This window comes from Chrysoperla carnea, chromosome 1 (assembly GCF_905475395.1).
Source record: "Chrysoperla carnea chromosome 1, inChrCarn1.1, whole genome shotgun sequence".
Lineage (NCBI taxonomy): Eukaryota > Metazoa > Arthropoda > Insecta > Neuroptera > Chrysopidae > Chrysoperla > Chrysoperla carnea.
The window spans coordinates 83,576,208-83,864,565 of record NC_058337.1 but is presented as its reverse complement, the minus strand read 5'-3'; the positions used below and the strand labels follow the sequence as shown (position 1 = coordinate 83,864,565).

Below are 288,358 nucleotides of genomic sequence, written 5' to 3'. Positions count from 1 at the left end.
ATTAATTGTATTAAATGTTCAATATGATTTTGATATAATTTGATCATTTATTATTTCACGTTGTAAACGACGAAGTATCTATTTTACAGGTATTCAAATTTAGGGATAAGCCACAAATATTAATATACGGTTAAATTAGTTCTATGGATATTTCCGGAAACATTTAAAAGTTATCGTGGATGTGAAATATGAAAAACGTATTTTATTTATTAAAAACACTTAACTTTATTAATATAATTGTATGGATGGACACATAAGCTAACTACGGAAGCCTGAATGAGTCACAATCAATTTATGAGAAAGTGTCGCTACACTAGCTTATTTTTTAAATGTGTACTACCCACAAGTATAAAACCAACTTTTAAAAAACCACTAGTTCACTTTCAACAAGTGCACTTGTGACTTGTGGTATATTGGAAACGAACCTTTTTGAAGATGTCGGTATTTTGTCATGTGCAGATTTCTTATTATAACGCCATAATAAACATTTAATAATACTTTTAAAGGTTAGAAATTAGAAATGTGCAGATGCAAAAGAAAAACAATTAAAGCATTATACTTTTTAAATAATACTAATATAAAAATTTTGAACTAACTAAATAAGACAAATTATAAACATTATCATAATATTATTAATCCGGACAAATAATTATTAATAATTCAAGACAGTTTCGGTAGTGTCTAATTAAAGGATAATCATCACCGACTGACATATTCAAAAAGGTTCGTTTCTATAATACCACAAGTCACAAGTGCACTTATTGAAAGTGAACTAGTGGCTTTTTAAAGTTGGTATTATACTTTTGGGTACACCTTTAAAAAATAAGCTAGTGTAGCCCCACTTTCTCATAAAATCATTGTGAGCCATTCAGGCTTCCGTAGTTTACGGATGGCATATATTTTTTACATTTAAAATTTAATACTATTTTCTAACAAATTTAAATAAGTAATTATGTTTATTATTATTATTTTCATGAAAAAAATTATTTATGCAATTTCGTATCTTATTTTCAAAACGTTATTTTTCTACAATTTTAATTTGACATTTACTATGCCATATACATTGAAACAATTTAAAATTGGCCATATTTAAAATAAATGACTTATTGCAAATTTTATAATATAACAGCACTACGATCGATTTAGCTGTCCTCTCCTTCCTCCCTCCATGCTCCCTACCAATAGTACTGATGTTGTATTGTCCATATAGTTGGCATAGAGGAAAGGTGAGTGGCTGTAAGATCTGTTGACAATGCTGGAAATTTAACATATATTATTATAGGTCAAAAAAGCATATTCAAACGATCTTTATTTTATCTTGTAGCAGAGAAAATATCTGAATAATTGTAGAAAACTTATTATTGATAAAAGAATATTACACAAATATAAAAATGGCATTTACCAATCCAGTAATTACACTTGTAGTCATTCCTCTAATATGCGCATAATATTGTAATTAATCATTATACATAAATGTAATTATAACTTATAGAAAATTTGCTTGTTCGAAATTTATATACATAATAACGATTATAAGATTCACAAAGAATTAATAATATTTTATATAATTTTCCATTAAAATCATCTATTTTCATTTTTACATATCAAATAGGTTTAGTCCGAAAACTGTAAGATAAAATATTACAACAGGGAATATTCATGTATTTTTTTTATATTTTTAATTCATTGTTTACACCATTACAACAAAGTAAAAAATATATGTACGGCTTAAAAATGCTGTATTTAAGTGTATAAAAATATTTGAAATACATTATTATTTTGAGATATTTAAACGCAGTTTTTTGGCGCTCTCTGTTGATGACGTATAAGTACGTGATTTGTCAATTGGTGACAGTTCAATGTATAATTTACACTTTGAAAAAGTGAATTTACAACACAGAATTTACACTCGTTATTATTAAGTTTTCTAATAAAAAGCCGTATAATAGAATAATTTAATGAAATACCATATAAAATGTAAGTAATTAATATCATACAGTATGTTAACAAATTTGTCAAGCCCGTACTATGACGTCCGTATAAAAATTTGAATTTCCGTTTTAGAAATTTTTAAATGGCCTCACTGAATTTGTACTTTTATTAAATAATTTTAAGTAATTAAAAACATATTATTACTAAAATAATGGTTTAGTTGAAATGTCCAGTCATTAAAGTTACGGAAGAAAAATATTTGAACCAAATTTAAATTTCGTGAATATTCCCTGTTATTATTTCAAAAAATAATTTCTGTGGATTTGATGGTGAATGATGAAATTGCCAACGACACATCATACAAATTTTCCGAAATAAGCTATAGTTTACTTAACAAATCATTTTGAACACAAAATTTTATAATTCAATAAAACGTCAAGAACAAAAAGTTTAATTTTTATATCTAACAAAATCAAATGTTTTTAATATACCAGGGCTTAAAATAATCTTGAACTACATGTAGTTTCGTGACAACCGCGGGTTCTCGCAAACTTTACCTCAAGTCTTGCTGATTGCGATTGCGAAAGCCGTTCTCTTAAAAGACATCATCGCTTGGGATGAAATTGATCTTCGCGCAAATGAACTTAACAAAGTGTCACCTCGAGACATAGATATAATGTAATAATATTGAGGATATATTGTACCACTGACTGCTATTTCTCTTCTAAGAAGCGAGTTTTTTTTGAATATTATACGAATGAAGTTTCTTAAGACTTATGATTTAGTAGATTAGACACTGTAGTATGAGTTATATTTACTTTCGATTTGTTCAATTTCAATATATATATTTATCAGAGAAGATTTCCCTTGGCTGCTTGTCTAATAAGTATAAAAGAAATACTTTCAATATTAAAGTAAATTATAAGAAAAATTATTTTCATTTTGTACTATGAAGAAATTATATTTTATAAAAGTCATTAATTTTAATAATGTCTCATTTAAAACTGTAATATTTAAAAAAAAATTAAAAAGTTTAATAATGATCTCTGATTTAATCTTCTTTTTTTCATTACTCTCATAAAAAAGTTGTTGAAAGGAAAAACAACACAGCAATTTCTTGGTTCATCTTTTAAATTTTTTAATATTTAAAAAAAAGGATATATTGAAATTCAGAAAAATACAATTCGTTTTCAAAGTTGAAAATTCCAAGAATTTTGTAGGAATGGAAAAAATTGATTTAAAAAAGTGGTTTTTGAAACCAGTTTTCGACCAACGTGTAAATTTTTCGTTTTTTAAAACTTTGAACCTGACTGCAGATATTTTCAGGTTTAAAATTTTCCACCAAGAAAATTTTTAATTTAAAAAAAAATATTTATACTAATAAATTTAAATGTTACTAATAAATTATTTAGGGAAAAATTGGGGGATAATCTTTATCCAAATTTATTATTTTAATTTTTTAAATTAAGAAACTAAATGTTTTTTATATTGCAATAATGTCCAAAATAAATATTTATTATTCTTGACAGTTATCTTCTGACATCTCAAGAAATAATTTTACTAAAATAATAATAAAAGCAAAATATTGGACAACAAAAAAATTAATCAAAAAAGATATACTAATTCATTATAAAATTATAAGTATTATATTAAAAGAATAAAAGTTAATATCCTTGTGATTAACCTTGAACTGGGGTGCTTATACAAGAATATGACTACATCATTTTCCTCGCTTGTTAAGACGAGGAACTACCAAAATATTTTCCAATGAAATGAAAGTTACTGGAGATACTATGCTGGTGATTTTTTTTAAAATAAGTATTTTTAAATCGTTTGTTGAAAATATTGTGTATTTCTTTTTGACATTATAAACACAAAAACAAAAATTGATTACAAAATTTCAAATCTGATAGTTATATCTTACTTAATTCAATCTAAAATATAAAACATTTATATTAATAAACCTTTTTTATCATAATGATTACCCTGAAAATGAGATTTACAGTATGTACGCCGCTCGAGTTACATAGATAATAAAATTTTTTTTAAATATTAGGACAAGTTATTTAAAAAATACCCTGCTCATCGACAAAGTATGGTTATAACATACCAAACTTTGATCAGAGTGTTCAGTATCTAATTAATAAAATAACGAAAATCGTTAAAATTTCTCTATCTATTTGAAAAAAAAGAAAAATAGTTATTATAATAAGATAATACAGTAAAAATTGAAAGACTATACAGAAAGAAACACAGGAAAACAAAAATTTTCTCCGGTCAAAAAATCCTGTTTAACGTAGTTTGGTATATGGTAACCTTGTTTTCTCGAGAAGTTGAGAATTATTTGATTATTTGGACAATGACATTTTATAGAAAATTTAAAAAAAATGACATTTTTTCAGTTGGTTACTCGATCGATGGACATACGGTATATGAAATATTTTTCACTATCTATAATTTCCAATAGCTAATGACCATTTGATATTGATATTAAATAATTCATATACGTCTATTTTACATATTTTTAATAATTTAAAAGAACAATATTTTAAGGAAATTTTCGTTCTACTCTATAATTATTTAAATAATACGTTAAGAAAATGTGTAATTTCCATACAAACTCGTTACATTATAAATTCCCTTTAAATGCATTTAATAATGTGTATGTTAACTTGACACCTTGCTTAGTAGATGCTTTAGATTAGACATTCGAAAAATATATTTATGGAAAATTTTAATATATCATTTGATAACACTCATGCTACTTTTTAGTAAGCAAGAACTTTCCAACGATTTAAATAAATTGTCTATCTTATAAGCCTTAACACGGATGCCGCATAAGAACATTGTCAGGCAATACATTTTTGCTTTTAAAGCTACTTAAAAACAAGTGAAAACAAACAATTGAATGAGTTAATTGTTGAAATACCATGCATAGTCAGTGTTGATTTCTTTATCACATAACACATACAAACATGTGACACATACATAACTGATAATCAAGTATAGTACATATTATAAAATTTCCGCCTACTTGGCGCCCTCACGGGTAAACAGTGATGTTTACGAAAAAATGTTTCAAACAAAAGTTGATTAATTTTTGATAAGGAACATTTTTTACATTTAAATTTTTGTTCTATCTCTAACGGTTTACAAGATGGGTCTTACGGACCCAAGACCCAATTGACCTATGATGCTCATTTACGAACTTGACCTCACGTCCTGAGAACGCTGTAAAAATTTCAGCTCGATATCTTTTTTTGTTTTTGAGTTATCGTGTCCACAGACGGACGGACGGACGGACGGACAGCCGGAAATGGACTAATTAGGTGATTTTATGAACACCTATGACAAATTTTTTTCCTAGCATCATTATTTTTAAGCGTTACAAACTTGGGACTAAACTTAATATACTATGTATATTTCATATATACATGGTATAACAATAGGCAACAATCCACATGGAGAAAAAATTTTGTGTTAGTTAAAACAAAAATTGTTAATTGAAAGAATTGTTTTGTAGAAAGACAAAATATTTTATGACATCAAATAAATTCATCACTCACCAATTTGCAGGTCTCTTGATGTCTCACTTAACCAGGTTCCACAGCATTATGTATCTTTGTGTGTAAAATTTCATGATAATGTTGGTATAAGAAGATAAAGTTGGAAAAAATGATACTTATGCTTTTGTAAAATGCGAAAAACATCGAATATGCGTATAAGATTCTTTAAGGGTATCAGATTGTAATAAAATTGTTTTGCATGTTGAAATTTACCTGCCCACGCACAATCTCAAAGAAGGGCTTGTTTTGGATTTATTTTAACTTGTTAGAGGATTTAATGTACCTACCTACAGAAGTAGATTACCTACCTACAGCAGTGGTTTTACAATTAAGTAAAGTGCTATATTCACAGACGTAAAATAAATAAATGACTTGGATCGTTTAATATACCTAGTTATAGTGTTTATCGTTAGTTCTTAATATGATTATAATAGTAAGGTACACATGTTACATTCAGACAAGAAAATAGCTTTTCCTGATCGTCTGATTAATTGATTGGTTATGTATGATTTGTCATAAAGCTACGTTTTATTCGAACATGCAAATGACATTAAATTGTGTTTTAATAAATAAAATAACAAGTCTGTAAATTGTATATTGGGTGATTTTTACACTAAAAGAGGTGCTGCAGTTGGTATAACACCTTTTTGTGTGAAAATTTGTGCTCAAGTTCACATTTTCAGTTGTTATATTGTATCTAATTTTGTGAGTCTTTATGCTCGATTATCGAAAGAAGGAGGCTACGTTTAAAAGATCGATTTTGATGCTCGAAATTGAAGAATAACCTAATTATAGCAGAGATAATGATTTTATTTTTCGGATAGTTACTTTTTTAAATAATCTATGGAAGTTCACTTAAAATACAAATAAAAAAGATTCTTTTTATTTTTGAAAGATTATATCTTTCAACAGAAGAATCAGGGAAAATTCAATTAGTAGAAGAAAGGATTACCTATTTGGGGTAAAGTTTTTTGTACAAGTGATCTTTTAATTCATTTTAGAAAACATATCCCAAGGTGTACTATGTTAACGAATATACGAAAATATGGGTTGTTAGTACAGTTCTTCTTTAAGTAAATAATAAACTTACTTTAAATGAAATTACAGGTGGAAAATGGTGATTTTGTGAATTACACATCTTTTCAATTTAAGATTTGCTTCAAAAACTTCTTGTGTCTTTAATATATTAGTGGACAAATTAATCTAGGAGTAGTCAAGTAAAGAAATTGACTTAAGAATACCGACTCTTGATTCCGATCGATTTTTTTTTTAAATTCTAAATTCTTGGAAAAATTCTTGAATGTTATGACCTCTATTGAAAATAATGAGATTTCGAATATTTCGATACAAGTTCTTGATCTATGGAATTTTTTAAATGAAAAGAAAGCGTAATTTATAAAACTACTCTTTGCCATCTGTAATTTCTTGTAAAGTTAATACACACTAATTACCTTATTAAAATTACCTTTACCGTAGTCATGATAGGGACAATAAAATCAGCGCCAGCTCATCCAGTAGATAATTTTGTCGTTAAAGGGACTGTTGTGACTAATTTTCAATTCTTTAAATGTAATTGTAAATGTCAAATTAAAATTATTGAAAAAATAACAATTAATTAAACTTGTAGCATTAAAAATTGTGAAAATAAGAGACTAAATTGCACAAATATTATTTTTTAAATGTAAATTATCATAATTATTTATATAAATTTGTTAGACAATAATAATAGATTTTCAATGTAAGCCATAAATGAAATCCAAACAATTATACATGCATCCATACAATTATATTAATAAAGTAGTGTATCGTTACCTTGGAGACGCCTCCAATAAAACTCATGAACGATGCGAATAGAAATACAGGTGCTGATTGAAGAAATGCATCGCATATTAAAATCAAAATTTTCCAGGTATGGGTTTGAGTGTAGTAGCATTATGTTTCCACATCTTATTGATAATAACACTCGTCGACGTACAGGAATATATATTTTACAAATTTGTACACATTTTTTAATCAAATAAAAATTTTTTAGATCATATTTTAATCAACATTGCCAAAAAAATTGTACTACGAGTATTCCCTTTGGAAAACATCATACAAATGTAGACAATTATATAAACTGATTTTCAGTTTTATTTAACCATTTTATATGGCGCGTACATCATCCTGTAATGTCTGTAAAACTTTTATTGAACAAATAAATAATTACATATATTGGAAAATTGTAAACTAGTTTTATTTTTTTTTTTTTGATATTATTTTTAAATTTTATATTTAATGGTTGAACAAATAGCAATTAATTATTTTACCTTATTGATGTATGAATTTAAAATTATAAATTACATGTATGGTTTCATGTATGAATAATTTGTATTATTTGTTATACCATATATATTATAACAGACAAGTATAGGTAGTTTTCAAATTGGAAAATTTTATTTGAATCATTATTATGGTTGTTCATTTGGTTATATTTACTGAATGTCACAGGTCAGGTTTTAAAAAATGCTTTCTCGGAAGATGCATTAGAATATCTTAAAAACTCGAAAAAATGATGCCGAGGCAAAGTTGCAAAGTTCTGGGAATGCTTTTATTTATTATAAAAGAGGGTATAGCATATTGTTTAAATTTAGATATCCTGTTACGAATCCAATGAGATGTTTTTGCCAAATTTCTACGGAATTATCCAGGGAAATTCAACATAGTGTATACTTGAAAGTCATCTATGAAACATAACTTCATGGTCAACATATTTAATGAGTAAATAAAGTTAAAATCTATCCGTGTCAATACTAGTCAACTTATTTTTAATACGCATTTATTAACTTGGGTATGTATGTATCTATGTAACGGTATCATTAAACTTGATTTTCACCCACTACAAAATGTCAGATTGAGTTGAAAATTCGTCCACTTTGCAAGGATCGATGACAATATAATAATTTAATAAGTTGTCCGATTATCGTGATCAGAAACTTCAGAATTAACATTTTAATAACATAAATAATTGATATAATGGTGGAAGCGCAGATAAAAATTCATAATATGAATAAATAATAGCTTTGAAAAATTTAAAAAAAAAAACACGTTTTTGCAACTAGCTGAAGTTAAAAAAAGAATTGTATCGTAAACAAGCGTGGAGTGGATTTTAAGATATTTTATGGTGACTTTACATTTAGCAATCTGTCTATAAAATATTTACAATAATTGAAATTTAGCACGATAAAATAATTTTGTCCAAAACTTTCGCTGAGGCTCCGAAAGGAGATTTTTTTTGTTAATTTTCTCGTTTCAAATCCTCAAATTACATGGCTGTCCAGAAAGTTAAAAAACAAGAAAATTTTTTAACAACATTTACTTTGTCATCGTGTAACTATAGTTTATAATATTTTATAACTATATATTACAATAACTATATATTCCAATTTTGTTATATTACAATATAATATACTAAAATAACCAAAAGTTTTTTTTTTTTTTTGTAGATGAATCCAGATTTAGGACATTAAGACTTTTCATATTGTTATAACTAGGTCAAATAATCTATTTGAACGTGTGATAAATGATAATGTCACGTGAATATTTGAGAGCAGATTTATAAAAAAACAAATGAAAACAAACAATTGACTGAGTTAACTGTTCAAATACCATGTATAAGCTGTATTGATTACTCTGTCAGATTACACATACATACATACATGTCACGCATACATAACTGATATTCCTATATAATACATACTATACATTTTGCGCTTAATTAACGCCCTCACGGTTAAACAGTGATGTTTAGGAAAAATTGTTTCAAGCAAAAGTTGTTTATTATTTTTATAAGGAATGTTTTTTACATTTAAACTTTTATTCTATCTCTAACGGTTTACAAGATGGGTCCTACGGACCCAAGACCAAATTGACGTATGTTGCTCATTTACGAACTCGACCTCACTTTTTACGTCTTGAGTACGCTGTAAAAATTTAGACTTGATATCTTTTTTCGTTTTTGAGTTATCGAGTTGACAGACGGATGGACGGACGGATTGACGGATGGACGGTCAACCGGAAATGGACTAATTAGTTGATTTTATGAAAACCTATATTTTTAAGCGTTACAAACTTGGGACTAAACTTAGTATACCTTGCATATTACATATATGCATGGTATAAAATTCTCCATGTTTTTATGAAATTCATTAATTATGAATGAATTGTTAATTAGTAGAGAGATATCTGCCTACTACTGAAATTAAATTGTGTACACAAAACATACACAGATATGATAAACGATGATAAATATCTGACTTTGCAGTGTGTATCACAAAATTCATTCGAACAAAATTTACTTACTCACTCGTGTTATGAATTTTATCACAGGATTATTAATAATTCAATTTAAGTATTAATTTTTTAAATATCCATATTTAGACTTTATAAATATCATTTTATTATAAAGATTAACCATATTCAGGAACGAAATTTAGGGATTAGTGTACATTATGAACTGTTTATAGATCTCAAGCTATTTCTCCATCAAATGAAACAAAACCAAAAAAGTGGGCTTCATCTTAAAGTTATATATTTGTTCCATATTTTATCGTTCTATTGTAACTTGTTTTTTTTTTTGTGTTTTTTTTTTTTTAAATGGAATTTTTGGCTTTTCATTTTTTTGAAAACACGAAATATTTACAAAAAAGGACGAAAGCTCCCTTGGACAGAAGACAACTCACATGTAGATCACAATGCTGAAATTTTTTGAGTGAAATGGCCTACCAGGAAACATGCTGAAATCGGTACAAGTGAAAATATGGATGTCACACCCCTTTATATCTCACTCCTGCACCAGCAAATATGTACGGCGTTGCTGAATACTATAGCTCTGCATAAATATTCGAAGCGAAAAACATAAATGCCGCACAGAAATAAGCACGTAGGGATTTGGAAATTGATGGAAGATCAAAAGTTTTTTTAACTTCTGGTACCGAAGTTACCGGATTTATTTCTGTACACACACACACACACACACACACACACAACATCACATTGCAAAGGTTAGATTCGGATATTAAGGTATTGAAACCGCGAAAATATGTTAAACTGGAGATTTTCAAAACCGTCCCCATTACATTAACTTCCTCTGGGAAGTTAATAATGATAATTTCTACCATTTTGTACTTATTTCATATTAAAAACCTGTAATTTGATTATCCTATTAACTAAAAATTTTAATGAAAATACTAAAAAGCCTGTTTTTACTTCAATAAAATGAAAAGAAATGGCTAAAAAATCGTTGAAATATGTTAATCGAGAAACTATATTTCCATTATTTCGATACTCAATCTACATTTAGGCTTTTAGGGCTTTTATACATTATCAAAACTACGATTATGAATCCTACAAATGCAGAAAAATCCGAGTAAATTAGTTTCATTATGGGCTGAAGAAAATTTTAGTGAGTTAATCAAAATAACAAACGGCAAAATTATAAGGAATAAATACGAGCCATTTACACAAATGTTGCTTAAACTACCAATCTGTATATTCAACATAGGACCAAATGATAATTACAAGTATGCTCATAATTTTATAAAACTATAAAACCTAACCTTAGGCTACAAATTGTGTATAAAACATTATATTATTGCAATTTCGGAAATTATTATATAACCTCACCTAAAGCGAGATTTATTATTAAAATAATAAACTAAAATTATAAAACATATTATTAAGTTTGGTTCAAATATGTTAAATACGTTCACATAGTAAATAAATAAGCTATGCCCACGTGAGGATACATTAATTACAATTAATTTCGTGTAATGAATGACGATTTTTCAAATCTATAGTCCAGTGCACTTACACACTGATCCAAAAGCCTCCATCTTTTTAAATGCCTTTTTTTCTATTTTGGCCCATATCTTGCGTTCTATTCATTCTAATTTGATAATTTTGATGTTGTTCAACTTGCTTGCGTTTTATCTTCAAACCCATTTATGACAAAGTTTTTGATACGATTGATAGATTGATAGAAAAAAGTTATTCCTGTTCAAAGTCAAAATTTTGTTTTGTTCGAGTTTGTAACAATTTTTTGAATCGTTTTTTAGTAGTGCATCTTCTTCTTCAAGAGATATCAAGCTGAAATTTCTACAGCTGGCTAAGGATGTAAAAGGTGAGGTCGAGTTCGTAAATGAGCAACATTAGGCAATTGGGTCTTGGGTCCGTAGAACCCATATTTTAAACCGTTAGAAGTAGAACAAAAGCTTAAATGTAAAAAATGTTTCATATAAAAAAATAAACAACTTCTCTTGGAAACTTTTTTTTTGTAAACATCACTGCTTACCAGTAAAAGTGCAAATTAGGTTCGAAACACAAACTTCTATTAATCGTAGCGTGTACTTTTAAATAAATGGGTTTGAAAATAAAATTCCACTGCAATAACGCAAGATATGGGCGTAAAAAAGCCATTTACCAAAATGGTGGCGCAAAGGTTAATTTCCCGAATACGCACAATCAGATTTAAGGTCTCCTCCGTCACTAAGGTCATATTTCTCTCTCATTAGATGCTTCTTTATATTTAATGATTTCTATTCAAATTCAATGTTGCTTAACTTCAGCTACTATACTTTAGTGATGGGACGAATGTTGTATTTTGCACAATCGCGATTGCGAATGCGAATGCTAATGTTAACTTTCAAATGAAGCGCTCACAAATTGTTGTGTATTAACTTACTGTCGTCCTCTACAATGAAACCTTATTTAAAAAATGAATTGATATCAACAATGATTCCATAATTTATTATGGTACTTTTACCATTTTGTGAAAATAAATTGCCAATATTAAAAAAATTTTTGAATGTAATATACAAAGTATCTGCTTGTGTATAATTTTATAGTTTTGTATTATGAGCCAACTTGGAGGTAGACTTCGTGCGTAGTTGGTGGTGTCTACTAGGAGGGGTAGGGGCTGAGAAAATTTCATACGGGTCATCATGGTAGTATAAATTGAATTTTAAAATTTTAATTTCAGTGTTAATTGATACAATAAACTGTTTACAAAATAGATAAAAAGAGGTCTACTATTATCTATCATTAAATTTTTCAATTTTATTTTCAAAGCTATATTTACAAATAATTCTAATTTTAGTTTTTCTATTTTCCAGGTGAGTTCCGTTCAAATCAATCCAAATATCTATCGCAAGGTTTGTGATTAAGAAATCAATTATTTCTATCATAACAAAGAAGTTCGTAGAAATTTCTAGAAATTTATTGTTAAATAAAAAACTTGATTGGGTGTCTATCAGCATTTGATATCATTGATAAATAAATTAATGTCCATTAATTGAACTAATTTGAACTAATGTCCGTTTATTTTTGGCTGCACGATAACTATCGAACAAATTATCCGATCAACTTGAAAATTTTACTGATAGTGAGTTGAATGAGAAAAAAAAAAATCAAATCCAAAGATTTAAATTTATGTTGAAATAAATAAATTTAACTTTTTTCACTTAAAACTTTTTTAAATTAATGTCCTGTTACATGTTTGGGATGTCAGTCCATCGTCATACTATCTGAACATGGCCTAACATCCGAAACATATGTCCTGTAATTAATAAAAAAGTTTTAAGTAAAAAAAGCTAAATTTATTTATTTAAATATTTCAACATAAGAATGGATTTTCACAAGTTAAGAATCGAAACAATTAATAAATTAAAATTTACATTAGATTTTTCAGCGTAAGTGCAGTTTTCAGGAGCTAACTAATTTACCAGTCTCGAGAAATTTTTTACTGAATAATAAAGTTAGCATGGTTCTTAAGGGCCATACCCAACACAACATGATTTAATAGGCTCAGTTGTCGTTCATATGTATATGATATACATTTAATGGTAGTTCGATAAATTTAATAATAATGGCTTTATACCAATATCAAAACCATAAAATTTAGTTTTAATGATAGTTTAATTATATCCAACGTTAAATATTTAATAATCCTATCCACATAGTGTTTTAATATGTACATATCACTCCACTACTGTAAAATAAAATGAATTGTAGCACAGTAGCACAAGCAATAGAGAAATAGACATTTCCAGTAAATTTTTCGATGTTCCCAAAACACGTTGAGTGGATTATAGGGACCCAAAAAATCATTCCTATAATAAAATATTTACATTTAAAAGTGTTTTGCAATAAATATACTCGCTTACAAAAATTGTGACATTAAAACACTCCAGAATCGTGCGCCATGAATCATGACGTCATCTGTTATGATAATTTATAAAATACCAAAGAGTTTATACAACTAGAGAACGCCAGGGCCCAAAACTTGCGATATGATGAATGATATAGAAGACTACTAGTGAGTTCCCCTGCGCCTTTGTCTAATCTATTTGTCATTGGCTATATATTGCTTACATTATTACCATTAAGTAAATACTTAAAAAAAGATTTATAGAATATTATTTAATACATTAAAAGTTATTCAAAAAGTAGAATCGTCAAAACAAACTTTATTTACATAACAAACACAATATAAACAGTTTAATTTAAAAAAAAATTAACTAAAAGTTTCATTGAGTTTAATTATTATTTAAATTTAAGTGCACTTTCATCTATCAATATTTGAATTACAATAATTCTGAAAAAACAATTTGTGTACTTAGTATAAACTGCGGCCTCATATTGGAGAATATGCAAATCTGACTTTGGTAAATTTTAGAGCTCAATATCTATATTTCTTGTACTATAGAGAGTAGCAACGAATACGAGCAACAACATTGAGTAATGAACCAGCCAGAGTTGAGCCAGAGAATTGAAAAATATGCACCTTTTTAACAGCTACTATTGCGTTGCACATATTATATCTACAATTTATTCATCATATTCATATCCATCAATTGTTTGATGTGTGAGTGCAGATGAGATGATTAAATGTTTTTGATGGCATTTTATATATCTACAGAGAGTTAATTCAATTTTTGGTATGTATTGATCAAATGTCTAAAGAAATTAGTTGGGTTTTGGAGGTATTTCAAGCTCGAATTATATGTCAAGTGTTATTGCCAATTAAAAAAGAAATAAGTTGACTATTGACAACTGACCATTTTGTTCATGATGCAGGCTTATTAAATTTTTAACTAAAATAAAACTGCTTGGTGACAATACATTCTATAATTATAAATAAAAACAATCAAGTAAAATCAAATTAAAATGGAAATAATTCGTCAGGCTGCTCGAGTAAGTTCTGTGGTAGTAAGTCTCCTAAGTATAAAATTAGAATTTTGGCCTAAACACTTCATAAATTAAACAGTATTATGGCATAAGCACTAATTTAGCAAACAATATCAGGGCAGCAGAAAAGTTAGGCCCATATAAATGTAAGTATTTTCACTCTTATTTCATTAAATTCTATTAGCTTTTGAATACAAATTAATCAATAAATTTCGTTATGTTACTTACTGTTAGAGGCGTTGTTGATAATATAATCTTGAATTATTAAATGTTAATAGTTAATATAATATTTAAATTTTTAATTTATTATTACCTAATAAGAACGGAGCCTCTGTACCACAAATTTAGTATTTGTTTAAAGTGAGAAGCCATATATACAGTGTGTTCTATTAAGTTGACACCGTATAGAAGATTTTTTTCAATTTGTTTGATTAAGAAGTTTTTCTTGATTAAAGTTTGACATGGCCTAAAACATAAAATGAAATAATTAGATATCAATTTTTTGCACTCCTAATCAAATTGAGATAATACAGAGAACGGGTATAATACAGAGAAGACGTAACAGAATTGTAATAATACTTCTCTGTATTCTCTCATACGATGAGGTTTGTCGAAAAATATTCATTTTGCTCAGAAGTAAAGTACTTTTATTATTTTTATAATATCGCCAATTTTTATTAAGAACAGAAATTCTAATTGAAAACTACGGTCACATAACAAATATTATTTGTCCATCTATCGTTTCAAAACAAATTTTGTTGTTTTTTTGATCTACAGCCTTAAATTATCAATGCTAATACAGAGAAGAGTTATCCTAAGACATTTGTGATACTTTGTGTATTGTTATAATATTAATACACAATTTAATCCCCTCTGTATGTATAGTTTGATACCTCTCACATCTAAGTGTCTCCGTATTGGTGAAATAATTTGAAATATATATAATATTTTGTTGTTGTCTTTATTTTTAACAAAATAGTTTTTTAGTATTGCCTACCCAATTAAATCAATTATTGTTTTATGATAGTCCCCTCTATATTCTAAAGTGACTCCTACTACGTATAATGGTTTTGATTGGTCTGTGAATGCCTTAATTCGTGTATTTTTCCTATAATCACATCTCTCGAATTAGGCCTCAAATGGAAATTTAGTAAAAAGCTTTTCCATTTGTCTTGATAAGCTTAATTTACTGGTATAATTCTCTGCTATCTATAAAAGAACACCCTGTATATGATTGCCTTTTTTAATATGAATATAAAATTTATATGTATGTATGTAGGTGTATACATGTATGTATATCATATCTCTTCTAACTATTAAAACAAAACCCGATGAATGAAATATGGGTAATAATTTTCTATATTATTATGCATTATTTAAAATTATTCGATCAAGTCATACATTTAAACCGCACCACATAGGGTTCATACAATACACAGGGTAAATTACAGCAGGCATGGGCAAACGTGACTGAGAGAAGTCCCTCAGTCTTCTGTAACTAAAATACGAGTAAGACAGTGACAACCTAACCAGTGTCAACCAAAAATACGAGTAAGACAGAGAGACAACATTTTTTTTCTACCTACCTCATTACTATTAGAGAAACTGAGATGGGTAGAAGAGTAGTATACCCGTCTCGCTTCCTCCTCAGCTCTATGAGCAATGCAGACTTAGATTAAGAGACACACGGTAAAGTTTATAGCACACATTAAAGTTATAACAATGGTGACTTCGACTTAAAATAACTCGTCCATGCCTGTTGTAGAGACAGTGGAATAATATGAGGAGAAGGCATCTATGGTAATATGAAAGCTATAGCCAGTCATATGCTTACGTTCAGATGTGGCCGAATCAATAATTAGTTTGTATTGGCTTATCTCTCCCGCTAAATGTAAGCGAAAAAAATTCATTTAATTTGAGAAAAGTATCGGTTTGAGGCCCAGGATTTTTTGCTTTTTTCGAAAAAGATAGGCCTTGAATTAATAACAAGTAAAAAATTAAAGGAAGAAAAAAATTATCTAAACAAAACTTTCATATTAATCAAGTTGATCAACTTTAACCAACTTCTATTTGTTTCACTAACTTGAAATTTTGTACACATATCGAGGCCGAAAAAATAAAACAAATAAATTATAGTTTAAAAATTGTGTGTGTCAGCTTCGACGCACGTTTGGAGTTTACTCATTAAGTGTTGTATAGTGTACTAAGGTTATTCGATCAGTAGACTTTACTCCTCACTTTTTTTTCATAACGGGCGCTTTATCGAAATCGATTCGGAGTAAACTCCAAAAAACTTAATAACACGTTTTATACAATAAAAAGTGGAAAATAATTTTAATTGTAATGTAAAACTCAAAGCGTGGGGTGGTGGCTACTGTCTATTATTTTTTGCTAAAGAAAAATTTGCTACAAGTAATAAATATTTTAAGCTTCCATAAAAAAAAATTAAACTGACTTTCATTTCACCTTGAACTTCTTCGCTAATAAAAACTCCTTGACCCTGCAATAGGATAAATTACTACGTTAGTTGTTAAATCTCTTGTTCAATACATATAATAGATAACAGTTTTCAATTATGATATTTGTTTTCCAATTTAAATAAATCAGTATATCTACGGATCCAAACTAGAAATAAACAATAGTGATATAGAAACAGAATTGAGCGTTTTAGATATAATGGTGGAATTACATAAAACGAGGCATATATCTGTTTTTTATACAAGGTGTTTCATAACATTAGCCTTAGTTTATTTTTATTTCTCATAATGGGAAACAATGTGTCTATGGACTTCTTACATGTAAAGTATTTCGATATTATATTTATTGTATAAATAATTCGTTAGATATTTTTGAATCGCACCTTTTTGCTACGGGTAAGTGTTTATGAGTAGTTTTAACTAACTCGCATTTTGTCTGGCTGCCAAGCTTGGGAAAAAATTGTATTTTACTTTTTATAGTAATAGAAGCATGTATTTTAAAAAGCCTTTTGGAAGCTTTCAGAAATTTATTCTACAAAAGATGTCATTCAAAGGTGAAATTCTTAACCGATAAAGTGGAAGAAAATTTTTAATTAGACAGATTTTCTTTACAAAAAACATTTTTCGTTTGAAAACTTTTCGAAATTAAATTGGCTCATTTTTTAAGTCCCATTTCCTCCAATGGTTTTATTGATTAGTAACATGAGTTGCCTTTTATATAACCGCAAAGATCTAGATCAAATAAGATCAAGAAAAAGAAAAAAATTTTTATGGCTCGTGTAAAATGACTTTTGGATGCAACGATTAAAATGGCACACCTTTTTTATGACAGTACGTAATAAAGAATTCAAATTCAAAAACATATATACATTCGAGGTGGTATACATACATAGAACGTTTGAGTTTGTTTCAAAGCAACAGAAGAGTACGGTGGCTAGACATATATAATTATTTTTAATTAGAAATTGCATTTTTCTTTTCATATTCATAATTTTCCCATTTTAAAATTTTTTTTCCTGTATTATTTATTATTTTTTTGTTAAACAATTGTTTTTAATTGACATCTTTGCTTGCTTCCTTCGTCAGTGCAAAAATGGTGTTGATGCTATGCAATAATTTTTCTACGAACACTTTAAAAAAAATAAATGTACGCTTGAAAAAATTTTTAACGCTTTAGACAAAGTTAATTAAATCATTTTATGAGCACTTTTAATTATATTCTTTTGTTTATCTACATAACTACTATTTTTATAGAATAATCTAGGTTGGATAAACAGTACTTTTTCTATATAGAGCCACTAAAAGTATGATTTTACGCAATTATAAAACCTTAAAACAATAATTTTAAAATGAACATTTTTATGGATTAACAATAGGCTTTTGTCCTAAATTTGAAAAATTGGTTTATATGTTACCTTAGTATCTGATTTACACCAAGAAAATATTATTTAAAAAAACAAAAATATTTACCTGATGTATTTTGCATTTACCAATTCAAATTTAGTACTAACACAGTGTAGAGTGGTGTAATGGCGTCCTGTATGACGTCACTTCATGACATGTTATATGTGTTTGTATTTGTAAGCTTACATAGTCTTTCATATGATGTGACGTAGTACCATGAATGTACATCTTAGTTGTGTTTGTTGTCACGTGACCGGATGCATTGTTTTATGAAAATCATTATCTAAAAATTTTAATGATCTTTAAATTTTATTAAAATAATTTTTGTGTTTTGTTATCTACATATTATGATTAATCATTAGAAACTTTTATTCAATCGATTTATTCTTAGCGGACAAAAGCCTATTATGTTATATTTATGATAGATATAGTTATTGTTTTCAAACTGAAAAACGAAGTAAAAGTAAAAGCACACTTCACATTTTAAAATTGTCTCATTGATCTTTACGTTTTGAAAATCCATAAAGAGACTAAATTGTAAATGAACAATTGACTGAAGTGAAAATGAATAATTGACTAACGGCTTACAAGATTGCATTCCAGATGTTTTATGAGTGGACAATGTCATGGTAAAATGAAGTAGATTCGTTTCTTTTGGTAAAAAATATGCAAATTTTGTTTGAAATAATTTGTTCCTATAATTTTTTTGGAATTTATTTTGTACAGGAACTAACAAAGTTAAATATTTCAAAAAATTAAAAAAATTGATACAATAAAATTATGCAAAATCATTTTAAATTTGTTAGTTTTTTCACAAAAAGAATCTCGGTTAATTGAAACCTAGAAAAGTTTTAAATTAAATGTTGCATACTTGTTACCAAAAAACCAAATTACAAAAAAACCAAGTTAAGCAACATTGTACGAAACATTTAAATGTACTCCTTAAACCATAAAAAAGTAGGCTTAAAATGCACCCGGATAAAATGGATCATCAACTGTATATTTATAATGAATTTTAATACTTTCATTTTAATTTTTTAATGTAAACAAAAAGTAAGTTTTGAACTAAACAAGAGTAGATGTTCGATCGTTATTTTAATGAATTAATTAAATAAATCTGAATTGAATAGAAATTGATACAAACGAATAATTAGTCGATATCGAAATAACAGATTTGTTCAATATTCAATTTTTTAAATTACAGGATACGTTTACCATGTGAGCCGAAAGCGTATATATTAAAAAAATAAAAATTATTTTATGTCCAAAAATGTTTAAAGAACAGTATTTTCGTGAAAAGGTTTTATAGGACAAAACCAGAATTATTTTGGTTGCAAAGTACGGCAAAAAGGAAGTTAAAAACTCCTTCTTACTAATATTGAATTTCACGAGTAGATACTACCTATTGGTGTATACACCTCTAAAATTCTTATATCGAGACTTAATTATGCTATCTTAACAGATTTAAAATAGTAAAAATTTTTTTATAATTGGAATTTTTTCTCTGCAAGGCTATAATTATTATAGTTCGATAACAGTTTTTTGTTATAATGAAACGAATGTAATTAATAATAAACATAAATAGTTTTGCCTAACAACCCTCTGGATTGAGTGTCGGAGAAAATAAATTTTCCATTTGTTTCCAAGCTATCAATTTTGTCGGGTCTTATATAGCATTGCTTTTTATCTACAGTTTGAAAGTTTTTGTTCGCCTGTTTCTCATAGCAAAATAAAAGCAGAAATTTTGAACAAAATTGAAGAAAATATTGTGATTAGTTTATTATTTGTAAGTTATACAGGTATGAAAATAATTTTGCCTTTCTCTCCAATTGTTTTTTCATGTTTAATAAAAATTATTAAAATTTATTAATTTTTTGTGATCATGTAAACATACAATGCAGACACTGAACAATGTCGTTTAATGAATAATAATTTTTTTCATGAATATGATGTATTCGTACAGCATCGTTCAATAAAAACTAACGTACCGGGTGTTTCGTTAAAGATTTGCATATATAAAAGATAACGACTACTGCTTTTCATGACTAAAAACAATAATTTTTGATATTGCTACCTTTATAATTAAGTGAACAAATTTGTTGTTTGCCTGGCTCGATCCCTGTTACTTTTGTGTATACCTAGCAGCCTCCCTTTATTTGAAGTGAGGTGAAATTCAGTATATAGGGCTGTTTTGTAGACGGATCGGAGTTAAAAAAGTCTAATTTCAACAATTGGATTCCAATTTCCAGTTGGGTTTCACTTTAATGTTGAAAATTGGTGTGCTGGCTGAGTTAGTGTACAAAATAGGACTTTTCTTTTTAGAATAATGTCCTATTTTTAGAATAGGACAAACAATCATTTTTTCGCGGTTTTAGGGTTTGGCATTCCTCTGCACATGCGTCATATATTTCGTCCAATAAATATTCTATAATTTACAAATTTGAAAAACTCAATAGTTTGAGTACAAATTTGAATAACTCAATAGTTTAAGGAAAAAAAACAAAATAATCATAATGCTATTCATTAATTATACTGTATTATACAGAGAAAATAAATATTCTAATGGGTTATGTATCAGTAAGAATTGTTTCAATAAAAATTATAATGTAAATAAATCATAAAAAAGTTACTTACAACAACGCCATCTGCATTTATTACACTTATTAAAATTTATTAATAATTATTAATTATTATTACTAAAATTATTACACAATTAAATATGAATATATGACAATGTAATATTTGTGATAAATTAATTTCTGCTTTATAACATACAGAGCCGAATATTCGTAAACTACTATAACGTACTATTTTTTGCTTACATATTTAGTCTCGTGATGAGAGGTACTCTCACAATTTCTGATGAACTTGAAAAAAAAAAAAAAAAAAAACTTTCGATAGATTCAAATCGATTGTGAGCAAAATGCTCGTAACGGGAGTGCTGACGGATTAGTTTAGTTAGAGAGTTCAAAAGTTCTAAAGGTCTGGTTTAATGTCAGGAAATGCGATTTGCGCATTTAAACTTTGCATTCTCCTTCAGCCCATGATATCCTTCAAATTCAGGTGACATTTATCTAAGTTTTATACCAATAGCTATGGTACTGTTTGATCATTTTGTAGATACATACAGAATGTGATGATAAATGAGTCTCTCTTCTACATACATATATAAAGTTTATTCTGTTGTAATAATTGAGTTACTGCCAATCATAAAGCCTATGTTATACATACAATATATTGATGTAATACTAATAATAATAATACAAAAGGCCTTATGGTAATTACCAATATATATATATACAATGTACTGCTACAGGGCTGTATAAATAATTATTATGTCAATATAATAATGCTTGCTAGGCTCTATATTCGATAAAATCAATATCTCACTATATCAATAGAATAGGTAGATACCTATGATAACTACATTATAATTCTAGTACATTCAAATTCTAAAATTGTAGTGTTAGTTTATTAAACTTATTGTTTATATCAATAATATTGACTCATCCAGTGATTCATTAGTTGTGACTATTGACTAACGTGATTCATAAAGCTTCCAGGATCTATTTACTTGATAGTATCACATGATTTCGCTCAGGTTCTCGCTTCATTCTCCTAGGTTGCTAACACTGTTCTCGACGAGAAAATAGTTTACAATCGAAATTATGTCAATGGTAGAAATATTTATTTAACAATACACAACTTACTTGTGCTTAGATTTAGATACATATTTGACGTATATCAATTGAAGTTAAGTTTGAAATCACTGATATAACAAACGCTAGGAGCGCTAAATTTAAATTTATGGCTCTGTTTTCGGTAACATCAATATTGTGAACAGGTGTAATTGGAGGACTCTAGTAATATTTAATTGGACCTCGTTCATTTTAAGGTCAGAAAGGTGTAATCAATTTCCACAGTAATTTAAACAGTTTTTGAAAAAAGATTCATTCTTGTAAAATTAGCTGTGCGAACAAATATTGATAAACATTTGGTTTAAGCAAAACTGCTTTGAATGCTTCCAGTTAAAGCTGTCATTTATTTTTAGCGATAATTTTTGAATGTTCTCAATAGCCTTTAGTTTTGGAGACGAAATGGGTATGATCCAGAAAGATGAAATAGCACATCTATGATATTTAAACTTAAATTTAGATGCTATAATATGAAGCTTATGACAATGACTCAGGTCATTAGTAATAAGTAATCTTCATTAGTATATGTCTTAAGTATCTTTTCCGTCTTATAATTCATTAATCAGCGTGCTTTTACTCATGTTTTGATCAGTGCTATGTGCATAAAACAAAAACGTTACAATTATGCAATTTGCTTAAATTCTGAAACATATTTGGCCTGACTTTCTATTGATTGTTTAATCAGGCCAAATTGCTAAACAACTTGAATGTAAAGCTGAAATTCGAAAACATTTTTAAATATGAACAGTACCTATAGTAGTTGCAAAAATAATTTGATCAAACTTAAAATTAATAATTTGGACAAATGAAATATTTTTTCATAATTTGTCGAAAAAAAGTGATCAACATTTTAATTTAAACAATTAGAAGACCTAGAGATATCTTAAAATTGATTTTTACATTTTCTTTGTAATTTTGAGATACTCTGCAATTTTTGCGAAGTGAATTTTAAATAAATGATTTATTGCTATCTTTTTAAATGGTATAAGAATATCTGTCAAACTTGAAAATTTCGTTTGAATAGAATGGGTATAATGGTAAAACGGGTGAACCGACATTTATGTGTAAAATAAATATACTATCATATAAGTATATATATTATACAGTTAAGTTATATAAACGTGTGATACAGATACATTGTTGTAGGGTATATTCTTTGAATACTGAATTCTACTTTATATAAGTTGAAATGAATAAGCGTGTTTCAAATAGGACATATTTAAGAAATATAAAGTAAAAACACACAATTGGCTTAGTTAATTTTTGAAATACCATGAATAGACAGTGTTGATTACACATTCGTGTGTTTTTTTATGTCATGTAAGTAAAGAAAGATAATCACTCTTAGTCACACACACATATCTCCGATAGTCCCATATAATACACACTATGTAATATTCTACGTTTACGGAACGCTTCAGTTATGTTTACGGAAAAAAAAATGTTTCAAACAAAAGTTGTTTTAATAAGTCATTTTTAATAAGTTTTTAATAACTTTTGTTCTATCTCTAACGGCTTACAAGATGGGTACTGTGGACTCAAGACCCAATTGACCTAAGTTGCTCATTTACGAACTCGACCTCACCTTTTTACGTCCAAAACACGCTAAAAAAATTTTAGCTTGATATTTTTTGTTTTATAGTTATGGGAGTGACAGACGGACAGATGGACAGATAGACAACCGTAAATGGACTAATTAGGTGATTTATTGAACACCAATACCAAAAGTTTTGTCTGTAGGATCAATGTTTGTAAGCGTTTTAAATTTGGGACTACTCTCAGTATACCTTGATATATTTTATATATACATGGTATAACCACATTCGTAAGTAGGTAGAAAACATGATAGAAAGAGACTCAAAATTTTAATTAAAGCTCCCTCTATGAAAATGAAGACAACAAATGATTTACAAAAATTCAATTTTGTTATGTGTATTGTTTATGATTTTTTTTTTCATATTTTCGAGATGTTTGGGAAAAATTAAAGAAATTGGGCTAAGTATTTTTCTGTGTATTTGTTGATTTGCAGTCTGTCTCCTTGCAGTGATATTAAATATTAGATTAAATAGTAAAAAATTTTTATAATTTTCTCAATTCTTCCTTCCTTTATGCCAAGTAAGTATGTATTGTACCTGCATTAATACAATTAAATAAAAGCTCAAAAAAGGCTTGTTTTACCTGTAGTTTGAGAGATCAACGTTTGATGGAGCACTTCTAATAAAGTTTTTGTATATGTGTGATAATGCTGATACATACCTATAGTCAGTCATACACAAGAGAATCAGCAGCTTAAACAGTTTGACACATGAAAGGATGTAAGCACATAAATCTGTACATGCTAACCTATAAAATTCTCATACCACGCTCACGTATGTCTGTATAAATGTGTATATAAATGTGCTTACGTACGTGAAAATCATGTTGAATATTCAACTGTCGCTTTTTAATACAATTTTCTGCGTGTAGGGGTGTTGAAAAGAATAACCACAACCACTTAATGTCATTTTTCCATTTTGTTAAACAAAAAGGAATTGAACATATTCGCAAATTCTTCTACTATAGAACTCCTTCCACTTCAACCATATCTCGAAAGAAAATTCGAGATGACCATGTCACGTTTCTAACACTCAAGTTCATTTTTTGAAGACATATACCTAAAAACCGTGAAAAAACAATAAATTTGTGCTCAGATTACGACTCTACAGTGTAACAATCTATTCTTCCGATTATAAACTGGCTCAGTAGCCGTGACAGCTATGTCACAATAGGGTTGACTTGTTTGGCTACTGATTGGAGGATTGTGGTTTCGAATGCAGTCAGCGGTAGTGAGAATTGATCACATTGTCATTGGTTGGATAAGAACGAAGAAACCGACTCCAACCACAACATAAAATTAATTGTATTTATGAATGTAGTTTCATAATAAATTAACATTAAAAATAATGATGTGAGTGGCCTCTATAATAGATAGATATCTGAAAAACGGAGATTAAATCCCATTATTATTATGTAACAGTCTAATATTTTGAAGGAAAATCCGGATGATAAAATCAAGTTTATAAAATATTTTGCACAACGTAGGTACTTTAAGACTGTATTGTATCAACATAGATTTATAGAGAGATACCATAGATTCATAGAGAGATCGATTCATTTTCGAACAGAGTACATCTGACATCTACATTCAATGAAATGATATAAACAATATACAGCACGTCTAACCTATACATGAACACGCCACGCAGACAAACATTTATAGGGTTAATTTTACGTACGTACGTGTAAAGTGATTCCGGATATTTAGGTTTGAGTACAAACTATGTTACTATGAGGACGAGGGCGGATACATTCATCCATTCTAAATATATCCCTACATACATATTTGTCAACCTCAAATACATTTTATAAATAATTAGATATTTTAAATAATACGTTTATTATTTACAGAATGTCAATTGTCCAAGAACTCGCCAAATATAAATTAATAAATTTAATTTTTACTCCATGGGCTGGGGCAGGGGTCAACGTTGAAATATGAAATGGAAACACCCATTTTCTAAATAAATTTCGATTTTTGCCCCAATTTCCTAGATCAGTTTTTTGAATTTTTAAAATACGTATTTTCGACTACCAAGTAGTCATCATCAGTAAGAATTAGCTAGTGATTACTCTTATTAAGAATGTTACTCTTTGCTCATTTGGTGCAGTCCGCCACCAAAAAACTGATTTAGGAAATTGGGGCAAAAATCGAAATTTATTTCGATATATCCTAGAGTTCTCATTTATTATCTTCGATAATATTTATACCCATTTTCTATTTTAAAGGACCCCGCAATACAATATAGGAAAATGGCTTTCTGTGAAACTTCTTCTAACCCACCCTAAATTTTTTTTTGGATCTTTCTGATTAAAAGCTCTAAAAATTTTTTTTACCAGGTATGGATGATCAAAGCTCCGAATATAATATAGTTTTAGTACATGACTAGGAAAATGGCTTTCTGTGAAACTTTTTCAAACCGCCCCTGTTCTTCATGTTCTTCAGATGGTTTTGATCAAAAATTCTCGTGGCAATAAAACTTTTTAACGATAAAGTTCGAGTCGTTCTGATCAAAACCTCTCACGGCCGAAAAATATTTTAAAGGGTAGTTTTAGACCTACGGGTGATCAAAGTTAGACATACATTATAGTTATATAGTGAGTAGCTCGAAAACTTCTTGTTAAACAATTTTGTGGCCGTGAAAGCTTTTGATCAAAACGATCGGAAGAGCATTTTGGCGGTGATTTGAAAAATTTTCACAGAAAGCCATTTTACTAAGTCATATACTTAAACTATAATATTTTCGTAGCTTTGAAAGATACGAATGATTCAAATAACATTTATTTCTAAAATCTTTGAACAAAATGAGATGAAACTACCCCCTCTTCACTCCGAAAGAGAAGATATTATCGCAAGTATGCCACCAATGAATGGTTTTATCAAGTTTTTTATTTTATTTTATTATTTTTCAACTCGTCTATTAAAATACTTTCTACGAAAATATATTTTTTGACATTCACTCCTATTCTTCGTAGAAGGGATAATTAACTTTATATATTAATTTTATCATATTATTTCAATGAATAGACTCAAACTTCATAAATTAAGCATATATTTTTTTCCAACTATGTGTTATCAAAAACACGGAACAAAAAATTATTTCAAATAAAATTAATTTTATATAAAATGGAGAATCCTGAATCTGTAATAATAATATTCCAATTAATATTGGAAACGTATTCTTTCTTTTTATACTATGTGTATATGAAATATACATAGTATATTAAGTTTAGTCCCAAGTTTGTAACGCTTAAAAATATTGATGCTACCAACAAAAGTTTGGTAAAGGTGTTCATAAAATCACCTAATTAGTCCATTTCCGGTTGTCTGTCCATCGGTCATCACGATTACTCAAAAACGAAAAGAGATATCAAGCTGAAACTTTTATTTATTTTTTCGTAAACATCACTGTTTACCCATAAGAGCGTAAATTGTGCACAAATTGTATAGTATGTATGTAATGGCTATAACAGTTATATTTGTGTTACATGTAGATATGTATTATGACAGAATAATCAACACTGTCTATACATGGTAATTCAACAGTTAACTCAGTCAATTGTTTGTTTTCCCTTGTTTGAAAATAAATTGTATTTTGACCGTTTCCATACTTAAGGACACACTGTATAAATTAACATATATGACGTTTAAATGTATTAAAAAGGTGTAACGAATATCCTAGTTAATTAGATTTACAAGTGGTGTAATTAATCTACGATTATGTAACGTTTAATAAAATTTGTAAAAGATTTCTTAACAAATGTTTAATTTATCATGGAATTTGCATTTACGTAACTAATACCATTTTCCTGTAATATGAGTTACCTGATTTATTAAGCTCTATCCTAACTTAAACTTATCGTTTTTATATAACATAATGTATCTTTAATTTTAATCGCAATAAAAAATGTTAACAAACGTATGTTTAGTAAAAAATAATTTAATTTTCTTAAAAATTGAAAATTATTCTTTCTTCAGGCCATCTTTAAAATGGAATTCCTAAATCACCAGTACAAACAGAAACTACGAATTATTGACGTAATAATAAAAAAATAGCCTTTGAGCGTTTTTCGATCGGACGCACCTTAATTATCGTTTTTAATTTTAAGAATTTCTTGGCTAATTAATATTAGAAAAATTTAAATTTTTTAACAAACAAAAGTTATAAGAAATGAAGTTTATTACAATTTATCATGATGCCATTTTTTCGTTTCGAATTTTGCGTTCAAATTTCTAGAATATAGAATTGGAATACTTTATCTTAGAAATGTGAACGTAAATTTTTCTGTAAGAATTAAACTAAGTAAAAAATCCAAATAATATTAGAACGAAAGATGCTAAAAATAAAAACGTTAATTACCGAGATCATATTCGTTAACATTCCGTTCATCAAGTCGAAAAGCTATTATATCGAAATCCATAGATTTTTCCGCCAAAGAACATTTTATCTTAGAATTTTCGTAAGGAATACATAGTTTTGTTTGGTCAAATGATTTTGAGATATCTTGTATATGTAACAAAACTCTTACAACAAAAGCTTGTGCTTTAAAAAGTATTTATTACGAAAATTAAAAAAAAGTTTTATAAACGAATGTATGTACAAAAAATGGCGGAAGCACTGGAAGTATGCATTGAATTGTCCTCCAATTAACCCAAATTGTTTGTTTTAATTTACAAATACAGTTTTAATAAAAAATTTGTACCTAATAAGAACATGAAAAAAGAATTAATAAAAAATTTATAAGACTATAGAACTGTAAAATTGATAAATAATATGCAAAACAAGTGAAAGCAAACAATTGACTGAGTTAATTGTTGAAATACCATGCATAGACAGTGTTGATTACTCTATTACATTACACATACATACATGTCATACATACATAACTGATATTTTCATATAAAACATACTATACAATTTGCGCCAAGATGGGTACTACGGACCCAAGACCCAAATTGACCTATGTTGCTCATTTAGGAACTTGACCTCACTTTTTACGTCCTCAGCACGCTATTAAAATTTCAGTTTGATATTTCTTTTCGTTTTTGAGTAATCGTGATGACGGACGTACAGACTGACAGACAAACAGCCGGAAATGGACTAATTAGGTGATTCTATGAACACATATACCAACATTTTTTTCGTAGCATCAATATTTTTAAGCGTTACAAACTTGGGACTAAACTTAATATACTATGTATATTTCATATATACATGGTATAAAAATCAAAAAGAAAATTTTTTTCTCGACGGAAGCGCTCGTACATGCTACCCTATTATAATTCGTTATATTAAATTTAATTCAGATTCAAGTCCTTTTTATTTTTCTACATTTGTGAAAGCGATAAATAATAATCTTACAAAGATTTTTCTAAGCTCTCTAACAAGAAATACTCATTAGTTTTCAAAAACTAAACTAACTACCAGAATATAAAATATAGAACAAATAACTATAATTATTATTTTAATTGTGTAGAATCAACAATATTTGTTTTATATAAAATAACATATTTACAATATAACATATATAATGTACAGAGAGTTTGTTAATTGTTGTAGAAGACATGAAATGCAATTTTATGGCCTATTAATTTAATGTTTATCAACAAAAATACATCATTTTCATTTCTAAATCGATACACTCCATTAATGTTAATATGTTATGTTAAGATGTTGCAAAGCTGCTGTAAAGGATGATCCATATTTTTAGTATTTGTTTGTAAGCTTAGCCCAATAATCAACAATCTGTTTAACCCCTAATTTAATAAAATGGGTGTTATAAGTTTTACCGCTTTGTGTGTGTGTGTGTGTGTGTGTATGTGTGTTTGTCTGTCTGTGGTATCGTAGCATGTAAACGGACGAACCGATTTTAATATCTTTAGTTTCATTTGAAAGGTAATTTAACGGAGAGTGTTCTTAGAATGGTAATTTAACGGAAAATTTTTCAAGCTTAGAGTTTCGTTCTCGAAAAAACTTAAAAATTGGCGATGATCTTCAAAATCGATTCAGTTTGGAAAAGACATGACGTGTAATTTTAACATATAAATAATTACTATAGAAATGAATGGTCAAATAAACCTGGCTCAATTCATTTTGAAAAGTTAAATGGTAAAATAATTAGCTAATTCAAAACAATAATTCAAAAGAACCAACTCAACTCAAATATTTCAATTTCATTTAAAATATTTCCAAAAATGTAGCCCGAAAAATGATAGCTCATCTGATGCCCATGACCATCACTTTGATAATGATTTAAGAAGGAGTGTTATAAGTTTAAGGTGTTTATCTGCGCGTCTGTATGTTTCTCAGTGGCATCGTAGCCCCTAAACGGTCGAACCGCCTTGATTGAGAACATTTTATAGCTAAGTTTCCAAAAATCGATTTACAAGAAATAAGTCGCATTTGTCGGGGTTTTTGAAATTTTGTAAATTTCACTTGTCCTAAGATTGAACCAATGTAATGTTAGCCCAGTTGTTATGTACTATATGAGAAACATCAACTATTTAAATGAATTAATTTGTGGGCTTTGTGCCTTTTTTAGCAAACTCCCTGGTCTATCATCTACGTGTTGATCAAACTCTCTGTAACTTGGAACGGTTGTTACTATTAAATCTCATGGGTATTTTATTTAACCACAATTAGCAATGGTATTATTATTGTAGTGAAGAGAAGTAACAAACTAAACGACTCTATATAGCACTTATATTGTCTGTTGGTAGCTGGTACACTGTCTAGTTAGTATAGTATATAGATATACTACCATATATAGTATAGCAGCCACTTTTTCCGTCCAAGTATTTTCTTAGAATTTTGTGCCGCTTATTTCGAATTTGGAGTGCGAAATTCGGAATTACTTTCAAAAGTCGTAGAATTTTTTGTTTAAAAAACACAAGTTATTATATTTGATATAGTAAAATTAATATATATTGATACATATTTCAATTACGAAACAAACGAACATTGTCATCTTTTTTTAATTTTTAAATTAAACTTAAAAAAAATGATTATTTTCAAAACACCTGCTTGAAATTTACACAATTTGTAGTTTTTGTTAGTTAACTTCTGACAGAACTTTTGTTATAAATTAATTTTTTTACGAAAAGCACTTCATGACACTTTCGTTCAGAAAATAATTATGATTGTGTTTTGACTTATGAGTTCTTTGAAAAAAAAAGAAACTTTTATAAGAAGTTCATGTCCAAACACCACCTTAATTTTTTTTCTGAAGGAGGGTTTGGCATCTATTTTATACATAAAATTGATCTGTCAGCGAAAAAATGTTTTTTATGACAGACATCATTTTAACATTCATTTTCTGCGTATTCAAAATTAAGTATGACAAATTTACTAACCAAAATTGTCAGCCAGACAAGTTGCAACAGATATTTTAAAATTTATTTAAAAAAATGTTTAAGTAGGTGTTGAGAAGTGCATTTTCGTAATAAAAATAATTTATAACAAAAGGACTGTCAGAAGTTAATTAACAAAAATTGTAATGGTTCTTTATTTACTACAAATAGTGTAAATATCAAGCAAGTGTTTTGAAAAAAAGATCATTTTTGTATAGCTTAATTCAAAAATTCAAAAAAGAGAACAATTAACAAATTTTTATTAGTCTGGCGAGGATGTAACATGTTTTTTTTACTTGTTTTTCAGTCATTTTCATTTTATAATTTTCAGGTGTTAGATGGATGCCTTTTTCTGTTATGAGCTCTTATACCATAGCAAATAAGAACTGTCTCACGTCCTTGAAGTAAAGTCAATTTCTTTTGCAAAGAAAAATTAAAATCGGAAATATTAAAAAAAAGTACATTTGTTTATATAAAATTCTTATATGAAATTGATGTTGCGACTTTTGAATGTTACCAGCGTATCAACAAAGAAAACGCTTGGAATATGTCACAATGAATACGGAGCGAATCGCCCTTGGCCACTGTACTAACTGACATAGTAGTTATTCTGTGTTCTATGATGTTTAAATAAATGTACATCCATTTACCTAACAATGTGTACGATAATATATTTCTAGTTAAATGTTTAAATCTAAATACAACGAAAACAACGAAAATATGGTTGACCAGTCAAATAGAATAAAATTAATTATTATCACTAACGTGGTTAGTTGTTTTCGGATTTTTTGTGTTTAAAAGCATACTACATATTTGGTCAATGCATTCATGAACCTAAATGACCTAAATAGGTATCATTTACAAAATGTACAACTATATTAAATATACTAAATGATAGATATTTAAAATTAATAGTCTACCTCATTTTTGCAAGTTGTTCTCTGTACATAGAATATGTTGGATTATTGGATGGAATATCATTTATCCGTACAAAATAAATTTAATGTGATATTTCTCTCCGATCGTATGTTTAAGAGATATTGTTTTCCTATTTTTATGAAAGGAATCTGAAAATAAAAAAACATATATTTTTATACCGTTTTTGTCGCAAATGTTAAAAATGAAAGGTCCTCGACCACATGTTTCAATTTACTTTTTATTTTTTAGTTTTATACAGTGAATAATAAATCATTAAGTTTTTTTGCAATATTAATGTACATCTATCATAAGGGTCTAATTAGATTGTTCTTAAGTTTGGTAAGAAATAATTGTGGTATATTTATTGTAAATTGCAAACTGCAGTTGCCATTTGTGCGCGAATTAAACAAGTTATCTGAAATCATAGTAATAAAGTAAAGAACTGTTTAAGTAGAACAAGTGACTCAAAATAATTCTATTAGGCTATGTAAGATTAACAATGACACAACTAGAATTTTTTACACTCACTTCCAGGAAACCCAAAAGCGAGAAAATGGTTGTTTATGTAATAAAAATCTTACATTCTTTAAAATGTGTTAAAAAATAGATACAATTTATTTCTAATATAAAATAAAATTATTACTTTTGTATAATCTTCCTGCTTGTTAGTATACTCAGTGTCAAGAAATAGACATGAAATTTTTGTTTTAAGTTAAACTAGCTGACCCGACGAACTTTGTTCCGCCTTAATGGCAATAAATAAGCACTTTTTTTTTTAATTGGAAAAAATACAAAAAAAAAAATACATTAATCATTCATAATTATTTCTGTATTTTAGTACAAAGGTTGCTCTTCATTTAAGTACCTTGTGATACAGGACATTTTTTGTTTTATTATCAGGCGCAAAAACAAACAACGCAGATGGTCTTCCGACCCGTGAACATGCCACGTATAATTGACCATGGGAAAAACATGAATGTTCTAGATTTAAACCACAAACTTTTAAGGATTGGCCATTGTTTAAGGATAAGGATTGGCCAATAAGTTCATCATAGATGGCACCACCGCCGAAATAAATGTTAGTTCGATAAGTTTACCATAGATGGCGCCACCATCGAAATAAATGTTAGTTCAATATGTTTACCATAGATGACACCACCATCGAAATTAATGTTAGTTCAATAAGTTTACCATAGACTGCGCCACCATCGAAATAAATGTTAGTTCAATATTTTTACTATAGATGGCACCACCACCGAAACCCAACCCAGTTATCAAGTCCCACGGGAATGCTGTCGAATGGGATAAAAAGTGTCCTTCTCCTGGCTCTAAACTACCTCCCTGCCAATTTTCAGCTAAATCGGTTCAGCCGTTCTTGAGTTATAAGTGGTTTAACTAACACGACTTTGTTTTATATATATAGATATAAGAGCTACGTAGGCCTCCTATTTTCCTTGAATATTTCAGATAGCAGGATACCTATAATAATGTAGGCACTTGTTAACTCGACCGTATGCATGCTTAGGTACTTATTGTGTTAAATTTATTACAATAATAGTGCTTTTAATTTTATTAGTCAGGGACTTGGGTGTTGCTTTATAAAATGTCTAATATCGTCGGCTGAAAATAAGCTAAAATATCTTAAAGGAATAAAAAAGTAGCTGTGGTACTACAGTGTCATTTTTCGACAATTGAATTTACTGTCTAGGCACGGTACGAAATTTTTTGTGAATATCACTATGAAAGCATCGGTGTGAGGCCGTACTGATTTGACCATCGAGGGAACTAGCAATATTTATGGCGGGCAAGTCAATGCAGCAAGGGCGTCAGACCGACTCGTGCTGGTTGGCAAGGTCACAATACTTTTAGTGGATAGCCCTATTCAATACTGTAATATTACTTACTAGCTTGATACCCGCCTGCTCCACGTAAATTCATCAGTTTTTGTCATTTACAACATAAATTTTTTCACCCACAAGAACCGGTGATTTCCAACCCCTGGACAAGCTCGCACAAATTTTTGGTTTTAACTTCTTTAAGTGAGCTTTAAACAATGTAGTCACACAGTTTTTATAAAGATTCATTGACTTTCGCTGGATTCCTCCTCTGTTAATATTAAAACAAACATTTAGATCTTCAGATTTATTTTGATTTCCAGCTCTTCGACTAGACAATATATTTTACAATTCACATGCACAGTACATGCGTTCTCGTCGACACTTGTCACAATAATAATATTACAATGTGTGATTAACATATACAAGAGAGATTATAATTACTATCCGTGTGTGTTGTTGGAATGTGATATTAAGTGACACAGGGTTGGTTGAATGGTCAAGAAATATTTAAAATCAACTATGCTAAAAACGCTGCAATTAAAAAATATCTTTTGCCCAATGTTATATGTAAAATCAAAATCATTTTAGTCCCGATCATACTGTCAATTTACTTTATTCGTAGTTTTAATAAAATGAAATAAGCCTAATCTGTGGTATTAAAGTGCAGTAGTAAACAGTATCTAAAATCAAAGCTTTCGATCAATATAACGAAGTGATGGCATAAATTAAACTATTTTTTAACCTCCAAACTAAAAAAAAAGGAGTGTTATATGTATGACCGTTATGTGTGTGTCTGTCTGTCTGTGGCATCGTAGCGCCTAAACGGATGAATAGATTTTGATTTTTTTGTTGCGATTGAAAGATGATTTAATGGAGAGTGTTCTTAGCTATGTTTGTGTGCGAGTTTAGGGTTTGGTACTAGGAAAAACTAAAAAAAGGGGATTATCCTCAAAATTCTTTCAGTTCGGTGAATGCTCCAAAATTCCAAATAAAATGAATACCATCAGGGAACAAATTATAATATCATTCCTGAGATATTAAAAACATTGTTTTGGATAAACTGTCACTAAAATTCAAAGTAAGTTTTAGAACGTGGTACCCACTTATTAATTAGTCTGTGCAGAGCCACAGTGCAAAATCTTTTAGTGTAATGATGAAATTGTGCTGGAACAGATATTATTGAAGATTTTATTGCGGACTCTATGGTACTTTTCTACTCTTTAAGTATTCGGTTGTGGTAGTATTACATTTTGTAATAAAAAACACAATTTCATTTTTCGAATTATTCTTTACGTTATGCTAGAAAATATTAATTATTTCTTCACATAATAGACATGCTATGTTATAAAAGTAAATCTTGACAACTTGAACGTTTTAATGTAAAATAAATCGTTACTAAAACCTACCCACAATCTCCCTCTGCTGCCCTGTTAAAGCAATGTAAATGTAACTATTTGTCCATTATAACATCGACACAACATTGAGATACCATAGTGTTGTTTTAGTTGTATATGGTAGGATTAAAAGGAAGAGATATACTTGGGTATGGTGGTGTATGGCATGCAATAGGTATGGCAGGAATAGAAATCCCAACGAGCCATGAAGATAACGCGTTTTACTTGTTTAACAGCAGTCACGTTTACTCATTTAATATTCAACAATGTTTTCGGTTATATCCAGTAAGCAACACAAACTGAACAACGTTAACAATGAAAGGTAACATAAGTTAAAAGGGAACATGTTGTCAATATATTTACTTAATTTTCATAATATTACTATAGAGCGTTTATAAATTATTGAACAGAGTCCAGTAGTTTACATAGCGACTTTAACAGTCGGGGCTCATTATTGGGAAGATTTGAGTCGGTCTAACGGACCCCGAGTATCATATCGCTACGTAAACTATTGTACTTGTTTTTTTCTTTTCAGATTTTATTTAAATAATAATAATGGGGGTTTAACCTCCGTTTTGTGACGCATGCCTAATCACAGAGGCCACCCACATCATTATTTGTTAATCTTTATTTATTCCATTACAAACATATTTACAATTACATTTTTGATGTGGGTGGAGTCGGTTACTTCGTTCTTATCCAAGCGACGACAATGTGATCAATTCTGCACTTCCATTAATTATAAATTGTTCACACTGCCGCTGCCTGGATTCGAACCCGCAACCTAAGTCTAAACAGTCCAACGTTCTAAAACTAGCGCCTTAGACCGCTCGGCCATTTAGGCTCTGATTTTATTTAACGAAGTCGGGTTTCTGATTTTTTAAATTATTAATTTTATTTTTGCCCCAGCACTAAAAAACTCTCTTATTATACTTTATTAAGGCTTTTAAATCAATTTATTACAAATTAAATTATTTTGATACCCTATTCGATAGGTTTTGTTAATTTTTTTTATTAACCTATTACTTTCGCTTAAAAAAATTTCCCATTTTGTTTTGTTTTTCAAACACCTGTCTAAGAACACTTGGGTTTTTTGACAAACATAATGATTGTCTCCACATTTGTTCATTGGGTTACTTCACAAAAGAACGATAAAGTGGTGAAAAACTAAAAAGTTTGGTTAGATATAAAAGTCTTATAAGAAAAATTTAAGTACAAATGCTTCTCAAACTACAAGCTTCTACTACTCTAAAAAGAAATTAAATTTTATCTCTAAATCATCTATTGTAGATAATCTATTATTGATGACTATCTATCTTCAAATGCTTCAGGTACTCAGGTTACAAGAAACGCAGTAAACATAAAAACAAGAAAATGACTACTCTAATTTTTTGTTAATGTTTTCAACATGAGGCGCTCAAGCTTTTATGTCTAGTCGTCTATTTGGGATTGAGAGAAACAATGGTGCTTGATTTATTTTTTAGCGAATAAAAGCTACTACGAGGGAGAACCTCTCTGAATCTCTATGTGCTGATGAATAACAATATATATATCATGGTGGGCAAGACAAGTTTGATAAAGAATTAAGATTGATGGTTGTTAAAAATTTTTTGAATTTTTCCTAATTATTCGATCAAAAATGTGTTTTAAACGGATAAAGAGCTTTTTAAATGTAAATAATTCTACATTCAATGCTTTTTAAACTGCCTTTACTCATGTTGTTTCCCTATTTATTTTATATTTTATAAATATGTATTGATTCATTATTATTTATAAAATTTCAATCTAAATTTCTAAAATGTTGAAGCAATAATATGTTTGAAATACTGAAGCAATAACATCGATTTAGCGCTCGTTAGTTTCAAAGTTTGGTTGTCGCTATATAGGATAACGGTTTACAAGGACTCTGTTCGGCAAAACGTGGCAGTTTATCGCTTGTCGTCTAATTAATCCTATAACAGACTTGAAATATCACGAAAGTAATTGTTCAAAAGTTTTTAGCCTAACCGAACACAAAACAAAAAACATTTTAAATCACAAATTTACAATTATCAATTTTGACCAGTTCACTATTCACTTTACTTACAACACCAGGGAGATCAACAAAATGGGATATACTAAAACTGTGCTGAGCTCAGTGACTTTAAGCACACCCTTACTATCCCGATAAGAAGTTTCCAAACTTTGCTTATATTCACGAAATATGGCCCGTTTTGGAAGATAAATTACAATTTTACTAGTTAGTTTTTAGTTGTGACGGAAATTACAATATTACATTACATTAAAATCATTTGCCATTACTTGTAAAATGTACATGAAAACAATGTTCAGCATTGGCAACTTAATTTAACTTCGATATAATTGCTAGAACCTCATATTAGATATCTGGTGTCCTAAAATAATCAAAAGTTAGAGGATAGACAATTAAAAGTTATAGGCGGATTATACGTAAGATATTGCTGATCTTAACTAGTAGAGTAATATCTGATAAGTCATTAAAATTATTTTTGGAATTTTTTTTTCTAAAATTGATTCAATTATACAAAAGTTGAATAAAAAATATTTAGATAAATGGTTTTATTTAGTAATTGCTATTTTTGTATAAAAATTTGTTTTATTTTTTAATGCTATCGTATACTTTCAGTTCTAAGCAATCCTTTGAAATTTACGATCCTCGTATGTGTCTCCTTCAGAATCCAACCACTTTCATACAGATATGCACTTTTTATTAAGAAATATCCTGACAAAGTAGTGATAATGAATGATGATTTAAAAGTAATCATTTGGCAGACTAGTGAAAAAAGCAAGTCAAAAAGCTGACACTTGTTTAAGAAACATTTTACTGTGATTTTATTTTTTTCCGGTAAAGAAAACTCGATAAAAAGAAATCTTTCGAATGATTATGAATCCTACTACAAAATAATTTATAAAGTAGCATAACAATGTCTACTTTAACATCATTTACAGTTTAAAGTTGTTACAATAGGGAATAGAGAATAGTGTCAGAAATGAAGTGAACAATCGAAGAAGAACTAGGCCTCGTTTACATCTATATCTTTAGATCTTCACGAATATACAAACTTCTTACAATTGTATATACAAGATGATCCAAATGAAAATGGCATAAAACTAGAAACAATTCATTTTCTTCTTCTGTTTCATTTTGAAACTCGATATTTTTATTTTTATTTTATTTTGGCTTCTCGTGAATAAACTGATCAGATGTGATTTTGATTGTGATTCTTTCGCAATGGATATTGAAGCCGATCATTTTTGAAATTCACCGCTTGTAAGTTTATTCAATTTCATTGAATTATTACTTTGATAGCAGTTTGGAGTAAAAAGTAACCGCAAACGGTAATTATGAATGTGAAAGAGTAACAGATATTCAAACAAGTAAAATATAATTTGGAAAGTATAATATCAGTAAAATAATCTAGAGTTAATGGCAAAATCAACAATTTTACATAGTATCGACGAGGATGACCTCTTATAGAGGCAGGGACATTTATTTCAATAATTTTGAGACACAAATTTCTTGTTTTAGCATTGCTTTTCAACCTTAAAAAAGGTCATTTATAAGTTTTACCAAACATTAAACAGTATTTAGCTTGAAAACGGTCAATTTTACGGAAGAATAGCAAGAGTTATATAAAAAATTAAAGAAAAACGAGAGAAAACAAACAATTGACTGAGTTAATTGTTGATATACCATTTATAGATAGTGTTGATAACTGTGTCACATTACACATACATACATGTCACACATATATTACTGATATTCCCATATAATACATACTATACAATTTGCGCATAATTTGCGCTCTCACGGGTAAACAGTATGAAAAAATGTTTCAAACAAAAAAAAAGTTGTTTATTTTTTATAAGGAACATTTTTTACATTTAAACTTTTGTTCTATCGCTAACGGTTTTTATTGACCAATGTGAACTCGACCTCACTTTTTACGTCCTAAGCAGGCTTTAAAAATTTCAACTTGATATCATTTTTCGTTTTCGAGTTATCGTGATGCTAACTCGGACAGTCGAGAGACGACAGACAGACAGACAGACAACCGGAAATGGACTAATAAAGTGATTTTATGAACACCTATACCAAAATTTTGTTTAGCATCAATAATTTTAAGCTTTACAAACTTGGGACTAAACTTAGTATACCTTGGTATATTTCATATACATGGTGTAATAATTTATAAAAATCAAGAATATATATACATTATTCAGATACATCTCTCGAATATGAATATGTAAAAAGTTGAATCTGAAAATTTGTATCGGTACTTGAGAACTTAAGTGTTGCTCTACATGTGGCCTTTTTGAACTGGGGTAACCGCGAATATACAATTTGTACATCTTGTACGCATCTTATAAACAATTCTCGCCGCCACGCCATTTAAAATGTGTGTCAGATCAACATTCTAATTGCAAATTAATTGTTTCAGTTTTAATAGTAGAATTTGTATTCACAGTTCAAACATTTATAATGTTAACAAATAATGTTATGAATAGATAAATGCTAGATGGTTAAAAGTTATTTTGTTTAAAACAAAAATGTTTACTAAATGACTTAGAAGTTAATCGATTTTATCTAACCTTATTAACATATCAATTTAAACTTAAGTTTATTTAGAAAATAGAAACTTTTATCGCACTATTATAAACTTTATTTTGCTATGAAACATAATTAAAACTTTCGTGTTAACTGTTAATATTTTTATACAGAGTGAAATCATAGTTTGTCCGAATTGGGGATGTTGTAGATGTGTTTAAACAGCTTAGTTTTTTATGCTTTATACTTTGTTATACGAGAAAATTGGGTAAACAAAAATAATTAAGGTTTTGTAAAATTCTCTCAGATAGTTATGCCAAAAAGCAAGGTATATTTTATATTTGATTGCCAAAATATGTAAATACTTGGTCAAAACGGTTTTTAGTCGCCTCAATCTGATCAATAGAAGCCGAAATATTCAAGAAAACGTCATCAAAGGAAACAATGTAGAGATAAATTGTCCCAAAGTCGCGTACAGAAGGTCGTGCAGATCGTACCGGAACCGGAAAACTCCTTATCTCTGTTTTTTACAACAAAAGAAACCTATTTACAAGAAAAAATTAGTCTACGGCCAAAACTTTCCGAATTGATTATCAAAATCCGGTAGATTTATTATACTATTAGATTTAACTCTATCTCTATCACTTTATATTATAAATACGAAAGTAAGCATGTTTGTTTGTGTGTTACGCTTTCACGCTAAAACTAGCGAATAGTTTTTAATGAAACTGTACAACAATATAGCTCATACTTCAGAATAATGCATGAGCTAAAATTTATAAAGAGGAATTAATAAAAAAATTTAAAATATAATTTAATTTGACATTTCACGGCCATCTTCTCTGATATACTCAATGAATAATTACTTTTATACATTTAAAAAATAGAAAGCCATACGTATATTTTACCTGTGTAAAACAATCCTTACAATTATTTCGAGAGTTATAGAAAGGGGATAAGCGATAGCAATCTTTACTTTTAAACACAGCGAAGCGGGTGGGTATCACTCTAGTATAGTATAAAGATTGTTATATAAGCTACAATTACAAACAATGCGTTTCTTAATCCAACAATTTAACGCTTTATTACGGACGTAACTACAAAAATATTAAACACAAAATATTAAACGTGATTCATTTTACATAAGACTATGGTTAATGAATAATTTTAAACAATTAAAGGGGTTTGTTCTAAAACTTTTTGTTCTCAGCTTTTGATCAAAAATTATTATGAAATTATTCCTTTATTTTTAAAACTACTGAAATTCAACGTTTTTAGTAAGCATAATTTTTCTAGGCAAGTACATAAAACAAGCAAGGCTCAATGATTTAAAGTAATTTGGTCGCTTGTCCCATTCGCAACGTATATTTTTGAAATCACACTAGAAATAGCTATGAAATAAATGTTCTTCATTACCCTCAATATTCTCTATATTTCTAAAGCCTCTTGTGATGTTCGAATTTGTATTCGATTTTAAGTACAAATGTTCCCTATTGATCAATAAAAAACAAATTTCTTCATTTATTTTATACATGTATTATACACTGCAGTCCCTATTACTCCCTATTTATTATGTAGATATAAATCTATTTTAAAATAAATCTCTATGGAATATTCTAAATACATTGTTAAATTGATGTACGATAATCAAATGATCGTTAGCATTTTTTTTTATCTATACGAATTTACTTTTTTCGGTATCATTTTGTCTACATTGAAACATTTATTTTTCACAAACACTCTCACAATCCTGATAAATGGGTGTGCTTATTAATATGCAATTTACAAAAAAAAAGTACGAGAACCGTCATTAGTACAGATTTAAAAAAAAATCTGAATCAAAATACTCACGTAATCTCCATGTAAATTATTAATTCGATGGTATGTTTACTTTGTAATAGAAAAAAGATCTTCTGGGATTTAAAATAAAATGGTAAAGTAGAATATACATTTTATTTTCAATGCGCAATGTGTCATTATTTTGAAGTTTGGGCTAATATTATTATTTTTAACTCCTCCTTTAACTCTAATTTTTAACTCCTATTTTATTTTCATCTTTTGGGTAGTTGAGTTTTTATTTTGGACTTATTTAATTTTAAACTTTTTAGCGGAATTATCTAGCGAGATTGAATTTATTTTTACTTTTTGTTTTTTGTCACTGTTTGTTTGATCCGTTTATACAATTTTTTAAAGAAGTCATAAGGAACTGTTACTGCATTTGTAATAGAGTAATAATTTTGTTATTTATAATTACCAAAAAAGTTTTCTGAAAGTTTAAAACCCAAATCAAGTTTATTCTCATGAATAGAAAATCTTTAATTTATGACGATAAAACTAGCAGATACCCGCCCGCTTTGCTGGGAAATTTCTCCTTTAGACTATCACGTTATAGCCCTCACTTATCCACCCTTTTTTCACAATTTTATGGATTTTAATTTTTTGTTGGGGAACTCTAACTTTTTTGAAAATGAATTTTTGCCCATGATACTCGTTGACACTGTAACTTTCTATAGGTCCAATCATTAAATTAACCTGATTTTTATACTTTTTGGACCAAAATAACCCCACCCACCGAGTTTCATGAAATTCCAAAATAAAATTATTTTTGTGATTTTCTCGATTTTATCAAAGGGGTACGTACCCCTTAAAAAATTGCAATAAATCGAAAAATTCGATAAAACTCAGTATATAAGGTAATTTTGACCCAAAAAGTACAAAAATCGGGTGCATTTGACGACTGGTCGATTAGTTTTTGAGATACGGACTAAAATCCAAAATTTAAAAAAAAATTAAAAAAAATATCTAAATATATTGATATCTCAGAAACTCTGCATTGTAACTTATTATAGGTGAAATAATTTTTAAAATTGGTTAAGTATAGTTAATCCAAAAATGTCGAATTTTCATACTATCTATCCCATTTTCACCACCAAAGTTACAGAGTTTAAAAAGAGTTTTAAAAAACTAATTTTTTTTATTTTATTTGGTCGCTACAATTAATGAAGTTGTTACTTTCGGAGTACCAAGTACCAAAAAATTCCTAAATTTATTTTTTGAGACCTGAATACCATCTTTTTCCCTCTAAAATAAAGTATTAGTTTATAAATTTACAAAAAAACAAACTACAAATTGATTTGGTTACAAATTCAGTATTATAACCAAATATTGATTACTTTCAAATTGTCGTCTGTAATAGTGCATAATAGTAAAATAACAGTACCTATTTCCGCTTATATGCAAAATGTTTTCTAAAAGTAGAGATATGCAAACTAGCGGAAATCGTTTCGTAAAATTGAATTCAACCAGAAGCGTCTACTATTTCTATGTAATAATTACAAGACGAATAGAAATATACATATAGTATATGTTCCTATTTCTATATCGAACTATGTCTATTCCATAACGAGATGGTAAACTTTCAAATTGCTTACGAATAACATTATTTTACATAATATACTTAAACATTTTATATACCTACAAAGAGTTTCCGAAATATTTAATAAATAGTTATAATTTCATTCAAGACTGTTATGAGTAACATGAGCGACATAGAACCGAGGCGAGGTTTCTGATTGGGAAGAGTCCATAGTCAGACAAGTAGGAACTGACAAAAATTAATAACATACCTACAAAATATCAAAATTTCATAGCATTTTATCATTTGTGTTAATTCTTGACTTTTACGACTCTTTTTAACATTTCAAATTCAAGCTAAGGCGAAATTGCAAGTCACAAAATATCCTATTTTTATTTATTTAAGTGTATGTATAGAACTTTCGAAGTGTTTTTAGTGACACAGACATAGGGTATTTGTTCCTAGAATTGTAATTCAAAAGAGTTTACGAAACGTTTTAGAAAAAATACCTGTGAGCAAAATAGCTCCATCACTAAATTATATCCCCGTCCTCATATTTTTTATTGGTAGATGCTTTTTATTGAAAAATAATATTGGTTTTTTTAATTTCTTGAAAACTTAAAATACTCACAAAACATGATAGAAAAGGGGGCTGGAAAGATAAACATCAGCTTAATTCACCTACAAATTTTAAACCAGCACCTAATTCCACTTAGAGAGAGTATAGGCGTTGAAAAAACTTTAAAAATCACGAAATATCTTAATTACTTGTAAGAAGGGGAACTTGCAACTTTACATCCACAAAAATTACTCTCTTGATATTTCTAATAAACAAATTTTCAACCTGTAACTTTGTCAGTTGGTAGAGGTATGAAAAACATGATTTTATTGCTTAAAAGGAGAAAAAGGGGCTGAGATCCTCACATCATTGATACTAACCTAGCTCATATATCAATTTTTAAGCTCAATATTAATTTGGAGAGATTTTGGCGCTGTGCATGGGCATAAAAATGTCGAACACAGTGTGTTTTCCTTTGAGAATCTCTTTCAAATCGCTATTTTTGGAGTCTCTACTTTTATAATAACAATTCGCCTAGTAAAAAACCGATTTGAAGTTATGGGACCGCTTCTTCGATCCAGAATGATAAATCAATAACTTGCTCAAATCAATGTTGAGTTTTATTAAAGTTTAAAAAGCATATTAGACTTCGCTCTACTTCGGAAACTATTTACTTTCGAAATGATCTACTTTCTTCAACTTAGAAACGATGGAGTGAATGATATAGTTTTTGATTGATAAGTAAATCAACTTTCAGTATTTAAAGAACTCTTTACACAGTATTTCAACTTTCAAATACGTTGACTTTGTATAAATCATATGCTATTTCATTATTTTAAAGAAATTTGTGTCGTAATCGACATAATCGATATTACTAATAAATTTATAACTTAATCTGATATATTAATATTATCGATATAAACGTTCTTTCATGTCAAACTGTTATCTATTGCTACTTAAGTTACTTAATATAAAACTTTTGATATAACGTTTAAACTGGAAATCGATTTCTGTTAAAATGTATACTTTCTGTCATGTGTATCGATATTGGTTCCTTTCGAGCTACAATTGTCCAGAAGTTATTTTGCTTAAGAATGTTGTAATTACCTAATACCACAACGTAAGTCGTAAATACGATACCAATACAATATTTGATTGGTTGAAGGTTGAAGGCAAAACGAACAACTTTTAATGCAAAATAATGTGAAGTAATGCAAAATTTTTAGAAGCTCAGCATGTCCTTAAACATATACTCATAATTAGTTAACTTTCCGTAACAAATATTGGGCAAATTACGATTTTAACCATTATTTCTATTTAAAAAAAATTTTAATAAAAAATACTTTTTAAGGGACATGCTTTTATTGTACTAAAAAGTAGGAAATAATATTATACCCGGTCACTCATACCCGGCTATTTGTAAAAGCCTGAGGCGGTTAATTTAAAATATCAAAAAGGAATCGGACGCCTCATCTACTCCACATGCCTAATTACTTTTCGATTCATCCTTCATATTAAGCGCCTCAATCTTTTACAAATAGCCAGGTATGAGTGACTTATAGATAAAATTATTTTCTACTTTTTAGTACAAAAAAGCTTGTCCCTTAAAAATAATTTTTTATTAAAATTTTTAATTTAAGATTTATGGTGGAAGCGTTGAGAAAATCAGGACGGCGCAACCTTGAGTACAAAGAATCCACCGTAACATACATACATACATTGCAAGTTAAATAAAAGCTTTTAAAAAAGACAGTTAAAAATGAATGTGTTTTTTAGACTTTCATATTTAGGACGATGTTTGTTTTCATCCAGTCAACCATAGTAGTTCATTTGGTTAAAGCGTAACCAATCCCGTTCGCGATATGCCTAGGGTAGGGGGCCGTCACAACAAAAATTAATTTAATTAATAGTTGTAATGGGCTGGTGTAGTGCATGGTATATGCATGAAGAAGGTACACTGAGCCTCTAAAAATTATTGAGGAGCTGATAAATGAAATTATCAACGGAAAAAGGTGGTAAAACACGTATATGATATCACAATGGACTCTTAAGCTTAAGTGTGTCCTTCGTGGACAGTCAATATAACCTAACCTAACCTAACCTCATCATATCCGCAGTACGTTAGGCGGATGAGGGCTAGACTGGAAATAGTGAAAAAGATTTTTTACGTTTCGGAAATTTCAGATGAAAGTCTACCCTTATTTTTCAATTTTCTTCCAGTTTAAAGGAACGAGATAATATTATTGTTTAGTCAATTTAAATTTTAATCGTTATAATATAAATTATGTTATAAATTTTCGATATGTAGGTATTTAAATGTTCAATAAAATTAATTGTATGAGGGTTTGGTTTGTGTGACTAAACGAACTAAATTTAAATTTAATTTACATATATTATGAGTTTATTATATAAGTATTATTGAATGCGAATGAATTAAAATCAAATTTAGAAGCAACCAACAACAACAAACAAACAAACAACAAATTAATCAAAACATGTATAATACGCATAGCTTTATGAATATAGTTATACAGGGTTGCTCAATAATATGTTACCATGTAAATGGGAATCAATTTGCCCAAAAAGATATTTCCACTTAAATAAGAGACACACTGTCTAAACAGATGTCAATACTTAAAAGAGACGATGTGTCTCTCCGTTTTTGGACAAAATGTCTCCTACTTAAGTGATAATTTTATCTAATTTTGATAAACCAAGTATGTAATCCAACTAAATTTGGGCCGTACTTTTCAAATTTGTGATCAAAATTAACCTACCTCTAATAGGTTTCAAGAATGTGGTGTCGTGGTCCCAGAATTAAGCAAATACGTGATAGCTAGAGAAAACTGACATCATACCTGGAAAAAATTACTCAAAATTAGTGGGGTGTTATAAAAAAGTAGAACTTATTAACTTAATGACGTCATCTAAATAGGATTTCTTTTTCTTCTTAAAATTCTATGTTTTGTTTAAAACATATGGCCTTAATCTATTAATAATGAGTACATAATATAACGACTTAAAGTACTGTGGAAACAAAGTTGCTTAACTTTTGTACAAAAAAATTTTATTTCCATTTTATTTGAAAACAAAAACACATAAACAAGTAATCCCTCAGTTGCAGAGGTCTGGTAATATTTCTTTCCATGCTGTCTTTGTTTAAATTTTATCTTCGTATAGAAAGTAATATCATTCAAGAAATGAAAGGCGATTCGTCATATAATTTCATCAAGCTACAATACTTTACCCTACATATAATTATTTAATGTTTAGAATATTTACAACTTAATCTATTTAAGTTGTTTGTAACTATCAAGGGAAATACCTATAATGTTTTCTAATCACAGGTTTTTAATAAACAGATATAAAGGGTGTCTCATCTACTTCGACCGGACTACAATGGATGAATTTTTTTTTTTTTTTAATTAGAGTGGTTGATGTCACCAAAAAATTAAAATGTTTAATCACACTCTCCTTTTCTTTAAAAATTAAAAATTTCTTTAGGCACGTTGAGCACTTTTTGGGTGAACAAAAATCATAGTACTCGCGTCATCGTCTCCAACTGAAGTTAAGCAACATTGAGTGCAATTAATTCTAGCATGAATGACCGCTTAAAAACACAATGTGTTGTTGCTTTTTCTTATTATTTATAATAGTTTTTATACACACGTTAATAATTTCAATTTACAAATTATGAAAGTTTATTTATACAATAATTAATAAAAAATTAAAACAAAAAAAACACAGTTATTCCAAAATTTTAAGTTTTTACTTCCGCCGACAGTCCCCATGACATGACTATCTTTTTTATTGAAATCATGTTTAGCCAAAAACAAAACATCGTTAGATCAAATCCAAAAGCCATGGTCTCGCAATCTCCAAGTCGACAAAAAGTTTTAAATATATTGTAATACTACAAGTATTACAAGTTTCATAAACTTTTAAGATAACTTAAATTTGCATCTCTTTCTATTTAATATTATAATACAAGTTCTATAGAAAATTTATTGGAAACGCCACATCCACTATTTATAAAATAAAACCTACCTAGACCTTTTTTTGAAATTTGTATCTTTTTATCTATACAAAATAAAAAAGTATTCTCAATTTACAATATGAGCTTATTTACTAATAGAAGTAATACTTTAAAGTGATAAAAATAAATTACAAATCGCAAAAAAAACTTCAGACTTACTTAACTTCTCTGTTTTACGGTTTTTTCGATTTTTTTTTCGTGACATACTTTTACACGTTCACTACTTAAGTAGAAAAGTATAGTCTTATAATACACTAGATTCTTCGAGTGTAATAGTGTATGTAAAAGAAGCAAACATTATAGGTATTTATGAATGCTGGATAAATCTTGATCTAAAAATAAATCCTAAAAAACCGAAATAATAAAAATGACTTCAAATTATTGAATTTTAATGTTTACGCGGTAACACGATAACTCAAAAATGAAAAGAGATATCAAGCTGAAATTTTTACAGTTTACACAGGACGTAAAAAGTGAGTTCGTAAATGAACATCATAGGTCAACATAGAAAGTTATCAAGTTTTAACAGTTTTGTCCCATAAAAATTTTCTGAAAATAACACTGTTGTCTTTAATAGTTTTAGATTTTTTGATAATTTCTGAACTATTTATAGTTTGATCATCGATTTGTCGGTGGTATCTAATAAAATGCATAATCCGATTGAAATTTTGGATATTGCAACCTAACTTTTTCGACAAGCAAGGATTTTTTATAAAAAATAACCATTTGGAAATAGTTTTTTTCTTTTGTTCTCTTGGTAACTGGATCGAAGCACATACTGTATGTATAAAATTATAAAATAATATATTATTAACATTAACTTATTGTCTCTGCTCGCCTATAAATTTTCTGTACTTTTTAATTAGAAAGTTACGTGCTATAAAAACTTCTTCTTTTTTTTTTTTTTTAGAAAATTGTTTACACATTATTTACATTGTAAACAATACACTTTTTACATATTTAATGAATGTCGATAAAAAGAGTTTATTATATAGGTATAGGAATTAATTTTGTATACATTGAAGATTTGTTTAGAATAAAATTTGTTTAAAACATTTTTGAAAAACTTTGATTGAATTTATTATACTTTTGAACTTAAATACTTATATCTACCTACCTACAAAGTTGTTATGTGTGATGAAAACAAAATATAAAAGTTTATTAGTTTGTACACCATGTATATGAAATATACCAAGGTATACTTAAGTTTAGTCCCAAGTTTGTAACGCTTAAAATAGTGATGCTATGAACAAAATATTGGTATAGGTGTTCATAAAATCACCTAATTAGTCCATTTCCGGTTGCCTGTCTGTCTGTCGTCTGTCGTCTATCCGTCTGTCATCACGAATACTCAAAAACAAAAAGAGATATCAAGCTGAAATTTATATAGCGTGCTGAGGACGTAAAAAGGAAGGTCCAGTTCGTAAATGAACAACAAAGGTCAATTGGGCCTTGGATCTGTAGGATCCATCTTGGAAAAAGGTCGGAGATAGAACAGAAGTTTGAATGTAAAAAATGTTCTTTATAAAAAATTAAACAACTTTTGTTTGAAACATTTTTTCGTAAACATCACTGTTTAGCCGCGGGTGCGTATATTATGCGCAAATTGTATAGTATGTATTATATGGGTATATCAGTTATATGTGTGTGACACGTATGTATGTGTAATCTGACAGAGTAATCAACACTGTCTATAAATGGTATTTCAACAATTAACTCAGTCAATTGTTTGTTTTCACTTGTTAGTTTCTATAATAAATTTACATTCTCTTTCACACAAGCTTTCTAAATTTTCTTTTTCTAACAATTAACTTTTAATCGGATTACAAAGAATGTATAATTTTTGGGTAAAACGTTTTTTGTTTAATTTCTAAAACAATGGTAAAGATTTTGGTGGTTTGGTAAATACCCATCAAACGACCCAAGACAAATTCTTGTAATGAACGAAAGCGTGAGAGTGAGAGTGTCTGTCTCAAAAGACTTATTTATATTGCATGTGATCATTCTAAACAGAAAAAGAGGTTGAAGTATCGTCGAAATGTATCTTTTTATTTCAGAATAAGGAACGTTTTCTTCAGTAACATCAAAACACGTTTGAAGAAAAAAAGTATAGAGTATATATAACTGGTTGCTATAATTGAAAATAATCAAATTGGTCGCTATTTAGGTGATCATATATTAAAAAGAGTTTTTTTTGTTTCCAACATTCTAATTATTATTTATATTAATTAAAATCTCCATCAAAAAACACACAAATAATTAATTACTTGCTTTTATAAGAAGCGTTAAAGATTTTTAGAACATTATATTAGGATTCAGTATGATATTTTATTTTAAAAATTCTAAGTATTTATTTTTCTTTTTTACAGGAAGTATATTTGGAAGTAATATAGGACAAATTGGTTCGAGTGCTATACAACCAGGTGCAATACAACCAAAATTTCTATCAACAAGTCGAACATATCGACTTGTTATTGGTGATACGGTAATTTTACCATGTGAAGTACAAAATTTAGGTAAGTCAAAGAAAATCTTTACTTTTATTTATTGGCAGTGTTTTCGAGATTTGACGGATTTTAAAAAAATAATAATTAGGATTTTAATATGGTACAAATATTTTCGACTTTTATTACAAATGTATGTAAAATAATTTTTGTACCTTCCTCTTTTGGAATAAGTGCCATTACTCCCTTTGCTCTGGTCGATAAATTGCCCACTTCATACCAAGCAGCCTCAAATGCGTTAAGTATTATTTGTCGTTTTGCTTAATAAGTGCTAGAATTCATGGTGAAAAAGTTTGTAAATTCTCTACAGTCGCCATAGTGCGATCGAAGACCAAGAATGGAGCCAAAATTCGGAAATTTCAGTAATACTTCAAAATTGAATCGCAGGGGTTTAGTATGACTGATGTCACTAACCTTCAGACGTAGATTTCATTTGGTTTTGTTGGATTTCCTTTAGTAGAAACACTTTAATACGTTAATGACTTTGCTTTTGTATCTACCATAATATTGAGCGTGAGCGAAGGCCACATTCTGCCTGAAAGGGAAAAATTAGGGTACAGGACGTTTCTGTGAACGTGGAATCTTCTTGGATTTCAATAGATTACATATTGGTTGTAAAATGTATTCCACAAACCAGGTAATGGAAAGGATTCAACTGAAATACTCGTGGAAAAGAGGAAATCCGTTGCTTTTAAGACAATAATCTAAATATTGCGTATTAAATAGCAAACTAGAATTAACAGTATCTTTAAAAATTTTCCCTCAATTTGAAAAATATTTAGTTTGTTTTGTATACTTTACTTAACAAACAAACAAACAAAAATCCATACTTTCACATTTATAATATATAGAGATAGAGATCGAGATTTCTGTAAGTATCATCTGTAATTTTTAACGATCGATTCGGCAGGGCTTATTTTCATACTTTTCACATTAGAATTTGTTTATCTGTAAATAGATTATATTATCTGCTGACTTTTAAAAGACATTTATAAGCCATTTAAAAAAGTAAATTCCTATTCAACTATAATGTTGATTATATTCATTTGAATACTCATTTAAACGTTTTCTTTGATGAAAATACACATAAAATTATCATGAACTTAATGATAATACTACTGCAGAGTACTAAAATACAATTTCTATTTAATTAAACTTAAGTATCCATAAAAAGCAGTGAATATAGTTTGAGAAAACTAAAATTACAAGTGTTACAAAATGCTATTGTTTGGATATTGTATATATGGTAACTTAAATGTACGTCATGAAGGTATAGTGAGTGCCTTTCATATACCTTATAGACGAATGGAATGAATGGATGAATAAAAATGGATATGGAAGGATTTAATTTAACAGATAATATTATATAAAGACATTCTTTTAATTAAAAAACATACAAAATTTTTAGTGGCAAATATTATAGATCTTTCAAGAATATCAGCATACCTACCATCCAATTTCTGACGCAAACAGTCCATTTGAAAACCATTGGTTACTAGTTGTTGTTGGTATGATTTTGACGTCAATCGATTTGTTTTAATTTTTTGAGTGCTACTAAAGATATAGTAGTCATCAAAATTCTATATGGCGACCACCAGTAGCCATATTGTGAAAGGAATGTATGTGGGTTCCTATGTGGCGCAATAGAGACTACACGCGTGTTCCGATTTTGATGATTCTGACGTCAACCGATTTGTCTTAGCCTTGCGAGTGCTACTGAAGATATAACAGCAATGAAAATTCAATATGACGATCACCAGACACGATTAAGTGAAAAGAATATGTGTTACATGTATGTTCCTATGTGTTCCTAAGTATATATATGTACAAGTTTAGTTAAGTTGACATTGTTTAGGGTATTTTTTTCTAATAGAACTTTGTGCAGATATTATGGAGATACCCTGCATAATAAATTGCGGTACTACGCAGCGGACAGAGAAAATATCGTACATACCATTTCTGAAACATTGTAAAATGTACAGATTATCTTTGATTAAGAAAAATATCTACAAAGAAAATGATAGATTAACAAGAAGAAAGGCAGATTCAGTATAATGAAATAGAACTAATTGAGTAAAACAGAAATTTGTGATATTTTTGAATGACTTATACAACAAAGTCAATGATCAAATGAAGTGAAAATTTACAGAAAGATAAAATATATAACTGGCACTATGTTATATCGAGATAACAGACAAACGAAAAAAAACATTCACAGCAGAGAGTTGTATGTTTATGCATGTGAAAATTAACACACAGTAAAAAAAGGAGGAGAAAAATCAAGGGAAATGATGATAAAAATTGAAGAAAATGAGTGGTAGTTTAAAATCGTTTGTCAGCAATTTGTTAAATTAAAAGCCTTGAGACCACAAATCTGTGTCACCAACCGAAATATCTCTAACCATGTCTGTGTTATATGTTCGTATACATGTTCCGGTATTAAAATTGTGAAATCGGACAATCCTTTTTAATACTAATGACTTTTATTTGTGACTACCTTCGAAACTATTTTTACCAATTGTAGGTATTATTCTTCATTAATTATATTCCAAAATTGAAGTATGTATCCACCATTATCCAACAGGAAAAAATTCGGGAAAATTTTTCTAATGTTTTATTTTTCAATGAGCTTTATATATAAAATAAAATACAATCCACTATACCTACTAATTTAGGATGCTGTTTTTTATTTATTTACTTTGTTAAACAAAGATAGTCAAATACAGTTTTGGAGTTCAGTTTGGATTTCAGTTCAAGTTCATATGGATTTTAAAGAATCAATTACGAAATTATTTGTAATTCAAAGCGAATGGCTTAGAACTGTGAATGAAACTGGGGTGTTTTAAATGGACATAAAAAAATGGAAATTCTTCAAACGAAATATTAGTTTCAAAGGGGCACATCAAACGGCCAGCATCGAATTCGATCTAAGTTTTGAGGTCAAATTAAAACCTCACTCTGATCCATAACTGACAAACGTCAGACGAACGCTTTAAATTAGAAAGTTGTTCTTTATAAATACGCAAACATTTTGTGTTTGAAACATTTTTTTGTAGACAGAATAGTTTAAACAGTAATTGATATTTGTTCATTCAATTCGAACTAAGATGGTGTTTTTAGAAAAACGCACCACTTTTATTGGATTTATTTGAATTTTTATTTTTCGAAGATTGCCTAGATTTCGCAGAAACGATTATATAAAATAACAACTTGGATACGAAAAAACAACTTAGGGTAAAATTTTCTGTTGCCCTAAGCTGTACGGTTTGCGGAAAAATGATACGAACATAAAAGTTACTTTTTTTTTAATCAATAACAACTTTCTTACATAAAGTGGTCATCATTGAGCTTGAAAACCTATGTCACGTTGAATGTGTGCGTAAGATGTGCGCCTACACACCCAACATTTTTTGCTTTAAGTTTTTTAATCGATAAAACTTATTTTCTGAGTTTCAAGCATATATAAACTTAAAAATATACAGGGTTTATGTATTATATGTACAGTTTCTCTTACTTAGATTTTTTCAGTGTTTTTTTTTTTTTTTTTTTTTTTTTTTTTTAATTTATAAATTATAATTAATTTTTCTTAGTTTTCGGAATGGTCTTATTGAGCCCCGTTTATTGAGATTACTATATATCATTTTTTCAGGGCCCCACATTGTTGCGCAGCTCGTCCCCCGAAATGGGCCGTGCTGACATATTGGCTAGACAATATTGGCTAGACATTCCTAAAGTTGATATGTTTTCACAATTTTTATGTTAAATGTAGGTATACATATTCTACTAGCAAATGTATGTGGTTAAATGGTATATATCGTGCCATTGCCATGTATAGTCAGTCAGTGGTTGAATATTCAGTGTGTGAATGAGGCACGTCGCCAAATGGTGTTTTCATTATTACAACCATACTTGGTGCACAAAATACATATAATAATACTTACTACAGATAATATTGTGGAACCCTCTCGTTTGCAATAAAAACTATATATTATGATTATTTTCCATATTCAAACTATATTAAAAAATTTTGTTTGTAGAAAACTTATTGAATATTTAATTTTTTTTTTCTTATTTTATTTTGAATTATAAATTTTGATTTCTCTCTTTTTTCTTCAATTCTCTTTTCATTCATTTTTTTTTTCTGTGTTCGTCATAAACTTTTATGTTTTGTCATTTAAATAATTTAAAGCACATTCTTTTGTATCGTTGAATTATCGTTTTGGTATAGATGTGGTAACGTAGACTGCTAGTAAAGAAAGTGGAAAGTGGTCCTTAACATTTATTAAACGAGAAATACCAAAGGGTATATGCCACTCAATACAGATCGTTCGTAATTAGATATAGATGAATATAGATACTCTTGTGATAAATTTAAGCGTATTTCAGCAATTAAAATTATTACAGCATTGTGATAAACATAAGAATTGGGCTGGATTGCAATTTTTAGATCTTGCTTTGTCAGCCTTCGCACATAACTTGGAATGATTCGGTCAATCAAAATTTCTTTTAAAATATTTCTCTATTCAGAATCGTGAGCTAGAAAAAATCACATCCTATCTCTTTCGACATTAACGCCTTACCATAAGCACATTATCGGTCAAATTTTGATATATGTGTAAAAATCGGATCGCTTATTTAGATACCTATTTCATTTAACATTATTTCCCTCTCGTGGATGTTAAGTTAAATGATTTGCTATCAATAAAGCTGTGTGAAGCTACCAGTTCAATTACTAAAAGATTTTTAACATTCGATAAAGCTCAGCTGCTGAAAATCAATTTTTGTTAAAAATAAAATTCAGAAAATTGTTTAATTTTGGAAATTAAAAAATTGAGTGCTTTATGTATTTTATCAGTAGTGCTTTCATTAATTGAATTGATATTTCCAAGCAGTACAAAACCACTATTTGTAACTCTAGGTGATTTGAAGCGGTGCACTTGCCGTTGTGTTAAAAGTTGAAGATTGTTGTATTTTAAGGCTATTAGCTCGTTAGCTATTCCCAAAAAGTTTTTATTTTTGTATGTAGGTCTCGCCATCTATAGTAAGAAAGTGTAAAAGTTTTTAAAGCAAAAAAAAAAAAAAAAATGCTACGGCTCGAGGACTATTCATTTCACACTTCCAATATGTAGATCAAACTTAGAAAAAATAACTTTAAAGTTCATAAAATTAGTGAGTTTCTATAATTTTTGAGATGATAATCTCTATTTCTTGTACTAATATACATATAGTGATGATTTGTCTACACCATATGCATACCTATGATGGAAAATGGAAAAATAACAAACACTATTGTTTTTTAATATTTTAATCAAAATTCTATTTACTATTTATAGTATCATTTTCCAACAAACGATAAATATCAAAAAATTATTTCATTTTTAGTTTCAGTAGTGTGTGTGTGTGTGTGTGTATGTTTGTACCAACATTTATATTTCATTCAATTTCATATGCTGAGAGGAAATTTCTCATGTATCGTGAAAATACAATTTTATGAAAGTATTATGCTAAATTTACTATCTATTTATCAGGATATCCAGGCCCGTGAATAGGAATCATGCAAAGGAGGGGTTCGAACTTTTGTTCATCATGCTGGGGCATAAAAGAACATTTCATTATGTCAATGTGATAATCAGTCACTATGTTTCAATAAGTTAATTCTGCTACGTACAAAAAAAAAAACTTTTTTAAAACTCTGTGCGCATCGAATTCTACATCAATTCTACAAAAATGTTTATTGAGCTTGGTTTATTGAGCGAGGCTTAACCGTTTAGTCGATCTTCAGACGATCTAAGGTATGTTTTGAGACGACGCAAAGTTTTGAAATGCACCGATCATTCGTCGCTGATTCCACAGGTCAAACTGCTAGAGCTCGAATCCATTGGATTGCCTTTTAGAAATATTCAACTTTTAGATAGATTTAGATAGATTTTGCATCTTTTCGCCAAAGTTTAACTTCGTCGTTCCAGGTGTCATGGAAATCATTATGCAAAATCAAAGAGTTCGTTCAAAAATTTGAGCGCAAGAGTTTGCATCAAAATTTTTCATTTTGTTGGAAAAGAGACATGCGAAATTTGATAAAATATGGCGATGATACAAAAATCGGAACTATAAAAGTGTCATAACATGGTACACAATCTACACGGTATATGCAGATCGTGATTCGGAAATAACCTCCAACTGAATCAGTCTGTACGTTTAAGCTTTGATGCGAGCCTCGCATTTAATACTCACATTTTTTTCAATAATATCAATCCGAGGTTTTACATAAACAACGACATATCCATATATACATCCACGGTCAATAGTCCATCAGAATATCCATCCATGGTCAACAGTATAAGGATCAAAAATCAATAAATATTAACAAATGCCGAAACAGCTGACTAGTCAGTGGAATGCTGCATAAATGGCTGCATTCACAGGACTAAATTGTCTGTTCTTTATATGATGAGATTCTTTAAGAAGAAGCCTAGACGATTCAAGAAAACGTAAATATATTTTTACAATTATTTAAAAATAGGCGTGAGTTTTTAGGCTCATCCGAAAATAAAGACCATAATTTTTTGGTTTTTCAAAATATTTCGAATTCGATTCTCAGAAAAAGTAGGTCGTTCGATTATGTTTTTAAAACCTAGATTTTTATACATTTCAACTTTTTTTTATCTCTAACGGCTTACAAGATAGGTCCAACGGACTCAAGGTCCAATTAACCTATGTTGCTCATTTACGATACAACTCGACAACACTTTTTACGTCCCGAGTACGCTGTAAAAAATTCACCTTGATATCTTTTTTCGTTTTTGAGTAATCGTGTTCACAGACGTATGGACGGACAACTGAAAATGGTCTAATTAGGTGATTCTATGAATACCTATACCAAAATTTTGTTCATATCATTAATATTTTTAAGCGTTACAAACTTGGGACTTAACTTAGTATGCCTTGATATAAAAATTTTTGCCAGTGGGAGTGTTTACGTTAATATTTTTTATGTTCAGAAGGTACTTGTAATGTATAATATAATATACATAGAGTTAAAATTGAATTTTACTTAATCTGTTTATAAAACATGCCGTGTGTCATTATAATTTAAAAGTATAAATACTAATTATCATCACATTATTACAAAATAATTGATAAAATTGGACATTAATTCATATTACCAATTGTCAGGGAAAATTATATTTGGTAATTATTATGCTTTTATAATGAGTATGCGTAATATCAATGAATTGCAAATGATATTTAAAATCATAAGCGTATCTTGGAGGGGAGGGGGTCGAATGTTATGACATTTCTTAACAAAATCTTAAATATAACACCACTATTAACTTCTCATAAATTAAATCGGTGTAAATGGTAATAGCCAATATTAAGAGTATGGAATTAAAAATGTAATCGAAAAAGGTATCATTATACTTAAACGATTCAAATAGCTTAAATAATATTTCAAATTTCTTAAAAACTAAGCGGATCAACTGTACAACGATATAAGTTAAAAATACAATCCCCATTGACTCCTATTTTTCTACCCTAAGAGCGAAATTTTAAGAATACTCTAATAAAATAAAATAAAATAAAAAAGATTTATCGAAATTGTACTATTCTGTAAAAAGTTTTAATATACGGGTTGTAAAACGCTCATAACGCTGATACAGAACTTTTTGGTTCATAACGGTGTTTTTTAATTTTTTTATGCGTTTAAGAAATTTTTTCTGGAATGGGCACGTCAAGTGTATCATACTTTCTTCTTCGAAAAAATATTATATAAATTAATTGTTGTAATTAATGTGATTACATGCGAAATATATTCCACCCTGCGATGATTAAATGCATGTGTATTGTGTTTTAAAGAAATAACTGGCTCATTATCTATAAGACAAAGGCACATAAAACTTCAAGTATATTTATTATAAAACAAACGCTAATGTCTAAAATAATACAAGGAAATACTAAAATTTAAAATAATTATCCTGATCGATTTTCAATAATTAGGAGATAATTAGGATAATTAGGAGAAAAATAGTCATCAAAAATCAACTAGAGCGGAAGCATTATATTGCAACGAAATTTTTTTTACAAAAAATTTGCCATTAAATCTAAAATTTGAGACCAGAATGGATTTCCTGAGAGTCAGTTTTTTCCAAAGTTTGTTTACTTTTCTAAAATTTACTTTTTTTTTTTCCTAATTATACCGTTGAAAAACCGGGATAAGGATTTTTTTTAAATGTGAGATATTTTCATATGTTTTTACTGTACTAAAGATACCAATTTAAACATTTATTGATGACTGTAAAGAATATTTCAAAGTAACTTTTCCTGTTCACTATGCGTACAATATTTCATTTTATTATCTCTAATTGGAACATAAATATGCAGGAAATGTTTTTCATATCTCGAAGTATTTGATATTGTATTATACTTCAGTATAATAGGAACGACTATAATATGTATTATGTATTCGACTGGCCGATATTTCTCGCGAATTCACATACAGGATTTTCTTCAATGATACAATCATTAGTTCTAAATGCTTTTTCTGCTCTATCAACAACAACAATAAATTTTGTTAGTACATTGCTTCATACATTAAATACATTCGTATTTTTAATTAAAGAGAATTGAAAAAAAATACACTCGAACCGGGACTCGAACCCGGACTTCTTGGATGCATGTCAAGCGCCCTACCAATTAAGCCATTCGAGTTCTAGACTCTGAGTGCAATTTTGTGTCTAGAACTCGAATGACCTAATTGGTAGGGCTCTTGACATGAATCTTAGAAGTCCGAGTTCGAGTCCTGGTTCGAGTTATCTTTTTCAATTCTCTTTAATTTATCAATCAATTTAAGATTACTAGACAAGATGTTTGTCAATATTTAGTTTACGCTGTAGGTATCATATTAAAAATCATCAGTTATAATCGAGAGAACATGATGTAAATAAATATCGTATACATGATTAAAAGTAAACAAAAACAAAAAGTACATTAGTATTTGTTAAAATTATTTTGAAAAGAAATTAAATCAAGTCGGTAAATGTTTCGAAGTTCTTGATAAACAATTTAACTTATATGCCTCCCTTTCGATGGACCATTTTAATGGGGCCGTGCAATTTTCTTTTCAAGGATACATTTAAAAAAAATTCCGTTATTTTACCATGGAAAACATCTAAAAATAGATGAGTTTTAATTAAAAAGTAAAAAATTAACCTTCATTTGCGCGTGAAACCATCCACTTCAAGATCCAATTCCAGAATAAAAGAGTGATTAAAAAAATTCATTTTATCGAAAAAAAAGCGTCAAATGCTAAATTTCTATTATTATTATATTTTATTGACGGATATTAGTTAAAGCAGTCATCATAAAATATCGCAAGAAGCACCCCACGCTTTTTACGATAAAATGATTTTTCTTAATCACTCAATTTTTTTTTTTTTAACTGATAAAATTTTTTTAGTTCAGCTAGTTATAAAATGAAATTGAATTATTTATATTATAAAATCGTTAATCCTGAAGGTCGTTGATAAATGTGTTTAAATTCAATCCGAAGTTTTGAAGTAACGGTCAAAGATTCCGTTACATAGATACATAGATACATACATACATAGATGCAAACCAAAATAAAAAAGTGTGTTAAAAAAATTTATCAGTTTCTTTTCTGCTTTTTCTTTTGCGTCTGTTAGTGAATGTAAAAAAAATATCAACAAAAAGCATCATTTGAAACAATTGAAAAGATAATCAATTTGACAGAATTAATTTTTCCCTTCCATTGAATAATTTTACACGCAAATATGTATAAATATGTCGTTTAACTCTCTTCCTTCTATTAAACGTGAAGGGTGGGAAGAAAATATACCTAGAAATATTTCTACATAATAATAAACACACACAATAGGGATACTTTATTCATTGTTCTAAGAAGCTTATATTATTTAGTCATGCATTATTATTATGATTTTTTTAAAGTTGTTATTAAAATTTACGGTTTATTAATTCATTATAAAAACAAGAGAAAACAAACAATTGACTGAGTTAATTGTTGAAATACCATGTATAGGCAGTATTGATAACTCATTTCACATACATAACTCATTTCTCATGATAACATTTCACATACATACATATCTGACATATTTAACTGATATTCTCATATAATGCGCAAGTGTTGATGCGCAATCGTTTGTTTTTTGACGTCACGTAAATAACAAAAGATATTCAATTTGCACCTAATTAACGCCCTCGTGGGTAAACAGTGATGTTTACAAAAAAATGTTTCAAACAAAAGTTTTATATTTTTTTATAAGCAACATTTTTTACATTTAAACTTTTGTTCTATCTCTAACGGTTTACAAGATGGGTCCTACCGACCCATGATCCAATTGACCCATGTTGCTCATTTACGAACTTGACCTCACTTTTTACGTCCTAAGCACGCTGTAAAAATTTCAGCTTGATATCTCTTTTCGTTTTTGAGTAATCGTGACCACAGACGGACGGACGGACGGCCGGAGGGCCGGACGGACGGACAACCGGAAATGGATTAATTAGGTGATTTTATGAACACCTATACCAATTTTTTTTTTGTAGCATCAATATTTTTAGGCGTTACAAACTTGGGACTAAACTTATAATACTATGTATATTTCATATATACATGGTATAATAACGTGGGCATAGCAAAAAAAAAACTCGAACTAAGTCATTTGATACAATAACTTATTTATCCTTATAAATGCCGTATCGTTTTTATAGATTGAATAGGTTTTACAAAGAGTTGAACAATTATTATATGAACTTTGTACATCTATATACCGGAAGCAGACCAAGGTTTGTCAAACTTTATTGACCAAGTAGACCTGACAACCTTCTATTTCTTGCAAAGTTAGATATTAAATTTTCCTGTTACCTTATGGGTCAAGTTGTTACTCCAAAGAGCATCATCAAAAACATAGCCCATTGTTTTACAGGTTTGATTGCCGGTTTATTACGAAGTTAGCGGGTAACCGATGAACCAAGTGAAGGACATGATTAGTTATATCGATTGTATCACCAGCTTAACCGTATTTTACACAAAGATATATTCATTCTTTTTTAAGATATATTCAAAGAATATGAAATTAAAGTTCATTTCGTCATGTCTGTTACTTGTTGATGTTGCGAGTTATAGAAATTTAATTAAAAATACTAACATGGAGAGTTAAGTTGGAATTAGACAGTCTATCCACAATTGCAACGCCAAATGAATTCTTACTTCAAGCAAGCAATATTTATAAATTAAAAAAAAAAATTAAAAACAAAAATATTTTTCATTAAAACATTTAAACTTTTTTATCAATCTTAGTCAACCTGAAAAAATAAAATTCCATCAAAATCGATTTATTCGTTTAGAAGCTATACGTTACTTTATCATTAATTGTATAAAGCGTTGGGAATACTATTTTTTGTGGAAAATAGATGTTATGCAATGTGGATATCAAAAGCTTATTTGATTATTAGTGTCCGGATCAGATTCGGTTTCGGCAAAAAATCTACACAACCTTCGGCCGTATCGAAACTCTGCGTTCGTGAATTATCGACTTTATGTGCTGCATTATTTTTAATGTTTTGTTAATTTTTATAATATTTGTTTGTTTGTTGCAGTCAAGAGAAATAAATATGTATTTACTCTCATACTTCAGTTATCTATATAAAACGTATTCTGTTATTGACTGCAGAAACCTAGCTTCCGAAAATAAGCTCATCAAGAGCACTAAAAAAACTCTTTTCCAAATTGGTATTCGAGGTCTAATTTGAGAGATACGGGTATGAAAAAAATTGATACATTTGTTCATTCTATGACTATCATTCGATAACCAGTAGCCAATGATAATCCTTTGATAAAATCGCAAAAAAATTTAGTTTTGGAATTTGATGAAACTCGGTGGATGGCGTAAATTTGATCCCAAATGTATAAAAATCAGGTTAATTTAATGATTGGAAGCAGAGTTTCTGTGATATCGCAATATTTGCAATTTTTCTAAGGTGTTGTTTCTTTGATAAAATCGAGAAAATCGCACAAAAAATTTTTGTTTTGGAATTTGATGAAGCTCAGTGGATGGGGTAATTTTGATCCAAAAAGTATGAAAATCAGGTTAATTTAATGATTGGACCTATAAAAAGTTACAATATTAGCGAGTATCATGGGCAAAACTTCATTTTCAAAAAAGTTAGAATCCATAAAATCGTGAACAAAAGGGTGGATAAGTGAGGGCTATAACGTGATAGTCTAAAGGAGAAACTGTCCAGCAAAGCAGGCGGGTATCTGCTAGTGTGTTATATAACACATGTTTTATATTTCATTAAACACGTATTAACTGTCTGTATAAGTGTAAAAAATATGCCAAATTGCAGTAAACAATAGATTTTAAAATGTATAAAAAAGTTTCGGTTTCGGCTGAAACTGAGATAGATACCGAAGATTCGGTTTCGGTTGAAATTCCTGTTTCGGTCGGACACTACTAATCATGATTTACAGTTGGTTAGGTTTTCGACACTTTTGCTTTACTTAAATTATCATGCTTAAATGAAAGTTGAAAAATTCTTGGAACAGCCTTCCAAATAAAATTGTTGATTGATTTTTCTTCGTAAGTAGGATACTTAGTGCACAATTTTACACTGAATAATATCAATAATCTTGAATAAACAATCTTTTTATAGGTTATCATAAAAATCATTCGAAAGCAGGAATTTCTATTTTAAAGTGCTTATACTTTATTCTGAGTATTTGAAAATATATTAAAATATACCATTTTATATATATTTGTGTTTATATAGATTTTTGTGTCATTATTATTGAATAAAACTTACTACTTTTTGAAGGGAGACAATATTTGAAGTATTTTTTTTTATTTTCTTTGTGTATTATATATTTTCAAGACATTTCTGAGAATTGTAGTAACATATTTGAGAATGGAGTTGTTGAGACATTGATCGGTTCTTGAAAAATGATACTTATTATAAGAAATACTACAACAGTTACAATTTTACAGAATGTAGGTATCCTCTTGATAATGTGTCTGTGTATAAAGCAAACGTCTTGCATAAAATTTTGGAATGTTATTCTAATCGAAGTTTGTAACGGGTGTCTCAAGAAGCGACATAAATTATAAATTAGTATAGTTCTTTCGGACTTGATGAAACGATGTTGCGGACTTGATGTTGCGAAATTTGGACATACTATTAATGACTAGTTAGAACTAAATTATGCCCAAATTTTCTAATTGGATCAAAAGTGTGACGGTTTTCCAATAGATTTAGTAAATGAAAATGATAAAGGGAGTGTAGAGGTGCAGAATATAATTTTTTTAAATACAATGGGCTGAAGGGGAGTTGGAAAGTTGACACTCACAAAGCCACTTCATTGAAACTAATACGCATATTTCAATTATCTATCCGAACGGTGGCACTCTAATTGAGTGCAAAATTAAAAAAAACCGCAAAAAGTATGGTATTTTGAAATAAAAAAGGGGAAAGGTTGACACCCCCAAAATACACACTCCTTTGACATTAACTAAATTATTATACAACTTTCGAACCCACTTATTTCATTTGGAGAACCTGTGGAGATGTGCAAAGCTATTAAGAACTTCCTCAAAAGGAGCATTCTTAGTACGAATTCAACTTATATTCCAAAGGTCAACTATCTAGCTTAATTTGGAGGATCTATGGAGGTATGCGCACCCTTAAAAATGCTGAAAAAGCGGGTTTTCATCCGCGAATCGCCTTCAAATTATTGAATTTGCCCTTGTTTTCTCCAGAAACATCTCTAAAACTGCATAATATTGTGTTCTGAAGTCATGAAACGGATTTATGGCACAACCCAAATCCTTATAGTTTTCCTTCGACGTAGTGCATCAGTCTATGTTTTCGGGGAAAATATGACTAAAAAATGAATCAATATTTGATTTATGATTACGTACAGAAATGAAACATTACAACTGGAAGAATGTAATTTGTATTTATTTCTCTTAGAAATATTTAAATTAAATATAGCGCAACGTAGAAAACTTACAAATAATGTCAATCATATGTTTTCACAATATAAAAACGAACAATACAAAATTCTTATATTTAAAACAAAAACATTACACTTTTGATGTAGGTACACAGTTTATAGTAAACCAACAGATAAGGTTTACAGGGTGTAACAGTACCAACGTTATTTTACAAACATTTCTTATCAATGTGTTATAAAATATCATATTCTAGAATCTAAAGTGTGCCATATTAATTTTTTTGCGATGGTTTAATTCTTCATTGCTCTCGAATTTCTTTTGGTTATATTGTAGTTTTATTATAAGCTGTTCTCATTGTTTGTTGGATTACCTGTATATTTTGTATATGGTTGGATGCCTTAGAAAATGGCTTCAAATCAAGTATGGAAGGGTGGTAAATAGTAAACACTGAGTATCATCACACATCTAAGTCAAGCAAAACAAAACTAAAAAAGCAAAAACAAAAGCATGTATAACATGTTAAAGCTTTATAAAATAATGTATTTTACTATACAAACCGATCTAAACAAAAAGTTTACATTAAATTACAAATAAAAAGTCTTCAACATACACAGTAACAAGTGAAAACAAATAATTGACTGAGGTAATTGTTGAAATACCTTGTATAGAAAGTGTTGAATATTGGTGTCCTTTCGGCCACCATTTATTTTCTATTTATTTGATTTTTCAAAAATGTTTCACAAGATCACTAGTTGAAGCTACTTGTAAATTTTTAACTACCTATCTTTTATAGTTTTGGAGAAAAAAGACACCAAAATTATGACCAAATTTGCGCCCTCACGGATAAACAGTGATGTTTAGAAAAAAATATTTAATAAAGAAAATTTTTCATATTTAAACTTTTGCTCTCTCTCTAACAGTTTACAGGATCCAATTAACTTATATTGCCCATTTACGAACTCAACCTCACTTTTTTTGGTCTATGTAGGTCCGCTAGAAAACAACTAGAAAATGAAAATACTCAGGTAAACGTAGGATAATAAGCAGACTACAACTTTCCCAAAATTGTTTTGGTTTTCTTAAATACACTAGATTGAGTAAAGTTACATTGGATTGAGCATTATTAGCTTCGGTGTCTTTTTAACCACACCTGTGTTTTGTCTGTGAATATAACCCTTTTCAAAAAAAGCTTTTAATTTGATACGTTGTAGCTGCGTCCAAAAATATCTCACTGGCTTCAATTTTTAATTGATGAAGGAAAAATCATATATTAACAAATAAATCCCAAGAAGGTTTTATTTTAGAAGGTTTAATACCACATAGCTGATGTAAATAGAGATAGACTTACAGTTCTCTCTGATACTCCACTTTCAAATTATTTACATCCGTATTTTCAGTTAAAATGGTATCTATCTGGTAATGGTATCTACCATTATTTGATTTTTGAATATAATTGGGTTTTATAGTTTCGTGTTAATAACACAATAGTGTGTCTAAAAAATTTAAAGCATTGATTCAAAAAAACTCCAATCATAAATATTACTTTTCTATTGCTGGTTTTAAAAATACGTCTACACAACCAGAATAGGAGGAATAATAATAGCCAGGCGTAAGAATATAAGAAGTTAGTAAATGAATGGTACCAAAGAACGTGCAAGTAAAAAAATCACTCACAAAGATACAGAGTGTCACCCATCTCTCACATATTAAATCAATAAACTAGCCACTCATTTTTACATCACTTGATAACTTTTGTCCTAAATATGGGACTTTATTTTTAAAATTTCAAATTATCAGGTTATTATAATATTCAACTCAAAATTTTTGCCATCTGTCAATTGCGCTCAACGGTTGTCAAATATTTTGTCCCATATATAGGACACAAGTTATCATGAGGTTAATGGTGGTTCTATATTTTATCAAACTATTTATTCGTTGTATAGATATAATATTCAACTTCGAAATTCTACAACAACTTTCTCCGTTTCCAAATAATGTATTATAGCGTAATTGCCACAAATCAAATTTTGTCAAGCGTGGAATGTCGTCAAGGTGGCCACTTTCTTACTCCTGCGCATTACTTCTGTCTAAAGTATATAGTTTGATAAATCAAAGCATTTCATTGGATTGGTGAGAAGAAGAAGTTTTACTGATGTCACGAATTGAATAAGTGAAAAATCAAAAAGAATTATTAAACAAATCCTGACAGAAGATGCTGAATATTCAAATTTGGATCATTTTAGTTTTAATATTTCATTCTAACTTGTAATTGTAATTTTTATTATTTTGGATTTACTATGCATGCTCTAGATCTTTAGATCACTTGGCATTATAAATATTCTCACATAGGGACTTCGTAGGTGAAACTAGAAAGTGTAACTTATATAGAAGGCCACCCTAGAAAATAATGAACGACAAGTTAAAAAAATTACTGTTTTCCCGTACGTTCGTTCAGTTGATATGTACGTTTTACGTTGTTCGTTGTTCGTAAGTATAACATAATACACATTTTGTGAAGGTTTTTGTTGTTTGAATGTAGAACCCGCGTCAATTAACGTTGAAATTAAATTCAATTTGTGTAACGTAAGCCATTCCATTATAAAATACAACAAACCATTTCATTGTACCAGTGTACGTGATTGTATATGTGTGTGTGAGGGAGGAAACACAGAATAACATAAATACATAATATTTGTACAAAGAGTTTGCTAAATATTGATAGTAAAATAATGTATAGTCGAAAAGTATTCCCAAATATTTATCTCTGGCTCAGAACAATTAGGTAGTAGCATCAACACCTGGTCTTGGAGTAGTATTATGTATTTACAGGTGACGATTTAAAACAGTGAAAAACTAACCCGTCATTACCACGCCAGCTATTGGAACTATGTTCCTTAGCGATCGCACGATCTTTGTTTCAAAGAAACTGCAACAGATACCAAAAACCGGTTACCTAGGAAAATAAAACTTTTTCAATCGATTCAGGTTGCCATGAATTTTGAGAAAATGCAAAAATCTTTTTATAACTGTCAATTTGCATTTTTTTGTCAAAATTTTATGTTTTATCACTTAAAAAAAATGGGTTGTGAAGTAATCAGAAGTCCAAGAAAACAGAGACAATTTTTTGTTTTTTTACATGTTCTTATAGATTTTGACCTCCCAAAAACAGGAAAATATTCAAAATATTCAAAATATACTTCATAATTATAATTTTTAATAAACGAGTGCTTTTACAAATTTTTTGTGTTTGAATTCGTAAAAAACCTTTACATGATAGAAAAAAAATGGCCATCATTTCTGAAATCACCTGTGAATTAATAAACACAAAAGAAGTATCCGTAAAACCTTAAATTGAATTTAAGGTTTTACGGATAATTTTACGCAAACAAATGGAAGCAGAAGCGTCGTTTTTTCTTGAACAATCTGTATAATTTAAAATACCATTTTGTGTCAAGCAATGAGCTTTTCATAAAATTGTATATTTCCCTCTTTATCTTATACATATTTATATTATTTTTTGTTGTTCATGCATATTCTATTATATTTAGTTTATCTATACTTCATAATAATTCGTACACAAATTTAAAAAATGTAAAGATTCTGCTCTTAGCACTTTGAGGGCTTAGTAAATTAGCAGGCAAAGCAGTATTAAAAAAACTATCTTGGTGACTGATAGGAAGAATGGTAAAAATGTATTAACCGAGATAAAAGATCGAAATGGTAAAATTTGAAGTAAGATATTTGTAATTTTAATCAAAACCACTTTTGACGTCAAAAAAAAAGAATCAAAGTTGCTTTTTAACGTTAGAAAATCGTAGTGACATGACACATCAAAATTTTAATGGAAATAAGAGAGAAATGGAAATATGTTACTGCAAATCCCATGGGCTCATTTCAAAGAAATTGTTAATTTCCATTACAAGTAAAGAACTTAATTTTTTATTTGAACTTTTTGTCTACCTACACAACTTACTGTTAATTTATGCACACACAAATTAAAAAATAATTACTCTGTAAGAAATACTTCATATTTCAAACTTTTTCATCAGTTATATTCAGTTAATAAAACAATGGTATGATAATAATAATGCCAAGCCGTATAATGCCATGATGTTTATAAAAGCTATAACATAATGCCTTGAATAATGCTTCATATACCTATATATAGGTAGATTTTAATTCGCCATAAATGTATGACTTGATCAACTAAATCAATTACAGCGTGGATTGTGCACGAAATGAATAATAAAACATACGATTGATTAATTATTAATTGAGGATTTTTTTAAGCCAACTTATTTTTTTGTCTTTCCATTTTCAACCTCAAAATCATTCTATTTCAATACTCCTTTATATTTACAATACTGTTTATTCGCTCTTCTTCCACATATTTAAATTCTAGTAAGTAGTCAAGTTCGTGGTTCTAATTAAAAAAAAAAACCCATTTTTGGGTTAAATTTTTATTTTATAACATAAACGTAACAAATTTGTACCAAAAATATTATTATTCTCTTATCTCTAATTCGAACGTCTTCGGCTTTTTGCTCATTGGTGGGACTTTTGAAATATTTTTTAGTTAACTGAATAATATTTTCTGATTGATGAATTTAATCGCTGCCACTAGGAGACAATATAAATCCGGCTTACGCACACTATTTTCACTGTCATAATTCGCCAATTTCATGCAATCAGTATTCATATAGAAAATTTACGGAAGAAAGGCGTGTTCGCGGGTTCAGATTTTTATAAATAGGGTCTTTATTTTAATCGTAATGATATATTGGTAGGTAACTAGGAAAATATAGTCTACAGTACAGAGAGGGGGTATAGTTTCGTGATTTACACATTTACGAAATTTCGTGAGTGGCTTCATTTCAGTGTAACCTACAACATTTATATTTACGTAATCTTTGAAATTGGGGCGTTTTCAATATGGACGGAAAACAGGTTTGCTTTTTTCTTAAATGCAATGAATATAATAAGAGAGAATAATAGTGATCTACAAAAATATTGGGCCGTATGGTGTGACTTCCACCCCCAACATGTCGGGAAAACGGGGGTATGAAAATTTATGAACAACCGCCTAATTTTTACACATTTGTTTAATAAATATAAGTAAAATTAAATGTACATACTGGCCTATATATTTCATGAGCCGTTCCACAGACCTACGCCTTAAACATGTCAGTTTCACGATTATATGTATTTATTATGCTAACGCCCCACTTTCCGTATATAAACATGTTGTAGGTTATACTGAAATGAAGCCATTTACGAAGTTTCGTGAGTTTGTTAGTCACGAAATCGTACCTCCTCTGTACTGTAGACTAATAACACTACAAGAATTTAAAATAAAATCATTCAGACCAAGTCAGGCGTAATTGTTCTTATGCCCTTACTCCACCGGACCCCTCAATTCGTTCCCACTAGTTTTCATCTAAATCTTATATATTTAAACGAGCAATTCTTGTATATATATATATATATTTATATATATATATATATATATCAACGATCTTGGAAATGGCTCCAACGATTTTCATGAAAATGAGTATGTAGGGGTTTTTTGGGGCGATAAGTCGATCTAGCTAGGTTTCATTTATCAGAAATGTCCTTTTATCCGTCTTTTCATGAAAAATTCATCAGATATCTATTGGTGTATAACGTAGTTAAAGAAATACAATGCAAATTATAACATAACAAAAAGGAGGCGTTTGAGTAGTCTAAAGTGAAAAATATGACTCTTGCTGACATCTATTGGAGAATAGCCGAGCAAAGCTCGGTCATCCAGATATTAATTTGAAATGATAAATTATTTAAATTTGTTAGTAAAAAGTGGTTTCAATATCTTAATGTGATATTCATAATACTTGATTTATCATGAAGTATTTCGATTCTTATGGGTAAAGTATAAAAACTACTTCAAGCATGAGGCGAAAAGCAGCTTTAAGATTATGAAATTTGTGTAAAGTTTTCAAAATAATTGTCAAAATAATCAAATAGTCCCCATAGGATTCATTTTCGTTCTCCCTTTTTTTTTGAACAGAATTGTACTTAAAATTTTCGTATATACTTGTGATGAAATTTATTTATAAAATTCTTATCTTTATTATTATTATGGGCGTCTTATCATTAAAAAAATAATGATAATAAAATTTGATTAAACAAACATTTTAATAAATTTTTAATACTCAGTAAGGAAAACGATTTATTTATTTTTATATTTTACCTTCCTTTGAATTTTTATTTTATTTCGTGCTTTTTTGTCATTCGTAAATGTACATCTTATATATTATATGTAGATATAGGAGGAAACAATAGTTCAAGCAAAAACAATTTGAGAGTATAATTTCGTATAATTCTTTAGAGGTTTGAGGTGATGAATTCCGTTTATTTTATTACAATATTTTTTTATAAAGGATGAATTTCTAACATAACTTATTTGCAATTAATGAAATGAGGAATGACGTTCGATTGTGATTAATTTCAATTTAATGTTTAATTTTTTACCAGCGTTCTTACTCAAGTCAGTATTTTTGATTTTCTATTTTAAACTTATTTTAAAAAAGAACACCATTTATAGTATCGTGGAAGCCAAAGCTAGAATTATGAATTAAAACTTGTATAACGAAAAAATTTAAGAATATTTGCCTTTTATCATAAAAATAATAACTCGATTTCGTCGTAAGTATTTAAATTTTTTACCGCGACTACAGCGAAGGATATCTGTTTAGAAAGTATTAATGTATTATGTACCTATATTGAACACGTCTTCATTGTCGCTAGTAATAAGACATCCTGTGCAGAATTCCGCTCCCGTATTTACCGTAACCCGTGGTTACCCTGTATCCGTGGCAAGGAAACAACAAACAACAAATTTCGTAGAAAAGTGGTGAAAAAAGTCAAAAGTCCGTAAATTAATATTAGGCGATCATGTATTAAAAATAGTAATTATATGTCTCAGTATTAGGAGAGCATCTGTGAAATCTAACATGTTTGCCTAATATACTTATTATTTAAAATGATATTTTTTCGTTCAAATTATATGTCTAGCGTATTTTTTCCTACGCAGTACATTTTTAGATCGTGAGTATACTTTTCGTCAAACCTAGACATACTATGCTTGAAAATAAGGAGTGAATCATGGAATTTGATAAAGGAAGAAGGAATATAAGGTTATAAACTTGCTAGAGTTATAATCTATAAGATTGATATTGATTTACCTAGAGCCTATATTATCCCTCTAAAAGAAATATCTCTACTAATCAAAGTATGTATTTGAATTAAAATACAAAATTTATTCTTAAATGATTCCTGTAAACTAATCAATTTGATTCGGCACTAAAAATAGTTTATAAAAAAGACGAACTAGGTGTGCTTGTCATGTATTATTTCTGATATATAGTTCTGAAGAACTATATAGCTCTATTTTAACCGAAAACAAGTTTCAAAATTCAAAAAACCCCGATAGAAGCTTCGGGTATGGTACCTTAAAATCGCGCTTGAAACACAGCTTAGAACACTCTCCTTTAAATTATCTTTCAAAAAAAAACAAATTCATTCGTTTGGTAGCAATGATGTAACAGAAAGAAAGACTTTTATATAGATACGAATTTGCGAGGAACATTTTATTTCCAGTATTTTTTGGCACGGAATATTTTTGTTATATTCCCGAAATGTTACACGACAAACACGTGTTTGCTGTACATGCATAATTACAAATTATTTACCGTCATATAAATTATTTTAAACATCTAGTTAGATTATATTTATTACTAACAGGCTAGGCGTTATAATTCCGAAACTTTTCATTTTATTTTATTATCTATACAAGGCACCTAACTCTAAAATAATATATTTATGTAATAAAATATGGATTGATTTAATAATATATTAAGAAACAAGTAAATGATAAATTTCAATAACAAAATATGAAAATAAATAAATATATAAACAAACTGTCAGAATATTCTATATAATAGTTATAGTTTTAGCTTTAGGTGGTGAGTTTTAAGTACATATATACGAAACACCAACACACAGAAGGTACAAACTAACCACTATAAACAACATATTTCAATATGTCTAAATGGTAGCAAAGCTATTATATATTGTTGGTATTAGTTCGTAACGGTTACCTATGAGAAGATCGTAAAGAATGACAAAACTTTAAAAAAGATTGTGAAAAGTTTAAGGAAAGATTGTGAAAAGTCAAAGCATATTGTTGAAAAGATCGAAAGGTCGAAATGTAAAAAGAGTTTTTTTTTTAATTATTGGACGACTGATTAGACCAAAGATAAAAAATAATTTAAAAAATAGAAATTTAATTCTTTCTGTCTATAGTTAGCCTATCACCGAATTTCTATGAAATACAGTGTGTCTTAGAAGTCCTTAGACAATCTTTAAAAAGGTTTTTTTTTCTGTCAAAGGTGGGCATTTTATAGATACCTTTGGTTGGACCTTAACTTTGAAGGTCAGTTAAATATTTACTTGATTTCTTTAAGGTAAGAGACAGAAAAAAACTTTAAATTAGAATTAATTTAAGTTGTTCATTATAAAATTTGGCAGAAATTAAATGTAACAAGTGAAAATAAACAATTGCAAGAGTTAATTGTTGAAATACAAGTATAGGCTGTATTGATCAGGAGTGTGTATTATTTTTAATAAATTAGTAAATGTTAAAACTCCGTTCCATTTATGAAGGCCTTTTGGTCGCCATCTGTTATACCTATCGGAAATTTTTCGAAATGTTAAAAAAAAAGATTTACTTATTGAAGATATCTAGAAAAGAATCTTTTGTTCTATCTCTAACGGTTTACAACACACAATTGACCTATGTTTTATTTTTACGTCCTGAGTCTGTAATAAAAATTTCAACTCGAAATCTCTTTTCGTTTTGGAGTTATCGTGTTTACAGATGAGCATACGGTAAGACGGACGAGCAAACAGAAATAGACTAATTATAGGTGATTTTAAGGACACCTATATCAAAATTTTGTTTGTACCATCAATATTTCCAAGCGTTACAAACTTCGATAAGTACACTTTGATATAAAAGAATGACCTTATATTGGTTGGATTGAAAATAATAAGGAAACGCATTTTTTATATTTCGCAGAAATATATAAAACTATTGCTTTCTCGTTAATTATGTAACTAACTTTTTTTATGTAAAATTAACTCACAACTATTATAAATAGCTAAAACTGCCATCAACGAAATATTTGAAAAAAAACCTATTTTCGCGTCCATTGACCTTGGCTTTTTATTTTTACGCATGATTTTGCAAGTTTTAAGCAGAAAAACCTTCATTTTCCTGGGTTAGGAACCACAAATACCTAAACTATCCAATCCCATGATAGGTAAAAGAAAGGTTTGAAATTCCAATGCGCCGATCAAGACAGAACGACTACCTTAATAACTTTCCTTATTTTGTATAAAGCTATTTGAGTTGCTAGTACTAGTAAAAGCGTCAAACTTAGTATATTGTTGTTTAGTAGTAAAACTTACAACAGAGTCAGTCGTTGTGTTCTGTTTCTGTAAGCATTTGATTCATCTATACATGCCATTGTTATTTGTTTTGAGTCAGTGTACAGAAAACGTTTATATTAACAACAACAAGCAAACCTCAAATGAAACAAAAGCAAAGCAAAGTGAAATGAAACAAGTGGTACATGTACGTACGGTACGGACGAGGCAGACGTAGTACAACAAACTTGTATTTCACGTTGAAAGTAAACATGTTTAAATCAGCTATAAAGTGATATATTTTGTTTGATTTAGTTAAATAAATTATTCTTTTACCTGAAATTATTTATTAAAAAAAATCGTAGCATGTTAGGTTTGTGAAGATGGCACCCCCATGACCGAATTTTACGTTCTTTGTGAGCTTAATCGTTTGACCATCGTAGGACCACTTTTGACCACCCTTAATTTTCGTTTGACCACCCTCCGTTCGGAAAATATTCACGATTCAAAATTTTATTTCTCGTAGCCTCCACCATAATCATCATAGGGAAAATAACATGGTAGCACCCCCATGAACGAAATTTAATTTAATTGTGAGCTCAATCGATTCTAAATCGTAGGACCACTTTTGACCACTCACAATTTTCGTTTGACCACCTACCGTTAAATAAAAATTCAAGATTGAAATAATTTCCCACAGCCTCCGCCATAAAATAACATTGTAGATTTTCATTACGAAAATGGTCAAATATTTCATACTAAACCATTTAAAACGCTTGATACGCAAACGATCCCTCTTGACCTCCCACCAGCGTTCTTCTATCACGATTCATGGAAGAATATTTTACGATTCAAGATATTCGAATTAACGAATCAAAGAAAAAAATATCATAATTAATATTTCAAAGTGAAAAAGTGCAAATTTTCTACCTTAATCGTTGGACCATCGTAGGACCACCCAGGAATATTAACAAAAATCGTTAGACCACCCTCCGTTCGAAAAATATTTAGAAAAAACAAATTTTTTTTTAACGAAAAAACATTCCCTCCACCATCCAAAGATTGTAATAACGACAAAAACAAAAAAATCGATATTCTACTAAAGGAGTGAAAAATTTATAGATTTTTTCATCCAAATCTATTCAAAATCGTAGGACCACTTTTGACCACTCACAATTTTCGTTTGACCACCCTCAGTTCGAAAAATATTTCAAAAAAACGAATTTTTTTTTAACGAAAAAAAATGAAAAATGAATTTTTATATAAGCAGCACGAATTCTGGGGTGTTTTTGATGTCAATTGTTCGCGATTCGTAGGACCACCCCGAAATATTCACAAAAATCGTTTGACCACCCTTCGTTCGAAAAATATTTAGAAAAAACAATTTTTTTTTTAACGAAAAACAATAAAGGCTGGATTCTAATGAATTACTACAAATTCTGGGCTGTTATTTGTGCTCAATCGTTCGAGAATCGTAGGTAAAACTGAGTGAAATTTAGTTAGATGCATATCATTTGCCACCAAGGTAGCTTTAGATTTATTTTCTAAAAGAATTCTTTAAGCTGATATTTACAAAATATACAGTATTATACAGTATTGTAAAAAAGTTTTGGTTTATTCCACGGTGCATACTTATAAACCAAATACATGCTTTGTAGTCAATTAATGAGTAATTTTTAACTTTACAATACCACGCAATTACAAAACTATATAATTTATTGTGTGCAAGGGATCATCAATATTCTAACTATAGTTGTCTCTGTTCATCAAATGATGGATCTTCGATGAACTCATAAGTAAATTAAATTTTTGTTTTTATTTCATCGTAAACCTTATAGTTTTATGGTATTATTATAAACTACAAGATTGTCTAAATATTTAAGAAAGTTTTTTTATTACACTCTCTAGTTTTTTGATATAGAAATATCCAATTGAAAAGGATAACCTAAATATGATTCATCATTTTTTCAGCCAACTTCGAACGATAAAAGAATAATAAAAAGCCGGGTGATCTAGGAATTTTTTTTGATTTTTGGAAACTTTTTTTATAAAAAAAATGTATTGATAAAGTTTTATTGAAATCCCTAGTATTATTCAATCCTTGCATATCTCCTTAAACAAAATTAAGCAAACTTTTTTATCTTTCTTCAATCTATATAGTTCGAGGAGTTAGCAAGCTCAAGAGCTACAACACCTAATAATATTACGTAGATAACAATTTTCAACGCATTCGTATATTCTCTGATAAATAATTTACCTATTGTGCCTACACTAATTGGCATACTTATAAAAATGCATTTAATTATTAAAATGAAAATAAAAATATGTTAATAATGTGAGTACTTAATTATAAAAAAAGCTAATTAATAGCTCACTATGTACAAAACCATCATAATATTATAAAATTGTATGATGATGTTATGAATAGTTCTAGCTCGCTTGTTCTAATATGAGTAAGGTACTGTAAGTATTTATTTAAATATAGTTTTGAAGGGTAAGCAAAAGTTTTTGAAGCAGGATTTGATGATGTTTCAAACAACATTAATGTCAACTTTTCATCATTTGTTGAAAAACAGTCTTCTATAATACACATTACAAACAAATTTTATTAAAATAGTAATAGAGGGTTAAGTATTGTATCTTGGGAAATATCCCTTGGATCGCAATATATGGGATAGCAATTACACGGTGAAAAAATTTACTTATAAGAAAGTAAGCTACCCAAAAGAATGGCAGTCCAGAGGCGTTATTTTTCATATCGCAATAAACACAGTTTTTGAAATATTTCATTTTAAAATTGTGATTTTTAACACATTACCTTATGGAAGAACTCATAATCATGTTATTGTGTAAATTAATCGGTGAATGAGCTTCAAAAAAGTTTCAATCATGAAGGAAATTTATCACAGATTTAGAGCATTTTTTTACATATAGGTACGTATTACAAATTGCCTAGTTGATTAGTCACGTGACAGCCGAAGCAGTTTAAAACACTACTTATTGATTGGTATTTTGTTATGCCATGTTTCAATTTTAATATTATTAAAAATCTTGAAGAGACAAAGTTTGAAAAGACGTACCGTCATATTCCAATGTATAAGACAGTTCAAAACAGTTCAAAGGTGTTCTGGACACTCAGAAGAGAGGATGACTATTTAATTCAATGTATTCGAAAAACTAAAATCGCACTTGAAACATAGCTAAGAACACTCTCCATTAAATTACCTTTAAAAAAAATATCAAAATCGGATTATTCGTTTAGGCGCTACGATGCTACAGACAAACAGGCAGACACAAACACACTCTCACATAGCGCTCAAACTTATTACACCCCTTTTTTCTGGTTCGAATGTTAAAAACAAATATTGCATAGAACATGTCCTAAAAGGTGATAGGGAAAATGAAAGAAAAAGGGAAGTATGCAGCTATCGCTGGCTTAATTAGGAACTATTTAACCTTTGTGCAACCTAATTTATTAACCTTTTTGCAAACCATAGAAAATTATAGGTAGGATAGTCGGTACCTGATACTAAAGACTAAATGTCTCCCGAGTATTGCTTAAGCATGAGAAATAGAAACATACAATTCTTAACTATAAATGATATAGTGAAACGATTTTCTCAGTTGAATAGATAATTCAACTGAGAAATCAAATATTTAATGAATCAAAATCCTTACCTATAAAATAAATGTAAGTGATCTATTAACAAAAGGTGCTTGCCTCTAAATTTCAAATATTTATTTAGTAAATACTTTTTTACTGCAGTCACAAAACTCGATCCATCTCTATCCATTAGAGAATTAATTGTTTAATTTATAACAGAAGCTTGTTGTGTCTTCAATATTTCACATACATTCTTTTGTGCCGTTCTCTAAGGTCTGATCTGTAAAGATTGTCACTTATATTCTCTAGAGAGTATATTTCCATTGTTATATTTAAAAAAAAATGGCTTTAAAATACAAAATTAATACATTTAAAATTAAGGTTCAAGGTACAACATTCCATTTATTTAAAATAAATGATGTTCGTAGCTTCACTCTGTTTACATTAATAGTATTATTATGAATGTAAACGTATATTTATTATTATAATAGAAAATAATATCATAATATTAGGTAGATATGTAGAACACAATTTTAATTGGATATTAAAAACTAGTTAATTGTTTGTGTTGTAAACAAAAGTTGTGTTGCTTTTATAATAATATATAATTAAGATATTTAAGATAAAATAATACATATAATAATACGAACATTCGCATTCGCGAATATTCGCGTATTTTTTAACATTCGCACTCGCAAAATGCAAAAAAAAGATGCGAATTTTTTTGACAAAAAATCATCATCATTCTGTATCATTATATCTAAAATAACCCCTTCACTGTACTTTACTCATATTTTTAGATCACTGGTAAATTTGAATATGAGAACAAATGCAATTATAGTAAACTAACCTCAAATAAAATAAAAAAAAACTGAATTTTGCTTTTAATGGACTTATATGGTTTGTTTTTAATGGACTTATACAATGTTTTTTTTTTTCGCTAATGAAGAATTATATGTACTGGCTCCGACCCTTGTATATTCGTGATTAAAAAACAAATTTCGTAGAAAAAAGGTAGAAAAAATCAAAAGTTATTAAATTAATATTAGATGAACATGTTTACAAAATAGTTTCATTTGATTCAGTATTAGGAAAACATCTAGAAATACTGTTGCATTCGAATCATTATTGCCTGAGACACTTATTATTTAACTCATTGAAAACATAGATAATATAGTTTTTTTTTTCGTTAAAATTGTTTATTTAGTTCTGTCTAGCCTGTTTTTTTCCTAAGCGGTACAATTTTAGTTCGTGAGTATATTTTTCGTCAAAAACCAACATGATACACTTGAAAATGAGGGGTGAATCATGGAATTTGATAAAGAAATAAAGAAGATAAAGTATGGACAGAAAAAAACATGTTGGAGTAATATGTGTATATAATATATATAAGGATTAATTAAGTTAATACATTCGAATTTGTGAGGGCTTCATTTGAAAGTTAACATTCGCATTCGCATGCGTAAATATTGGAAATAATAACTCAACATTCGTTCCATCACTAATACATATCATATCGTTAGATAGGTGAAGTCAAAAAAAAAAGGGAGGAAGCAGTTTTCCAGTGAAACTATGTACTTCCTTATAATTCCAAAATCACCTTACGTGGAAACAAAAGCAAGCATAGATAAGAAAAAAAAGTCGCTCAAGGTTTGAAGACGAATATTACTAAAAAAAAATATTTTATCATTGCCAAATAAAAGTTACTTTTCCTTTTTATTATTGCCAAATAAAAGATACTTTTACTAAATAGTCTTTTGAAACAATTTTGAGCATAAAAATACCATTATATTTTGTCCGGAAATTTGGTATAAATATACCACTGTTAACCGATTAAAAATTGAAAGCTTTTGATTAGCACGATCCGAAAAAAGCCATGACAGTAACGGGGAGAAGTAGCTCAAAACAGTTTTTTTAGAGGAAGAAAATTTAGTTAACTAATTACTACGAAAAACGAATTATCTATAATTTAAAAAATAAACGAATAATTTAATTTTAATGCTAAAGCTTTAAAAAATATGTTTGAAAACCTTTAAATGAGATTTTCAATAAGTTTAATAGGTGCTTTTTTAATTTGATGGCTTGTTTCGTAAAGTATCTTGGATTTGCCTGAGACAAATCTGTAAAGCTGGGGAACGACAATGAGTTTTTCTAACTTAAGAAAAAAAAAACCGTATTGGTGGAAGCACAAATAAGTGCATTAAACATATTGGTTATTCACAAAACTTAATGTATGTAAAGAAACAGAATGGCTCTAAATTATTTTGATCCATGGAAATAAAGACAAAGTCTTAGAAAGTAAAGTTTTTAAGATGCAAAATTTATATTTCATCATATATAAGCGTACTAGCGGCCCCGACGGACGTTGTCCCGTAAAAACGTAACTCCAATTCATGAATACCTATACTACGTTTAGCCTGTCCGCTAAACCCATCCCGCTAAACCCCAATTTAACTCCTATTTATTGGAGTGGCCTGACCTTCGACCTTTGGCCTGACCTTTGATAGTAGAGCTCGCTGCGCTCGCATATGGCTCTAATAAATGCCTATTGACAATACCTGAATACTATTAAAAATACATAGTACACATAGTATACATAATGTGATATGATTTATATGCGCTCCCACCATTTAATGAAATTTCATTTTTTTGGTACGGAGCCCTCAAAAACAGTTGTACTGGACCAAATTGTAAATCTAAACCATTCTCGAATCTCCACGAACACACACAAAAAATTTCATCAAAATCGGTCCAGCCGTCTAGGAGGAGTTCAATTACATACACACGCTCACAAGAAATATATATATTAAGATATTATTGCTTATGTACCTTGGTAGCGTGTACTTTCAGTACTTTTACCTATTTTTGAACTTTAATCTCTCATGCCTAAAAAAACCCCGAATATATAAGGACTGTGTACCTTTTGATGTATTCATCTAGAACCACTAAAATCCAAAAGTTCAAAATGTTTATAAAATTAGAATTGAACCCTTTAAGTACACTTTGTATTCATAAAACAAGTTTGTATAAAATAAGTCTACAAAATTTAATAAAGTCAATTCTTATTCAATTCACTTTTTTTGTAAGAAATAAATTAACCATTAAAATTCTTTACAGATTCGTAATAGAAGAATTTAGTTTTATGGTAAATATTACAATTTTTTCACTCAATAACAAAAAGAAGAAGTTTTTCCAAAAGAAAATGGTTATAGTAATAAAAATCATTCAATTTCATTTTATCTATGTGGATGAACGTATACCTAATATGTAAAAAGTTATGATACCAATTTTAGAATTGGTATGCAAAAAAAAAAATTATTATTTTTTTATGCATAGATAGTAGATATAATACCCTGAATATAAATTGATCAATTTAGAAAAATATATTTCAATAACTCATACAATATCTATATTATACAATATGTACTGAATGTTCTAGTGAAACACAAATTTGAGTTTTAATCTGATGTTAGAGAGTTTTTTACCGACTTCAAACAAAAACGGAGGAGGTAATCAATTAGACTGTATTTTTTAAATGTGTGTTACCTCAGAACTTTCGACTGAGCGAGCCGATTTTGATGATTCGTTATCTGTTTGAAAGCTAGTGCTTCCCGTGCGGTCCCATTTCATTTTGGTTTAGTTTTGAAAACGGAATCTATGAGAAAACCATAAAAGTCTTAAATTTGCATTAACTATGCACGACAAGAGGACGAATTACTCAATATCAAGCGAACCGATTTCAATGATTCTTTTTTTAGTGACAAATTAGTTAATGTACTTCAGATTCATTAAAAATCACAAAAACAAAAAGAAAACCGACTTAAAAGAAAAACTTTTCCTAAATCAATTAGTATGCACTAAAAAGTAAAAAAATAACGATAAAATAATGTTGTTAAAATTATTGTTATTTTTGGAGTCGGTGTCACCCAAGCTAATGTAGCAAACTGTTCGGTCAAAGATGTTTCCTTGGCTGACACCGACTCCAAAAATAACAATAATTGTAACAACATTACATTATCGATATTTTTTTAGTGCTTATTATTGCATTTATTTGAGAGAAAATTTTCAAGATCTTTTGAAAATGAAGGTCTGAATCTGAATGACCTTGAAACTAGAATTTCAGGACAAAGTCATGCTCTTGAGAGCTTTGGGCTAAAGCATTTTTTTTGTAGCTTCCGTGTTTTTTTTCCGATTAAATTCAATAATGATGTACTTTGAGGTCGCCTTTCTTCCGAAAATTATCGATTTTTGAAAAATGTTTTAAATAAAAAAATGTCCGTTTTTTTATGAAGACCAATTTTATAATTTTAAGTTTATGTTATCATTTATATTTAAGACTCTAAATTGACTTTTAATGTAACCCGGAAAACTATTTAAATTTTTTGCAGCATGAAAGAAACTCAGTTACTTGCTTAAAACTTCCGGTCACTTTTCTTGAAACATACTGTAAACAATCCATCGTGTATTCAACTAAATAGATATGATAGTATCTAAATTTATATAACCAGAAAATGGTCAAAAAATTGCTTTTTTTAGTTTCTCCATACCTCTCAATTTGAAGGTAACTACCTGAAAAACACAAACCTTCATGTATCTCTCTCTATGTGTATGCATTTATCTCTCTCTATGTGTACATAGATAACTAACCTCTATGCGGTATAATTTTTTTGTATATTTTTTGTATAATACTATACTAAAACAAAACTTTCATTTGCATATTGGTTTGTTTAAACAATGTGTAATTTTACGATAGTGGTTTTTTTGTTCAAAGCAAAAGAAAAAGGCTTTCTACATTGGTATTTATGGCATAGATATACTACAGAAATATTACAAAATTGTTATTTTGAAAATGTGAGAGGAAAGTTTTCATTAGTGTCATCAAAATCAATGTTTTTTAATTAAATTTATACTAATAATAATAATAAAATAATTACATGTAATGTTATGCAGGTATACAAACTGACTGAGAAAATCTTATTGTTACGTTAATTTTATATAGGTGTACTTTTCGGTAAAAATTTTTTGTATACAGGTAAAATTTTCGATTAGATTTTTCGAATAAAATTTTAGTATTTGAAAAAATAGGGTATTCGAAACATCTCTTATTTAAAACACGTATACTGAACATAGTAACAGCATCCAAAACAATGTAGTTAGATATTGTGGTAGTTGTTGAAATCTATTTATCAATGCTCAAGATCATTTGCATTTAAGTTCTGAGATCTAGATAATTTTTAAATTTAAAATAGCCAAAACATGCAACGAATGCTGAAAAAGTATAAATCGTGTGGTTGTATGCAGAGTGAAAGTTCTTAAGACCACTTTAAAGACCACTCTACCTCTAATTTTACACTTTTGTAAAGTGTAAAACAAAAATGTAAAGTGTACCTCAAAAAAATTGTACATTATATATATAAAAATTATTATATATATTTAAATATAGTATTATAGTATTATTATAGTATTATATATATTTAAAAAATATATATAATACCTGTATGCATAGGAAAAATTATTTCAACTTATTCTCGATGATTTTTTACGATAAAAATAAGTAAATTGATTGATCATTATGGCACTGCACCTTCCACATGTTTTAAGAGTACCAACAGGCTTATAGAAACTAGAAATCTAAACTAAGACGCTACAAATAAGCGGTTTTGGATTTTCAATAATAAATTATTGAAATCCCGAAATTGAATTTCGAGGATGAAATCTCGGTAAATTGCCATACAAAGGTATGTATTTCAACGTCTTATTACTCGGTGCCTATTCAACTTTTTTTATTTGGAAAAACTTTTATTTTTCCGATATTAAATCAGTCGTTGCTTTCGATTTAGATTTTTTTCTTAATCCTGTTAATAATATTAATAAAAAAAAAAACAAAATTTTTCAAAGTTAACACATTTTTGCCGCAAAAACCATTGTTTTAGAAGCATTTTACAAACACTTTTCTATCTAAAAAATTGAATTGACTTAGATGGGTGTATTATAGAGAAAAGATACAATATTATATCTAGAAAAACTAATTTGATAATTTCTGAAGGCAGTTTATTTTCAGATAGATAACATGAAATATTTGGCAGTAAATAAACATAAATGATTTTCAAAAAAATGATTTTATTATATTTTTGAGTAAAAATATTGTAGATATAAAACCAGAGGAATAAAATTTAGACAAATGATGTGTTTGTTTACTTGATAGTTTTCGAAACTATACACCTATTCAACTATTCAATTTATTAAGATATACAGTTGGTAGTGTTACATATTTTTATTACTATTTTCAAATATAAATTTATATATTCACACTTGTTTTAAAAAATATAGGGGAAAGTCTTATATGGTAATTCCTCAGGGTAAAATGATCCCTCGTTGTTTTAAGTGAACCATTAAAGTCTAATATATTTCTCAATATATGGCTTCCAAGTGATCAAATTAATTGTAAATGACTTATGACGATGTAAAAGCTATTTTATGTTTCGAAGCTATTTTGTGTTTCGTAGCAAAAATGTTAATTTATGATCTATGGTAGGTATGACCGGTTGATTGTTTTATAACACATTTTGAAATAGAATATAACAGATTTTGATAGGCATATAATAAATTTTAGGGTCAAATTTGGTGTTACGGGTAACATGATCTTCTTTGAAATGTTTTGATACGTTTAAATAGTTCCTATTTGTATGTATATAAAAATTATCATAGGTAAAATGATTCCATCGTGTGGCGGGCGGGCATTGAATGTGTTGATTTGGACGATTTTATCAGTGATTTTATTGAAATATATACTCTACCTCATATATCCTTTCCAACAGAAAGTCAAATTGATAGGCTAGTTTTTTGTAGGTTAAAAATTAAAAATTGTGTAGCACACTTCTATTTTGGATTGACTTATATGAACAGTGCTGTATTCTAACGTAAATATCAATTTACATGTAAACTTGTTCATACTACTTATGAAATAGATGAAATATTATATTCCCTCGAAACCGAGTAACATTTTATTTTATAAAACGCAAAAGTACTTTATACTCATATAGAAATTAATATGTTGAGCTTTGTTCACCGTTAATGTCATAAATGAACTTTCTGCCATTGGGTGAGTGGAAAAGAATACTTCAAAAGCAATAAACAACATACAAAACTAAACTTTCTATCAAAAAATAGTTTTTAGGAACTTTTAAACCCGATCATCTCAGTCAAAAAAGTACAATCTAACGGAATGAGCTGAATTTTGTAGTACAAATTTTGTCTCAAAAGTCACATATGGTCACGTGTGCGCGTCTTTTGATATTCTATCTCGTTTAATATCTCGTTTCCTTTGCCTTCAATCGTATTAACATATATTATAAAATTTTTTTTTTCAAATTTTAGCTTTTTTTTTTTATACATTGTACGGTTTTTGAAATAAAGACCGCAGAAGATGGAGCGCTCAAGGGCGCTTCTGGGTTAAAATTTATAAATATAAGGTATTAAATAATTTTTTAAGCAGTATTTAATGATTTATTAAGTATACAAACCGTATAATAGAGCGAGGTCAATATAATTTAGCATGAAAAATTTTGTCTCCATCAATATCTAAAATTCAAAATATTGCAATCAATAATTTGTGGAGACAAAATTTTCGATAATCACACTATATAAAGAACAAATACATGTGCATATCGAATCTGAAGAATAATATCTGCAATAACATTTCTATATAAATGTATATTTTGAAATACTTTCTACCTCTTACAGAATTTCATTGATGGGCGAACGATTTTTCAATTTTTGTAAAATAAATTGTTGCCTGTGGCCATAAACATAACACCAATGAACCAACAACCATTACATCGATCCTAACGTGGTTTATGTAACAGTAGATAGATTTTAACAACATTTATGTAAGCATAGAATTCGACATTGAATAGTATGAGTTCAGAGTCAGTCAGTCTCTTGATTTTGTTTGGCAGCTATAATCATAAATATGATATATTCATTTATTTATTGAAATGGTTTGTTCAATTTGCTGTATTTACGGGAAAGAGGCACGAAAGGTGGTAAATTGATCGAAAGGTTCTTGCTCAAACTACAGTGTATTTAAAAAAGGGAAACAAGTTGGTATTTAGTTTTTTCATATCGACCTAATATTTAAAAGAAGTTAATTTTTAAACATATAAAAAGCCCGCTCACACTGGTTCAACCACATTGATTAAACTTAAAATTTTTAAATCACTTTGAAACGGATATATCCGTATGGCAGTTGCGAATACACACGGTAAGATATAACACAGCAAGAAATTTTTTTGTGGGTATCAGTATGTCAGTATCGATGTGAACGCTATACTCGTTTCTGCATAGACAGTAGTGTTATTAGCAATAGCTATTTCGGGCGAGTCAATGCAGTATGGGCATCAGGGCCATAGTGGTTGGAGATATCCACAATACTTCTGGTGGATAGACCTGCCCTACTTATGCTAACATAGCTACTATAGTATTTGTCTCTATACCATTCCAGCATTGTAGTAAACACTATTCATTTCTTACCGTGTAATATATATAGATTTACAGATAGATTTTCGTATTACCGGGAAAATGTTAATAAAAAGATACCATTAAAAGCTACAATTTGAACCCAGAACGGATTTCCTGCTCATACAAGCCGATAGAGTAAATGTTTAGAAGTTAATGTTCAAGCCGTAAAGTTTCAAACTGATTTGACTTGAGCTAGCGACATTTCTTCCGTTTTTTATAGTTTTACATACTCTATTTTTTTTTATCAAAATGTTTTTCAGTTCCTATTTATTCCGCTGGAAAACTGGACGGGAATTTTTTTTAAATTTTAAACCTTTTGCTTATACAAGTTTTTGAAAACGACTTTGAAACTATTTAATGTAAAGGTGTTTAAAATTTGATTATGGTATACTTACTAATACATGGGTTACGCTTAATCCGATTTATAATCAATATAAAAGGATTAGCCTCTTAGTAGACAATCAAAAAAACCTAAATTTGTTAGTTCTTAGCAAAAAAATTTAATTTTTTGTTTAATCGAAAATAAAACCAAGTTGGCAACTAATTTTCAGCTTAACTGTATTCTAATAAAATATCATTTAATACAAACGCGAGCTTTTGATTTTAAGCAGACTACATCTCCTACCTTATTAATTAAATTTTAATCCTAATAATCATAAAGTCTGTTTTGATTAACGTAAATAATAGCAAATCAATATTTATGTTATTACAGTTAAGTAATAAACCATTCAGTTTTGATGGCACACGGATTTGTCGATACCTTGTATGTTTTAAATTTCTTCAGATTGTATTTAGGTATTGCAATTTACACTTACAGAATTTAATTTGTTCAAATATTTTGTATATAGAACTGGATGGAATATCACAATTTTTTCATTTGAAGAAAACAAATCTTATGAAATTTTCTTTGGGTTTCACACATGTATGTTTGTGCTTCAGTGTCCTTCTTAAAAATGTTTTAAGATCATTTATTCTCAATATAATATTAATATTCTCACCAGTGCACTAATTTTGCAGACCAACGCACCTATAATTAATTATAAATTTTGGTTTTTGTGAAACCGTCATGGATGAGAGAGATTCAAGATATGATTATTATGATGTTTTTCAAATGCCTAATTTTTTGAAAATATGAAACCTTCGTTAATTTAAGCTCGTAGCATAGTTAATCTTTATGTTCGAAGCAAAGTGATGCTTTCAGTGGTCAAGAAGTTTGATTAATGCCGTTTTTAGCAACACCAAGTTGCCTAGCTAATTTATTTAAACTACAAAAAATAACAATAAATGATAAAAGTGAGTTTGAATAATTTATATTTAATTATAATTTATTAATTTCTAAGCACTTTTAAAATGTTTTGTTTCTCGTTTTTTTTGACCCCCCGATAAACACGGATTTTATTATGAAACGGATTTCATTATGAAGAACGACTTTGTCACTTAATGTACGTAACCGACAAAATCGTTTTATTCCTCTTCACCGGTGTACATCTATCATTTTAATTTCATTTTTGCTACTAAATATTAAAAGAGATTCGTTCTTCGTACTTCGACTGTTGTACCTATTTTTAACGTTTCTATTTCTAAAAATTTATTTTAAAATAAATCAATTTAATTTTTTTGTTTACACCGACGGAAAATTATTTCTTATTTCAATCGTATCTATTGATATACTATCTCTAACGTTCATAATTGTTAGTTTTTAGTTAGCATAATTGTATTTCTTACGAAACAAATAAAAACAAACAATTGACTGAGTTAGTTGTTGAAATACCATGTAAAGACAGTGTTGATTACTCTGTCACATTACACATACATACATGTCACACATATATAGCTGATATTCCCATATAATACATACTATACAATTTGTGCATAATTTGCGCTCTCACGGATAAACAGTGATGCTTACGAAAAAATATTTCAAACAAAACTTGTTAATTTTTTTATAAGGAACATTTTTTACATTTAAACTTTTGTTCTATCTTTAACGGTTTACAAGATGGGTCCTACGAACCCAAGACCCAATTGACCTATGTTGCTCATTTACGGACTTGACCTCAATTTTTGCTTGAGAGCTTGATATCTCTTTTCGTTTATGAGTAATCGTGATGACAGATGGACAGACGACAGACAGATGACAGACGACAGACGACAGATAGACGACAGACAGACAACCGGAAAGCTACTAATTTTATAAGTATACCAAAATTTTGTTCATAGGATCAATATTTATAAGCGTTACAAACTTGGGACTCAACTTAGTAAACCTTGGTATATTTACTATACATGGTACAAAAATACAATTATGCAATAATATATATACACAAATTTAATAATATATAAAAATTTTCTTATTACCTTTTTCATATATAATCATCACATTTTTCATTTGTCTTAATGTACAAAAAATGATTTTTCCTTCACAGTCTATAAATTTTCTTTAGAAAATCCCCTTGTTTTACCTACCTTAACATATATCGTTGTAATAAAATATTATAATTTGAATATTAATCATATACTTTTCACAATTTCACATAGTGAAAATTTTCATATGAAAATATAACAATTTTCAATGAATATAAATTTTCTAAAATGTACTACTACTGATAGCACTCTGCAGTATGTACACATTTCCTTATTTTTCCCATTTTCTTTATAACGCTCATAAATGCCTTCATAAATTATTCAAACTATTTTTTGGATTTTATTTTGTATTCATAAGTAATGCTTTCTTGTAGCTAATATATTCACAATAGTGGTTTTTGTGAAGCAGTGTGCTCAGTCTCTTGGTAATTTTCAAATTAGCTTTGATTTCAAAAATCTTATAGAAACAACTATCAATTCATGGAAAATGTAATAAGTCTTTCAACTTTATTCACTAGAATTTTGGAGTCTTGGAGAAGTAAGTGTCATACGGCATCCATTGTACACTTAATAATATATTTAATAATGTTGATTGTATTAAATGTATAAATATACTATTTTTGAATTAATACAGTGTGCTCCAAAAGTATGTAAGCTCATGAAGACCTCACTGAGTCCACGGGAAAAGAAGAATTGTCAGGATTGTCTCTCTAGCCTTACAGTTTCCTATGAAATAAGATCTTTGACATTGGAATGACCTTGAAGTTCATGATTAAAATCATATTTGGACGTAAAATATTCTGATATTTCCGAATCCGCAACAAAAATAGGGATTCCCCTTTGGAAAATCAATTTTTGGCTCGCTGTAACTTTAAGGTTATGATCAAGAGCAAATGCAAGGTCACCATTGGATTCCCAATCGAAAAATATGTCGAATATGATGGTTATGCAGGGGTTACTATTGCAAAAAAAACGTTGACCTTGAAATGACTTTGAAGATCCTGGTCATGATTATATTTTTGTGTAAAATTTTCTGCTCTTTTCAAATCTAAAATTAAAAAAGGGGTAACGTTTTAAAAAATTGACTTTTGGTTCGCCGTAGCCTTGTTGTAAAATACGTTGAATTTGGTTTTTATTTTTCATAACCCCCCTCCCTCCCTGCTGACTCTGTGAGATCTCCAAGAGTGTCCATACTTTTGGACAACATGTATAATTTGCTACAATATTTTAATAAAAAATTATTTTCGGTTAAGATAAATCTTGATTATTTTGAGCTAGGAAACGCGAAAAGTTGTAGAAAGTGTCGAAAATAGTGTAGTGCAATTTTGTGAGGCAATATGTAATTACCCGGGGTAGAAAAAGAAAAGAAGCCAACTATACTCATTAAAATAAACAGAAAATGTTAAGTTACTTCTTGTACGGTAATGCCATCTGTTAAATTTCTATTTTAAGTCTAGCGACTTAAACACTCGGGGTCCTTTATTGAGAAGATTATAGGAGGTATATATTTTAATGGGCTCGGGCTGTTAACTACTGGACTTGTTCCTTACTTTTGAGATTTTTAAATTTTTTATTTGTTTGTAAGTAATTTTGCCCTGTATCTAAGCTAAAATCATAAAACGACTTTATGACTATTATGATTTAAACGTTTCTATGAATAAATAAATATAAGTCTCTAGACAATTTTCAAATTAATTTGGATTTGTTTAAGACTTTATTGTTTTATAAGTCTATTTATTCACCCAGCATGTGTTTAATACACAAATTTTATTATAATTTGAATACGCCAACGTATTAAACTTGTAAACAAAACGATCTGTTTACATTAATTTCAAGTGGTTACAAATAAATGAATTAAATTTTAATTTTATTTGTTAGCTTTACGTTTCTAAATCCTTATAGTCGATGCCAAATATGGGCTACGTTCGTTATTAAGCAACGTCATCACGATATAACGTCATCGATATAATGCTGAATACATTGTGTTGGTATCATATCGTTAGAATATCAGAATGTTGTTAAATAATAATTTATATTAAACTGAACAGAAAAACACGTGAAATCAAACGATTGACTGAGATAATTGTTGAAATGCCATGTAAAGACAGTGTGGATTAAGTAATTGTTTTTTAAGTCATGTAAATTAGAAAAGATAGTCACTCTCAGACAGCCACAGTCGTGTATAGGTAACACGATTTTGGTTTCACACACACATAACTGATATTCCCATATAATTCATACAATATAATGTTGTAACATAATTTGCATCCTCGTGGGTTAACAGTGATGTTTACGAAAAATGTTTCAAACAAAAGTTGTTTATTTTTTTATAAGGAATATTTTTTACGTCAACTTTTTGTCCTGTTTCTAATGATTTACAAGATAGGTCCTACGGATTCAAGACCCAAATGACCTGTTTTGCTCATTTACGAATTCAACCTCACTTTTTACTTCCTGGGTAGGTACGCTATAAAAATTTCAAGTTGATATCTCTTTTAGTTTGTGAGTTATCGTGATCATAGACGGACAACCGGAAATGGTCTCATTAGGTGATTTTATGAACTCCTAAACAAAAATTTTGTTCGTAGCATCAATATTTTGAGGCGTTACTTAGTATACCTTGATATATTTCATATATACATATATACAGTCCAGCAGTTTACATAGCGACTAAAACAGTCGGATACCATTAAAGTCTACACCGACTAAAAGTTACCTCGGATCGCATAGCTGATAAGATATATGTGTCACTTTAAGTCCACTTTTTATTTTAATTTTTTTTTTTTTCATAAGCATACTAAATTTAAAAAAATTTAAACTACATTAAACTACAAAGTATCTCTCCATAAATACAATCGACAGACTTTGAATTTAAAATTATATATTCATATTTTCATTCGACTTTCGAGCAAGTTAATGGCTTTTTATTAAACTTTTCTAGTAAAATTTGCTTCTGAAGACCAATAATAGAATTTTAAATGGCTCTAAAGGTCAAAATAAAATTCCAGTTCTTTTTAAGCCCTCCAAATGAATTCAACATTTTCATCTACATCTAAGTTACTCATAACTACTTACATTATCTAAGGAATTTCTTATAAATTAGTGGTAAAGGTCTTGGATTAGAGGATACTGTATTGATATAATATTCCAAAATATACAAATAAACCTGTGGGCACAACTAGTTTAATTATAACCAACTAAATTATTTATTCATATATTTGAAAACATTTATAGGTTTGTTGAAAAGCATAACGATTAATTTGAACTGATGAGAAATTAATTAATAATTTAGTTCTAGTTGATACATAAAATAATTATTCAATTTTAATTAAAAAAATAATATTGTTTTCATAATTTAAATTGGTATTCTTTTAGATAAAAAAAAAGACCAGTTCTTTCTGTTATTAAGTTATTTTTAATTTGATACAATTTAGAAATAAATGATTAGACAAATTAGATTGTAAATTTAAAATGTATTTATAATTCATCCCGGCAATAATTTAGGATTATGTATGTATCCCTTCAGTAAAAAATCCAAGTCCGAATTTATAAAATAGTTTTACATCTGTTGTATCAGCAGTGTGCATATGTTTCTTAAATGTTCGAAATATTGTTGGTTATCTTATTTTATTACTTATATTACATTTTTCTGTTAATTATTATTCTTTTTATTTTCATTGAAGTGAAAAATAATATTTTGAGTATTCGTAGTATTCTTGCTGAGTAGACCACGAATCAATGATCACAAAACTCAAAAGCTTTTTGTTTCAACAAATTTGTTTTTTAAAGACTCTTGGATGTAAATTTTATAATAGTGTTGAATTAGATAATACTTACCCCTCCCAATACTCTACTTTTATTATATGTTAAAAGAAAAACCTAGGCGGGAAAATTACGATTTGTTTTATGTTTACGTAACGTAATATGTAAAGACAATAATTTATGTTTTCATAATGGGTTCTATTTATTTACTTTTGTTGAAGAAAATCTTTTGCGAAAATCGGTGTTGCTTTTCTTGTATATTTAAATATTTTCGTTTATACACACACATAAACTAAACTCATTAATTTTATGGTAGACTGTTCATGTAAACATTGGTTATACAATACTTTATAATACCATTAACAATATCAGCGATTGTCAAAATGTTTTTTTTTTGTCCAATAACCTGGCTTCTGGCCGTAGGATATGTCATTGATAAGGATTATCACTTAAAATTATTGTGTGGAGAAATATGATTTTCATGGTTTAGAAAATTTGCCCTTTATAATAATAAACGTGAGTGATAATAAAAGACGGTTTTTTTCCTGCATTCTTTATGATATTTTCAATCCAAAAATTTGGGTAAGAATAGAACATCATTCAAATGGGCTTGAAATATTGGCAAATGCTTGGAAAATTAAAAAAATAGTTTAAAGATATTTTTCGAAGTAAACTTGAATGAAAATTCTCGGAATATCTAAGCCCATTTTGAGAGCAATAAACTGCTAATGATTGATTTCTTTTCTGTTGTTTCCTAACATCAATCGCAATAATATTTTTTCCCTTGTTTAGGGAATAAATTCTCAATAATAGACTATAAGATCGTGCCAAGAAAGTGAATATAATTTTTAACCCCTTCCATTTTGACATTATACAAAAATCGTTTCTTATTTTTCGAAACAAACACGTTCGGCTCTGTCATTAGTTTTATGAATCTACCTTTTACTGCGTTTTGGAAAAATTCTCATCTTGAAATTTTGCCAAGCGAAAGTATGAAAGTATTTCATACCGTGAAGTTCATAAAATATTGCGACATAGTAACGTTAACCTATTTGTAAATAAATCACTCAAATCTGCCACTAACTTAGTTGGTATTCTTAACCCGACCTCGGCGAAAGTTATGGGTTTTACCAGTTTGTACGTATGTATGTTCGTTCAACTGTCCCTTCATAACTTTAAAACTACTTATCATAATTTGACAAATGGGACAGCGTTGAAAGCGCTTGATCGTTAGGTTAAATAAGGTTATATTGGCATCCCACGATAAACACACTTAGGGTATAGAGCCCATTGTGATACGATATATGTGTTTTACCACCTTTTCCGCTGATAATTTCATTTATCAGCTTCTCAATTATTTTCAGAGGCTGAGTGCATTTACTTCATACATATATCATGCACTACACCAGCCCATCACAACTATTAATTAAACTTATTTTTTGTTGTGGCGGCAGGAACCGAGTCCGCTACCCAATCATACCGCGAACGAAATTGGTTACGCCTTAACCAACTGAGCTCATGAACTAAAAACAGCATTTTAATATAATGATACCGTGTATGGTATCAAATGAAAGAGCGTAATTAGCATTTTTCATCATAAAAATATCAGATGAAAATATTTTCTTGCTTCATACTTTTTAGAGCGTGATTTGTGGTCGCCGGGGTTTTAGTTTTTAAAATTTTTTTTTTATATTAAAATATATTTATTCAACTTGTAACTATAGAACTTGATAAAATATTCTTATGTATATTATTGCAATATATTATGTAGTATATAATATTACACAGGTAACATTAAAGTCACTTTTAATGAATAACAAATATTCTATTTTAATGAGAAAATTTCCAGGATTAAAATATAACTCTACCTAAAGTTTATCATTATGCATGAATAGTACCTTTGACATACTTATTTTACGTACAATATAGTATAGGTATTATATAGATAACACTCGATACTAATTTATGAAGTTTTAATCATCTCAGGTACCTGGTGTAATTCAAATGATCCATTCACTAATAATTTTATTTATAATAGATTATAAAAATTTAGGAAGTTTAGATTTTAAAAATTTATAGAATTTAGGACTTTTTTAAGAATTTTGCGTTTTGCTTGACGAAAACATTAAACAAGCCGTGGGTAGAGCCTGGTGCGATCCTTGAGGTCCACACGAATAACTTCGAATAAATAGCTGTAAAGCTGTAAAAAAAATCGACCGTCTCGCAATGACTTGACCGAATGCTAATAAATTATTTTTGATTATGTTTATGTTAATTCGCAGCGATCGACATCTCAGCAAAGTCTATATCACTTTTTATTCGCGCGGTATCGACGTCGTAAAAACTGGTCACACACATACACACATACTTCATCTCAAATTAGTGTTTAAGCGTCGTCCTAACCATGAAACGTAAAAGTATGTTCAAAATTTCGATTTTGAAAATGGGACCAATTACAATCACTTCCTATACTGGGAAGCTAACAAACATCGCTAACAAACATTTTCGTCTATACATCGCACGTCGTGATACCGGTTTCTCCCTGATTCCAATATTTTATAATCATATTATAAAATAGTGTATTGTTACCTGTGTATATTTGTACTAAATCATGGTAGGTATTAAGTCTAAAACCCCTAAACAAGGAAGCTGAATCTCCTGAAGAAGACAGCCGATTTTGCGAAATCGAGTTTTTCTTAATGTATATTCACAGATTACCTAGCTAGATAAAATTGTCTGTCGTGTATATAAAAAATACTATTTGAAAATATTAATTATTTTTTCTACTCTTAACAATAAATTATAATGTCGTTTATGTGGGTACTAAAAATTTCTATCGTTTATCACTAACACCGTTTAACATGCACTGAATCAAAGCGTTGATTTTGAATAGCATCGTTAGAAATTGTAAAACTGTGTAGAGCAATTAGTGCACAAATACTACGATACTAAAAACAGTTCTCTACGTATACATACATCTACGCTTACTCCAAAACAGTCAAAAGCATCAATCGTTTGTTCGTTCGTAGAACATGGAGTTGCATGGAGTTTTACATGTCGTCTTTCATCTAATGTGCTCTCTTTCTGTTATAAACAAATTAAATATAATATCACTTACTCTTACTCATTATAAACAACAAATAATTTTGTGTATTTATAACAAGAAGTAAGTAACTACGTCATCAGTCTTGTTACTACTCTTCTGATGATGAAAATACTGCTGTTGCTGCTGTAACAAGAAGAAAATGTTTTAAAATGGAATATATATATAAAAAAAAAAAAAAAAAAAAACATGGGAAAATATAAAGTTTTTTAAATGAGCAAACATAGTGTGTATCTTTTTAATAAAAAAATTATATTCCATTTAAAGATGAGATATTTAAATAAAGTGGTCTGGCATGCCTGACATAAAGATACCTATAGGGACAATCCTCTTCAATAAAATAGAAACAAATTGTGTTTTTATGTAAAAGTTATGAGTTTTTGTTCTATGTATGTTTTTAAATTTTATAAAAATAATATTTTAAATGATTGAACCACTAACTAACATTGACGGGCATGCCTGCTAATTATGTGGTAAACCGAGATTAGTTGGGGCTGACGGAAATGTTGGTTGTATATAATCGTTGTATATTTTCGTTTATATTAGCTACAGAGTGGATATGCATGCCTACACCGCTAGACAAAATAATAACTGTGGTGACTGACTAATAACGTATGACAGTTGTAATATTTTTATATTCAACTAGCAGATACCCGTCCGCTTTGCTGGGCCATTTTTGCTTTAAAAACAAAGACTATCACGTTATAGCCCTCACTTATCCTCCCTTTTGTTAACAATTTTATGGATTTTAATTTTTTGCCCATTATACTCTCTGACACTGTAACTTTCTATAGGTCCAATAATTAAATTCTCCTGATTTTTATACTTTTTGTATCAAAATTACTCATTCCACTGATCGAGTTTCGTTAAATTCCAAACCAAATTTTTTTTTTGCTATTTTCTCGATTTTATCAACATTTTATACCCCTCAAAAAAATTACCTTCAAGAAATTTTGTTGATCTCCAATTTCGATAAAACTCTGTATAAAAGATAATTTTGACCCAAAAAGTATAAAAATCGGGTGCATTTGATGACTGGTCAAATAGTTTTTGAGATACGGACTAAAATCGATCCGAATTTTGCGATATCTTAGAAACTCTGCATCCAATCATTAAATTAGCCTGATTTTTATACTTTTTGGATCAAAATTACCCCCTCCACCGAGTTTCACCAAATTCCAAAACAAAAATTTAATTTTTGTCTCATCAATTAAAATTTTGAATGGACTAAAATTTATTAGATAAGTATACAAAAAGATGCATGGAGCTAACCATAAAATTCAAATTTTGTCAAGATGATAATGCTAACACGATTGTTATTCAAAATATAAATTTATGTATGTTCTTTATGAATAAAACGAAAAGATTTCATTCATTTCTTCTAAACTTTATTATTACTTTGACTAGCCAAGACTAACAACTTCTTCGTGAACTTCAAAGCGTTTTATGAAACAATTCTTTTCATATAAAATTTAAATATACAAATAAATTATTAGCTTTTGTAAATATTATCCACTTTTATATATAAGATTTTGTTATCCTTGCGATTTTAGTTAGGTATTTATGCTTTTTCAAAACTATATTATCCTGGGTTGCAAAAAAGGAATTAAACAGGTGTGTTTATAATTGTAAAGACATTAATAGGGAATTAATTCATTGTTTACACCCTCATAACAAAGTATAAAATATAAATACTGCTTAAAAATGCTCTATAATCTCGAATTTTCTTATTTCAGACCTCTCAAGAATTTTCTTATAAAAAACATTTTTAATGAAGACTTTATACGAAAAGTTTAATAAAATTATTGGTCGATCATTCGTATTGATTAGTCAAATTTATTAAAAGAAAAAATTTATTACATGCGTCAAATAAAAAAATTTACCAGCAAATTATATTCTTGCCAAAGTAAATTATAGATATATTCTAAACACTTTTAGTTCTATCAAAAGTTAGTTTTAGCGTGCTTAGGGTATACCTACATACTCTTAGGGTACTTTACAAAGAAGGTAATGCTTAACATAATGAATAATTTTACCTAGCTTTTGAATATTTTTTTAAGTTATTTTTAGAATTATCAATTATTTTTAGTAAAAATAAATTTCCTAAAATACGAATACTTATATCGCTTTTTTCGTTGTTGAACAAATGGGTCTTTTTTTGTCACTTTTAATAAAAATTTATTGGTAATTAATTAATTTTACATAATTTCATTAACAATTAATTTGTTTTAAAAACTATAATAAATTATTTAGCATTAAAATAAAATATTTAAAAGGAGTACAAAATAATCTTTTCAAACCTACTTACCTATTTAATTGAAGTGCTTGTTTTTACAATGATGATTATTACAATGTTTTACAACTTTTAGAAGTGGTTCATTATTTTCTTCTAATTTCATTTAATTTTATCCTCATCACAGGTAAATGTTTTTATAATTGGATTCATTAATTTGTATTATGATGTTATAGAATGCAATGCAAACTGTCTTATATCTACTGTCCACTTAATAATAAAATAAGTAAATTGTTTTAATTAATTGACACAATTAAAAATTGTTAAATAGTACTAAATGTCTGTTTTGACATAGAAGTTTTGATAGTAAAAAAACCTACCATACAGGAATCCTGAAAACATTACAGTAATTTTTTGTTTCGTAAACGTGTAAAAAAAAAGATTTAAATGATTTCACCAAGAAAATTATTTATCAAACTCTCAAAATAATACTTTTACAGATTCTTATTTTTTATTACAACACAAATAACATTTGTTTGAAAAATTTGTTAAAAAAACACAGTAATTAACAATTCCATTCCACAATTGTCTCAAGACGTCCCAGTGTAAAGAAATAAAATTCTCTATTTTCATTCACCTCAAAAATAAACCAGTGTGTAGTTTCGCATTTTTATTTTCTATTACGTTTTCGAAATATAAGGATGGAAAATTTTTAAAAACTGACCATGCGTGCAATAGAATATTAAACGATAATAGGTCTCACATATTAATAATACCTAGCGAAAACGACATTTTTGAAACTTCGAAACATGCCTTATATTCGCTTTCTCTTGAGGAGCCCATAAATTTTTTAATTGGGTCACTTATCAAATTCATGAATACTCTTCTTTGGTAATTTAATAAGATAATAATTGAAAAGTTATTTGGCCCGACAAAAAACAGGTCGTAGTCAAAAAAACCAAAAATTGCAATATTCCAGCTAAACGACGGACATTAAAATTAATCACAATTAGGAAAGCATGAAAACATTTTGGATTAATAATAGACATTTCTCAGAAATAAACAAACATAACTAATTAATAACAATTGATAATAACTTTTAATGTATTTTTTATCAATCAAATTTTTTATATTTAGATATTTCTGATAAAGTAAATTGTTTTCATTTGAAGTACCGTTCTAATTATTACAAAATTGATAAAAAATTAATGTCATTGCCAAAGTTGATTACAGGTCTTTGTTGCATCGCGAATTTATTATCCTTATATTTTAAAAGTTTTTACTACTACTTTATCAAAATTTTGATGGATGAATTATGGGCGTAGAGAATTGTGTTTTTAGATTAGATCATTATTAGTTAACACTAAATAATATGTTTCTTCTTAAGATTCAATATTTTGTTTATGAATAACTCGACATTCGTAATTTTTAGACCTCATGTTTCGTAAAGGTTCGTGTGCTTGTTTGATTATTAACTGAACCAGTTCACTTAAAATTTATTATCAAACGATAAACAGTTATAGGCTCATATTGGCGATATGGTCTAATGGAAATCATACCTATTCACAGCAGGTATACGAATAACTCATTTTACTAAAAAATTTCAATAATTTAATTATAAATCACCCTGACCAGGGAAGCTGTGGCTACCATTTGGCTGGTATCATACATCATATAAATTTAAAATCCATTTTAATTCACAAAAAAAGTTTAAAAATATTTCAAAATAAATGAATTAGAGGTTTTAGAGGTTTTGCGATCAAATATACCTTCAAGAAAGATATATTTATCTCAAAACTATCAACATTAGTTTCTTTATCAGAATTTTATTTAAAAAATATTCTGAAAGTACTTTAAGGTAGTACCAGCATGGTATTTGCAGTTTCTATGTTAAAGCAATGGTACAATTTTTTTTTCGACAGAATTTAACGAAAAATTAAATTTAAGAATTTAATAATGCTTACTATTAATTCCCAAAGTTTCAGAAATTTTGACCGTTTAAAATGGGAAATAATTATGCCAACGTCCCAATTTCGATCAATTTACGTCAAAATTAATATCTCGAAAGTGAAAATTAATTTCTAAATTTTTTTTTTAGAATTTTATTGTATAAACATTTTTTTCTACTTTTTCTTCAATATATAATAATATCATAAAAAATAGTTGGAGAGACCGGACATTTTACATGCTTTAAATGGGACATGACCCTCAAAATCGCGAACTTTGTCTTTAAATATCTCGCGATCTAAACGGTCAAAAATTATGAAATTTTAGGAATTCATAAATAAAGCTATTATAAACCCGAGAAAAAAAATTCGGCCAAATCTGTCGAAAAGTGATTTCATGCTGGTACTACCTTAAAAAACTTAATTTGAATATAGTGATAGTGACAACAAATTATAATTATAAAAACATTTTTTTCTATAGCATCTACAAGTAATTTTAAATTTTCTATTAAAACTAATTTTACTAAACTGCTATTAGTTACTAATTTGAACACATTAGGTACAATACGTAAGCTACTACTGTTCAAACTTATATAATAGGAAATGAGTAAAAGTCATTAAGTAAATGTTAGATATATAGCAACTATCGTTTTGTTACATACAGAAAATAATATTCTTGTATCTGTACCATATTTGTATATGTATAAATGTACAGTATCTTCAAAAGATATAGAAAATTATTAAATTATCCTCTTTTAATTAAATTATCATTAAAAGCAACGTAATTGTGAACAAAAGGGGGAATAAATGTGGACAAGGAAAGTGGGAGCTATAACGCGTTCGTCTTTGTTTTTAAATTGAAATTGCTTAGCGAATCGTGTGGTTAACTGGATTCATATCATAACATATTACAGTAGCGTTACATTTTTTAACTACATGCGTCTTCTTCATTAAGTTTTTAACATATTTTTTGAAGTTTTTAACATATTTTTACCATTTACATAGTAGCATCTGATTTGTAAATAAGTGAAATAAACTTTAAAAAAACAGAATTTCATGTTGTACGTTTTAAACGCAGGGAAACATTCTCATTAAAATAGGTAATTTTAAAATTATAAATAATAGATAAAAATTACTTCTTCGCGGGAATAAATACCTATACGTTAGATATTTTCAATACCTTAAGAAAAGAGTTAATGTTCTTAAGTCAATTAAACCAGCCTACAAAAACAAAATAAAAAATTGAAATTGAATAAATAAGTAAATTAGTACGGTGTCCAAGGGTGGTTCGCTTTTTCAGAAACGTTAGGAAAAAATTTTTAAGACATTTTTTATATTTAATCATCTGATTTAAAATTTTCGTCTGAACTAATTTTATGATAAAACTTACCGTTTCGCTGGAAATCGCAAAAAAAAAACCATAATACTGTAAGAACACATGATGCTATCACTTTTAAAAATTCTGCTTTTCAAATTCGGATTCAGCGGATCTAATACTGAGAAAATGGTTACTGTATTATAAGCACTATAAAGTTACAGGCATGTAGCTTATGAATATATCCTCTATAATTTTCTGAGGATTTTATTGAACAAACTGGAAAAAAAAATGAGTGCTATAAAAGTAACGAACAATCGAGTACCCGTATGAATTCGGTATTAAAATAATCAGTACCCGTTACAATCATATCGTTACGTTACTCGTTATTTTTCATACATATAACCTAATAAAATTTCAATTAGTAAGATTTTATGTCAGTTATAGTTCAACTGTATAAGTCAATGTGTATATTCTAAATAAAAAATTTGAGTATCGAAAAATGCGAGTAACGAAATAAATTTGTGAGTAAAGTTTCAGTAATCGGTACTAAATGGCCGTACCCGTTACTCAGTATTCGGTACATACGGTTTGTCACAGCTCTAGATTCTCAATCGTGTAAAAGATTCCCTATCAAGTTATATCATCGGTAAAATCAAGCCGAACTTATGATACTGCCTGTAAATGAATACATATATTCTAGGTTTATGTAGTAATTATGTTCAATATGTTTTATTTTAGTTGGAATTCTGCATGTAATTGCTTTTATCTATTCTATGTTCAGACTGAGTACACATACATTAATGTTAGACAACTACTTACCATATTGTATTTGTATGTAATAGCATTTACATGCACATATAAATACAAAACGGTTGTTGTAAGTTAAGTATTTTTCATTATTTTCTATTACAAATATTACTTTAATTAAGTAATTTGTATTCATAAGTATTGTAAATGTAATGATCACTCTGATTATTTTATTTTTTCAAATATAAATGTTTATTACAATCGTAAAAATTCATTTAAAAAAAGTAATAATAAAAAGGAATTCACTTAACTTAACACAAATATAGCTATTTTAATAGGATTTTTGTTAAGGAATAAGAATATCTACATACATTTTTATTCGTTTTGTTGTAATTATAAAGGACGATATCGTAGAAAATTATAAGGAAAGTTTTATGTTATTATCAAGTTTTTAGAAAAAGAAAAATGCTTAAAAGTTTTTTTGTACATGGTATAAAGTAGCTCATGTTAAAAATCAGTTACTTCAATAAAAATTAGTTCTTCTGCTGCAATTCTACATGTGTTGGAATTATTTGCATTTTCGTAAATTTTTGAATATGTAATTCTCATGTTACCAATGGCACTACTAGCTAAGATCAATGAATATCGGTTGTTTTAGTTATACCTGGTTACGCGAGTAAGGAAATAAATAAAAAGGAATATTAAATATTTTTCATAAGTTGTTCGTTTAGGAACGCTCTGCAGATAACTCCAAAAAATAAACGCTGTCTGTATTTTTTCATAGGTGTGTTTTCACAAAATGGTGAACAACATACAGCAAAAATTTGTTTTGTAAAAAATATTACACAACGAATATTTGTGAAACATCACATATGTGGCCACTCTGGTCAAACACAATGATAAAATATTTTTAGTTTAAAATATCTTGTTATTGCAGAATACTGCCGGTGCAGTGTGGCTTTTCGTACGAGCTCGTGTTCACGAGCATGTATAGGACATATTTAACTCGTGGATTACAGTGCATGGTGCCAAAAGAACCGTAAACCCGTGCTAATTCGCCCCATGAAAGGCATGGCCAACCCGTGGATCACAAAGTGAACTCAAAGGACTTTAAACCAGACGTGTCCAAGGGTACTGTGATGTTAATGGTTTGTTTTATTGTTAAATTGTATTTATCAATTCTTTTCCATTCGAAAATCAGGAAACTGACAGCAGTACTTAATTATTTCTTTGTGAAATTACACACAAATATTAATATAGACTTACTTGTTTTATATATATATATATATATATATATATATATATATATATATATATATATATATTTGTATATATATAAAATAAATAATAAAATAAATAAATAATATATATTCTTTTATTTCATTCGACTAAAGATTACAAGATTATCTTTATTCTGTTTTTCCAAAAACTTAACTTGGTATTTATACAAAAAATTTAGTGTGCCCATAAACAAAAAATAAATAATAGTTAAAAAAACTAAAAAACGCGCTTTTTTAACTAGTTTAAAAAAGGTACAAAATAATTTCTTTAAATTATCACCCCACGCTTTTTTACGATAATATGGTGGGAGTGCAAGTAAATTTATATATTATCAGATATGGAAATCGTTAATCCTAAAAATGAGAATAATAAAAGCTTATTAAATAATTGTATTGTCATCGGTCCTTGATAAGTATGCCAAATTTCGAGTTAATCCGAAGTTTTGCTGGGAATCAAAATCATGTTCTAAGTTTCTGTTACCTACTAACATACGAACATACTAACATACATATGAAGCTAATAAAAGCGTGTTCATGACGTGTTATTGAAAATATATTTAAATATTTGATCGGATCATTGATTTCTAAATTATAAATTTTAGGGACAATATATATTAACCTAACATTATTTAAGGGTAAAACAGTAACTTTATACATTTAATTTACCTCCTATTTAGTATTACGCTTCCCTAAACACATTGGTATTATTTGTTACCAATGCCAGAAATAAGAACAATTTACACATAAACCATTATAAACAGAAAGAGATAACAAATTTGTACAAAAAAAAGTCATACATAACGCAAACCACTGCATGGTTTATTTTCAATGCGAACGAATCACAATGATATGAAGGAATGATGAAGAACAAGAATTGAAACGAGTTTATAAAAAAAACTAGTGGAGATTGTTGTTTAAAAAAATTTGGTGTGAAAAACTACAAAACTTCTATCTATAGATTCTGTGAATATCATAGTCTACAATTGAAGAAAATTTATTTTATGAAAATTTTTCCTTTTAAAAATGGAATGTACTCTAGCAGCGATAACTTTGAGACAAGGCAAAATAAAATTATTGAAAATCGAGATTTTTTTTATTTACAAAAGTATAATAAGTCTACACTAAAACATAATACATAACATCGGTATCATTTTGGCAAAGACATAAAATTTCAAAAACATAAACAATTAAAGCTGACGATCATAAAATTCAAGCCCAAGTTCTGGGGACAATTGTCGACTTTGCTAGCTTTGTATATTTTACATACATTACCCATCTCAGTGCTTCTTGATTATCACCAGGTCCTTAAACAAAATGGAAATTGTTGGCTCAGTATCTACAAAAAGCAATGTCTGAGGCGTTTGGAGGACCTCAACGCAACAGATACATAGATATGTGGATCCTTAATAAATCTCTTTTTTGAGTAACTTCCCTATTCGGGATATCGAGTATTCCTCACGCAGACCCAATGACTGTTCTAAATATATAGAGGTAATTTCAATGTTGGTATGAGGTTTGTATGGTTGGTATGTGTGTATTATATATTTGTGTGTGTGGTACTACTGTATTATAGATAGGTGGTGTATTATATTAGCTGAATCAGGCATTATATGAACAACGGAATGTCGAAGCTCACTTTATATGTATACTATAGCAGCTGTTGTGTGGATATCACATACATGGTATATGGATACTACATATATTGTGATGGTACTCAATAGAACAACAGCGTTTTTAAAGACAGTTACATACCTTGTTCGTTGTGAGTTTCTGCTTCTAATCAGGTGATTTGAATACATATTTTTTTTATTATAAAAACTATTTTATGACAAAAGAAAATACTTTTTCTCATATCAATTTACTGACTTTTCATGCATATATGAAATATATGAAGGTATATTAAGTTTAGTCCCAAGTTTGTAACGCTTAAAAATATTGATACTACTTTTTTACAAGACGTAAAAAACAATTTACGTTTTTGTTTCAACAATTAACTCAGTAAATTGTTTGTTTTCACTTGTTACTTTGGAATTCACTCGTAGAAATCATCTCAGCAGTTCTTAATCATGAAAAAGATTAAAAAATATGATCGTTGTATAAACACCTAGCACAGAATGTTCTTATAATTACAATAAAGTTTTTATAATAACAATTCAGTAATTCTATCACCTTTTGTTCGTCCTTTCCACACAACTTCCTTTTTTCACGTGGGTGAGAATATAAACACTTAAAAATGACATGTTTACATACATATATGAACTTTTCCTCACAATCCCCATAATCCGAATAAATCAGTAATCGATTATCCCCTAGTTTTTAATGAGTTTTAATTAGTAAGACTTTAATATACATGTATTTATAAAGATTATTTTGTTGAAAAGAGAACCCCTGAACTAAAAAAGGGGTTTATAAATTTGACCGCCATTTTTGTATGTGTATTTGTGTGTGTGTGTGTGTGTGTGTGTCTGTCTGTCTGTCTGTCTGCCTGTTTGTGGCATCGTAGCGCCTAAACGGATGACCCAATTTTGATTTTTTTTTGCTTCGTTTGATAGGTAATTTAATGGAGAGTGTTCTAAGAAATGTTTAAAGTGCGAGTTTAGAGTTCGGTTTCCGAAAAAACTAGAAAATTTCCGATGATATTCAAAATCCCTTCAGTTTGGAAATGGTTTTAAGGGAAAAGGTAATTTAATGAAGAGTGTTCTTAGACATGTTTCAAATGCGTATATTAAACCATTTCGAAGCTTATCAGGTTTTTTGAATTGTAGCTTTGCGTTGCTAAAAAGTTTAAAAAAATATAGTTGGTTCATTTGTTATAAACTTTAATTTATTCTGCATCTCGGGAACAGTCCGTGATAACTTTTTAACATTAACAGGGTTTTGTTTTAATTTCGTCCTTATTATTACAATTATTGTCGTTAAAATAATTTGAGTAATTGTTCAAATTTATTAAGTCCGCATTTCTTAAGCCCTTTCAAATGGATAGTTAAAGAATTTTTCAGTGTAAAAATGAGTAATACCTAATTGCTTATTAGTAAACCATATGAAGCAGCCTTTATTATTCTATTTTTTCGTGTTATCTAACATCTAACAACCAACATTATTTTATTAAAACAGTCAGTATTTAAACACAATAGTTCCTGTACAATGTATACCACTTTACTCTTAGCTTTACTTACTGTTCACACAAACTTGTGTATCTAATGGTGTATCTATTGTATTTTAGATATCCTTTTTCTATGATGTTTTATGAATAAAATAGTCAATTATAGGTCAATGTAGTGTTGTTATCCTGTGGTTTTACTTTCCGCTTGTCTTTTAGTTTTAATCTTTGTGTATAATTTGGAATTTTTATTGCAGCAAGAAAAAAGTAGCCCGCAATAATTTGTAGAATAACGTTTTTCTAAGTACTCTTTTGAGATCAACGAAGTGGCAAGCCCTGAAATAATCTTCTTCACAGATTAATTACTACTGATTTGGAGCGTGCTTTACACTTCGAAAATCGATTTTCTTAAGAAAAAATTTTACTTTTTATCTGGAATAACAGATTTTTTTCTGGAAATAAAAAACTATATTTGAATTACTGTCTCTATCATATTCATTCATAACAAAATATATCGAAAAATTAGCTTGAATCGTCATTTATTTTCAGTCATAATTTTTTATGCACAATGTTTGATTACTTGAAGGGTAATCAAATACAATGTTTATAACCTTAGAAAGGTCCTTCAAAATATTAATAATCTGAGAAGAAGCGGGACCTTCTTAGTAAACCACGTGTCAGGTCATCGTACCAAATCTTATTCAATTGTTATAAATTCCTGGTAAAAAAGCAATTATCAAATGAAAAACAGAAACTTTCATTTCATTCATTTTTAGTATATATTCTACTGCTAATAACAAAATATTTTAACTATTTTAGCTATGTTATAATTATAATCAATTTGAAATCATAAATAATGCACTCACTTTGTTACGCCACTGAAAACAAAAACCCAACATTAAAATGACGGCGATTTTGCCCAAAAAATATGAAATGAATCAGTCATTGAATACTTTTTTTTTTTTAAATGTGGGCTATGATAGGACCTGGATCATCATTGGTTTCACTTGCAGTAAAGATTCATACAAGATATTATTTTATTGAAAAACAAACCAATATTGGAAAAAATATCAAATTCCATTTTAAAAAATTGAGCTAGGGAACTACCCTTTTCCGATATGAACATTAGGTTGACTTTTGGCGGGTTGATTTTTGGCGCAATTTATGTTGGTAGAGTATACGAAAGGACTTTTACAAAATTTTTAGATGGTATCACGGGTTTTTTTTTGACTCTACAAACCAGTCACATGCATAGCCATCCGGTGGTCACATGGAAGTTCTGTTTTTGGCATATTATATCTTAGATAACAATCAGTTATTCCAGAAATTATAGTTGGTATTTGGGATTCAGATTGGGATTCAGGCTGGGATACACAGTTGGGATTCAGGCATGCATGAACTTAGTTGTAATAGTATAAAGTGAGAATGACGAGACAAAATAATAAATCGACATCGAAAAAAATCGAAATGTCAAACAAAAATTGACATGGATCTGGGATCTCCTGTTCAATTACACACAAAAATTACTTAAAAATAATATTTATATAAGACATATAAAAAATATCATTATTTTTAAAACGACATTAAATTAATTTAAATAATTGTATAAAACAACGGTAATTTTTTTTATTTTCAATTGTTTTTCTATAAGAATGAACGTCGAGGTACAAATTAAATCGAAAAGATACAAAAAACTACCATCCAAGCAGTAGAGAATTCGAGCTGCGATGTTCATTTTTTTATCATTATATGATTCTTCGCTTCTTGTTGTAAGTAAATATAGCAGAAAGCATGTACTAGTATCTAAGGTTAAGTTTACAAGGTGAACTAGGAAAATGGTCGAAATATTCATTCGAAAACTTGATTCCACTCTTCTAATAAAAATTATCGTGTAACTCTATATTGTATTATATGAGGTTTCCAGCTAAGGCATTCTCTATCTAACGTTTTTTGAGAACTCATATACTTTAACAAAAATTGCCTTTTCATTGTTAATCAAATAAGTTGGATAAAAATTATTTAAATTTAACAACAGTTGTTTTATCGAAGACGATGGTTGATATTTATTTCATTATGGCGCTGAAATCTTTACTGAAAAACCTAATAACAAAAAAATCTGATACAGATATCAAAAATCCATGAATACTACACAAGAATACTGAACCATGTAACCAAATATCTGCCAAAAAAGATGGCAGTAGTGTTCCTTTTGCACCGAGATAGAGATACAAAAAAAAATTTATTTAATTGTAACTATTGATCAGCGATTATTAATCTTAATTAACCTGCAGTTCCAATTCATTAATAGCCATACTATGCTTAAAAAAAATTACTATCCCTTAAACTCCCGCTTATCCAAGCTGGATTGTATTTCTCAAGCTTTGTGTAAACTTCACACAAGAGACTTCGACAAGACAGCTTCTGGAATAACTCTGCTTCTAATATATTTCGATTTTTATTCCAAAAAATTTCTAATCTCAGGTTTTTTCAAGATAGAGGTAAGACAATGGCATCATATTTAGCCAAAAATATATAGGGGCATAACTCAACAATGACCAATGTCTAAACGCATAATCTTTAACTCTAACTTGGAGAATATTCTATTTTTATATTACAGGATTACTTATTCATTTTGCCAAAATAATGATCTCTTTTTTCCTATTCCTGAAGGCTGAAGAAATAAATATATTAAATTTGAAAGAAAAACGATAATATTGATAGTGTAATCATATTGGCTATTAAACGAATGACAATCAGACATTTCTCTGTAATATCCTGTATAGAATTTTTTATATATAATAAAAAGAAATCAGAAAATCTTTCTCTTATAACTATAAAACAAATAATGAGCGAACATTATTTTGTACGAAGATACGACAGTAGTTAATATCAAATGCCGGTATGTTCTATAGTGATCAGTACGATTTTGCTGACTATGATTCTAATAAGGGATGAAGTTTTCATCGAAGTATATACATGTATATATATATATAAGTAGATGTTTTTTATATTACGTTATAGGTAGGTACTACACATACCCGGTGATATTGTCAAGGATCGTGAAGCTGACATCAGCAAGCATACAGCACGAAAGGGTACGATAGGAGAAATGACACAACGGTGAATATTATGCGATAATATAATAAAACATGGGTACTCTCCACATTTATACATTTGTATAGTTGACACATTTGTATGTTATGGTTTTTATCGAACATACTACACATCCAAATGATTTATTGTATATAATTGTTTTTTATTTGTATAATTGTTTTAAGAATCGATTCGAACTTAATTAAACTTCTGAACAAATGATTTTCATTCTATTCCAATGATAGTCTAATCAAATAAATACGTTAGGTGGTGATGATATAATGCAGAATTGCAAATAAAACTTATTGTTTTTCGGGGAAAAGATCACATAAAAACTTAAAACGTATACCTTCCTTAACTTCGAAAACTTAAAACGTTACCACTTCTTTTTATGGAGGCTCTCTTAAAGTGGTATAGGGAACTTTTCAATTTAGTAACGTACGTTTATGGATTTCTAAAGTTCTCAGGTATATTACTCAGTCAACACATCTCACTTTTTCATATTTCAAATACTCAATATTATATATATTATAAATGTGAAGGTAAGGTTGTTTGTTTGATTGGTTATTACTCGTTCACGATAAAAAAAAAACTGAATGGATTTGAATGAAACTTGATAATAATATAGCTCGTACATCTGAATAACACATGAGCTATAATTTATAAAGATATATTTATAAAAAACATAAAAAAGTTGTATTTATTGTTTTGACATTTCATAAAATAGGATGAAGGAGATACAATTGATGGACATCTATACAACCAAGGTTAATTGACATACTTCTTAAATTAAAAAAAAATTGAATAAATTTGAAATTATTTGATACATATACTTTTATCTGTGTAAAGCAATCGAAAAAGTGTACCTTTGATAAGTGCATATTCAATGAAAATAATTTATTTAAAAGAAATAATCGTTTTTATACAATACCAAAAAAAAAATTGTTTGTTTAACGGTTAGTTTTGTCTGAAGAATTGTATGTCTGATAACCGTGGTTGAACAGATGTCCATAAATTGTATCTCCCTCACCCTGTTTGTTTCATATTTTTTTATTTACTTTATTTTAATGATCTTTGCTAGTTATTTAAGGATAAAAGCTAGTTTAATAAATATAACAATGTCTGTAGGTGTAAGTTTTATCCTTAATTTGACATTATCAAATTTAATTATTTAAATTGAAGGAAGTGCACATTATTAATTAAGACACCATCCTTACCATAATTTTGAATTACATAAAATCGATTATATTTATTATCTTTCATGCAAAAAAGTCCTTTCTCAAATGATTTTTAGTAAGTTTCCATTTTTCCTTTTAAACTTCATCAATTTTATTGAATGTAGTATCATTTTGAAGATAATTTTCATCGCTATGACTTATAATAACCAAACAATCGAAAATTATTATGTTTTGTTAATTTTTTTTATTTTGAATTCCCTTTATATTTGAAGCTTTCGCCAACATTATCAATATATCACTACATAGAAAAAAAAATTATCAGTATATACAAAATTTAAACATAAAAAATTAACAAAATTCAAAAAGGCGAGCAAAGCGACTTAATTGGTCTAAAGAACGCTGTCACGTCGGATACCGATTTGGGAGTATATTAAGTAAAGTAAAGCAGTGAGGCCCTCTGTGTGTGACGGAAAACGAATAAATATGCGAAAATTTCGCATGAATCACATAGTTTACATTTATATTTCAATAGATATACGAATATATTAAGGTTATTTTGGGTAGGTTCCCTTTGTGATGACCATTTAGGTGATATATATTGGATATTGTTCGTATTAACATATTAATATGTCTATCTACTAACAATCTATCTATTCTCCAAATGCCATTTGCAGTATATGCAACCTTAATTAATATGGGTATTATTATACATGATAGACAATAAATGTATACATCATGCTCTGACATAGTTTGGATTAATACAGCATCATAAGTTACCATCAAAACAAATCACTTTGGCATTAATTTGGAACATTTTATTTTAAAGTCATATTAAAAACGTTATACTGAATTCAAATTTTCAAATTGTATTCGTAACCTTATGAACAGACAATTCTTGCAACAATTATTTGGTATTTGACATTTAGGAAGGTCTGTATTAAAATAATCACCTATCTGGTGCGAGGTGGTAGTGGCAGTTGATCATATTCATTGATTAAAAATATTATAGAACTTTTATAGAATGCGTTGATATATTTTGTAGAAATTGTGTATTATTGTGTTTAAACCTTGCTTTTTGTTCAAACCCATGAGATGTCTCTGATTTAAATTAATAAGTTGTTAAGAATCATGGCGACATCTCTGACTTAAATTGATAACTAATTCGTAAATTCTTATACATGCGCATGCACAAGAAAGTAGTTCTAATTATATTATTAATTAATTGAATTTTGTTAATTAATTCTAAATATTGTTTGTTGATAAATATTCTAACTATTAATTGTAAACTAAATAATAATCCTGTGAGGAATTATTTATCATACAATCATTAATTTCATGTCATACGATTATCAAAATGATGTATTAATGCGCCATAGCGGCCATTAATATACAGATTGGGTTGGTTTTAACAAGATATCCGCCATTAATACATAGATTGGTTTGGTTTTAACAAAAACAACCGCCATTATAATTAGCGTCTCTAGACCGATTAAGACAACAGCCATTAAAAATGTCTCAGCGTCTTTTGACTATTTTTCATCAAAAATATCAAATATTATTCAACAAAATTGTGCAAATCTGTGTTATATTCATTATCGAATAATTATCAAAATAATTAATAATCAGTGAAAATAATTCCTAGTTTCTAAAACGTGAATTACATGTGTTATAAAAGTAATTCCTAGTTTCTAAAACGTGAATTACATGTGTTATAAAAGTAATTCTTGTTTCTAAAACGTGAATTACATGTGTTATGAAAGTATTTCCTAGTTTCTAAAACGTGAATTACTTTTAACTAGTTCCCACACTAGCATTATTATTTAAGTGATCACTATTTAATTCGGCGGTTGAGCTCACCCCATAAAGCTTGTGAAATATCAAGTACTTATCTTTTGATTATATACAAATAATTTATTATCATAAGCTTGTGAAATACCAAGTGATAACATTTTCATCAATTTGTTAATTGTTCATCATATGTACTCATTGTATAATTCATTTTATATAATTTCTGTATCAAAAACATAATTTTGAGGAGTTTTTTTTTTGCCCAGTTATCACTGGCATAATTTTTCTTCTCTTGGGGAATAAACATTCATTTCACAACCCCAAAAAATCAAGTGTTTCATTTATTTCACCATTAAAAGTTCAATCATCTACATCAACAACAAAATCAAGATACAACAAAACACGGGAAGTATTCTCAGGAATAGTTTCCGACTAAACATTTTGGTGCCTCCTGTGAGGTGAATTCACACAATCTATGGAGTAATTCAGCACAAATTCGAAAACAGCACAAATTCGTCAACCATTATTCAGTCAACTTCAATATCGTTGGATGTGAATTTATAAGTTAAGTTTTTTCTTTTTTTTATTATTTAATCAATTAATATAATTATTAATTATTCAAAAAAATCAAAATATTCATTCAACATATTAAACGGCATCTAATATTTTATTATAATGGATAATACAAATGTACCATTATCACGAAAACGTGAACTTATTTTACAGAGAATTCGAGAAATTCAAGATGCTCTAAAAAATGGAAAAATGACTATTTTAGTAGCTGAAATACGTTTTAAAAAATTAATTCCACTCTATGAATATTATGAAAACATTATTACTAATTCAGAATTAGATGAATCTAATGACGTAGAATTAACTAAACCAAATGAGAATGATCCATCTCCTGCTGATCTTTTACGACAAGAATACTTTAATCTAATGGGTGTTTTTGAAGCACATAATCAAACTAAAGAACATGAATTACTTAATTCAACCGTTCGTGCTTCCACTTCAACACAAGGGAATTTTTCCTTTGTTGAAACACAACGTCTTGCAAAACTTCCAACCACTGAATTGCCTAAATTTGACGGTAATTTTGAGAATTGGCTATCGTTTAAAAACACTTTTAAAGCACTCATAGATAGTCGAACTGATATTGATGATACTAACAAATTTTTATATCTTCGCGGATGTCTTACTGGCACGGCACGTAACAAGCTATCGCTTTATAATGCTAGCCCTGAAAATTATGAAAAAGCCTGGAAATTGTTAGAAGAAACGTATCAAAAAGAACGTGCATTAGTACTTAAACATTATGATGCTATTTTAAATATTTCTTCGATTTCTAAAGCTAATACTGAAAATCTAACTAAATTTATTGATGAGGCGCGTCAACACTTAAATGATTTGGAATCATTAAATGCTAGCCCAACCGGTGCATTTTTGGTAAGAATTTTGGAACTCAAATTACCTATGGATATTAGGGACAAATGGGAAGAGACTTTTGATGATGATAACACTCTCCCAGATTTCGATCTTTTTAGTAAATTTATAACTAAGACAGCTTTTAAACTCAGCGCGCGTAAAACTGATCAACAACAGAATAATAATAATCAATCATTCAAAAGAAAAGGTTCATATCGTCACGGTAATGCTAACAAAATTCAAAAGAATGAAAATTCAACACAAGTATTCACTACTGTAGCTCGAATTCCTTGTCCTCACTGCAAAGGTCCTCACTCTTTGTACAAATGTTCAAATTTTAGATTATTATCTGTTGATCAAAGAGTAAAATTCGTTAAATCATCTCGTTTGTGTCCAAATTGTCTTCGATTGCATAAAGGAAATTGTAATTCCATTAAATGCAAAATTTGTAATAAATTTCATCACACTTTGTTACATTTTAACAAATCTCAGAATCAACAATCAACAATTCCCAATACAACTAATGCTAATAATTCTAATTTTGAAATTAACAACTCTCTAATAACAAACAAGGATTCAGCATGACTATCCTTACATAATTTTACTACTTATTTAAAATTACCACGATTTCAACTAATGATGAGTGCAATAATTCAAATGCGTGGTTCAAACGGTGATTTCATACAAGCTCGTGCTTTACTTGATACTTGCGCAACTGCTAATTTTGTAACTGAAAATTTTGCTTCTAAATTAAAATTACCAATGAAAATTTGTTCTATTCCAATTGGAGCAGTTAATGGAATGCAAACTTATTCTAAACATATGGTGCAAATATCTTGTAAATCTTTAGATAACAATTATCAAAAGTCATTATCATTTTTAACTGTTAATCAAATTTCGGACTTCAGTCCAAGTGAAACATTTCCTCGTAACATGATTCAGATTAAAAAGAATATCAAATTAGCTGATCCTCAATTTCATATTCCTCGAATGGTCGATGTTTTGATAGGATCCGGAACAACTTTATCTTTATTATCAATCGGTCAGATTAATCTTTCTCATGATGGTTGTGATTTAATTTTACAAAAAACACAACTTGGATGGGTTATAGCCGGAGGAATCAACAATAATAACAAAATAAAATCGGTATCTTGTAAACTTACTGATTTATCAAATCAATTAACTAAATTTTGGGTAATAGAAGATGTAGGTACAAAAAATTCAAAAACTTTAGATGATTCTATGAGTGAACAGTATTATCAACGTGATACTACTCGTAACTCAGACGGACGATACGTAGTAAAACTACCTTTCCGTGTTGAAAATGTTGATTTTGGGAATTCAAAGAGTAAAGCTTATAGACAATTCTTATCCTTGCAAAGAAGATTAAATTCTGACGCGAAACTTAAAACAGAGTATTGTAAGGTTATGCAAGAATATATTGATCTAGGTCATATGGTTCATGTATCAGATGGTCATTATCAAGGATATTATATGCCTCATCATACTGTTGTAAAAGCTTCTAGTACTACAACAAAAGTTCGTGTTGTCTTTAATGCCTCAGCCAAAACTGATAAAGGTATTTCTTTGAATGATGTATTATTAACTGGTCCTACAATTCAAGATACGTTATTTATTCTTTTATTACGATTCAGAAGTTATGTTTACGCGATGACATCGGATATTGCTCAAATGTATCGACAGATATGTGTACATCCAAATCATTATAAATATCAACAAATATTTTATTACCATAATAATAAAATTAGCACTTATGAAATGAGAAGAGTTACATTTGGAGTCTCTTCCGCTCCGTTTTTAGCAACACGTACACTTCATAAACTTGCTGATGATGAAGCTCATAACTTTCCTAAAGCTTCAAGGATATTGAAACGTGATTTCTATGTTGATAATTTATTAACTGGTGCTAATTCTTTGAATGAAATTCTTCAATTACGTGATGAATTAATTCAACTAGTTAGAAAAGGAGGTTTTGAATTGAGACAATGGGCATCCAATCATAAACATGCTTTAGATAATTTTGATCAAAGGACACTAGATTTGGATTGTGCTATAAATGATGATCCAGTTTCTAAAACTCTAGGTGTAGCTTGGAATTCTCTTACAGATAGTTTTATTTTTACTGTCAATCCTATAGATCCTTTAACTAAAATAACAAAACGTACAATTTTATCTAATATTGCAAGGATTTTTGATCCTATCGGTTTATTAGGTCCTATAGTTTTAGCTGCAAAAATTATAATACAAGCATGTTGGAAATCTAAAGTTCATTGGGATGAAGCTGTCCCACCACAATTACATTTACAATGGCTAAAATTTTCAGAACAATTACCTTACATTAAAGAATTTTCTATTGAACGTAATTTAATTGTTCCAAATGCCATTAATATTGAATTACATGGTTTTTGTGATGCTAGTCAGGTTGGTTATGGCGCTTGTTTATATGTACGCTCAGTGGACCAAGAAGGACAAGTTGTTGTTAAGTTAGCTTGTTCAAAATCCAGAGTTGCACCACTTAAAGGAATAACTATTCCTAAATTAGAATTATGTGGTGCACAGTTACTTGCTCGCTTATATCGTGATACAATACCAGATTTTTCTGTTTCTCGAATAATATTTTGGTCTGATTCTACCATTGTACTTCAATGGCTTCAAAGATCACCTCATTCTCTTAAGGTATTTGAAGCCAATCGGGTTTCAGAAATTCAATCTCTAGGAGATAAAATTGAATGGAGACATGTTAGAACTAAAGATAATCCAGCCGATTGTTTGTCTAGAGGTCAGTTGCCCTTTGAGTTTTTTAATAATCAAATGTGGTTTGAAGGTCCAATATGGCTCTCTCAAGACCAAGAAAATTGGCCAGTATTAACACCAACAGTTTCTGATGAATTGCCTGGTGTTCGAAAGAATGTTTGTTTACTTTCTATTCCTAATGATACCTTAGAACGTTTTTCTTCTTACACTAAACTCTTAAATATTTGTTCATATTGGCTCCGTTATCTTAAAAATTATCCATTTAAATATAAAGCTTTAAGTGTAGAGGAAAATTACAAACAGAAATTAGAATTTTAAAAATAATTCAAAATGAACAATTTTCTGCTGAAATAGAACAATTAAAAGAAACTGGTGAGACCAAAAATTTACGTTTAAGAGGTCTTAATCCATTTATTGACGATAACGGTTTACTTAGAGTTGGTGGGCGTTTGAAACATGCTCCAATTTCATTTACTAAAAAACATCCAATATTATTGCCTTCGCATCATCATATCACTGATATAATTATACGAGAAATCCATAAAAATAATTTTCATTCAGGCATACAAGGTACTTTATCCAATTTAAGACATAAATTTTGGATATTGGATGGTAAAAACCAGGTAAGACAAATTACACGCAATTGTATTGACTGTATAAGAAATCGACCTGTACCATTACATGGTAAAATGGCAGATTTACCTAGTTCTAGAGTCACTGAATCAACCCCATTTTCTCATGTAGGTGTTGATTATTTTGGACCATTGTTTATTAAAGAACGTAAATATAGAAATAGGACTACAATCAAGGTTTATGGTTGTGTCTTTATTTGTATGGCAACTAAGGCTGTACATATTGAAATTGCCAGTGATTTAACTTCTGATGGTTTTCTGGGTGCCTTCGGACGATTTATAGGTCGTCGAGGTATTCCTTCTCATCTATACTCAGATAATGGTACTAATTTTATTGGAGCAAATAATCAATTAATGCTACCGGAAAATAATTTTTTGAGTGTTCCAGATAATCGTCTCAGTGCATGGCAGTTTATAACTAAAGCAAAACAAGATTTCTGGAATCGATGGTACCTAGAATATCTCCATGAATTACAAATACGACAAAAATGGCATTCATCAAAGGTGAACTCAAACCAAATCAGGTGGTGCTACTTATGGATAAAAATCAACCATGTATGCGTTGGAATCTGGGTATCATCGTTGAAACTTTTCCTGGAGATGATGACGTTGCTCGAGTCGCTTCTATCAAAACTACTCAAGGAATATTCAAAAGAAATATTACCCAAATATGTCCTTTACCTATTAATTGTTAATACTTAATTACTGTATTGTCTTGTTCAAAAAATTTGAAACTTAAAATTATTACATTAACATCTAGATATTATATTGCTCACTCACTCGCAACGGGGGGAGTGTGTTCAAACCCATGAGATGTCTCTGATTTAAATTAATAAGTTGTTAAGAATCATGGCGACATCTCTGACTTAAATTGATAACTAATTCGTAAATTCTTATACATGCGCATGCACAAGAAAGTAGTTCTAATTATATTATTAATTAATTGAATTTTGTTAATTAATTCTAAATATTGTTTGTTGATAAATATTCTAACTATTAATTGTAAACTAAATAATAATCCTGTGAGGAATTATTTATCATACAATCATTAATTTCATGTCATACGATTATCAAAATGATGTATTAATGCGCCATAGCGGCCATTAATATACAGATTGGGTTGGTTTTAACAAGATATCCGCCATTAATACATAGATTGGTTTGGTTTTAACAAAAACAACCGCCATTATAATTAGCGTCTCTAGACCGATTAAGACAACAGCCATTAAAAATGTCTCAGCGTCTTTTGACTATTTTTCATCAAAAATATCAAATATTATTCAACAAAATTGTGCAAATCTGTGTTATATTCATTATCGAATAATTATCAAAATAATTAATAATCAGTGAAAATAATTCCTAGTTTCTAAAACGTGAATTACATGTGTTATAAAAGTAATTCCTAGTTTCTAAAACGTGAATTACATGTGTTATAAAAGTAATTCTTGTTTCTAAAACGTGAATTACATGTGTTATGAAAGTATTTCCTAGTTTCTAAAACGTGAATTACTTTTAACTAGTTCCCACACTAGCATTATTATTTAAGTGATCACTATTTAATTCGGCGGTTGAGCTCACCCCATAAAGCTTGTGAAATATCAAGTACTTATCTTTTGATTATATACAAATAATTTATTATCATAAGCTTGTGAAATACCAAGTGATAACATTTTCATCAATTTGTTAATTGTTCATCATATGTACTCATTGTATAATTCATTTTATATAATTTCTGTATCAAAAACATAATTTTGAGGAGTTTTTTTTTTGCCCAGTTATCACTGGCATAATTTTTCTTCTCTTGGGGAATAAACATTCATTTCACAACCCCAAAAAATCAAGTGTTTCATTTATTTCACCATTAAAAGTTCAATCATCTACATCAACAACAAAATCAAGATACAACAAAACACGGGAAGTATTCTCAGGAATAGTTTCCGACTAAACACTTTTTAGTGCTGATTGCTATTTAATAAATATTGCTCTCCTGTGTTGATTAATGTTTTTATTGTAAACTTTGCACTTTATCGTGTTTTCTTTTGTTGCCGAAATTTCCGGTTTAGCTATCCAAATTTAGTACATTACTTTATTTATTTCCCGTTCTTTTTAATTTTTGTTTTGTCTGGAGAAATTCATGTAAAATAGCATTTACTGAATTAATATTCAGCTACACAGCAATAATTATTCGTAGGCATTTTATTTGGTGTTCAAAAATTATTTTTGGTGGCCAAAGCAAACCAAAAATAATATATTTCAATACAGCCAACCTAAATTATTTAATCGTAGGTAATCTCTACAAATAGCACATAATCATAATTATGGCGAAACATAACAACATCTGTTAACACTCTATATGTCTATAAAGCCCAGTAAAAAAGTTCCCATTGGTAGATAGCGTCTGGCTTAGCAGGATTGTCGACAGATTGATTATTTCGGAAAAATCTAATCTACTGACTAAGCAAAATTTTATTTTTAAATATTTATCTTATGTGACGTAGCCACACAGTAATATAAAACTGACTGAACTGAACCGAAGACTGAAATATTCTTACCAACATGTTAAAAGTATCAAATCCATCACTTATAAGTAGATAATATATGTTTAATAAGTTAATATTAAGATTTTATATTATATTTACCTTTTTTATTGTTTCAGGTAAGAAAAACTATACTCAATATATCAAAATCAAATTTCGAAAGTAAGTATTAGTTTACAAAAGAAAAATTCACGGCAGATTCGTCATTTTTATGTACTGATTTTGGCGGCAGCTTCAAGCTTGATTACGAATATACAAAATAAAATACTAACATTTTTGTAAGAGCATTTTGAAGAAAGAGCCAACTTAGATTCGTAACAAATAAGAGTAAGAATTTTCCAGCAAAATGCTTTTTTTGCTTTACCGGCAAAATTTGTTTGCTATTTTAAAAAAATCACAAACTTGCTTTTATCTCTTATCAAATCAGATCATGAGTTGATTTTTAAACGATCTTGCAAGTTTTGGTCAAATTTACGGTTTCCGTAGACCCTCCTTGTTAAGCAGACAACTTTAATTTGGAAAATTTTTTCCAAAAAAAAGAATAGCCCACATTTAAAAAAAAAAGTATTCAAAGACTAATGCATTCTATATTTCAGGCATGCGTAAAAACTATCACGGACAAAAAGGAACTCCACCTTTACACAAATACGCCTCCATTTTTACGTTGGGTCTTAGTTTTCAGTGACATAATAAAGTGACTGCATTTTTAATAACTTTTCAATATGTAATAATCAAAGAAAAATAGCTAAAATAGTTAAATTACTTTATTATAAGCAATAAATTTCCTTATCAAAACGTTTCGACTTTAATTGGAAGAAAATTTTCTGTTTTTTATTTGATAATTACGTTTTTACCAGGAATTTATTACAATTGCGTAAGGTTTCGTATACTTGATTTGCCAATGGTTTGCTAAGAAAGTTCCACAAATTAGTATGATAGATTTTATCATGTGTGATATTTTTGATTTAATAAAAAAATTATGTTTCATGGCAAATTGAAACTTTGATAGGCTTAAGATGGCCCGTAGCCACTTTTTTGGTACACTTTTCTTTCTTTATTTTGAATGATTAAATTCTTAGTAAAAATTTAAATGGACATATTCACTAATAAAACACAATCAAATAATCATTTTACATAAATTTTCTATATGTAACGGACCTTGTTGGGCAACAATTCATTGATTTCAGTATGGAAAAAATTAACCTCCGAAAAAATTTTGGTCGTAAATAATTTTCGATATATTGGTAGGACTTGATACTAAACCATGCCTATAAAATGTTTATTACTATTTTGAGAGATATTCATGGGTACCTATTATTATGAATGTTTGTAACTTTGATATCTAGTGAATCATTTTATCAATGCATCACTTAGTGTATCCTATTTAAATGATAACCAATCAGTTCGTCTTATCTGTGGTTACAAATCAAACGTCAAAGCTTAAGTGTTATTTGTTCTAAATATTAAATTTTTGATGATTTATCAACGTTTATTTTGAATAGCCTTTCAACTTCAAAGAGTTGACAATTAATTGACTTTATAGTACCTATTATAACAATTTAATTGCTCTAACAGAATAGTATTTATTCTAAAAATTATTAAATGCAACATTTACTTTTAGAAATATAAAAGAGGTACTTGCATACTTCTCGAAAATCGTATCAATAGATTCTAGATATTATTAAGGAAAAACTAATAACAATTTTCGCATGGCATAGTCATTCGTGACTATCACAATAAATTGGAATAATTTCTATTCGGAAAATTCTATCCGTTTTTCGCAGTTAACTTAAAAACCGTACATTTAACCGAATAATGTGACATCACTATATAGCACATAAAAAAAAGAAATTTGATTAGTTTTCTAAAGCCCAAGGCCTAGTTTGTACCCCCGAACCAAAAAAAAGGGGTATTATAAGTTTGACCGCTATGTGTGTGTGTCTGTCTCTTTGTCTTTGTGTCTGTGGCATCGTAGCGCCTAAACGGATGAACCGATTTTGATTTTAATGTTTCGTTTGAAAGGTAATTTAATGGAGACTGTTCTTGGCTATGTTTCAAGTGCGAGTTAAGGGTTCCGTACCCGAAAAAATTGACGATGATCTTCAAAATCGGCTCAGTTTGGAAAAGACTTTAAGGAAAAAAGGGAATTAAATGGAGAAGGTTTTTAGATAGGTTTCAAGTCGAGTATAGGGTTCCGTAGCCGAAAATTTGTCGGGGTTTTTTTTAATTTTGTAAATTTTACTTGATAAGTTCGTAGAAAGATAATCAGTATGATCTGTACTCGATATCAGTAGTATGATCATTCACGAAGCTATGGAGCTTTGACAAAAATAAATTTGCTTTTTAGTTTTGTGATACAAAATGCTTTATTCAATGAACCAGATCCCGCTTTTAGAAGATTTTTGTATTTTTAGAAGTATCATTAAATATTCTCTCATTTCTTTCACTCAAATTGACAGAAAAGTAATATTTTTGAATTATTTGTTCAGCATCCTACTTCAAACAAACTATAATAAACTATATAACTGTTATCAATTAAGTTGAATATAGTGTCGTAACCGGAGGTTTCCAGTTATTTAATAGAATTTGGATACGTCACTTCTTTTAAGGCAATTTCGCTGTCACCAGGGTAATAGCTTATGGTGCTATTCCAAGACCTTGACTTAGTTAAGAATTAATAATTAATAGTTAACTAAGGAGAATTCGTTAATGTTGGTTAGCCACTGTTCAATTAATTAAAACACACGATTTAAAAGTGATTAAAATATTTAATTATTTATTAAGTATAACTATTACAACATGAGATTCTTCTTTAAAATCTAACAAGTTTGTTTGAAGAACTAACGAGATTGTTAAGTTATAACGAGTTTGTTTGAAGAACTAACGAGATTCTAATTAAATAGGTGTTAGGCATTCCCTTTTATACTGTTTTTGTCCCTGAGAAGGGACCTTGACCTAATTACACATGCGTTAATTAATTAGGGCATGCGTATCGCATATCTAATACTTAAAATAAGCCTTTTTCTGTGTCACTACAATAGAAACAAAATTGAGATCTCAAAAATCTTTGAGGATTTTACAGGGGAAACTAAAAAAATTACAGTTGACAAATTTGAACATTTACGATATGTTTTTGCAAAGACGAATTTCTTTCAAAACACTAAAATAAGTGTTTGGTTAAACTTTTTCTTACTTCTTAAAATTTATTTTCATTGTGATCATTTTACTGCCTTGTATTTGTCAAGTTTAACTAGAATTGATGATAGTAATTTATTATGCTCTTATTTCTATTCACCTAATTCTTAGAAAGTTTTATCAAACAAAAATTAAAAGAACCAATGTGATCATTTATTTATTGTAAATGTTAATGTCCATTTCTTGAAATAATCTTGAAATTCATTTAATTTACTATTTTCAATTGTTATGTACTCATTTGTTACACTATAAAGATAGTCAGCCTAGAGAGAAAACTGAATTTTCTTTTATCTTTATATGTTCACCATTATTTTGAAAAACTATTTTGTTTTCTTATAATTTATCTTCTATAAAATGGTGTAATTTTCCTATTATAGAAGAGACGTTTTAGTTTTTTTTTACCTTTACATAAGACACATTTAATAAAAGAAAACTTGAACCAAGACAAAAATGAATTTTTTCTGATTGCATACAATCATTAATTTAACAAATTGTATATGAAAATAAATATTTATAGTTTATTATTTAAGTCCATATACAAGCTAAAATGATATAAGATCGGTCTTCACTCATCCGATAACCAGATGAGACATATTTTTTATGAAGTTTCTTGATTTATAAACACGCATCAAATAGTTATTCTATCGAAAAGTGTACATGGCTATTTTTAAATAAATTAATTTTCATCAACGGTTTTTTGTAGGCAAGCCTATGCCATTATTTTCAAAAATTACCTTTCTTCGGATACTAATTTGGATTGGTTAACAGATCGGTGTAATTACCTATTTTGACAATATGGCTCATCTGGTTTCAGATGGGTGAAGCTCCACCTTATACCGTCTCCTGTACTGTTGCCATCAATTGAAAAATATTTTCTCCACAAAAATTTAAAAATTATTATTTTAAATTTTATTAATTGCTATCTCGAAAACTAAGACCTGAACGAACAAAATTTTGGTTTAAAATTGATAAGAAAATGAAGATATTTATTATTATATAAAAAAACAATTGTTATTTTACAACTTTTCTCCCTAAAACAATAAAATAAAATTTTAACGAACATCCATCCAAAGAATACGTTAAAAAAGCCAAGAAAACTTTGGTAGATCCATCGAAATAATGTTGACCATTGTGAATCTATTTGAATCAGTTTTAACGATGAAAATAATAGTCATATCTTTTAATCGTTAATTACCTAACCGTACACATTTTACATTATTAGCTGATAAATTTAAACAATTTATTTAAACGTAAATTTACAATATTGCATAAATGTTCATTTTGCCACTGGAATTTTAGCATTTATAAATTAATAATTGAATATTTAATCATTATTATTTGTACGTACAATAATAAATTGTAAAAATTTATTTGTAAAAAGTTAAGCATGGAAGGATTAACAAATAAATAACAAAATAAGGATTAACAAGTGGCCAAGTAACTGTAAAATAAATCCATAAATACTTTATAAAATGACGTAATGGAATTACATAGTTATTCTTTTATGACATTATTTCATGATAATGAAAGTTTATTAATGAATTTGCGTTATTTTTTAAAATCACGCGTTGTTGATTCCAAATATTATCAACTTCTACAATAAAACTTTTATAGTAAAGTTTAGATACCTTTAATGTCCTTGGCCAATAAAATATATTACAGACTCAAGAAATATTCATTATATGTACTTCAGAAAAATTTTGCTATTTGTGCAGGATGAAAAGGCAAAACTCTAGCACGTATAGACTTGTTCACGTAGGCGGGAGTGCGTTTGAAATATGTTTGAGACAATTTCAAAACAGAGGTTAACTTTCGGAAACCAAAATTTGGGAAATTTATCAATGAATGTCTACAATATTGACTCGGCAAGTTGTTTTTCTTTATGGTTTATGCCATTGTATAATAAAAAAAACATTAATAATAATCGAAAGACTTTGATGTTTAAATTTGTATACATCTCTATCTAACACTATACACTAGAATAGATTTAACAATCTTGTACATACTGTGGTATGATTAGATTTCTGTGCTGCGGAAGAGAAGCTCGATTACGAACAAGAAAAAAAAATTCGTTTAATTTATTGTGTCGGATATCAATTTTGAAGGTCTTGAAGAGCTTGATGGAATTATGCATATCATATACAAAAAGCCAAATAGCGACTGCGTTACACCGTCGAAAGTTAAGGACCGATAACAGAAATTTTTTTGATATGTACGGTGTTTGATAAAATTTTGTTTTGACTTTTTAAAGTTTATTTTCATTATAATAATTTTACTGCTATGTATTTGTCAAGATAAACTGGAATTGATAGTCATTTAATGTGCTCTTATATTATATTCACCTAATTCTTAGAAAGTTTTATCAAACTAAAATTAAAAGAACCCAATGTGTTTATTTATTTATTGTAGATACATAATAAAACCTACTTCTTGAAACAATCTAGAAATTCATCTAATTTACTATTCTCAATTGTTAAATAATCGTTTGTTATACTACAAAGATAGTCAGTCTAGACCAACTCTGTATAATAATATCGAGAGGAAACTTAATTTTCTTTTTATCTTTATATACTCATCATAATTTATTTCGAGAAACTATTTTATTTTCTTGCAATTTCTCTTCTATAATAGTGTAATTTTCCTACTAAAGAAGGGACATTTTTGTTTCTTTTATCTTTACATAAGACATACAATAAAACAAAACTTGAATCAAGATAAAAATGAATTTTTTTCTGATTACTTATAATAAATAATTTAACAAATTATATATGAAAATAAAAATAAATAGTTTTATTTATACGTCCATGTGCTAGCTAAAAGCAAACTATATTCGAATCTACATCGGCTTTTTGTTGAGAAAAATATTTTGTAAATAAAAAGACCATATCTGGAGTTTTTTCTCCTGATATATGTAATTTCCTAGAGTTCAAATTTTTGTTGAAAGTTTTTCGACTATTTTTAACAATTTTTAACCGACTTCAAACAAAAAAGGAGGAGGTTATCAATTCGATTGTATTTTTTTAAAGTGTGTTACCTCATAACTTTCAATTTGGTTAACCAATTTTGATGACTTTTTATCTATTTGAAAGCTGGTGCTTTCCGTGTGGTCCCATTTCCCTTTTGGTCCAGTTCTGACAAGGGCATTCATGAGAAAATCATAAAATTCTTAAGTTTGCTTTAAGTATGAGTATAACAAGAATAACTCAATATCACGCCAACCGATTTCGATGAATCTTTTTTTAGTGACAAATTAGTTAGTGTACTTCATATTCACTAAAAATCACAAAATAAAAAAACAAATAGAAAATCGACTTCACCAACACTCCAAAATAACAATAATTTTAACTACATTATATTATCGTTATTTTTTTACTTTTTAGTGCATATTAATTTATTTTGGAAAAGCGTTTCTTTTGAAGTCGGTTTTCTTTTTGTTAAAAGTTTTTTATTATTATTATTAGTGAATAGCTTGTATTATTACAGAATAGGGTTATTTTGTAGAGAATAGCTTTCTAGCTGTGTATATTTCTTATCAGTTACGGTCAGAAGAGTAAGCGAAATAAAAAATATCGCTTTTAATTTAAACTTTAAATTAAGTAAAATTATAATTTTTTAATATAAACAATATTGTAGCAAATAATTTTTACTACGCTTAAAGCTCTGAACTACTTAAGTACCAGTCCATTACTTTTTATTAAAATTATTCAAATGAATATGATGTTCATAGTTATATATATCCGAAATGTAATTAGCTTGGAGCATCTTAGCCTCATCCAATCGATCCTGGAATAGATTATAATGATAAACCTTCAAAAGGTCAGTATTGATTGGGGTAATATTCTTTACACCATCCAAGCCCAAACCATAAGGTGCGTTTTTGCTAGTTTTAAAATAAAACTGTCCTGGTTTCCTAAAACAAAATCAATTATTAGAATCAAACAATAAACTGATACCTGCTAAGGTAACATAATAGATCGGTATTTATTGCAACAAGTGAAATTTACAAAATTTTAAAAACCCTCGACAAATTTTTCGGTTACAATATATAAAAACACTCTCCGTTAAAATATCTTTCAAACGAAACCAAAAAAAATCAAAATCGGTTCATCAGATAGACAGACAGACATACACAGACACACATAGCGGTCAAACTTATAACACCTTTTTTTTTGTTGGGGGGTTAAAAATATTGTTCTCTCATTGATAAGAGAAAAAAATCAGGTCGGAAGCGCCATCTTATTTCAAATTAGATACGGAAACGAAGATATATGTAACTACATTGTTGAAAATTAAAGAAAAGTAGTACTATTTATTTTATTGAAGCAGCTAGATGAACTATAGAACTATAGTTTTTTTTAACTTTTCGGGGGAGCATTCTAAATCTTTTCCTAAGATGAGAGAGAACAAATATTGCTTCGTACAGAAATGAATACCATTAAGAGGGCTGACACAACTGCCAAAAAAGTTCAATTTATTTTTTTTTCACGATTTCTTTTATCCAAATCTGAATTTGATTTTTTTAAGAATTTTTTATTTAATTGGTTTATTCTCCAAATCAAAGAAATAACGTAGTTCTTTAAGGTTATTTTTAATGACACTTCATGACGAAGAGAATAGTATCACTGACTCTATACGAAACATTTACTCACCTTAAATTTGGCCCAAGCTGTACAATGTAAGCATAGTTGCAATCAGTTGCATTACATTGAACGCCAAAAAATAATTCCGGATTTTCTATCATACCTGCCCAATATCCTGCTGCAGCTACATGGGAACATCTTATGACCTTGGCTAGTTCTAAAACACCAACTTCAAACTATTGAAAAGATATTAATACAATTAATTCAGCATACTTTTGCATTATTTATGATGCGGGTGGATAACAAAGACCATATGGAATGTCTATAAATCTAGCGAATACAAACATTTCTGTCCTTTCGCTATTCCCAGTATGCTATAACATAAGCACACTGGTTTTAAATATTTAGAAGCTAGCTAAGTAGGTACTAGATATGTAAGACTCTTTTACTACTTATAGATACACTGAGGATTCGATACCTTTGCAACACCTATGTTAGTGGAGAAATGCCACTATAGCTAGTGGCATTTCTTCAATAAGGTCTTTACCCATGTTTCTTATACGAAAAAAAAAATTCTTATACGAAAATTGCTCAAATCTTGACAAGCATCCAGGTTTTCCAATTTTTCCCGCCACTTTAATCACTTCCAGCGACCACCTTTTGTTCTAATAAGCTCAAATTTGTTATTTCGGATTATTTACTTTGCGAATTCCTGTTTAATCAGCATTTTGGGGGCATTCTTAGGGGAAAACTGCTTTTTTCGAAATTTCAAGACTTGCAAAGTACCTTTTAATTGAGCTAAATAGTGGAAAAATCGTATTCAGGTTGAGCTAGTGTCAAGAGAAATTTTTGGTGGTATCAGCCTTTGATAATACCTTCTTCCGTTTAAATATTGAAATTATATACGTGAATTTTCGTAGTTTTTAAGGCTTTGAGCAATTTGCTCTTCCTCGCCCTTTTGAATGTAGAAATATCATGGATTTTAGATGATTGAGGAACTTTGCGTACATGTCTAGCCATACCAAATTTCATTAGAGAATTAAAATATTTATCGTAATGTTAGAGAATAATTTCAGTAGTAATTCTTGTTACATAAAAGTCTTACGATAAGATTTCGTAAAATTTAAGCCATATAAAACTACTCCTACACCCAAGAAAATGCAAAAATATGCTGCCCACTAAAGTTTCAGAAAAATATTTTACCTTCGTCAGACTCAATTTCAAAAACATTACGATCAGTACATTTTGGCTGAATTGTACCATCATTGGCTATTAGATTTGAATCGGCCGAATTATAAAAATGGGTACCAATTTGTCCTATATTTGAATGTAATACAATTGTATAATCTGCATATCCTTTTTGAAAATAATCATAAAAAACTGGATCTAAGCCAACCAATAATGGTAATTTTGGAGTTGTTTGTTTTGCTACTAAATAAGCAATACTAGCTCCATATGAATGTCCCACAAGTTGTATATCATCCACACGTAGGCCCAGTTTTATTAATGTAGAAAGAATAGAAGCATAAAGGTCGCCAAGCCACTGCACATAATTTAAATTAATGAGCTTGAATCCTTATTTTAAAGTTCAACAGATTTAGTTACTTACATGCAGTATTTCACCCATAAGACCTGGCGCGTTTTCACTTGTGTATTTATAAGCATCCATATGAATCACATTGTATTGTTTTGAATTGATATAGGATTCTAACAATGGACGAACATTTGGATTATCAAGTGTTGTTTCATCGCCAGGAATAAACATTACAGTTTTTCGTAAAGGATTAAATATATCTTGTGCTAAAATTTGTTCAGGTTTTGATGCTTGTATAATTCGATAATCAATGTATGTTCTGTGAATAATTCAAAGTAATAATAATTTATAAATTTTTAGAATTTAATTCTGACGCATATAGCTTTTCAATTATAGCCATCATTATTTTGGTAGACATGTTCTTTATCTTTTCATTTCCTGAACATACCAATTCTTGAGAGGAAAGTTGGCTAAATTGTTTCCCCTGACTCGATTAAAAAAACTTGGTAATGATGTTGGATCACGAAATCGCCCACTTATACAAAACCTGATATCATGAGTATATAACTTTCGTGCGAAACATGAAACTGCACCTCTTAGAATAGAAACACGATTTAATTGAATCGATATATTTAAATAAAAACTTTATTTATTTATATAAAATTTTTACCTTATTAAATTTAAAATGATTATTGAGTGCTTTACATTTTTTTGTTAGAACAATTAACATGAAATTCAAGCGACCCAAAGAATACATAAAAAACATGTGGTTGAATTCACCAAAATAATGTTGGCCATTGGGAAAGTATTTGTGCCAGTTTTAACTATGAAAATAATAATGTTTACTTTTAACCGTTAATTACCTAAACAAAACACAATTTATATTATCAGCTGATAAATTATAACAATTTATTAAAGGTAAAAATATTATTGAAAGTATTGCACAAATTTTCATTTTGCCACTGGAATATTTAATATTTACTTGATGCCGTATGGCGTACATCCAACAAATAAGTTAACTTTTCATTTGAAACGATCAATGCATAATAAAAAAATGCGTAAAACATTTTAATAAAGTTAAGCACGGAAGGATTAACAAATAAGATAACAAGGATTAACATATGAGTCAAAAATCTGCCGAGTAGCACCGAATTCCTACGTATTTCTTAGAAAAATTCATCACCACTAGCTAACCTTCTCATTAGAAAAATTGAGAGAGCCAACCAACCCAAATCACCCCCCAATCAGAAACTTCAAGTTCTTACTGTTCAAAAATTTTAACAGTAAGACGGATTTGAATGCGGTTTTCAGCTTCATCGATTCAATAAACCTTCAGGAAACTTTGTAATCCAATTTTTTTATAAGTAATTAAAAGTATGCAATTTGCATAAATAATTCCCCGTGAATTAATGTTATTTTTGTGAGAAATAATATAATAAAAATATAATAAAATATAATAAAAAATGATGTAATAATAATATAATTATGAGAAAACGAGGATACCTTGCACCCTGGGCACCACGTACGTCGAAGACCATTTCTGTCGCAATATTCTTGTATAGCGCCCCCAAAAACCCCCGGGTAACAAGTTTGGAATCATTTTCATCACTATTAACCGAATTGTAAATTTAGTATTTACGGTCAATTTAAAATATTTTTATAAAATGCATATTATTTATGAAAATTGTATATTTTTAATATCTAATAAATCAATTTAAGTTGAAAAATTTCCAGATGCTCCAACGAATCGAATGCGGATTAAGATGGATTAGAATGCGAACAGCATTCTAATCCGTCTTGCTGTTCAAATTTTCGAACTTCAGTGCTTCGCTTCCGCGACTAAATATACGTATACGCTCAGCTTCAAACATACGTTTGAAGCCAGAAACATTCCAACATTTGTTAGATAGTTAAATAAAACCACAAAAGAAACAACAAACGTTCTTTTATAAAAAATTTATCAAATATGTTAATAAAATTTTGTATTTCAGTGATAAAATATCTACACGGAAAGTGCCCATAAGTTCATTTATAAATTTCTTGTTTGATTACCGCTGTATAAAAATTATCATGGCAGTGAAATTATACTGCTGCATTTGAGCTATTTTTTGAAAACACGTGTTGTTGATTTCATTATATTACAAATCAGCTACAATAAAAAGTATTTAAATAAAGTTAAATTATCTCTTGGAGTTCAGTTTAAAAACCTTTAATGCCTTTGGGTAATAAAATATGTTACAAAATGATTAAGAAAGATTATTTGTACTTCTTTAAAAAATTTGATATTTATACTGGGTATAAATATGCTGGGTATAATATATTATAAGTTAAGCTCGAAAAGTTAAAAAAAAAATGCCTTACTAGAAGATTCTACTACAAAATTTCAAATAGAAACCCTACTTTCTTGTTGTCGATTTGTGTAAAAGGCCTAAAATAAAACCCATTTTACTCAAAATATTTTTTGTATATAAAAGTTCTAACGATACAGATGGATTTTCTGTTGGGTAAGACATTTTTTTTAAATTTAAATAATTTTGGTTTCTTTCACAAATTCTTACACGCTTTTCGCACATATTTAACAAAAAGCTCCGTGTCCCATCTCGAAATAATTTCGGTAACGTATTGGAAGCATTTTTATACGAAAGTATAATCGTCCAATTGACTACGCTCACCTGATTTTTATTAAGGTAATTTGTCATATTGTCGTAAAGCCAAGTCGTAACTTGTTATTAAGCATAAAAAAGAGATTATATGTGTGAAAAAAATGTGATCAAGTACGTTGGATCTGAATAAATAAAGTTAAACAAGTGAAATTTACAAAATTTAAAAAACCTTGTAAACCGATTTTTGGAAACTTAGCTATAAAATGTTCTCAATTAAGGCTTTTCGACCGTTAAGGTTCTACGATGCCACTGCGAATTACACAGATGCACAGATAAATACTTTAAACTTATAACACTCCTTCTTAAATCATTATCAAAGTGATGGTCAAGGACATCAGGTGAGACGAAAAGGATACTTAGAGAGCTATCATTTTTTGGGGCAAATTTTTGGAAATATTTTAATTGAAATTGAATTATTTTAGTTGAGTTTGTTCTTTTGAATTATTGTTTTCAATTAGCTAATTATTTTACCATTTCACTTTTCAAAATGAATTGAGCCAAGTTTATTTAACCAATCCATTTCCTTTAATTATTTCATTACATTTCATAGTAATTATTTATATGTAATAATTAAACGTCATTCCTTTTCCAAACTCAATCGATTTTGAAGATCATCGCCAAGTTTTTAGTCTTTTCGAGAACGAAATTCGAAGGTCTCACTTGAAACATAGCTAAGAACCAAAAAATTTAAAAACGGGTCATCCGTTTAGGCACTACGATACCACAGACACACACACACACACATAGCAGTCAAACTTATAACACCCCTTTTTTAATTCGGGGGTTAATAAAAAAGATTTTAATAAATAAAGTTTAATTTTAACCCTCTTATACCTTCAAATGGGTTAAAAGATAACGCACAGTCTGCACTTTTGAAATAGAAAAATGCGCACCTTTTGCGAAGATGATCTTAATGAATGGAATTTATAAAAATATAATATTTCATTTTAAATCAAATTCTATTTATATCTATATTGTATATAGATGTCATTCAACTTTTTCCAAATCAGATTTTTCTATATATGTATATAAATAAAAGGAAGAAATAGATAAAAATAGATTTAATAGACAAATTATAGTATTATAAAAAGGGATAAAACTCAAATAAAGTTGAAATCTAGATAAAATAGTTTTTCCCTCAGTTAACAATTTCCAATATCACTTTGTATACTCCACTACATGTATACAACTATATATTTCTTACTATACTTTTAACTAAAGCTGCTCATCTATATATAAACTAAATATATACACATACATTTTCCTTGAAAAAGATGTAACCATAAATATATAGGGTAAGATATAGTACCTAGAGTTAAATGTACCTGTGCCCAAAAAATAAGGTGACATTGTATTTATTTTTAAAATTATTTATTTATTATTCCAAATCAATTTCATCCCCTTCAATGTAATCCCTCCCGGTGCAATGCACTTATGCCAACGGATTTTCCAATCTTCGAAACACTGGTTGTAGTCACTTTCCGGGATTGCCTTCAGTTCCGTCTTCGCTGTGACTTGAATCTCCTCTATCGTATCGAAACGATGTCCCCGGAGAGGTCTTTTGAGCTTGCTGAACAGCCAGAAGTCGCATGGCATCAGATCAGGTGATTACGGTGGTTGCAGGACGATATGGGTTAAGTTTTTGACGAAATGATCAAGAATTATGAGTGCAGTATGGGATGGTGCATTATCGTGGTGTAAAAACCATTAATTGTCTTTCCACAATTCCGGCCTTTTAAGGCGGATAGCGTTACGCAAATGACGCATAACGTTCAAATAATATTCCTTGTTGCCTGTTTGGACCTCACCTTATTTTTTGGACATAGTATGTATGCTTATATACAATACTTACTGTACAGTATTTATATTGAAATGAGTGCATTTTATCAGAAAGCAAGAACGGAAGAATGATTGTCAATGTGATTTTGTTTTCGAATAAATTTTACAAGCGTTTATTTATAAACTGATTGGTGGCAAAATTTTTATATCTTGAATGATAAAGTTTCAAATACGTAATGTAATCTCCCTTGAATCTAGCCATATCATGTACCTTGAATCATATAATTTGTATATTTATTCATTTTTATATTTTTATTATTGTGTTTCATTGGGAAATGTATTGTGGGAAAAAGAAGTCTAATTCCCCCTTAGTCATTAAAAAAATAAGTTGAAGCTGTTGATGAACGCCCAGAGTAGTGGATGTCTGTATGAGTAGCGTATGGGGCTTTTAATATTTTTATGTAAACTTTCAAATGAAGAGCTGACTAATTGTTATATGTTACCTTATAACATATAATTCTTCAGCAGCGTAAAAGAGTTCGTCGTATGAGTCCATAAAAAATAGACCGTATAAGTGCATTAAAAACACGTATTAAAAATACACCATACAAGTCCATTAAAAGCAAACTTCAATACGTCTGATTTGAGATTTGCTATAATTGTATTTGCCAGACAGTTAAATTTAACTTCGATTAAAAAATGATATTAAAATAGCAGTAAAACACAATTTATTGAAGTTTGAAGAACTTATTTTGTAACTTATGATGTCCAAAATGTAAAAAGCAAGTTGTGTGATCAAAAATACTATCGCAACGGCAAAGGAGAGACATCAACTGTAATCTGATCATGTTTTATCCAAATATAGGTAAATAAAAAAAGAAAATTTTTATAAGTTGTTTTTTCATTACATATCCCTATATAATTCGCATCGTTCCTTGTAAATGCAAATGTGAATTTTTAAAAAGATGCAAATATTCGCGAATTTTATGTCTTAGAATGAACTGTAACGAATACATGTTAAAGAGAGTGTTTCAGGTACAAATGGCTTGGAGATTCTAAGTACATTAGGATACGATCCATGGTAAATTATGTTGTTGTGGACATGAGTGAGCCATGGTGTTTTGTAGAAGAATAACAGTGCTACAAACAGAGACAATTTTCATTGCGATATTTTAATTTTTGGCTTTATAAAACGTATAAATGTTGTAAATTGTGATTTTGTGTCCTACTATACCTTCCCCTACAATATATAATGATATAAATAAATCCATTTAATAAGATGAAGAGTTTCTTATCGATTCACTATCTCAATGTTTTGATATATTAACTGTCTGGTTTAAATTTAAAAATAAAAGTTCGTGAGCAGAAGAGTTCCACCATTAAATTAATATTTCTTGTTATAAGACGCTTTTTATTCGAATGGGATTTTTATTTTTCATGTTTTTGAAAACATGATATTTATATTCATTAAAGGGAAGAAAAGCAGGCTGGAGAGTTGGTACAACTAAATGCACTTCCTAAACCTGAACTCAATTCATAAACAAATTCATAATATTCCAGCTCCAGTAAGAGAGTGTGTAGAGGTCCGAAAAGCTTTAAAAGTAACGAAGGAAAAATGTTTTTTTTTTAAATAAAGAAGGGGGTCAGATCGTTGATTTTCCGATAAAATACTCTCTTGACACTATTTAGCCTTAAAAGGCGAAAAAACATAATAAATCTTGATAAGTAAACAACCTACATACCGAATATTTCGTTTTGGTGCGGAATTTATGACTTTGAACATCTGCACAGCCTCCCTTGATTGAACTACGGTGTTGAAAATCGATGTGTAAGTGACAAGGATGAATTTTTAGGATAAATGAACTTAGTTTATTAGAAATCAGTCTTATATAATTCTTCGTAGTTTTAGTGGCTTTGAATATTTGAACAGTCACTCCAAATTAAGCTAGAAGGATGAAAATCGGTATGTAGGCTTATCATGTCAAAATATTATGATTTTTTTGTTGCAGTTTTTAGGGATTTTTTACACCTAAGCAGTTCTTCAAACGGATTTACAATACAACACCACACTTCTCCGTGGATCCTACAATGCTGTATTAACTTGTCGCAATTTCACCTTAAAATCCATTGTTATGTAGTATCTAAATTTTTAATTTTCAATCCGCGGAAGGATCTTGTTAAGCATAAACTGAAATAATTTAGAATAATAGGCTACTTTGTTAAATGAACACTTTGTATATTTGAAGACTGAAAAAATGGTAAAATATATACCCCACCATAACAGAGATATAGTGGATATGCTGTAGTGATTTTACCCACATACCAGCCAATATCGAATGCATGCCGCGGCCAACTATTAATTAGCCATTCTATTAACACGCTAGCCTTTTTACTAGCGGCTTGAATGTTATTCGTTCATTCAATCAAATAGATTGTAAGATGACTTGGTTTGGTAACGTTTACCTACTTGCCTAGCCTGGTCATTTCAATTTTATTCCACTTTCTGTCACCTGGTGTAGAATCCCCCACACTGTTAATTGGGTTATCGCAACAAAAAAAAAAAAATACAACGGAAGAGTGTAGTGACATAAAGTGGAAAACAATATGGTACTATTGAAAACTGTGCTTCACAAAAGTTGCAATACTCAGATAAGAAGTATGGCGACGAAACAAAAAGTCTAATTTCTTTGATAGGGACTTCCAGTTTAGACAGTCAAGTTTTCAGTTCAGAAAGTCATTCACCTTTGAGGCCTAGGTATTAGAAAAATTTAGTTGCATGCCTGCTGTTAAAGAGTGCACTTGTTTTAAAAACATAATAGTAGATGTGCTTGTTTTAATAAAAAGGATCTTTTTAAGTGCTATGGAAATTTAACTTGCTTTAACAGATAATATTTTTATTACTAACATTATTCTGTTAGATATTTGCACTATTTACTCTGATGATTACCAAATGACAATCTTATATATTATTTCTCTAGCCCACTTTTCTGTCGGTCGGTGAGATCTTCCATATTCCTTTATCAAATTCCATTGTTTACTCTTCCTTTTAAAGCTTATCGTATCTTCTAATGACGAAAAAAATACGCACTTCGGAATTCTACACGGGCCGACTAGTATGTTATATTTTAAATTACGTTAATAAACAATTTCTATTGTCAGATATTTCATCTTTTTTATCAAATGGCCACCCTTTTGCATGAATTGCCTAATCATTAGTCAGCCAGTTAATTAAATGTTGTATCAGACGCTTTGGCTGAATAAGAGGCTAGGCTGTTAACTGACCGGCTAATTTAGAAGTTGGCTGCGACATATATACCATGACAAGGAATAATCATTTTCTTTTAGTCTATGTAGATATAAGAAGTATCACTTGAGTTATAACTCCGTTATACATACAGCTTTGACTAAATTTGTTTCAAATGTTGATAAATGAATATTTTTATATACCCAACTATCTTCAAATAGTTCTATCCTAGATATAATAGAGAACTGTTTTCCCATGTTCATTATTGTCAACGTATTATTATTTAATGTTATTTATAATATCTATTATTATTAATTTTACATTTTGAGTGTAGTTTATACAGATTGCTTTTATAGGATATAACATAAATAGGTCGAAAACTCCATGATACTTCTTTTTTTTATTTGCAAATGATTTTATTTGCAAAGCTAGTCGAGTAAAAGAAATAGCATAATAACATAACTTATTAAGTATGTCTCATTCCTCAAATTTTTGAATCCAAAATATACCGGCTGATTTGAGTAAAATATATAATTCAAGAAGGGCAACAGCGAACACAGTAAAATGATTTTTCATTTGTTATTCGATTATATTTCAGTTAAAATAATGACTTTCTTTTGTTGTTCCATGAAAAATACGCCCCGCTACCGAGGACATTTTTTTTTGTAACACGCTTACCGTAAGGACATAAAAAATACATGCATAAAGTCTCAACGGTTTATGCCTTGATGTGGTCATCCTGTTTTAGTTCGTATTAGATAATGGCTATTAAAGTGGTATACATTTAAATGGCTTATTTTGTAGTTTTTTTACGGATATTTTGTTGAGTATATTTTGCCTGTGATATCAAGAAGAAAACGATTGTTATAAAAAGAGCAACCCGTATTAATGGGATCGAAATTTTTTTCTTTTTTATAAAACGAGTAAGCACGTATCGACTTGTTTATAGGGAGCATGAAAATACGGTAATAAATTAATACGGGTAGGTACAAATTTTGGATCAGGGGTAAATTATTTTGGTCTTTGGAGAAAAAAAGCTTTTGCTTGAAAATTTTACTCCCAGAACTCAATTTTCGAGCTTGATTTTTCGATTTTTAAGAATAAAGACTGTAAAAATAGTATTAGAAATAAAATTTTGTTATAAAAATTATTTGAAAATTTTGTTAATGAAAACTTTTTACCTAAGAAAATATGAAATCAGAATTCCAAGAATTGAAGTTAAGTAAAAAAGTTGCTATTTTTGTGCAAATCAACAAAAAACTGCTACCAAAAATATGTAGTTCAATTAAAAAAAAAATTAAGTTAATCCCTGTTTGACCATGAAGACGTCCCCGTATAAAAAAACTCAATGGGTACTGTATTTTCATTTTCCTTAAAAATGAGCCCAAATGTGTTTCTAGGTTTTATTGAATTTCCATTCCTATTTCGAGAAACAAGGATGAAAACTTTTTAAAAAATCATTCTGTATGTTGGAATTTAATATAAATGCGGTTTTATTGTTTTTACTGTATTATGTATGTTGTGTCTATTTGTTGAATTTCTCTCTCTCACATTTATTATAAACAAATTGTTTGGGAGTAATATTGTTGGAAATAATTTATGACTCTTGTATTTAATGGTTTATAATTGCTTTAACTTGTTTTTAGTACATTTATAAATAAATATCATATTTTAGTACAAAATTTATATAAAAACAATTAACAAGAATTAATTAAGTTTTTGTTTTCAAAATTACAGAATCATATTAGAAATGTAATAAGAAATTGGAAATGTCACTACCAAAAATTATATTAAGTATTTGATATTTTCCTAGGAATTAAAAAAAAACACAAACTAATAATAAACTAATTATCAATGTATTTCTGATTTGAAAATGATGAAAGATTACGCTCTACGATTTTCTCGCCTAAGTCGCCGTTAGTATTGAAAAGTAGTATTTTTTAGGAAGATTTTAGATCTCCCGGTGTGATTATCATATTAGAAATTTTGTTGGTAATTCTAATATAACCTTAAAATATCAAAATCTATACCGGCGTTGCTTTTAGTATTTATCGGCTACTGTAATACATACAAGCAGTGGTAACCCATTAGCGGAAATCGATTTGTGTCATTCTACCCTTTCGATCTTATACCCATCAGTTTTCGCTGCTATTATGTTCGCAGTGGGACGCCAAAGGTTTTTTAAAATGATAAATACATACTTAAAACTTCGTGAGTGGCTTCCTTTTGACGAGTATACACCAAACTTTCCTCTTCAATTTTTTTTCGAAAAAGCTACATTTTCAAATGAGTATGATGCTCATTTGAAAAGGCAGCCTCTTCGAAAAAATCGTAGAGAAAAGTTTGGTAGACTTGTCAAAAGGAAGCCACTGACAAAATTTCAAGTATGTATTCATCATTTAACAAAAACCGGGATCCCCAGGGTGACAACAGAAGTAAAGAGAGGCAGTGTATCCGCTGGGAAGATTATACATAAGACAAATAGCAGGATCTGAATGTATCCGTATAACAAAAAATCGAACTTAATGTTTCAAGTATAATAGTAAATAGTTTATAGAACAAACAGCAATAAAGGCAGGCTTATTTCATTTATGGAATCATAAGCAGGTAAATAAACAAGCAGTACATAGCTAATATTACAAGTACCGTTTTGATAGCTTAGTTAAATCGAGAATTTTTATTCGTTTTTTTTAAAGAAATATTTAAATAAAATAACTAAAACACCCTTTAATAGTCTGAGATGGTTTTCAGAAACCAGTCGAATGGCCTATTGCCACAGTCACTTTGGGGGAATTAACAAAGACTTATCGATAGTACAACAAACATATTATTTGTTCCAGATAATCATAAAAATGCCGTTGTGGATACAAAAGAAAGGCAAATGGAACGTTTCTGGACTAGAAATTTTATCAGAATTGAACATACCCAAAATTTACAAGATATCACTAGAAATTGGCAAACCCGTTTTTAGACATTCGATAATGAAAAACAAATTTTTATACGACTTTTGATCAATTAATTGTTTTCACTAATGACAATTGGTACGGTGTAGGATCTTAGAACATCCAATCGAATAGCCTATAGATATGCTATCGAAATAACTTTTCCTAAAAAAACAATTTGTAAACAACTAATTATTATTATTGAAAAAAAAAAACCTTCAGAACAAAAAAAAGTAATAATAATATATCATCTACCCATGTTTTGATATTTTTAATTTGCAATATCCGGTCGAAAATTGATACAAGCATTATCGGGACTTTTGATGTTATATGATAAAAAATAATTATTTTTAAGTTCTGCAAGTGAAGTGCCACAAGTTGATATTATTTTATCAAAAAACATGGCTTTTCAATTTAATTTTGATTAAAGTTTTCATATAAATATAACCAATATTTTTTTTTATTTTGAAATAAATAAATTTTTTGTTCTATCTTAAATTTGACATTCATTTTTTAAATATGAAATACCTTTTTGTGATTTTAAACGCGTTATTTGTTCTATTTTTGGTAAGCTTTTTAATTTTTATACTGCTTCGTGAATTTATAAACAAAATTTTTGGTCGAAAAATTCTCATGAAAAACAAATTTGGAAAGCCTATTTTTTACTGATCAAAATTAATTAAACAAGTTTTTATACCATTGTTTAAAAGATGTTGAAGTGATCTTATACTACTTTTCAGTAAAAAAACATTTGTTATACTTTGACCGTTTGACTGCTTAGACTTAGGTTGCGGGTTCGAATACAGGCAGCGGCAGTTAGAGCAATTATAAGTAATGGGGCGGTAGAATTGACCACAAGGCCGTTGTTTGTATAAGAACGAAGTAATCGACTCCACCAACATTAAAAAATTTGTAATTGTATATATGATTGTAGTTTAATAAATAAAGATTAGCAAACAATGATATGGGTGGCTTCTGTTATAGGCGTATTCACCAGAAAAACGGAGGTTAAACCCCATTATTATATATAATACAAATTTCATTTTCTACAAAAACATTTGGTTTTATAATTGGTTGTTTTTTCAAATTTCCAATTTCTAGATCGAATCAGTGAATGGAAGAACCTTTTTACAGTTGGAAAATCGTTCTTTGATGTCACCTTTAACAGCTAATAAAGGCAAAGAATGCACCACGCCAGGAATCTTATGTGATTGTGACGATGTTAAAAACGTCTATGTGTGTATTCGTAGCGGTGATAATTTCATTAAACAACATGTAGATACTTGTGCAGATGAATTTACATGTATCGCAAATGAAGGTGGATGTTCGGATAAACCAAATTTACAATGTGGTTTCAACAATTTCCAAATGGAATGTAAATCCGATGGAATATTCCCAGATCCATACAATTGTAAGAAATATCATATTTGTGTTCCCGACGTAAAGTATATACATGCAAAAACAACTACAACAACTGAAGAACCAGAGGAAGTTTCAACTCCCAAACCTGAAGAAGACACCGAATACAAAGCATATTCCTTGGAATGTGACGAGGGCTACGGGTACGATCCAACCACCACATTTTGTCAAGTTGAATTAAAAAATAATGAATGTGAATCATCATTAATACCCGCTTGTACCACTTTCACGCTACCTAAATCATTTACATCAAATCCCAGTTACTATTACATGTGTGCCAAAGATTTAGGAAGTGATGAGTACCAACCAAAATTATTCAAATGTCCACATGGAGAGCCTTTTATAAATGGATCATGTGTTTCGAAGAATGCTGGAGAAGTTGATTGTAAAAACGATGGCTTATTAGCTGATCCCACGGATTGTACAGCTTATTTTGAATGTAAAAATGGCAAAGCCAAACATTTAAAATGCAGAGACAGGTATAGTTTTAACGCACAAAAATTAAGATGTGAAAAAGGCTCGAAAAATTGTTAATATTTATAATAATTTCATGAAGCTTTGCTATTATTTATTTAATAAAAACATTTCATAAAAAAACTTTAATCAATGCCCGTTTATTTTCATTATCAACACCCAATGAAGCTTTTAGTGGCTGCCAAAGAAAAGCTGTTTTTGCGATACAACAATCCAGGCGCAATTAATTTTTTTACGACTTATCATTCTTAAACGATAAAAAAAGTAAGTTGGTAAAAGAATTTTTGACGCATCGTTTTAGATTTAAATATCATTTTTAGATAGCTAATTGGTCCAAACATTTCCAAAATTTTATTTTACGAGAAAGTGTTGTAAAATGTATATAGCTGGAAGATTAACTTCCTAGCATAGAAAGTTTTTGTAATGAGTCCGAATTTCGAAATCGAAATTTTCAGCATATCTTTATGCTTCATGGTAAGGACAAGGTTTTAACATCAATTTTGAGAAGAAGTATGTGTGTGTGTGTGTATGTACATACGTACGTATACTAAGTACTCTGTAGACATTTTTTTCTACAGAGTACTTAGTATACGTCGTCGATATTGCGCGAACAAAAATGATATCGAATTCATCGAGGTGTCGAACAAAGTGTATTAAAGGCGATATGATCCGAAAAGAATTTCATAATATTCGGTCGAATTTTATTTTTTTAATTAACCGACTGCAAACAAAAAAGCAGGAGGTTCTCAATTCGAGTGTATTTTTTTATTTTTTGTGTATATTTGTTACCTCAGAACTTTTGACTGGGTGAACCGATTGTGATGATTCTTTATCTATTTGAAAGTTGGTGCTTTCTATGTGGTCCCATTTTAATTTGATCCAGTTTTGACAGTGGCATCTATGAGAAAACCATATGTGTTAAATTTGCATTAATTATGTACGCGACAAATGGACGAATAAATCAATATCATAGCAACCAATTCTGATGATTCCTTTTTAGTGAAAAATTAGTTACTGTAATTCAGATTCACTAAAAATTAAAAATAAAAAACTTTAAAAAGAAAGAAAACTGGATCCAAAAAGTAAAAAAACTAAAATAGCACTAAAAAGTAAAAAATAACGATCATATAATGTAGTTATAATTGTTGTTATTTTTGGAGTCGGTGTCACCCAAAGAAACAACTGTGACAGAATAGTAGGGTACATTAACTTGGCTGACACCGACTCCAAAAATTATAATAATTATAACTATATTATATTATCGCTATTTTTTTACTTTTTGAAGTCGGTTATTTTTTATTTATTTGGTACTAAATTTCCGACTACTTAAAAAGAAAAAATATGATCACCAACTTAATGGCTATCTTGTAATATTTGTTATATTTGTTCAGTCTGTGGACTGACCATGGAAATTCAATGCGCTTAAAAATGCTTTAGAATTATAAGCCTATTAAAAATAAATTACAAAAATTTTATGTAGAAATGTATAAAATTTAGTATCAGTAATCGTATTGTAATAAAATATTGTCGTTATATTGTGAAAGTTAACTGGATATCCATAAAACGATAAACCTGAATATCATAAAACTGATACATCAACTCCATTCTAATCGTTACTTTAAATTAATGTTATGAAATTGCATACATGCGCAAGATGGTAAACCCATTGAAAAATACAATATTACAAAATTTCCATTTGTTTCAAAATTTTGATTTTATTATCGTCATTTTATAATAGAGAGGAAAAGTACAAATGTTTTAAATGTTATATTACAATAGACGAAGAAACGAAGGTATAAAGTTCGAAAAATTTGAGCAGTAAGTCGGATTTGAATGCGGCTTTCGGCTTTAGATTTGTTAGAGCGTCAGGAAAGTTTGTGACCTAGTTTGATTTATAAGAAATTAAAATTAGCATAATTAATATGCATTTTATAATTACAATTTAAATTGCACGTTAATATTAAATTCACAATTCGGTTAATAGTGATGGAAATGATTTCAAACTTAAACATGAATATCGTGACAGAATTGATTTCAGAAGTACCTGGTGCTCAGGGTAAACGGTTCCTCGTAGTCTAGTGGAGTTTTCGGGAAATTTATTATATAATCGGTCCAAACTCGTTACACAATATCGTGGCAGAACTGATCTAGGAGGTACTTGGTGCAAACGTATCCCCGTCTTAATCTTAACGAATGTTATTACAAGGTCGCAATTTGTATTTATCATAGAAAAGTGTCAAATCCGAATTTTAAAGTACTATTAATTGACCATTTTTGAGACATATAATTTTGTTTTGTTGCTTCTTTTCATAATTTTGAGAACTATACAAAATGAACACATCCTTATTATTATATCCTTCTTGTGATAATTCTGAATTCAAACAGCACAAAGATCGAAACTTAGATTTTTAACATGTAAGAAGCAAAAACTTTAAAATAGTTTGTTGAATAAAAAAATAATCAATTACATTACCACTGCAAGTATAAAATGATGGTAAATAAACAACAACTTAGAATTGCAAACATATGCTGAACATTAGTTTAGCAGTTTTTCAGTAAACAATTTACCTTTACAAAAGAAATATTTATCATCATGTATCCGTTTCCATTTGAAACATATTGATAACAGTTAACAATTTTTCTTTTCGAGGATTTAAATTTTAGTTTTTAAATGTGTGAAAAGACAATGTACCTGGAATTTTCAAGACAATTATATGATAATGATAACATAATACATGTTATATTTATGGGATATAGAAAATGCAGTCAGTCATTAAATATGATATTAGCAATTATTAAAGAGCTACAATTGATTGCCACGAATGTTTATGGCAACTTTTTCAAATTGGGCATAGTAATTATGTTTTCGCCAACAGAATTGACTTTGCACCTTTTCGAAAGGAGAAATTGTCGAAAGAAGAGCACTTTCAGTGCGTTATAATTAGTTTCATGATCCCTGGAACGCGAATATATATATGCTGCCACGTTTCATGAAAAAACTACTCAATGGATTTTAATGAACTCTTATAATAATATAGATCATATATCAGAAAAACACATAGGCTATATTTTATAAAATGAAATGGCAAAGCATAAATTAAGAATTTTTTTGGCCATTTGTCCAACAGAGTGTCCAATTGTCGAGTGATAAATTTTGATATTCTTTTCCAGTATTTATTCTCTAGAAGGCAAAGAAAAAAAAATTTTTAAGTAAGAAAATCTTATAAAACAGTATATTTTTTAAATAACAAAAGACTGAAAAAGATCGAAATATACAAATCACAAGAAAATTTACCGCTTGAAATTTTAGGACCAACTTATTTCTTCTCTAAAATGCATGGGTTTTTAGTAAAAAAACCTATACCGAAAAACTATGGAAAAACATAGGAGTTTTTATATTTTTGAATTTCACCTTGTCTAAGTGACTAAGTGACTAAGTCGCTCTATTAGCTCAGTTGGTAAAGGCGTAGCCAATTCCGTCCGCGGTAGGCTAAGTTGTGATGGGATGGTGTAGTGCATGTAATGCATGAAATTATCAGCGGAAAGGTGGTAAAATACAAATTTGGTATCACAATGGACTCTATAGTCTAAGTGTGCCCTTCGGAGACAGCCAATATAACCTAACCTAAGTGACTAATATATCGTAAAAACTTGTTCACGATTCGAGTAGTATTGTTTTTATAAAAGTTAATATTATTACTTACAAACTTAAGTGAATTATTAAATTTGTTCACTTTACATGAAACCTTGTTCAAATACGCAATATATGGTTAATGTAAGACATACATAGAAATAATAAATATACCTTTAACAGCGTTTTAGAAATGATGTACTCATGCAAATAATTTGTTTAAATAATTTACCTATCCAGTTAAAATGTTTAAAGTAAACCTATATAAACAAAGTCACTATGCCTGTGTATATACAAATAAATTGGTATCCATTTGCGAATACTAGGAATTTTATATTCCCGGTATTTCTGTTGAAACGTAGAGTTTTCTACAAAAATTATTTTATATTTACCAAAACTCAATTTTAATCAAACTTCTTCTTGGAATTTAATGTATCCATATAAGATAAATTTATGCACTTCGTCTAAAATCACATGACTTTTACATCATTTATAGATACTTCATCAATGTAAAATCGAATGATTTTATCTTCGTCTTTTCATTATCAGGCTAGACGAATGGTAATAAAAAGGCGAAAATATTCCTTGTAGGGACCGGGTACGAAAGTAACACTTTGTACTTTCACGTTGGTTGCTGGTTACGTGTTAGTATTTTAATGAAATTCCGTGAATGCTCTTTACATTAGTATCTTCATTTTCCTTATATTTGTATATATTGTGTGAATCACATAGACTTAAAAAAATCCGTAAGTTGTTACTTTCGACCACGTTAGCAGGTCGAAAGTAAAATGAAAGAAATAGGACAAAGGAGTTTGAAATGAATATACTTTGATATAGCAAATCCACAAATGATTTTATAGAAGAGTTTATATGAAAAAGAAAAATAAACATTTGCATTCAAAAATTATATATTTTATGAAAACAAATCAATATTGTTAATTCCTCGAAAGAAATTTTCTAACTATAAGTAATGAGATCTATTATTATATGATAATCATATATTCTAATCAGATTATTCAATAATTCAATCAGTCTTAAGTAACATTTTACTTGTGTATTTGTGTATCCACTTGTGTAACATGTTAATTGTGTACCCACAGAGCTATGTTACTTTTGTACCCTACCACATTTTTGGTAAAACAATAAATATAACCTTAAAACGGATGTTGGTAGGCAAAAACACTGCATAATCAATGTAATCAAGAAATAATATGCAAACTCTCAGATTTATATCAATTGTCCTCTCAAAAAACCTGACAGCGGTTACTTTTGTACCCGTTCTCCCCTATATGTCTTGTAGATTTTATAAGAAGCGCACATTTGAATGTTTCAAAATATCGATATTCAACAACTAAGCAGAAAGCATTACTCTCTTACCATGCTATTTTAACTTCTTAAAAAATGGTGCTTAGTAAATAATATACTGTAAATGTATCTTAGCGGTCTGCTATCTTTTAAATTTAGACCTGAGAATTAAACTTATTCAAATACATACCTATCAAACTAACTATGACGGATATAATTTAAAATTCAAAAACTCTGTAAAATTTATATAGCTTTTAGTATTTTCTAGACCTCAAAAGTAACTTTGACTTCGCAAAATCTCCATCTTTTAAACCATAAATAAATTTCAAATTTGTAGATCTTATTTATTTGAAACAACGACTATGTACTGTATTGCCTTTGCTTAACAACCCAGATTTTCGAGAGAGATTTTCGTAAGAGTAAATAAATATAAATAAGTAAGAGCTAGAAATCTAAATTTTAGCAAAATTATTTTATGTTATATCAATATAACATAAAATAATAATATTATTGTACCTATACTGAAAACCGATGAAATTGGAGAATTTAGAAAAGCTGGATAAACTACAGAAATATTACAAATTGGATGGTGCTATTCAAGCAAGTCTAGAGATTCGCATTATGCAGACAGCCACACAGTGTCTGCAATATTTTTAGTTTGCAAATGTTTTTAATTTTCAGCGCCCGAAGTTAAATTGAAATTTATATGGCATTTTAATTAAAAAACTTCTACACCTAATTTCATAGCAAATCAAACAGTATAAAAATTTATCCGGGTTTTCATTTTGTTCTGCAGTTTAAAACATTTAAAACTGTTATCAGGACCAATTAAGCACGGAAAATTCAAAATGTGTAGTTTTCAACGATATCAACAATATATATTTCATCCCATTTGAGCCTACATAGGATGTATTGATCGTTTAGTTTAAAATAAAACAGTAAACCAAGATAACTTTTTGACAAATATTTAGTCTAATCCAGAATTACTCAGGGTGCTGGGATGGTGCGATGATGATTTACTGTTACACAGATAAACAATATGTGATAGTATTAATTAAACCGTTGATAGATTTACTATTTAATATTTGAGTAATACAACTTCTATTTAGTTCTTGCTCTAAAATATCGGGATCTCTCTTATGTCGTTTGAAATACCTTAAAATGTTTTGGAATTCTTATAATCAAAACACTCCTAGAGAAATATTTTTATACTTAAAATAATTTTTCACCTTAACTTAGTAAGAGTGTCTTTATCACAAAAATACCTATTTTCAGCTCTAAATTAAGATTATGAATAATATAGACTTCCGGGAGTTTCTTATTGGAAATATGCTTCAGGCACGTTTTTCTAGACATCTTTCCGAATCCAACAAGCTATCTTACGTATTTTTTCGACCAGTATTTATAAATTTCACAAATTGAATTTGTTGACTAGACTAGTATATATTAACAAGAAAATGACAATTAAAATGGCGGTAGTGTAATTCAAAATACAACATAAAATATGAATTATTTTATCGTTTTTAAAAATAAAATAGGAAATAGGTATTGTTAATAACCATTTAGATTTCATATAAAAATCCATTGTACAATACCAAAATTATTAATTATGGCGTAATTGTAATTTCGTGTTTGGGAAATTTTACAGATTAAAAAAATATATACAAAGACTATAAAAATTATCATTTTTATTTTACTTAAAAATTACCATTTAACATATACACGAAAAAACGGGGTAAAAAACAAATTAATCAACTGTTTTTATTAATTGGTATTATTTTTCTTCGGTATTTGATTAAAAAAAAATTGTGTTTTGTTTTGAATTAAATTCGCAATAATTTTAATTATATAAAGTGCTATTTGCTATCAATGAATGATATATTGAGTTTGATTAAATTGTATAATAGATTAAAAATTATTCAACCATTGAAACAGAAGACATATTAATTTGATTAATTTGTATGTGGTTTGCAAATATATAGTTTAAATTAAATCAATTTACGTGGGTTTTTATACTCCAGCTGAAAATTGTTAATTATTGTTTATTTAGGTAAAGAAAAGACAATAAACAAAATTTTTATGTTGTGAGTTTTAGAAAAGTATAAAAATGTATTCCCTCCATAAAAGTATCAGAAAAGATGGCCATGAATTTATTTAAAATCATTTATTATTTTCAATTTTTACAGAAATATTTAATATATTAGGTAAGGTTAGCTTAGGTTATATTGGCTGTCCACGAAGGACACACTTAGGCTATAGAGCCCATTGTAATACCATATATGTGTTTACCACCTTTCCGCTGATAATTTCATTTATCAGCTCCTCAATTTCAGAGGCTGAGTGCACCTCCTCCATGCATATACCATGCACTATACCAGCCCAGCACAACTTTTAATTAAATTAATTTTGTTGCGACGGCGGGAATCAAACCCGCTACCCTAAGCATACCGCGGACGGAATTGGTTAATCTCTCTTAACCAACTGAGCTAATAAGGCGACAAAGCGTAACAAGCAAACAAACAAAAATTTATAAGGAAGCATATAAAATATATAGGGACATCAATTGGTTCGGATTGGTTAGAATGATTTAAATAACCCGTTAAATTATGTATAGAGGCAAGCATAGCCATTATCTACTCGGAACTTTAAGACAATAGTACAGAATTGGAAGAAAAAAATAGCCGAATTATTAACTCTCAAATGTGACTTGTCCTGTATTTAAAATATATACCTATAGGTTAGCAGTTATAATTAGTTTGATACATTCATTCATCCTCACAAAATTTCACATATATAATATATCAGGATAGACAAGTTTTACTGTAACATAACCCTAGGTTGACTGAAAATTTGTATCACAGAACATTTGATATGAAAAGAAAAACAGTCAAAACTTGAAAGCAACTGAAAATGAGTGAAACTAACATATCTCTAGGCATTTATATTTTAACATTACTGTGTAGTAAATTTGACCCGTAGCTATATTATGATAAAAAGCTACAATAAAATAAGTGGTTATAATAGTTAATATTTCAAATTATTATAATTTTACATTGTGGTATAAAATTACTAAATAACTGATTGCGTATAATATGGTTTCATAAATGTATAGAACATATAAATAGTAAGTTTTCCTCCAGTGGTAAAATTTTATTAACGTAGAGGCATTCTTCAACCCCATTTTTAACTATTGTTTAAAATTCAGTTGTGATAATCATTATTATGTTCGCCAATGAAAGATGATGGGCTATGAATCATCCATGCATATCAACATAAAATATTATCGTACAGTGATATTCAAACGTTACTGTATTAGGGAAGAAAGAAATGTGTTTAGTAAAGTAAGTTTCGAATTAGATCTTGGTATTGCATGCAAGACTATTACCAGTCTTGATTTTTACTTAATCATACATGCAAAAAAAAAATTTTGGGCTTTATTGTGACCCTAAATGCACCCTTTTACTCACTAAATTGAAAATTTGTTTCCTTATTTAGCTTTCAATATTTCGAAAACTGAGGCTGATATCGAAAAAAAGTATTCTTATTTTTCGTCTTCATTCATGAAATTATAACAAAATTCATCATCAAAGTTGAAAATAAGGTAAAAATAATTTCAATCATCAGTCTAAACTTGCCTTGGTGCTCATACTACCTCAAAATGATTAACTGGTTGTAAGTCTAATTTTACCTTGATACGATGTAATTAAACTAAAAGGTGGAAGAGGGATACAAAAAGATGTACATCTTCTACTAAATTTTATCCGATCAGGGTATCTTAAAATAGAATAATACTCACTCAGTCTCGTTCTGCATTTAGTAAAATTTGTTATCCAACCAGATCCAATGACTACTCATGAAAAAGAATTTGAAGTTGCTTTTATGACAACCCAAGTCTAGGCAAAAACATCAAAATTTTCGTCAAAATTCGTCTCTCCAACGCCTGCAAAATTTTATGTCTCTTTTTATTATTTTTTTTAAATAAGTCAAAATAATAACAATTTAAATATTTAGGTGAAAAAACAAAGAGGGCTATTTGGATATTATTTAGGTAACAACTTTTCTGTAAAGACATCGTATAGGATACATACCCACAATGAAAATCGCTGAATTCTCATAAATAGCTTCACATGCCTTATATAAACGCGATGATCCAGATATCAATCACTCCTGACCTGTCTAACTTTTCCCCAGATTTTCAGCGGTTCTAGTTTCCTTTAATTAAAAACTATTATTTTCGCTGGTAGCGTGCATTAGAAAATTTGTTTATAATAAAAAATCACGTCGACTCCTTCGATATGATTTTTAAATGGCACATAATAATGCGTCAAAAAATACCATCATTAATAATTTCTATCGAAAATCTCACTTTCATTCCGAATTTCCGGAATTCCTTGGTTGCCTCTATCTACCATAGAACGCCGTACTCATAATAAGTTGTGATATGCTTAAGTTTTAAGTTTTTGATACAAATCAGCTTTGGTTTTGCAGGTTTGAAATGCAGGTCAAAATTCATTTTTCATAGAATATCCCAGCGTGTCTAAAATTGAGCAATGTTATATTATGTAATGCGTGAAAATATGAATATTAAAGTATAAAGTACTTTTTATATGTTTTGATAGGAATGTTATTATTCTGTGTACGAATCCTGAGTACATCCCTTATCTTGTAAAAACATTAAATTAATGGTTATATGTCTACATCTATCTATCTCTAACTATTTAATAATATGATGTAATATGAGAATGTAACTCATTTTATTCATTTTATATACCACACTACTTAAACCAAACAACAAAACGACTCATACGAAAATATTAATTTCATTTTACAAAATAAAATATATAAAAAAAATTATCATATTTGTAACCTCTGTATATTGCAGCTACATTAGGTAATCAAAATCTTTAATTCACAATTTGGCAACCGACATAAAGGCACTTAATAAATATGGCTGACTTTAAGTTGCAAATTTAAAAACAATACATAAGTTTTATATGATTATTACAACTTTTTTTATACTTCGATTAATTTTTTTTACGTCCGGCTTGATTAATTTTGATTTCTTGTAGCTTTTTTAAAACTTTTTTTTTCGTAGTATAACATCTATGAAATAATACTTAAAAAGAGTATTAATTGGTACTTATTTTGACTACCCGCGAATATTTTCAGACTAATTCGTATGACCTGCATTTGGAATTGGTAAAAGTAAGTTTGGTTATAATAAAATTGAGGTTTTACTCAATTAAGAAAATAAAAATGGCATTGCCAAATGCATGGCCATTATACACACTTTTAAAAGAATTTCTTACGTTTATAGAAGTCACTATTGTAATGACCCCATATTTCATTGCTTTTTGATAAGTACAGTACGCTTTAAATTAGAATCTTGGGCTGAATCACGTACATAGTAAGAAATATTTTTGTGGATCTCACTATGTTAGTATCAGTGTGAACAACATACTGTATCGGTGTGAGCGCCATACTGTATACCGTATTAAGGGAATAGTAACATTAGCAATAATTACGGCGGAGGAGTCAATTCAGTATGGGTGTCAGGCCGATATTGGATGGCGATACCAACAATACTTCCGATGGATAGCCCTATCCATCAATACTGAAATATTACTTATATTATTACACGCTTACAAAAATTACTTATGCTAACTATATATATCTGTCTCTGTATCAAATCAGCGTTGTAGTAAACGCCATGAATTTCTTAACGTGTACCTAATAACATCCATGGGGCAAGATCAAGAGCACGCACGAAAAATTCTGGCGAGGCTTTCACCAATTTGTATGTTTTATTTGTCTATACCATAAAGCTTGGTGTAAATCTAGTTACCATGAAGTGCTAAGTGATTAAGTAAAAATCCAAGTTTCTTTCATGCAAGACTAACCTAAAAGCCGAGACTCTTATTATAAAAGCAAGATAAAGGCTAAGATTAAATATGCCTAACCAAGACCAAATTTTCGAGTTTAGATTTTGGTCTTGCTCTCAGATTGATTATTTTTTGTCTAATTCAACGTACATTCACTGTATATGGAAGTAGTGTGACAATAACAGTAAAATTTTTTAAATTATGGAGTTGTTATTTTTAAATTTCAATATTTGAATATGTTTTGTTAATTCCATTCCAATAATATTATTTTTAGCATAATTGAGTTTTATACAAAATGTTCTGTGTCTGGATATCATCATGTTGATTAGTTAGAGTTAGTTAGCGAACGAGTACTGTGAATGAGTAAATTAGAGTATAGGAGAGAGGTAAGAGGATGTGGAAAATGAATGGTGGTTTTTACTTGATTAATAACCATCGTGGGATTGTTAAAACTGTTTATTTTATTATTTCCCATTATAATTTAACAAAATGGGTAGTATTGCTCATTTTCATTTTATTCAACGCTTATTGCCTATCAACTAGCCTTCCTCCCTCTATATAGGAGAAATATATTATAGCAGTTTTCATCGTATGTATTGGGTAATTTATGAATATAGAAGGGATTTCAGCAGAAACTTGTATGTAGTTCTATATGATACAATTTAGAAGCTGAGCAACCACTAAAGTCAGTTGTTTAAATACTTGAACTATATAGAGTTAAGTTAAACTGCTTGTGGTTAAAATTTGAATTTTAAAAAATTATTCAAATTTCATACGGAATCGTTAATTTAAATATTAAATAACAAAATCTGTTGAACAATTATTTATTCTTACCCTCTTCTGCTTACGATTTTTTCTTTAGCCAACCAGTCTTCCATGATATAATTAAAGAAGGGATGAGTCAAATATAATCCTTGTAATTGTATGTATACTTGTGCAAAACTTTTAGATAGCTGTGATGACTCTCCTTTGGAATTGTCGTAAGTCATGCTTGTGTTTCATACATACCTGATGTTTTAGGAACATATCTCTGACCCAAAAGCTTTGACACTAGATTTTTTTATTCATTCATTCAATAAGAGATTGTTTGGAGACCTTATATCTGATGTTGCGTTTTTGGTCCATATATTGTGTTCTATTCATTCATATTTGATAATTTTGATGCTGTTGGACTTGTTTGCGTTTGATCATCAAATACATCTTTGTCAAAGTACACGCCACAATTGATAAAAAAAAAGAGCTTTTCGTGTTCAAGAGATATCAAGCTGAAATTTTTACAGCGTGCTTAGGACGTAAAAAGTGAAGTGGACTTCGTAAATGAGCAAAATAGGCCAATTTGACCTTGTGTCCGTAGAACCCATTTTTAAACCGTTAGAGGTAGAATACAAATTTAAATGTAAAAATGTTTCTTATAATATTCATTTTTTCGTAAACAGCACCGTTTGTTTATCCGCGAAGGCGAAAATTAGGTTATTAACACAAACTGTTACAAAAAGAAACTCACGAAAAATTTTTTTTTATTAATCGTAGCGTGTACTTTGACATAAATAGGCTTCCAGATAAAACGCAGGCAAGTCCAACGATTTAATCAAATTTGAATGAATAGAACGCAAGATATGGGCCAAAACGTAACAAAATTCATTTTCAATACGAAAAATCAGTTTTAAGGTCTATTGAAGGAATGAATAAAAAAATCTAATATTAAAACTTTTGGGTCACCTCTCTACGGTCACCCCTCAAACAAGGTGTCGCACTATTTCCAATGCAATGATTCATTCATTGGGCAAATATATATATATATATATATATATATATATATATATATATATATATATATATATATATATATATATATATATATATATATATATACGAACACAAACATAGCCAAAGTAACGTTTGTAATCTGTGAATTCTTTTGAATATTATATTCATTAATTTTGAAGAGTTTAATATGTTGACCTATAATAATAAAATAATAAGTTGTAAATATGTTGTCCGTCAAGTTGCAATAAAATGGGAAAACTTGTCAAATCTATGTCAACGCTTGCAACCCCCGTCGATAATCATATAACCTTGTGGTTGCCCTTTACTAATAAGTACGATAAGTAAATAGACGATCGTTTTCAAAAAACAAAAAAACATTACCACACTATATTATCTTATTTAAAATTACGCAGTTTTTTTCTTGTTTATTTCATTCTTGTTTTAATATTTAAGCCATTCAAACGCGTCGATATGGATAGATATCCTTAAATTATTGTAGGTGTCAAAAGGGTAATTGTAGTTTTTTTTTTTTAAATTATTTTGTCTCAACAAAACGAAAAGAGTAGTAATTCGTAAATTGTAAGTTACAGACTGAATATTAAATTATTAAGTTTAACTCAAAGCAATTTCATTTTATCTTTTAATCAAAGATCGTACAAAAAAACCTCCAAGAACTTACCACTTGACATTTTAATATATATATCTTAATATATATATTTCTTGTGTTCGTGTGTATGTGACTGAACTCCTCCTAGACGGCTGGACCGATTTTGATGAAATTTTTTGTGTACAACAGTACAACTGTTTTTGAGGGCTCCGTACCAAAAAAATGAAATTTCATTAAATGGTGGGAGCGCATATAAATCATATCACATTATGTATACTATGTGTACTATGTATTTTTAATAGTATTCAGGTATTGTCAATAGGCATTTATTAGAGCCATATGCGAGCGCAGCGAGCTCTACTATCAAAGGTCAGGCCAAAGGTCGAAGGTCAGGCCACTCCAATAAATAGGAGTTAAATTGGGGTTTAGCGGGATGGGTTTAGCGGACAGGCTAAACGTAGTATAGGTATTCATGAATTGGAGTTACGTTTTTACGGGACAACGTCCGTCGGGGCCGCTAGTATATATATATTTCTTTATTGTTCAAATATGGTCACTATACACTTTCGCTTATACCTTTTTTCTATATATTCATTCTAGTAGGTTCTAAATTCTTGATGTAAGTGGGAAAAATCTTTTTATCAAAATGTTATAATTAAAATCAAAAACTCGTGAAATTTTACCAAATAAAGCACCTACCTCTATACTTTGTGCGCAACAATTAAACACAATACCATACATTATATAAGTGGGTTTCATCAAACTGTATTTAGTATTCAACAAATAATATTCAAATGACATTCTGAAAAGTCCTATTCATGGGCATGTGTTGGTAGGTAGGTAGGTATGTGTGAATGTTTGTTGCTGGTATATCTTTTGAAAACACAGTATCTAACAGTAGTAATATTACTACCCATTAATATGATATGTGCGGTTGACCCATAATATAAAAGGAACCATCACCATCATTGCTATAACAGTGAGCTATAACAGCACATTGCTTGCCATAATAATAATAATAATAATAATAATACTATATCAGGGGTAGATAACTCACATTTAATACAAATATGCTTACAATTCACATATACAGTCGGTATAACTGAGTACTTGTACTCCGATCACCCCTAGAAATTAAACACATATACAAACACATTCCAACACATAGGAATTGGACATTGTACGTATAATCATATGAGTGACATATAGTTGATTTAAAATTACCTAATTTGAAGGACTTAAACAAAACTATTTTCGTTTTCAAACTTGGCGGTATTTTAATCTTCGTTTAAAAGTTATTGAAATGTCTAAATGATAAATGGAGTCTTAATCGTATGCTGGTTATAGGCTCTGTGTCGTCACATTAACTTGAGTATGGCCGCCTCTAGAGGACATAAAGAAATGAACTAAAAACAAATTTTAATTTAATGATACAAATCAAATGAAAGGGTATAATGAGCACTTTTCAAATATATAAGTACATATGTTGTTATACTTCATCATAAAATTATAGCCCCGAAACTAAATAAAGTTGAAATACTAAAGCCCCGCCGGCTACAAAATGACGCTATTAAAAGTATGAAAACAAGAAAATATTCTCATGTAAAATTGTTATGATAAGTAAAATCGTCATTATTGGGGGGATCTCTCTTTGGTCCTGTGGAAAACTTCTTCAATCTTAGAGGTCCCCCGACTGCTTTGACGATTTTACTTATCATAACGGCAATTTCAGATGAAAATATTTTCTTGTTTTCATTCTTTTAGGAGTGTTATTTTGTTGTCGGCGAGGTTTTAATTTAAGAACTTTATTTTATTCGTAATTAAAAGCTGATGGATACACTTTTTCATGAGGCACTTTTTTTAATAGATTGGCTCTAAATTCAAAGCTACTAACCTCCAAATCAGACCAAACATAGAGTAGCTTTTTTCGATTTCTTTAAGTCTACATTAAGTGTTTTTTGGATTTTTATTTCTTGATACCATACCAACCAGAAATATCCATATAAGCAATCTTCGTTTAAAGTCCTTTTATATTTCTAATATCTAGGAATAAAGTTGCAAAGTACATCAAGCCAAAAATAAAATTGAATTTGAAATAATAAAAGTGTAAAAATCTGTAAAATTATTTTAAGTTGTTGGACTTGAGTACAATAGTTTTAATCATAGAAATATAGTCTAGTTAATATTTATGAACTGCATATTATAATCATTAGTAATAATATATTTTATTGTTTCAGGTAAGAAAACCCAGTATTTCAAAATCAGTCTACAAGGGTAAGTATTACTTTTCAACAATATGATTCACATAAATTTGCTTATCCAAATGCTATAAATATAATTATGTAATAGATATTCTCCGTGTCTTCTCTGCGTGGATTTTTTATATCTAAATGAAAAAAACAGTAAGAAAAATCCTGAACTTTCTCGCGGCAAACATACAGGCCAGCTAAAAATAAAAATAAAACAAGTGAAAATAAATACAATTGACTGAGTTAATTATTGAAATAACTTGCATAGACATTGTTTAATACTAGTTTTTGTATTATTTTTATATGTTAGATCAAAATCACTTATCGTTTTTGATTTGTCGTGATGCAGGGCGGGCGGACAGACTGAAAAAGGAAAATGGATTAACAAGTGATTTTATGGACATGTAAACCAAAAGTTTGTCTGTAGCAACAATATTTCTCAGTGTTACAAACTTGATTATACCATTATGTAAGTAGATTTACCATGCGTGTATATAGACCAGAGTAACAACTGTTATTTTTTCTTTTTAATTTAACAATCCTTAAAATTATTATCCGGAGTAAAGTTTTAGTTGGAATTTTTATCCACAAAATTTTTTTCCTTTGCTACTTATAGTTTATAGCCGTATAAAAAAGATAGTTTCTAGAAACAAAAGCAAAGTCGTCTTTTGAAACTAAAACTAGACACATATTTTTCATTACCCCCACAAATAAGGAGATCCGTTTTTGAGATAACCAATATTTGTGTTTTGTTCTTACAGCCATACAGCCACCATAGTGAAATTTTTTAATTCAAGAGAATTTAGTATCCATTTGTATTTGATAAGTTGCCATAAACATTAATGAAATATTCTTTTAATTTCTTGATCTTAAGATCTATACCCACACAACGCTTGTTTCATGTGCCCGTTTATATCATTTACATTTTATATGCGAATATATTTAAAACATTTGCAAAAATGAGAAAATCTTGAATCGATAGAATGTGTGCTATTGTATCTTTGTTCTAATCTATATCTTTGTAACAATAAAATGAAAGCATATTATTTTTATGTACTTTAAAAATAAATTAATAAATATTTGTGCTATTTTTTTTCAATATTCATTGCTGTAGGGTAACCGTTTTATGTGTAGGATGTGAAAACAAAGTAAGCTATTGTTTATGTTTTGTTACGGCTATGGCATTTTTAAAAAGGAGAAGTTGAATTATAAACCAGGCAAAATTTACGTGGGCTGAGCTAAATCAATTATTGTAATATACATAAAATGAAGTTTTGTTTTCAAAAATATAGTCTTATTTTATTTGCGTTTGGTATTTAAAAATTAAATAATGGAAAACCTACGGTCTGATTGTTATCGAATGGTTCAGATATAATAATTTTTAAAGATGAAAAGATAAGTCATCATTTTTTGAAAACACATACAAATAAGAATAAAATGAATAAAAAAAAACTGTACGTTTATGTACCTGTGTCACCAAAATCGCACGGATTTACATATATCTCCATGTAAATCCATGCATTTTTGTGACACAGAGAATACTATTAGGGTAGTCTAAAAATATTTTTAGGAAAATATCAATTTACAAATGCCTTTAGAAGAAGATACAGATGCCTCCGTAAGCTTAATAGTGGTGGGATTGGCATTTACTCAGCGTTTGAAACGATATATCGATATTTTGAAATATCGATGCTCTTTAAGAAATATCGGTGTTGAATAATGCTAACAAAGTAGAAACAAAAAGTCACCGGCAGGGCAGCTTTGAACAATGTGTACTGTATAGCTTGTTATACGGGAACAAGTTCAGATTTATTTTGATATACAATGCATTTTTTAGTTACATATGTTTACTTCGGATTTTACCTAAATTATAATGGCCTAATCGACCTATCGCAAACAATATTGATTTACAAGGGGTTTGACTTACCCTTTTACAGTCTTCCACAGTCACTGTTTCTGTTGAAATCGTTACCAAAATACGTTTTTTTAACCTTTTTGGAACCCTTACCCTTAATCTTAAAAATATTAATATTTATAGATATCGGTGCTTAGCAGACGATATTTATAGCATATCAATATCGATATATGAATATTGATGCTGTCTTTTATCATCCCTACTCAGAGATATTCCATATTCAAAATTTGCATTTAAAAATTGGCTCCAAGATAGGTACCTAGGTATGCTCAGCAGAAAATGCGAAAGATTGGGAAAAATGATAATTTACAGATCGACTGGAAAGTTTATGGACAACAACTTTTACAATTTTCCCCAAAATACACAGTTTTTAAGAAAAATTTTAAAAAAATCCACCAAAAACACGGAAAACTGTACATGGATGTAGATTTTTCAGAAAATATGAAAGATAAGAAAAAGTTCATACATAGAAATCGATCTGAAATTTTATGCCCAATAACTTCAAACTGAAATATTTTTTCTCTAAAATCCATAGTTTTCTAAAAACTTATAAGAAATTGTGGAAAATCTTGGCATAGGGAGCACTGCTGCTTTCAAAACTTCAGTAACATATATGTAATTTCACCAAACATGATGCGACTATTGTCTGTATTTTTAAATAATGATATTATTTATTCAAAGGCAATATTATTACATATTGCGTGAAAGCTCAAATTGGTAATAGAATAAAACAACATAGAGGCTTAAAAGTATTTTCGCCAGCGGCGCTAAAAACGGTTTTACACACAACGAATAAGCTAGTTTGTATTTTTTGTAAATTTGAAAAACAGTTTAAATTAAAATGATATTGAAGTGAAATCATAGTTTTAAAGGAACTATACATGTGCATATATATTACTAGTAAATACTATACATAGTGTTAGTGCTGAGTATTACAAATTCCTGTGGTATTACTGATATGTGTGCCGAATAAATATATACATAGTGTCTCATAAATAATAATGCTATGCAATTATTGACACCACATTTGGTGTGTATTAAGGATGTATACAATAATAATCACGGATTCGATAGAACAGATTCTATATACAGAATTAGCTGATCGACCACGCGCTAGATTCTTTGAAATGACCCTCGGCTTTTAATTTAGTGATTGATCTTCTAATAGTTTTTTTACTTTTGTAAAATGAAAATATCGAATTTGTTCCACAACCACTGTCATAGGATTGTTTTTACTTCGAGTGCGCAGTTTTTTACTAATACATATTAGTAATATTACTGAAATTTTTAAATATTATTAGTTGGATTCACAAATTTAGCTGGTTAGATTATTTATAGTTGTAAATTTGATTTCATATCAATTTCTATTGTAATTTGAAGGGATTATGTATATGAAAAAAAATTGAAACTTTGTTATACATATATGATAGATATAATCGGTTGAAGAACATTTTGTGGCAAAATATGTTTTGTTATGTGAGGTCCTGGTGATTCTTCTGAATTTCATTCTAGCTCAGACTTTTAAGTTGTCCAACCAGTTAGTTTTTCGTCTCCCCACTCCTCATCTTACATCTATTTTGCCTATTGATGATGTCCTAAAAATCTCGAATTTTTGTGATTGCATGATATAATACCATATCCAATAGTTAGAAACACGCACTTATTAGCTTGTATGTTTGTCTGTATCTATGTAACGGAATCTGTGAACAAAATTTTCACCCACTTTATAACGTTGGATTGAATTGAAACATCGCACACTTATCTAGGATCGATGACATTACAATAATTGAAAAAGTTTGATTATCCTGATCAGGATCTTCAAGGTTAACGATTAACTAAAACATCTTTGATGGTGGAAGCGCAGATAATAGTTTAAAAAATTAAAAAACCACACTTTTGTAAAAAGTTGAAAATAATTTCTAGAAGTAACAAAAAATAAAGAATGATTAGAAAAAAATCATTTTACAATAAAAAGCGTGGGGTGCTTTTTAAAATGTTTTATAATGACTTAACTCTTAGCAATTTCTGTCGATAAAATATTGAAATCTGCCAACCCATGCTTTTCCACGATGAAATGATTTTTTTCTTAATCACGCTATTATTATTTTTTAACTTATAGAAATTATTCTCTACTTTGTAGTTCAGCTAGTTACAAAAGCCTAGTTACAATTTTTTTATTTTTTTTTTAAACTATTATTTATTTTATGTATTTTTTTTTCGTATGTTCATTGTATAATTAGCGTCCTCTCTATTTCTATGTTGTTGACTTAATTACTAAAAATCAACATTTAAACTCTCAGGCAATACAAACATTAATCTAAAACATGTATAAAATCTGAATACTTGGAAAAAGTAAATCACTATAAATAATTATCCAATGATTTATTACTGTCATAAATTTTATTGAAAATATTTAAACATTCATCCCCCTAAAATACGTTTAAACATTTATAAAATTCAACCCTTAGTTTTAAATACTCATGGATAGACATTTATCATATTCAAATCAAAATACATAATTGTAAATGTTGGAAAACTGAATTTTGTTTCAAGGCATACTTTTTTTGAAAATAACTCAACTCTTCATTTTTAAAACTCGAATTAGATTGGGAAATTGGATATTCCTCACGGTGTTGAACCAAATTGCATGCCATGGTATAACTTTTCCAAAGTGGGTTTGCAAAAAACCCTTTTATTTTTAAAATATTTCGAAAAGTGCTTGTATGTTAGGCTAGAGTAGGTAATATTGACTACTCACAGGAGAAACTCTTAGGCCATAAGGCTTATTGCCATACCATATATGTGTTTTACCACATGGGTACACATTCTTCATGCAAATGCCATGCACTACACCAGCCTATCAAAGCCACGATTTAAAATTATTTTTGTTGTGGTGGCGAGAATCGAACTCAAGCATACCGCGAATCAAATTGGCTATGCTCAAACCAACTGACCTACTAAGGTTGCTCTAGTATGTAAGTTAAAATGTTTACTTTCCCAAATTTCTATTTAACTAGTTTCGAAGGCAACAATCTTGGCACACTTTGATATACACATTTATTTAAATAACGGGAAGGCACACGTCTTTTATATAGGGCTTTTCATTTACAAAATGATTCTTTTTTGTTTCGGACTGTTTTCAATCAAGTAAAGACATATCTTATATCTTCTATCCTTGTCAAAATGCGCTGCCTGAAAAAGATAAAATATATTTAACTTTCTTAGATTGAATAGTTTTTTGACAACTGTCCGAAACAAAAGCAAATCGATGAAAAGGTCTATTAATAATTAATTTATATTCATTTATAAATAATGGTCTGTTTCTTAAAATTCCACATGTTAACGAAGTGATTCTCTTTCGCGATAAGTCTACATATGCAGCGGGAGGCATATGTATACCAAATTTTTTGTGTAAAGTGCTTATTTTGGTCTAAAATTGTCATCCAGTAGGTATTTTTGGTCGCTGAATACGAAATACGATGTTAGATTATACTAACTCTGTCACATATTCCACAAATCGTGCCATTATAAACCCGAAATTCCACTTTTAGGCACAAAAACGGAAAACAAATTATTTAACATCCAAACTGGCTCGAGGAGGTATTTATGATCGATTATTATGAATTTCATGTCCGATTACACGGATTCTCTGACTCGTAATTAGTAAACAGAAATGCCCCTTAGAGCACAGTTTTGAAAATAAATACTTAGTTTACCATTTTTGTGACAAAAAAATAAAATTATTGATCAAAAATGGCACGATTTTTGGAATACGTGACAGAATTCGTGCCATCGAACTCGAGCAAAGGGGAGATACTTAGTTTTCCGTTTTTGTGCCAACAAGTTGAATTTCGGGTCAAAATTTGCCCGTTTTTTTGGAATACGTGACATAGTTTGTGTAATATGTTATCGAATTCGTGTTCAACGACCAAAAATACCTAAAAAATGACTTTTCACAAAAATTTGTTCTACATTTGCCTCCGCTGGGGCTCTATGCCCCCTTAAGACTGGGTTAAGTTGGGTACATATTCCTTGGGGTCCAATAAACAAGTTAAAACAAGTTTCATTTAAATCGGTGTTGTTTCCCGATCCTTTCCTATGCATCCTGGCTTATAAGTTGAACCAATACTGATATAACTTACTATAAAACGGTTAAAACTAGAAAAGTATAATTCCAATTGGAACATGGAAGGCCCACTCCAATGAGTGTTTCAGACACCTATAACAACACAAGAAACTATTAAAAAAACCGAAATTAAAATAAACCTTTCTCAATTTACAAAAATGGTTTTTTCCTTGAATCATTATATGTATGAATATCTGTCATCCTCCGCATCTCGTAAATACATGTGATTACCGCGCACATCATCGCCACGATCATGATGAACCGGCTATGGTTTGAACGAACGGGTTGATTATGTTGAGAAGTAAGGGTTCACAGAGAAGAGAATGTGTGACGTATTAGAAGCTGGCTGACTGTTACACGATAGTGAGTAAGTAGGTTTCATTGAATGGGTGAAGAAGAGTGTGGGTGTTTTGGGCGAAGGTTTGGTGAGGTTACTACACTACACTCTACAATATAGTATAGTATAGGAATGGTACCCAATATAATGTGTGGTATATAAATGTAATTGGTCTCCCAACTAATTTACATATAGATTGTTCCGTCTCTGCTTTCAACATGCTGTATGCATATATTATAATGTTATATAACTCTGGGTATACTATATGTGCTATGCTATGCTTTACTATGCTATAGTATACGCTATGTTATGCCATTTTATTGTGTGCTTTATAGTCGGAATTGTAAAAACTTGAACTGATATGAATTGAAAACTGCAACAAGAACAAATATAAAGAACAACTATTGGAGTTAATCGTTTTAATATAATGTATGTAAAATGTTGAGTAGCGATGTTTAAATTATTTTTCTTGCGACTAACAATATTATAAAACTAAGCCCGCAGTTAGTTGAGATACACATATAAGTAATATAGGTAATATCAATCTCATGCATATGCCTAAAAAAACTTAGTTATTTGCACAGTAACAGTGTACGCTATTTACATAGATTTTTATAATTATACTATCTAACCCCGGCCACGCTTCGCTTTGGCTTTGTATACTAATAATTATATATTGTATCAACTATAGATTTGCCGAGGAAACGTTTAAGCTGACACGATAATTTCGTTTTTGTGACGATTCTGTAAAATATAATAGAAAGTAAATTTAATTTTTTTTAAATTTTAAGTTATGTCACCTATGAATACTAAAGAAAACCAAACTAAATTATAATTTAAGTTAATTCAATATTAAGTTAGTTCAATACATATAATGTACTAAACTTTTAATAAAAACTAAACGACACTATTTGACATTTATATGACTTTCATCTTTTTTTCAAATAATTTTATATTTCCCGTTCCAATGGGAATTTTGGGATACAAATTATATACTCACTCAGGTATAAAACAAAGACCTGCCGAAATTACGAGTAAATCCATCGACTACTTTTCGAGTTTTGCTACACACACATACAGAAGCTAAATTATATAAATAATATATGAAATATGAGCAGAGTAGATTAAGAGTTAAAATTTTTTTACCAAATTTTCAACTTTGGTTACACCTAACTCAATTTATACGAAAAAAATTAAATTTTTCGATATTTTCCAAATAATATATAATATAACATTTTCCTGTTATTCAATGATTCAACTTGAATCAATTGCGACAAATCAAATGCAAGAATCAATGAACCATGTTGCAAAAACTATTATTTTTACAGAATCGAAAATTGCTCCAATCTTTTTGTTATTTCATGAACTTGATAGTGATATCAAACTATTTAAACGATTATTACAGCTTTTCAAATTATGTACGAAAAACCGATAAAATTTATTGCTTCACGCATATAAGCTTTAAGATAAACAAAGTTTTTTGGCGCTCCATGATTAAAGGGCCATTTGAGTTATTATTTTACATCCTATCCACTACATATAATAAAGTGTTCCATCTTCTTCACAGAATTAAATAATTTTGATTCTATTTTCTATAGCACACATGTATTATGATTAATTGAAAGTATTTCCAAAACTAATGGGAAATTTGTTGTTATAATGCTGAAAATATCATTGAAATAAAATAAGAATTCACAATGAAGATGTTTTTCTTTTTGTGAGATATTAATGTTCCTATAAATTTTCAAATTTAAAATTTTTTACGGATTAATGAATTATTATAAATGGAAGCATTGATTGCGATTACTCTAAACAAAAAAATCGACTCAGATGAATATGTGAGAATGTATATCCCAGCAGCAACATGATTGAATAAAAATATCTCTTTTGGTGGACAAAATCACTTTAAGAAGTAATGAGTCTCCATAAGGATTTTTGGTGTAATGTATGGATATATCTCTTAAATATCATGATATTGAGTCATTTTTTCTTATTTGAGTGTACATGTTCGTATTTTGTCGTAGCAACACAACGAGTTAGAACGTATTCGGTTCTCAGTTGTATGAGCATGTTTGGTTTGGTTTGGTGGTAGGTTATGTTTGATAGTTATTATTATTATTTTATGTATAATTTTATCCTTTTTGTTCGTAACTACGTTCGTTATCTTTATTTAACACATTTTGTAATATGGTGATTTTTTTAAAATATAGTGCAACCCCTATCCGATTTAAATTTCAAGAAAATGACCATCAATCATCTTCTCTTAAACATTCTTTAAAGATTTTCATTTTCCAACACTTCGATCTGAATATATGGATCCATTTCAAAATAAAATCATTTTTATTGTACGTAGGCTGTCATAAATTTGGCAGATTAACTTTTCGTTTTATTATTTCTCCAAGTGTGTAACAACCCGTTTACACAAATTGTAATTTTCAAGTGAATTATAAATTATCTTTTTAACTTCATTAATTAATTTAGATTTTAACATCTTAAATTTTTAAATTTCACAAAAAATTATTCAAGTAAGGTACGTAAATTTAACACACGTAAAGTACGTAAAAACAAGGTACGTAAATTTAAAATCACGAGTTCAAAAAAAAACAGTAAAGGTAACATCCATTCACGGGTATACTTTTTTCCAGGCGACAAAGTAATTCATCATATTCCGCAAGATTCAAACCATCCAATGTCGATCCGTTCTTTCAGTTCTTCAACTGATGATTGATTAACCTGATACTGTTTCTCTCTTCCCTAGTACTTTTCTTTTCAAGTGAACCCTGCAGAAAATATCACAAGTTGTTAGATATGACTAATTTATAATGTACTTAATAAACTAATTGAATTCTTAAAAATTGGATATAATCTTCTATGATTACGGTAGTACTAAAGTAGGTAATAAAATTATTTTGGTAAAATTCATGGGTTTTTGTTTCATTGCATCATTAAAACTGCACACATCTCTGTCCCACTCTGCATGATGTCAATAATGAATGAACATATACAGCTTTGACTGTAAAAATTTGTATACTTCCAATCTTTTTTGTGTAATAATTGTTATTATTTTATTGGCCAATAATGTAATAAGAAGTACAAATAAAAGTTGTTTTTATGAGGAAACAAGAGCTATAGACAATAAAAATGAATTTAAATTTCTTTTTTTTTAATATTTTAAATATCAATAATATTGCAAATTTTATTTATCAAATTTTTCAAATAGATCATTATGATATTATGGCTTTTAAATTGTAAATATTTTTCAATTTATCAATTTGACCTCTTTTTTAACCTATCCAAAATGGTAGCGCCTTCTTCTAAACCCAATGAAAGAATCTATATTCCAAAAATATTCAGACATTTGGATAATTTCTCATGGGTAGTTCTATTCTCTACGAAATTCATCAAAATTTTCAATCTCCAAAGAAATCTCTTAAAACTTACAAATTAAATATTAAAAAAATGTGGAAGTGTATTTACAAAAACTCAACATACAAGTGAAAACAAACAATTGACTGAGTGTGTATATTCGCTCCGTGCGTGAGTTTCGTTTCCATGGTAACGATACACTACTTTAATTATAGAATTGTATGGATGCATATATAATTGTATGGATTGTATTGAAGACTTACATTGAAAATTTAATATTATTGTCTCACAAATTTAAATAAATAATTATGATAATTAACATTTGAAAAATAATATGTGCAATTTGATTTCTTATTTTCACAATTTTTAATGCATTAAGTTTAATTAATTCGTGTTTTTCAAGAATTTTAATTTGACATTTCTATAACATTAACATGTAAAGAACTGCAAATTAGTCATAACAGCCCCCTTTAACACCAAAATTTTTCACTGGAAGCGCTGGCATCGATTTTATTGTCCCTACCATGACTACGCACACAACGAATAGACATTGTGGATTACTCTGTCACATTACACATACACACATGTCAAACATATATAAATGATACATCCATATAATACATACAATTTGCACAAAATTTGAGCTCTCACGGGTAAACAGTGATGTTTACGAAAAAATGTTTAAAGGAAAATTTTTTACAATTAAACTTTTGTTCGATCTCTAACGAACTTGATCTCACTTTTTATGTACTCAGCACGTTTTAAAAATTTCAGCTTGACATCATTTTTCGTTTTTGAGTAATTGTGATGACAGACGAAAAGACAGACGACAGACAGACGACAGACAGATTGCACGCAGGCGACAGGCAGACAGACTCACAGACAACCAGAAATGGACTATTTAGGCTATTCTATGAACATCTATACCAACTTTTTTTTCGTATCAATATTTTTAAGCGTTACAAACTTAGGACTAAACTTAATATACTATGTACATTTCATATATACATGGTATAACATATATATTTCATATATACATGGTATAATAACATGATATATTATAAGTTCCTTCAAAATTCTTAACGTTGACAAAAACTGTGTCGAGTAATAATGATACTTTTTACTATGAAATACACAATACAAGGTTTAAGCAATACTTTTTGTATATAGGTCAAAAACAGTACTTTATTGTTACAAATGTAATATAATTTGAATACTAGTTCAATAAGTTCTTTTTTTAGTACCCATTTCCTTCATGAAAACAAATACATAAAAACTAATTTAATATTTCAATTTTATTTTGTATTATTTACACTTGTTTTTTATTTATATCAAAAACATGGACAGTGTAAAGACTAGGTTAGAAAATATATAATTTACAGGCTAACACCATCATACAATGCCGATAAAAAGAAAGAGTTCTGATCATTATATCACGAAACATATTTCAAATGCTGAATATCTATCAACTGTTGATTGAAATTGAAGCGCAGAGTAGTACTTGACTGTATGCTTTTCAACAACGTCGACGTATCGGACTAAACTAAGCTAAATTTTTACGAATGATGATTAAGTACGAACCTCAATTTTTTTTTTTTAATGAAACCAACAACTATAGAAGTTAAAGCAAAAGAGTTTAAAATTTAAAATAATTTACGTATACGTCTTTTCAACGAGATATTTTGGAGAAAAATATTTCAATAAAAAATACTTTGGAAAAGTCGGAGAGTAGGAAATTTGTTTTTAAAAAAAATTGAAAAGGTGCGAAAAATAGGTTTTTTATGAAAAAAAAAAAATAACGGAAGAAGGATTTTGATAAAAAACAAAAAATAGACAGTTCTAGAGCTGAAAAAAGAAACAAAGAATCAGACTAGCTGAAATCAAATCGGTTTGAAACTTTACGAGAAAACACGGTTTTATCGCGAAAATATCGCCATTTCTTCGGCTTCTCTTATTTTCTCGACGATATGACTGAAAGGAAACCTATCGCCTGTTATCAAATTTTAGCAATAAATGGTATCCTTTTGTAAAAGAAATTTCGTTGCATAATAATGTAAAGTTTACGAACGTCGTGCGCAATCGGTAACGAAACATCCTACGAAAATTAAAATAGAACTTTTTTTCGATAAGAGTTGCCTTAAACTTCTGCGTAATTATAAGTTCGGCTTTTTGAGCAAGTACGGTGAATGTTCATTTTTTGGTGGTAAATGATAATTCAAAATCCCTTGATCACATTCAACATAGTTTTGGGGCCTATTGCGGAACAAAATTGTGAATGATATCATTTTAAAATTGTGATTTTGAACACATTACTTATGGAAGAAGTCACAATAATGTTAATTGTGCAAAAAATATTCGGTGATTCAGCTTCAAAAAAGTTTTCATTATGAAAAAAATTTATCACAGATTCTGTTTATGCTGTTTAGTCAAATTGACATAAAATTTTTATCTTATACGGTTTTTTAAAGGATTAAAAACATTTACGTGATATATAACTTAGATTTTAATTCAATGAAAATAAATTATTTGCTAACTTGGCTAGTCATGTGACGGCCGAACTAATTTAAGGATCTTTGTTTCAAATATCTGATGAACAATATAAAGCATCGTATTTAATATGAGCTTTCGGAAGCATCTTATGTAGGAAAAAATATGACGTTAGTGATGGAGCTCTGCTACTCATTAGTTTTTTTTAGTACGTATGTACTTCTAATAATAATATTATGTACAAAAAATATATTTTATGACGAATCATAACATACCAATAAATATATCACATATGGGAACGGTTTTTTGTTTTTATTTCACCATATTATTGATGTGTGTTTTAGATTTTTAAATGATGAAACACCGCTTTTTATTACAACGTATGAACCAATTTAGGTACTATAGCTTTAAAGTTTCATACATATACATAAAAGGTACCTCAGTACCTCACTCATTCAATGTATATAATTTTGAATTTTTATTTGAAAAATAATAATAAATAATATACAATAAAAAAAAAAACTTATGTTAACGCCACATGACGTCCGTGTAAGGTTGAATATGGTATAGAAATGAAATTTTTTAGTTAATAATAACAATAGGACCCATCTTGTAAACAGAGGAAGAGATTTATTTATATTCCTTATAAAAAAATAAACAACTTTTGTTTGAAACATTTTTTCAAAAACGTCACTGTTTACCCGTGAGGGCGCCAACTAAAATAAAAAAATTGGTGTCCATTTTTCTCCAAATCTATAAAAGATAGAAACATAAAAATTTGCGGGTAGCTTCAACTAATGGTCTTGTCTCAAAAAAACTTGAAAATACTTTTCAAAAAGAAAAAAAGCACTGACATTCAACACTTTCTTTACAGAGTATTTCAACAACCAACTTAGAAAATTGTTTGTTTTCACTTTTTAAATTTTTTTATTTTTTTTATTTATTTTTATTTTTTTATTTAGTGCCAATAATTGTTTTTGTAGATAGCAACTCATTCGATGTGAATTTTTGCGAAATATGTAGGTATGTGGGTATTAAGTTTATAAAAATATGTTACAAACAAAAGTTTTTTCCTTAAAATGGAATATTTTTGGTCTTTTTGCATTCTTCTCCTAATAATTTCGATATTATAGAGGAAGAAATTGCATTTAGAATGATTTGAACAAAAATGTCTCAGTTATAAGTAAATTAAAATTTTTTAGTTTTGTTATTTTGAGACTTAAATTTTGATGTATGAAGTGTGGCTTTACGAAATCAAAAATTCAAAAATGTTAGAACATTTGAGTCGACTCTTTTTTGAAATATACTTTTTTTCGTCCAAAATGGGAGTAAAAACATGTGCGACTTTCACTAAAAGAGCTTGACCAACCTTCGGATCAACTTTTATAAATAAGTACGAATGTCCACAAACACGAGGATAAAATCTGGTATTGTTATCCGAACCACTCAAAAGATATATTTACTGTATAATTCTAAACAAATATTTTAGAAAACGTCCACAAAATCTCTCTTCATTGCATATGACAATGTAATCTGTATACAGAGGTGGAAAAAACTGTATATGTTTACATACATGAGTTTTATATATATAGCTCTGGTGCTCTGAATCTAGCTCCAACATGTGAAGGGATATGCGGGTAGTATATTTGTATGATTATAAAACAAGTTTAAAAGCTTTTTTTTTTTAAATTTATAAATGTGTATATATATTTTTTACATAATAATCGAATTACAAAGCAATAAAAACATGAATAAATATTATGCTCGGCTAAAAATATTTATATATAATTTGTTTTATTTTGGTTGGTTAAAAAGTAATTTAGAATAATTTTACGAAATATGTTGTTCATTTATGTAGAATTGTCCTTTATCAATAATTTTAACTTGAAACTTTCAATTAAGCAATTATCAAAATAGGTACAACAAAATGAATTTTACAAAAAACCGAACAAAGTTGTTATTTTGTTGTTGGTATTGAGAACGTGTAACTAAATTGTCAAAAAATTAAATTGTTATGATCAGAAGAAAGAACACATACCCACTAGTTTTGTTCATCATAAGTTTCTAATATTGCGACGTGTTTGTATCACTCAAGCTTAGTAAAAGTAGAAGAATCACCAAGTCTATAGCTTAAAATAAAACTGGTCAATTTCCCTTAATTTCCCTGTTTTTTGAACATAATAATTTTATTATTTTTTTAAATTAGTAAAAAATTATATCAATATTTTCAACAATACAATGGCATATCTTCAAGTCATGTGAAACGTTGCCAAGCGTAACATAACTATGTTAAACTTCATAAATTTTATGAAGATTTTTATTCATATAAAAACTGAAATCAGGAATTTTTTGATAATGGGTACATTTATTTATAAGACTTTAATAACTACTAAGTTTTTTTGTAAGCTGCCACTTTTGGGTCTCGAGTTATGAATCTTAAACAAGTTTGTTTATCGTCGTCAGAGTGTGGATGAAATGTCTGATAATAATTTCGTATTTAATCAAACGATGGTATTCTAAAAATCATGCCTCGAATACACAATTTTAATTAAAAAATATTATTTCCGTGAGACGTTAGTTAGAATATTTATTTCAGTAAAATTGTTCAAAGTTGTTAACTTTTGTTCTAAATTAAATAAATGCTTTATTTAGTTAATTAAATAAATTGTAATACCGAACTATATAAAAGTATATTAAAACAGTGAAAAATTTAAATATTCTATTGTATTTAAATTAACAACAAAAGAAAGAAACTTTATTCAGTGATTAAAAAATCATAGCATAGCCTTAAGAGTGAAATATAGACAAAATTAACAAGTTTGAAACCTTTTTATAATAAAATTAATCCATATTTCAATAAATAAATAGTTAAATAAATAATTCAAATTTCAAAAAATTTTATTTGACTATTTTTTTATATACAGCGAATTCACAAATTTATATCAGTACCTATAGTTACTGAATGAAATGCACATTTAACTAATTCTATATCTGTTTTTTAACCGACTGTCAAGGAGCGGTTACCTATGTTTTTCGCCCGTATCTTGTATATAAGTATGTATGTATTTATATTTGTTTGTAAATTTCTTTATTGTCTCGTATCGTCCAAACAGCTCGATGGATTTTGACATTTAAGGTATCGTTAATTCGTCATAAAAACCCAAGTGTCTTTAGGTAGGTGTTTGAAAAAAAGGGCAAATTTTTGGCACGAAAAAGTAGTACGTTAATTAAGAAAAATTTAACAAACCTATCGAGATCAAAATAAAGGAAAAAAAAATGAGGATTTCAAAAATATATATGCCGGGACACTAAAATAAAATAAATAATTAAAAAAATTAAAAACCCGACTGTTTTTGTTTTTCAATACATTTGTTAGTAACAGTAATTATTTACTATTTTTTAGTTCGCCCTTTCTGTGATTGCAAATATTCTGCATTACGTCTAAACTTGGGTATTAGTTTGGTTAACGTAGCGCAACGCTAATTCAACTAAACTTTACTTAACTGGTATTGCATAACGGAACTGTTTTGTAAAATAACTAACGATTTTCTAAAACAACTAATTCGGCAATCCGTCTGTGACATCAATATAACCTAGCCATAGAAAAGTTTTCTATTAAAAACTTTTTGCTATACCAATTTGTGTATACATAAGGGCATAACCTTTATTACTATTTTGAAAACCTTTGTCTGTATTAAAATGTACTTTGTACGACATGTGTTATGTATTGTGGAATAGATATAACACAAAGCAAATGCATAATTTAACATTTGTCGTATGCTTTATATCTTATGTACTCAACTATTATTATACGGCTACCAAGATGTCTCAAAAACAGTAACATGCCAAAACATTTGATTAGATTCACAAGAAGGATCAGTTTTAAACTGTGTTAACTGATAAATTGAAAAGTTGATTAGACGCAAAATTCTAATATTTCAAAGATTTGTGGCACCATAAATAAAACATCGATTCTATTAAAATAATATCATGGTCTGAAATAAAATTGATTAAAGGTTTAAGGTATTTCTAACGACATAAGCCTTAAAATATTTTTGTACGAAAAAATTGAAATAGGTAGACATAAAGCTGTAAAACAATGTTTAGTAGCATTGACCACTTCTGTTAGTTGCTATAAATTTTCAAAGTTGTCGACATTTAACATGTAAAGGAACATTTTTAGTTCGCGTTTTTACTGTAGAAAACTTTAACTTTGAACCACTAGTAATTAATCGTTTAGTTTATGAAAAAACAATAACCAAAGATCACTTTTTGACAAACATTTAGAAATGAATTATATAAGCGACAACGTTGTTGAATTTACTCTGTGTGCTGTAACTATGGGATGAATAAACACAGATGGATAATATATCGTAGTATTGGTTTTCAAAACAAAAAATTTATTGAAGAAATATGTTTATATTTAGAGACATATATATTTTCTCTTTTAAAGATATAGCGTTCTCTCTTATGCCATTATAGAAAAACCTTAATATACAGGTAAATTGATTAATAATGAGATAAAGCTTGTTAAAGATTCAGGAAAAACTAATTTTGTTGTTATTAGATTCTCACCTTGGCATCTGCAAAATTGATTAAAGAGCATGTTTATGCACAATTGCAGATTCTCAATATGTATGATTTAAAGTGATGATCGACAATCGGCAGAATCAAATGGATCCAAAGAACGTAAATTGCACCAAACAGAAGACGTTGGAAACATGTTAAATTATGACTTCAAAAGCATTTACATGCTTGTTATGGAAGGACTTATTGTTTGGTCATGGGAAGTTATTTGTGTGAGCCTCAAGCCTCGCACCAGACTTTACCCACGTCTTGTTATTTTACTATGTAGGTATAGATTTGTAGATTGAAAAGTATTTAATTTTGGAAGTGTCGAAACTCCCTTAGTCAGAAGATTATTGAGTTACCCCGTACCCTTTTATAACCTTTTTTCTGATTATTTTCCAATTATTTTGAGAGGCTGAGTTCCCGCTTACCTAAGATATAACGTGTTGGGAAGTGGTTACGCTTGAACCATCTGAACCAAAGGGGTTACCTTTTAAATAGTAAGTTTTACTTAATTTTTTTCCAATAATTTTCTGAATGATTGATATATTTTTGAATCTTTTTTTAAAAGAAAGGTATGACATAATATTTTTTGGACCATTCTGACTTTACAAAAACTATATATAGATGAACTTTAATATATACAACATTGGTATATAACTTTAAATAAACTGCATGCATACAAGCCAACCAACCAGTGTTCCACAGTAATTTTGTAAGTACTTATTTTAGTACATATTTCTTTTCTGTATATATAGTTATAGTCGGTACTGTAGATATTGTATATATATTGAAATTTGCATATAAATGTATATTTATATATTTAAATTGTAAATTTTATTGGTTATTTTTATGAATAAATATCTACACTATTATGTACTATATACTACATAACTACCTACATATACAACCAACATTCATGTTCGTTATTTCTAATTAGTATTTTTTATTTTAATTCAATTAAATATATTAAGTGCATAAATTACTTTAGTTTGTTTTATGTTAAAACATTTGGTTAATGACGAAAATCCAGAATACCACTTAAAGAATTATTAAAAAGGGTTAAGAGTTATGATTTATTTTATGCGAAAATCCTTGGACAAAATTAATACGGTTAGGATTTGATTTATTGTATAAGAATCTCTAAAAACATTTAAACAAAGAAAGACTGTTACTATGTGGTAAATCGTTTTCATACCTGCATGTTTATAATTCTGATTTTTTTACTGATGTTTATAATATTTATTTTGATATCAAACACTGCCTAGTGGCTGCCATTTTCAAATTTTGGGGCGCTTAGTTAAAAATTTTGGAAATTTTTTTCCCTTATCTTTCTTTTGATAAAACGTATTATAAACTTGCCCTAATTTTTGATATATCAAACACTTAAAACATAAACACATAATCCCTCCGTCATCGAGTAAAATCGTCAGTAAAGGCATCATCCTATATCAAAAACTGTACACTTACGAAAAGGCCATGGGGAAACAGTGGGGCTTGAATCCCTAAATGGTTCACTGGCGGTCATTGCGGTCATTAGACCAATATTATTATATGGGTCACTAATATGGTGGACAGCAATAGAAAAGGGAATTCACAAAAAAAGTACTAGGTAAAATTCAACGATTAGCATCCATACTAATCTCGAGATGTCCACAGAAAACACCATCTAATGCTCTTGAGGTAATTCTCCACCTCCTGCCAACTGACTCGATGTTAAGAACATAATAACTACCAAAATCCGTCGACTAAGTTCTAACCTTTTCTTAATTCGGGAATAAGTTCTCAGTAGAGATCCGCTCCAGGCAGAATTTGATTGGGAACTTGATTAATCAAAGGGTTTTGAAATTTTATACCGATGGATCTAAGTGAAAGGGGATAGTAAATTATTGTATTTTTTTTGAAAATCTTGTTTTACGCCTACCAGTTTTTTAATAACCACAGACAGTCTAATCCGAAAAATTTTTTTCTTTAAATATTACTTAATTGTGTTCATTATGGTTCAGTTGCAAAATTCAATTTCAGTAAGTTTCTTACCGTTTGGAATATACTTCTTGATCAAAGCATAACAGCTACGTAAGAACAGCTACGTAAGAAAAAGATTTTGATCGAACACATTTTTTTATTTCAGCACAAGAGGTTTTGCCTCACAATTGAATTCTATAAGTTACTCTCATGAAAAATCTATTGATATTATTTGACTTACGAAATTACAATGAAATTTTGAAATTTATCTTCACAGCTCCTTTCATGATTATCGCAAAGCCAAACGAATATCCTCACTAAAAATATTTTTTGACCCATCGTCCTTTACTTGAAACTCTGTTCAAAAAATAGTATGTTAAATTATTGAATCGCCTCGTTTCATACGTGACATCCGTTACAATTCAATTGATAAGTGTTCTCTTAATATTCATTTAATTCGCAAGTGCGTCGATTAGTTTTCAAACCCGGAAAGACTTCGACACATGCAAAATGTAATAGTTTTATTGTACCCCCGGAGGATGATAAAACTACTATGTCATATTTTTTATTTTACAATTTTTATGATTATCTACTTCTATTTTTTTAATGAATTTTAAGTTTACATAAACTATAATAATTGAAATACGTAGTTTTTTTTTTTTAAATTTTTTCTCTGATTTTCACCAAGTAAATTATGATTTCGAACAAAATGTTGTTGCCGCTTCACAACAGAATTGAATATTATCTATAACAGCAGTAACAGTAGTATGTTCTATATATATAACACCCTACAGTCATAACCAAAACTTATTATTTTATGCAATTCTAATAACTTCACGTTTATATAATCTCATAGACTTGTAAGCAAATAACACGGGAAAAATCAAAAATTACAATAATTTCTTGTGAGTATCCAATATTTTTAATGGATATGTATATCTTTGAAGGCTTTGGATATGAATTCACGGAACTAGCGGGCTCAGGACGTAAAAAGTGAGGTCGAGTTCGTAAATGAGCAACCAAGATCAATTACATCTTCTCCTGTAAGCTTTTTGAGATAGAACAAAACTTTAAATGCAAAAATTTACATTTAAAAAAAATAAATATCTTTTATTTGAAACATTTTTTCGTAAACCTCACTGTTTACCCGTGAGGGTACCAATTATATATATGTATTATACGTTAACATCAGTTATGTATGTGTGGCTATGTAAGAGTGGCTATCTTTCCTTACTTACACGACATAAAAATACGAATGATTTCGTAATCAACACTGTCTATAAATGGTATTTCAACAATTAAATCAGTCAATTGTTTGTTTCCACTTGTCTAATTTAGACTTACGCACTGCATCAAATATCTATATATTGGTTTCTCGCTACATTCAGGCCTCCTTTTAGTCAAATGATCTAAATTTCTTTATATAAAGAAATTTACTAATCGGAACGATGTTATTGAAAGCGACAATTAATTTCAACTTTTAGGAAGAAATTTCCACGAAGAAAACGTGGTTTTTAAGGTTTTCAGAATTTTGCGTACTTTCTTCACAGACCCTCCAAATTGAATTGTAAAATAAAATATTTATAAATTAAATTGGTGTCAGTACCTTTTCGGGATGTAGCCTTCCCCGATATACTTTTCTCCATCTTATGTTGAAATATCATAGAAGTTACAAGCTTTTATTTAACTTGCAATGTATATATATATATTTGTCGGGGTGGAATCTTGCAATTCAGTTTTGAAGTAGTTATCTCAACCGATTGTGCTGAAATTTTGCATGCTCTCTTAGTTTTGATGACAATGCATGGTAAGGAAAATCAAGTGGTGTACTGACTTTCCCATTGCTTCTATCATATTTTATACATATATGCCTGTTTTAGTCTTATATATTAAAAATTAAAAAAAAAAATACTTTTTAGGAAAAGCTTGTCCTTAAAAAGTATTAAAATTTTTTTTCAAGGTATTTAAAACTTTGTATATCATCTGTACACCAAATTTAGCTAAGTAAATGTGGAAGAGAAGCCTTTTAGTATTGCTAACTCTCCAGCCTACCTTTTGTTTTGGTATTTCAATAAAAAGAATCTCTTCATAATAAGCATCGAATCAGAGGCAAATCTGGCCTTAGTGATAGAGCTATATTTCTCACGAGTTTTTTAAATATATCATATTAATTTAAAAATGTTCATCCTAACACACTGAAACTTTCATACTATACCTCGAATTAGGTTAATTTTGTATTAAAATTTGTATGATTATCGCCTAGACTTAAGTTATAAATTTAAAAGTCTATAATCCATTTCTCATTTTAAATACATTTTATATGGATATGGTGTACGTATGATGTGATGTAAAGTGTTAATTATGATTCAAATGTTATATGTATTTTGTTTTGTTTTCCATTCTGTGCTCTAGTAATAATAACAATAATAATTTTGTAAGTTAATGATTGTTAGACATATCACACAAAATGTATGATGTTTGTGTTTGTATTATAATAGTAAAATGTATGCATGTACTGCATATACTACTATGTCTATGTAAAATACATTGAAATACATAGAACATAACATCAAAGTGCAAGAGAGAGAAACAACACATGCTGTGAAATTAATCACTTGTTTTAGAAGTTAAATCAGTTTTGTAATCATGGTTATATGTTCTATAGTTCTATACTACTAAATACATCACGGTTCATAAAAATGGATAACCTATTTTCACAAGTGAAATTTATAAAATTTAAAAAACACCCGACAAATTTTTCGAGTACAGAACCCTAAACTCGCACTTGAAACATGTCTAAGAAGTTCTTTCAATAAATTACCGTTTTCCTTTAACCTTTCTTCAAACTGAACGAATTTTGAAGATCATCGCCAATTTATTAGTTTTTTTGGGTACGGAATCCTAAATTTGCATGTAAAACATAGCGAAGCACACTCTCTTCAAACGAAATCAAAATCGATTCATCCGTTTAGGCAGACAGAAGCGGTCAAACTTATAACACCTCTTTTTTTTGGTTCGGGTGTTAAACGATATAAATAACATTTACAAACAATGATACTGAGTTTTCAGAGAAAATAACTATTGACAAATTGCATGATATACTTATAAAGCATCTTATAGCTTGCAATATGTTAAAGAATTATTTCTTTTTAACTTTCTGTTCCCGCCACTTCAGCTTTCACCGAAGTGGTAAGAACAGAAAAACAGATCGTCGATAAATTTAACAAAAACCAGTTATTTATTTATATAAATGTTTCGATTGGGAAACTAGCAAAAATAAAAATTGCAAAATCAAAAAATTAATCAAATTAAATTTTTACTATTTTGGAAATGATCAAAATTTTTATTATTTAAAAATTAAGCTATTCTCAAAATATTAAAAATTGAGATATCATATTCAAAAATGTTTTTGAAGAAATTCAACTTTCTCTCAAAGCGAAATTTTTATGTTTTTGTGAACCTTGGATGCTCAACACAAAAAATAAATGCCTTTGAAATTTGGTTTACCACCGAATTCCGAAAGTGAAATGGACAGACAATGTGACAAAAAGATGAGCTAAATAAATTAAAAGTAAAGAAATTAACGGCATATTTCATGAATTTAATTCTCGGGAGGAAATACGAGCTATAAAAAGTAATCTTAGTGGATCAAATGAATTGCAACAAAGTAAGAGGTAGAAAAAACATCATGGACGAATTTAAATTTGAAAAAGCCATTAAGATATGCTTATAAAATAAATAGATTGAAGAATTAAGTCTCCGGCTTTCGTTAAAAAGAATCTGGAAGACACATAACAAATCTTTTAGTGCGAGCCTATTACTAAAAAAATAATTATCCAAACGTAATGAAATTTGAATTGAACCATCTTAACAGGAAAACGAAAGGACTGATTGAGTTTCTCCTATTTTTTTTACGTTAAACTTTTGCATTCTAAATTTTATTACATTTGATTAATTGTCTCCCAAATATTGTGATTATAAGTTTACCCTTAAGTTACTTACCAACATTTTATATGTTATATTTTTTAATGAACCAATCTGTTATATGATGGTGGAAGCGATGTGCACTGTGAACGTTGATCACAGTGCAGTGATAGCAAGCAGCTAGTCACTACTCTTTTACTAGTCAGCACAGCACACACAACCATGTAAATGAATATGAACGGAACATTGAAACGAGCGATGTTATTTTATTTTCATTATATTTGTCTTTTGCTTTTAACATTTCATACCATACCATGTGCATACTGTATGTACTTGCTGTTCACAGTTACCCCCATGAACAATATTACAAAAGTATTTCAATATAGAGTTTTTACTAGATGTGTCAATCTAAGGAACAAAGTACGGAGTTGTTTTATTTTTTTAAGAACCTCATAATATAGCCTTTATTATTACCCACATTATCCACAAAAAGCCCATATCACCCATATTATTCATAAAATGCCCAGAAAACACACATTGCTTTTATCATGGGGCATAATCAATATCAAACTACAAACCTAATATTTATTTGATAAGCAGCTTATAAAACAATACGACTATTTAAAAAAAAAAAAGTGAAAACAAATAATTGAGTTAATTGTTGAAATACCATGTGTAGACAGTGTTCATTATGCAATCGTTTATTTTTTACGTCAAGTAAAGAAAGATAGGCACTCTTACATACTGAAAGTTATAAGAGTATCTTTTGTCTCACTTCCTCAGTGAGAGTATTATATATATATATGCTATAACAAACAAACAGATTCATAATATATGTTACGTATAAATTTAACGTATTTAATTTGCGCCCTCACGGGTAAATAGTGACGTTTACGAAAAAATGTTGTCAATCAAAAGTTGTTTATTTTTTATAAGCATCATTTTTCTATTTACTTTTGTTCTTTCTCTAACCGTTTACAAAAGTGATGGGTTCTACGGACCCAAAACCCAATTGACCTATTATGCGCATTTAAAAACTTGGCCTCACTTTTTAAGCCCTAGGCTTACTATACAAATTTAAGCTCGATACAATAATTATAATGAGGTTTTACCTCCGTTTTTAAACTATATCCAATTAAATATAATTATATTATTATTAAAATTTTGATGATGTGGGTGAAGTCGTTTACTTCGTTCTTATCACAATGACGACAGTCTGATCAATTTTACCGTCCTATTTATTATAATTTCTCATTCTGCTGCTGCATGGATTCGAATTCGCAACTCCCAGTCAATAGCCGAGCGTTCTAAAGACGATTTTGATCGCACGACCACTGATATCTCATTTCGTTTTGAGTTATTGTGATCCCAGGCAGGTAGACAAACGGCAACCGGCATGGACTTTTAGGTGATTTTATGAACACCTTTACCAAAATTTTGTTCGTAGCATCAATATTTTGAAGCGTTACAAACTTGGGACTAAACTTAGTTTATCTTGATATATTTCATATATACATGGTATCAAAAAAGCAAAAGCGCAGCTCAAAGTTCTTTTATAAAGAAGTTTCTCCTTGTTATTCCTTTAATTATTCGTTAAATTTTAATATTCGTATTTGGATAGCAGAAAAGAATGTCAAACTCGTCGTAATTTTTAAACACTTTTACTATCTAGAAGTTTAGTCTGAATTGGAGACCTCTCAAATAAAAGTTATCTATTTCTATAATATAAAGATTAATTTCTTATTTAAAATTGGGCTGAAAAGTTTTGAAAATTAATGTTGCCTCATCTTGTACATATTTGATCATAGAATAGAACTTATTATTTATAAAAATGTTACTATACAGGGTATTTGGAATGACATTTAAACTTGTTTGTCGTCAGATCAATCGTTTCTAGAAAATTGAAAATTTTATTCAAACCTTGTAGTGACAAAATACCACAATCCGAATATAAAGATCAATGAAATAGTTTTGAAATTCGTCTTGCATTGTTTTCCGTTTGCATACCCTGTATATATGAAATATATATCAAGGTATATTAATTTAAGTCCCAATTTGTGAAACATAGAAATAGTGATGTTACGTCTCTCCGTGAACACGGTTACTCTCAAGTGGAACAGATATCTAGTTGAAAATTGTATAGCGTTCTGAAAACGTATAAAGTAAGTTTGAGTTCTTAAATGAGGCCGAAGAGCCCATCCTGTAAATCGATTTAGAAAGAACAAAAGTATAAACGATTCCTTATACAAAAATAAACAACTTTTATTTGAAATATTTTTCATAAACATAATTGTTTACTCATGAAGAAATAATTGCTTACAAATAAGGACAAAAGAGAGTTGAAAATTTACAAATAGTTATGGTTATAATATCAGTTATGTTTTAATAATAGTTATCAGTTTATTTATAACTATAAATCATATAGTCATAGTTATAAATAAACTATAATTAGTGGTCTTATTAAATAATCTCGACAAACGAAAAAAATTCTAGAATATACTTTCATAGAAAATTTTCGACGTTTTCGAAAACCAAAACAAATGGCGGCCGGAAGTTTTATTTTCACTTGTTTCGGTTACTTTTAAATTGACTGTATCCAACTACAAAAAAAGCTGACATTTCAAATTTGAATGGCTAAACTAATTTTGAAAAATAATTAAATCATCATCAAGTTTTAGATATATACTGTTGTAGCTTGATATTTTTTGAGCCGTTTCCGAGATTACTCCAAACATATTATTCGGTCCTCCAAATATTATTCGGCCCTCTATCTGTTTCACGATGAAACCAAGCAGACAGACAAAGCTAATCCCGTAATTTTCAACATAAGTATGGAAGTATGCGGAATCAACATGTTTTTCTGTACATCGAAGGACAGTCATTAATCTCTTCTCGCAATTTCAGTATTTGTGCGTTTATAACGTTTGTATATTTAAAAATATAATAAAATAGCGTGGCTAATCCACAAATAACTAGCAAAAATAAATATTTGTTTAAATACCTACTTAATTTTAATGATAAAGTACATACAGGATGGATTTTTGAAAGACGCGGCTAAATTGTTCTTCGGTTAATCTTTTTTGGCAAAACAAAATAAAATATGTTATGTTTGGCAAGGAATACCAAATTTTATCTTTAAATGCAACCATCTTTTACAGGATTCAGCGTCATTAACAATTCAATACAGGTTCATAGCTAACAAACAGGAGAGCTTTCATGTTGAAAAAAAAATTTGAGACATTTTTCAAATGGAATTGGTAGAGATATTGGTATATTCAATTTATAATTCAGTTTAAGTTAGAGTAAAAACTTCACGACAATGTGAAGCCATGGTTTTTCTGCAACTCAAATGATCCAATTCAATCAGATTGTCCAATAATGTTTTGGTAAGAACAATTTCGACTAGCTGTTTGACCAATTAGATATTCCTGATTTTAGCACTTAGGATTTTTATTAGTGGAGTTAGAGATAATAACAGAGCGGTAGTAATTCAATCGCCGTTGAAAGTGTTGATTACATGGCTATCACAGCAGATCTAAAATAGTATGAAACTTAGGAAAAAGTAGAAATGCTCAAATATTTAGTTACAAGGTTACAGCCCGACTAATAGAATAACTTAATATAATCACATCCGAGTAAGACACTACTGTATTCTTAAAAACGCACAAGGTAGAATTGAAATCGAACGAGTCGTTCTTTAATTTTCGTGAACTATATACTATTCATTTTTCCGAATGAAATCTGAGGCTGCCAGTCTGTATTTATTAAAATAAATTATCCTGTGTAAGGCAAATAAGATGGGTGTGTCTATTATATAAATCAAAGAACATTGAACCATTTTAACATACCTCTTTTAATAACGGTTTTAAGCTGTGTGTGTGCGTGTGTGTGTGTAGGAAAATGAATGGATTTTAATAGATAGAAACTCAAATATTATCCCACAACCACAAGGAAATATTAATATTATATATAGATCGTGAGGAACACTCGTTGAAAAACCAACGATACTTTCTCATGTATCTTTTTTCTCTATATATTGTATCGTTTTATCTTCCAAAAGGTATAATTATTGATTTATTATTTCTTACTTATTTTCTAATGTAGTACTTTTCAGAGTTTCTAGAATACTTAAAAAAACACTATTATGTGTGGTATCCGTTTTAATTTATTTCACCTGAGTTTCATTTAATTTGTTAATTTCACAATAATGTGATAAGCTATTTTAGGTCCAGTTAGTCACCTCAAAACTTTCGACTGGGTGAACCAAATTTGATGATTCTTTTATTTGAAAACTGCTGCTTCCCGTGTGGTCTCATTACAATTTAGCCCAGTTCTGATAATGACATCCATGGGAAACCCATATAAGTCTTAAATTTGCAATAATTATCTGTGCGACAAATGTATGAATAACTCAATATCACGCCAACCGATTTCCATGATCCTTTTTTAGTGATAAATTAGTTAAAAATAACGATACTATAATGTAGTTGCAAATATTGTTATTTTTGGAATCGGTGTCAGCCAAGTTGATAGTAAACTATTCTGTCACAGTTGTTTCCTTGGCTGACACCGACTCCAAAAATAACAATAATTGTAACTATAACATATTATTGTTTTTTTTCTTTTTAGGGCATATTAATTTGTTTGTAACAGTTTTTTTTAAGTCGATTTTTTTTTGTAAAATGTTTTTTTATTACAACCCAAAATGTGACCTGAGTAAAAGTTGATTTGGTTAGAGGAACTCATTTCAAGTTCTAAGTCCTAACATTGAAGAACGAAAAAAATTAATTCATTCATCATGATCAGAAAAAAATTAAAAGACGTTATTTTAAACACAACAAAAAACTATTGTTGGAAGCGTTTTTTCGATATTCAGTGGAAACTAATGTATAAATTTATCTGAGCAGGCTAAAAAATGCGATGTCAAAACACTAAAGTAGTATAATATCTCTTTTGTGCTGCATCGATTGTTCCATATACATATAGACAGAGAGTAATATCGCTTGTATTTTGAGTATGCATCAAAAGTCACACTTCCAATTCTCATTTCATCTAGCTTTGACTCATTCCCGCTGCGTTTCTTTCTCCTGTAGCATCGAGACTTGTGTGTGATAACATTTAATTTTCGGTAATGGTTACTGATAAGAGAAAGAGAAACTTTTCAGTTGATATGGATATTGTTGTTTTCAAAAAAACATGCAATTTTGATTTTTGAAAAAATTTTCTAAAGCGAAAATCTTATATCAGTTATGATCATGAATACATTTTTAAATTGCTATGAAAGTCAACGCTTAATTAAACAAGAACATGCTTAACAACTTTAATAACGATCAAAACAATTTTCCAAATCACGAATCACGCTGTACACTATGATACCACACATCATACAACGGATGCTCAATGAATTTAAAGGAACATGTATAAATGTAAAGTTCGAATTTATTGAAAATTAGAATTTTAAAATCTATCATACCCATATTATGTAAATATTTATTAAAATAATAATAATTTTGATCTCTATACAAAACTGTTTCAAGGAAAGTTTTGAACATTTTCTCTTTGTATTATATTGTGATGGATAGGTTTAAGACATTAAAAGGAAATATCAATTTCATCAACCTTCAAGTTTCGAATTTGCTACTATACAAGTCAAAATAATAATTACCTAAACTTTAACATAAAATATTTCTTATATGACTAGCATAGATGTTTGCATCCATTTCGACCATTTTATTCAATGGCCTACTAAACAATTTGGTTATTATCACAACTCGAAAATACCAATGTCAATATAATCAGTTCAACTTAATAAACACCAGGAACAGACAAAAAACACTGCAAATATATATTTTCGACCAAAATAAGGAATTTCTCAAATTCGTATGAAAGGATATATACATTCTTAAAAAATAAACTATTAAACTGAGAAGAATCCTAGGCAAAAATTTCGATTTTAATCTGCGAACCAAAAATTTTTTTTTGTTTTGATTCAAAAATAATTTTGAATCTCGTTTTCACCCCTTTAAAAGTATCGGATGGGCTGAAAAAAATACTACAATTAATAGCATTAATAAAGTATTGAAAGTTTCACACAAATTTGCATCCCTCGATATTCTATAATTTGTAAATGGAAACTAATCTTGAGGATGATTGATTTGAAATAAAATACTATACATCAACAATCTAGATACCAATCAGCAACCTTTTATTCTAAGAACTAAATTCTAACTAAATTACGCAATTTAATGCCCTGAGGTTTCCACAGCATTTTCCAAAACCATAAGTTTCCGTTTGATAGAAAAGCTCAAGCTCATTAGTTTATTGGGCCTAATTTCAACCAGCAATTCAATTAAATAACACTAAAGGGATGGAAAAGGGTTTAACATTGAGAAATCGAATATCACATTTTTCATCCTCTTAATATGACCTGGACCACCCCCTTAATATGGCATTAGTGTGAAACTAGTTAATATAACAACTCAATTGCTATATACAAATTTTCAACTTTTATCTTCTATAGTTTTGAAGAAAATCTCTGGAGACTTTCTTTTCTGAGTCGGTTGCCTTGCAGCATGAGTTTAGGTGAAATTGTGCTTCGAAAGCCTAAGAAAGCTTCCTAATCCGTAGCCTAAGAAAGCTTCCCAAGTCTCTACATTAAGGATGGAGTACCGTGAAGTAGTATTTGTGATTCTTTTCATCTGTTCTTTAGTCTTTATTTTTAACTGAATTTCATTGTTCCTGGGCTATTACAGCTGGGAAACTCCATCGAACAAGGAACTATTAACTGAAAATTTTGAATCAGACCAGTATCTGGAAATAAAAGAAACATTTAGTATAACAATCGTGTGAACTGAGCAACAGCAGCTATACTCTTTGTAAAAATAGGAACATAGATTCAGATTTATAATCTTTGTAGAAGATTATTAATGAGAAATGATTAAAATGAAAAATGTTCTAAATCTACAAAGCATGTTCATTGAAATTACTTAATTTTTTTTGCTTCACATTAAATTGTCAGCACGAATTTAATGGGTAATTAATTTTATTGAATAGTTTTTTAAATTCTCTTGTGCAATGTTGTTAAAAAATATTGCATACTAAAAAGATGCAACGAAAGAAATCAGAATGACAACAGTGAATGTATGTATATAAATATTATAAATGGAAGAGTGAATATGTTCGCTACTTTGCACAAATGTACCAATCACCTTGCATTCTGGTGATGACTAAAGTACTTTTTATGACATAGCCTTTTTTGTGATAAAAAATATATAGTCTTTTTATGGAAATAAAAATTTGGACGAATTGGCATCAATCTCAGAATCCTCTGTCGGAGGATTGATGCATTCCTATTCACACGCAGGCGTTCCACACTATGAATCGTATTCTTTTTCCCCTTTTACTTTGAAGATTTTTACCAAAAAATCAAAATTAAAAGGGTTAAAACTGAAATTTTTGTGTCAATTAATGAGTATTTAATACACCTTTTGTATAAAATTCGAAAAAGTCGAATCTCTTTATGGTTTACGATAAATTAATTAATAAAAACAGCCTGTTTTTAACACCCTTTTATTTGCTTCATACGTATGTTAATATGTGAGTATGTAACGGAAATTTTGATACCTTTCAAAACGTCGGATTAACTCGAAATTTGGCATACTTATCACTCACCGATGACAATACAATAATTTAATGAGTTTATTCGATTATCCTGATACAAATTTCCAGGATTAACGATTTCCATATCTGAAAATATACATATTTACTTGCGCTCCCACCATATATATACTGAATTTTTGATAAATAAATAATAGTCTAAAAAACACAAAATAAATAATAGTTTAAAGAACTAAAAAACACGCTTTTGTAACTAGCTCCACTAAAAGGTAGAAAATAATTAATTTAAATTCGAAAAAGTCATTTTGTCGTAAAAAAGCGTGGGGTATTTTTAAGATATTTTATAATGACTTTACTCTTAGCAATATCTGTCTATAAAATATTTACAATAACTGAAATTTAGCACCTCACGCTTTTCTTACGATAAATGGATTAAATGGATTTTTTTGAATTTAAAGAAATTATTTTCAATCTTTTAGTTCAGCTAGTTACAAAAGCGTGTTTTCTTAGTTTTTATACCATGCATATATGAAATATACTTAGTATATTAAGTTTAGTCCCAAGTTTGTAACGCTTAAAAATAATGATGCTAGGAAAAAAATTTTGTCATAGGTGTTCATAAAATCACCTAATTAGTCCATTTCCGGTTGTCCGCCCGTCCATCCGTCCGTCTGTGGACACGATGACTCAAAAACGAAAAAAGATATCGAGCTGAAGTTTTTACAGCGTACTCAGGACGTAAAAAGTGAGGTCAAGTTCGTAAATGAGCCTCATAGGTCAATTGGGTCTTGGGTCCGTAGGACCCATCTTCTAAACCGTTAGAGATAGAACAAAAGTTTAAATGTAAAAAAAAAAAAAAAAAATTCCTTATCAAAAATTAAACAACTTTTGTTTGAAACATTTTTTCGTAAACATCACTGTTTACCCGTGAGGGCGCCAATTAAGCGGAAATTTTATAATATGTACTATACTTGATTATCAGTTATGTATGTGTCACATGTATGTATGTGTAATGTGATAAAGAAATCAACACTGACTATGCATTTCAACAATTAACTCAGTCAATTGTTTGTTTTCACTTGTTTAAACTATTATTTATTACATGGTGGTATATGAAGAAGTCATAATAAATGTTTGTTTTTACTAAATGAGTGCTTTTAAAAATGTTAACATTTACATTAGCTTTTTATATCAATATACCTCAAGCTTTAAGCCTTATAATCATACCATAATTAAGAACTATGAATAAAAATGAAAACTTTGATGATTAATTGATAAATAAAATTTCAAATTGTTGGTATCATTTTCATTTTTACGGTGTCGAAATACCATTAATGCAAATCTTAGTTTTGAAAGAGATATTTGAGGCACACGGTAATATTTATATGTACGTAAATTTAATATTAATTGTGCATTTGTTTTTATATAAACAAAACTAAAAACCTTCTTTCTCTTAGACAGCATGTGGAATTTAATGCAGTGGTAATAGACAGAAGCGGATTCCGAAGGAATAATGGAGTATGAAGAAAGTTGAAAGTGCCAGTATTTATTTATTTGAATAATAAAAAGAGGCTCGGTTAATTTAGGGAAAATGATTATATGTTTTTGACGTCTTTTAATTAGAATAGGAACTGCTGATAATAATCTCATCTTAGGCAGTTTTAGATTCAGTTTAAAATCAATTTTATTTGTAAATTCAATAAAGTTTGTTACAAGTTCATGCCAATTTTCCATTATCTAATACAATTTTGTCGATAGAAATTAGTAAAATTTATTGATTATATAGAGAAAAATAATTTATCTTGATCCAATCCTGTTTTAATGGAAAACTCATTAAGTTCAAGCTATATTATACATATACACATTTTCTATATACAATAAATATGCAAATTTATGTATGAAAATAACATGGTGACTAGAAAAACTTAAAAAACTAAGCTGAAAAAGAGAAAATAATTCTTTATTTTTTATTTATTTTTGTTGTATTTATTAATTTCTCGTCTAACCATTTCAAATGCAATAATAATATGAACGAAGTAAGTAAATAAGAGTGCCTTCTCTACCACAATTCAATAATATTTATTTTAATAATAAAATGTTTTTTTATTTCTTTCACATTTTCGATGAAACATCACAATCAATCTTCATTAAATGAATATTTACTTTTTTCAAATGTGAAATTCAATTTATTATATTCTAATTAGAAATTGACATAGATGTTTGGATTACTAACTAAATCGCTTAATCAATATTTTGCCTGGCAATTTTCTGATTGATTGATTCGAATTTTTAACAATAAAGACATTCATTATCAATGCATTTGGATAGGTCGTTTTCGAACTCAAGTTAATTTTTTTAATTTTGAGTTCACTATACCAAAATTTTGTTCGTATTATCAATATTTCTAAGCATTTCCAACTTTGGACTTTACTTAATATACTCTGGTATATTTCACGTTTTAATTTTTATTTTCACTGCTTAATTGTTAAACAGCTGTCTTTAGATTAATAAAATTGCAAATACTTGGATAAGTTAATTCATGAAAAGAAAACACAATTATGTCTTTAATCTACAATGAAAAAAAATTTTTTTTAGTCAACTTTGGAAAAAGTTTTATTTCGATTATTGAATCGATTTGTTCAAAAGTTGAATATTTTTTCTCATCTTTAATTTATAATTTCTTCTACACTATTGTTTTAGTCTTCCAATGAGTCCTCACTTTCCATATGTTAATAATGCCAAAGTAGTCTATTTATCACCTTAGTTCAAAAAGCTTTTTTTATTAGTTGATATGTTTCATCGCTTTTCAAGATAAAATTGGCAACAAACCGCCTGTAATTCCTCTTTTTACATAAAAACGGTGGACCAAATTATAACAACAACACCTATAAAAATCTATTTCTTAGTTGAGTAAAGATTTAAGGAAGTTAGTTGAGATGAAATCTGTAAATTTGCCCATAGCTCTTCAAATTGATCTAGAGGATTATAAATATGTATTTAGGTTGAGATAGAATCAAGAAAGTGCCTATTGGAGGTGTCTTCCACTCATTTTATTTCAGAACATATTTGATTTTATCGATTTTTAAGATTTTGTTCACCTTTCACAAAACATTAAAAAACAATAATCCTATAGTAAAAAGAATCTATTGAGGAGAAAATATACACTTCAAAAAGATAGATGACAGTTCTACTGATAACAAATTTTTAATAAAGAATTTTAATTAGAATAAGCTATTTAAAATGAAAACTTCTATTTTCATATAGTAGATTTGTCTTACCAATGAAGTTTCCCTGTGGTGTAGCCTCAAGATAACGACTTCCAAGTACAATAGCTCTAACCTATATAGTTGTATTATTTGCGGTCAATTGATTTAACAAACGTACTGTGTATTATATATGCATATGGATTGTTATAATAATAATAATAATAATAATAATAACAATAAAATGAATATTTGATTTTAGACTATGTGCATGTTTGCTATGGTCCTGTAACAATACATTCTGTAACATTTACTATATTATTAAACACTGTATACATTGCATTGTTTCAATAATAATGTTATGTGTGTGTACTGTGTACGTATATATGAGGTATAATAAAACTTTCAAAATAAACAATAATGGACCCAGTGTTGTTATATGGTTTGTATATATGGTATTTCAAAATTTTGGTTAAATATTGTATACTATACAGTATCATGGGATTCTTAGAATAATGACGAACAAATTTCTAACATGGAAAACTGAGTACCTAGTTCATCAAGACAAGATAATCTATTGTGCAATAAATGAAATTAATGAGTGGGAAAGTTGTATGAAGGTCTTTAAATGTCAAAAAATTTATTAACTTTGCAGTATAGGAAGTTATAATTAAAGTGGTCTATAATGATTCCTCATGGTAAAATCATCGTTGTTTTAATTAAACCATTCTAAGCTATCTAGTATATTTATCAATAAATGGTTTCTGCGCGATCAAATTAATCGTTCAACAAAGATTTATGGTATAAGCTTATTTGTGTTTTGTAGCAAAACTATTAATTTTACTGCTTATGATTTATGGTAAGACAAATTTCAACGTAAAATTTCTTTTTTTGAATTAGTTTTTGTCGGCTGGCTGTTTTTCCTATTGGCTTTTGTTGACTTTTAATAATATTACAACACATTTTCAAAGGCGTATAATAAATTTTAAGATCAGTTTTTATGACAATATTCAAATATGTCGTTGCGGGTAAAATGATCTCCTTTATATAGGCTAAAATGATCCTTATTTTGTGTGTAAAATTATAATAGATAAAATGACCCCCATAATGTAACGGGTCTTGAATGTATTGGTTTAGACGAATTTACCAGTGATTTTTGTTTTTATACTAATCGTTGATGCAATGTAAGGAAACAGTTAATATTTTATATGAACTGTTTGATAAAAAATGCAATGGGATCATTTTACCCACTATCCTTACAAGGTCGGTCAAAACGATCCCGAGAAATATTGAATAGTTCTAAAAATTTGAACAGATCAAAAGAAATTTACATACCAATATTGTAACATTTGAATAAAGAATTCAAAAATATTACGACGTTGTATATATGCCGAATAGTTTGGCTATAAATTACATCATTTTAGACCACTTTCCCCTAATTGTTCCGATTTTTCCGAAATCGAAATTTTCTTAAATAGCTGCAATGTATAAGAAATTTTTATAAAACCGGAAATAAAAAGATGGCTGTATAAAAATTTGTTTAAATTTATATTTCCTTTCGATTAAATGACATATTTTTAAGCCGCATTTCCTGCGCAATCTAACGTTTTTCGAAAATAAAATTTTACAAAAATTGTTAGTTTTTTATGAGGATCAACTTTTTTATTTAAATTGTTATTCTTTATCTCTTACCGTCTAGAATCTAGGTTGGCTTTATAGCAACCCGAAGAACTAGGTCCAATCTGATGTCAGAACATGATGCCCGCTATCAAACTGTATATTTTTTACTGTGGTTAGTTGTTGATTGGTTAACTACAAAAAGAGCTATTAGCCATTATAGATTAAAATGGCCAACCCTGTTTAATATAGATAAAATATCCAATTAAAACAATAATATATATAATCATAAATAAGATATCCAAAAAGATATAAAATTTGGTTGAATCCGAACTCTTACTATACTAAAAATCGTTATTGAAATGGGCAGCGTTGTAATTTGAATGAATGAAGCGTGACATTTACTTTTTAACCACAGTTGGATATTTTATAAACTCTCTTTCCAAATACATAACTATAACTGAAAACATGCATGACACAGAGTCATTTACATTACCTAAATACATAATATTTGGATAAGTTGTCGCAAATGTTAACAAGCAAACTACCCGGCTTTAACTAAATATCATTTCGGTTTGTGTACAGAACACTGACAAATAGTTTGAAGCTACTTCTTACACTAATAGCGACACCTTAGTAAGTCGAATAACGTACCTCGGAAAGGAAACGACGATTAAAAGAGTGTGTTACAGTCGATATTTTATTTGTTATTGGGTAATTTTTGTTAATATGCCAAGGTGCTCCAGCCATTCATGAAAGTTACCATGCAATACTTTTCCGATGATTCCAATCCGATCATTGCGTTCTAAAAGCCATCTATAAATACGTAATTCGTAATAATTACGTAATTCGATCTACTAAGGAGTCGCCATATTATAACAAAAATTTTGAAATTTGGTTCCCCACCCATCTAAAATATTTTTAATTCAGTACTTATCTCTTGCCTGATCTCCTTAACTGGACATCCGTCTTCGTTAATTCACCGACTGCCCTTTTGCTAAATTGTCAATCTTAGTTTACATTCCTTAAAATTACTTCAAATTACAATACTTAGAGTCTTAGTTACTTTATTATGGATCTAAATAACTCATATACCGGTTTTGGCGACCAATTGTTATTTTAATAAGTCAGTAATAACGACCAAAATGTGTAAATATGCAAATGTTTTCAATTTAATATAAAAATAAACATATCGTTTATAACGACTATCGATTATAACGACCGAGATTGTTGGTTTCAGGATCCAACTAATATTCGATCCCGACCTATACTATGGAAAACCCTAGATTAGATGATATTCGACCATTACTAAGGTTAATTGTCTAAACTTTTCAATTAAATAGCACCAATAATTTCAATAAATCAATATTTGTACACACTTTTGGTACATTGTCATAAAACAATCAATATGAAAAATAAAGCCTTTCCGTCTTATCATTGTCTGTTAACAATCTCGTTAAAAAACTGTATGTTTTACCTTATTTTGTTTACACTTAAAACACATCAGACACCCATGAATGATAAACGGTTTTTGAATAATGAACTTATGATCAACAGTATCAGTTGATCTATTAAAGACCAGAATTCGTTTGTTACATTTACGTTGTTCTACTAACACCAAGAATTGCTATACAATGCGTTGACGCTTGACGCTGTAGGAATTAGAGTGATTATTTTTTAAGTAAAAAACTCACATTTTCTATTATTTGAACACTTTACTTGAAACTAACAATAATTTTAAAGTTTTATACCAGTATCCTGCCCCAAGCTCAGCAGGAAGGGTCTTATCTTTATTACTTTAATAATATAATCTTGAATATTACTTAAAGTGGATAATATGTAGAGACCACCCCACGCTTTGAATTTTACATTACAATTAAAAATATTATCAATGTTCAGTGCCTTAAAGCGTGTTTTTTTTCCTAAATTAAAATTTGTTATTTATGGCTTCGGATGATATTCCGATTAATAACCAAGCCATGACGAGTAATTCCAAACTGTGCATAGAACATTCGCTGCATTGCAATTCCTTATTTAGATTTTGCCCGAATCAATGTTTTATCTTAATATTTTATTCTAACATGGCTTCTACAAAGGTAAAATTTTATCACTATTCGTTTGTATGTTTAATGTGCTTACCATAATCCGGGGATATCCAAATAGTAAGGTATTATCCCACCAATGAACCATCAAACCAAAAAAATCATTTTGTAAATGATAATGTTGTTTCAGAATTGAACAAAACAGTGCAATCCCTTTTCTTCACTCGTATAAACGTACAACCTTAGAATGAATAGGCTTGAATTGATGTATAAGGCGTTGTCTATTAAATATTAATACATGTTATTATCACATACAATGATGTGTTAAGTTTGTCGCTTACTAAAGTGTTTGGTTACGTTTTTGAATTGAGATAAAAAAAAAGGGGCTGATGTTCGCAATCCACTAACATCGCATGTCATGTCATCATATATGTTGGTATAAGGATAGGTGTTTGTTATTATAAATAACGAGAAATCTGCCAACATAGATAGTTTTTCTTTCAATTTTTATTCCTTTTTTTCATCTTTATCATACTGGAGTAGACATTTCTTATTCCTGTAGAAGATATTACACTTGACACCGTCTATGGTTTGGCTATCAATGTATTTTTAAGTGACATTATATTGAATAATAATTTTTTCATCGCTTCTAGTTGTCAAGTTGAACGGGTAAAATATTATTTATTATTATTGATATTGTAAATGCGTATAATATTTGATGTCTAAATAATTATGCGCTCCAAAGGCAACAAAAGAATTATGTAAAACTTTACTGAATTTTGATCAATTACACATTTTTTCTCAGAAATTTTAAGTTGATTCTCGGAATTCAGAGTACTTTACTATCGTGATCTATACTATCGTTATAATACAAACAAAACAGCAATGTTAAAAAAAATTATATATATTAAAGCTTACACAACTTTTGTCAAAAATTTAATTGAATTCTTGGCTTTTTATGCCTAGTCAATCATTGAAATCAAAGAAAATTAGTTTTTTCGCTATTCCAACAATCTTTGGTCCTCTTTTTCTTTTCTCAATCCTCGCCATTTTGGTCAGTGATCTTAAAATAATTTTGAATTTTTAAATAGCATAACCACTTTCAAAGTTAAGAAAGGTTGGTAATATCTATAATATAAAAGCAGCAATAGAAGTTCGGAAAAATTTCATGCCAACTTTTAAGGTACAACTTGTTATAGTATTAATCGACTGTTAATCGATACAAAGTTCGCCGGGTCAGCTAGTTTATAATAGAAACATCACAAAATACAAATTCAAATTTTTACATTTTTTTTATAAATTTTGCTGCAAATATGAGGAACATCCTGTAAATATACATACCGTGCATATAACAGTCATAACCTATAAATTAATTCTTTAATATTTATTTCAAACGCGCTATTGTTTATTTTGACATGCATTTTATTGAAATATTATTTGTTTATTTAACTAAAAAAATTATTATTTACATAATTTTTATTGTCATTTTATATTTATTAATATAATAAAACTCTAACAGAGTTGAACCGAGCTTTTTGAGACCTAGTGATAAAGGTACCTACAGGCAAAATAGAAAAAACATTGCACGACCAACTGACTGACATATCAACGCACAGCTAAAACTCGCGGGGCTACGAAAAAATAAATATGCATGTTGGTTTTTTTGATACTATAAATGGAGCCTAAGGAAGGATTTTGGAAAATTTAACTCTTAAGGTGGTGAAAAGAAGGATGAAAGCTTTTGGATATATTAATATTGGTGAACATTGGAAACATCTATAGAAAGCTACATTATCAGCGAGTAACATGGGCTGCATATTATTTTCAAAAAAATTAAGATTCCGCAATCAAAGAATTAAAACCAACGAAGCTATCAGAGATAAATTATGGCAAATATAAATTTAAAATAGTGAAACTAATTTGAAAGTGGGTAAAAATTGTAAAACGTGACTTTATTTTACCCCTGTGTCCCGAAATTGGACTGAAAATCCGAAAAGGTATTAGAACAGAACAATCAAACAGTCCCAAATGAATCTTTTGCCAATCTTTCGTTTTCATCTACTTCAATATTAGCTTGACCTATAGGTATTAATGTAATGAACTTTTCAAATCAGTTTTCACCTAATTCCAATTCTCGAATACTACAACCACCAACCTCATATCATGACGTCATTTGAAAATAAAGTATTTATGAAATTGGCATGGTGGAGGTGCAAGGAAGGCATATTTATTTAGGTTGAGCAAGGCTTTAATTTTATTTTAAAATAAACCCTATACTTTCGCTATGTCAATTAAAAACGTTACAAATTTATCCTTCGTTTTCCAATTTTGATAAATAGCATAATGTACGTTCGCTCTTTCCAAGAATAGTAAAAAGCTTCAAATAACTAGTTTTCTTAAAATACGATCGTTCCGCTAGGCAGGAAACCATAAAATATCTAAAAATTGAACCCATTCTCTCTGGCTTTTAAGCCACGTGACATTGTAATGCATAAAATTACTTTATTGAATTTTTGAAAACCAATTCTATGTTGGATCTTTTTTTAATTTCTGTCATTTATTATCTTTCATAATATTTATATTAATTTTCATAAACGCAGCAATTTTCATAATTATTTTAATTACCACTCTTAACTTTATTAATCCTCCAGAAGGCAGGTAAAAAGAATAAAAGATTTTCTCATATCATGAACTCACCTAAAAGCTAGTTTAAAAACAATTATAATTATATGATATTATTATAATTATTTTGAACTATTTAAAAATCATTGCCACAATCATATTTACACAGTTCACCACCACATCAAAAAGGACAAACAGCACAGCAAATGTTTATACAGAGTGAGTCATTTTAATCTATACACCAAATATCTTGTTTTGATGTGAGGAACACCATGTTCTGACATCAGATTGATCCTAGTTCTTCGGGTTTCTTCAATATCCAATTAAGATCCCAAACAATAAGAGATAGAATAACACTTTAAATTGGAAAGCTGAACCTAATAAAAAATATAACAACTTTTTTTTCAAAACATTTTGTCGGAAAACGTTAGTTTTCGGAGGAAACTTTAAAATATATCTTTATTGCATTCAATAGAAAGAAAATACTCTTAAAGTTTATCGATAATTATAGGGTCAAAGTCATGGACATAGGCGAATATCCTCTATAACCCTTGACAACTTTTGGCTAAAACATTATTCCAAAACTAGATATTTAAGTGTATAGATTAAAATGTCCCATCCTGTATATTATTTTAATGTATTGTAGGTAGTCTGTATTTACAAGGTTTATATTGTGGCTTTAATAAACAAATGCTGCGTGTGACTTCATGGTTATTTGACAACAAGAAGCAAATAACATTGTTATTTGGTTATTTAGTCAGCATAGCCTAGGTTTGTGTTGTATGAACCATGTCAACAATCATATAACATGCTTAACATATAATAGGTTATACATCGATATATAGAACCTGGATGTAGTTAATATAGAATGTGGTATTGAAGTAAAATGCTATAACCATTTCTTCATATTTACTCAAGTAGGTAAGGAAATTTAAACAATTGTTGGTGATCCAAAGTAATTGTCCATGGCCCAAAATTGAATCCGTTTCAAGTTAGGATGGGTTTGAAAAAAATTCATACTTTGTTGTGTTTATAGTATACTTCGCTCCGCACATATTCTAGCTGCAAAGTCATGCACGGTGGCTCATCGTGCGAGCGAAGTACTTTTTTTTTTAATTATTCAGCTTTCGATATTTCGAAAACCAAGGCAAATTATATATATATTTGCCGATTTGGCGATATTTCGAAAAATTTTATTCTTATTTTTCGTCTACATTCATGAAGTTATAACAAAATTCATCAAAGTTGAAAATAAGATAAAAATAACTCCAACCCTAAATCTACCCTGCTCTTACATCCCTTATGTGGATGGAGACACTTGATTTTCTTCTTTTCTATGCCATTGCTTGCTTATATGTTTACTTTCTGTTAAAAATTTTGTTTAAAATTTGCTTTCATTCATTCCAAGTGATAATAATTTTTTTTACTTTTTTTTTATTAAAAATATGCATGGATACATATGCTGAAATTTTAACCACATATTCTTTGAGTAAAAGGCTGTCTTATAAAAAATTTTGAACCTTTAAATCAAACATTGTTGTCATACTCATACATCCTTAAAAGAAAGTTAAAGAAGAAAAAGCCATTTAGTTTTACAACACGTTCAGTACATTTTTTTTTATGTTTATTCGAGCTTTTAGTTTTTTACATCAACTGACAGTTGTATATGTCAATGGTTTTCAAACATTTATATGTAGATACAATATAATATGAAAACAATAGTTTATTCATTTAATTAAAGTATTGAATACAATTACCGTTATTTACAGTTATAGGAATAATATTCAATACACAGTTAGCACGAATAATGACGATAATGCTATTAGTACTAATAATATTCATAGATATCATGGAAACTATAAAATCAAATAGTGTAATAGTAATATTTATTTGTGGTAATCACTTCCTGGAAGTGAAAAATATGAATACTTGCCTAGCGTACATTATATTTTAATATTGTTGAGGGCATGGACTTGTTATGCACTTTTAAAGTAATAAAAAAAAACTTTTAACAAAAAGAAAAACCGACTTCACAAGAAAAACTTTTCCAAAACAAATTAATATGCACAAAAAAGTAAAAAAAATTACGATAATATAATGTAGTAAAAATTATTGTTATTTTTTGATTCGGTATCAGCCAAGAAAACAACTCTGACACAACAGTTGGCTACATTAGCTTGGCTGACACTGACTCCAAAAATAACAATAATTTAACTACATTATATTATCGTTATTTTTTTTACATTTTAGTGCACATTTATTTGTTTTGGAATAGTTTTTTTTTTTTGAAGGTTTTCTTTTTGTCAATAGTTTTTTCAATTTGTCAGTTTTAGTGAATCTAAAGTACACTTACTAATTTGTCACAAAAAAAAAGAATCATCGAAATCGGTTGGCGTGATATTGAGTTATTCGTCTTCTTGTCCTGGATACTTAATGCAAATTTAAGACTCTTATGGTTTTCTCATGCATGCCGTTGTTAGAACTCGACCAAAATGAAGCACTATCTTTCAAATAGATAAAGAATCATCAAAATCGGCTTACCCAGTCGAAAATTCTGAGGTAACACACATTAAAAAAGTCGAATTGAGAACCTCCACCTTTTTTGTTTGAAGTCGGTTAAAAAGAGGAAGAGATCAAGCATGTTTCAAATATGCTTTTCGTCACGAAAAAAACCATATGAAGGCCTATAAATGTACAAGTTACTTTTTAAGACTAATATTATATTTGTTTAAAAAATCGCTGCAACTAACAATCTATATCCTATACTATCTTCTATCCAGATCTCTGGATATTGATTCATAGCTGTTAAAATTAACACTAAAACATTTTTCTACTTATTTAGTTTGAGTTTCATCCCATTTTTCCACATCATATAAATTTAATTATATTCGGATGTAGATTGAAAATAAATAAAGATTAAAAATGATGATGTGGATGACCTCTGTTATAAATGGATATTAAAAAAAAAATTAATATTCCTGATTGCTATCTCAAAGACAGCAATATCTGAGAAATGACAAATGAGATAATGAACCAAAATACATTTTACTCTTGTTTTTATATCTTACTCTAAATTTCATATACGTTCATTTTCCTGCGCCTTAATTAACAAACGCCACATAATAAAGTACATAGACGATCAAAAGGCTACTAAATTAACCTTACACATCACTGATAATCCTTCGTTTTTTGAAGTATTATTTCTCTCGCTTCCAAACACAATTTATTATGTTTATTTTAATTTCTTGAATATATTAAAATTAATATGCAAATTATTGTATGTAGTAAAGTTATTAAGTAAATAAACCAAACCACCACAATACAACTTACAGTAAGTATAGCATCGTATCGAATCCAGCAAGCTTTATCGTCATCTGTTAGTTGAAATAATATAACAAAATTGATTAACAAGCACGAAATACATATATAAAGCACGATACAAGTGAAATCATGCATATTGTAGATATAGGTATTTTATACACAGAGTGTTCCATGTACAGGATTGTGCAGCAAAGAAGTGTGCCATTTAAAAAAAAAAAGTGTTTAGCCGCATTGTGAGCATTTTGCTCACGTTCCATTCCATTTAAAACAAAAAAAATGTTATTTTTTATATGGTATATGTGGTTAAAATTTTTTACAGACTTTTTTCTACCTAAAATGTATTTTTTTCAGTGTTTGTAAGCAAAAAAATATTAGTTTCGGGAAATTTTCGTATCTGCTTGTGTACTTTCGTTAGTTTAATATACGCCGTACTAAGAAATATGGAGAAATTAGTTAAAATGAATTTAAATTCTTCGCCATCAAACTATTTTTAAATAGCTAGTGTATAAAAAAGAATTTCACATAATTAAATAAATTGTTAAATCCATAAATTTAAAGTACATTTTAAGTTATATATTTAAGTAAATTAAGCTCTAAGTAAATCAGATCAAACATCCTGCAACTTTTTCTTTCTCTCTCCTGCAAGTTTACCTGAATAAGAGAGTATCAGGATAGATACAAATTATACCAGTATAGTTGGTCACTAGTAATTGATGCAGTGAACGCATGGAACTGACAATAGACATAGAATTGTTGAATGTTACCTGCGGAATGTTACTAATAATTTGGTCTCCTGGAAAAATGTGTGCGCTTGAATGTACGTCATCTTACTGAAGTTATTCTTTTAACTTAAGTACATTTAGTTTAATTATAGTTAAAAATACAATTTATCATTCATTGGAAAATACAAACCACGTAATTTACTATAATCCTTATTTATGTATTTACAATAAAAATATACCAAAAAAATTTAAGGATTTTTCTTCAGGAAGTCGCAGGTAACATCAAAACAAACAGTTAATAACCAAAAATGTGAATTCCAAAATTTTTAGTTTTCGGACTACAGCTAAATACACTAATTTTAGAGCTATTTAATACAGTAATTTAACGCACTCCTGTGAGTACGTCCCCAGAACTAATGCATTCGACTATAAAGGATACAAAAAGTATTTTTGGTAATATTCTTTTTTAATTGCAACGAAAATTAAAGGATTTGCTTTCACAAACTTCATAACCTTGTATCTCGAAAATGAAAAATTTTGGTACCTGTATTTTTAGGCTTAAATTTGTTTTGAATACCTATCCCTACTATGTCTAGAAGTTTGCCTGAGTATATATTAAACACTATGTATATATATAGTACGTACTATCATATTGTATTCAAGAATATAATACGTTCTCAATATATGCAACCATTTAAAATGTGCATCGTGTTACTTGTATAAATACGTGTATAATGAATGAAAGATGAATGAATTTGTATATTAATATAGTGAATTATTATATTGAATGACCTAAATAAAATACAATTTGTTTTGAATCTGGACCTGGCTTAGTGGGTACACAATCCATTTATCCATTAAGCCAGATCCTAGTTTGGATGACGCGAAAATTTAAAGACGTAGAAATTATGAAGCCTTAAAACATGATTTAATTACCGTTTATGGATTTCAAATGTTTGTGATAGCTTGGTATATTTTTCAATTTATTTCTCAAAAATTTAAAGAAAAATTTTTTTCATATTTTTTTTTTTACATTCGCACTTCTTTTCCAAAATCAATTTGAAGATTTTCAGTTTATACAATAGTTAAATCTGTATTCAAAATTGCTTGAAGCTTGCATAGAATAATATGTTTGTGAAGTTATTATTGAAAGTTTTACCATCACAATTTAGATCAGCAGAGATTGTGGCTTATGTGGATAAATAAAAAAAACATAAAGAAAGTAAAGATAAAAACATAAATATTGAAGTGTTATATCTTAATTTTACCATATTCATAAAGCCACAATATTAACTTATCCAAGAATTTGGAAGTTTCAAGCCATTTTTAATAAAAACCGATTAGTGCATAGTCAGAAACTCTCCATAGAAGCCTTGAAGAATGCTAAGTAAAGTTTTTCTATGAAAAAATGAAAAGTCTAACAGAGATCAGGTCTCTGAGTGAAAAGGTCGCGTTTAACGGACCGAATCTTTAAATCTTCCAGAAAAAATATCAATAATTAAAGCATTACTAGAGATACCCAACTCTAAATTTGTTCTATGCGGATCTTTAATGAAATTCAGTTTTGATCTTCTGAACGCAAATAGCTGCAGAAATTATGGGTGAAATATAATTGATTGTTAGACTAAGCAATATTTTATTTTTAATAAGGTACAAATAAAAAAATGTTTTTAGTTACGAATAAATTAAATGCTTTAGATTTATGTAAATAAAAATCAAAAATAAAATTAAGGAAGGAAATCATAGCATTAAAAAGAAAAAACAATACTTTTTCGCTCAAATATGTCATTTTTAGTTAACTTAGGGAAACACTAACTTTTTAACTAAAAACATTAATTTATTTTTTATGCCCTTTTTTGTGATATTATATAATTTTTCTGTCATAATTTATTGTTATCTAACTAACACTTTTTCTGCGAATTTGACTTTCATATCTTAGCGGGAAGTAAAATTTAGTTTATCACTCCTTTGACCATATATTTTTTAAATTAGCTCTATTTCTCATTAGTGAAGACCTTATTTTCATTTTTTTTAACCGAAAATGCGAATAAAAATAATGTAAAAGCTGTTGATTAAAATATTATGGGTAGTAAATTTAAAGAAAAAAAATATTTAGGGACGCTAAGCAGCAGAATAATAAATTAATCTTCCAAAAAGTAATATAAGAAGTAAAAATATTCAAAACTTATATATTTTTATAGCAAACTATAAATTTTGAAAATTATTTAGATATAAAATAATAAAATCGAAATATTTATCATAAATTGAATGAAATAATTCAAAATTATTGACCGAATACTAGTTGATACTGAACCAGAAAGATATTGCTGGAACAGAAATATACATTTACTAAATCACATAGATATTGTTCTGGCGCCCATAGGGCATATCCATCATGGCTTATTTAGTTTTAGACCAGCTTGTGCATAATACTTGTCTGAATAAATTAAATGTTTTACTTAATATTAAATATGCATAAATACAGAGATAAATGGAATGAGAATAATTTATGCATAATTCATGGAAAGGGGGCAAAAAGTAAAAACAATGTAGCATTCAAGGATGAATAAGTCGAGACATTTGTATTTTTTTATATCATGAAATATTCCGATTATTTATTCCAAAATACTGCCTAAGAAAATAAACATTTTTATCAATTAAAACAACATAAGTTCCAAAAATATTAAAAGGTTGTCGGAGTACATAAATCATTGCTTTCGTATGTTTGTTAAATATATCTTTCGGTTTTTAAATTATTAAAAGTAAATTATTTAAAATATTATATACATATAAACCAAGGAGAGGTCTCCAAACAATAAATACCAAATGCTCTAAAGAATCCTGAAGTTATTTTTTCCCATACGGGATGATTCAGTTATGAATTCTTCATACAAAAAAATATGTTGGTTTCCTTTAATTGAAAACTTTTAAGGAAGAAAAAAAAAAAAAACTTTTAAGGAAGCGCATTTAGCGCTGTGTATGTTTCTCATTTTTAGTCAAATATACTTAAATATGTCAACAGTGCGTGCATTCAAAGTACAGATACACTAAAAAGGGATCTCTTAATTAAGGACATATAGAAATTCGTTAAATATTTTTGAAACTCAAAATGTTTAAATGTTTATTATAACATAAAAAGACTGAAAAAAGAAAGGTTTGAATTTTTTTAGATTAGTTAACTATTTTTACACCATGTATATATGAAATATACATAGTATATTAAGTTTAGTCCCAAGTTTATAACGCTTAAAAATAATGATGTTAGGAAAAAAATTTTGTCATAGGTGTTCAAAAAAACACCTAATTAGTCCATTTCCGGTTGTCCGTCCGTCCGTCCGTCCGTCCGTCCGTCCGTCCGTCTGTCCGTCCGTCTGTGGACACGATAACTCAAAAACGAAAAAAGATATCGAGTTGAAATTTTTACAGCGTACTAAGGACGCAAAAAGTGAGGTCAAGTTCGTAAATGAGCATCATAGGTCAATTGGGTCTTGGGTCCATAGGACCCATCTTGTAAACCGTTTGAGATAGAACAAAAGTTTAAATGTAAAAAATGTTCCTTATCAAAAATTAAACAACTTTTGTTTGAAACATTTTTTCGTAAGCATCACTGTTTACCCGTGAGGGCTCCAATTAGGCGGAAATTTTATAATATGTACTATACTTGATTATCAGTTATGTATGTGTCACATGTTTGTATGCGTAATGTGATAAAGAAATCAACACTGACTATGCATGGTATTTCAAGAATTAGCTCAGTCAACTGTTGGTTTTCACTTGTTTAAATTAATTTTTGTTGTGAGGCTGAATCGATCCTACTATCCTACTAACCAACTGAGCTACTAGGGATGCCATATTCTCAATAAAACATAATAAAATAATTGTGATCTCATACTTATTAATATAGAGAAATTTTCTATTGTAAATGACATATTCTAAATAAATGTACCTATTTGTAGTAAAAAGAACCAATGACAATAATAATTATTCTAATACTTTCTATGATTTTATATTTCTGGAAATTTTACTACGAATAATTTGGTGAAAATACAAATATGAATGAAAATATTTATACTCATTTCTTGTTCCATAAAATAAAATATTTAATAATAGTTTTTCTTTTTTTTTGTGCAAGTATTATCTAAAATAGATATTAAAAATCTTTTAACAAAAGGAAAACCGATTTCAAAATAAAAACTTTTCCAAAACAAATTAATATGTATTAAAAAGTAAAAAAAATAACGATAATATAATACAGTTAAAATTATTGTTTTTTTTGGAGTCGGTGTCAACCAAGGAAACAACTCTGATAGAACAGTTTGCTATATTAGCTTGGCTGACACCGATTCCAAAAACAACAATAATTTTAACTACATTATATTATCGTAATGTTTTTACTTTTTAGTGCATATAAATTTGTTTTGGAAAAGTTTTTATTTTGAAGTTGGTTTTCTTTTTATTAAAAGTATTTTTATTTTGTGATTTTTAGTGAATCTGAAGTACACTAACTAATTTGTCACTAAAAAAAGAATCATCGAAATCTGTTGGCGTGATATTTAGTTATTCGTCCTCCTGTCGTGCATGCTTAATGCAAAAAACTTTTATGGTTTTCTCATGAATCCCGCTGTCAGAATTCATAAACTCCTCCTTTTTTGTTTGAAGTCGGTTAGAAATATAATCTTAAACAGAAATTTCCATTTAATTGAATGATTCGTAAAAGACCATCACGCAAACAGATGTGTGTTTATATTTACGTACGCATAAATCAAAATACCTAGTGAAAGAAAAAAAATTCCGGGCGTATCTTATGCAATATCATCAAGAAATTCCATTCAAATTTAATAGAAGCCAATTTTTAGTTAAACTATTAAAATAAATAGTTTTTAGAGGTACATGAATAGTTGCACAAAAACAATAAACTATTTATGTTCGTTGACCACATAGGTAAAGTTATTAAAATTAAAAAATAGACGTAAAAACAAACAATTGACTAGGTTAACTGTTGAAATACCATGAATCTATACATTGATTGTACAGTATTGATTACTCTGTCACACTACACATAGGTACCATACATTATGAAAAAATGTTTCAAACAAAAGTTGTTTATTTTTTTTTTTAAAGAACATTTCTTACATTTAAACTTTTGTCCTATCTCTACCGGTTTACAAGATGGGTCCTACAACTCAAAGCCCAATTGACCTCTGTTGTTCATTTGCGAACTCGACCTCACTTTTTACGTCCTAAACACGCTTTAAAAAATTCAGCTTGGTATCTCTTTTCGTTTTTGAGTAATCGTGATGACAGACGGGCATACAGACGACAGACAGACAGACAACCGGAAATGGACTTATTAGGTGATTTTATAAACACCTATACCAAAATTTTGTATACTATCAATATTTTTAAACGTTACAAACTTGATTAAACTTAGTATACCTTGGTATATTTCATATACATGGTATAAAAATTGATAATCTCTTCAACTAACAGCAATTTAGTGCTTAAATTAATGATTTCCCATGAAATATGTGTATAAATTTTAACAAGAGATCAAACCGATTTATTTGAAGCTTTTTTTTTTGATAATAATAGAAACTTTAATCGTACAGATCAAACAACAAATTTAAAGTAAAGTTAATTACATCTAAAAGTAAAGTCCTATAATATTTCAATTTGAAACAATAATATAATTGATGAATTTAATAAATTAACAAAGATACCATCAAAGTTTTGTTGATTCCTAAAACTAAATTATCTCAAATTGAAAACCAAAGAAGCCATAATTCACCCTGTATGTAACGTAACCCTTTTATAAGTTATATAGACAGATGTTTAAAATGAAAACTTTAACTTAGAGGTGTACCGTATGATATTTGGAATTGGATGGAGTGTGAGTTATATAAAGTTTTGTGTAACAGTTAAAACAGTAACATATTCTGCTCTATGCTTCATAGTAGAGTTACACACAGTTAAAATTTGTAGATAACATATTATTTATTCAGTGCTTAATTAAACCAAATGCCTGCGGTTAAATCATACTAAAACTTATAATGTTTCATTATCATATCGCTTGCTATATATATATATATATTTATAGACAAATATTATTTGGATTTATATTATGTTTGTGGAACTATGTATATTAAAAAATATTTCTACTTTGGAATGCTAACTTTATATTCAGAGAAAAGTTTTACATAACAATTTGTCATTCTGATTTTCTATAAATGTAGAAAATACAAATATCTTTAACAATGCTTCTATTTTTAAAATCTACATACAAAAATGTATTTATTAACATTTTTAAGTTGATTGTAAGTCTAGAGCGGGCATGGGCGAGTTATTTTAAGTCAAAGTCACTATTGTTATAACTTTGTTGAGTGCCATAAACTTTATTGTGTGTCTCTTTATACAAGTCCGCATGGCTCATAGAGGAGGAAGCGAGGCGGATATACGACTCTTTTACCTATCTCAGGTTTTCTAATAGTAATGAGATAGTAGAAAAAAATGTTGTCTTTCCGTCTTACTCGCATTATTGGTTGATACTGCTTAGTTTGTCGGTGTCTTGTTCGTTATTTAGTTACAGAAGTGTTAGGGACTTCTCTGAGTCACATTTGCTCATGCCTGGCTTAGAGTATTGTAAAAAAGTTTTGGTTTATTGCACAATACATACATATAAACCAATTACATGTTTTGCAGTCAAGTAATGAGTTATTTTTGGCTTTACAATACCACGCAACTACAAAAATATATAATGTATTGTGTGCAAGTGAGGCTTATAAATTTGATAATATAGATATCGCTCATCAAACATCAATATTCTACTTAAAGTCGCCTCTGTCCATTAAATGATGAACTCATAATTAAATTAAAATTTTGTTGTTGTATTATCGGCAACCTTATATTTTTATGATATTACTATAAACTACGAGATTGTCTAAATATTTTAGATAGTTTTTTATCACGCTCTCTAGATTTTTTGATATAGAAATATCCAATTGAAAAGGATAATCTAAAAGCCCGGTGACCTAGGAATTTCCTCTGATTCCTTACAGGAAACAAAATAAATTTGAATGATTTATTATAATCCAATATAAAATGAAATAAAATCAATAACACAATCAAATCTTTAGTTAAATTTGACCCAATTCCCTGTTTCTTATTGACCTGAAATACATGAATTTGTAAATCCGATTAAAGTGCATTTTTCAGGAAAACACTACCTGATTTTCCCAATGCCTCCACCATATCTGGGCTATATACATATATTTAATTTTTAAATTAGAACTTTACTTCCTAAGGAGCAAGCATTTATTGTACTTAGAAAGATAATTAGAAAATAATTTTTAATCGGTATTTGTAAAAACTTGAGGGGCTCTGAAACCTCCTTTTTGAAGCTGAGCGACTTTAGCTTTTAGAAACAGTCATGCATGTGTGCCTCGTAGAAAAAAGACCCTATACTAAAAATTAGAAAATTATTTTTATTCCTTTAAGCTCATTAAGGAACGCTTTATATAAATATTAAAATATTGATTTTTGTTACAGGTAATTACGTATTAGTATGGCGTAAAGGATCCACATTATTATCAGCTGGTAACATAATGGTAACACTAGATACAAGATTTCGATTATTGGGCTATCAATTACAAATTCGTGAAGTGGATGCAAAAGATGCTGGTGATTACGTGTGTCAAATTGGCGATGGAACACCAGGGGATCAAATTCATACCATCGAAATCTTAGGTATGTATAAATAATATAATTCATTTCTTTAATCTTTTTAGTAATGTTATTGTCTTTACTTACTTTTAACTTTTAACGATACTTGCATCACTTTGATAGGTAGCGATAATTAAGTTAATTTCAAGTGATACAATTTACAAGATTTTTCGAAAAAACTGTGAAATCAATAAAACCTAAAAACCAACAGACTCCAAAATAAAAAAATAAAAACGATCATTTTTCAGTTAAAGATGTACAAGCGCCAGGGCTTTTTTGGATAAAATGCTTGATTTTTATTTTATATAAAGTTAGACTAAGTCTAAATCAATTCTGAAAATTTTAGGGGGAGGGATGTCCGATTATTTTTAATAAATAAATGACTTTAAAAGTAGGCATATTTAACTTTTAAATATGCTGAAGAACAATTTCTCAAAATTGTAAGCTAATGGTGTTTCTTTTTCTGTAGCACCAAAATAACCTTAAAATGATAGACATAAATTACAATTTTTATTTAATCATCAAAAAGATTCAAAAGTTTCGCATATGGATTTCTTTTTCACCAATGGGACATTGAATCCCGTATAGTCAAGTAAAATCAGTGCCAAATGATAATTTTTCGTGGTGGGCAGGTAAAAACAGCAATTACTACGAGTATAAACAACCAAATCAAATTCCAACATCAAACCCAAAATATATGAGTCTTTTACAATAAAAACGTCAATTATAATTCTATGTTTTTATACCATGCAAATATGTAATAAGCAAGGTATACTAAGTTTAGTCCCAAGCTTATAACGCTTAAAAATATTAATGCTATATGAACAAAATTTTGGTATAGGTGTTTATAAAATCCCCTTATTAGTCCATTCTCTGTCCGTCTGTCCGTCTGTCTGCCAACACGATAACTCAAAAACGAAAAAATATATCAAACTGAAAATTTTAATGCTTACTCAGGACGTAAAGAGTGAGATCAAGTTCGTAAATGGGCAACATAGGTCAATTGGGTCTCGACCTATGGATATGTAGGGCCCATCTTGTAAACCGTTAGAGATAGAACTAAAGTTTAATTGTTAAAAATCTTCCTTAGCAAAAAATAAACAACTTTTGTCTGACAAATTTTTTCGTAAACATCACTGTTTGCCCGTGAGGGCGCAAATTAGGCCTAAATTGTATATTATGTATTATATGGGGATATCAGTTACGTATGTGTGACATGTATGTATGTGTAATGTGATAGAGTTATCAACACTGTCTATGCATGGTATTTCAACAATTAACTCAGTCAATTGTTTGTTTTCACTTGTTTTTAATTTTCTCCTCCTATATATATTTTATTGACAAATACATGCAAAGTAAGAAGTCGGATTGTCGGCGCTTTTTGCCGACAAGTCACTGACTACGAAAGTGACTGAATAGTCGGCTTTACCGACTAGTCGGAGCATCCTTAGTTTTTTCTTAATATGTATTCACTTTTAACGCCAAATAATTAAGAACATTTCTATTACTTTTCTGCTTAGAGCATGAAATACATATTGACTACATAATCTTGACTACATTTTGACTGCATCTTGAAATTTTTCTATTGTTTTTTTTATATCAAGTATATATGTAATGTGCAAGGTATACTAAGTTTAGTTCCAAGTTTTTAACGCTAAAAAATATTGATACTACGAACAACATTTTGGTATAGGAGTTCATAAAATCACCTAATTAGTCCATTTCCGGTTGTCCGTCTGTCCGTCCATCCGTCCGTCTGTGAACACGATTATTCAAAAACGAAAAAATATATCAAGCTGAAATTTGTACAACGTACTCAAGACGTAAAAAGTGAGGTCGTAAAAAGAATTGTTTCTTGGGTCCGTAGGATCCATCTTGTAAACCATTAGAGATAGAACTAAAGTTGAAATGTAAAAAATTTTTCTTATAAAAAAATAAACAACTTTTGTTTGAAACATTTTTTCGTAAACATCACTGTTTACTCGTGAGAGCGTAAATTGTATAGTATGTATTATATGGGAATATCAGTTATGGATGTGTGACATGCATGTATGTGTAATGTGATAGAGTACAACACCGTCTTTGCATGGTATTTCAACAATTAACTCAGTCAATTGTTTGTTTTTATTTATTTTTATATATTCAAGTCCTCATACGTGTGTCCTACCAGGTAAACATATGTTGCATACATTTTATGTCTAACTTAATGTCGATCCACCAAGGTTAGTAAATATTTAGACTTATAACCTTACAGTAATAGAAGTAATTGGAATTAACTGACTTTTATATTAAGCTCAATCATTTCAATGCCAGATATGTAAACAGTAGGCTAGAATGATTAATATACCCGTGACCAAAACAGAAAAAAAAAGTCTTAAGAATTTCTACTGATTAATAATAATTACCTCTTAGCTTAGTGCTCCAAAATTAAGGGTAGATTTAATTAACCATCAAAGAATATATATTCTGGATGATTTATGACCTACAGCCACAGATACTGTTCATATAATAGATAATAATAATTTCCAAAATGGTTAAAGGCAATAATATTTCCCCAATAATCTTATATTGTTATATTAAGGAGGGTCTTGTGCCTACATTATTAATATGCTTTATCACATTACATGTATAATGAAATACCTTTGAGCTATACAAGTTGATAGATATTGTATACTATGTTGGTACAGTAAATAGGTCAAAAATGGCAATATGTAAGTTTTATGTAACTTTGAAATAGTTTGAGTTTCTTTTGTTAATTATTGCGATTTGACATATCATTTTACTTCAAGGTTTGTACATATTTTAAGAATTATTCAATTCATTTTTCAAAATTAAACCGTTTTGAGTTTTATTCAATTTAAACATTTTCAAGCCTGCCACATACTTCGGGTCCCTATTTCAAACAACTGATCCATAGCTTCCTTCCTTCTTCATCCCATCCATCGAGAAGAGTTCTTCATGGTTTTTCTGCTTTATGTTTAAAAAAACTTTTTTGTTTCTTTGAGTATTTTCTTTACCGTTTCTTGTTTTTAAATTTTATTATGGTACACTCAACATGTTCCTATGTAACATAATCTTTGACCATGATTTTCAACGTTCGTTTGAATCGAAATTGAAACTTCGTACACTTATCAAGGACCTACGAATACCATAAATAAATAGGTTGGTCCGATTGTCCTGATCAGTATTGTTAGAATTAACAATAAACTAAAATTCTTTGATGGTGGAAGTGCAGATAACATTTCATAGCATTAATAAATAACAGTTTAAAAAACTAAAAACACGCTTTGGTAGCTAGTTGAACTAAAAAGTAAACCTTATTAATTCACCGATTTTACTTTATTTGGTGAAATGAAAATTTATTAGTATTATTTAAAACAAAACATTTTAGATCATCCAGTTGTCAGCTGATATGTTCCTAAGCGATGTGCAAAACCACATAAACCAATGGATAATCATAGTACATACAAAGTATTTCAATTCGTTAGTCATCAATAAACTTATTATTAATCATGAATGCAGATCATCTGTTCGTTAAAATAATTGTATATATTAGCGTCAACCCAACATCAACATCTATCTTACGGCAAGTGTATAATTCTGTGCATTTTTGGGGGTTAATCTCAATAACAGATGGGGAAGATGAAAAATTATAATATTGATTACAATGTACAGAGAATATTATTTAAAATTATTTGTTTTATTATAAAAATGATCAACCCCAACAAAAAAGTTTGAAATGTATGTATTCGTAGTTAGCAACTTTGAAACTATTGAATCTAATTTAACGCAATTATTTACTTAAAAATTGGTTTAAGCAAGATGGCTTTTATAATGTGGTTAAAATTTTCTATAAAACTTTGAAATCGCTGGGAAGAGGATTGTTTAATGCTAATAAGTTCCTTTTTAATGCTAGTAGTCAGTTTACCTGTTAACATCTACATGAACGTATATTTGGAGTAATATTCGCTTCAGAAGGAAAATAGTATAGAATCCTATTCAACTGACGATTAAATGTTCTACCACCCACTTTTCTCCACGTGTTAAATCGTGCTAGTGTGTTTTAAATCGTTTTTTGACTAAGAATGAAGTAAATTAATTCGGCATGTAGTTCAGTTACTAATCGCAATTTCAACATTTTTATGGCTGTACTATTTTTACCATTTGAGAAACATAGTAGTACTTGAGTTAAAATTAGTTCGTAATTTGGGTTAGCATCAAGGTTGTGCCCTTTGGAGGTGTTCTTTCCAGTACCACACTCTTATATTTCATGTTTTTTTTCGTAGTTTTTAAGGATGTGGGCTCATACATTCCCCCCCCCCAAATTAAACAAGAGGATTGTAAGTTGAATTAGTGTCAAGTATATGTCTTGTGGGTTTTACAACTTTCCAACCCCACCCCCTATCCCCTTTTAAAAAGCAAAGGCAATTGCACACTTCCACAGACCCTCCAAATTGAGCTTGAAGATTGTGCATTGACTTGTAGTAAGTTGATTTCCTGCCCAAAATGCAGCAAGCCTCTTTTTTTTATACCACAAAATACTGCTTCATGCAGTTTTGTTTAAAGACATTTAATTTTTTTGAAAATAGACAAAAATTTCAATTCAATAAGACTAAAAGTCAAAAAGGCAAAGTAAATCAATATTATTGTTGAACAGAAACCACTATAGTTAAAATATTGGTACCTGAAGAGAGACATCTATATTTACAGAATTTTAAACAGCATTTCATTCACTGTATATTGTATGAAAATAGTTGAATGATAAAATTAAAGTTAAAAATAACACCATATGTTAGTATTTTTTTTATCCCCCGAACCCAAAAAAGGGTGTTATAAGTTTTACCGCTATGTGTGACTGTCTGAATGTCTGTGGCCCGGCGAAACCCAAAATCGGTTCAGTTTGGAAAAGGCTTTAAAGAAAAAGATAATTTAATGGAGAATGTTCTTAGATACGTTTCAAGTGCGAGTTTTCACTAGTGTTGTGGCTTATAACACGTGTGGAATAATTTTTATAATGTACTAAAAATACTTATTCAATTCATAATTAGTTTTCCTTTCGCCCCCACTACGGTGATAACCTAGACCAGTGCCTAGTGTGCCTTATTATAAATCCATCACAGCCTTTGGTTATGTAACTTCTGGTTTATAACCAATGTTTAAATCATAATGTTCTTCTAGCATCTAGCCTAGCAGTACAATCCATTGAAACAATACTAATTACAATTTGATAATAAAAACAATTAAATCATGTATTTGGTTAAGTAAATATGGATAATAAGTTGATTTTCTAAAATCTATATTTAGAATGATAAAACAAGGAGCCTACACAGTACTGAGTAAAGTATTGTATAATATTTATAGAAAGACAACACTCCTTTGGTATATAATAATATTGTGTATATATTGTAAGAACTAATTTCCATATTTTAATTAAAATTTTAATTTTAAGTTAGAATGATGGTGTTTGTGACATCATTTTACTAAATAGAAGAAAATATTATAAATAAAGTACCATTTAATACTATACAGTATGATTAATCGAACAATATTTTTATAGTCGGTTGGTAACCGATTTAACGGTTGGTAGCCGTTCTAACCTTAAAATTTCTAAAGCAGATGTACATCAGGTACAAATTTTCGCATTGCTTATGTTTTTTTGTACATACTAATAAAGAATAATAATTTTAATGGGGTTTAACCTTCGTTCCTCGGACATACACGTCTACAACAGATTCCACCCACACAATTACTTAAAATATGTATTTATTTAAAGTAAACATCCGATTACAATTAAATTTATAATATGAGCCGCCCCATAAATTATAATTGATTCAACTGCCGCTGCCTGGTTTTGAACCAGCTATCTCCCAGTCTGAGAAGTCAAACGATTAACAGCCGATTGCACCCTTGGTCGGTTCTTTTGTATATCACATACTATGTGAAACGATATCACGATATGATTTCGTCAATTTACATCAATAGCATAAATGTATCACGAATAAAACACTTTACCTTCATCGGCATACAAATACGGGAAGTGTGGAATCTAAAAACCGCACGTTTTACGCCAGTGAATTGTTATTTTATGTAGACTTCTCTGTTCTTTAAAAAAATGCCAACATACCCAATTCTAGCAAATAACATTTCTTGTTTAGATTAAAGTTACAAAAAAGATTTCAACTTTAGGAAAGTATGGCAAGTTAACTAAATCGACTTTTTTTTTTAAGTTTTACTATATCTTGTAGAGCGTTGCAGTTGTGTAGTCGTTTTCGAGACATATTGTATATTGTAATAAGAACTTTCAAAAAAATTGTTGTCTATATAAATTACAACGATTTTATTATAATCAACAAAAGACAGCAGTAACATTAAGATTATTAAAATACCATTTCTAAAACCACGTTAAGAAAAAAACTAAGTGCAAATTCAACGTAGGTAAGTTGTAACGTATAGGTAAGTAACTTCTTATCTATATGTAGACAAATTTTCTTTTAATGCCAGTTTTTCATAAAAAGCAAGTTTTGTAAAACGACTGACAAAAAAGGGTACCTTAAAAAATAATTTAGCAAACACCGTAGTCCGTACATTTGATAAAAAATTTACATTATCCATGAAATGAAAACGCTTCAAACTTCTGTGATTGATCATAAAAATTTTTGTAATATTTACTAGCATAAAAGGTTTTAGTACATAATATTTTATTTTTATATTATTAATTTCATGTTTTATTTTTAATAAAATTAATATATTTACATAAATATTTACTATTAGTGTTTTATTTACAAATAAAACAAAACACGATTCCACCATCACCGTAAGGATTCAGATCGAAAATAATAGAAATGTATTTGCGGATTTTTTTTCTTCTTTATGTCAAAATTAATATCCCGAAAACAAAACGACATGGTGCCATTTTCTTTTCCCAAAAAAATTCTATTCAACTCCTACTTTTTTTCAGCTCTGTTGAGATAATTTTTTATTATCGTAAAAAATACTTTTTAAAAAATCATAGAGAGAAAGTTTGGTATACTCATCAAAAGGAAGATACTCACGAAGTTTCAAGTAGGCATGTATTAATCAATTAGCAAAGCACCTTTTCTGTCCCACCGAATAAACGATTATTTTCGCAGTTTTATATTCAATAGCTAGGATCGTTAAGCCAGATAGATGTTCCTGACTTACTATTGAACGCAGATATGTTTTAATTATATCCAGCTTTGCTCCCAGTATGCAGTTATCGTTGATAATATGAAGTGCATTCTTAAAGCTCTATTAGGAATCTTCAATAGGAAACGCTTCTCGGGAATCATGATTTGACAGATGTTGTAATAGGTCGAATGCACTTGATTTTTCATGAATTTCGATTACTATCTCTTTAAATACACGACAAATTATTGGCAAAAATTAACTACATTCAAATTTTTTTGAATATTTTCGTGCTCACTAGGCGTTTTAAAATATTTTTTTCAAACTTATGATTTCTGGGGCAGATTCTCCGGCTTTGCAGAAAATAGGATTTTTGAGCGATGTTTCCAACTTTATGAAATGAACTAAGAGTTTCAATTAACTAATTTGTCACTAAATTTTTTAACTTTGTAACTCAATTGAAAAAGGCAATAGATTCTTTGTTCAAGGCAAGTGAAGAAATAGACCAAATTCACTTGTTTACTAAGTTCATAACCTTCGTTTACTCCTATCCTTTTTTTAACTGGAAAAAACTGAACATTCATTATAACATGCACCATTTCCTTCTTTATTTTTTCCTATAAATGCAACAAACAATTTGTGTATGCTGTAGATATGAAACCCTAAAATAAACAATGTTAGTCCATTGTTCTCTAAAACAATATGTTTAGAATTTTCGAAATTACAACAAAAAAATAAAATAGCAGTTACTTCATTTTATAACAATGAAAAATAATTCATATAAAACAATGTAGATACTACCTTCCAACGTTATGGAAAAAAAACACGGTTGCTTTAGGGTAAACTTTGTATTTGAACAAACCGCTCTCGTTCATTGCTAGAGTGAGCTGAGCTTCTACATATTATTAAACACAAATAAATTACTGCAAATGAACATAAATATTGTATTGTGCATAGCATAGAATTACCACTATACCTATATATATACCTCTATATTATAAATACAGACAAAATAAACTTAAATGTAATAAAACTGATTCCATCTGAAGTAATTTTTGGAAAGAAGGATAAATATAGAACGAAATTTGTCTTCTAGGGGAAGGTTAGGTTATGTTATATTGGCTGCCCAATAAGGACACACTTAGGCTATAAAGCCCATTGTAATACCATATATGTGTTTTATCACCTTTTCAGCTGATAATTTCATTTATCAGATCCTCAATTATTTTCAGAGACTGAGTGCACCTCCTTCATGCATATATCATGCACTACACCAGCCCATCACAACTATTATTTAAATTAATTTTTTTTTCGACGGCGGGAATCGAGCCCGCTACGCTAGGCAAACCCGCGGTCGGAATTGGTAATTCTTCTAGGAAAACTAATACTTAAGACTATTATCAGGACAGGTACGAAAAATAAATGGTTTTTTCGTGGAATCGTCAAAAGCATCTCCGCGAAATATTTTTTAATTATGCACGACACCTAGATAGAGTCTTTCACCAACCGAAATCACTGAAACAAATTTGTAGTTGAACGACTTCCTTTACTGTATGAAATATAACCATACAAAATGTAAAGTGTTGTAACGAATGCGCAATTTTTTATGTCGGTATTTACATATTAAATATTTTTGAAATAAAATCATGTTGGTTCGCTAATTATACATTAAGGTGAGTAACAGTTTTTGGAAAAGTGAAGTGGTTGGCAAAATCAAAAATTTCACGAATAATTTACGGATAAAAACGGAAAATTTTCCAAATAAAAAAGTTGGAAAATTCGAAAAGTGGTCGGCTAACTTAATATAAGTAAATATAAATCTAAGGTGATAAACAGAACTTAAAAGCTACAGATATTTTTATTAAAAGTGTACTACATGTACGTACTTCAGTCAGTCATCATATTTTACATAAAAGAGAAATATAATAAGGATTTTTCAAAGTAAACACATAATAATAATTTTTTTTAGTTTTATTATTATCAACAAAGGTATCTACTGATTGGAGAGGTATCACATACAGAAAATGTTTCTTTGTAGTCAAAATGACATACGGAAGAATCTGCAGGAGTATTAAAAAATACATTTCATATACTTTAACGAAACTAGTTTCAGTTACAAACTAATCGCAGCATGCATTCACTAATTCAATAGAGAATGATGTAAATTTTTTCGACTATCATCATTGTATTTTATTCAATTCGAAATTCAATCTCATACATTTAAAATTGGATTCCATTTTCATTCACCGCGATTAAAATAGCCTCCAATTAATACATTGGTCTTTGTTTCGCAAGACTTGCAAGACAAAGATCAAGAATAAATCTATGAACATGATAAAAAAAAAAACCAAGCCCAGATTGTCGCTAATGCAGTGAGAGATGAACCCTTCTTAAGCTTAAAGATTGTAAATTTTTAAAACAATATCAAACAATGAAAAATTTGAATTCAAGACTAAGCCCAAGACCGCTGAGAAAGATAACAGATTGGAACTAGTATATTCGTAATTTCTACGTATTGAAAGTGCACAAGAAAGGTAGTACAACTGCTTGGTAATGTTTGATTCAAAACATTTAGGCTTTTTTCGTCAATAATAAGCAGTTATCCAGCCACGACGGTAGAAAATTTCAAGTTTAAAAACAAAGACTACAGCCTTCACTTCCCGTTCCCTCACTTAAGTCCCCTTTTGTTCACAATTTAATAAGTTTTTATTTTTCGTGTAGAACCCTTTTTTTAAATAAATTATAGTCCATGTTCTTGCTGCCAATGTAGCATTCTATAAGTGAAATAATTTCTAAAATCGGTTAAGTATAGAGGACTCAAAAATGATGGATTGGATCACTTTAGGTTGGGTTTTGATATGTCAGTCTGGACATATACCTTTTTTTTATAAAGATTTGACCAAGCCTAACAATTTAAGAATGATTGATATAAATATAAATCCTTTTCAAACTTGTGATACTTTTCCTGAGTAAATGTACAATCATTAAAAATTGTCACAAAAAAAAATATGCCGTTTTCATTAAACTAATCTAGATAAAACCGTTTTGAACTAAGCTTACTTTAGTGCCATATTTTTGAGTTGTGCCTCCGATCGAATGCCGAATATAAATTGAATCCAAAATTATGTATAAACTGAGGAATTAAATTTTGTAAAATTTACTTGTTTTATTAATAAACTCACTAAACATGAGGCCAAAACTGTCGCAGTCCTTGCAGTGGCACAATAAGCCAGTATGATGAGGTCACCGTCGATAATGTTAAATACGCCACCGTAGGCATTATAGCTTCACTTCATAGCATCAATAACGGAACGCAAGCAAAATAATAAATATTCCATATTTCATATATCATATTTCTTGTTTAAATACAATTTTCAATTAAAATTACTTTACACGAACAATTCCATATAACAAATATACTATATTTATGTATCTACGTTTAAATGTTAAATAAACGCCTCTAGTTATAGAATTTATATTAAAAGTATAGCTAACTTTAACTATTTCATTCATACATAATACCAAGTATTTATATATTCTACAATTTATATATATATATATATATATATATATATATATATATATACAGATATTTTGTTCATATCAAGAATATATAAATGAACTAAATAACTATGGACGAAAAAATAAATATAAATATTAATCAAACAGATCTGGAATGTATAGGGCTAATATGCATCTTTGTGTTATAACCCTAACCATCTGAAGGTTGGGCAGTTAATGGCAAGTTTGTTTCCTCTAACTTGGTTAGAAAATTCGACGTTTTCGACATAGTTTGGTTTTTTGGTCTGCTAGAAAGGAAGTTAAGTTAAAAAATTATGTCTGATCTCCTAACTAGATGTAATCGAACAACAAATAAACTCATGGCTACGGGGACAGACAAAAATTTTAATTATAACACCTCCCAATAAAATAAAATTTTTCCCCAACCATCGGGCTAGCTAAGTGACGGGGAAAGACAAGTTTTGTTTTAATACCAACTATCAATCTATCAAACGATAGGTTTTTTATTTATAAAATCAAGTCAACTCCTTTACTAAAATCAATTTGTGTAAATATCATATGTATATCTAAATTTTTTACAGCAAATGTCTCATAAAATGTTAATAAAAAATAATTTTTTCTTAATCCTAGAGCCGAAAATACTGCTTCTCGTCCGCATTTAACTCCGGGATTTTTGTGGTTTGCTGTTTTTGTAGCTTGGTATAATAGCAACACTTTGTAATTATAAGATTTTTGTTTGTTTGTTGAAATTAGTTTTCACAGAGGTGCAATATACTATTTCCTGAGCCACTTACAAAAGTAGAACCTTGGGAAGCTAAATGGAAAATATATAATTTTCAGAGTCATATCAAGGAAAAAACTATTTTTGATTCTTTTTAAAACAACTTCTTGAACTTTAAAAAGTATTTTTAACTTAAATATTTCATTTGTGACTAAATAAAATTCACTTGTAGAATTAATTCACTCTTACATTTCTTCCACTATGTTAACATTATTTCCTCTATTATAAAAATTCATCAAAGAAGCTCTCTATCTTATCGGGCAGTACCTCAATTTTCGAATACAAGATTTCATCCGCTCTTATATGATAACGAACAACCTTACAAAATAAAAGCTTTTGATGATAATCCGTTAGCACTCGTGTCAACCGTTGCAAATGAAAAAACTACGTAGGCTGTCCAATATATTAATATCGAGATAAATTAGTACGCTAATTTAAAAATCTAATTTTGATATGTTAATATTACTAATCAATTATAATTAACTTTGTTTTGAATTTTAATTAATAATAATTCACTATAAAAGTATTGCTATTAGCGAGCTAATTAAATCCACTGAATTCCATTTTTATTTTGTGAAAACGAAATCCAATTTATGATACATTAATTTTTTAATATACATATAGTAAGTAGTACCTATCATGAAAAAATATTTTTTGGCAATGACATACTTTTACCCCTACGGCGGCGAAGGTTAAGTGTCTGACCAGTATGTATGTTGATTTGTTCCCTCATAACTTCTAACTACCTACTTATCACAATTTGACAAATGAGGTGTCGTTGAAAGCATCGCTGGTTATAAGACGTGACGTCATTACTATCGGGGTACCGTCGTATGGAAAAAATTTTAATCTTTAGGTCCTCCGAGTTTAATGACGATTTTACTTATCATTACAATTCAGAGAGTGATTTTTAGCAGTTGGGGTTTTAATTTTTTTAACCTTTTTTTATCATGTTCGAGATACAAAAATGTCTTTTTTTAAAAACAAAAAAAAAAATTCTTATTTTAAATATTTTAGATGCAATATATCCTCAAAATATTCGATTATTTGAAATAAATGTTTTGCATAATTTTTGGGAAACGAAGTAGCTGTAATAATTGCTTTGTAGGTCTATTATGGGTATTTATGTGTTCCATACAATCGTTAACTATTTTAATTACTTTTTTCTATTGACTTTCGTGATATATAAATAATTTTCGTGATGATACTGCACGATTTGCAATATTGGTAAATTGTCTGTTGGTGGTGGCAGAGAAACTTTCTTAGTGTTTTATTTTTAGTTCATACATATTAATATACATATATTGCAAAATAAACTTGAATACAGACAAAAATCTTCACTGGATTTCCGATAGTCCAACAACATCTAAACTTTGCTAAATTTTAGTACAATAACATTTTTGGAGACACTTGTCAAAACGAACAAAATATGACCTAAAATTGGAAAACAGTAATAATATTTATTATTAATGTTTGACATTTTTGAAATTTGTTTTATCTATTTCTAAAGAGAATCATTCGTGCTTGAAAAAAAACAATACATTTCGGTTCTCTTTTACAAATTTTATATTCAAAATATTTTTAAAGTTATTTGTATAGATTGTTTAACTTTGAGAACTTTCTAATATATTGACTCGAACAAAATGAAACTATGTATAGTAGTTTTGCATGAATGCTCTCTTTTTAAAATATGGTCTATTCGAAGATTTTAATGTGATTTATGTATCTAATATGTACCGCTTATCAAATTCTTAATCTTCAATATAAAAAATGTACCTAAAATCATATAGAAATCTGACCAAAATACCAAAATCACATCTTGTACCCTTCATGAGAGGTGATTCTTAATCTTCTAATATATTATTTTATTGTATGTTTCCCTGTAAATTATATACAATCAAAGCAGCCCTAAGTGAATTTTATGAAAACTTTGATATACTTTAGTATTAATTCCACAAAACATCAATTTACAATCTTGATTTCCAAACATATTTACAACTAATATATTTTACAGTAATTCAACAGCTACTTTTAGCACTGCACTTTAGTACCTGTTATTGCCACACTACACCCATTTTCATATATATTTTTTTCATGGTAATCACGATCTATTTTTGTTATTCACACAGCTAGCCAGACTTCATAGCATTCTTTCTAGAAACGACCCTCCACGAAACCAGACTTGTTACATTATGTTTTCCTAGCATCTAGCCGAGAGTCTAAAATAAGTTCAATTTTTACAAGATTATCTAATCAATTTGAATTTTTCAGTTCTATTAGTAATCGGTCCTATTAAATCAGAAGAGTTTTAATGATTTTAATGAAATACATACATGTAGAAACCGACAACCGATCGTTGATTCTCATTATCAAAATGATTTATTTAAAATTTTGAACCCAATACAAACGCGGATTCATAGGAGAGTTTTTAGGATATTTTTCCGTACACTTAGCCGACGTTTATTCCTAAAAACCCATTTTAATGCAATTTCCCATGGTCTAGAGTGATTGTCAGATCGTTTTATAATGTTCCAGTTGTGTATTATATAACAACTAATAGTTGTTTGAGTGTTTGTGTTTTTATTTTTTTCAATTTTAATAATAACTTCGACATAATGCGTTGCTCAAATTAATGTCATTCTCTTAATTCTTCCCTTTGTTTTTTATAGTTTTGTATTTTTTTTATTTTAATGCCAACTGATTTGAAATTACTACATAAAAATTATCTTTATGAATGTAGATAACCATCAGCCTTTTTACGGTTTGATTGTTGGTACTAATACAGTTGATGCTCATGGTAAATATGAATTCCGTCAATTCTCTTAGTGCCTAGCTAAATCAATCTGAAATAAAAATGGAATTTGAATACAATATTTCAGAATACTCAATATCTGTAAGGTAGAGCACTTATTATAATAATGTAAGATCCTCCCCTGGATTAATTTTCAAATGCTCCCAACCCAATTGGGTTGCACAAAAGGGTCCAAACCCAATCGTGCAAACCCAATCAGTTTCGGATTGGGAAATATCAATCTGTTCCCGATTGGGCAATCCCAATCAGCTCGAACCATTTATTTTAACATTGGGTCATCCTTACAGATTCCCACCGGTATCCTCACTCAGCAAGCAATATGTCGAGCTATAAACTTTTTTATTGGGTTTTGCCAATAGGTTCCTAACCATGCTCCAACTGGTAAATCTCATTTCCAGTAATTTATTTTACATTGGGTTATTCCAAAAGATTCCCACCCGGGTCTCAACTAGCCAAGGCCAATATCGAGTGATTTATTTTTACCTTCGGTTTTTTCAAAATGTTCATATTCTGGTACCAACAGGGTAAGCCCAACTACGAATCATTAATTTTTACCTTTAGAATTCTAAACAGGTTCTAATCCAGGTCCCAGCTGGGCAAGCCCAATGTCGAGCCATTAATTTTGACATTGGATATTCCCAAAAGGTTTCCATCCAGGTTCAAACTGCATGGCCCATCAAGAAATAGTTGGTTTCCATTGTGTACTTTGGGCAAATTTCCAGCCGGGGATGGGCATCTTAAACTTTTAATATTAAGTTGTAAGTTGTAATTCAAATTATTTTTTTTATTAATCCGTTTAAAAATGTGGTTTATTAAAATGTATAAAAGACGAATTTATGATATAATTGTGATAGAAATGATGAAAAAAACAGTAGAGTAGACCAATCCGTTCATATAATAAATATGAAAGATTTGGACATAGATATGAACATAGGGCATTAAAACTTTATGTTCCTACGTAGATAAATATAAGATGTAATCATAAATATAATTGCCCGATTTTACAATATTTGTGGTCTTGAACATAGAGATACGATATTTTATTTTATAAAATCATGATATTTTTAAAGTAATAAAAATTAATATTGTACATGAAACAAATGTAGTAAAATAATTAAAATAGAAATTTCATTAATATTTATTGATGGTAACTGATATTAAAATTAAATATTAAAATTTTAATATTACTGTTAATTATTGTAATAATAATGTATTTCCATTTAAAACATTATCGACATATGCAGACTATGTGCGTGTACTATATGGGAGGGGAGGTAGGCAAAGGGTTGTTCATTTGTATTCAGACATTGTATCAAAATAATATATCATATATTATGCAAAATGTTTCAATTAAAAAATTGATAAACTGTAAAAGAAATAAAATGCAATAGATTATATAACAAGCCATTGGTAGAATCAAGGTGCGACCCTTGAAGTCCGGGCGAATAACTTAAGCATAATAAATAGTTATAATAAAAAAACTTGACCGATATGAAACGACTCGACCGAATGTTATGAAATTATTTTCGGATCATATTTCCTTTAATACTTGATATAGATAGAGATGGACAATTATAAAGACCCAAAATATAATGTCTAATTGCTTTCAAATTAAATTTTTGGCCAGAATCACAAAATAATCGTTATTTTCCTCAATAACGAGTTTTCGGCGAAAATCTGCATTTAATTTTTTCAAATGCATATATCACGAAAAAGGTGAGGCTAGGTAAAAAATGTCAAGGGAAAAAAATGCTGAAAATTGTTCATAATACAAAATAAAATAGTTTTTTCAAATGTAAAATAAAGAGAATGTAGTAGGTAGGGTACTTGTGTCCCACTTTATGGGAGTAAATCGAAAAAACACAAGTTCGCATGGTTATGACTTTGTTAAGTACACTAAAGCTAACATTTTCCACCGGCTCCCATAAACATCTACTGACGAGGAGTCTATTCCTTGGTCAAATGCTTTATTTCCTAAAGTATTATATGTAGTATGAAATTTTCATTTTAAAGATATTCTTTGTTCACAAAAATATCTATACTGACTAATTTTCCAAAAAAAAATATTTTATCATAGGTTAAAATGGGTTTCATAAATTGTACACAAATTTATGATAAATATTCAAATTTTCCTCTTTGAATAAAGTTAAATACATTCGTAACAGTTTGCAAATTCCCTTTTTTACAAAATATTGTATGGTAACGCATTCTATTGTCAAACAAATGTTATGAACTAAGTTTTTTTTATAAAAACGAACTTTATTTAAACCTTAGAATTTGAATGGCTAATTTTGTTGTTACAAGAACGAAGAACTACACGAAACGTTATAATAGTCAAGAAAATCAAGTTTGGAGTAAAACCGAGGAAATTTGATGATATATATTTGTTCCCTTGCAAGAAGGGGGCTCATACGAGGATGAGAGAAATGTCATTCGAAAGAACGGCAGTTAAAATTTCGTTTATTGTAGGAAATCAGATATCTCCGTACTAGGATTAGACCATTTAAAACTTTGAGGTATTTTGTCCAATAATAGGCGAGTTCTTTTCGGGGAAATTAAAATGTGATTCCACAATACATAAGAAGCAAAACGAACTCGTTTAAACACTTGGAAATATTGCAATAATAAGCTTGGCCGTTTTACGGTATTCTCAATAGCAGCGGGAAACATGCAGCTTCCTTAATGGCTACTTTTTGACCACATAGTTAACTTTCGTCCCACTGTGCTTTACGAAGTAGCTCGACTTCTTCTAGGGCGAAAATGAGCATGATATCTGAGACATTCTTTACTTGCTCCCGTAGTGTGTATACTATTTTTCTGCTCGGCGGAGGCGGAAAGAGGCAACTTCGTTTAGCGCAGGAAAAAATAGAAATGCACACCACGAGACCAAGTAGGAATGTCTCCGATCTCATATTTGTCAATGACACTGAGCATGAGATCTGAGATATTCTTTACTTTTGGTCCCTAGAAAAGATATTTCATGTCTTTTGAAAGAAAATTTTTGATGTTAAAACCTCAGTTTTTATTTCCAACTCTAATTGTCTTCAGTACAGAGAGGGATATGACTTCTTGACTAACACACTCACGAAACTTCGTAAGTGGCTTTATTTCAGTGTAACCTACTTTTACTTACGAAAACATTGGAGGGGCGTTAGCATAATAAAACATATAGTCGTTAAACTCACATGTTTAAGGCGTAGGTCTGAGAAAACCTACACTTATAGGTCTCATGAAATATGTAGGCCAGTCTGTACATTTAATTTTACTTATATTTATTAAACAGTTGTGTAAAAATCACCGGTTGTTCATAAATTTTCATACCCCCGTTTTCCGACATGTTGGGGGTTGGGTCATACCAAACGGCCCAATATTTTTGTAGGCCACTATTATTCTTTCTTATTATATCCATAAAAGAAATAAATGTACATACTGGCCTACATATTTCATGGGCTATTTTCTCAGACCTAAGCCTTAAATACGTCAGTTTAACGACTATATGTTTTATTAACGCCCTAATTTCCAAAGTTTTCGTAAATAAAAATGTTGTAGGTTACACTGAAATGAAACGACTCACGAAGTTTCGTGAGTGTGTTCACGAAATCATACCCCCTCTGTGCTGTAGACTATAAAAAAACAGGATTTTTTTACACTATAACATTATCACGTGACTTATAAATTCACCAATCTAATATGATAACTATATTTTATCTACCTTTAGATATCTAAAAGAAAATAAATGATTATTGTTAAGGTATAAAAAACATATAATAAAAAGTTATATAAATTTTCACGTTTAAAAACATAATGTTTTATCTAAATTGTATTTGCCTGAAGACACAAATCAAAATACTTTACTCACTTGTTTGTCTTCTTCCTCTTTATTTCTTTCTTTAGGAAAATAAAAGTCGGTTGAGAAAAGTTGAAAATCTGAATGCAATAGTTTTGTGTCTTTTTTTTTTTATTTTATAAATTGTGTTACTATTCTTTATGTATTCTGTATGGATAGATGTGAGAAGTTTTTAAAACACTCCTTTTGTATTTTTTTTCGTTTTACGACGGAAAGTTGATGTGTTTCTCCTGAATATCAATATAAAATGTAGAGCGGTATTGGCATATTTACGTTTTGAAATGTCTAAAAGTCTAAAAAAATGGCTAAATGTCTGAAACGATATTAATTGTTTCTATCCTTTAAAACAAAGTGTGTCAAAGATTGTACTCTTGAAACATGCAAAAAAATTGATGATGATGTCCGGTAATTTTTTGTGCCATGAATTACCAATTTGAATTAATATAATTCCGATTCATCTGCTATATATGTCATTTTCAGGAAACTACTGACCAATTTTTAAAAAATCTGTGTTTTATTGCTAGTTCTTACCAATTATTAGCTCAGTTGGATAAGGTCACCCTATTAGCTCAGTTGGCTAAGGCATAACTAATTCCGTCCTTGGTATGCATAGGGTAGCGGGTTCGATTCCCACCGTCGCAACAAAACTCATTTAATTTAAAACAAAGTTGTGATGGGCTGATGTAGTGTATGGCATATGCATGAAGGAGGTGCACTCAGCTTCTGAAATTGAGGAGCTGATAAATGAAATTATCAGCGGAAAGGTGGTAAAACACATATATGGTATCACAATTGGCTCTATAGCCTACGTGTGTCATTCGCGGACAGCCAATATAACCTAACCTAACCTATATACATTGGAATTAGATGGTTTGCATTGAGTATGCAGTTAGTTACAGTTTTTTTTACGCGGGTCTATAATATATAACTATGCAGGGTGATTTTTTTTTTTGAAAATTTTGCATATTTATATTTCGAAAACGAAATGGAAAATCGAAAATACGAAAAAACGGTGGAATAAAAAAACAGAGTTTATTTTTTTTTATTCGGGAACGTTTACATGGTCAAAAAGACGGAAACTTTGTTTTTTTTTTAATGAAACTATATATTTTGCATTGTAGATTCTCATTTTTTGCCGCAAAAAAAAAAAAACAACTTTTGTTTGAAAAATAAGACCTCAATTTTTAATAGAATAGAAATTTTTCACACACAAACAAAAGATAAATTTTTACTATTTTTATTATTATATTTTGAGAATTTTATAGTTAAAAATTTTTCTAGTTGGAAACCTTAAAATTTCTGAAATTAAATGCCAAAAGTACACGCCTAAGGATAAATGTTTTCAACCATAAAAAACCAAGTTGACCATGATAATACCCCCGCATAAAAAAAAAACTAATACTATATTTTCCTCTTCCCCTAAAAATGAGCCAATACGTTTCACGTTTTTTTTTTTAATTTTAATTCTATTTCCAAGATATTAAGGGGTAAACTGTATATGCAGTTTTGTAAATAAATTTTTCCAGTCCTAAATACTTTCCAGTTGGTCAATTTCAGTTAACCAGAATGTTATTGGTTTAGTCTCTCAAGATTATATCCACCGCATGTTGATAAATCTTGATCTGTTAAAGGAAAATAACACTTCAGTATTTGTTCTCGTGTGTAACTGTTGTGTGCTTGTGACGACTATTCTCTTCATTTAGATTAGAAAAAAAATGAAGACATCTGACGTTTTATGAATATCTGATCAAAGTCAAAGGAATGAATAATAATAAAAATGATTTCAAATATCTGTCTACTATTTTTATAAAGCATAATGTTCAAGTGATCTATGTTTTAATATGTAAAAGTATATTAAATAAATTTAACCATGAATAGAGTACATAAACTTGAAGACACTAGCATAAAAAATTCGAGCCACTTCTTACAGTGGAATGGCGTCAATAATTTGGTCCCTTCGTTGGAATTCATTCTTAGTCCAACTTTCATACTCTCTTCGCTTAAGTTATTTATCATATACTCGAAACTTTCAGGATTTTCCTCGAGTAGTACAAAGTCATCGGTAAAATTTATATAGTACAGTCTTGATTAATTTATATTGGTGTCATACTTGTCAATGTTTTCTCATGCCAAAGCAAAAAACACCCCCCAAAGCCAGTCCATACACCCCCCAAACAATTATTTCCAGAAAGTGTTAAATTTTCCGTTTTTCGCAAAAATATGGATCAAGGAGTCATTTTACGGGTAAGCCACTTATTATAAATTCGAAAGATAATAAAAAATGCTACAATTTAAAAAAAAATTGTAAATTTAACCTCGTAGGACAAAATGGCATAAAATGGCAGCCATTTTAAACAATTCCCTAAATTGGAAATTTTGGCCGAACTATTTAACGGATTTCGCTAAAATTTTAACCGAAAGTTGTAAGTAATAAAACCCACTATTGATATTAGTTTCATTAAAATCAATCGAATATTTTTCAAGTTATAGTCAAATGAACTGTTTTACCATATGTATGTATACATATATATATAACTGGGAGGGGAAGGGATGAAACCCCACCAAAAAATTATGAGAAGTAGTTTTTAACATGGACTACAAACCTACCAAATTTGGATATGCACCGATGTCTCCTTTTGCGAATATAAAATAAAAATGATAAAATTTCTGAAAAAAATTTCATTTTTGACTCCATTTTGTTTTTTAAACATGTTGCACCACTCCGGGAAAGTAAAAAATTTCAAAAAATACTTATTTTGATGTGAAAAGAAAAACCTCAAAGTTTCACTGCTCGAACTTTTAATCCATACACAAGGCGTAATTTCACTCTACTAAGTCCATTTCTGGTTGTCTGCCCGTCTATCTGTTGGTAAAAAGTGGGAAGTAAAAAGTGAGGTCGAGTTCGTAAATGAGCAACATAGGTCAATTTAGGTCTTTTTGTAAACCGTTAGAGATAGAACAAAAGTTTAAATATAAAAAATGTTCCTTATAAAAAAATAAACAACTTTTGCTTGAAATATTTTTCCAAACGTAAATTTTTCATACAAAATGTGCTTATCGCTAGAAATCTGAATATCACAAGAATTTAACTACATTTTAGAATGTACCTCAGAAAATATAAACTCATCAAACCTAAAATGTTTTTAGAATTTAATAATTCAAAGATGCACAAGATGGAACGAAATTTTTCACTTAGGAATAGAAAAACACATTTTTCTTTCCTTATTACATTTTACATAAATGAATGAAAATCCTAAAATATCCTAGATCACTGATAACCTACATTCACAAATGTAAAACCTTTTTTTTTTTGGTGGCAGTTTATAATAACAAAAAATAATTTAGTTAAAAAAATGATGATATTTTTTTGTTTCAATGAAAAAATACCTTCGAAAGAGCGAAAGCATTTTTTTGTTGTTTCAGACAGTTTTTATATCACACACATAGTACCAACGTTTTTACGGAATACAGTAGAAGTCTACCATAGGCTAAATTTTCCCAAGGGTTTTTTGATTACACATGTAGTATAAATACGTTTATTTAACCAACCACAGGTATAAAATGATCTAAAATTCATTACAAAAACTATTATCGGTTAAAGATGTAGAATAAAGTTGTAATGCAGATTATCAAATAGATATTTTAATCTGGCCGCCAAACATTTAACTTTGGTTGAGTTTTTATTTTTATAGGTCAACGTCGGATTTTGGGTCTATCGTCTTTAAGAAATTCACTTGATCATTTTGTTACCTTTTTTTTCGTCCAAACAACAAGAAAATTGTTTTTAATTGAAAAAACTTTGTACATTTTACATATAATTTAGCGTATGATTTTCGATTACGCCTCAGTCCCATGCGCCTGTGAACAACGCGTCCAATTGGAGTGAAAATTTTAAATTCGAATAGGAAGGGATTATTAGTAAAATCAATTTATTTAGTGAAAATCTAATTTTCAAGAAAAATGATACGTTTATTTCCATTTAGGACTTTTAGCCCTTATTTAATTTAAATTTTTAGCGGTTTTTTTTAAATTTACCCTTATTAAAGGATTTCGATTCATTTTACACCTTTCGGGGGCAGCAATCGGGGACCTATAAAAATAAAAAAAAGTTTTTTACTTTTAGATTTTATTGTTTTACAACAAGCAAGTGTAGTATGGTGGAAGCGCATGGAAGCTACATGCAATTTTAAAAATATATACTTACAATTTTTAATAGTATCAATCTGCAAAATTTTACGTGATTACCACTTGATGATATTTTGTGCATTAGTTTTCGAAATATTTAGAAGAAGTTTCAATCATTCTAGTTGCTCATGCGTCTGAACCCCCATAATCTACTAAATTGAATTGCTTCCGCATACATCGAATTCTCCGAATTGGACTTACTTTGACAACTATCTTTTCGCAAATTTGGAGAATACGGTACATATGAAAGCAATTTAAAGAGACGGTACATTATCTTAGTGAAAGAACAAGAAAAGTCGCTTCGAAATCTCGAAACTTGATACTTACTGAAGCTCGTTTGGATATGCTATTTAAGTAGTCACTCATTTACAAATTTAACCCACTTCCAGCGCTTACTTTTTGGTACAAATGACAAAGGCACAAATCAATAATGGTGAATATAACTCTTATGGATTAGACCAATTAGATCTTGATTATATCAGTTATTCTACATACCCTTGAGAATGTTACTACTATACAAATTATGGGCAGAAGATACATTCTAGTAAAATTGCGTTTTTAATTTTTATTATAATTATAACATATATGGAACTTCACAATTCACAATTTGTTTAAATTCTTTATGAAATTATTTACAAAAACTAATAGATCATTGCATAGTAAAAAACAAGAATAACTTACCTCATTTACCTCATAGAGAAAGAACTCTCTTATGTTGCTCTTTATGTATATAAACTAAATAAATGTTCAACCACTGTGAAAGAGCTTGTGATGCTTGATGTGCTTGTGAAGCTTGCTTAAGCTTGTGTGTGTGAGAGCTTGTTGTGTTCATAATGAAGTATTTTACATCGTAAAGGAATGAAGCTCGAGCTGAGAGACTATAGTAACAAATAACGAATAAAACTCATACAATCAAACAGTTAGTTGTGTAAAATAATTTACAAAATGATGTGGTACAGATGAGATATGAGATATGTTTCATATTATTATTATTAAATATTCATAACGGTCATTTGAATGACACAAATTGTAGTGACGTAAATCAAGAGATTTTAACACGTTCTGTTTGCAAATTTTAATTAGATTTTAAAATTGGATTTCATTCACGCATTTCGTATACAATTTTTATAATTTTTAGTTCTTTACTTCAGCTTACTCGTAATAATAGAAGAACTGATCCATGTAAACTCTCCTTAATAAAACCAAAGCTTAATAATTTTAATTTATTTTACTTAACTTTTATATTACTTAAAGAGGTATCCACAGAGTTTTAAACAATTTCAGCAAATTTTGTTTCCGTTGAAACATCAACACAACTGTAGTCATTGTCTTACACGTTTTATCAACTAACTACTGCCAAGGCTCAGAACCGTACGATAATTATCGTCATATACGATAATTTCATATCAACATACGATTTAGTTTCATCGTACACTGCACATTTATATCTGATAGGAGCTATTTGAATTACTCACTGACTAGTGCAAATTCTACAATGTGCTACAATTGATTTGATTGAAAGCACTAAAGTAGTGTTTAAATTTTGTAGCCTTTTTTTAAATTTTATGTTTGTTTAAAATATGTGTTCAAATACCAACATTTTATTCTAAACAATTACAGGTTTTATCTCTATCTAAATGTTTTACACATTTAGACACATCAACCCTGTCTATACATGATATTTCAACAATTACCTCTGTCGATTGTTTGTTTTCACTTATTTTAAAATCAGTCCAAGAGACTTACTCTTATAAAATCGGACTAAAATTATTTTCCTTTTCTGTTTTGCGACACTCTTATTAACACGTGAAGATTTATGATAACATTTTACTGGACAAAGATGCACTAGTAGAAAAATATTATATGTAAATTGATGATGTATATTTTATAAATTTCATTTTCGCCATATTATATTATTCCTACATTGTTTTTGAAACATAACAAACATATTTCTCTCTGTTTAGTAAACATATACAGAAAGTTCGATGTACATCTAGGCATATAAATATCACGAGTATGACAGAGTACATGCGTTAAGCTATGCATCTAAGTTAGAGGTATTATAGATGTTATATGAAATTGCAAAAAGAACTTGTATCGTGGCTTATATGTTGTAGTTCATCTATTCAACTAGGAAACTCCCACTCTCCAAACGTCTTACAACTATCCCAACACATAGCGAAGCTTCAACACATTTATATAAACTTAAATGCATTGCTTAACGTATGTATCCTATCATACTTGTGATATTTATATACCTAGATGTAAATCGAACATTCTGTATAAATAAACAATGCATACGTACATTTTTTATACTTCATTCATAATATAATCAGCAGCGTACGAAGGATCGGAGTATTTTTCCAAAGAAAAAACTAACCCATCAAAAGAGTAGGATTTTGTAGTGCAGGTAACACAAATCTACATCGAACAGTCTCATTTTGCTATAAGCGACCTATAATTATGAACTATTTGTGATATGATAATGTTTTATATTTACTATGTTATTCAAGGCATAGCTAATATAGCGCTGCCATTTTCAGCCAAACAAGTATAGTATAAAATCTTTAAATTTATGATTACGCTGCACATGGCTGAACCAAAAATTAAATTGAATAGGCTTTATTCTCAGTCTTAAATTTACTAATTTTTTTATTTCGTCATTATGACGGTCATTCAAAACCGTTTTCAAACACCTGATAACAGACACCCTAGCTTAAATTACTTTCAGTTTTTTTTTTAGACAATAATCGATAGTTTTTTTGTCGGGTTTTAAATTTAAATTTGTTTTTAAACCTATAATTTATACCGATATATTTTATATAATTTAATCAAACATGACAATATTTTTCATAACTGCAAATATAAAAGTAACTATATTTATTTGTTTAAAAGCACACCGCCTCTCTTCTCTTAGCATATTTGCCTTAGGTTTGAAAATCTCTTGAGTCGCCTCTGACCTAATCATATTGCTTTTAGCCCTTTTAGTCCTACGACATTATTTACCTTTACAAATTCTCAAACTCAAAAATTAGCTAACTAAAATACCTGAAAAGTACAGTCATTTCAGGAATAGAATACTAAATCTCTTCCATTCTCGGAAAATTCGTATAAAAATTTTGTTGTATGCTTACTTCTCTTGAACTCTTCTTTTTAACTTATTGATCCCTATCACACAAATAGTTTTAGTAAAGAGTACTATTACTCCATATTCTCTTCTCTTTCTTCTATTTCGTATTTCAATCGCTTACAATAATTTATAATTTTATTGTTTGTTTTGCATAAAGATAAAATAAACAAATATTAAGGGATAAGTATACGCTACTATATATTCGTTAGGTTCTCGAAATACATATTATATTGAAAATTACTTTGTAATGACATTAAATGTTGAAATAAAAAGTTTTTTTTTTTCAAAAATTTATAGTCATGAAAATCATCCGATATTAAATTAATATATAATATTAATTTTTTTTTTTATTTTTAGTACCAATTTCCTGTCATATAAATTATTTATAAATGGAAGGAGGTGTATTATTTTCTAGTTTCGATGTTATATAGAAGGGAAAAATAATATAAATTATATTATACTATCACAAACATAAAAAATAAAAGATAAATATTAGATATCTGAATAACTTTATTTAAGATTTTTCTTTCGGCTTTATTGTATGTATGCTTGGCTTCAGAAATTCGGAATTTTTAAATTATGAATTTTTCGATATAGAATATAGACTTATAGAAAATAAAGTTCCTTTATTTATTATCTGTTTTTCCTCAAATTTCATAATTAAGGAGACATTTACTTAAAAATGTTCTTCAATATGAAATTAGAAATTTTTCTATCTCTGATTTGAAACTATCTCTGTAAATATTAAACTTAGAGAAAAAAAGTTATAGATATAAAAAACGATAATTAACGTCATTCTATCTTGTTAATGGTGCAACACCCCATATAAATATTTTTTTAATCAAAAATTTTCTCGTGGATTAGAATCAATAATGTTTGTTTTATAATGTTATCCCATTTTCTTTGAATTATAGTATATTTATAAAGAGAAAAAAATATAAAATATATATCTTGAAAGAAGAAGAAGAATACCGCCTTTAATATAATCGAATACACAAAAAACGAAATGAAGATATTATTCAGTTCGGTTGATTTACAGCATCGAATATATAAAAAAATATTGTAATAACAAATAAAGTTTTTTCTTTCAACTTTATTTAGGGTTATAATGTGCGTCTCTGTTTCGGGTATTCGAGAAAAATTTATATAGAACATAACTAAACAATGAAATCCGTTGAAAAATCGTCTAATGATCGTTTTAATGAAAAATTTATTTTAAAAATAATTTAGTTTTATTCTAAGAGAGTCAACTCTTATAAAAAAAGAATAATAAAATTTTTGCAATCTAATGCCGGTGTTTTACTAAACGGGAAACAAAAATGAAAGTCAAATAATAACTTAACTTTTAGAAAACTTTTAGGAGACTGGCGTGTTTTGCGACAGGGTTTATTTCAGTTTTATTTTTTTTTCAAGTTCTAGAAAACACAAGCACAACATAAACTCAACTGTTCCATAGTTGAAAATCGCATAAATACGCTACTTTATAAAATTACAATCTTTATATCGTAGACTCTTGGAATATTCTTCCAAAAAGCATTTTCAACCTCCGACAAACTTATTCCAATAAATCATCATTAGGGAAACCCGGAAATAGAAACAAGTTTGAATAATTGAATGTAGCTCGAATTACTCAAAAATGTTACATCATACAACTAGGCCTGAAAAGCTCTTTTACGATCTTGATCGGTCACCAATCAATATTAATAAAACATGAATTTAGTGTCAACATACTTCGTATGCGAATTTCAATCGATATCCATTCGAACATATTCCTAGAATGACAAGACGTACCTACAAAAGTAAAATCTGGAAATAAGCTACAGTTTATTATAGAATGAACGGATATCTTACATAAACAATTTTTTTATAAAAATGTTATGCAAGAATAATTCTTTAAATTTCTTTAGCAAAAACATCAAACAAAACTTAACGTACCTATTAGTTCATTGAGCCACCGAGTATCGAACATAAGACATTCCGTAATATTATACATATATACGGATTATATGATAATTTTTTTTGAGTTTTAATTTCTTTCATCAACGTAAATTTATTTTCTTTTTAAAGAGTTTTCTTTCTCAGAAAAATTGTTTATATTTTTCATCGTCGTGATGTTTTAACAAATATTTGTCATTAATATTTTTCTTGAAAAGTATTTTTAAATAAATTAGTTTTTATCATCAACAAATGGGTACCAAAAGTGTATTTATGCGTTATACTATGTGTCCCAAGAGTACTATTTGTATCTCATTACGTTAATATCATTTTATATATTGTGTATACTAGCAGTTACGCACCCACTTCTCTGGGAAATTTCAACTATAAAAACAAAGTCTACCTGGTTGTAGCCTTCACTTTCCTTGTCCTCACTTATCACCCCCCTTTTCACAAATTTCTTGCTGATAATATAGCAGTTTATAGACAATCTATTATTTTAAATCGGCTATTTACTGTATTCGAAAATGGCAGATTTTAATATAAACTTTCATTCGCTTTTTCACCATCTGGAGTTAAATTTCCTAAAAACCGTTTTTAGTTAGTTTTATATCGCGAAATGATCGACTATGCTAAATTTAAAGCCAATCGGTTATTTAGTTTTAGAGATCTCTTGATGAGTCAGGCAGTTAGTCAATCAGTCAGTCAGTCAGTGGTATTTCGCTTATGTATATGTAGATTTGATTTTTTATTAAAGACTAATTAAACAACTAATATTTTTAGCAATAAAATTTTTTTTATATTCCTTTTCTTGTCATTTTAGCAATATAGTTGCCATTTTGTTCTTGCTAACACCGCGCAAGATATTGTTCTAATAATTTAAAAAAATATTTTAAAATCATGTTAGCCGGGCTGTAATTTTGATATGTTTTATGTATATTTTATTTTATATTAATTTTATAATATTTTAAAATATTAATTATATTTTGCCTGACAGAAATTCGTTTGCATTACCAGTACACATGAAAAATTAGTAAAGAAATTCAGCCCTCTTAAGGTTATCGCTGGAAAACGTTACCAAATATTTATTCTTATATTCAACATAATATTTCCAGTTTCATATTGTTTTAAGTCCTTAAATATATCCATATACGTTTCCTTAAAACACTTCAGACAAAAAATCTTTGTCTAGTACTTTGTTAAAAAATGTTATAGCCTTTATTTTAAAAGTTGTCAACTACTATGATTTTTATGTTATGTTATCTCTTCGTTACTGATGCCGCAAGAAACAAAAACCCGAAATGAGAAGGAATAATGTAAGTTATATTTTGTTGACTTAATTCTAGACTCAACGTGGAAACGTGTCAAAAGTTAAACAGAAATTGAAGAACCGGAAGAATATTTGATATTTTTGTAGTAAACAAAAAGTGATCTCTCTTATCAACTGTCCCATATACAATGTGTCGCATTTAAGAAGAAGGTACCCTCATATTTTCGTTATTCATTGGAATATCGATTTGAAATTTTGCACAAGTCATACAGAGTATGGATAATATTTTTTAAGATACTTAACCGAAATTTGAATTTTAAACTCAGCCTACTACAAATTGATAAATAGGGACGATTCTCATAATTTTGCTTAGAGTCAGAGACGGTTAGAGATATCGAAAAAAAATATTACCAAAAGTTACTTAGAACATTTTTTTATACCCATATATCAATTTTCAAGACTCAATTCGCATTCTTAATTTTTAATTATTTTAGTCTTTAGGTACTCTAAATTACTACAAGTATCTTTTTTTAATTTTAAAGAGAAATTGATAATTTAATGTAGGTATTCAATTATTTCAATAAACTTGTAATAATTTTCTGTGTAGACCGAAATAATCAACAAATGTGAATATTGTGATGAAAATATGGGTATAAACAAAATTTTCTAAGCAACTTTTTCTAATAATCTTTTTCGATATCTCTAACCATTTCTGACGCTAGACAAAATATGAAAAATCGGCCCTATTTGTCAATTTATAGACGTCTGAGTGTTATTTCTATTAATTATTTCAAAAAATGTAACCCATCACCCTGTCTGACTGTGCAAAATTTCAAATAAATATTCCAATAAATAACGAAAGAATGAGGGGGTCTTCATCTTAAATGCGACACACTTTATAAAAGAGACTTGATCACGACCATATTTGTAGGCTTCTTTGATTTCTAGATAATTCTAGGTGTGGTGTGTAAGCCATATGTGACAAGAAATTCGTTCTACCAGAACTAGAACAAATTGCTTTTACTTTTTGAGATAGTTTCAAAGCCGCACGAAACATCCATTTTGTAGCTCCTCTCACGGCACTACTATCTCTCATTTAGCATGTCTTTTAAAAAGCAAAGTAAAAATTATTTTATTTAGTTGCATATAATATAAGTAATATAAAGTTCGCATTGAATAAAATATCGTTTGTCTTTTTGTAAGTAATTACATTTATTTACTTCAATGTTGGCAACAAGAAGTATGAGTACCAACACAACAAAGTCATATAAATGCATAAAAGATAAACAAATGAGTTGTTCTTTACATGTAACGTTTTATTTATGTGTTCAAATAATTATTGTTTGGTTGCTTTTATCAATGCGAATAGATAAAAGAGATATATATGTAAAATTATAGTGGTTTGTACTTTTCATGAGTTTTGTGCTGGGTTTTTCATTTTTTGAAAAGAATACTTCATGTGAAAAACTACATTTTTTTGTGTGTGCTTTTTTGATAAGTAACAAGATGGAAAGAACAATTAGCTTTAGTACGTATGTAGAAAAGGTACTTTTGTTCTAAAGCAATTTCTTTCTATATTCAAATTTCAATACCACTAAAAGTGACTATTATACTTCTAATAGGAAATTATACTTAAAGATGTTTTCATTCAAAATAAAGCTTTCTATGCTTACACTGAACTAAATCAATAATATATATACTTAATAGTAATACGGTTTAACCTCCGTTCCTCAGACATAAACGTCTATAAAAGAGGTCACCCACATCATTATTTTTAATCGCTATTTATTTAAACTACATCCGAATATATACAATTAAATTTTTATGTAGCTAAAATCGGTTACTTCGTTCTTATCCAAGCGACGACAGGTGATAAATGTCGTATTAATTATAATTGATCAGACTGCCGCTGCTTGTATTCGAACCCGCAAAGTCCCAGTCTAATAGTCAAACATTAAAAGGCGAGATTTGAAATCTCAATAAAAAACGGAAGATATTGAACTGAACATATTTTACCTAATTTCAAAACTTTTCATTTTATTGATTTAAGTGATTTTTATATGCTAGCTGACCCCGCGAACTTCGTACCGCCTAACAGTCGATTCTTTAGTTTTTTTTTTTTTTTTAAATACTTTTCAGATTTCTTATCTGTAAAGGGAAAAAGTATATGGGCTATAATAGTTATGATTAATAAACTGCACAAATACTATTACAAGCCTTAAAAGTTGGCATGCAATTTTCCTTAACTACTTTTGCTGCCCCAAATGAAGTCATTTGGAAGCAGTCATTGTATTGTTTTGCTTTCTCGGTTTGCTTTCTCGGAACCCCTCTGCTAACACTTAAACTTTATGGTATGGTAAATTAAAGTTCAAATTGACTTTTAATTATTACTACGAATCTTCTTCGGGAAAATAGAAAAGTGTTGTTTTTAGACTTTTTCAGGCAACTTTTTTATTTTTTCTCTCTGTAAGAACCATCCTCGTACTTCAAGGAATATTATAAAAAATGAGTTAGTGAAACGGGTTTCGCTGCTCTCAAGATTTGCGCTTAGCAACAAATTCAGTGATTCATTTTTATATTATAGATAATATGTTTCCGTTTTGAGATTCAAAATGTTCTAAATAAAATGTTGTTCGTGAGCTGTAATCTATAACGACCTGATGATAATAGTATAATATGAAGATTGGGTGATTCGTATTTCTCAGTAATCTCTTACAAGATAAATTACATTACATTGTTACCATATCGAAATATTACTTTGGTTCCTGTAAAAACCAACTACCCTCATTAATGAAGACAAAAACTAATAAAATACTTTTTATTTGTTCATATTAGCACAAGCTCCCACAAATCTATAAATAAAACCAACAATATAATTCCAACTAAAATCATAACTTTTGAAGATAAATAATCTTAATTCTCGAATCAAACATTAATAGAACAATTTATAAGTACAAAAATAATCAATATAATATTATATGTACACTAAAACTATATTTGCAATAAGAAATATAAATACATTTATATAAATATATATACATTCATATAAATCGTATTATAGGACACACAAACTGAGATTAAGACTAAGAAGGACTAGGATAGATATCAAATACAATAAGGGAAGGTGCACTACCTAGAACCAAAACTAACATTTCTGTACTTTTTTATAGAGTTAAAATATTACCATGACATTGGTTCTGTTTAAAGATAGCAAAGTATAATATAAATATTTATTATCTATGGATAGCACTCTTGTTCCACAACGTTATATATTTTTTGAGCATTTAAATATTAAACAACATATAAATTCTTAATGTACCAACACTTACATCGACTATATTTGAAGGCGCTCTCTTCAACATAGAATCGGTGTAGTTAATTTCAGAGAACAATATCATGAAATTTATGCGATTGAATCATTGAAAAACCTACCCGTTTTTCTTCAGATATCCACTAATTTGAAAATCCAACAACAGCTTCAACTGAAATTTGTAATAGCTCTAGTTGAATAAGGCATCTTTTTCCCATTTATGCTTAACTTACCTGTACCTGGTAACCCATAAAAACAAAAATATAATACAGAATCGGACTAAATTTTTTTTATCACTTCAGATGAAAAATTCTCACTTCACAATGGAAAAGTAAAGTTGTTTTTTTAAAATATTTACTAGTATGCAAGATATGAACGTTTCAAATTCATAATCAAACAAAAAGGAAGTTGCCCAATGCCCATTAGTGACATCATACGTGGATAAGTATCGCCATCGCCTATGGTTATCGTCATACGTTTTGCTAAAAGAAGATGAGCAACCTTTGAATGTAATCTTTAATTGCTTATAACATCTTCGTTTTTTAATCAATTTTAATTTCTTTTTCAAATTTGTCATGTTACCAAGTCTAGTTTTACATTTTTATGGGGAATATGACTAATTTGACATCAAGCTTATGCCCTATTGTAAAATTTAGTGTCTATGCATCATTAAGCATCAAGGTACATCATGTTTATGGATTAATGGTACATTACTTTGCTTATTTGAAACTATATATTCTCAAAATTTAACGGTATATTAAAAACTGAAATATGGTATAATAACTTATTCACCAAGAAACAATGACTTGGTTGAGACATACGCTGAGTATAATTTATGAAACAATATGCAATACGGTAGCTTGTAAATAGACAATCAGAAGAATCAAATTTTTTTTCTTTTTTTGGCAAATACATATATTTTTAAATTATTCGAAAACAAAACCAAATTTTCAATCAATCTTCAGCTTGCTAGTTAGTAAATGGGAATATCTATGGAGAAACTGAAGATTAAAAATATATATGAATTTAGGTACTACATCTTACCCTATTATATAAGATTTGATACAAATAATAATATACCTAATTTGTATAATAAATTAAACAGAAACATGGTACTTAACAAGATTACACTAAAGATTAAAATCTATAGAATTGCTTTACTTTATTATACATATTATATACATAGACTATGTATAATATTATATGTTCAATGTTCAATTCAGTTCAGTTAGAAGGATATCTTTGTAGAACTACGCTGATGATACACAGACTGATTTATTCTATAAGATTTATTATAATGTAACTTTGATTAATACAGTTGTTATTTAGTGGTCTTTCAAAAAAAAAGTTCCTAATCAAAATTCTATTTTATAAACATTCAATCCATTATGAGCTGATTTTTGACCCTATGTCTGTGCTATAATATTGTAAGTTCAATGTTCAATTTCAGTTCAATCATTTTACACGACAAAGGTGTAAAATGGGGGGTTTTTTTGTACCTCAACCTATTGGGCCAGTTTTTTTTTTAAATGATCTAATTTTCATATTATTTTCGTTATTATACCATGTATATATGAAATATACATAGTATTATAAGTTTAGTCCCAAGTTTGTAACGCCTAAAAATATTGATGCTACAAAAAAAAAATTGGTATAGGTGTTCATAAAATCACCTAATTAATCCATTTCCGGTTGTCCGTCCGTCCGTCCGGCTGTCCGGCCGTCCGGCCGTCCGTCTGTGGTCACGATTACTCAAAAACGAAAAGAGATATCAAGCTGAAATTTTTACAGCGTGCTTAGGACGTAAAAAGTGAGGTCAAGTTCGTAAATGAGCAACATGGGTCAATTGGGTCATGGGTCCGTAGTACCCATCTTGTAAACCGTTAGAGATAGAATAAAAGTTTAAATGTAAAAAATGTTCCTTACAAAAAAATAAATAACTTTTGTTTGAAACATTTTTTTGTAAACATCACTGTTTACCCACGAGGGCGTTAATTAGGTACAAATTTTATAGTATGTAATTAATATAGGAATATCAAAGTGAATATCTTTTGTTATTTACATGACGTCAAAAAAAACAAACGACTGCGCATCAACACTTGCGCATTATATGAGAATATCAGTTAAATATGTCAGATATGTATGTATGTGAAATGTGACAGAGTTATCAACACTGCCTATACATGGTATTTCAACAATTAACTCAGTCAATTGTTTGTTTTCACTTGTTTTTTGTTATATACTATGTACACCAGTGTAATGGGAAAAATTCCCGCAAATAAATAAATAATTAATTAAATAAAATGGACAAAAAAAGTATACCCGAGGATTTTAAGGATCACTGATTGAATTCGTATTCTAATATACTACCGCCTCCTGAAGTAATTCACCCTCTGCTGGTCCCGTAGGGAGTGTATCCTGCTGGTCGAAACATGTAAATAGTCGACAAATGAACCCAAAATGTATATACAAGGCTTTTTGGTGTCATTGCTCACGATTCCGAAGTCAAAATTTCGATATACTCCACCCTCTCCTAGGATAGTTTATCCTCTGCTAATATAGCAATATTCTGCAAATATTATTTAATAAAATTGAACAAAAAGTATATTCGGGTATATTCGTGATATACCAAAAAGTATATCACACATAACAAATCATTCTGTACATGAACAATACATATCAATAATAATATCCGGTAAGCCTTTGAAATGTTTATTTATTTGTATTATATTATCTACATATATAATACAGGGTTGTTCAGTAAGATTTTACCACCTAAGTAAGAATTACTTTGTTCAATTAAATGGTTAACACAAACTGGCTAGTGTTTAGCGATCGAGATAAGAGAAGCTTAGAATAGTGGAGCTATGGATGGCTTAGAGCTGCATGCGAGCACAGCAACCTCCAGGGGCGAAATCTCAAGCCCAAGTAAAGTTCATGTTTATGCGGGCCAAGCATAGTATCGCTATTAATGATGCGAATTGGATCTGCATGCGAACGCAGCCAGGTACAGAAACTCCACATGATAAATGAGTACCTCACCGATATTTACAATGGTTTGAATTGTCTTTAAAGAATAATATTTAAAAATACTTAAATTTGTAATAAAAAATATTGAGAGTTCAAGAAAATCTATTCAATCTGTCAAGTTGGAGCAAACAATACACATTTTCATTAGAATTGATTGAGTTTCGGAGATTAACGTAAGCGAACTATTTTATAAATAAAAAAATATTAAATTACATATTCCCCATTTAAGTGGTAACATGTTTTTGGACAAAAATTCCCCCATTAAATAAAAGAAGTAATATCTTATTGAACAACTCTGTATAGGGAATATGTGCTCTACATAAAATGGTATATTTTATCTTTGAAATGAATGTTGATACTATTTATTATGTTGAGAACATCTACTAGTTACTCTGTTTATTAACCTTCATATTGATTCTTTTACATTCATAAATATTATGCAAATGTGTTTGTCTAAATCTATATGAACATTGATTTAATAATAGGTATAATATTTTATCTTTGTTATTAATTTGTCTATTATTAAAAATTAGCTATGGTCTTGGTTTTGCCGCCTGCCTGATTTACCATATCTTTTTTTTTCCATTATTAAAATTCAAACAGCTGCACCTCTACGAAAAATCATCGAATTTGGAAAAGTAATAGCCCATTTTACCCGACGGAACAACGCAAAGGAGTGGTAATGTGTTTATCATGTGTCTATATATGTGTGCTCTTATATGGCACACTAGAGATCAAACTCGTTGACCGATTTTGATGATTCTAGCGTCAATCAATTTGTCTTAACCTTGCGAGTGCTACTGAAAATATGGCAGTTATGAAAATTCAATATGGCAACCAATAAACGCCATATTGTGAAAATGTGTATTCATATGGGACACACCAGAGACATCGATTTATCCTAACTTTACGAGTGCTTCTGAAAATAATGAAAATTCGATATGGTGACCATCAGAGGCCATATTTGGAAAAATCAAACGATTTAAGTCGGCGAACTATGTCAAGTGAGGTATCATTGAATAGCTATTAAATTAAAATTTTCTTTAATACTTTGGTTGAGTTGAGTACTTTGGTTGTCATAAAACTAAAAATTTTAGGGAATCATTTTTTCTGTCATATTTATAGAGATTTTTTATTTTTAAAGGCCTTTGATGTGCAAATTACATTTTTTTTTTCTTCTTAAATATCGTATTAAAAATTTGGGTTTTGAAACTTTTGGGTTTTGAGTTTATTCAAAAAATCGGATTATTATTGGTCTAGCCCCAAACGTCTTTCTCATCGCAAAATTAATTAACGTCAAATACTATCTTATCTTGCCACCAAATTCTGTTTAATGTAAACTAGTAATATTATTTTGATCTCCTATCAAATTACGAAATATAAGTAGTAATCATAAAATGTAGTACTAACAGTAGCGTGGCTACCGTAAGGCTAAGTAGTGCAGTACAGTGCCCTGGTATATATAAGTATTGAAAATAAATTAGCAGTCGGTTCCCAAAGGTAGCAAACCTCAAGGCTGCTCATAAGATTTTTTTTGATGATGCTAAATGAACAATAAGACGACTCCTAATCTAATACTTTCAACACATGCGCCAAGCGTCTTTCATAAACATGTGTTATTTTTTTCCCTTATTTTTTAAAACTAAACATGTATAAAACAGGTTGCTGCACAGCGGTATATCTATAAGAAGCCTGAACTTTATCGAAAGGTAAAAAATGTTTTTCTAAACTCAAGTTCAAATTGACAAATAACCTATTATAGGGTCTATAATATTAATATCAATTATTATGAACTAATATTGATTTTAATTGCGATATAAAACAAGGCACCATCAATCTTAGATTTGAGTACCTGAAGATATAGGCAAATTTTCAAAAATTAAAGCGTAAAGACAATGTAAATTAAACTGGGAATTTTTTTCAAATATTATCATGTGCTTCGTTGTTTGGAACGTGAAAAGACGAGGTGGGGTCCACTTTTTCTCTATTCACGGAGGCCCTTGTCCATCTAGCTACGCCACTGAGTGCTAAATTCGAATGCTACACCTTTTTCCTGTTGACATGATGACATTTTCAACAAATATAGCTTTTAAATATCATTAAAATTCTAATTACCAATTATTCCCAATTCTACAATTCATAAATCATTTTACCCCTAAATGATTATAACAAAATGTTAATTAACGAGTTAATGTCTAGTTGAAGGACGTTTCATTCAATTGGGGGAAATGTAGGAGAAAAAGGATGTTCCTTTCTTTCCAGTTATGTAACAATAACCTCATTAGTTTGTTGTTGGAAAAAATTGAGTTTGCAAAAAATTGTTTCTAAACTTACTTTAGTTTATTAGTGAATTGCTGAAAGAAATGGAGCTATTGCTTTTGTACTGATGATGGAATTTTGGAAAAATATCCTCAAATTTTCATCGATCCTGCCTAATAGACGTCAAAAGTGACCATCGTTAAAATTTATATGTATAAATGTATATGTGTGTACATATATTTCTATCTAAACGTTTATGAGTCTGTTCCCTTTCTAGAGGTCGCAATTGTAAAATTTTGGTACAAAATATTCAATTTTTTTCAAATAAAGATAATTTTGTATTTTATGATAAGTTTTAAGTAAAAAAGTACTCTTGTGATATTTTCTCTAGACGCTTAGTTTTTCAAATAAAAATGTATGAAATGCAATGTCTCCCTAAAAATGCAATATTTGATTTTAAGAAATATATGTTATTTTTTCAATCTCTGAGGAAATTTGCATAGAACTATTTAGCTTTGAATTTTTTTTTACCTACAATGATAAAAAGATTCAATTCACAGCCTCAAATCTCTAGAATCCTCTATTAAAAACATCAGCTAAAGCTCGTGTTTTGAGCTGACATGCCCATTGACAGACAATTTATTTGTGGAAATGGAAACATTAAATTATTTTATGAACTCTCAAGTTTTGTTTCTATAATCAATATGTCTAAACACTAGCAATTGTCGATTGAACTAATTGTTCGAAAGAGATTCTTTATTTCATAGGTTTGACCACCATTTGAAATTTACTTACAAAATGCATATTCTGTAGTTTATTGAGATAAAAAATAATTTGGAAAAATTGATGGACTTTTCTATTACAGCATTATTAAAATCGTATACTTCTCTGCCGCAATACGTATTACATATATAATAGTCTACAGTACAGAGGGGGGTATGATTTCGTGACTAACACACTCACGAAACTTCGTGAGTGGTTTTATTTCAGTGTAACCTACAACATTTTTATTTACGAAAACTTTGGAAATTGGGGCGTTAGCATAATAAAACATATAGTCGCTAAACTGACATGTTTAAGGCGTAGGTCTGAGAAATCGGCTCATGAAATATATAGGCCAGTATGTACGTTTAATTTTACTTATATTTATTAAACAACTGTGTAAAAATCAACCGGTTGTTCATAAATTTTCATACCCCCGTTTTCCGGCATGTTGGGGGTGGGGGTCACACCAAACGGCCCAATATTTTTGCTGGCCACTATTATTCTTTCTTATTTTATACATAATATCTGGATGACCGAGCTTTGCTCGGTTATTCGCCAATAAATGTCAGCAAGAGTCATATTTTTCACTTTAGACTACTCAAACGCCTCCTTTTTGTTATGTTATAATTTGTATTGTATTTCATTAACTACGTTATACACCAATAGATGCCTGATGAATTTTTCATGAAAAGACGGATAAAACGACATTTCTGATAAATGAAACCTAGCTAGATCGACTTATCGCCCCCAAAAAACCCCTACATACTCATTTTCATGAAAATCGTTGGAGCCATTTCCAAGATCGTTGATATATATATATATATATATATATATATATATATTTATATATATACAAGAATTGCTCGTTTAAATATATAAGATATCTTGCATTTAAGAAAAGAGCAAACGGTTGTTCATATTTTTTCAATAGGTCGTTTTAATTGACATGTTTCCCGTCTTCCTCATATTGAAAACGCCCCAATTTCAAAGTTTTCGTAAATGTAAATGTTGTAGGTTACACTGAAATGAAGCCACTCATGAAGTTTCGTAAGTGTGTTAATCACGAAACTATACCATCTCTCTGTACGTTAGACTATAACATTTCAACCTGTATACACACCAAATATTAAAAATTCTATAAACATTCATGAAGGGCAATACAAAAAGGATTTCGTATTTGAAAAGTCATTAAATTTTATCATAACAAGCAAAATATATCAAATAACACATATTTTCAAACCTTTAATCAACATAAATATCTTAAATATTTAATTCATAATATGCAAATTCATATATTAACTACATATTTTATATCAGTTATATCAAATAATAGCAAATAATATAATACTATTGTTCTCTACTAGAGTTTATATGTCATACCGATACCGTTATCAGTAACTTGCACCCTTAAACCGGATATATGCAAATATTTTACATGTTAATATTTTGTTTAAGTTGAAAAAGGGATGACGTAAGATACAAAGGAAATGGCCATGGGTTATCATGACTAATTGCAAAATATATTAAATTAAATGATTGTTTATTACAGATTGAAAGATAAATTTGAAATAGGGTAATATTCTTAAGTGAAAGTGTCACGTAATTGCAAATAATTAAATCATTTTTTGTTTTATAGACCAACTAGCTTTTACGCGCGGCTTCACCCGCGTTTTTGTCCGTAAATAACTGGCAAGATGTTGTCCGTAAATAACTGGCAAGATTGTACTTTTCTTTGCCGAAAAGTCAGCATGGTTATTTTTAATTAAATTAATTTTAATCAATTTTCAGGCAATCCCATCCCATCCCATTATTTTTGTAATTAAATTATCTTTCTTCTGATACCAATTTCGATTGGTTAACAGATCAGTGTACATTTTTTCATTCTATATGAACAGGTAATTCAAAATAGGTAAGTACACCGATCTGTTAACCAATCGAAATTTGTATCAATAGATAATATAATTTCGAAAATAATGGTAAAGCTTACCTGAAAAAAGACGTTCATGGAAAAATTGATTAAAATTAATTTAATTCAAAATAGCCATAAACACTTTTCGATAGAAAAACTAAGATAAGAGTGTTTAAAAATCAATAATATTCTATATAAATATGTCGTCTCATCTGATTATCAGATTTGTGAAGATCGGCCTTATACCGTCTCTTAAATTATTTTATGCATCATACTTTTTATTATTCAGTCATGTGTAATTGAACGTGGCATGAAACAAATGGTCAGTTACCCAGTAACTATAGACTTATTTTAATCAAACAGTACTGCATAGTGGAATATTCTATTAAATTCATCAAATTATACTGACTGTATCTTAAATAATAAACTGGTAACGTTATCGAACTGAATATAAATGAGTCAAATACAACTAAAGTTTCGTAGAGATCGTAGAGAAAATTAGAATTAGAGATAAATAAAAGAAAGATAGGCCTGATAAATCCAGACACGCCAACCATCTCAAGCTACATAATCATAAATTTCTCGAAACATCTTCGTAAATAAAGATGTTTTTGCTCCCTAATACAAATTTTCAAGCCAAGTGCCTCAGGAAGAACAATAGAAATGCCAGTATTGGCACTCGTATGTGACAATGGTATGTGGAAGATAATAACTACCTTTGTTCAGCAAAATGTGTGGTTTTAAAAATTCAGCAACTCTTCGCACTGAACTTCGTATCAATCAATTTTGTTTGTAATTGCACAGAACCCATAATTACACTTTTCCATGCAAGCCGTTTCCGTAGAAACTATGTTCTATTTTTGTTACTGCACAGCCACCTTAGATGATAGGCTAAATTCTATTTTGCTTTCTAAAAAAGGACTTTGTACAGTCGGTCAGTAAGCAAAAAGTAGGTATCAAGTTGAGACTTGTTGCGCGATTGTTTCCAATATGATTAGCCACCGCAAACAAACAACCATTCATATTGTTATAGTATTCAGCAAAATTCGGTACATGAATGGGTCAGTGACATAGAACTTTTCATCGTTTTATAAACAATCCTGGAATTTCGATCCATTATGTGACTGATTGCGACATAGCTCGTGCTTTTCTTTAAAGTTCCACCATTTTTAAGGTGACTGTTTATAATCCCACCCAATAGAAAAAGAACTAAAAATTTAAATCGATATATAACGATAACAGCACATAACGCTTAAGCGTTTGAGGTGAATGCTTGAAAATAAACGATTTCATTAAAATGTATCAACAATGCGTAATGTATCAAGAATATGTTAGGTTAGGTTAGGTTATATTGGCTGTCCACGAAGGACACACTTAGGCTATAGAGCCCATTATGATACCATATATGTGTTTTACCACCTTTCCGCTGATAATTTCATTTATCAGCTCCTCAATTTCAGCGCCTGAGTCCACCTCCTTCATGCATATACCATGCACTCCACCAGCCCATCACAACTATTAATTAAATTAACTTTGTTGTGACAGCGGGAATCGAACCCGTTACCCTTGGCATACCGCCGAACTGTTTACGCCTTAACCATCAACTGAGCTAATAGGGCGACGATATATACCAATTTAAAATTTAATTGATCACTTTCTCCTCTTGTAACTATTGAACAAGAATTTATAATAATGAGTAACTACAAATATCCAGCCTGTATATTTACATACAAAATTCGATAGAGAATGTTCATTCGTATAGTAGTATAGTGTATACGCTATTGAATAGTGAATACCTAATTAAATGATTGCCAAACCTGTAAAATCTGTTCTGTAATTTATCTGACGACTGTTATTATTATTATAGAGAATATCAACTATTTGTCTAGAACACAGAATAACCATAGAGAAGGATAAGGTACATATTATACGCCTTTATTATAGAAATATGCATAGTACACGCTATGCTACTACAGATATGTTCATATCATTGTTATATTATTTCAATGTTGATTTTAAAGAACAATGAGAAACGGTTTTGTACCTTCATTGTTACTAATATTATAACTGTAGAACCGTGCGGTCTAAAGTATATTCAAAAATATAAACTTATTCTGATAGTACTGGAGGAAAGACCTTCACAATGGTCAGCATTATTATGGTGGATCGACTTAAATTGTTTCTTTTCCTTTTGACCTTCTGATCCATAATTTTTTTTAAATTTTGGCTTTCTTTTTAAATGTTAGTAACGAAAAACTCGTAAACAACTCAATAAAATGTATTTTCGCATGCCTTGGCACAATTTAAAGCAAAAAGTACTCAAAAGTATAATTTTTTCGTCCAATCCTTAGTTTTTGGAATAAAAAGTGATAAAAATTGAAAAGCTTTAAATGTTTCCATTTTTAAACTTCAATTTTACTGACACAATAGACCTTTTTCACATTTTTTTTTCTTTTTTTTTTAAATGAAAGTAAATGTCTTGATAAATGGGCTAATTTTTTTCCCCGATTTTTTTGGAGCCATATGACCGAGAAAACAGACAATGAAAATCATTAAAATTTAAATCGGCGAAAACGATCCGGAGACACACAATGTTACACGATGGTAGGTTTGACGTCATTGAAATTTGATATTAATAGGACTGTTGACAATGTTTTATTGTCATTGCTTGTCGGATTGACATCACAGATCACGTGTGCGGTGGAGCCAAAAAAAAATCGTTTGAAATTATTTCAAATATTGTGACCTTTTTACAATTTTTTTCATAGTGATTTAATTGTTAAAAATGCGTAATTTTCGAATTACAGGCTCTACTCGACCCGGAAATAATGGACCAGAAAAAAAAAGGAACGATAAAAATAAACCCGGAAAAAATAGATCCGAAAATACAAATCCCAAACATATCTGAATAATAAAAAAAAATTTTGATAACAGCTTCTGTATTGTTGGAATTACGAGTTGGTTGGATTGAGTTTGTCGACTAAAGAGGAGTTGGTTGGGTTCTGAATTTTTTAGCCCTTGCGTTAAAAAATGGGAAAATATTAAAGAAAACGAAGATATTATCGTAAACGATATCCAGCCGATATTTTCTTTGTTAAAATGGAAAATATTTTCATTTAACGAAAATTTTAATTAATTATTTACATAATTCGAATCAAAAAAAAAATTTACGATTTTTATTAATATTCATTACTATCGAATGAGTGTTAAAATACCGACGAACTCTAAAAATTAAACAATTTGAGTGTAATGTTTTTCTAAATGAACTATATTATTAAATGCTCCAGTTAACAGTTCTGGTTCGTATATAAATGATAATTATTGTAACACTTGAATACTGTTCCAAGTATCTCAACTCAACTGCTATAAGGGTTTGTATATAATGTTTCGTAGATTTATGAGATATGCCATGTACACATGAAATATACACGTCTTTTGAGTCACAATTTAAAATAGGTCTGGTATGGTCTGGGTTAGTATCATTCGTTTATCAAGTACTTATGAAGGCACAGAAGATAGCGACGTGATTGCTCTTGGCATTTAATAATATTGTTTTGGGTATTTCATATCTTAAACTCTTGTGATTGCAGATATATCTATGATTGTTTCTTTGTAAAAATGACTATAAATGGTACATCGTACATGCTCGTTTTCATTTGAGATTCGAAATTTGAATATTTTAAAGAATGAATTGTAAAACACAATAAAATTTTTCACTCTTAGCATTCATAGAAGCCATTCACAGATTAATACATCGAATGAAATGAGAACTTGTTCAAGTCAGGGAACGTGATATTTTATACTAACCGGATCTTGCTTGAGAGAAAAGTAGATTGTGCGTTCTACTCTCAAACCCAGTATTAGTATGTATCCAACGTACAACTATATTATTTTCTGCTGTGTCAATCAAAAATAGCCAAGAAATACAAATCTTCTTTGAATAAAGCTATCGGTAAATGTCTGAACGGGTACCGGTCTAAAGGGATATTCCAATTTCAGTTAATTTCTAAACCGACGAACTGGCTATAATAAAAGCTATTTTCGACACTAACATCAATAAATATTCAAGCATTAGCTTTGCGAATTGTAAACTACTCCTGTACAAAAGCATCATAAGAAGGGCTTATATTAATTGGTTCGATAAACGAACATAATGTGTTACTCAGAAAGCAGATATATATACATAGTCAAAGTTCAATTGGAGGCGTTTCGTAGATATTTTCTCTGAAGAGATTATCATAATAAGAGCACATGAATCGAAGAATACCTGCTATATAGCTGTTGCTATAAAAATGCGTTCGAGTCAGCAATTTATTTGTTGATTTGAATACCTCCAAATGGTTCATGGAGTAGTGGCACTTTCTTTTATCTTGAATCACAAGTGGTCTTATGGTCTGAATGTGTTGGTATTCATATCTGAATTTTCTCATTTAGAACCAGAACAAACTTTTTTTTAAAGGAAATTGATCTTATTTCTTAAAAGTACTTTTTTACTACCTAATAGATGCGAGAAGGGGGGATCGATTAAAATTTGAAAAAATTGTCATACAGGCCCGGAAATTTCCGAAATAAATATTTTTTGCTTACACCTATACTCTCGTGGTGAGAGAAATTGTCACCATTTTGCACTGGACTTACATATTACACTACATATATACAGACCAGGAAAATATATGCTTTTAAACTGTAGATAAGTTGAAAAAATTAGAAAAATTCATTATTCGAAAATAGATAAAATTTCATGAAGAGATAAAAAGTTTCAACCACATATACCATTTGAAATATTAAATTTATTTATGTTTTAAATTAAGCGTGAGCAAAATATTCATAGCCTGAATGCTGATGGGTTAAGTAGACAATGAGTAACGTCTTACCAAATATGGCATGAGAAAATTAAAATAGGATAATTATTACAGTAACTTTATAGATTTTGTCTGAATCAAATCAGAACTACCAGATTTGATTCAGAACGCAACTTTGTCAAAATCGAAAAAACCCGTGAAAATTTCATCTCTTTTCAGATTGTAGCGATTATAGCCCTAAAGGGATAGTTTTTGAAGTATACTTTTTAAAGTAAACTAAATTTGCTACAATCTGAGACTAGAATCGTCTCTGTAGACCCAACAGTTTCTGAGAAAAAATGGTTCAAAATTTATCATAATCAATTTCGCAACTACTCTAGAGGGGGTAGTTCAACTTACGTCCGATGGAGTGTGACAGTGTTGCTCAGAGTTAAAATTCATTCAAAACGACATAATATTGCAAAAAATTTCGAAAAAATGATAAACTTTGAAAGGATTTATCTAGGCTATTGAGTCTACAGAGACGGTTCAGGCCACATATTGTAGCAAATTAGCCTATTTTAAAAACAACTTCGAAAACTTCGCCTTTGGTGTTATAATCGCCAAAAATAAGGCTATAGGGCTAGAATCGCCGAAATTTTCACGGATTTTTTCGATTTTTGATAATATTGCGTTCGGCGCTCGAGGTCACAAACTTGGATTATTCATTGAGACAACATCATAAACAATTCTGCTAAAAATCAGAACTACCAGATATGATGCTGACTAGCCAGTACTTACAAACGACAAGGTTACTGTATTAAATGATGTAACTGCAAATATTTCTCAATTACTTTGTATACACATTAATATTGAAAGCTTGAGCTACCTGTACATATTGTTGGACATGACTAATAATCCGTTCGTATCATGGACACCAGCTAACTAACCAACCACCTTTCATCATTCCCAATCTCTCAAAATATGCTAAAATACACACTAAATCTACAAAACGATATAATTTATGATGGATTATATGCATTATGTTGAAATATTTTCATTTGCAAAATGTGTAGAAAAGGATGTATTTAATAAAAGAGAGAGATAATAAGTATTATTTACATTTCTATATTATACCGACATTTAAAGAATGATTATATCATTGTTTTGTTTTACAAATGTAAAATATTGAGATATGATTGTGGGACTATAAGATGGCAGTTTTAAATAATTAAATTACTGACACAGAATGTTCTTACCAGATTGCCCAAACCATTATACTTTAAAAGAAGTCTTCGTACAAACTTTTCTTTTATGCATCTATTATTAAACTCTCTGCGTTTCCATGTTCCATAATTTCGCATGTAATCTTCAGCACTGTTCTTGAAAGTAACTGATTGGAATTATGTAATGCACACAGGATATAAATGAAAAATGAAATTTCTTTTATTTGTATTAAAACTTTCAGGATAGATATACAGTGTGTTCTGTAATTGACTGCAGATCTCTTCACGTCCTGAATAAGCTGAAAAAAATGCTCTTTACCAACCTTGGTTCTGTGTATTAATTTACGAGAAAACTAATCAAATCAATTAATAAAAATTACAAACATTCAAATAAAATTCGTCCAATAAAACACCAAGGGTTGCGTTTTGCATAGTGTGGAGGAGTGACTAAACGCAAATTTACTACAAAAAAAACTCAATACTATACATCGTATCAACGTATAACTTCAACGTTTTAATCACAGTACACAACATACTAAACAAAGTGTGGTTTATCTGTTAGTCAACTGTCCGTTTTGATAAATACATGTTAAGATATATTGTACGCGCACGAAAGGTTGCGCATAACTTAATTTACAAAGAAAGGCAGTTTAATGAAAACTGGGTTTTTATGGATTAGTTTTTATAATGGATAAATAGCCAAACAGAGTTTTTTTTTGTAGAAATTTGCGCTTATTATCACTCCCTCACACTATGATAAAATACATCCTCTGTTTAACTGGATGGATTTTTTTTGGATGAATGTATTTTTATGTATTGATTTGGTTGATAAATGCAAAAAATGTATGCAATTTTGTGTATTAAAGCTCAGTAATTATGAAAAACCACTAAACAACTAACGTGAATGTCAAACAGCTTATAATGCATAATAATCTGTAGTCGATCAAAAGCTCAATTTAAAATTTAACAAAATATGTTAAACACCCGATCCCTAAACATTGTTCCCGGTTTCCCAAAGTAACCATAAACACTTAGAAAGATATTTTTGGTCGTCATTTTAATATGAATTTAAAGTATAAAGATTATAGTTACATAAAATTAAACCGCCCCTTGCTTTCATATAGTGCTTAAGAGAAAGCAAAATATTTACAGCTGTCATTAAACAAATTTCCATTTTATTTTTTTTTTTTAAATTTTAAAGGCATCATTATTTCATGATGCACTTAAAATTAAAAACAATATTAGTTATAGCGAATACGGTAACAGAGGGAATCATGTGCATCCATTTTGGCTCGAGGATCACTACTCATTGACTCATAGTGCGTAAAATAATTGACATACAAAATAATAATAATATATTTTGAAAATATATACATTTATTTGCGCTCCCACCATATTTTATATTGAATTTTTGATAAATAAATAGAAGTTTTAAAAAAATTAAAAAACACGCTTTTGTAATAAGCTGAACTAAAAGGTAGTAAATTATTTCTTTAAATTCAAAAAAATCATTTAATCGTTAAAAATCGTGGGGTGTCTATAAAATATTTACAATAAAATAGAAATTTAGAACCCCACGCATTTTTACGATAAAATGATTTTTTTTGAATTTAAAGAAATTATTTTCTACCTTTTAGTTCAGCTTGTTACAAAAGTGTGTTTTTTAGTTTTTTTAAACTATTATTTATTTTACATAATAACCTTTGAATTCTTCATTTTTTGCCTAATATGATTAACACAAAAATAAATTAAAAAACTCCCATTTTTATTTTCCAATTTTATTAATGAACGAAATAAAAAAAAAAAAAACCTATTACAGATGAAATATTTATGTTGTGGAACCATAATATTTACAAAATATTGCATTTGTACAACAATATTTACAATTTTATTGAATTGAATTGAATTTTGTATATAGTTGATTTTGTTGTTAAATATTGTTTTATAAATATTGAATTTGCATGCTATATCCTCGAATTGAATGTTCATTATAAGTTAGTTTGTAAATTGTACACCTAATAATATGTAATGACGTTTTGGTCAATTTTCCATTTGTTTTGTAACAAAATAACTGCCTATACATACTACAGTCATTTAAAACAAAATTCCACCAAATCTTTCACTTTTTCCAAATAACGAAAATTTTTAGTGGGATATAATATATTCATCAAAAGTATTGAAGGAAAATTTATTAAACACCAAAATTTCAAACAATTGTATCTCTGCGAAAAATCATCGATGGGGCATTCAAGGGCTGAAAAATGTTCACAAAATTCTATATAACGTTAAGAAGCGCATCAAAATTTAAAAAATACAACAAATCTATTAAGAATTAGTTTATGTATTTTTTTAAATTCATTGTTTACACCGTTATAAAATATTAGTAAAAAATATATATACCGTTTAAAAATGATGCAATTAAGAGTAAAAAAATATGTAAATAAAAAAAAAAATTTTGAGATATTTAAACTCAAGGTATAATTGTGGCAGTTCAAGGTATAATTTACACTTTAAAAAAATGAATCTACAACACAGAATTTACACACGTTATTATTATGTTTTCTAATAAAAAACCGTAGAATAATATAACTCAGTGTAATGGCATACAAAATATAAGTAATTAATACCATACAAGATGTCAACAAATCTGACAAACCACATACTATGACATACTATGTTTTAAAATTTGAATTTCCGTTTTTTGAAATTTCTCTCACTAAATTTGTACTTTTATGAATTAATTTTAAGTCATTAAAAAGATATTAATTACTAAAATAATAGTTTAGTTCAAATGTCCATCCAATGAGGTTGCGGAAAAAAATTTGAGCCAAATGTAAATTTCATGAATATTCCCTATTAGATTCATCTTAACTATTTTCACCGTATTTCTACCACAAGTTTTTTTAATTTAATGAGTACGACTCATTAAAGTACACGAACTGGCCCAAAAATATCCGAAACTAATATTTTTTGGCTAACATCTTTACTCTCGTGATGAAATAGATTCTCACAATTTCTGAGAGGTAAGCATCCAAAGTAATTGTACTGCTAGTTAAAATATAAATATGTACCGTAGTTAATAAAATATTTATGTAATTTATTAACTGTAACTTGCGGCTTTGTTCGGATTAATATTTAATCGAATAACTATTCTATTTCCATCAATGATTCAATATTGTTTTATTTTGAATAGTTTAAAACCATTTTACGTACTAAACTAATTTTAAATTGTTTAAAGAATATGAACGCATAGTACTCAATGGCAAAGAATAAAAATTCGACTTCTTTGTTATAAAACTACTTACTCAAAATAGATATGCTATTGGAATTTGAAAATTAACGATATCACAAGGAGAGGTAATCGAATATTACCATCAATACAAAAGCAATAGCTCCATTTCGTTCAGCAATTCGCTAATAAAAGCTTTCTTATTAACATGTTTTTACTAGCTCGCTTTTTGTCTGCCCGGGTGGAATTTTGTAATTTCAAAAATTACAAAATTTTTTCAAAATAATTTCCCCGATAAGCTAGAGACTTGAAATTTGGATCATAGTTCGAGAGTGGATGACAATGCATTCACATAGGCCTTAAAAAGCAGAAAAAATAATTTTTAATGTACTATGTTTGTATAACAGACCAAAAAGTATAAAATAATAAATAGTAAGGAGTGGTTCGGTTTTGTATGTATGTATGTATATTAATTTGTAAATTTCTTAATTACCTTAATTATCTTCCAAACGGCTCAATGGATTTCAACATTTGAGCCATCATTATATTTGTCTCAAAAACTCAAGTGTTAGATAGGTTTTTAAAAAACAAAACAAAATGGCGGATTTTTGCGGTGAAATAGTAATACGTTAAAAAATTTACAAATCCTATCGAGCAGATTCTCAAAATAAAGGAAATTAAAAGGGGATTACAAAAATATATATGTATAAGTTATGTGTTTAAATTTAATTAGGAATTAAGAATAAATTGGTTTAAAAGTTTTAATATAGTATAATAGTATAATAAGAGGTTTTTTTTAGTGCTGGGACACTAAAAAGTCTAAAATAAAATGAAAAATTTAACAAATTAATTACCCGACTGCGTTAAATAAAATCTGAAAAGTAAGAAACAAGTCCAGTAGTTTGCATAGCGACATTAACAGTCGGGGCCCTTTAAAATCTAGACCAACTAAAGACTTGTTTCTTCCTTTTCAGATTTTATTTAACGCATTTGAGTTTTTAATTTTTTTTAAAGTGAAACTTTTTATGGGACGTTTTGTCATGAGAGTTAACTCGTAGAGCTAACAAAACTGTTAAACTCCTTGTCTCTTTCTTATTACCATTTACTCCAGCAGAGTGAGAGAGGCCGTGGGACTTGATAACTGTACATATACCATTTATTTATTAAACAAGGATAGTTCAAACCTACTTACATTTAAATCTTATATGTCGATCTTTATTTATTAAATGTTATTAAAGTGAAACTTTTTATGGGACACTAGCGTTTTTATTAAACAAGGATAGTTCAAACCTACTTACATTTAAATCTTATATGTCGATCTTTATTTATTTATTAAATGTTATCTGTAATGTCTATATCTATTTAATATATGTTTAGAGCTATCTTTGTTTAGAATATTCATTTTATAATTTACAATAAATTGTAAATGTTTGTATCTACTATCTTTTTGAAGTGAAACTTTTTATGGCAAGTAAGTCTCAGTTCATCAGAGAAAGTCGTTGTAACTAGTGTTGCTTTATTTATGGAATTACGAAAGAAGAATGTTTATGTATATGTAATATATATATATATATATGTATATGTCTATTAAATTATTTCATATTAAAAATTTTTTAATATTGTTTTTATTCTCAGTTATTGTCAATGAAGATACAAAAAATGTATGCGTCAGTCCAAAACTAACAGCGTCAAAAGTGAAACTTTTTATGTAATTCAAAAACTGTCAATGAGTGTACAAAAAAATACATTGCAGCAAAGAAAAATTGACTGGAAATTATAATAAAAATGATTTATAACAAAAATCAAGAAAAATCTACAGACTATCCCGAATTAATTACTACGGAAGTTTCACTCGTACGTACTATTATTTACATATACATAAAACTATATACATATACGTACAAGTGAAACTTCCGTAGTAATTAATTCGGGATAGTCTGTAGATTTTTCTTGATTTTTATTATAAATCATTTTTATTATAATTTCCAGTCAATTTTTCTTTGCTGCAATGTATTTTTTTGTACACTCATTTATGTTGGTATTTCTACATTAATTAATCCCTTGAAAATACCATAATGGTTTTGGCGATTCTAATTCAATACAAAAACGTTAAATGAGGGGCAAATATGATGCTGATGTCGGAGCTCTGCTGTTCACGCATTTTTTATTATAAAATGAAATAATATGACGTGAAATCAATTATTGTTCTTCATGAATAATTTACCAAAAGCTTTTAATATAAATACAAAAAAATCAAGCTTTTTTTTATAATTGTTTTTTCTACTTGAATTAAAACTACATTTTTATTATAATAATTTCAACTTTGTCCTTTGATATGTCCTCTTTCAAATAAAACATGTAATGACCGTAATAATGAAACAGAATGAGTATATACAACACGCTTACAGGTACGTCCGTAGTAAGTACCTACGTACATAACATACCAAATTAATAATAATTTAATTACACAAACAAATCAAAAGTGTGTAACAAACAAAACCATCCACGTTTGCGTAACTAGAGCAAAATCAACGTTCATTACATATTCATGACTTGTTTTACATACCACATACCATATATACCATATAATACCAAAAAACTTAATTTACCCCATTAATTAAATCTTATACTCTTGAAAAAATGTTGAAACAACTCATGCAATAATTAATACAACAAAGGATGCTTGGATGTTCATGATGGATACTAAACGAAAATAATTTAATAATTTTTTTATACACGTTTATATACTTATATGCATCGATGTTTATATTAAAAGTAGATTGCTTTTGAGGGCAAAAAAATGTACATATTTTTCAAACCGGGAGCATTTGAACTTTTAAAAAATATGTATATCTTCTTTGCCGTAATAAAAGGGTGTCTCCGCTGTACATACTCGTTAAAAGTGATTTAGCTAAGCAGTTTTCATGACCAAGGAACTTAATAAATTTATTTCCCGGTTAATCGAAAAGTTCGAATTACTGGATTGTATAGAAAAATTCATAATAAATATCATGTACTGGCACTAAAATCATCTTTTTTTGTAATTTTTTTGATGTATTTCGAAAAACACTTAATTTTTAAATATCTTCGACATGAACTTTACGGAACTACTTATTTGCGATTTATGAGATTATTTATACACCACCTCGTTCCAGCGTGGTCAGAGTAACCGATGAAACTGGCTATTCTACACTGTGCCATGGCCCACAGGCAAGAGCTGCGTCGTTGATCACTTGACTGCTAACCGTTTATACAGTGTATCACATTTAAAATGCAGACACCCTCATATTTGCGTTATTTATAGGAATACCGATTTGAAAGTTTGTACAGTCCATTTGACCCATCACCACCCTCACAGAGTGGTCCTTAACCAAATTACAAATTGACCTTGAATCCTTAACCAAAATCTGAGCTTTAAACTCTATTACAAATTGACTAATAGGGCTTATTTTTAATATTTTATCTAGCGTCAGAGATGGATAGAGATATCGAAAGAAAATATTAGCAAAAACTGCAAAGAATATTTTTTTATACCCGTCTACACAAATTATTCCAAGTTTATTAATTAATTTTATAACTAATGTGCTACGGAATGTAAAAACTGAACAAATTAATAATTTAATAGTGGTATGTATGTATTCAAATATTTTCAATAAACGTAATAATTTTGAGTGTAGACCAAAATAATGAAAAAATTAAAAAATGCATATTTTGTCATGAAAATCGGTATATGGGTATAAAAAAATTTTCTTTCGATATTCCTTACCATCTCTGTCGCTAGGCAAAATATAAAGAATCTACCCTATTTGTCAATTTGAAGCAGGTTGGGTTTAAAGTTTAGATTTTTGTTAAGTATCTTAAAAAATGTCATATTCCTATGAATAATGAGAATGTCTTCATCTTAAATGGAAAACACTGAATTAGCTCTCTAAGTTTTATTAAACAATTCATGATCTTATAATATGTACTTAACTTAAAATTACATTTCTATGTTCGTTTGACCAATAAAAAATGGTTTTACATATAACAACTACTAACTATAGAGAACTAGGATGGGGAGGTCTCTTCCAGGGCGAATGAACCAAATAAAGCTGATGTATCATAGAGATGATGATGGATGAGGCTAGTAAAGAACAAATATACACACATAATGTTGAAAACTAATTTAAAGGTATAATTAAATAAATATGTACATCAAAATGTTAAAATTGCTGATTAGCATACTTAAAAAGAGATGAGAAAGTGTACAGTGTGTTCAAAGAAGGCCTGCGTTTCAGTAAACAGTTCACCAATTATAAATTATTTTTCACCAATTCTTTAAAAATTCGGAATCAAATCTTCGTAAATATATTTGCCCTATAAAATATTAGCTGAAGAAAAATTCTAGAAAAACTTAATTTTCAAAACAAAAACAAACTAGGAGATGTTTTTTTAAATTGGATTTTGTAATTTATTCATGTCGAAAAGGATGGAAGCGTAAAGGAAAATAAAACGTATTATTCTTTTTCATATGTACTTTGATTGAAAGCATTAAAATGAATAGTTTTAAAGATAGCATTCCAAAACCTTTGTAACCAGAAACAAAAATGAATTGACAAGGTTGTGTAAATTAAATTCAGCTAAAATTAAAAAAACTTAAATTCACCGATTCTTATTCAGACCTTGATGAAGCTGTCCAAGTCTTTATTAATTGATGAATAATATGTTTAAAACTTGTTGATTAAAAAAATACTCTAAGTACAAAAATACTAGTAGAATGGGTTACGTTGGCACCACTATGAAAAGTTCTCGGAGTTCTGAGTTCCTTAGGGCAAAAATAAGAGTTCTTCATAACTTTTAAAAATAATTTCAATTATTAAGACTTCAAAAATTGACTTTTAAACTGATAGTGCTTACGTAATGTCACGTTGACACCACCATGAAAAGCTACCCTTCGTTTTCTCCTACGAAATTCAGAACTACAGTGCCAACGGAACGGTTCGTTAACACCGCCAACTTTTAATCTCGATTTTCAATGCTTTAATGACTGGAACTATTTTTTAAAACTATCAAAAATTCTTCCTGTTCTCTTTAGGAAGTCAGAACTCTCATCAGAACTCCTGAAACTTTTCATTGCGGTGCCAACGTAACTTTACTTGAGCACCACCAATTTTCCGAGTCGATTTTCATATGGTTTAATTTTAGTAACTAACAAATATAAAGTAACTAATCCATTTTCCACTTATCAACCATTTTCAGTTTCTCAATGTTAAAAATATTTCAAGAAATTCAGATCATTAAACCTCGCTGTAAAGGTGGATACAAAAAGGTAATTGAAAAGGTGATTACCTTCGAAAAGAATAAAGTTTTCGATTTTTATAATTTTTCATTGTGACATACAGTAAAAATTATTAAATATCAGTCATTTATTCCCATTTTATTCCTTTTAATAATCCTTTTTAATACTTTCATCTTTATCTAACCACATGATATACCACACAGTAATGGGAAGCTTTATAACCGCAATATGGGACTCAACGGTACCGAGATAAAATATAATATATGCTATATTATTGTATAGCATACATACATACACACATGTAGCATATACTCACATAACATACATGTATAAGAGAGAGGCCATTCCAGTTTAAACTCACACAATACCAACAAAAACCATACCCTATAGCCATAACTATATCGTACCTAATAAACATTTAACCCTCAATTTACATCCAACGGAAAGTTTATTGAAAAACATAATGAAAAACATACAATAGACTTACATTTCGCTATATGTCGATATTTCAATTGCAATGCAACCATCGTCAGTAGCAAATTTATTCATTTAACATATTAAAAACATTCTTTAAAAAAGTTAGCATTAAATATGTTAAGCATTATCAACAAATACAGTAACACATACAAAAATAAAATTAAAAAATTATCAGAAAATCGAAAAAATCAATTTGTCAAGACCACCAAAACTTTCTGTAACAGTTCACAAAAAATTATTTAGTGGATTTGAAAAAGTTCAAGTTCGACATCCCTTTTATGTTTCGTGATTCGTCATTTGTCGTTTTGTCTGTCCGCGGACTTTGAATTGATAAAGTAAACAACTGTTAAAAGTATAGCCCTGAAACAATTCTCGTCAGTTATAGCAAACCTGGACACACTCACTTCACAAGCGATACCAAATTTTAATCCAACTCACAGATATAAATTACGGTCGATAAAGGAAATTTGTTGTGGTTTGTGGTATACAGCTGTAAATGGGCCATATTTTTAAAAATAAATTAACAAATAATTTACATTCAATCATTTTTTAATAATGTCACGAACCAATCTAAAATTAGAAAAAAATACTCATATCTTATACCGTTTTGTTTTTAATTTAAACAAATGACTCAGTTGATTGTTTAAATACTTTATATTGAAAGTGTTGAATATTAGTGCTTGTATTATATTTTTATGAATAAGTTTAAAAAAATAAGATTCGTGTAGAATAAAAAGGAGGCAATTTTTCGCAAATAATATCGAAAAATTTTCTAGGAATTATTTTTCCTTTTTTGAAACCTACATGCTTTGAAAACGGAAGTGTTTAATATAAAACTAGAATCAATCCACACTATTTCAAGCTATCTTCAAATTTTAACTTATTATTTAATCTTTTATAGTTTTTGAGAAATTAAATTTATGTATATTATATAAACTAAATATATATTTAGTGTATATGCTCTTTAAATAAATTAAAAACTTAAATATTTTTGGAGATCTTCAGTTAGCGAATCAGAGCAATATTATATCTTGACTTGAGATATCTCTGCAGATTTTCATTCACAACTACCTTTCAAAGAATGGCAAATTTGATGCGTCGATTGAAGGTAAAATGTTTATCTTTATGACGAGAATAATGTACCCATATATATTCGTTGATACATAAAATACACAATTATCATTATTATTACTATATAGGTATAAGTATTATACTCACTCGAATGTTCGGTGAAAAATCATACTTTTTATGATTCTTCTGCTTATAGAATTGTAATTAAGAGAGTTACAGAAAAATATTATAATAATATTATAAAACATACTTAAAGACTAAAAAAAATCTAATGATGTACCATAAAGCTAATCTAAATTCATTTTAAAAAATTTTAATAAAAAATACTTTTTAAGGGACAAGCTTTTATTGTACTAAAAAGTAGAAAATAATTTTATCTATGAGTCAATCATACCCGACTATTTGTAAAAGCTTGAGGCGCTAAATTTAAAATATCAAAAAAGGAATCGTAACGCCTCATCTACTCCACATGCCTAATTATTTTTCGATTCATTCTTGATATAAGCACCTCAAGCTTTTACAAATAGTCGAGTATGAGTGACTCATAGATAAAATTATTTTCTACTTTTTAGTACAATAAAAGCTTGTCCCTTAAAAAGTATTTTTTATTATAATTTTTAATTTAAGACTAAATGTATATAAGTTTAATATGGTGGAAGCGATGGGAAAATCAGGACGCCACAACCTTACCATGCTTTGTCATCCAAACTAAATGTGTCATCCAAACAAAATGATTCAGCTCAATCGGAAACCGGGAAGTAGATCAAATTTGACTTGCAAGATTTGATTACAGACAGGCAATGGGGCAGGTGAAACTATATAAAAGTTTCTAAAAACTACGATATTTTTACAATAACCAACAAAATTCCATGCTTTTTAAATGTATAAAAAAACTTTATTAAAACATAACGTTACCTAAGATACATTTTTTACTAGATAATACAAAACATACTCTTTGAAATTTAGAGAGAACAGTCAGGCTATTGCAAGGGATTTTCTATCAAGATCTCTTGAACTTTATATTTAAATAAAAGATGCGCATGAGATAGATATCATTTTTAAAAATTTTATTAGATGACATTATGTATGTAACTTAATATCTCCCAAAAGGTCATCCCGATTTAGGTGAGGATTGTCTATCCGAGAAATCCAATTTTGCAAAGCTATGTCCGTTTAAATCGCAACGACAGTCCATTCCACATGAACTTGATGGCCATAGTTGACGTCGTCGAATAGGTATAGTAACAATGACGTCGAATTAATCGTAGAGATGAATTTGACATATATAGATTCTTTTCAGATTGTTAGATAGTATTTATAGACACCATAAAAATAGCCTACTCAGGAAGTAAAAAGTGAACTTGAGCTCGTAAATGAGCAACATAGGTCAATTGGGTCTTCGGTCCGTAGGAGTCAACTTGTAAACCGTTAAAGATAGAACAAAAGTTTAAATGTTAAAAATGTTTCTTATTAAAAAATAATTAACTGTTGTTTGAAACATTTTTTCGTATCATTGTTTACGCGTGAGGGCGCAAATTTGCTTAGAACATTTTATAATTATTAATGAGAAACAGAGACCCCTATCAACAAAAAGTATCTGTGAAAGTTGCAATGTTAATTTTCGAACAATATAAATTAAGCTGCGTAAAGTTTCATTAGTAAAATCTAATTTTTCATCAAAAGACGAATTTTCTAGTAATTATCAATGTATATTGTACTACTTCTCTATTAAATACAGGAAACTTGTAATAAAAAAACAGGTATATTGGTCACTTTTCTAAAAAGGTATTAAAGTTTTATTATTCTAGGACAAAACTTTGTGTTGAATATTTTCTCCAATTATTTTTGTAATCCATTGCATCTCTCTGTACAGTACATTTATTTAAAATGGTACATATGATAACTAGAATTGTTTGACTGGTCGTTTTATTCCATCTTCTACCCAATGCTTCTCATCCTATAATACCCTTATGTAATAACATACATATACATAAATACATACATACATATATACATTGGATAACTTTATAGTCTTCCACACTTCATTTAAAATACCATAGATACAATGAACCATCCACAAGCACAACACATCTTTTCACCTCACCTATACACCCACTTAATTTACATATTGTCTTTATTTACTATACACAGATACATAAACAATTTTATGTATATAATATAAACCATATATTGTACTCTTACAGGGTAAATCAGAATATATTTCGAATTTTCAAAAGTTAAAGGATCTCGCAATTTTAGATAGGAAAATGGGGAGTAATTTTTACGATTAGCTTTCAAGATACGGGCAATCAAAGCGACCCATATATTATACTAGCTTGATACCCGCCTGGGCTTAAAAGTAAAAACCACCACTTAATAGTCTCCACCTCTCTTGATCTCACTTATCCCCATTCCATAACACTCGCAGGGATTTTTACACGGCTAAAATATATGCACAGTAAATCAGAAAAGTATATCAGAAAAAATAGCCATGATTTGTTTGCAATTTACTATTTTAAAATTTTACAGAAATCTTTAATTTATGGTTCAAAGTGATGATCAGTAAAATGTCAGATTCAATTTATTCAAATATATCTTTATAAATTATAGCTCATGTGTTATTCTGATGTATGAGCTATATTTTTGTGCTGTTTCAATCAAATCCATTCGGTAGTTTTTGCGTGAAAGCGTAACAATCAAACAAACAAACAAATATCCTTTCTTTCACATTTATAATATATAGGGATTTACCTATATTACTAGTCATATAGGTATTATAAATATAATCTATGTGTAGCTTTGATCTGTAGAATATCATGGAGTTGGTTTGAAAAAGTTTCACAGAAAGCCATTTTCCTAGTCATGTACTAAAACTTTAATAATATTCGTAGCTTTAATCGCCAGTGGCTCGAAAACTACCCCCAAACTACAAATTTTTATGGTCGTCAGAGCTTTTGATCAGAATGATCCAAAGAACATTTTAGGGTGGGTTAGAAAAATTTTCACAGAATTTTCTGTTTAGCGGGAACGAAATACAAACAATTCTTCCATAGTTATTATCTTGGTTGTTGCATGAATGTCCCCCAAAACTTGTATCGCGATTGATAATTCATTTTACCACTAATATTTACAGAAACGTGAATGATAACTCATTTTACTACTAATATTACCTGTTATTAAGTTGGTAAACTTGCTATATCTATTCGCTCCATGCGTGAGTTTCGTTTCCATGGTAACGATACACTACTTTAATTATAGAATTGTATGGATGTATATATAATTATATGGATTGCATTTAAGACTAACATTGAAAATTAAATATTATTGTCTCACAAATTTAAATAAATAATTATGATAGTTTACATTTGAAAAATAATATTTGTGCAATTTGATTTCTTATTTTCACAATTTTTAATGCATTAAGTTTAATTAATTCGTGTTTTTCAATAATTTTTATTTGACGTTTCTATAACATTAACATGTAAAGAACTGCAAATTAGTCATAACAGCCCCCTTTAACGCCAAAATTTTTCACTGGAAGCGCTGGCATCGATTTTATTGTCCCTACCATGACTACGCACACAACGAATAGTGGTACTAGCAAGCTACAAAAACCAAAATTTGGATTGATTCTAAAACTCTAGAATAATTATTATGGAACTCGCTGTATAATAAACTATAGATCGTGGTTCTGTTATATTTATTTTAACTCGTAAGTTTATTTTACAACACATGACGACTATTTCTATGAGAACCAAAAAAAAAAAATACGAATCGTCATGAATATTATTTAAAATAGTTTATATTATAAAGGTATGTATAAAAAAAAGGGTTAAATTTAATTATACATCAACTCTCTGAAAACTGAAACGTATGTACCTACAGTATTTTTGTTGAAATTTTTTCCGTCAAATTTTGTTGCTTTTTACAAACGTGTGTGGGTATATGAAAATTATAAATTACTTTTTCTTTTTAATTTCCATAGTATGTGTGTAACGTATTTTTTACAGAGTGGTTTAAAGCCAAGGTATATGGGGTTTATCAGAGAATATTTTTAAGATTTCTGCACCGCGGCAGTAAAAAAATGAACCTATTATCAGGTCACCCAGCTGACCATTTTCATTAAATAAAAAGATTTTGGGACGGTTATTTCTTGTAAATTTTATACTTGATCGTGTTATCTTTTTCTTGTAAATGAGTTGAACAGACTCTCATTCTTGATGTGAGTAGATATTGTTGTCGAGATTCCCAATTTAGCCATCCAAATAATTGTTGAAATACCATATATAGACAGTGTTGATTACTCTATCACATTACACATATACCTATACATGTCACACATACATAACTGATAATCGCATATAAAATTTGAACCTATTGTGTGCCCTCATAAGTAAACAGCGATGTTTACAAAAAAATGTTTCAAACAAAAGTTGCTTGTTTTTTGATAAGGAACATTTTTTATATTTAAACTGTTCTTATGTTGTTATGTTCTTATGTTCTATCTCTTACGGTTTACAAGATGGGTCCTACGGACCTAAGATCCAATTGACCTATGTTGCTCATTTCGAACTCGACCTCACTTTTTACGTCTTGAGGGCGCTGTAAAAATTTCAGATAGATGTCTTTTTTCTTTTTTGAGTTATCGTGATCACAGATGGGCGGACAACCGAAAATGGAATGGAGGATTCCATGAACACCTATACCAAAATTTTTTTCGTAGCATCAATATTTGTAAGCGTTACAAACTTGGGACTAAACTTAATATACTATATATATTTCATATATACATGATATAACTAGGTGAGCTTTCAGACAAAATATCGATACAATTTGTTTTTTGAAAGGTTATACTGCAGATATTGCAAAATAATAAAAAAAATTCAAACTATTTTTCAATAAAATAACTGAAAAAACCTGTCAAACTCTAAAACAAAGGCATTTTTAAGGGAAAATCAAACGAATTTTAAACTGAATATTTTAAAATATTATTTTTCGAGACACTTTGTAGAATGAAATAAATTAGCTATTTTTTACCAGGTAAGTTACCTATTATTTTAACTGACGTCAAATGTTTATTTGAGTATTGTTGCTAATTTATGAGTGGTGTTACTTGTTTTATATATTTTATGGCAACAATATTAATACGTTTAAATTTGTTGATGTTATGTTATGAAAACGAAGTATGTACCAAATCCATTCAAATCGCATAAATAGCCAAGCGTTGACCTGCAAGCAAGGTTGCCAGAATATTTGCTTTTAAAAGCGCTAATTCCTGTAAAAAAGCAGTAGATTTACATTTCTTCGTTAAAAATTTAATAATAAAAAATTACATAAGTTGAAACAAACAGCAATTAATCTTAAACGTTCCCGATTGTAAACTCAATTAACCGTTTTTGGCCCACTAGCTCTTAAATTATACTATTTTACCTTGAAATATTCTTTTATTTCAAACTTAAAAATCTATATATAGATTTAAAAACAAAGCAATAGAGCTGTAGATTAGGTACAAAAATATGAGATCTCTTGCTAAAATATTAGGTGAGATAACTTCTTCCTCTCTCTTTTTAATTTTAGTAAAAAAAATAGAAGAACGGAGCTTGAGAACTAACGCAACCTCATGTCTGATAAAAATCCAATCAATTACCTTAATTATAGTTTCACCATTTTACAATAAAGGCATCGAATCTATTAAGTGTAAACGGGTGGAACAATTTCGCTAATTCTTTTTTTCTTGTGTTAATTATTGTCAGGAGAAGGTTCTTATGAAAGAAAAAATTAATTTTGTTGAGCAGAACATTAGAAAATTTAAAACAAAATAATAAATGCAATAAATGGTGGAAACGCATATAAATAATATATTATATTACTTTACTATGGACATACGTATTTATGTATTTATTTGACATCCCACGAAATTTATCTAGAATTGTGAACAGGTATTTAAGTAATAATCCCGTATTATTTATTTTCATTCAGCAAGAAGCCGAAGACTTTGGTCAGGCCGAAGGCTGAAGTCCTGTCCAACAGATAGTAATAAAATTTGTGTTAAGCGGGCGGTTTAAGCTGTGAGCTGGCTTGCAGATGGGGTTAACGGACTAAGCGAGCAGGCTTAGCATAGTATAGCTATTAATGAATTGGAGTTGCAGGTTAATTAAGATTAATAATCGCTGATCAATAGGTACAATTAAATAAATTGTTTGTGAAACGAAGTTCTCCGGGGCATCTAGTCTTGTATAAAATCTCTATTTTAAATTGTCATTTTTCCCATAATAAATAGTTATTTTTCATTTGTTGACAGAGGAATAATTACTATGTAATTACGATATTTTTAATCATGGTTCTAATTCAATGGTTTCTAATACTCTTTATGAATAGAATAAAAACTTCAGCTAACGTAAAAAAAGAAAATGATTTTAGTGGAAAACGGTGGAAGAGTAACTACCGTCGTTCAGTCAGTTAGCTTAGATATGTGAATAATAATAACCATATTAGAATACTTACACCGTTATAACGAAACGACGTAGCGATGTAATAACCCATTTGAATGTTATCAGAAACTCTACAGTTTGCCAAACGAGTTTTCTCCAGTCTCATCGCTCTAAAATGTTATGTTTTCTTCGTGTAATGCTCTTATTCTATTGTTAGACAGAGCAGGATTCAAAAAAATTACCTATTTTAAATTAACTAAGATAAATGCGATGCAATCTTTTAATTGGTATTTAGAATAAAAACGAAAGAAAAGCAATTTCCATTTTACAGTACATATTATAAGTTGAAATGGCAATAAAGGTGCATCTGTTTCATTTTTAAGAAAGACTGGATATGAAATGAGACATTATTGTAAAAGTGTCGTCGAAACTTACCAAATATCTATTTTGAAAAAGTCTATTTTAGATTACCAAAATACCTAGCATGCACAACTTCTTACAAAACACTCATAACCTGAGTAAATATTTAAAAGCTCTATAAGCAGTGTTTAAGGTAGTTCGAGCGGCAAGGTAAGTTTAGACTTGTGGTTAATATTATTTGTACCATATTTTCAACTTTGATGATGAATTTTGTTTTAGCTTCATGAATGTAGACGAAAAATAAAAAACCTAAATAACTAAACAAAATATTCAATTTTCGATATTTTGCAAATTATTCTAGATATCGAAAAATTTAATCCTTGCCTTTCGTCTTATATTGTCAATTTATAACATAATTCACCATCAAAATTGAAAATATATATCTTTCAATTTGTGTCCCCACTACCGTGCTCAAATATCCTTAACTAGTCGGTTACAACGGATTTTTTTTTGTTTTCAATAATTTATAATGAATTTAACTTTAATTTAAATAGTTTTTTTTTACCGGCTAGTTTTGGAGAAATCTATGAAAACATATCATCCATCTATCGTTTTGTCATAAGATTAATGTTTCATATGGCTACTTTTGAAGTCATTTATTTATTTAAATAATCGGGTAACCTACCTAAAATTTTCAGAATTGATTTAGACTTAGTCCAACTTCATATAAACAAAATCAAGGATTTTATCCAAAATTGGCCTGGCGCTCGTTGAATACCAGCGATGACCGAAATAAGCAAGTATGAGTTTGTGATTGAAAATTGTTTGTTAATTTTTCAATTTAAATTCGATTTGGAATAAAAACGTTTGAAATAATTAAACTTTTCCTCCAACGTTTCACCAAATGTTACCAAATATATATTATCCGAATATTCAGTATCATCAAACCTACATTAGTATCCGAAATTTCAGTTTCATATAAGGTGGAGTTGTTTATATTCCCTTGCATTATTTGAACCAAAAAAATATACAAACAAACATAGCAAATTACATAAAAGCTTGTTATAATAGTACCTAATACAAATTAACCTAAAGCCAATGCTGTAAGTTCATATAATAACATGCAATAACATGTTATATAAACATACTATACATACTTATGGGGGGCCTCATGCCAGAAGAAGAAGAATTTGCAAATTTTTAAACCGTGCTTCTTCAAATACCTATATTTTAACAAGACTTTTCACAAATATTTTACTGCTTTAAAAGTATGATGTGAAGAATCTTAATTCCTGTCTAATTTTTGTATTCCTTGAAGCGTTACGACTTCTTGCATTAATTACATTAATCCCATGGAATTTGCTAATATCAGCTTATTTTAAATAGATAAAAATTAAGTTTTCTTGATATTTTCTCCTTCGTAAGTCGGTTCACAACATTTATTAATAATTTTTAATCGTCTTATTAATTTGTGAATAGCTTATCCACATGCATTTGATTTGTGTTTTTTCAAAAGTGTTTGCTGATAAGTCTTTCTCGTTTCCGATGCTAGGGTGGGTCAATGGGTGCACCTAACAATGAAAAAGTCATCAAAAGCTTTTGAAAACCTGACAAATTTTCCAATTTTTTAATTTTAAATATAAGGGAACTTTTTGATTATTCGTTAGGATGCAGATGCTAAAGAAAAACGCTGCGTATGAAATTCATATTTGTTCGCTAATAATATAATTACATACGCCTTTGTGACACGACAAAATTATACCATAAAAGTCATACGCAAAATATTACCACTTTATATTTGTGTAAACAATTTATTTACATCGATAAAGTCCTTAACAAAATATCTCAAAATCGGCAAATTGATGGATACGCCCTTCTGGCATGAGACCCTCGATATATACACAGTTCTTGACTGTTAAAGCTAACATAGAATTTAAGCAACGTAATTATATTAAATGGTAAAATTTAACGTATACATATAAAATATTTACATTTACCATACAATAATGGATCTTACATTAAAATTGTCCGAACTTAAATTTTATAACATTTTGTGTCATATAATACCAGTTAAATGGCAGCCACATCTTCGGTGCGTAGAATAACTAATGGGAAAAGCATCATACAACATTATATGCAATGTAGAACAAGGCATACAAATTATTTATCAAAATGAGTGTACACTTCGAGACACTTACCGTCAAGTCATCCTGGGTCTATGGGAGGAGGATGGTCATATCGAGGCACTTGCACTGAAAATCATAATATAATGCTCTTGAAAAAAAAATTCTAAAACGCCTAGTTGGTTATTCATCTCATCCTGATTTATGAATGTATCCCATGTTGGATCCAAGGATCAGCAGATAAATGGAGCCGATCCTAATACGAAAATATTCAACAGACTTGAATGCAATTGATTTATGCCAAGAACTTAACGCATTTAAAGAGATAGTAACCGTAGTAATTAATGAAAAATCAAGTGCATTAAATCAAATTAGCAACGACGTCTACTTAAGCTAAGCCTCAGTATACTGAAAATAATTAAAACTTATCTACGTTCAACGATGAGCCTGGAATGAAAAAAACTAACATTTTTCATTTAAACAATTTTTCGAAACACCTCAGCTTTCGGAGGAAATGTGACTTAAAAATGTCATTCTTGCATTTAATCGAAAGAAAAAAACCTAACTACGGGAAAATGCTTTAGCCAAAAGTTGTCAAGGGCAATAGAAGACATTTTCCTGGGTCCATGCCTTTGATTTACAATTACTAATAAGCTTTAAGCGTATTTTCTTTCAATTAAATGCAATAATGACACATTTTAAGTCGCATTTTCTCCGAAAGCTAATGTTTTTCAAAAAAATGTTTAACAAAAAATGGTTAGTTTTTTTTATGAGGATCACCTTTCTCATTAAAGTGTTACTCTGTCTCTTACCGTTTAGAATCTAAATTGGCTATTCAAGAAACCCAAAGAACTAGGTTGTCAGAACATGATGCCCCCTTATCAAACTCTGAAATTTTTGTTCAAGTTGGTTTACTACAAAACGAGCTATTAGCAATTATAGTTCAAAATGGTCTAACCTGCATATCACATAAAATGGCATGATACTTTCTTTCAAATAAAAAAACTTTCAAAGGTATATTAAATACTTGTTTAATTTAAGTATAAAGCTCGAAGACTCTTACTGGAATACTCTTTACATACATACTAGTTTAGTAATAGTAAAAAAAGATAAAATCATCCGCATTGTAATGCATTTATATGGAAATTTGTAAAAATGTAATGTTACAAAACGTACGTACCTATACACGTTTGGTACACAATTTTTATCTTTACTCAATATTCAATATCTTTATTCTTCTTTTAAATGAAAAACAAATTTGACATATTTAAGTTGAAAAATATAATTTTTAAGATAAAACACTTTAGTTGGTTAAATATAAACAAATTGAGAAAAGAAAAATATCTTTAAAATTACAAAAATTGTTGTAAATTTTTTAAACGAATTATATCGCTTACAAGCAAAAAAAACCCAGCCCACTGAAAAATTGGAAGTTTGGCCCACAGAATGAGCTAAGGATCCTTTATAATTTAAAGCTTATAGTAAAAAATTACAAAAAAAAAAACCCTGTCTCAAAAAAATCTCTTACATCACTGATATCATTAAAAATGGAAGAATACTTAAAATTATATTTGCAATGAAATCAGTTTGATACATAAGAGATTTTTCGAAATTGAACTATGGCACATTCAAGTTTCCACCACTAATTTTCATGATTTATGACCATAAGCTTTAAGTCATGAAGAATCCTTTGTTCATACTGTGTGCTACATTTCCAATTATTCTAAACAGCCCTTTTGGCATTACTCTCGAAAATGCCATAAAAAATTCAACATTTTATCTTGAAAAGGTAGCTTTTCCGACTAAAAATTTATTGAGATATTATCATTATTTTAAAGTTATCTACCATTTGCTGAAGTCTTGTTGTTATAACTTGGATCACCTTGAATACCTAAATTTTATAACGGCATCAATCATATTCATATACTAGCTCTATTTCTAAAATTAATACAAATTGATAAGTTCATCGACTAGTTGTTAATTCAATTACATATTATTCTTTTGAATACAAAATTACTATCGAAAATATCTTCACAAAACCGAAAATCCTAATTATAATCCTATTTAATAATTTGCTTTTGAGTATTAAGCACAGCAAATGAATAACGGAAAAATTATTTCAATAGAAATACTATCCTTTATTCATTATACAAAATGTAGAATATAAATACAGGATAGTCTAAAAAAGGTACATACAAAATCAAATCTAATAGTATGTACAAAAAATTCTCGCTAACATCAGCAGACAATGGTACATATTCATGTGCGCCGGGAAGGGGAGCACTTGCACCCTCCTGTTTCAAAGAAAAATACACAGAAAAAGATTACCAATTCATTGCCCTTCTCTACTGTTTTTCATCTCAGTCCCATATGAAAAAATACATGTCCTGCCGTTAATTAAACGTACAGTAAATACGCTCAATTCCTTAATAAAACCACATCTCCTCTGCTTCCAGAAGTTTTTCTGTTCTTTTTGTCACTGTACACGATTCGCGTGCATGCAATAAAACAAGCCACACATCACTTTAGCACCTAAGTCTTTGTACTTTTAGAAATGTTTTTGTTTGCCAACGACCTGAAGAGGATCACACACCTCTTAACTTGTGTGCATATCTCCAATCTTCAACTGTAAGAGCTTCAAGGTATACTGGTTTACTTGTTTCAGCATGGTGTTATGAATTCTTAATTCGCATTCAATTTTTGTGTCTATCCAGAAATAGTTTAAAAAACTTTCGAAAACTCGAATTTTTTTGAAATATTTAAAATAAATAAATGAATGATTTGAAAATAAATGATTTAAAATCTTATTTTCATAATGTAATTATTAAAAACTTCGAAAATCGATATGCTTTCAATATTACACAGTAGAGTATTTATACCAAATTTTCAGGCAAAAGTCAGAAAACTCAACTTTTTTATTTTGCATTGAAAGTTGTTTTTTGGTGTAGTTAGATAACCATTCCATCACAAACAGGTCACTTGAATAACCTAAACCTCGCTCCCGCCTGTTTTGTAAGCCGCAATCTATTTGCTCTTACGGATGCATGTTATTATTGTTGTTGATCCCTATATACCGTGTCATTCTATTTACGTACTGGGTTTGTCAGTAAACACTGTCAACAAGAAATTACCATAATTCGAATACCAGACCTGCAGTAAACGCGAAAACTAGTTTTGACAGCAAAAATATAAGTTACACTGACCGCAGAATATACTGCCCAATAACTTCCGAAAGTTTGTATTTTTGTCTCTATTATCGTTTGTAAATTATCGGGGATCTAGATGTATCTAAATTTGTTCTAAACGTTATCGCAATTTTCCTTTATTTCCTTTCAAGCTGTTTATATTTTCAAATAAATATAAGTATTTTATTTTTTTATTGAAAAAAAATTATTAAATTTTTAATACACCCTATCGTATCATTTTATACGTAGAGAAAAAATGTTATGTGATAGTATTCATTATATTGATATTCATTTTCATTTCAATCAGGGAAAAGTCTGGTTGTATCACATACATATATATACACTTCGCTGCCCTAATAAGATTATTTTACTATACATGTATCTATCCACTATCCACATGTAAAGCACAACGATATTTCAATAGAAAAAATCATTAAAAATTCGCCAATCGAATTATTTATTTCGTTGATATAATATTTTGGAAATTTTCTGCAGTGTGAGTTCTGGAATGTAACTAAAATGGGATGACGTAGTCATATTCAAACATAATAGTTGTCTCAGTATGTGGTTTCAAAAATTAAAACTGTTTTATTTGAAATAGGATACTTTAAGAAACTTTAGATTGTTAAGGTAGTACTATCGGTAATAGACTTTGCATTCAGAATTTAATGAAACTTGGCATAGTTGTCCATTATTATATCATAACTAACCAGTTAAATTTTTAGGGATCTTCAGAGAACTGAAAAAAAGATATTTTAACATTGCATTTAACAAAACTGGATGTTCAGATTTTCAGTTCTCTGAAGGCCCCTAAAAATTTAACTGGTTAATTATGATGTAATAATGGACAACTATGCCAAGTTTCATTAAATTCTGAATGCAGAGTCTATTACCGATAGTACTACCTTAAGTTTAATACATTAGAAAAATAAGTAATAGTAGGTATATTTTATATAACTGTATAGAAAGTTTAACATTTCTCATGGTTATGAAAATGTCATAATAGAAAATTTATATTATTTATTAGTAGAAAGTATAATAGGGGCTAAGAGACAGTACAAGGTCGATCTTCACCCATCTGATAAGGATTTAGGAAAAAATAGACCCGGAAAGAAGACCGAAAAAAATTTCTGTAATAGTGTCCCATTTTTGAAGGCAAGAGTTACATAATTCAGAACCTCTATAGTCGACAAACTCAACCCAACCTATTTTTTCCGGTTCTATTTTTTCCGATTACCAAATGAGACAATTTTTTAAGGAAATTTTTTTTTATTTTTAAACACTCCTATCATAGTTTTTCTATCGAATTGTCGACTGCATTGTCATAAAATTGTGATTCCGAATAAATGGAAAAAATTGAATGAAAAATCTTCATCATAGTTTATGTCTATAGGCATTTAATTCAATCTTTCCAAAATTTAGTCGAATTTAGTAATTTTTGAAGTTGCAATTAGATAGATTGTTGAAACACCCATGGTGGAAAAAATATTAGATGAAAAAATAAGTCTTAATAAGTCCTAGAAACTCTGAATAACTCAGAATCTCAACTGTGTAATTCAGAGATACCCAGACTTATATTAAGTCTTAAGAAATGCAGAGTTATTCAGAGTTTCTAAGACTTATTAAGAATTTGACTTATTCTTTCTTCAAATATTTTTTCCATCCGAGCAAATTCGCCAACAAAGACTAACTAACAAGCGGAGAATCACGCATCTGTTATTGCAAAGTACGAATACTACGTTTTTTCCCAACAGAACTTTTGAAACACACTCATTGGCATTGATTACATCATACGTACCTATATAAAAATTACTGTAGTGTACACCAAACAAATAAACAATTAAATTACTTTTTGTTGATCGACTAACAAAAGAGAGTGAATTGTTTTTTTTTTTTTAAATCGGCCTGACAAATATTTATATTTAATACAAGTTATTCTTTAATTTCAGTTCCACCAAGTGTTACAATGTCCCCAGCCAATGGACATATGACAGCCAGAAAAGGTGGTTCAGTGACATTTGAATGTAAAGCAACAGGAAATCCATCGCCAAGAATTGAATGGTCAAAGAAGGTATGTAATGATAAATTTTTTTATATATCGACATATTTTGAAAGTTTTTGATAATTTTCACTTGGAATGAATGGAAAAAAATTTTAAAAAAACTTTTTAATAGAAACTATCATATAAGTAATTGCATGGAAAAGAAAAAAACCAAGTGTCTCCGTCCATAGAAGGAAAGTAAGTGTAAGAGCAGGGTAGATTTAGGGTTGAAATTATTTTTATCTTTTTTTCATTTTTGACCGAGCGGATTGGCCAAGGTCACATATTTACGAGCGAGCTCGGCGAATCTGAACTCCTTACTATTATAAGTCAGCCTCATCCCCGCAGCTATAGAAAAAGAAAGAATGAAAAAAAAACTTAATGGTATCCTTTCCACCCAAAATTAAGGTCTGGAATGATAATTTCTTGAACCATTATGAGAAATTGATGCTATTTAAAACAATAGAATAGAAGAATAAGAATATATACTATAAATTGTAAAGTACATGTGTTTCATAAATATTTTAATACCTGGAGCATTATTTGTAGCATTTTGCAAATAGTATTTGTATGTAGAGTTCCATTATAGAAACTATTCGAGCTTACATAAATATAAATTATTTATTTTATTATAGTTTTTTATTGAAAAACTATTACAGAATATTTATCAAACCGAATATTCACTTCGCTGTGTTAATAAATTAGAAATGAATAAAATTTATTTATTATTTCAAAATGTTTTTAGACAGTTCTTTTTATTCTATTTTACATGCCATCCTGGCATTTATTTTTCGTGCTCAGTATCGTTTTTGATAAAAATTTTCTTCTGTAACCTAACATGCAAAGAGTAAAGTCGCGTGGATTTCCTGACCAGGGCTAACTTCTTGATGACACCTTCTCTAAGGCGCACAGTTTAACCGACGGCGATGAATATCACGATGAAGAAACGGCCCGCTTGGTGTCTGAAAAAAGGCGACTTAAGTTGCTTTCTCGGCTTCAAAGGACGGGAAAATAAGCAAGATTCGAGCAGGAAGTATAGATATAACTGAACTGTGCAACCGTCGTCCGAGGAAGATAGCGGGGCACAATATTAGTTATTCCATCATTACCGGGAGCCTACACTTAAGTTTCCTTAAAATATTTGAAACCTCCTGAGGTGATACGCATTCAACATCGATCGGGCTTATGACAGAAGAGCGAATATTTTCCAAATATCAATTTCAGACACCAATTTGGAAAATATTCGCTCTTCTGTCATAAACCCGATCGATGTTGAATGCGTATCACCTCAGGAGGTTTCAAATATTTTAAGGAGACTTGCTTATTTTCCCGTCCTTTGAGGCCGAGAAAGCAACTTAAGTCGCCTTTAAGATACCGGCCCATCAGCTTACTGCCATCTCTCAACAAAATCATGGCAAAAATAGTTTTGAACCGGCTGCAGACATCCACAGACAATTGATTCCCCAACAGTTTGATTTCAGATCAAATCACTCAACAGTGAGTCAGCTTCATCGGCTCACTAGCCACATTTCCACTGGGTTTAAATGCAATAAATCCACAGGTATGGTCCTTCTGGACATAGAAAAAGCTTTGGATACGGCTTGGCACGATTGACTTATCCATAAACTTTCCAAATTTAACATACTCACCTACATCCTAAAATTCCTGATTTCCTTCGATCGAACCGAAAATCCTGAATTCATCTGCATCAAATTACATCGAACCAATATCGTGTCACGGCTAGTGTCTCACAAGGCTACATGGTTGGGCTCCGCCTCTTTTTATATTATAACGATATCCCGAAGAATTGAACTTCCGAAACAGCCCTCTTCGCTGACGATACAGCTATCTACAGCACTTCCTGGCAAAGTGGCAACCGGAACTTATTTCGAGCTGCATCCAATCTCGCTTATTCACGCTTGAAAACTATTTCAAGCATGAAGATATACTAAATGGCTAAATACTTACTTGATCAATGAAATCCTTTTGCTTTTATCCTAGAAATTACAGCAAGTTTGGTAATCTGAGCGTAATTTTTTTCAAATATTAAATAAGTTTTTTTTTTATAATTACAGAATGGGCTTTTACCTACCGGTGAACAATCTGTAAGCGGCTCCACGCTAACTTTAACTTCAATTGAACGAAAAGATGCAGGAACTTATCAATGCACAGCATCAAATGGTGTAGGCCAAGCGGTATTTGCAACAGTGCAACTTCATGTTCTTTGTAAGTAATTTCCGTAATAGAAATATTATTCAAAAGGTAAAGGCATCAATGCTCGAAGCACGCAAATATAATTATCTTCCCGTTAAAATAAACAGGAATATTTACTATCCCCTTTTTTTTTTAATTCGTAAATTTTAAACAAAAAACATACTATACAATACTAATGGAGAAAATAAATTTACATTTGGCATGCAAATCAATAATTAAATGCCTTGTTACCTTTTGTATAGATATTTAAATTATATTTTTTAACTTTTTTTTATTTAAAATAGATCCACCTGAAGTAAGCACAGATCGTAACTGGATTCGTTCGGATGGTGTTGAAGCACAATTAAGTTGCATTGTACATGCTGATCCGCAAGCTGAGGTGGGTAATTAATCTTAACAAACTTTAATTACAAGTATAGTATAAAATATTGTCTGTCATTTAAAACGTAGGTATCTCTACTCTGACTACGAGAGTGTACTATTATTATTCTGTTCTAGATACTATGTACAAAAACCATTGCACAGGTATAACTCGCGTCCTATGTTGTCTTATTACACATATAACGTCGACCAAGAAAAAATTATTTCAATATAATAATAATTATTATTATTATTTTAATCACTCTTTTGACTTGTGTCAAATATATAAATTGTACAGCCATTCTTCGATTAAATAATCGGGAAAGGTATTAATAACTAAAATTAAAATAAGGCCTACTATTTAACCTAGGGGTACAGCTGCATATTCTCTTTCGAAATTTCATTTACCGGTGTTTGAAACCTCTAATTCTATTTATTTTGATTAGGAATCTAAAACTTATTTCCATGGGGGTATCAAAGACTGGGTAGGACAACTGCCCTCTCACTGAATCTGGATGTACCATTGATTTACTTAGCTAAATAAGTGTTTATGCGAAAATACTGTTGGATTTATGAAATACTAACACAAAAATTTCTGATTTGCCCCCTTCTAGACTAAAAAATTATCGATTTGGCCTCCCTTGAGCCAAAAACTGGATATGTTTGTTACTCAACTTCTTGTGCAGTACCTCTGCCAAAGAAATTTCTCAAGCAAATTTATGATGTAGACTTAAAAAATGGTTATATTATTAATTCGTCTCATCGTAATCTCAATAAATGTCAAATTTTACAATATAATTCAATAATTACGGGTGCCGTGAGGATTTACTCCATTCCAAAAATGCACCTCGGAAAGAATTACCGTGGCAAATACTTCTAATCACATTGAGCTATTATGTAAGCATCTGTTAGCTTGAAAGTTGTACATCAATGTATCCAAAACTTCGTCGAATGGGAAAGCTGTTTTGGAATACCTAGGGGAAAGTAGGATACAAGTGGGAACGCAGGTCAGCTCGATCAGTCGTTTATTTACGTGATCAGGACTCCTATCGGTCCAATAACATTTGAAATTACTATTTACCACGTTTTCGAGCTGATGTGACCGCCACTGTCCTTGTCCGTTCTAATTTTACAATGGTTTAAAGTTTTTATAAAAACTTTAATCGACATTGGGTAACCGGTTTATCCGATATCACCTGATAATCAACATTTCAAAGTTTGTATAATGTCCAAAATATGAACGCTAAATTGACTATGCGGTGTTTTGTTCAATTTTGTACCGAGTGAAAAACCGGGTCATTGAAATACACAGAAATATGTTCCAATGTTTTATTTGCTGATGTTTATTATGAAAACAACACACGCAATTTCTTCACATTCTAATGTAGATTTTGCTATTTTTTGTAGCTATTTTTTGGAAAAAATGCTTGTTTTAAGCTAAAACCGGACTAACGTCAAATCGTAGAATATATAAAAGACGTGAAAAACCTGAAATTGCTAACTTTATGGTCTTTCGGAATAATTTATATAAAAGCAGTTTAGGTGCCCAACTTTACCCTACTTGCCCGACTAAAATTTTTCACACAAAAGTCTGTTACGAAAAATTGCCATTCATATACACACAACATAACGGAATAATAAATGCGTAACCCAAAAAGTGCGTGTCATATAAAAAGAAATCTTATTTATGCAATTTAAAGTGAAAATATTGTAATGATGTTAACTGTGCATTCAAACTCACCACCACTTTCAAAATTTAAACAGTACAAAGTTATTTATGGCAAAGGATATTAATATTATAGGAGCATCCTTTTATATTTATTATAAAACTTTTATTTTTAAGCTGTTGTTTTCACACTTTTCAAAATTTTGTAACTTTTATTTCCACAATATAAAAAAAAATGTTCCTAAAACTATTATTAGGTACTCCTCTAAAAAAATAGAATTGTGATAAAATTATACACGATTGCTAGGAATCGATCGCAGATGTAACATTGTAAAGTCCAACATTCATTAGCCAGCGGGTATACCTTGCCTTACAAAAACTTTTGACGCTTTTTCGATATTTTTAGAGCATTTTTTTACATTTACGTCATACAAATTGCCTGGTTTACGATACTTTTAGAACATTTTCTTACATTTATGTCATAAAAAGTGCCTACTTGGCTAACCACGTGAGAGCCAAACCACTTTAAATGTCTATCTGTCTATTCATATGTATTATTAAATGCAATAACAATAAGTAGTGAGTGTGCTTATCTATGATCTGATCAGTGTATTAGTGGTTACCCGATTTAGAACAATTAGAAATGAAAAAATCTGGGTATTTATCGATAATATTATCGAATATCGATATTATTATCGGAAGGCCTTTTAAACATATCGATATTCCTTTTTCATTATATCGAATATCAATATGTCGAAATTCAAGTTGACTTTTGTCATACCTACTCATACGATATTAAACTTGAACATTCTATAAATTTTATAATCATAATATTTGTTAGTGTAAACGTTATTCGTATTCTAAGAAAATATAGCTACCCAAACAAATAATCAAATATATTTATATTTAACTGGTAAATTTTTTTTTAGATTCATTGGTATCAGGATTCATTCCATCTGGAGCCAACAGACCGCCGAACAATGGAAACTCGCGGCAATACACATACGTTAATCATACGACATTTACAAAATTCTGATTTTGGAAATTATAGTTGTTTAGTGGAAAATTCACTTGGGCGTACTAAAAAATATATTGAGTTAACAGGAAAACCAGGACCAGTAACATTTTTGGGTGCTCCATTTTCAAAATGGCCAAATTCTTATAATGTATCATGGCGTGTCGATTCTTTACCTCCATTACAAGAAATCCGTTTACTGTATCGGAAATTACAAGTAAGAAATTTTTTAATTTACCATTCCATTTTTTGTATTTCTTATTCGTAAATTTAATCATTCAATCATTTAGGAAAAAAAGTAGTGCAATGTATTTTCTCTTCATTTTGAGATATTTCTGTCTCTAGCATGGCAGATTAGCATATTGCCTTTTGGCAGCAGACTTGCTTGTTATCTTTTAAGAAAAGTTGGATTGCCATATAATTGGTGTAAGAGACAGACTAATGTGACATTTTAATTAGATATATTTTCTATTATGATGCATCCGTCGAATCAACCGAGCAGTGGCTCAACATCGCTAGGTGGAAAAGGGCCTCGCTGCGTAGAGAAAAAAGTGCCTCCCCCATTTCGTCTTCACACAATATTAAATATTTATTATACTTTATCCAGATGATCAATAGGCGGGAAAAAGGATTTTCAACCAAATTTTCAGTCAAATTCACAATCTCTGGTGCGCTTTAATTTTTACAAATTCGTGTATAACTTCACTCAAATCCAAGTTTAATGTCTCCTTATCTTCTATCGCAATTAAAATCAACATCAGTTCATAATAAGATATAATATTTTCTATAATAGGTCATTTGTCAATTCAAACTTGAGTTTAGAAAGCATTCTTTACCTTTGGATAAAGTTGAAAATTATTATAGATGTACCGTTTTGCTGCAACCTGTTTCACACAGGTTTTATCATCAGAAATAACGATAAAAAATAGCACAGGCTTATCAAAGATGCTTGGCACATGTATTGAAAATCTTAAGTTAATAGTACTGTTATTGTTAATATTCATTTGAAATCGTTTAAAAAAAATTCTTGTGAGCAGGCTCGAGGTTTGCTAGCTTTAGGAACTGACTGTCTCTTTCTTTTCAAGAGGGCCCTTTGATCTTCAGGGCCTTGGTGCACAATATCACCTAGCCAGCTATGATAGTTACGCCACTGCTTCCGAGACACGTCGGAGAGATAATCTTTGCTTAAGATATTGCCTTTAGAAAAACAAACAGAATTATTGCTTTTTCCTTATTTTATATTGACATCTTTTTTATCTTCTTTATTTAATATCTTCATCATGTAGCTAACTAACACTGTAAATTTTCAGGTCAACGAAACATACCAACAACCAGGCAAATGGCACGATATTATTTTGACACCCCCAGCAACGGAAACGTTGAACCATGAAATGTCCTACAATATACGTGACTTAGAACCATCTTCAGTATTTGAAGTAATGATACAAGCAAAAAATCGTTTTGGATGGAGTGAATTGTCACAGTTGCATCAATTTTATACACGTGGATTAAATGAAATCAATTCAAATGATATTGAAGATATGGGTTTGTTGTTCAGTCTATCATCATCAACATTTATATTAAATAAAAATTTAATCTATTTTATCTCAATTTTACAAACAATTAGAATAACTTTATTTCAAAATACAAGACATATATTTATTTGATAGAATAAAATTAATAATTTTGGGCCTTAAATAAAATGCATAATATTAAATTTTTTTAAAAGTGTGTACCTATAACTATGTGAGAGATTTAAAAGATGTGTGCTTCTTAACAAATGTAAAATATTTTTAAAATAACTACCTAAAATATCGTTTTTACAAACTGCTCAAAAAAGCATCTATTAAACTAGGTGATTTGACATTCGGCGCGGTATATTGGGCTAAAACTATTTCAAATCTCCTCAAAGGGTTAGATCATTAAATTCAGAAATCACTGAAAAATTCGTTTATTTTAACTACATAGCATGTGTGGTCTTATCTAGTAAGTACTACTGCAGCAAGGACAAAATAAGGCGAAAAATGTATACCTTTTCCTCTTAAACATGCCACTATCACGAATATGAATCCGTTATCTTTCCGGCAAATTGTATAACAACCATGCTTGATAATTAAAAATATTTGGTTTCAATGGAAAATCTTCCACACAATGTCCATTTCTCTGGCGGAAATTCTCCTTAGGCAATGTTGTACCTACAAATGATACAAAATGTCTGAGACCATTACGACAGACATATAAAAGCATGAGCCTCGAAATTATGAATTGGAATGGGTCTGCGTCTTATTTGTCCTGTAGATCTACGATTACCTTGTCTGTAAATTGATTGAATGCTCTAATTATTAAATCGAAATTGAAATTGGAAACATGAAACTATACGTACAAAAAACTAGCCCTTCCTATTAAATTATAAAGAAAAAGATTGTTATTTTAAATTTATTTTACATTTTTTTAGGAATAACTTTAAAAATGAAATATTTTAGACTGCCATTTGAACACAAAAAAGACACTATATATGTTACGAAATCTATAGATGAAAATATATATTGTTGGACTATGCAAAAAAAGGATAATATATATTTACTCAATAAATAAAAAATTATTAAAGAAAATATGTACATTTAACGAATAAAGAAAAATTAACAACTTTTCATACTTTTTGATTTGTTTGTATCAAAATCTAAATTTATAATACTTTTCTTATACTTATTATTTTCTTATTAATGACGAATTAGTCATTAAACCCGGGGAAAAATCAAAAGAGAAAAAGTCAAAAGAGGCTTTGTAGGAGAAGAATGATACAAGGGGGCGCCAGGTTGATTTACAAAGAGTACAAAAAGGGGGAAAGGGAGGGAAACAAAACAATAAAGGGACAGAGAAATGTTTTCGGGAAGTGCGTCACAGGGGTCAACAAATTAATTTACGAAGACTACAAAAAAAGAAAACCACGCCTGAATGCTCCAGATAGTTCTACTGCCTATGGGTCCCAAAATGGATTAATCTGGCCCTGCACTTTCTATTAATACCAGTCACAGAACTCTCAGCTGCGTTGCGCAGGCGCCGCAAAGCAATAAAATGTTAACTTTCTTCGGAACAAGTTTAATTTTTTAGTTAACAACAGTTAACAGTTGCCAAAAAACTATTCAATCTAAGAAAATCAAATATATTTTATCTTTATCAAACGGCGCTTTTTGATTAGATAAAAGATATGTGAAATGTCTTTACTAGATTGAAATCTGTCCGAAACAAAAAATTTTGTAAATGAAAAGCCCTTTTGATGGGTATCGCAACCCTCGGACGTGTTACGCTTGCGCAGTGAGCCGATATGATTTTTATTTTTACATTCGACAATTCTGTAGCTTAATGGCGAGATAAAGATAGTGAAATATCCATGGCCGATTACCAATTTCATGAGAACATTTATGTTCAATCCTACATGTTCTCTTTATCATTTAAGCAACAGAGGTGTTTTACCGCTCAAAGGCGTTTGTTTATGTTTGCACAATATTTTGAAGGCAGGCTTATTTACTTTTAGATTTTCAGATACGAATTCAAAAAAATAAGAATGAAAAGTTTGGTTAAAAATTACATTAAAAGTGTAAATAAAAATTCAATTTTCACAAAATCATTTTGTGTAATTTTCTTTTTTTGTATTATTAAGTTTTATTAAAAAAGCAAACAAAAGTAATTAAAAGTGAAAAACGAATAATAAAAAATTAAGATGATAAAACTAAAAAACATAATTATTTTCTAATTTCTATACGAAGATTTATAATTTTCTTATTGTAAATATATTTCATCAAAAAAACAACATCTAAATATATAAAATTTTCTGAAATTTTGAAAATATTATTTATTTGTAATAAAGTTGCAATTTTAATCTACCCTATCCTATCATAATATATAGGTACAAAAAATTTCAGAGCATATTCTTAAATCAATTTTATAAAAAAACGTTCGTATGAACATGTGCCCAGGGCCGTAACGAGGGTATATAGCGCCGGTGGCAATCGTGTCATTTTACCTTTAAAAGAACCATACATTTAATGGATAAACTTTTTAAATTTATTGAAATGATAGAGCATCAAATTAAGATATTGATTTCTCTCTATGTTTCTGAGGAAAACAAGGTACTCATTACTCTCTTAAATGATACTAGGGTATTTGGCATAAGAAACTGATTAACCTCCAAAATCGAAATTTTGTTGATAATAATAATTAAAGTAATGCAGAGTAATACAAACAAAATTTGTTTAAAATCGCTGTTCATTAAAAGGTATCAAAAAGTACCATATTGGCATTTTGATAAGCCAAGTATGAAATCCTACTAAATTTGGGTCATACTTTTCAAATTTGTACTCCAAATTAACCTAGCTCTAATTGGTTTCAAGAATGTGAATTACTTGTCGCGGAATTAAGCACATAAAAGGAAGCTAGCGAAAAACAGACATGACAGCTGAAAAGAATGACCCAAAATTAGTGGGTTTGAAAAAAAAAATCCAATAAAATCGGATCAAATTTGCCTGGGTTATCAAAAAATCGAATTTTTTAACTTTATGACGTCATCAAAATCCAAAAAATTTAATTTTGCTCTATCACATTCAAATTTTATTCAATTTTGATAAACCAAGTATGAAATCATTCTAAATTTGGGTCATACTTTTCAAATTTTTGATCAAAATTAATCAAATTTGCCTGTGTTATCAAAAAAATCGAATTTTTTTACTTAATGACTTCAAGTAAATTAACGAGCGCCTTTTACGTGATGCTTTACTAGCTTTTTGTTTTGCGCCATTATTTCTTATACTCCGGTGGCGGGTGCCTCTTTTGCTGCGCCCTAGTTGCAGACCTGCATGTGTCCACAAACGTTTCGTTACCAAGACACAGGGCGGTGAA

The 288,358-nt window shown here is 29.0% G+C and overlaps 3 protein-coding genes and 1 long non-coding RNA gene across 5 annotated transcripts; 3 read left to right on the top strand and 1 right to left on the bottom strand.

Annotated features, from left to right (window-relative positions):
* The first annotated feature begins 49,510 nt into the window (after positions 1–49,510).
* Positions 49,511–285,449, top strand: LOC123291602 (limbic system-associated membrane protein-like). The gene is made up of 9 exons (XM_044871946.1): positions 49,511–49,526; positions 50,283–50,429; positions 207,931–208,128; positions 278,116–278,237; positions 280,283–280,433; positions 280,706–280,800; positions 283,377–283,679; positions 284,773–285,065; positions 285,431–285,449. The coding sequence occupies exons 1-9, from the start codon at positions 49,511–49,513 to the stop codon at positions 285,447–285,449; spliced, it is 1,344 nt and encodes a 447-aa protein (XP_044727881.1).
* On the bottom strand, positions 126,146–129,887 carry LOC123305473 (pancreatic lipase-related protein 2-like). Of its 2 annotated transcripts, none has more exons than XM_044887192.1 (5): positions 129,785–129,887; positions 128,666–128,909; positions 128,260–128,599; positions 127,126–127,273; positions 126,146–126,386 (listed from the first exon to the last, which is right to left on the bottom strand). In XM_044887192.1, the coding sequence occupies exons 1-5, from the start codon at positions 129,790–129,792 to the stop codon at positions 126,161–126,163; spliced, it is 966 nt and encodes a 321-aa protein (XP_044743127.1). In that variant the 5' UTR covers positions 129,793–129,887; the 3' UTR covers positions 126,146–126,160. The 2 variants fall into 2 exon arrangements, with proteins under 2 accessions (XP_044743127.1, XP_044743126.1); XM_044887191.1 differs by lacking the exon at positions 129,785–129,887 and adding an exon at positions 129,454–129,639.
* On the top strand, positions 140,160–141,194 carry LOC123305474. The gene is made up of 2 exons (XM_044887194.1): positions 140,160–140,225; positions 140,320–141,194. Exons 1-2 carry the CDS (start codon positions 140,178–140,180, stop codon positions 141,169–141,171), a joined length of 900 nt encoding a protein of 299 aa, XP_044743129.1. The 5' UTR covers positions 140,160–140,177; the 3' UTR covers positions 141,172–141,194.
* A 652-nt stretch (positions 285,450–286,101) lies between the features above and the next one.
* On the top strand, positions 286,102–287,013 carry LOC123305909. Its single transcript, XR_006536873.1, has 2 exons — positions 286,102–286,763; positions 286,822–287,013. It is a non-coding gene; the product is annotated as an uncharacterized LOC123305909 (long non-coding RNA).
* Positions 287,014–288,358: the final 1,345 nt, after the last annotated feature.

Bases quoted from the DNA above. Each gene is read 5' to 3' on its own strand.
- LOC123291602 (XM_044871946.1), top strand. The intron at 278,238-280,282 runs GTATGTAATGAT...TTATAATTACAG, and splicing joins GAATTGAATGGTCAAAGAAG to AATGGGCTTTTACCTACCGG. The intron at 283,680-284,772 runs GTAAGAAATTTT...GTAAATTTTCAG, and splicing joins TACTGTATCGGAAATTACAA to GTCAACGAAACATACCAACA.
- LOC123305473 (XM_044887191.1), bottom strand. From the start codon at position 129,593: ATGTACGCCATACGGCATCAAGTAAATATTAAATATTCCAGTGGCAAA. The intron at 128,910-129,453 runs GTAATTAACGGT...AATTATTCACAG, and splicing joins ATAAATTGTGTTTTGTTTAG to AACATACATTGATTATCGAA. The intron at 126,387-127,125 runs GTGAGTAAATGT...ATTTTGTTTTAG, and splicing joins CAGCTTGGGCCAAATTTAAG to GAAACCAGGACAGTTTTATT.
- LOC123305474 (XM_044887194.1), top strand. From the start codon at position 140,178: ATGATATGGGTGGCTTCTGTTATAGGCGTATTCACCAGAAAAACGGAG. The intron at 140,226-140,319 runs GTTAAACCCCAT...TCCAATTTCTAG, and splicing joins TATTCACCAGAAAAACGGAG to ATCGAATCAGTGAATGGAAG.